We start from the raw sequence: 288358 nt of genomic DNA, 5'->3' as shown, positions 1-288358 counted from the left end.
TAGCTCCTGACAAAATAGGACAGGGAAACCCTACCCCAACATAGGGGTGTTTTGGCTTTCATTTGCTTGCTACGTGCCTTTAGAGTGTGCCTCTACGGGAATGCACGTATCAGTTTGCAAGTCTGGGCATCATGCCTGCGGGCATCAGTATCAGTATTTTCAGAATCAGTTATATTCGCGGGTATCAGATTCAATTTTTGAGCAGTAATTTGGGAAACAGTGATCAGTGGTTGAGGACAGTTCTTTCAGCTTGTGTGTGCCGACCGTGTGTTGTCTTTGTTTAAGCTGTTATGCTACCCGTTTTTTTGCTTATTGTTTCCTTATTATGCTTTATTTATCTTTTTGCAAGGTAGTTTAGCACAATTGCATCCGACCAGATAGATATTCTCCAAGCACTCTGGGTTAGAGGTCGTAGACTTAATCGATCCAGGGATCTGATAGACGGACAAGCAGTGTTTCTTTCTTTACCCCGAGTTACCAGGTAGAGGTCAACCAGGCGCAGTGTATCAGTACAGCGGTCGCCAGATCAGTGGTCTACCCCATTAGTGAACAGTTAGACTGAGGTCTCAGTTTCTATTGTAGGGACAGATATACCAGTTATTCAGATAGATCCGTACAATATGGCAAGCTTAGAGGAGATGGCGCGTCACCTCTAAGAAAGCATGAAAACTATGCAGCAGGACGCTGCCCGTCAAGCAGAATCTGCCAAACAACAGGCCGCGATCGTGACCCAATAGGCAAAATTAATCACTAGGCTACAGCTGCAAACTGGAGCATCTGCTTCACACCAAGCTCCTCCCCCACCAAGAGTTCCCATACTCGGGGAGACAACTAACGTCCAGAATGATACGAACATTCCAATCGGGCTGGCTCCACCCCCGGTTTTACCCCAGCTGTCCAAAACACCCACCAACCTGCCAGATTCTCCCTTTGAGTTCGAGACGGACCCCATAACACTGAAAGTAAGCAAGCTTGAAAAGCTGTTCAAGAAGTCTCAAGGGGCTCATTCCATTCCAGATATTGAGGATGAGTACACCGACTCGACCGTGACGCTGCCGGACCTTTTTAAGATGCCACATATTGACCGCTTTGACGGGTCGAGGGACCTTATGGTGCATTTGCGGCTGTTTTCAGACATTCCAAGGCCGATGGGCCTCTCTAGATTACAGAAGCTTTCCTTGTTTGGCCGGACCTTGTCAGGTGTAGTGGCCATTTGGTATGCAAAATTGAAAGATTCCGTCAAGAGGAGTTGGGAGGAGATGGCTGAGGCCTTCATAGCTCAATACTCATACAATACACAGATTGAGATTACGACCTGTGATCTTGAGACAACCAGGCAGGAGTCGAAGGAGAGTTTCTCCAATTTTGTAACCCGGTGGAGGGCCAAGGCCTCGATGATGACCATTAGACCAGTTGACAAAGATCAAATATGAATAGTTGTGCGCAACCTCCAGCCCAAGCTCATGTAGAAGATGATTGTTCTCCCCCTCCCCACCTTTGCAGACCTACACGAGATAGGGGTACTGATCGAGGATGCTATGAAACAGGGTCTGATTGACCATGACCAAGAGCAGCCCAAGAGGGCATTCAACCGTAGTTCAAATACAGGCACTAGCAGTGTTGTAGCTGCCAGATCTTCAGATATGAGTATGGTTACCACCACCCATACCCAAGAACCCTTACAGCTATGCCATTCACCGGTGCATTCGGAAGTAGCTCACAAACAACCAAGTATTCCCCCCGAAGCCAAAGAACCTTCACCCCACTATACATGCCCCTGTCCAAAGCTCTGGGGGTTTTGATTAGGAAAGGGCACTTAAAGCCCCTAGAGCCGCAACCGCTACCAGACAGACTCCTTGCTTCCCATAACCCGGCCAAGTACTGTGCCTATCACCAGCAGCATGGTCATGACACCGACCAGTGCTTTCGATTACGTCATGATATTCAGGATCTCATCGACAACAAGGTGATCATGCCCTCGGAAACACCAAATGTCACAACCAACTTTCTCCCACCACATAACCAAGCTCTACCTCCCAAACGCATCAATTTCATCCAAACTGGGGTTGTGTCATACGACCCGAGCATATATATCACCCCTTCTCACCTACCCAAGCCGGAGGTGTTCATTCCAAACAGCACTGACTTGTGCGTTTTTGACATCTCCCAAACCCAACCAAAAATGGTGGTGGTAACCATCAGAGATGGAACTGGGTCAACTGTGAGAACAGACGAGGATGAGCAGTCAGAACCTGAGGGGTCTGTGAGTTTCAAGTACAACCCGAACGGTTACATTACATCAGTAGGCAAGGCTAGGCCGAATGTGGAATTGCCCATAGGGGCAGAGATTTGTGTAGCACAAGATGATGCACCTGATCAAGGGCTAGATGACCTAGCGGATCTGGAAGAAGACCTTGTAAATCTTCAATTCTATGAAGAGCAGGATTCAGGGGACGTGATAGTTATTTGGTTTGACGGGTCAACAGAAACTACAGGATGGCTTGACGACCAACCAGATGTTGTGGAACAACCTCAGTTAGAGTAGAGTCCGCCAGGAACGAAGACATCAACAATGGCCGAAAGGGCCGGGAATCAGAATACACCGCTGGAGAGCACCGGTGATAATAATTTTGCTCAGGACCAGAGCATTTCGAGTATAGAGGATATTGAACAGCAAGCCGCACTAAAACAGTTCGGGCGAGAAAGGACCAAGGATTCTGAAAGAGTTAGGAAAGCCAAAGCCCCTGAGGGTACAGAACGTGTTGTGAGCACGGGAACAGAAGGTACTGTGAGTACAGGAATAGTTGCAACAGAGCCGGACAGGTGTCTGTCGGTTGCCGATGGCATGTGGTGGGAAGATGACGACCTGCGTCTTGCCCACACAGATGACGACTAGGGACAAAGCCAGCCAGATGATACCTGGTATGTGGGTGAAGTAGACCACATGACTAGGAACGGGCGGTATTTTAAGCCCCTGCACTTAGATCAACCAGAAGCGTTCGGGAAGGACAAGGAGGTGGAGCAACATAAAGAAAAGTTACTCGAAGAAGAGGTTATGCTGAAACAGCTGAAGGAGATACAGGCAGACATCTTTATCTGGGGACTACTTATGGCTTCATGAGTTTATAGACATGTTGTCCTTTCGGCAATGGACAAGGCCAAACTCTTACTAGATACCACACCTGAATAGCTGGTAGGGCTGGCCTTTCCGGGAGGAGCTTCCCCGACGTTGACCTTTTCTGACGAGGAACTGCCGCTTGAGGGCTCGGATTACAACAAACCACTCTACATCTCTGTGGGGTGTAGAGACAAGTGCGTACCAGTAGTTCTTGTCGACACGGGATCCGCCATCAACGTGTGCCCGTTAAGGACAGCATATGCAATCGGGTTGAAGCCCGCAGACTTTGTGCCAACCATCCAGGTGATATGGGCATATGACAATACAAGCAAAGAGGTAAAGGGGACCGGGCAGATTCAGACCCAGGTTGGTCCAGGACAACATGATGTTGACTCTCATGTCTTGGACGTTCCCGCAACCTTCAATCTACTCCTAGGGCTGCCGTGGCTACACCAGGTGAGGGCGGTCTCTTCCACCCTGCATCAGATATTGAAATATCCCCATGGGAAGAGAGTAGCTATTGTTTTTGGGAATTTGTCGATTCATCCACCACCAGACGTATCTACATCGATTTTGGAAATTGAGCATGGCACAGAGGATGTGTTCCTATCAGGATTCACCTTAGCAGAGGCTCCGGTAGTTCAGAACATCAGTGTACCTCATGAACAAACTCCAGCACATCCCCGGGATGAGACTAGGAAGAAGTGGCTGGAAAGGCATTGCAGTATCGGCCGAAGTGTCGCACAACCCGCATACCTTTGGCTTAGTCTATCTGCCTACCAAAGAGGACTGGGTAAGAAAAGGCAAAGAAATGGCTGGAAGGGCTAGAGCCAAGCAGATCGGGAAGCGTTTTGATTTGATGCATCGGCCTATTCAGGGCACCCTAAACGGACGCTTCGTCCCGGAGGGGGAAGACTTTCCATTCTGCGGCTTCCCAGAGCCATGGTTGAATGCAGAAAAGAGGTGCACGCCGGGATTTGAAATCTTCTTTGACTTCCAGTTATCCGAAGATGATGTCGCCAAGGAACAGACAGGTCCATCAGCTGAGGTTGAGCAGTGTAAGGAAGTGGATTCTGAGAACATCGAGATTGAAATGGGGTAGCACTGGCTTGTCTACTTTTAGATCCTCCGATCGTACATGAGTACTTGGGAGATGATCTCTCAGTGTCTATGATCAGGAATGAAACGGTTGTGAGCCCACCTTCAAACATTTTCGATGCATCTGTCGCATCCTTCCTCGTCTGGCAGTACGAGGAGGGATTCTTATCGAGCAGCACCGGTTAGGTAGTAAGCCGGAATCTGATTCCACTGAGTCCGTAGAGTAGGAATCAGGTTCTAGCTCGCCTGAGTCTGAGTCTGGTATTCTTGGGGGTGATAACCCAAATGCCACAGTCCTGTCTACGTCGTCTTTTTCTTTTTCTTTTGAGTCTGTTGTAACAGAAGAATCAGATGGACTGGATGAAGTGATTAATGAGAATAGAATAGCTGTGGCTTCTGAGTACTTTTCTGTGCCATTGATTTATTTTATTAATCAGGACTTTCAAAATTTCGTTGAAAACGACGAGGAAGAAATTCCTCCGGTTTTGAAATATTTGTTTGAACAAGAGCAGGAGAGGTTTGTAAAACCGCTGGTTGATGAAATCATCCAAATTAATGTTGGTACTGAGAAAGACCCGCAGCTGGTCCAGATCGGGTCCACGTTGTCTTCGGAGGAACGCGAGCGCTTAGTCGCTTTATTAAAAGATTTCAAAGATGTTTTTGTGTGGTCCTACGAAGACATGCCTGGAATCGATCTCGAGATTGTACAGCACCGGATCTCTCTTTACCCCGTGGCCCGACTTGTTAAGCAGAAACTCAGAAGGATCCGCCCTGACTGGGCTATCAAGATCAAAGAAGAGGTCACCAAGCAAATTGACGCAGGGTTCCTGCTAGTATCTGAATACCCAACTTGGTTGGCCAACATCGTTCCAGTGCCGAAGAAAGATGGCAGAATTCGGGTATGTGTGGACTTCAGGGATTTAAACAAGGCCAGTCCGAAGGATGACTTTTCCCTCCCGCATATCGACGAATTAGTGGACTTCACTACTGGGCACGCATTGCTTTCGTTCATGGATGGCTTTTCAGGCTACAACCAGATTGTAATGGCACCTGAAGACCAAGAGAAGACTGCCTTTACCACTCCATGGGGGACCTATTCGTATAGGGTAATTCCATTTGGGCTGAAGAATGCTGGAGCTATATATCAACGGGCTGCGACCACCATATTGCATGACATGATCCACAAAGAGGTTGAGGTGTACGTGGACGACATGATTGTCAAGACCAAGGAAAGAGAGGGCCACTACACCACCTTGCAAAAATTCTTCCATAGGATCAGAGAATTTCGGTTGCTACTGAATCCTCAGAAGTGTACGTTTAGTGTTACGGCAGGAAAAATGCTAGGGTTCTTGATCACACAAAGGGGCATCGAAGTAGACCCTTACAAAATCAAGGCCATCTTAGAAATGCTACTACCAAGGACTGAAAAGGAGGTGCAAGGCTTTCTGGGTAAAGTGCAATTCATATGACGGTTTATCTCAAAATTAACCCTGACTTGTGAACCACTCTTTGGTCTCCTGAAGAAAGGAACGAAGCTCCAATGGGACGGCCGATGCCAAGCTACTTTTGAACAAATTAAGCAATACTTACAGAACCTACCTGTGTTGTCACCACCTGAGCCAGGGAAACTGTTGCTTTTGTATCTTTTAGTGACTGAAACTACAATGGGCTGCATGCCTGCACAAGAGTCTGAGCACAAAGTGGAGAGAGCCATCTACTATCTGAGCAAGAAAATGCTGGATTACGAGACCCGCTACACTTCGCTGGGGAAGGCTTGTCTGGCCTTGGTATGGGCTACCAGGAAGCTGCGGCACTACTTGTTAGCTCACTCTGTAATGTTGGTTTCAAGATTAGATCCCATCAAATATCTCTTCGAGAAACCAACACTTACAGGTAGGCTAGCTCGTTGGTTGCTTTTGCTTTCCAAATTTGATCTGAAGTATGTGACGCGCAAGTCAGTAAAGGGGAGAGCGGTAGCGGCGTTCCTTGCCGATCACCTAGTCGAAGGGGATGAAGCAGTTGAGTACCTATTCCCAGATGAGGCCATTTTTCATGTCGAAGATGAAACTTGGATGATGTACTTTGACGGAGCATCAAACCAATATGGGTATAGGATAGGAGTGTTGCTGATAGCGCCTAACAATTCCCGCATCCCTCTGGCATTCAAGCTTTGCTTCAAAGTATCGAACAACGAAGCAGAATATGAGGCATGCATTGCTAGTTTAGAAGCTGCCCTAGAGCTAGGGGCAAAATGGTTGGATGTCATCGGGGACTCGAACCTTGTTGTATCTCAGGCTAAAGGAGATTGGAAAGTCAAAGAAGAAAAGATGAGAATTTACCACCAGACCTTGGACTTGCTGATTCCTCGGTTTGAGAAGCTGAACTTCACTCATCTGTTAAGAGAGAACAACAGGTTCGCAGATTCATTAGCAACTCTATCTTTCATGATAGACTTCCCTTTTGGAGTTCGGATGCGTCCGATCATCATTGACAAGAAATTTGTGCCGGCCTACGAGCTGATTGTTGTCATAGAGGAGGTTCAAGAGGAGAACCCCTGGTATTACGATGTTTGGAACTTCTTGGAGAAAGAAGCGTATCCACTATCCACCAGGGGCAAACGCCAAAGATAAGAGGGTAATACGAAGAATGGCTGCTCAGTTCATCATCTGCGGGGGTAAACTGTACAAGAGAGGTCATCTCGGAATGCATAAATTGTGTGTTGATGCTGAAGAATCGAAGCGCCTGATGGAGGCCATCCATGGAGGAGAGTGCGGAGCGCACACGAACGAGGTGATGCTAGCCCGGAAAATCCTTAGACAAGGTTATTACTGGTCCACTATGGAGGAGGATTGTATTGGCTTTGTTCGGCGATGCCACAAATGCCAGATCCATGCAAACCACATGAACATTCCGCCGTCGAAGCTATACAACATGATTTTGCCATGGCCATTTTCAGTCTCGGGGATTGATGTGATCGGAGCTGTCACTCCGAAAGGGTCCAATGGGCATGAGTTCATTTAGGTAGCGATAGACTATTTTACAAAGTGGGTTGAGGCCCAATCTTATGCAGTATTGAAGGCTTCACATGTCGCAAGGTTCATCAGGAACAACATTATCTGTCGCTACGAGGTCCCGAATGAGATCATTTCAGACAATGGTTCCCACTTCAAGAAGGAAGTGATTGACTTGTTGGACAAGTACAACGTGGCTTTTCACAAGTCATCTACATACCGGCCATAGACCAACGGAGCAGTTAAGGCCGCCAACAAGAACATCAAGCATATTCTGCAGAAGTTGGTGGAAATCTATCGGGACTGGCCAGATAAGCTGCCATTTGCTCTATGGGGCTACCAGACTTCAATTCGTACTTTTACTAGAGCAACTCCGTATTCCTTGGTTTACGGGATGGAGGTTGTTCTGCCTATTGAAGTTGAGGTTCTATCTTTGCGAGTATTGGCTGAGTGTCAGATAGCTGAGGCATATTGGTAGCAGAGTAGGTTCGAAGAACTCATGCTATTTGATGAAAGTAGGCTGAAAACACTGTACCATGTTCAGGGTTATCAACATAGAATTGCCAGGGCTTTCAACAAGAAAGTGAAGTCCAGGGATTTGAAAGAAGGAGATTTGGTGCTCAAAGACAACCGAGCTCCCATCCATGACCCTAGTGGCAAGTTCAAACCTAATTGGACTGGCCCTTACATCATCAAGTCTATTTGGTCAGGCGGAGCTGTCGTTCTGATGGACCTAGATGGCCTAGAGTTCTCCCAACCAATCAACATGGACAAGTTGAAGAAATATTATCCCTGAGTGGCTCGCTAGGCCGAAAACCCAAAAGGGCGACCTAGGCAAAAGTTAGAGCTTGAAAAATTTCAAATTACAAAAACTTAGCTCGCAAGGTTGAAAACCCGCAAAGGGCAGCGTTGGCAAAAGTTAGAACGCAAAAGGAGAGAGTAAATACACGAGTGAACCCAAGCCGAACTACGTAAGGCTTGATTCCCATCTTTGGGATACGTAGGCAACTTCATCCTGAAGTCCAGCCATAAACACTTCCTCGATCAACTTTGTCCATGTGATCATGTTTGGTCATCTTTGTTCAATATTCAAGAGCTCGGTTGTGATCTCCAGTGTAGTGCTATTCAGACTAGGGGCAACTTTCCAGTTGCTAGGATCCGGGGTTGTACATCTCAGTGATAGATCTCGGGCATGTCCAGTTTTAATCCATATCAAAAATGGTTTTGAAAAGTTTTAATAAAAATTGATTTTGTTCAAATTAATCTCTTTACAACTTAGACCATTTTTCGACCAAACGGAAAATTTTCAGTACCCACAACCTTCAATTTCATTGATTTCAATACATAGTTCTCCTATTCTTGAGTACAAATTGAAGTTGCTTTTTTTTATTACATTCAAAAGAAAACTTGAAAGTACTGATAAAGAAAAATAAATCCGGGGCATAGTCAGGTGCTCCCTCCTCTCCTCCCAGAGCTTGTGGAAGCCTCTTACGCCAAAGTGGGCCCTACCTATGCCTCTTCATTGAGCCAATGTAGGCACTCATCAGAAAGGTTGCAGCTGAAAGCGGGACCAGGAGCCAAAAGCTCTCTTGTCCTCCAGGCTGTGGCATACCAAGCTAGCTGCGTGCCTCGGACCGAAAATATAGCAGGGTACTCTATCCCCTCCTTCAGGCAAGTCTGATCATGTCCGAACTGGCATCAGAATCGGAACAGAAAGTAGAACACGCAGTGTGTCAGGCCAACCAATTGGATCCCGAGCAGATGGGTCATACTGTAACTCATTGTCGGTAGATTGAGCCAAGGGCAGCGCCAAGCAATGTCAGTAGCGGATAAACTGCACATGTAGTGGAACCACCATCCCTCATCCGGGGCATCGACTAGACGTCGCCGGAAGAAGTAGCTGCGAGCTGAATATGTGGGGCAGGAGTCCACAATCTTCAATTTGTCCATTAACCATATCTGGGGAGGAATGAAACATGAGAGATTAAAGAATAGAGAGGTGAATGTTGAGAGGAAAGTGAGAAAAAGGGTCTTGAGAGAAAAACCGAACTTGAGGGCCGAGTGATGTGAGAAACATATGTGAGAAAGGATGGGAAACTAACCTGCAACAGTAGTGGACTCCCCGCGAAGCTAGCCGTCTCCCGGCGATAAAAAGCGTCCAAGCCTATCAACATCTCAACAAGCGTCATGGCGGTGTAGCTTTTGCCCTTCCTCAGGCCCTTAGTAACTTCAATCAAATGAGTGCTAAATCCACCGGAGCGTGGCGCAAGTAAGAAATGAGATAACATGCACAAGCAAAGCGCATGTCGCCGATAACCCTGCCAATGATGGTCGCCGCGGTCACCGGCATCAGAAAACCTACAAACCAAGCTCGAAATGTTTAACTCTCTATCATGAATCAATGATTGAGCATCATGCAAAGTGAGCCCACACATCCGCCCCATTGCTTGGACGTGGCCAAAGCGGAATTGTGGCAAGATTTCTTCATCGCCCTCGAATTCCATTAAAGATTGAAAGTCTTCGAAAGTGGGACACATCTCTTGCCCGCCAAAGCTAAAGACGTGTGTCACCGGATTCCAAAACCTTACCACGGCATGTAGAAATGGAAAATGCAGCGGGGTGCGACTCAACGTGAATAGTGCACTTATGCCAAAACCCAGAAATTAAGCTTTTCCGAGCCATCTAAGTTGGCAAATCCAATTTGTAAGGTTTTAAGCAAGGAATGCTTCCATTTGGTGCAAATTTGAGCTGAAATGAAGAGAATCCCGAAGTTGGAACTCATATAGAAGATAAGGCAGTGAGTGGAGGACAGATGTCAACATTTCGGAGAGTCTGCCATTGATGGCTGGCAGTGGCTCATCAGTGGCCGACAGTGGCACACTGATGGCCGGCAAGCCTTCCTACATGGTCGGCAGTCTCTCCCTCATTCTCACTGACCTTCTTGTTGAAAACACAGTTGTTTGCTGCAGAGAAGTCCTATTACCTAGGTGTTTTAAGGTCTTGTTTTGTCCTATTGGACTCTGTCGTGTCTCGTTTAGGACGTATTAGTTTCTTTTTTTGTATCAGGTTGTGATCATCTTCCTTTCATTTATCGAGTTGTGGTAATTTGCTTATCGAGTTATAAACTTGTTAAGACTTTGTTTTGCTTATCAAGTTGTTTTGTTGTTAGTCGGTACACTACCTGATTAGTGCAAATCAAGTGTTTGGTTTTCAAAACAAAAGTTCGAACTCATTTACATTGTTGTGTAAAGTGATGCGATGCGATGCGATACATAGAATGTACAAATGAAACACTTTTTCAGCAAAATGTTGTTTTTATTCCATCATAGATTCTTTTTACAAAAGAGCATAGTTTTATAAAGTAAATGTGCCTGACACAGTACAATGTGCAAAACTACTAGTAAAAAGAAAAATAAAGCAAAAAGAAGAGCAACGTCTGGATCAGCAAAATGTCTGGATCGGCGCCAATCGCCTCAAGACTGAAGGGTCCTCCTCGTCCTCTTCCTCGACTGAGAGGACTTTGGAACATCGCCACCGTCAGCACCTGACTCCGAACTCGAGCCATTCGCAGCTCCATCTCCATCCTGAGATGACTCTGACTGCGGACTCACTGTCTCCTCGCCAAACTCATCATCCTCTGGGGCAGACCCCCATGAACTAGTCCATCGTCCTGCTCCCCCTGCTGCTCGGGGAGGTGCTGAAGGACCCGCCCTTGCTCCTACTGAGGTACCGGATGGGTCTGTCGTCAAGAAAGGAATCTGAAAGAAGGGCAATCTACCAAAATGCATTAGTAATCAAGATGTATTAGATGTAAAGAATAATGTGCTCTGAGTAGTGAATGATTTGCAGTGAATGTGTACCGTGAGCGGTGTATGGGGGCGATGTATCAGATCAACCTAGTGTGCAACTATGCAAATGATGGCATGTCGAGAAAAGACTATGTGGCATGAAGTGTAGTTTGAAAGAACTCACCAGAATACTCTAAATACTGAGCAAGTCCATGCTCGTCTGCATTATCTCCATCACCGAAGCTGTCATCTCCAGAGACTGACGAGTGTTCTAATTGGGAGCCTGCAAAAATGTTGAAGTCGTTAGTATTCTGCGGGATATCCAATGAAATGAAATGACTGTGCAAAATGAAAAGTATAGCACATACCGGGGTCGAGCCGCAAACTTCGACAAGCTCATGACCAGCTGGAGGAGGAGCGAAGGGAATTTGATAAGTTTCTCCAGCTCGCCCTCGGCATGTCATAGTAGCAGGCAGCACGGACCATGCAGTCCCCTGTCTCCCCTCAGGACCTCTCCTCCTACGAGACTTGGTCTCTCCGCCTCTCCCTCTCGTAGCTGGAGCCCTCACTCCCTCTCCTACTCGCATACCGGACAAAGGAGGCATCAGATATGTCTGAATAAAGGTCGCGTAGTCGCCCTCTGCGCGGAAGTACTCCGCCTCCAGTTCCACCATGAACTGAATCACCTGGTCGGCAGACAACCTGTGTGTCTCCCTCATCGATGGTGGAGGTACCATTGGCACAAATGGAGCAGGCGCTCCCAAAGTCTGACGCACGAAGCGCTCACTCAAAAACTAGGCACGACAGATCGGGCCCTCGAACAAAATGTGGTACTGAGACATAGTTCGGGTAGTGTGGTACTGATCTCGGAGTCCTGACGAGATCGCATCCCATGGCTGCCATGTAATCTGAGAAAAGAAAACCGACAAGATGACCAGTCGTCAAATAACTAATCAAGATGCATCAGATTAATTGAAATAATCTTATTGCAGACTTACCTCATGCACTGTGATCGTGTCGAAAAACTGCCGGAAGAACATGAAGCTCTCTCGGGTCCTACGACGGAGCTGGCCGTCGTATACATCAGAAAATGGGATGGTCGCTGGGGTCTCCTTGACAGGCTCTGGAGCAAGTGCCGGGAAGTATACGTACACCCACAGCTATGAGAAAGATGTGATCAGTACAGTGTATGAATAGATTACAGAAAATAAAACGCAGTACAACGAATAAAGGTTGCAGGCCTAGAGCAAATATTTAATTGTGTGTGTGTAGTGTATGGTATGTAGTGTGCAGCATGTATGGTGTACAGAAAATGCAAAGCATAAAGCATACAGTGCAAGAGCAGATATAGACAATACATAAAATACAAGTGTTGAACAAAGTAAAAGTACAAATGCTGAGTAAAGCAATGAAAAGGGAAAACTATGTTGTGTACCTCCCAAGCTTGCCAGTAGCCGCCGATCAACCTCCCACGCATCCAAGAGGTGGAGCTCATGTATCCATAAAGAGTGGTGAGGCCGGCTGCGCCCCAGTCATAGAAACGGACCCACTGGAGTACCACCAGAGCGCCCAACAAGTATAAACCTACGGTATTCCACCTGTTCGAAAACAAGGTGGTACCGAAAAGGAGCAAGAGGAAGCCCCTGGCGTACTGCTCTGCCTCCTCATCAGTATCGGGATCCTCCCCTCTGTAGTGCTCCTCGATCAAGTGTATATAACCATGCCTGCTCGAAGACTAGGTGGACGTGCTCCAAGCAATGTGTCCCATACAGCCACCCACTCTTCCATGTCGGGATCAAGGGGAATTGGATCACCTCTTACGCCCAGGCCGGTGATCATGGCGAAGTCGAAAGGAGTCATAGTCATCTCTCCCACCGTGGTGAAGTGGAAAGAGTTGGTGGTGTCCCACCACCTCTCCACAAGAGCCCTTAGGAGAGGGCGACTCGCTGTAACCCGCGTCAAGCAGCAGCAAAATACACCAAAGCCAATCCCGTCGATGATCCGGCGAACCCTCGCAGGAAGTACATCATACCAATCCCGAGCGGTTGTAGCGCCATAACCCCTGAAGGAGCGGGATCCATCCTGCAACAGTAATGCAGTTCAGATCAGATCAGTGATGTATTGAAAATGAAGTTCAGATCAGATCAGTGATTATCGAAAATGCAGTTCACGTCAGATCGGCGATGTATTTCAAGATCAGATCAGTGATGTATTGAAAATGCAGTTCAAGTCAGATCAGCGATGTATTGAAAATGCAGTTCATGATTAGATCGGTGATGCATTGAAAATGCAGTTCAGATTAGATTAGTGATGTATTGAAAATACAGTTGCATCGAGAGCAGTGATGTGTCAAAGATATAGTTGAATTCAGAATAGTGACGCCTGAGGTGCGCTCGTATACAGTACATATGGGGTATTGATGCGCGAAGTACAGTTCAATGCAAAGCAATAATGTATGAAATACGATCAGGTCAAAGCATGTGATGCAATCAAATCGAAATAGTGCAAGAAATGCCAATAGTTGAAAGTAATACTGCAGAAAAGCAGAGTTCATACCTCTACAACAATGGCCGACAAATGAGATATCGGCTCCCTCAATAAGAGGTCGTCTGGCGTGCCCTCATCAAAATCAGTAAAAGTGTGGATGCCTCCCACCACCGGTATAATGTGAGTCTCCGGGTGATACCTCGCGGGGTCGAAGGGACGAATGCTCAATGGTAAAGGCTGAGGCTCAACCTCTGGCTCAATAGCAAAGTCTGCCGCCAACTCTACTGGAGGGAGAGTGGGGAACCCCTCATCATGTGGGACATCGTCAGCCATCTGAGATAGATGCAAAAATGAGCAAAAATGAGCAAATGATGAATTTTTGAACAAATCAAACCCTAAGAAAGAGAAAATTCAAGAAAAATTGAAAACCCGCGAAGCATGAACTAACCTCGAAAGAAATCCGGGGGAAATGATCCTCGAATGGGGAAATGACGAAAGAGGCCTCAGATGCAATTTCTGATCGATTCAAATCGAAGAAAGCCAAGAGGTTTTAACGATTTAAGATTGTTTAGGGTGTTGGAAAATACATAGAATGCGCGAATCTAGAGAGAAGGCACACCTAGAGGGCAAGGAAAATGATTTCTATGCAAGGGTTTGTGAGGAAATGGGTTAATTTTCGTTCTATTTAAAGACCCATGGCTGAAAAGACCATTTTGCCCGAATCTGCCACCGATGGCCGGCAGGGGCACATCGATGGCCAGCACAACTCTATCGATGGCCAGCAGTGGCCAATAATGGCCGGCAGCAGCCGGCGGCTCTCCCTGATGGCCAACACTCCTCCACCAGATTCCTCTGCCTATTTTGTCTTGGTATGTGTCCCTGGGTTCCAACAATCCCGAGGAATGCTCAAAATTTGATTCCAAACGCCTCCGTGGAAACCTGGGAATCATGTCCTCAATGAACGGTGGTTGTCACCCATCAACGCGCACAAGGTGTATCCTTTTTGACGCATCACAAACCTTCTAGGAAGTAAAACCGGAAGTCCCCTTTTAAGATGTCTTCATTAAGCATGTTTGTTTTTTGTTGTTGTCACCTTGCATTCACTTATTAAATTAAACACCCATTTTTATATTTGCATTGTCTTTCATCTAGTTCATATTTGCATTGTCTTGCATCTAATTCATATTTGCATTATTTTGCATCTAGTTCATATTTGCATTGTCTTGCATCTAGTTCATATTTCCATTGTCTTGCATCTAGTTTATATTTGCATTGTCTTGCATCTAGTCAAATTTGCATTGTTTTGCATCTCATCCAATTTGCATTGTTTTGCATCTCATCAAACCTGCATTATTTTGCCTCTCATTAAACCTGTATTGTTTTGCATCTCATTAAACTTGCATTGTTTTGCATCTCACATTACTCCCTTAACTTGCGCTGTTACGCAGGTTATGTGCGCTGTTACGCACTTCTTTTCTTAACTTACGCTGTTACGCAGGTTATGTGCGCTGTTACGCACTTCTTATTTTAACTTACGTTGTTACGCAGGTTATGTGCGCTGTTACGCACTTGTTTTTTAACTTGCGCTGTTACGCAAGTTCTGTGCGTTGCTACGCACTTATTTATTTTAACTTGTGCTGTTATGTAGGTTATGTGCGCTGTTACGCACTTCTTATTTTAAGTTGCGCTGTTACGCAGGTTATGTGCATTGTTACGCACTTCTTATTTTAACTTGCGCTGTTACGTAGGTTATGTGCGCTGTAACGCACTTATTTTTCTTAATTTGCGCTGCTACGCAGGTTATGTGCGCTGTTACGCACTTGTTTTTTTAACTTGTGCTATTACGCAGGTTATGTGCGCTGTTACGCACTTGTTTTCTTAACTTGCGCTCTTATGCAGGTTATGTGCGCTATTACGCACTTATTATCTTAACTTGCGCTGTTACGCAGGTTATGTGCGCTGCTACGCACTTGTTTTCTTATCTTGCACTGTTACGCATGCTTATTTCTTTAACTTGCGGTGTTACGCATGTTTTATTCCTTAAACTTGCGCTGTTATGAATGTTTATTTCTTTTAACTTGCACTGTTAAACTTGCGCTGTTATGCATGTTTATTTCTTTTAACTTGCGCTGTTACGCATGTTTACTTGTGTTGTTGCGCATGCTCTCCTTATTTTAACTTGCGCTGTTACGCATGTTCACTTCTTTAACTTGCGCTGTTATGCATATTTATCTCTCTATCCTGCGCTGTTACGCATGCATCTCTACTTGCGCTGTTACGTATGTTTACCTCTTAACTTCTGTTGTTACACATGTTTTATTCCCTTTAACTTGGGCTGTTACGCAGGTTACGTGCGTTGTTACGCATGCTTATCTTCTTTACTTGCACTGCCACGCACTTCTTTATATTGCGCTGTCACGCACGCACTTCGTTACTTGCGTTGTTTCGCTTATTTTACTTGCGCTGTTATGCATGTCTTATTTGCCCTGTTATGCACATGTCTTTATCTTGCACTGTTACGCATACTATCTTTAACTTGCGCTGTCACGCATGTTCCACCTGCGTTGTCTCGCACCCTCAGGATTGCATTGTCTTCCACCCTTTCACTTGCGTTGTCACGCACTTCTCACTTGTATTGCTATGCATGTTTCTAACAATATTGTACCTGTTGAGTTTCTTTCTCTTACAGGCACGATATTGTATGTACGATTCATTTGGAGTCGGCACGAGCAGACGAACCGGACAGTATTGTATGCACTCCATAATAGACGTGGTGAGAATTGCATAATTTTCTTACATTATTTCTGTTGAAATATGTAGGACTGTTATTCATTCGCTTAAAATGTTGCATTTATTTTGCATAACTGCTTCATTACAGTTTTCCTTTGCATAATCAAAAGTTATGCTCTTGCATCTTGCATATCATTTGCATTATGCCCCAGCCTACGGGCGCATCTCTGCATGTTTATATTGAATGTCTGCCTGACTCTTCGGCCTTGTTAAAAATGGGTCGTCTCTGGGCTTCGACATTCACTCCCGTCACTTTGTGACTTTCGAGTTCTGTCAAAGAGGGGCAACTGTTGACACCCCATTTTTGACCGTCCTCAAGACTCAGTTGTGCTTGCAGGTACATCCAGCCACAAGTTCGATTGCTCGTCGGGTATTCGACTTTCGCGGCAGAACGTCACAGGTTTGAGCTTTCCAAGCCCTGTATCCTTTCTGCCCCATTCTTGGACCATGACTTGGTCCTTTCAAAATGTGTTTCTTGGTGCACTGCCAGCCACCTTTTGGCCCTGCCGGCCCCCACTTTGTTGCTGCCGGCCATTGATTGAGCCTGCTGGCCATCAATAAGCCACTGCCGGCCATCTCTGATGGCCGGCAACACCCCTGTCTCAGCAGGTTTCACTCCAGATCTTTTGAGCCAACTGGAATCCTTTTATTTGCCCTCCATACACGTGTATGGAGGGATGAAGCTCTTGCCAAGCTTCTTGAAGAAGCTTTGCATTGCTTTTCTTCTATATAAGGAGAGAGCCACTCTCCTTAGCAGAGGTTCAGTATTTTCGAGAAGAAATATCTCTCTCTCTCTCTCTCTCTCTCTCTCTCTCTCTCTCTCTCTTTCTCTCTCTTTCTCTCTCTCTATTGTTGTTGATTTGTGCCTTGAAGTCCATTTTCCTTGCACTTTTACACTACAACACTTAGAGATACAACACCATCTTTGGGTTGAGGTTCTTAGGACGACTTCTTGAGCTCTGAAAGTGAGGTTTTACCCCCTGAAGTTGCTGGTTTCGAAGTTGATCTTCAAGGGTGAGTTTCTTCCCCCTTTTAGCACTTTTTTGTACCTCATTTTGGCTATCCTTGCATTTTGTTTTAGGCCTTGCTTTCAACTGAAAAATGTCTTGTATTTAAGTTCTTTTGAAGTTTGTTTAAGGTCTTTTGGTTGTTGAGGGTTTTCAACCCTCTTGTTAGCGTTGTTTGGCCTTGTTTGGAGCCATGCCTTAAGGCCTCCGAGCTATCCTTGGTTTGGCCTTCTAACTACTGAAATCCAGTGGATTTTCAGTTGTTAGCATGTGGTTTTGAGGCCTCAAATCAAAGGAGATGGCCCCCTTTCTTTTGGTTTTCGTTTGCTTGTATTTTTGGCCTTCCAAAGGAGCATGCCTCTCTGTACTTTTGAGGCTTGGTTCAGGCCCTTTTTTGTGACTTTTAGGACCTGCCTTGGCTCTGCCCATGGCTGGTTTGGTGACCTTTTGCATGCATCTTGTATGTGTAGTGTAATCCCATTTTTAGCTCATGAAAGTAGCATGTTTGCCTAGCTTGTGTTGAGTCCATTTCAGTAGGTTTTTGGTGATTTTTTACCATGCCTTAGATTTGTTTTGTGTTGGTTTTGTCACTCCATTCATGTGCAATACACCTGTAGTGTAAATCTCATAAACTAGCTTTATATGCTTCTTGCTTTAGCATGTCATCCTAGCTTCAGTCCATTTCAACATGTATTTGGTGATGTTTTTTCATGTCATGACTCTGTCCGTAGCTGGTTTGGTCATCCTTTGCAAGCTCCATATACTTGTAGAACAAATCTTGCTTACTCGCTTTATGTGCATAATGTCTTGACTCATCATCCTAGCATATTTTGGCTTTGCTCTAGCATGATTTTGTTCTTATTTTAGGCTATTCTTAGACTATTTTGGGCTGCCATGGCCATATCACTCATGCTTTGTATAGCTATAGTACAAACGCTTAGGCTAGCCTTGGGTTTTGAGGCCCCTACCATGCCATACATATGATGTTTGCATGCTTTGCCATCATTCTAAATGTTATTTCAGTCCATGAAATGTGGCCATACACTTGCATTTGACATGCTTTTAATGCCTTGGAGCCTTGGCTCTTAATGCCTCATAAATGGATCATTGTGCATGCCATTAAGCCTGGGCCTTTGGGTCATCATATCAGTGCATTTTTAGTCTTGTTATACCACGATGTAACTCTGTTTTATGCTGTCCAAGTCATGCCATGTTTGGTTTTAATAGGTGTAGTGCATTGCCTCTTTTGTAGCCTTGCATGCTCCATGTTTTTGGCCTTGTGTTCTAGCTGTGTTGGCTAGCTTCGAGCTTGTTTTTGGTCTTGCTTGGACCTGCCTGGGGACTATTTTAGGTTCCCTTAGCCTTTTGGGGCTTGCCTTGCATGGCCATGGCTTAAGTCCCCTTGCTAGTTCTTTGCTAGTTCTTAGCTTTTGAGCTTCATGCAAGCCATGCTTGTGTTATGTGTGTGATTCGACATCATTCCTAACATGATTTCAGAGCATGTAGTATTGTCATACTTGCATGTTTTTCACTCCTCAAGTGTGCTTAAGAGTTGCATATTTATGCCTTAATTCTTGGGCCCATTGGCATGCATGCTTGTCTAGCATTTTGTACCATCAATTCAACACCATATGGCCACTGATTTGGGCATAGTTGAGGGTTGCCCATCTTGGTTTAAGTCCATCCTTGCATGTTGTTGCATCCTCGTCTTGCATATTATTGTATGTTTTCTCTACCTTTTCATGTTGTCACATGCTAGTTCCATTACATGTTGTTGCATGTTTATTACACTGCATTTTGCATGTTTAAGTCATATTGCATGATTGCATGTTCGAGTTAGCATTGTCTATGCCATTCTTGTTTTGCATTGTTGTTTGGATTAAAGTGTTAATCCGAGCACGAGGAACGAGGGGCGTTTCATATTTCAAGTGATGAGACGTGTCTCAATTCTCGGTCGCCGACGCTCTTGATTATTCATGATAGAGTTTTAGGCTTTATGTGTTTATTTGTGCATTCATTTCATATTGATTTGCACAAGTTGAATCTTTAGGTATCATGCATCGGGATGCGTTATTGATGGTCGTAGATCCAACTATGCGTCTCCCTTGATGTTTTGAGATGATATGGGGTGGCATAGTGCATACATACCCTTGGGAGACCCTTAATTTTCTCTGTTTTGTGCTCTACTGCAACTTGGTGTCCCAGCACATCAGTGGCCGGCATTGCCTTGCAGATGGCCGGCAGTGCCTTGTTGTTGGCTGACACCCCTTCATTTTTGGTCAGCAGTGGCTCCCCATGGCTGGCAGGCCACTGATGCACTCCCTAACATGTTTTCGGTAAGGTTCAGCAGGAATTCCTTGAGCACACCTGCAAACAAAGCCTCTAAAGAGCAACCAGAGAGCGTTTCGAGGCAAGAAACCGAATGCGAACATGCATACTCTTCTGCTTCTGTGAACAGAGCTGGAGCGGCTTTATTTGTTGCTTTTCATTTGTAGTTAGTTAATTTGTTAATTAATTAGTTTGGTAATAATTAGTTGTAGCTAGTTATTCAATTCGGTTATGCAATAATTGATTAGCTTGTTAGTTAGTTAATTAGGCGGCATGTATTATTTGTTCGAACCCTCGGTCGAGAGGGCCAATTTTGTAATAAGTGTGCGTGTGTGCATGTCTTCAAACCCCACGTCTTTCTCCCTTTTACTTGCCTGCTTTTGCTGTTTAGTTTTAGGTCATGTTTCAATTAGCATACTTATGCTTTGCATGTTTGCATCCATTCATTTGTCTAGCATACTTATGCCTGCATGTTTGCATCCATTCGTCTATCTTGCATGCACCGGGCTCGGCGCATCATACAAACCGCATTGTACTTTTAATACATTACTTGAATGCGTGTTCAACAGCATGTTATCAAGTCGTATTTCATATGCCATCTTAGAATAGCCGAGCCTATCTAGTTGCATTTTGCATGTACTGCATTAGCCATCTCAACATGAACTAGGATCATGCATTTATTTCTAACTAGTTCTTTATTTGGCTCGGAGTACACTGTAAATGTTTATGCTTTAGCATACTACATGTGTGTTAATGTTAACATGACAGCATGCTTGCCATGAGGCTAATTGCTTATGTGTTATAACTATCTGAATGCCTGTGGGTGAAGGTTGGATTGCTTGAATTTGAACAATTCATTGAAATCCTCGATTTAGCCTACTTACGAGTAGCAAACTTCATACCATTTTCCAAACAAACGGATATGCGATGCTTTGTTCAAAATTAGGCGATCTAGTCTATACTTGTTTTGCTGTGCGCATCACATAGTAATTCTAGCTAATTAACCGGAATAAGAACACATGTGTTTTCAAAAACCAGATATCATGTTTAGTAGTGGTCGATCTTTGATCGGGCGAGCGCGGGTGCTCATAGATGACCTTCCCCAATCGTACCTATGTTCCCGAGCCGAGGTAAGTTTGGTGATGACGGACACATGGCCTTAGGCACGAGTTAGGGTTTCTTAAATTCTCCCAAAATAAAATATTTAGGTGGCGACTCTGTATCTGGCAAAGCAATCCATGTTTGGTACTTTTTTCTTAAAAATCAGTTTTCCAAAACGATTTGTCGGATTTAGACTCTTTGGTGATTTATAGATCTCACATTGCACATTGTGAGATCAGATTAAGAACCGTGACAATTTGAGTCTGAACTATAGCATGAGGCCCGCGGGGCGCATGTACACAAGGGTTGTGTTTCCAACATGGCAAAGCCCATGACCGGCTAGCCTTCTGGCAAGCTTTTTAGGCAAGCTTCCGGCAACCTGTCTAGGAATAGCAGATGGAAAACTCAGCGACTTAAGGGTATTATGCAAAATGCAATGCAAAGAACATATATATATATATATATAACATCACATCATGAAGTTCAGGTAAAGTTCTCTAATCTCCCCAGCAGAGTCGCCATAAACTGTAGCTTGTTTTTTGTGCTCCACGAAGGGGTTTAGTCTCATCGGATACGATAGCCCTACAGTTCGAACTCCTGTGGTTTTTAATATGGTTTCACAAGTGCAATGTAAAACAGAAAAACACAAATAAGAGTCCAAATCCCAAAAATTTTAGAAAGTCCATTTATCGTCAGAGTTGCCAAAAATGGACTGTATTGCTAGATTTTAGAGTCGCCACTTAAATATTTTTGAAAAATTTAGGAAACCCGTGACTCGTGCCAAAGGCCACTTGTCCGTCATAACCAAAGTGTCTCTACTCAGGAACTAAGGTGTGAGAGGGAAAGGTCATGAATTAAGCACCCCACTCACCCGATCAAAGATCAGCCTCTACTAATCATGATGTGATTTTTATGTACATTATATTCTCTTGTTCTGATTATTAATGCTAACTTATTATGTGAGACACACAAGTATAGACTATTTCACCTTGTGGAGAAGTGGTTTAGATATACTCATTGGATCCGATGGGACGGTCGAGATCCTCAGACAGTTACCTGAAAAGGAATGAACACTCCGGTCGGGGGTGCCAGAATTAGCACTCCGACGGATAAGTCAGTAAATACTCTCTTGGTTTCTTCTATCTTAAGTTAAGCTTATTTGTTCTCACGTACCTCTCTTTGGTTGATGTTCCTCTATTTATATTTTCCTCTGGACCTCAGGGTTGGGCCCACCTTTAGTCCACCGTGCAATTATTTACTCAACTCCTTTTGTTGCTGACCAATCTCCACTCAGCTACTCGCTCAACCGGTTCTATAGCCGATTAGGATACCTCTGAATTTATATAAGACGGGCCCGAATGCAATGTATATGTCTCGATTCTCTAAGAATAATATTCGGCCCTTCACATCCCCTAATACTCGGCTCCCGCAATTGCCCCCCCAAACACTCCACTAGCAACCGTTAGCTGGCGTGTTTGGTTTCGAACTTGAAAAGTCAGAGCCGAAATTTGGCGGTTAACCTCATTCCAATGCGAGTGTCAGAACCCACGCGCTTTTCTGTCATCATTACAACTTCCCGCCCCTTCGTACATTTCTTTCATTTATTGCTATGATTTAAAATTTTGTTGTCTTTTCGAATGCGTGTATATTTTTTGAATACTTGAAGCTCTTGGTCTGCCTTCCGATACACCTCTGCAACCTCTGTCCATTCTTCATTGTCTTCTTCGTCTCTTGTAAGTTCTCTTCCTCTTTATTTCGAATCCCATTTCCTTGTTTGTTTTCAATTTAGCGTATTCCAAAGACTGACAAAAATGGCAAAGCATTTGAAAGACCTCCTTTCGGCAGATCGAGTTTCTAGCTTTTGATGCCATTTTTCCATCCCTGATGACGTCCATCTGTCGCTCTTGAAAGACAGCACCCTTGATATGGAAAGGGATGATCAAAGCACAATCATCTTCCCTCTCTTATCAATTGCTGAGGGCGAAGTCCGTTTCCCCCTTCACCCATTTCTTAGGGCCGTCCTTCGCCATTGAGGTTTAATCCCTTCCTAACCTAATGTAAATTTCTTCCAAATTATAATGAGAATTATAGAGTTAAAGCATCGCCTTAGGATTAATCTTTGCGTACCTGCTATTCGGCATTGTTATGCTTAGCCATGTCTTCTAGCTAACATGGGCGCTATTTCCTCAGGGCCAAGGACACCGACCATCAATTAGTGACTATGCTTGCCAGCTCTTGCTAGTGAATTGATGATGTCGTGGTCGTTGTCTGAGGTAACTGGCAATTCAGCGAAGGCGAAGACCGCCTAGATCCAATTCCTAGATGGAGAGGCGAACCAGGTGGCCATATAGCTCGTTGCGTTTATCTTCCTTATATGTATTCGTCTTTATTTTCATGGTATTATGGTTTTACTTGTACAGGAAACGATTTGAAGAGAGTTTTGGTTTCAACCGACGACTTCATTCTTGCGTAAATCAAAGTCACGCTCCAATACTTCGATCGTTCAAGCCTTCAGCAACAAAGGAGGGTGGCCCACATTCTTCTTCGATACGGGTCGACGTATACGACATTTTCGACGGCGGACAATATTCCAGTTCTGAGGGGTGAAGAGTATCTTACGACCCTTATCTTAACCAACTTCAAAAACTTGAGGCAAGTTTGTTTGGAGGCATCCGATTTGGAGCAGGTGGAAGTAGCCGAAGTGGTTGTTGAGGAGTCGAGCCAGTCTGAAGCCGAGGTAGACGACGCTTTAAAGTTGGCCTTTGAGGAAGCCAGGCTCAATTCATCCAACCCTCTATCCACCTCTGGCTACGGGGACGTCTCCTTCGAAGACATCTTTACAGACTTAGGGGACCTTCCCGGCGCGTACCCTGAGGGTATGGCTGGGTTATCACTCATGTAACTTGCCAAGAAGAAAAACGCCGAATGGATGGCCGCCCGGAAGAGGGCCGAGACCCTATGTAGACACCCCATTTTTGACCGACCTTAAGACTCAGACATCACCAACTGAGCGCTCGGTGATGTTGCATATTGTGCTCGTGCTGAGGTTGCGGAGTCTCGGCTGCGCGCCTTGCCTCCAAACTTCGGGGCTCTTTTGTGCTTTGACTCGGTTTGTGAACCGGGTCCTGTTTTCTCTGTTTTCTCTTCCTGAAGGACGGGAGAGGTCTCACAGACCATCTCTCAGTGGCCATAGGCTACGTTTCGTGGTCGTAGGCCATTTTTCCCGTTTGGAGCCCAGTTTCCCGTTTTCGGAGCCGTCGGCCGTGTGCCTTGGTTCAGGACCGCTTCACTACCTCCGTTTGCTCCAGTTTTTGGCACACACCTTGTTTCCTCCTTTTAGAGGGACACTGTGGGCCGGGAGACCACCTTCGTGGTCATACGCCACTTTCGGTGCGTAACAGCCTGTTTTCGGAGCCCCAGACTGCGCTTTTTGGCCCTCGTACCCTCGTTTTGCATCCGTCTTGGTCCATTTTTGGTAGGGACCCTATTTTCATTGTGAGGGAGTGGTAGTATGGTGGGAGGCCACCTTTTCCCCTTGGAAACAAGTTTCTATTTTTCTCTCTCCTAAAGCCGGTTTTTCTGACAAAAAGCTGATTTTTCTCACTTTTGAGCCACAATTTCTGGCTTTTCATACCACCGTTGTGTTGTACTCATTTGGGAGGCCACCAATATGGATAGGCTGACCAGTAATTCTTCTTGACCCTTTTGAACCTTGCTAAAAAGCTGGTTTTTCTCTCTCCTGAGTCACATTTTTTGGTTTTCCACCATACATATGTGTTGCACTCATCTAGGAGGCTACCTCTCTGGGGTGGCCGGCCAGCATTTCTCCTTGAACCTTTTGACCCCTGGTCGGCCGACCAGGGGGAGTGGCCGGCCGACCACTTGAACTGGTCGGCCTGCTTCTTGCTTTTTGCTCTCTCTGAATGCAATCCAGCTATGCCAACTGGGAGGCATTTGGACCATCCTCCATACACGGGTATGGAGGATATTTGAGGCTTCTTAGAGAAGCTTTGGAGCCTCTCCTCTATAAAGGAGAGGCTTGTCTTCATTTGCAAGGGTTCAACAAGTTTGTTAGAGGCTTATACACTTCTCTCTCCATAGCTTACTATTCCAGGCTCCAAACCCTAATTTTCTTGCACCATTTCCACACCAACCCATGGTACAACACCTCCATCATCCATCCAAGCATCTTGGAGCTGATTTGGAGAGGTTAAGGAGCTCCTATCTTGGTCCAGAAGTTGCTGGAAACCTGCTCTTCAAGGGTAAGTCTCCATTTCCCTTTTTCTTACATTATTTTGCTCCATTGATCAGCCTTATTTGCAAGCATTTTTGGACTTTGTCATAAACTATAAAGTTACTTATTTTGAGCTCCTCTTGAAGTTTGATTCAGAATACTTTTCTGTTTGAGGTCTCCTACATCCTTATATGCTTTATCTCTCTTTTAGGGCTTATTTTGCATGATGTCTTAGCCTTACTTACAAGCATTTTCGAGGCCTTTCAAAGGGGCCTTTCATTGCATGCTTCCTAGACCAATTTCAGGCTCTTTTTGGTGGGTTTTAGGGCTGTAGTAACTCATTTCTAGAGGTGGTTTTTCCCTTTTGTTTGTCTATCATGTATGTGTAGAGTAACCCTCTTATTGGCCTTTCAAAGGAGCCCATCATTTTTGCTTGCATTGACTGAGTTTCAGTGGTTATTTGGTTATATTTTGGCATGAAATACTGTTGTTTTTGAATGGTTGGGTGAGCCCTCATATGCTTCATATAGTTGTAGAACAACTCATGGTTCACTAGCTTTCTTTGCATGCTTTATAGGACATTGTTTCTAGCGTATTTTGGCCATGCCTTAAACTGATAATGTGCTTATTTTGGACTGCCCTAGCTCTGTTTTTGGATCTTATGGTTGAATGATATTAGTTCTGCATGCTTGTAGTTCAAGGTCCATGCTTAGCTTTGAGTTTTTAGATTCATTCCATGCATATACTGAGGTGTGTTCATGTTTTGAGGCTATTATTCATCACATTTCAGAGCTTGTTTGAATTCCATGTTTCCATGTTTTCATCTCTTTAAATGCGTTTGAGAGTCGGGCTTTTATGCCCCATTTACCGACCAGTGAATGAGCTCCATTTCGTTGCATTCTGACTCATCATTTTAGGACAATTTCCCACTGTTTCAGAACAGCCTAGGGTCTGTTTGGGGTTGGTTTTACCTTTGGTGCATTGCTTTAGGTACCTCTAGTGTAACGCACTTCACTAGTTTTGGTACCCGGGCCTCCTAGCCTGCATTGTGTGCCATATTTGCATGTTTTGGGACCATATTTCATGCTGTTTCAGAGCTGTAATTTATGCTATTCCATGTCATGTTTCATCCTTTGCTATGCCTTGTTAGAGTTGCATGACATGCCTTAGGTTCGGTCCTTGGTATTCGTGCATGTGTGCACTCATTTCGGTTGTCTCATTTACATCTAATGGCCACTGATGTGAGTGTGGCTGAGGTCCACTCATGTTGGTGTAAGTCCATCGTGCATTGTGTATGCCATTTCAGTCCATAGCATTGCGTACGTTAGGTTTCATGTTAGAGCATTGTGTATGCCATGTTACATCGAGCATTGTGTATGCCATTTCATAGCATTATGTATGCTAGGATGTATGTTAGTCGCATTGTGTATGCCATCTCATTTGCATTGTGTTTGGGATAGGAGTTAGCCCAAGCACGGAAAACGAGGGACGTTTCGTACTCCGAGTGACGGAACGTGTTTCAATTCCCGGTCGCCGACACTCTGGATTACCCATGATGGAGTTTAGGTCTTGTTGTGTTTTCATGTGCATTCATTTCAAATCGAGTCATGCAATTCGACTTCTAGGCCATCATGCATCGAGATGCGTGATTGGTGGCACGAGGATCGAGGACTACACCTCCTGAAGAGTAGTCATGCATACATATGTAAAAATACTTTGTTGTGCCCCTTTCTTGCTCTCTATTGCAGCAAATCAGAAATCAACAGCCTTCCGGAGCCTGGCACAGCATTCCGAGATTAATTACAAACAGAGGCAAATCGGGGCATCGCAATGGATTTCCGTGCCAGGCAACTCAAGCATGCATCTTTCATCATTCGGAACAGAGCTTAGGTAGTCCATAGGCTTGCATGCTAGTTTATCCCCTTTCCTAGTTAATTTGTTAATTAATTAGGGTTTTGTAATATTTAATTATTTATTCGGACTGTATTATTTATTCAGACCCTCCGAGGGGGGGGCAATGTTGTAATAAGTGTGTGTGAGTGTGATGTATGTCGTCCAACCTCACGTCTTTCTCCCTTTTATTTACCATCTTATGATGGTTAGATTAGGGCATGTTTCAATTAGCATATTTACGCTTGCATGTCTGCCTCATTCATCTGTTTTGCATGCACCGGGCTCGGCGCATCATACTAACTGTATTTGTATCTCAATTCCAAGTTGAATACGTGTTAGCTGTAGCATCTCATATGTCATTCTTAGAATAGCCGAGCCTATTGTAGTTGCATTTTTGCATGTGTTGCATTAGGCATTTCTGTATAGTTAGGATCATGCATGGATTTCTAACATAGCTTTTGTTTTGGCTTGGAGTACTCGGTAAGTTTTACGCTTTAGCATCCTTGCATGTGTGTGAGTGACTGCCATGATAGCATGCCTACCATGAGGCTATGTGCTTATGTGGTATACCTGCCTGAATGCCTGTAGGTGAAGGTTGGGCTATTTCGATTGGAACAACTCATCGACTGCGAGTTTTAAGCCCACTAGATAGTGGCAAAACCATGTTTTCTAAGCCCACCTGAGGGTGGCAAATCCACATTTTAGCCTACTTGCGAGTAGCAAACCATTTTCAAAACAAACATGAGATGTTCCGTTCCAATTCAGGCGATCCAGCCTATACTTGTATGCTGTGCGCATCACATAGAAAATCTAGGCTAATAACATGAATAAGAATGCATAATGTTTTCAAAACTAGATATCATGGTTAGTAGAGGCCGATGTTTGATCGGGCGAGCGGGGTTGCTCACGAAGTGACCTTTCCCAATCGTACCCAAGTTCCCGAGCCGAGGCAACTTTGGTGATGACGGACACGTGGCCTTAGGCAACAAGTCAGGGTTTCCTAAATTTCTCCAAAAATAAAATATTTAGGTGGCGACTCTGTATCTGGCAAAGCAATCCATGTTTGGCACTTCTTTCAAAAAATCTGTTTTCAAAAACGATTTGTCGGATTTAGACTCTTTGATGATTCATCGGTCTTGCATTGTACTCTGCAAGATTAGATACAGGACCGTGACATTTGAGTCCTGAACTGTACTGAGCCTAATGAACAGAACGGGATTCATCCTCCTGGGGCGTTCGAGGATGTCTACAGTTTCTGGTGACTCTGCTGGGGATTTAGAGAACTTGACTCGAACTCATGATATCTGGTCTTGACTACACTTACGTGTTTCTTTGCATTGCATTTGCATTGGTGCGCCTAGGACACCGTGTTTTCCGTATGCTATTCCTAAACGGTTTGCTGGAGGCTCGCTTTGCGAAGCGCGCCATAAGGTTGACCGGTTGCGGGCTCTGCCACGACGGGAACACAAACCCCAATTTTACCGGGGCACCTTTTTGACCATTCAACCTAGTGCATATTCGAAATCCATAGTGACCATTCCAAACTAGGACAGGTTGCTTACCCGTTTATAGGTTGTTTGAAACTGCTGCATGCGTAGTGAAACCTTAGCTCCTGACAAAATAGGACAGGGAAACCCTAACCCAACATAAGGGTGTTTTGGCTCTCACTTGCTTGTTATGTTCTTTTAGACTGCGTCTCTATACAAATGCATGTATCAGTTTACAAGTTTAGGCATCAGGCCTGAGGGCGCCAGTTCAGTATTTTGGGTATCAGGCCTACGGGCACCAGTTCAGTAATTTCGGAACCAGTTATCTGCGGGTATCAGATTCAGCTTCGGGGATAGTGATTTGGGAATAATGATTAGTCTTTGAGAACAGTGTATCAATTGCGTGTTAATTATACCCGATTGTGTGTTGTGTTTATTTACGCTGTTATGATTTCCATTTGTCTGCTCGTTTATTTCCTTATTATTGCTTTATTTATCTTTTTGCTAGGTAGTTTAGCACAATTGCTTCAGACCAAGCAGATATTCCCCAAGCACTCTGGACAAGAGGTCGCCGACTCAATCGATCTGAGGATCTGGTCGGTGGACAACCAGTGTTCCACTCTCTACCCCCAGTTATCAGACGGAGGTTGAGAAGACGCAGTGTATCCGAACAAAGGTTGCCAGAGCAGTGGATTACCCCATCAGTGGACAGTCGGACTGTGATCTCAATTGTTGCTATAGAGATAGACCTGCCAGTAGTTCAGACAAATCAGGGCAGTATGACGAGAATGATAGGAGTTGAGGAAATGATGAGTCAGATGCAGGACACCATGAGAGCCATGGAGCAGGATGCTGTTCGTCGAGATGAATTTGACAAACAACAGGCCGAGATCATTGCCCAGCAGGCAGAGTTAATTACCAGGCTGCAACAACAAATCGAGGCATCTGTTTCACACCCAGCTCCTCCCCTACCAGGAGTTCCAGTATCCGGGGAGGCACCAAATGTCCAGGGAGATACAGACATCCCGACGGGGCCGGCACCACCACCGATTCTACCACAGTTATCCAAGGCATCTACGCCTGTCAATCAACTGGACTCTCATTTTGAGATCGAGGTAGACCATACAACATTGAAATTGAGCAAGCTCGAGAAGTTGTTCAAGAAATCCCAGGGGGTGAAGTCCATCCCAAACATCGAGGATGGATATACCGATGTGGCTGTGACGCTGCCAGATAGGTTCAAGATGCCACAAATTGACTGCTTTGACGGGTCTGGGGATCCCATGGTCCATCTTCGATTGTTCTCAGATATACTGCGACCGATGGGCCTCACCAGACCACAGAAGCTTTCACTATTCGGCCGGACCTTGTCAGGTGTGGCTGCTATCTGGTATGCAAAATTAGAAGATGATGTTAAGCGGAACTGGGACGAGATGGTCGAGGCTTTCATTGCACAATACTCCTATAACACTCAAATCGAGATTACAACCCGTGATCTTGAGACAACAAGGCAGGAGCCTAAGGGGAGCTTTTCGAATTTTGTGGCCCGGTGGAGGGCAAAGGCCTCAATGATGACCCTAAGGCCTACAGATAAAGATCAAATCCGGATGCTTGTGCGCAATCTCCAGCCAAAACTAATGCAGAAAATGATTGTGCTCCCCTTTCCTACCTTTTCAGATTTGCACGAGATGGGGGTACAAATAGAGGATGCTATGAAACAAGGTCTGATTGACCAAGATAGAGAGAAACCCCGAAGAACCTTCAACCGCAACAACAACATAGGCACCAGCAATGCCACAAATGCTAGAGCTTCGAAGTTAAGAATGGTCACCACCATCCCCCCTCCAAGACCCATTGCAGCTACACCTTTCTCCGGCGTGTCCGGAAGCAACACACAAACCACCAAATTCCAACCTCGAGGCCAGAGAGCCTTCACCCCACTGTATATGCCCCTGTCCAAGGCTCTGGGGTATTAATCAGGAAAGGGCACTTAAAACCCCTGGAGCCGACGCCATTACCAAATCCGCTCCCTCCCTCTCATAACCTAGGAAAATACTGCGCATATCGCCAACAACATGATCACGACACTGACCAATGTTTTAGATTGCGTCATGAGATTCAAGATCTCGTTGACAAGCAGGTGATTATGCCTCCAGAAAAACCCAATGTCACAACAAACCCTCTCCCACCCCACAACCAAGCTCCACCTCCCAAAAGAATCAACTTTATCCAGACTGGGGTCGTGTCTTATGATCCCAGCATGTTATTACCCTAACCCACCTACCCAAGCCGGAGGTGCTCCTTCCTGACTGCACTGACTTGTGCATGTTGGACATCTCCAGAGCCTAACCCGAACCATTGGTGGTGACTGTCGAAGACAGAACATGGGAGATTCCAGGGAAGAATGGGATTGTCGAGCCAGGATCTGAGGAATCTGAGAGTTTTGCTGAGGAAGTATACAGTCCGAGCGACTACATTCTATCAGTGGGCCAGGTTGGGCCGAACTTTGAATTACTGGCGGGGGCAGAGCTTTGTATGATACAAGGGGATGAATCTTGTCAGAGGATAGATGACCTGGCAGCTGTGCAAGAGGACTTTGCTAACCTCTAATTTTTCAATGAATAAGAGCCAGAGGGCATGGTAGTCAACTGGTCAGATTTTGAGGAGTCAGCAGAGGTCACCGAGTGGCTTAATGACCTGCCAGACGTTGTCGACGAAGCTCAGTTGGAACGGGGCCCGGTAGGGGCAAGAATATCAATTGTGGCCGGAAGGGCCGGAAATCAGAATGAATCGCCGGAGAGCGCCGGTGCTAAGAATCTCGCTCAAGACTTGGGCATTGTGAATGCGGGAATTCTTGAACAGCTAGCTATACTGACGTAGTTGGAACAAGAAAGGTTTGAGGATTCTGAGAGAATCAGGAAAGCTAAGGGCCCCGAGGGGACTGAAAGTGCTGTGTGCACGAGGATAGAGAATGCTGCGAGCATGTAGACGGAGAGTACTGCGGGTGCAATTGTACCGGAGCCAGACAGGTGTCTGTTGGCTGCCGACGGAATGTGATGGGAGGACGATGATTTATGTCTTGCCCACATGGATGAGGATTGGGGGAGTAATCAGCCAGATGATACCTGGTATATCGGCGAAGTTGATCATATGACCAGGAGTGGGCGGTATTTCAAGCCCCCGCACCTAGACCAGCCAGAGGCATCTGGGAAAGATAAGGAGGCAGAGAAGCAGAAAGAGAAGCAACTCGAAGAAGAGGCTGTACTGAAGCAGTTGAAAAAGATACAGGCAGACATCTCCATCTGGGGACTGCTTATGGCATCGCGAGTGCATCGACAAGCTTTCTTATCGGCCATGGACAAGGCCAAGCTCTCAATAGACACCACGCCCGAGTAGCTGGTGGGCTTAGTTTTTCTGGGAGGGGCTACCCCGATGTTGACTTTCTCCGACAAAGAATTGCCACCTGAGGGTGCGAACCATAACAAGCCACTCTACATTTCTGTGGAGTGCAGAAACAAATGGATACCCGTGGTGCTTGTCGACACAGGGTCCGCCATCAATGTGTGCCCAGGACTGCATATGTAATCGGTTTAAAGACCGCAGATTTTGTGCCGACAGCCTAGGTAATTCGGGCATATGACAACACAAGCAGAGAAGTAATGGGGACAGTGAGAATTCAGACCAAGGTTGGGCCGGGATAGCATGAGGTAGACTTCCACGTCTTAGAACTTCTTGTAACTTTCAATATGCTCTTGGGGCGGCCGTGGCTGCACCAGGTGAAGGCAGTTTCGTCCACCTTGCGCCAGATGGTGAAATACCCCCATGGGAAGGGGGTAGCCATTGTTTTTGGGAATTCATCGATCCATCCACCGCTGGAAGTATCTACGCCAGTTTTAGAAATTGAGCATGGCATGGAGGATGTGTTCTTATCCGGTTTTACCCTAGTTGAGGCCCGCGTCGTGCAGAACATCTTAGCTGTTAATGAGCGAGTGTATGTCAGTGCTCAATCAGTATACCTTATCAACAAGCTTCAACACATCCCCGGGATGGGATGGGGAAAGGGCGGCCGGAAGGGCGTCGCAGCATTGGCCGAGGTGCCACACAACCTACATACCTTTGGCTTGGGTTATCTGCCCACCAAAGAGGATTGGATAAGGAAGGGTAAAGAGATGGCTGGAAGAGCCAGAGCGAAGATGGCGGGGAAGCCTTTTAACTTCATGCACCGGCCCATTTAGGGTACCCTAAACGGGCCCTTCGTCCGGGAGGGGAAGGACTTTCCGTTTTGTGGCTTCCCAGAGCCGTGCCTGAACGCGAAGAGGAAGCGCGTGCTCGGTTTGAAGATTTTCTTTGACCTATAGTTATCTGGGGATGACGTTGTAGAAGAGCAGACAGACCCATTAGCTGAGGTTGAACAGAGCAAGAAAGTGGAGTCTGAGGACGCCGAAAGTGAAATGGGGGTAACGCTGGCGTGTCTACTTTTAGATCCTCCGATCGAACAGAAGTGCTTGGGGGATAATTTCTCGATATGCGTGATCGGGAATGGAACGGCTGCTGGCCTACCAGCAAACATTTTGGAGGCATCTATCGCACCCTCTCTCATTTGGCAGTATGGAGAGGGATTTTTGTCAAACAACACCGGGTCAGGTAGTGAGCCGAAATCTGATTCCACTGAGTTTGTTGAGTCAGAATCAGGTTCCAGCTCGACTAAGTCTGAGTCCGGTATTCTAGGGGATGATAACCCGGATACCACAGTCCTGTCCAGGTCGTCTTTTTCTTTCTCTTTTCAGTCTGTTGTAACTGAAGAATCGGATGATTTGGATGTGCTTAATGAGAATGATGTGGCTGTGGTTTCTGAGTACTTTTCTATGCCCTTGATTTATTGCATTAACTCAGACTTTCAAAATTTTGATGAAAACGATGAGGAAGAAATTTCTCTAGTTTTGCAATGCTTAATTGAACAAGAGCAGGAAAGATTTGTTAAACCCTTAATGGAGGAAATCACTACTGTAAATATTGGTACTGAGGGGGACCCTCGGCTGGTCCAAATCGGGTCCACGTTTCGCGTGGTCCTACGAAGACATGCCTGGAATCGATCCTGAGATCATACAGCACTGGATCCCTCTTGACCTCGAGGCCCGACCCGTTAAACAAAAACTCTGAAGGATTTGCCCGGATTGGGCCCTCAAGATTAAGGAAGAAGTTACCAAGTAAATTGACGCAGGTTTCCTACTAGTATCCGATTACCCGACTTGGTTGGCTAACTTTGTTCCAGTGCCGAAAAAGGATGGCAGGATCCGGGTATGCGTGGATTTTAGGGACTTGAACAGTGACTTCCCCTTGCCGCATATCGATGAGTTAGTAGACTTCACAGCGGGGCATGCTTTGCTTCCGTTCATGGATGGCTTTTCGGGCTACAATCAGATAGTGATGGCACCTGAAGACCGGGAAAAGACTGCATTCACCACCCCGTGGGGGACCTACTGCTACAGAGTGATGCCATTTGGGCTAAAGAATGCTAGAGCTACATATAAACGGGCTGCGACCACAATATTGCACGACATGATCCACAAAGAGGTTGAGGTGTATGTGGACGACATGATTGTCAAGTCCAAAGAAAGAGACGACCACTACACCGCCTTGCAAAAGTTCTTTCAAAGGATTAGAGAATTTTGGTTGCGGCTGAATCCTCAGAAGTGTACGTTCGGTGTTACAGTAGGGAAAATGTTGGGGTTTCTGATTACACAAAGAGGTATCGAAGTCGACCCTTCCAAAATCATGGCCATCTTAGAAATGTCACCACCAAGGACTAAAAGGGAGGTGTGAGGCTTTCTGGGTAAAGTGCAATTCATAAGACGGTTTATCTCAAAATTAACCTTGACTTGTGAACCACTTTTTGGTCTCCTGAAGAAAGGAAAGAAATTCCAGTGAGACGGCCGATGCCAAGCTGCTTTTGAACAGATCAAGGAATATTTACAGAACCCACCCGTGTTGTCACCGCCAGAGCCAGGGAGACCGTTGATATTGTACCTTTCAGTAACTGAGACCACAATGGGCTGCATGCTTGTGCAAGAATCAGAGGACAAAGTGGAGAGGGCCATCTACTATCTGAGCAAGAAGATGCTAGAGTATGAGACTCACTACACACTATTGAAGAAGGCTTGCTTAGCCTTGGTATGGACTACCAGGAAGCTGCGGCACTACCTGTTAGCTCACTCTGTAATGTTGGTTCTGAGATTAGATCCCATCAAATATCTCTTCAAGAAACCGGCACTTACGGGTAGGCTAGCTCGTTGGTTGCTGTTGCTTTTCGAATTTGATCTAAAATATGTGACGCGCAAGTCAGTTAAGGGAAGAACAGTAGTAGAGTTCTTAGCTGATCATCCAGTGGAAGGGGGTGAAGCAGTTGAGTACTTATTCCCAGATGAGGCCATTTTGCTTATCGACGACGAGTTTTGAACGATGTATTTTGACGGAGCGTTCAACCAGTACGAGTATGGGATAGGAGTGTTGCTGATAGCACCCGACAATTCTCGTATCCCTCTAGCCTTCAAACTCTGGTTCAAAGTCTCGAACAACGAAGCAGAATATGAGGCATGCATTGCCGGTCTAGAAGCAGTCCTGGAACTAGGAGCAAAACGGTTGGACGTCATCGGGGACTCGAACCTCGTTGTATCTCAAGCGAAAGGAGATTGGAAATTCAAAGAAGAAAAGATGATTATGTATCACCAGACCTTGGATTTTTTAATTCCTCGGTTCGAGAAGTTAAACTTCGCTCATCTGTTAAGAGAAAACAACAGGTTTGCAGATTCACTAGCAACTCTATCTTCCATGATAGACATCCCGTTTAGAGTCCGGATGCGTCCAGTCATTATCGACCAGAAATTTGTACCAACTTACGAGTCAATTGCTGCTATTGATGAGGTTCAAGATGAGAACCCGGTATTATGATATTTGGAATTTCTTAGAGAAAGAGGTGTATCCACCAGGGGCAAATGCCAAGGATAAAAGGGAAATCAGAAGAATGGTCGTTCAGTTCATCATCTGTGGAGGTAAATTGTATAAGAGAGGTCATCTGGGAATGCATAAGCTTTACGTTGAAACTGAAGAATCAAAACGCCTGATGGAGGCAATCAATGGAGGGGAATGCGGTGCACATATGAACGGGGTAATGCTGGCACGGAAAATCCTCAAACAGGGTTACTACTGGTCCACCATGGAGGAGGATTGTTTCGGCTTTGTTCGGCGATGCCACAAATGTCAGATCCATGCAAACCGCATGAACATCCCGCCGTCGAAGCTGTACAATATGACTTCGCCATGGCCATTTTCAGTTTGGGGAATCGATGTGATCGGGGCTGTTACCCCGAAGGGGTCTAATGGGCATGAGTTCATCCTGGTCGCGATAGATTATTTCACGAAGTGGGTTGAGGCCCAATCCTATGCAGTGTTGAAGGCGTCACATGTTGCAAAATTCATCAGAAACAACATCATCTGTCATTATGGGGTCCCAAACGAGGTCATTTCAGATAATGGTTCCTACTTCAAGAAGGAAGTGATTGACTTGTTGGAGAAATACAATGTGACTTTTCATAAGTCATCCACATACCGGCCGCAAACCAATGGAGCAGTTGAGGCCGCCAACAAGAACATCAAACACATACTACAGAAGATGGTGGAAACCTACCGAGATTGGCTAGACAAGCTGCCGTTTGCTCTGTGGAGGTACCGTACTTCAATTAGAACTTCTACTGGGGTGACTCCGTATTCATTAGTTTATGGGATGGAGGCCGTTCTACCTATTGAAATTGAGGTTCCGTCTTTGCGAGTGCTGGCTGAGTGTCAGATAGCCGAAGCAGATTGGCAGCAGAGCAGATTTGAAGAACTCATGCTTTTTTATAAGCTCAGACTGAAAGCACTGTACCATGTTCAAGGTTATCAGCACAGAATTGCCTGGGCTTTCAACAAGAAAGTTAAGTCCAGGAATCTAAAAGAAGGAGATTTGGTGCTCAAGGACAACCGAGCTCCCATTCATGACCCTAGGGGCAAGTTCAGACCTAATTAGACTGGTCCCTACATCATTAAGTCTATCTGGTCAGGTGGAGCTATGGTTCTAATGGACCCAGATGGCCTAGAGTTCTCACAACCGATCAACATGGACAAGTTGAGGAAATATTACCCCTGAGAGGCTCGCTAGGCCGAAAAGCCGAAAGGGCGACCTAGGCAAAAGCCAGAGCACCAAAAATTTGAAATTATAAAAACTGAGCTTGCAAGGTTGAAAACCCGCAAAAGGCGGCCTTGGCAAAAGTTAGAGCGTAAAAGGAGAGCGAAAATACTCGAGTGAACCCGTGCCTGAACTACGTAAGGCTTGATTCCCATCTTTGGGATACATAGGCAACTTCATCCTGAAGTTCAGCCATAAACTTTTCCCCGATCAACTTTGTCCATTTGATCATCTCAGCCATCTTTGTCTATTCAGCATTCAAGAGTTCGGTTATGATCTCCAGTGCAGTGCTTTCCAGACTAGGGGCAACTTTCCATTGCTGTGCAGTGCCGCGGTACTATTCAGACTAGGGGCAACTTTCCAGTTGCTAGGATCCGAGGTTGTGCATCTCAGTGACAGATTTCAGGCATGTCCAGTTCTGATCCATATTGAAAATGGTTTTGAAAAGTTTTAATAAAAGTTGACTTTGTTCAAAATTTATCTTTTTACAACTTAGACCATTTTTCGACCAAAGCGAAATATTTTCAGTACCCACAATCTTCAATTTCATTGATTTCAATACAGAGTTCTCCTGCTCTTGTATACAAATTGAAGTTGCTTTTTATTACATTCATAAAGAAAACTTGAAAGTACTAATAAAGCAATAAATCCGGGGCATAGATAAGTCAGGTGTTCCTGCGCCCCCTCCCAGAGCTGGTCGAAGCCTCTGATGCCAAAGTGGGCCCTTCCTGTGCCTCTTCATTGAGCCAATCCAAGCACTCATCAGACAAAGTGCAACTGAAAGTGGGAGCGAGGGCCAGGAGTTCTCGCGTCCTCCATGCTATGGCATACCGGGCAAGCTGTGCGCCTTGAACCGGGAATGCAGCAGGATACTCTATCCCCTCTGGTGGGCAAGTCTGATCATGTCCGAATTGGCGCTGGAACCGGAACGAAAAATAGAAGACACAGTGTGTCGTACCAATCAATTGAATCCCAGGTTGACGGGTCATGTTATAACTCATTGCCGGCAGATTGAGCTAAGGGCAGCGCCAAGTGATGCGGTTTGTAGACAAATTGCACATCCAGTTGTACCACCAGCCCTCATCAAGGGCATCGACCAGGCATTGTCGGAAAAAGTAGCCGCGAGCTGAGTATGCGGGGCAAGACTCCACAATCTGTAACTTGTCCATCAACCACACCTGGGGAGGGATTGAAAAATGAGAGAATAAAGAATAGCTCTACGATGAGAGAAAAGGAAGGAAAGGGTTTTGTGAGAAAAACCGAGCCTGAGGGCTGAGTACTGTGAGCAATACATATGTGAGATTGGGTGGGAAACATTACCTGCAATAGTAGTGGGCTCCCCGCAAGCCTAGCCGTCTCCCGGCGATGAAAAACGTCTAAGCCCATCAATGTCTCAGCCAATGTCATAGCAATGCAGCTCTTGCCCTCCTTCAAACCTTGGGTAACCTCGATCAACCGGACACTGGATCCTCCGGAACCCGAGACAAGTAAGAAATGAGATAGCAAGCATAGGCAAAGCGCGTGTTGCTGATAGCCCTGTGAATGATGGTCGCCGTGGTCACCAACATCAGAAAACCGGCAAACCAAGCTTGGGATGTCCAGCTCCCCATCATGAATCAATGATCGAGCATCATGCAAAGTGAGGCCGCACATTTGTCCTAAGGCTTGGACATGGCCAAATCGGAGTTGAGGCAAGATTTCCTCATTGTGCTCGGACACGTTTCCTGCCCGCCAAAGCTAAAGACATGTGTTACCGGATTCCAAAACCTTGCCGCGGCATAGAGGAAAGGAAGATGCAGCGGAGTACGGCCCAGCGTGAATAGTGCGTTCAAACCGAAGCCCCGGAAGTTTAACTTTTCCGAGCCATCTAGAGAAGCAATCCAAGCTATGAGATTTTGGGTGAGGAACGCCTCCATTTTGATGCAAAACTAAGATGAAATGAAAGAGCCACGAGGCTGGAGCTTTTAAAGAGGATAAGGCACTGTTCGGGGGACACGTGTCGAAAATTTGGTGGCTGCCAAGCTAGGTGGTCGGCCGGCCACCTTTCCTGGTAGACCGACCACCCTTCTCCCCTCCAATGCAAAAAGTTGGTCGGCCAGCTCCCTTAGGTGGTCGGCCATAGAGAGAAGGGTGGCTTTGGTCTTGTTCTAGCTTATAGAAGAAATTTCCTAGCATTTCCATGCATTGGGGGTGTTGAAGGTGCGAGTTTTCCTCTGTTTCGGATGCGTTCCATCACCCAGATCGTCCGAAATGCATTTGTTTATCGGGTTGTTGTTAAATCCTGCTTATCGGATTGTTATTTTGCTTATTAAGTTGTTGTTTTGTTTATCGAGTTGTTTAGTTTATCGAGTTATTAAGTTCTGTCGAGTTGACGAGTTGTGTATATCGAGTTGTTACTCTTTGTTTAATCAACATTGCTGTGTCTTGCTTATCGAGTTGTTTGTTTAATCAACATTGTTGTGTTTTGCTTATCAAGTTGTAAACTTGCTAAGGCTCTGTTCTTTCTTAGTAAGTTAAGTTGCTTTGTTTGTTGCGCCGGTTCACTACCTGACTTGGCAATTTTCAAATGCACAATTCCATTCAATCTCATTTTGTGCAAAATGATGTGATGCGATGCATGAACATAAAATGCAACACTTTTTCAAAAAGTTGTTTCATTCCATCATGCTTCCTTTGTTATAACATTTTATAACAAGGGTACAAGTTTTACAGAAAATAAAACTGCCTAGTAATGTACAATGTGCTACAACTACTAGTAAAAAAGACAAATAAAGCAGGAAACAACTGCATCAATGCCAACAAGCATAGGAGTAAGAGGCCCTCTTCGTCCTCTTCTGCGGAACAGCCTCAGCACCATCATCGTCATCTGAGTCAGAGCTGTTATCCTCGGGATCCTCCTCGGCCTCATCCTCGAGATCCTCCTCAGCCTCAGCAGATGTCTCTGACTGGTGATGCGTAGGCTCCTCCTCCTCGCTGGACTCCTCCTCTATGACATGCGCTCTGCGTCCGGCTTGTCTGCTAGACGACTCCCTTCTCCCAGCTCCTCGGGAAGGCCCAGATGGCCCGGCCTGTGGTCCGATATGTAGCGGAGGCATCTGAAAAGAAAGAATGTAATACATCAGCCAAAGTATGTATATCAGATGCAGATGCAAGAAAACTACATGAAGTGGGTGTAGGCAAATACAGTACATGAATGTGGTGTGTGTCAGATGGGCTCTACACATACAATTAATCAATGCAGCAAGATGTTCAAGTTCAACATGTCTTCAGAAGTTTGATAAATGCGAGAAAATTAAAGAGTACCTGGAAACTGAGGATGGACAGCTGCGCCTCTCTCCGCAAGACCATGCCCTCGAGCGAGGCCACTAATCTGAGCATCCCGTACATGTACTCTCTAGGTGGCTACAAATACAAGCTCAGATCATCAGTGACGGAATAAATGCCTAAGTATCTGGGTGATAAATGAAAAGCAGTAGAGCATACCAGCGGTGAGTCAGGGTCACTGACGTATCGGTGGTTAGGCATAGGAGGCTCTATCAGAATCGGGTAGGAAGTCTCGTAACGTCATCCCGTCAACTCAGTCGAGATATCTGGCCATCCAGCGTGATGATAAGTCGGAGGAATCGGGGAGACCAGCCCAGCCCCACTTCTCGACGTACCGGCTCTGCTAGTAGAAGGAGCACCTGCAGCCGGAGCTCGACTCCAAGATGGTATGCCAGCGGACCTCCTCATGGGAGTATGAACACCTGTCAATGGGGGCATCAAGTATGTGTGACGATAGGTCGTGTACATCCCGTCCTCCAAGTGTAGCAATATGCCAGTACCCAGCATGGCACTAGTAACCTCCTGCGGAGTGAGCCTCCCAGTAGTCCGCATATCAACCAGAGGTGCTAAGGGGATATCCTGATGAGGGTAGCCCATCGTCTGGCACATGAAGCGTTTCCCCAGGAACCAGGCCCTACCAACCAGCCCCTCAAATAAGATCCTGTACCGGGAAGCGGCCCACCTCCCAACAAGCTGAAATCGGAGGTCCCCACCCAAAGTCAGCCAGGTCTGCCATGTGATCTCCAGATAATCAATGCATAAGCCGATTAGAAATCGTAGATGTGAAAAATAAATCAAAGATGAAAACATGGAGGACTGAGAGTTCTGAATTATGTCTGTCGGCCGCACTGTGTCGAAAAACTGCCGTAGGTAGGGGAGAGTCTCCCGAGCCCGCGGCCGGTAGTGGCCCTCGAAACGAGCGAGTAGGGGGTCGTGAGTGGCGCCTCCACCTCGAGCTCTGGGGCTAGTGTCGGGAAGTACGCAAAAACCCATAACTATGGAAAACAGGGCAAAAGCCATCAGAATACGGAATGTTGAGTGCAGAATCCGAATACAGAATGCTGAGTTCAGAATGTGAGTACAAAATGTAAAGTGTGCCGTGTGTGCAATGTACAAATAATGAAAAGCAGAAATGTAAATCAAGAGGGAAGAAGGTACCTCCCAGGCTCTCCAGTAGCTGCCAGCTATGTTCCCCCGCCCGTGGGAGGTCGCGCTCATGTAGCAATAGAGGGTAGCCAAGCCGGCGCCACCCCAATCATACTGACTGACCTGCGAGAGGTCTACCAGGGCACTCAGCAGATATAGCCCAATGGTGTTCCCCCTATCGGCGAACAGAGTGGTCCCGAAGAGGAACATCAAAAACCCTCGGGTGTACTGTGCTACCTCCTCAGGAGTCTTGGGCTCCCTCTGTCTGAAATATGAAGAAAACCAAGTGTACCGGATTCGGCCCGAGGATCGGTCGACCGGTGGGCAAGCTCCCAATAGATAAATCCAGGCGGCCTCCCACTCGCCCATGTCCTCATCATAAGGGATCGCCCAGCCTCCCACGTCGAGGCCTGTCAACATAGGAAAGTCGAATGGGGTCATAGTCATGTCCCCAGTGGCCGAAAAATGGAAGGAGTTGGCGGTGTCCCACCATCTCTCTACGAGAGCCCCCATCAATGTCCTACTAGTAGGATAGCGAGATATCCCCGTACAAAAGGGTCCGAACCCTGCCTGGTCAACCTAATCACGAACGGTCTCTGGGAGCTCTGCATACCACTCTCTCGCAGCGATGGAGCCATATCCCCGTGTAACACTGGAGGACACCTGCATTCACAATGAACGCATGTATTCAGTTTCAGAATGAAATGAATAAGCTGCGTGCAAATGAAATGTTTGAGCTGTGTGCAAATCAAATCAAATACAATGCTGTGAACTGCGTGTTCAGTATGAGCTGTGTGTTCAGAATTAATGTGTGTGCTGCGTGTTCACAAACAAATATGGGCTGCGTGTTCAGAAATTCAAAGTTTGGGCAGCGTGTTCAACTCTCAACAAGTGTGTGCTGTGTGTTCCCAATCAAATAAGGGCTGTGTGTTCAGAACAAATGTATGCTGTGTGTTCACAAACAAATTTGGGCTGTGTGTTAAGATTTCAGAAATAGTGTGTGCTGCGTGTTCACCATCAAATATGAGCTGCGTGTTCAGAAATTCAAAGTTTGGGCTGCGTGTTCACAAACAAAGTTTGGGCTGAGTGTTCAACTTTTAACAAATATGGGCTATGCGTTCAGAAATTCAAAGTTTGGGCTGAGTGTTCAACTTTCAACAAATATGGGCTGTATGTTCACAAACAAATATGGGCTGCGTGTTTAGAAATTCAAAGTTTGGGCTGCGTGTTCAACTCTCAACAAGTGTGTACTGCGTGTTCACAATCAAGATATGGGCTGCGTGTTCAGAAATTCAAAGTTTGGGCTGCGTGTTCAACTCTCAGCAAGTGTGTGCTGCATGTTCACAATCAAGATATGGGCTGTGTGTTCAGAAATTCAAAGTTTGGGCTGCGTGTTCAACTTTCGACAAGTGTGTGCTGCGTGTTCACAATCAAATATGGGCTGTGTGTTCAGAATTGAAATGTGTGCTGCGTGTTCACAAATAATATGAGCTGTGTGTTCAGATTTCGGAGATAGTGTGTGCTGTGTGTTCACCATCAAATATGAGCTGCGTGTTCAGAAATTCAAGTGATTGAGCTGTATGTTCAAGATGCAAATAGAGTACTATGTTATAGACTAAGCATTCAGAACAAGCTGTGCGCTAGAATGAGCAGAAGTATGGCATGCGAATGTGTTCAGAGCGAGCAAATAAGCATGCGTAGCATAAAACGCACGGAAAATGCAGAATTAAGGCAGGAAATCTAAAAAAGTGAAGTACATACCTCCCGTGCCTGATAGGAGAGATGGGACTCCAGCTCCCGCAATAGCAAATCCACAGGGGCTCGATCGTCGAAGTCCGTAAAATGATAGAAAACTACCCGTGGGAGGATGTGAGTCGAGGGGTCGTACCTCTCGGGAATAAAGGGGTGAATCCTCGGCGGTAGAGACATGATATCTGGATCGCCTCTGGTACCTGGAGAACCTCCGTCATGGGGAAAATGACGCGTCATCTCAAGAAATCTGCAAAAAGGAGCAAAATGAGCAAAAATTGGAAAAACTCAACAAAAGTCAACTCTCGGGAAATGAAAAAGTCAACAAAAGTCAACTCTCGAGAAAATCTTTCAAATGTTAAGACAAACTTACCTCAAGTGGTGAAAATGAGAAAAGAAGCTCCGAAATCAAAATTTAGTCGGTTCAAAGTGAAGAAAACCGAAAGATTTCGCGAAACAACTTTGCGTGGGGCGTTGGAAAACGCATCTAGAGCACGGATCTGAGGAAGAAAATGGTCTAGGAAGGATGAGAAGGTGATTTCAGATATGAAGTTGTGAGGAATAAATCTTTGGCCGAATGTATTTAAAGAAATGAGGGTGAAAGTACCAAATTGCCCCGGATTTGGGCTAGGTGGTCGGCCGGCCACCTTTTCTGGTAGGCCGACCACCCCCTGCACTCAAACCTGGTCGGTGGCCTCCAGTGAACTCCAAACCTGGTCGGTGGTGTTCCCAAGATGGTCTCCATGGTCTCTGTAAATTTTGGTAGTGATCGGAGTCCCCGGCACCCGAGAAAGTACAAGAAAAGTGCACTTTTCGTCGCGAAATCCCTCTGCGGGAACTTCAACTCCAACTTTCGATGCGCGTTTCATCGTCACTCGTCAAGAGCAAAATGTATCCTTTTTGAGCACGTTGTGACCCTTCCAGCAGGTAAACCGGAGTTCGTGATTGAGTCGCACTCGTCAAAACTTGCATTTCTTTGCTCGTTGTTTCGTGTCAAACATGCATTCGAGTTTGCACTTATCCTGCATTGTTATGCATGTCACTTGCATTCTTATGCATACCACTTGCATTGTTGTGCACGTTTCATGGGTATTGTCATACCCTCACGCTTAGCCTGCGTTGACACGCACGTGTCTCTCGCATTGCGATGCACTTTCCCATCGGCACCCTGTTTGTCTACGTTCGATATAGCGTTGAGCATGTGTTGCTAACTATGTTGTGCTTGTTAAGTTTCCCTCTTTTGCAGGCACGATATTGTATGTATGGCTCATTTGAAGCTGGTCCAACCAGACGAATCGCGCAGGTATTGTATCTTCTCCGTGTGAGACGTGGTGAGAATTGAATAATTCTCCGCATTCTTAAACTGCATGAAATGTAGTTGTTGCTTTGCATTATTGCTTAAAACTGTTGCGTGTGCGCTTCATTACAGCTTGTTGCTTTACATGATCATGAGTTACGTCCGGCTTTGTGCATATCATTTTGCATCTTGCCCCCTGCCTGCGGGCACATCCTTGTTACCTTGCCTGTTTGTCTAAGTCTTCGGCCTTGTCAAAAATGAGTCGTCTCTGGGCTTTGACATTCACTCCCGTCAATTACAACTTTCAAGTTCTGTCAAAGAGGGGCAACTATAGACACCCCATTTTTGAATGACCTTAAAACTCAGACATCACCAACTGAGCGCTCAGTGATGTTGCATATTGTGCTCGTTCTAAGGTTGCGGAGTCTCGGCAGCGAGCCTTGCCTCCGGACTTTCGGGGCTCTTTTGTTCTTTGGCTCGATTTGCGAATCAGGTCCTGTTTTCTCTGTTTTCTCTTCCCGAATGGAGGGAGAGGTCTCGTAGACCATCTCTCAGTGGTCGTAGGCTACGTTTCGTGGTCGTAGGCCATTTTTCCAATTTGGAGCCCAATTTCCGATTTCCGGAGCCGTCAGCCGTGTGCCTTGGTTCGGGACTGCTTAACTACCTCCGTTTGCTCCAGTTTTTGGCACACACCTTGTTTCCTCCCTTTAGAGGGACACTGTGACCCAGGAGACCACCTTCGTGGTCATATGCCACTTTCGGTGCCTAACAGCCTGTTTTCGGAGCCTCGGACTGTGCTTTTTGGCCCCCGAACCCTCTTTTTGCATCCGTCTTGGTCCATTTTTGGTAGGGACTCTATTTTCATTGTTAGGGAGGTGGTAGTATGGTGGGAGGCCACCTTTTCCCCTTGGAAACCATTTTTCTCTTTTTCTCTCTCCTAAAGCCGATTTTTCTGATAGAAAGCTGGTTTTTCTCACTTATGAGCCACAATTTCTGGCTTTTCATACCACCATTGTGTTGCACTCATCTGGGAGGCCACCAATATGGGTAGGTCGACCAGTAATTCTTCTTGACCCTTTTGAACCTCGCTAAAAAGCTGGTTTTTCTCTCTCATGAGTCACATTTTTTGGTTTTCCACTATACAACTGTGTTGCACTCATCTGGGAGGCCACCTTTCTGGGATGGCCGGCCAACATTTCTCCTTGAACCTTTTGACCCCTGGTCGGCCGACCAGGGGGAGTGGCCGGCCGGCCACTTCAACTGGTCGGCCTGCTTCTTGCTTTTTGCTTTCTCTGAATGCAATCCAGCTGTGCCAGCTGGGAGGCATTTGGACGGAGGATGTTTGAGGCTTCTTTGAAAAGCTTTGGAGCCTCTCCTCTATAAAGGAGAGGCTTGTCTTCATTTGCAAGGGTTCAACAAGTTTGTTAGAGGCTTATACACTTCTCTCTCCACAGCTCACTATTCCAAGATCTAAACCCTAATTTTCATGCACCATTTGCACACCAACCCTTGGTACAACACCTTCATCATCCATCCAAGCATCTTGGACCTGATTTGTAGAGGTTAAGGAGCACCCATCTTGGTCCAGAAGTTGCTGGAAACCTACTCTTCAAGGGTAAGTCTCCATTTTCCTTTTTCTTACATTATTTTGCTCCATTGATCAGCCTTATTTGCAAGCATTTTTGGACTTTGTCATAAACTGTAAAGTGTCTTATTTTGAGCTCCTCTTGAAGTTTGATAAAGGATACTTTTCTATTTGAGGTCTCCTACATCCTTATATGCTTTATCTCTCTTTTAGGGCTTATTTTGCACGGTGTCTTAGCCTTACTTACAAGCATTTTCGAGATTTTCCATGAACTAAAAAAGTCTTCTTTTGATCTTTTAAACATGTTTGTTTGAGGACTCTTTTCTGTTTGGGGTGATCTTCTCCCTTCCATGCTTAATTTCCTCATGTTTTGAGCCTTGCACGTGAGCATTTGCATTGGCCTTGGTTTGGCCTTCTAGCCACTAAAATCCAGTGAATTTTTAGTGGCTTAGATGTGTTTTTGAGCTTCAAAATCAGAGAGGGGTGACCCTCTCACCCCTTGTTCTCTTTACTAGCATTTGGCGTTCCAAAGGGGCTCCATCTTGCATGTTGTGAAGTCACATTTCAGGCCCTATTTTGTGAGTTTCAGGGTCTTCCTTAGCTCTTTCTGGAGCCTCTTTGACCATATTTTATGTCTATGATGCATGTGTAGAACAATCCCATTCAAGGCCTTTCAAAGGGGCCTTTCATTGCATGCATCCTAGACCAATTTCAGCCTCTTTTTGGCGGGTTTTAGGGCTGTCATAACTCATTTCCAGAGGTGATTTTGCCCTTTTGTTTGTCTATCATGTATGTGTAGAGTAACCCTCTTATTGGCCTTTCAAAGGAGCCCATCATTTTTGCATTCATTGACTGAGTTTTAGTGGTTATTTGGGCATATTTTGGCATGACATACTTCTGTTTTTGGCTGCTTGGGTGAGCCCTCATATGCTTCATATAGCTGTAGAACAACTCATGGTTCACTAGCTTTCTTTGCATGCTTTATAGGCCATTGAATCTAGCGTATTTTGGCCATACCTTAAACTGATAATATGCTTATTTTGGACTGCCCTAGCTCTATTTTTGGATCTTGTGGTTGAATGATGTTAGTTCTGCATGCTTGTAGTTCAAGGTCCATGCTTAGCTTTGAGTTTTGAGATCCATTCATGCATATACTGAGGTGTGTTCATGTTTTGAGGCTATTATTCATCACATTTCAGAGCTTATTTGAATGCCATGTTGCCATGTTTTCATCTCTTTAAATGCGTTTGAGAGTCGGACTTGTATGCCCCATTTACGACCATTGAATGAGCTCCATTTCATTGCATTCCGAGTCATCATTTTAGGCCAATTTCCCACTATTTCAAACCTACCGAGGGTCTATTTGGGGTTGGTTTCGCCTTTGGTGCATTGCTTTGGATACCTCTAGTGTAACGCCCTTCACTAGTTTCGGTACCCGAGCCCCCTAGCTTGCATTGTGTGCCATATTTGCATGTTTCGGGACCATATTTCATGCTGTTTTAGAGCTATAATTTATGCTATTCCATGTCATGTTTCATCCTTTGCTATGCCTTGTTAGAGTTGCATGACATGCCTTAGGTTCAGTCCTCAGTATTCGTGCATGTGTGCACGCATTTTGGTTGTCTCATTTTCATCTAATGGCCACTGGTGTGAGCGTGGCTGAGGTCCACTCATGTTGGTGTAAGTCCATCGTGCATTGTGTATGCCATTTCAGTCCATAGCATTGCGTACGTTAGGTTGCATGTTAGAGCATTGTGTATGTCATGTTACATCGAGCATTGTGTATGCCATTTCATAGCATTGCGTATGCTAGGTTGTATATTAGTCGCATTGTGTATGCCATCTCATTTGCATTGTGTTTGGGATAGGAGTTAGCCCAAGTGAGGGAAACGAGGGACGTTTCGTACTCCGAGTGATAGAACGTGTTTCAATTCCCGGTCGCCGACACTCCGGATTACCCATGATGGAGTTTAGGTCTTGTTGTGTTTTCATGTGCATTTATTTCACATCGAGTCGTGCAATTCGACTCCTTGGCCATCATGCATCGAGATGCGTGATTGGTGGCACGATGATCGAGGACTACACTCCCCGAAGAGTAGTCATGCATACATATGTGAAAATACTTTGTTGTGCCCCTTTCTTGCTCTCTGTTGCAGCAAATCAGAAATCAACAGCCCTCCGGAGCCTTGCACAACATTCCGAGATTAATTGCAAACAGAGGCGAATCGGGGTATCGCAATGGATTTCCGCGCCAGGCAACTCAAGCATGCATCTTTCATCATTCGGAACAGAGCTCAGGCAGTCCATAGGCTTGCATGCTAGTTTATCCGCTTTCCTAGTTAATTTGTTAATTAATTAGGGTTTTGTAATATTTAATGGTTTATTCGGACTGTATTATTTATTCGGACCCTCCGAGGGGGGGGGCAATGTTGTAATAAGTGTGTGTGCGTGTGATGTATGTCGTCCAACCTCACGTCTTTCTCCCTTTTATTTACCAGCTTATGATGGTTAGATTAGGGCATGTTTCAATTAGCATACTTATGTTTGCATGTTTGCATCATTCATCTGTTTTGGATGTACCGGGCTCGGCGCATCATACTAACTGCATTTGTATCTCAATTCCAAGTTGAATACGTGTTAGCTGTAGCATCTCATATGTCATTCTTAGAATAGCCAAGCCTATTGTAGTTGTATTTTTGCATGTGTTGCATTAGGCATTTCTGTATAGTTAGGATCATGCATGGATTTCTAACATAGCTTTTGTTTTGGCTTGGAGTACTCAGTAAGTTTTATGCTTTAGCATCCTTGCATGTGTGTGAGTGACTGCCATGATAGCATGCTTACCATGAGGCTATGTGCTTATGTGGTTTACCTACCTGAATGCCTGTGGGCGAAGGTTGGGCTATTTGGATTGGAACAACTCATCGACTGCGAGTTTTAAGCCCACTAGATAGTGGCAAAACCATGTTTATACTTGTATGTTGTGCGCATCACATAGTAAATCTAGGCTAATAACCGGAATAAGAATGCATAATGTTTTCAAAACTAGATATCATGGTTAGTAGAGGCCGATCTTTGATCGGGCGAGCGGGGGTGCTCACGAAGTGACCTTCTCCAATCGTACCCAAGTTCCCGAGCCGAGGCAACTTTGGTGATGACAGACACGTGGCCTTAGGCAACGAGTTAGGGTTTCCTAAATTTCCCCAAAAATAAAATATTTATGTGGCGACTCTGTATCTGGTAAAGCAGTCCATGTTTGGCACTTCTTTCAAAAAATCTATTTTCAAAAACTATTTGCCGGATTTGGAATCATTGATTATTCATCGGTCTTGCATTGTACTCTGCAAGATTAGATACAGGATCGTGACATTTGAGTCCTGAACTGTAGTGAGCCCAATGAACAGAACGGGATTCATCCTCCCGGGGCGTTCGGGGACGTCTACACCCTCCGATCTGAACCTGCTGCCACGATTGAGTCTTCTCCACTACTTGTTGTGGAAGAAATGACTCAAATTGAGAATGTCGAGACGGAGAGGCCAGTCGAATAGTTGACTCAAGGTAGTGATCAGAGAGGGGAGAAACGTCCTGCCGAGAGCGAAGTCGGCTACGAGGGATTCCAAATCGACAAGCGGCTGCGCATAGAAGAGTCGGACTCTGTTGTGGTTGAACGACCGCGCATAGAGGAATCGAACTCGGTTGTGCCGTTCGTGGTTCAACCAAGCATAAGAAACGTGCCGATTTCCTCTGATGCATCAGCTCTTAAAGATTCGGCAGTGGCCTTGAGTATGGCCTCCTCAATTTCATTACTGGCTGACAGGGCGGCTTTTTGGACGAAACTTGACTTGATAATGATAGCATTAGCTGCTCAGTTATATGACTTGATCTTTGTCTGCCTCCTTCTGTCTATATTATTATTACTATTATGTTTTTATTGTAATTCCCTGTTTTGCAGGCGGCGAAAAGGATAGTTGAGATAGGCCGCCATTAACACGATGCTATTGAGCAGATTGACTTTCTAAAGACGGAGATTGAAAACGAGAAGGGCAAGGTTGCGAAGGCCGCTCAAAGGGCCAAGAACGAGGCGGCGAGAGCGGCAGAGGAAAGTTTGAGGGCTGAAGCCGAGGCCAAAAAGGCCCGGGGTTCTGACCAGCTCAGATTGGCTGCTGAGGAAAAGGAAAATGCGAGTGAGGACGCGCTCAAGTTAGACAAAGAGGTGATTGCCAAGCAGGAAGCCGACTTGGTAGAATCGAAGAGGGCGAAGGAGGAAGCCGACTTCGAGTTTTGCCAAGGCATTCCAGGCTAGAAAGGGCGCCATGTTGGAAAACTATGTGGAGGAAGTCCCTAAGTTTGAGAATCGAGGCTTCAAACACGGCTGGCTCAAAGCCCTTGCTACTGTGATCGTGACATTGGCATAGTCAATTCTGTTCAAGCAGGTGGACGTTGAGCCGCTAGCATCTGACCCTAAAGACTGGCTTGGGTGACATTCTGATTTTTGTTAGGCATCTTTCATGAAGAATTGTAATATTTGTTTAGCAGATTTCTATTAGTTCAAGGTAATTTTCATGTGTAAATTAGCTACTACCTATGCTCAATTTATTAATGAAAATTTCCTTTTCATTTCACTATTAATTGTATGCAATTTTTGATATTAATGAAGAGTTTTGCTTTTAGCTACTTTAGATAAAATGATTACTCTGTTGTGCATGCTAACTATCAATCCGACAAGACGTAGGATCATGAGATGAGTAAATTAAATATCCCACTGCATAGCTGCCGATTAGATAACAGTGTAACTTGGCAATTAAGTAATTTAACCTTAATTTAGCCGAACAAGAAAATCGGCTCAAGGCCCCATCGTTTGGCCGGTTAGATTAATGAATCTGCCCTTGCCCCAACCAATGCATGAACTGGAACACCGAATGCTATTAGTTCATGGAATGGCTTGTGGCACATGAGTAGATCGGCGCCAGGCTTAGTTATTTGGCCGATTAGATTGATTAATCTGCCATTGCCCCAGCCAATGCATGAACTGGAACGCCGAATGCTATTAGTTCATGGGGTGGTTGTGGCACATGAGTAAATCGGCGCTAGGCTTAGTTATTTGGTCGATTAGATTGATTAATCTGCCCTTGCCCCAGCTGATGCATGAACTGGAATGCCGAATGCTATTAGTTCATGGAGTGGATATAGCAAATGAGTAAATCAGTGCCAAGCTTAGTTATTTGGCCGATTAGATTGATTAATCTGCCCTTGCCCCAGCCAATGCATGAACTGGAATGCCGAATGCTACTAGTTCATGGAGTGGCTTGTGGCACATGAGTAGATCGGCGCTAGGCTTTTAAAGTTAGCATTAATGAGATCGCCTCGGGGGTGCTGCACCCGTAAGGAATAAATAGGGTGCGTCTCGTGCACGTAGGTCCTATAAGTGTGCTCAGACTACTGAAACTAGTTTATTGCGGAAGGTTAGACAAGTACGAATGTGAAATAGACTCTTCTTCAACAGCAGAGGAGAAGGGAGGACATTGGCTGAGCTGGATACAGAGATGAATCGAAATGGCGAGCCCATGCGCACGGGAAGCAGGACGTCGAGGGAGCGGGAAAGACGCCAGTCCGCACGTCGTCGAAGTAGGTCTCCTAGAAGGGAAAAACAGCAACGAAGAAACTCCCCTTGACCGCGATCGAGAGGTGAATCCAGAGTGACGCCAAGCCTGTTGAGTTTTGCAGTTTTTATGGGGAATAAACCGATGATGGAAGCGGATTCAATTGTTCACGACCCAAATATGGCAGTTGAGTTCGCTCAACAGATTTTTCCTCCAGAAGTCTAGCAGTTGATGATCGGTCGACAGGATTTTGAAGTGTTTCGGGAGAGTATCCATGGAGCAGTGAAAGGGCTATATACCGCCTATGAAGTCGGCGTGTGTCTTCATGCCGCACGATAGGATATGGAGCAGAAGAATGAGCGCATTCAAAACTTGGAAGCTCGCGTGGAGAAGGCAGAGCGGGAACTGGAAAAGGCCAAAATTGTCGAGACACATTCAGTCGGCCAGTCTAACCCGATCATGGAGGAGAGGGTGACCCAATGGCTCATAAGTCACGCAATTACCGATTAAGATATGGCTAGCATGTTTGCAATTGAGGCTGCCAAAGCCAGGGCTTATAAAAAAGGCTTCCACGATGGTCGAAAGGTCGGGATAGACAAGACCAAGGAAAAACTCGCCGAGGAGGTCTGCCGATGTGAGAATCGTGGATTCAAACACGGGTGGACCAAGGCACTTCAGGCCTCGGATGCTCTCCGGGCAGCAGGCGTTGATTCGGCATCGCCGCTATATCAGGGTAATCATTTTCCCTTTGCGGCCTTCGAAGTCAAGAAGAGTGATGAGGAGGGAGATGCCAATTAAATTAGATATTGTAAATGCTCCAACACAGATTGGGAACAAATTATGTATTTATTGGTTAATTTAATAAAACACCTTATTTTAAACGTTTGCATGTTACAATTTATGTTTTTAGATTATGAGCCAGTCGGTTAATGTAATGAAACATTTCATTTTAAATGCTTGTATGTTTCAAATTTCGCCAACTACGCGTGATTTTTAATTGTAATATTCACGAGAAGCGCGCCGAATCCATGGCTTTTATCTGGGCCAGCCGTGAGACCAACGAAGAGCGCTCCGAAGCCAGAGACTCATTCGACTCAAAAGTTGCAATATTGGGACTCCGAATTCGGAGGCTTATTCGGCCTAAACCCGACCTACACAGATGGGGCTCTGAATTCAGAGGCTTTCTATCTTGGCCAATCGTGATATCCACGAGGGCCGCTCCGAATTCGGAGTCTTATTCGGCCAAATTGCGACCTACACAGATAGGGCTCCGAATTTAGAGGCTTTTTTATCTTGGCCAATCGTGATAACCACGAAGGGCGCTCCGAATCCAGAGTCTTATTCGTCCCAAACGCGACCTGCACAGATGGGGCTCCGAATTCTGTTGCTTTTTTTTATCTTGGCCAATCGTGATATACACGAAGGGCGCTCCAAATCGGGAGGGTTATTTGGTTCAAAAGCAACCTGCATGGATAGGGCTCCGAATTTGGAGGCTTTTTTTATCTTAGCCAATCATGAGATCTACGTAGGGCGCTCGAATCCGGAGGCTTATCTGGAAGACTTTTGAACTGAATTTCACAATAAGAAAATAGGAGACTTTGCATTGCAAAAGTGAATCTGTACATGATGAATCATTCAAAACAAGTATCATGGCCCACAAGCCGGGTTTAATGATAGAATTTATGCAAATGTGTGAAATTCCAAGGGCGTTGGAGACTCCTCCCAGTCATGTCTTTGAGCCAATATGACCCTATTCCCGCAATTCAGTCGATCTGATAGGGGCCATCCCAGTTATGACCCAATTTCCCATCAGCCGGATTCCTGGCAGCTGGAGGCACTTTCTTCAGGACCAATTCGCCTGGTACATAGCGGCGTAGCTGAATACGTTGATTATATGACTTAGCAAGCTGCTGCTAGCACCGTGCCGTAGATGCAAGGGCACGGTCTCTTTGTTCTTCAATCAGAGTGAAATCCAAAGCCAACATCATGTTGTTTCGGCCCATATCAAAAACTTTTGATTTCAAGGTTGGGAGGCCGAACTCCAAGGGGATGATTGCCTGTGTTTCGAAGCACAAAGCGAACGGTGTTTCCCCAGTGGACCACCTCAGAGTAGTACGATGAGCCCACAACACACTCGGCAATTCTTCGACCCATCTGCCTTTAGCTTTCTCCAGCCTCTTCTTGATGCCGTCCAAAATGGCTTTGTTGGAGGCTTCAGCACTGCCATTACTTTGCGGATAAGCCGGGGTGGAGAAGTAGGGCCGAATACCATACTTGCTACACAGTTCTCGGTAGACACCGCCATCAAACTGGGTGCCGTTGTCTGAAATAAGTCATCTTGAAATGCCGAATCGCGTTATGATATTTCTCCATATAAAACGCTTCACATCAGTGTCTCGAATGTGCATTAGTGCCTCCGCTTCTACCCATTTTGTGAAATAATCTATCGTGACAATCAAAAATCACTTGTTGCCCGGGGTGCGAGGCAATGGTCTGACGATGTCAAGTCCCCATTGGGCGAACGCCCAAGGACTGGTTATAGAGCTTAACTCTTCGGCAGGCAGATGGGTTAAAGGAAAAAACTTCCAGCACTGTCCACATTTCTTCACGTAACACTTGGCGTCAGCTCTCATTGTCGGCCTATAATACCCCTGTGTCACAGCTCGATGAGCTAAAGAGCGCCCATCAGAATGGGCACCACAGCTACCTTCATGTATTTCAGTCAGGAGTTCCTCGACTTTATCCGGATGAACGCATTCTCGGTATGGAGCAGAAAGGGATTTTTTGTAAAGCTTTCCTAGTGAATCCAAGTAGTATCGTAGGGCTTTGCTTTGTAGCTTGTGCGCTTCTTTCTTATCCGACGGGAGCTATTCGGAAGATAGGAATGCAACAATGGAGTCTATCTAACTCAGACCTGACTCTATGACATTGATCTGGACTTCCTCTGAAAGGCCAATGCTCGGCTTAGGGATGAAACCCACTTCAATTTTCTATTTAATCTCTGAGTTAATGGCAGAGGCTAGGCAAGCCAGGGTGTCTGTATGTGTTTTCTGATCACGGGTTATTTGGTTCAATTCATGATGGTCAAATTTTGCCAACAAGGAATTTGTCGTTTTCATGTAAGCTGTCATACGGTCGTTTTTGGCCGTGTACTCCCCTTTTAGCTGATTGATCACCAGTTTTTCATCGCAAAATACAAGCAAACGCTGAACACCAAGGATATGTGCATTCCGTAAGCCGGTTAGCAGGGCTTCGTATTCAGCCTCATTGTTCGATGCTTCGAAGCCGAGCTTGATAGCCTGCTCGATTATTACCCTGTCGGGAGCCATGATCACTACGCCTGCCCCACTGCCGCGTTGATTGGATGATTCATCATACTACAATTTCCAAATGTCCCCAACATAAATTCTCCAGTTCGGTGTCGGTTGAGTTTGATCAGACTTGAAGCCGGCAAGACCCCCAGCGAATTCGGCCACAAAGTCAGCAAGCACTTGTCCCTCGATTGAGGTTCTAGGCAGAAACTGAATATCGTACTGGCCGAGTTCAAGAGCCCACTTTGAAATGTGCCCTGATGCTTCTGCACTATGGAGTACTGACCGATGGGGGTAGTCCCTTAGTACCCCGATGGTATGCCCCTGAAAGTAATGCATCAGTGTTCTTGCTGCCATGACGAGGGATAGGGTGAGTTTTTCCAACGGAATGTAACGTGTTTTGGTGTCAACCGTTGCCTTGCTCACATAATACACTGGCTGTTGCTACCCAAGCTCTTCCTTTAACAGTACGGCGTTGACGGCCCGGTCAGAAACTGCAAGATATAAAATGAGCGGCTCATCTGCCGAAGGTGTTGTTAAGAGTGGAACTAATCGGAGGTAAGTCTTCAGACCATCGAAAGTAGCTTCGCACTCAGAGGTCCATTCAAAAGCTTTACCATGCCGTAGGGTATGAAAGAATTGTCGACAACGATCTGTGGAACGACTGATGAACCTGTTGAGTGCGACGGCCATCCCCATCAACTTTTGAACCTCCTTCACCGATCGAGGGGAGCCAAGTTCTAGGAATGCTGTGATTTTCCTCGGGTTGGCTTCGATTCCTCGGTGGTTGACATTGTAGCCAAAGAATTTGCTAGATCCGATCCCAAATGCACATTTGGAAGCATTCAGCTTCATTTTGTACTTGCATAAAATGCCGAATGTCTCTTCCAGATCGGCTAGATGAGTTTGCTCTTCTTTGGATTTGACCACCATATCGTCAATGTACACTTCTATAGTACGGCCGAGTTGCTCCTTGAAGATGGCAGTGACCAGTCTTTGGTAAGTTGCCCCTGCATTCTTTAGTCCAAAAGGCATAACCTTATAGCAATAGGATCCTCTTGGGGTGAGGAATGCAGTTTTGGCTTGGTCATCCGGATGCATGGAAATTTGATGGTAACCTCTGTAGGCATCGAGGAAGCTCATACGTTAATGACAAGCCGTGGCGTCTACGAGTTGGTCAATTCTGGAGAGAGGAAAACAATCCCTGGGGCAAGCTTTATTTAAGTCCGTGAAGTCCACACAAACACGCCAAGTCCCATTTTTCTTCTTTACAACCACAGTATTCGACAGGCATGTAGGATAGGTCACTTCCCGAATTGCCCCAGCATCAAGCAACCGGTCAACTTCCTCAACAACGGCAGCAGTGTGTTCTGCGGCTGACCGTCGGCTTTTCCGAATAATCGACTTACATTTGGGGTCGACATTTAAACGGTGTTGAGAGACAGATGGATCTACCCTCGGCATCTCGTACGGTGACCATGCAAATACATCAAGGTTGCCGAGTAAGAAGGTAATTAGCAGCGGCCTATCAATTTTATTCAAGGATGCGCCTACCATGAAGAACCTGTTAGGATTCCTGTCAATTTCAACTCGATCCAGGGCTTCCATGGCCTTTTCACTTGGTAGCCGTCCAACATCGTCGAGGCTTTTTTGATCTGACACCTCAATAGAATTTACTTCCAGCTCTGTTGGTGTCTTTGCGGCAAGAAGATAACATGCTTGTGCCGATTTCTAGGAACCACGGATTTGTTCAATGCCACGTTCAGTCGGGAAGCAGAGCAGTTGATGATAGGTGCTTGGTACGACGTGCATGGTGTGTAGCGAAGTTCATCCCATGATGAGATTATACGGCCAAGACGGCTTGACAACCAAGAATTCCATATCTGCTGTTCAGAAGCCTGCTCGAACTGGTAGTGTGATTTTGCCCAACAGGTATTCTGGATTACTGTTAAAGCCGAATAATGGGCAATGAGCTGGAGACAGGTCCGACTCGGTGAACCCAAGTTTGATAAAGGTCTTTTATTACATTACTTCTGAAGTACTCCCTTGGTCAATAAGAACGAGTTCGATGATGAATCGGCTAATGCGTAGTTCGATGACCAATGGATCGATATGGCGGAGCGTTACGTCGACCAAATCAAAATTGTCGAAGGTAATACTCGGAGCTTCATGGGGCCGTTTGGCTGGTGTGATTTGCTTTTGTGGGTCCGGATTCAACTGAATTGTATGAATTGCAGATGTTGTTGGTAGGCTGTATATCATATGGATTACGCCGAGTGGAGGTGAATCCTGCCTTAAAGCTATTGTTTTGGTTGCGTTGCGTTTTCGGACGTAGTACTTGAGCCAACTGTCTTGTACCAATTCCTCAAGGTGCTCCTTCAGCGCATAACAACTCTCGGTATCATGGACGTGGTCCTTGTGATATTCGCACTGCCTATCCCATCTCCTCGTGTCGGGAGGTCCCACCATTTTTTATGGCCATTTGAAGAATGGAAGGTATTGAACTTTAGACATAACCATGCCAATTGGCTCGGACAACTCCGTATATTTCTTGCACGCGTGCCTTGTGTGCCTGCTATCCACTTGAAGTTGTTCACTAGCTCGGTGGGAACATTGGTCATTTGGTCGGTGCGAATCCCGTCTTCTATCCCGTTTAGCCTGATTCTGTGGTTCAGGGCTCCGCGATGGTATAGAATTTATCGGTTGAACGATCTTAGAAGCCGCTGTTTTGTTGGCCTTGTGCCTGGCTTTAACCCGTAGGGCGTCATCTTCAACTTTGTAGTATTCCTCGACTTTCTTCATCAACGACTAGGCTGTTTTGGGGGGCCTTCTGGTCAAGGAACTACGGAGGGCACTATCAGGATGCAACCCCATTTTAAAGGTGGTGATGTCCATGGAGTCGTTGCAGGCGTCATCCACAAGATTAAAGCATTCCCAATAGCGCCGAATAAACTCGTAAGGTTTCCCCTGGTTGGATTTGTATTGCCCAGAGAGAGTCGACTTTGCTTCGGCTGGACCTCATTGGTGATGAATCTTACCCGGAAGGATTTCTGTAATTGATGGAAGCTCTTAATCGATGCCGGTTCCAACTTGTAATACCATCTGACAGCCAATGGTCCCAAACTGCTCAGAAATATCCAACACATGAGAGCCTCGACGTCTGCATGTAGCGTCATGGCTTGCTTATAATGACGGACACGGTCAATGGGATCTGATTTTCCATCGTATAGGGTGAACGATGGGGCCTTGAACTTTTTGGGTAGTACTGCCCTTGCGATCCATTGCACAAAGGGGTCATATTGGTCCTCTTCGTCTGAATCATTTCTTCTTCTCTTATTCTGTGCACGCGGACTTCCTTCAGAAGAACTAGAGACTTCAACTTGCCCCTTCTTTTTGGATTCTGGGTATGAGGAGTTAGAATCGCTGCCACTATCTTGTCTCCAAACTCGAGGTCGTCGACCATCCTTTCTTAGAGGTTGTGGCTGATCTTGGCGCACGGCCTATTGGGATTTTACCACCTCTACAGCCAAATCCTATTGAAGGTTCTCGTTCTCAGCCATCATGTTCTCTAATCTCTGTTCGTTTTGTTTCGATTGATCCATAATCGATTTCATTGTTCTATCAGCTGAATCGAAGTTCAAGGCTCTTCGTGCAGTAATGTTTTTTGGTCCTAGCATAGTGCTTGGAGTGGTATCGACTTGTGGCGTAAGGTTGTCAGCGACTGCCAGAGGATCTTCCGCCATGCCCGCCATGGATGTGCTAGAGTATTCCCACAGACAACGTCAATTATGGAGAAGTGGTTTGGAAATACTCTTTAGATCTAATGGGACGCTCGAGATCCTCAACCAGCTACCAGAAAAGGAATGAACACTCTGGTCGGGGGTGCTGGAATTAGCACTCCGACAGATAAGTCAGTATATACTCTCTTGGTTTCTTCTATCTTAAGTTAAGCTTACTTGTTCTCACGTACCTCTCTTTGGTTGATGTTCCTCTATTTATATTTTCCTCTGGGCCTCAAGGTTGGGCCCATCTTTAGTCCATCGTGCAATTATTTACTCGGCTCCTTCTATTGCTGACCAATCTCCACTCGGCTCCTCACTCAATTGGTTCTATGGCCGATTAGCATACCTTTGAATTTATATAAGATGGGGACGAATGCAATGTATATGTCTCGATTCTCTAAGAATAATATTCGGCCTCTTTACATCCCCTAATACTCGGCTCCCACACACCCACTTTGAAATGCTTTGATTTCATGTTTCTTTGAAAAGAGTTTTGAACATGTGCTCCTTGAAAAAGTGAGCTCATATGTACATTTATCAAAGACATCCCAACTTATGCGAATTAGCCTTCATCCACAGGCATTCAAAGAAATATCTCAAATAAGCACGTAGCCTCATGTAGACACCCCATTTTTGACCGTCCTCAAGATTTGGACGTCACCGTTTGAACACCCGGTGATCATCCATGTTTGTGTTTCGTTTGGAGTTCCCGGAGGCCTCGGCTACGCGCCTTGCCTCAGGATCTCCGAATTTGACTGTTAAGTGTCTGGTTTGGCACCAAACACTTGCATCTTGCCTTGGAGGGGCAGGGAATGCCTTGTGAGGCATCCCTACACACCACCGGCAGTGGCTAAAGGTCACCGGTTGGTTTTTGATGCCATCGGCACTTTTTATTGCCGGTCGGCACTGTTTGTTGCCGGTCAGCACTATTTGTTGCCAGTCGGCACTAAATTTTGTCAAATGACATTTTTGGGCAGCCGACCACTGTTCATCTACTTTATGGAGATATTTTGTGCCAGCTGTGATAGCTGGCACCAACTCTGCTTCCCTCCATACACGTGTATGGAGGGATCTCCCTCTAAGCAAGCTTGTTGTATAAGCTTTGCAAGAGGGACTTCTATAAGAGGAAGGCTCTCCTCTTTGTTCTAGGTTAGAGACATTGAAGGCAAAAACCAGAGCTTACACATATAGATACATCCTCTCTCTATATTTCCCTCTCTCTCCTCCCTTGTGTGTGCATTTTGGCCTAAAAGTGTGATTTTACCTTACTTTTGCACCAATACACACACTATTACACCTTGCTCCGAGATTGAGGACTTTGAGGGTTGATTCTTTAGTTTTTGGACTGTTTTTGATCAAAAGAAGGGGGCTGCCTTGGCTGTTCTTGAAGTGTGCTTCAAGGGTGAGCATTTTACTTTAGTTTCCCCAAACTTACACTAGTCTTTTACCTATCTTACTTGCTGATTTAGTTTTTGTGCATAACATAAAAAAGGCTTGTATTTTCATGCTTAAGAACTTTCATTAAGGGTCCTTGGTGGTTTGAGTTTAAAGTCACCCTCTTAGACCTTATTTGGTCTTTTTGTTGCCTCTTTGGTAAGGCTTTGTTTGCTTTAGTGTTTTGATCTTCTTACCACTGAAAACCAGTGGATTTTCAGTGGTGAAGAAGGTGGTTTGAAGTCTTGCATAGGGGAGGGACACCCCTCTCCCTTCATTGTCTTGTTTCCTTGCATTTTGGCCTAAAAGGGTAACATGCATGCTTGATCATTTTTGGCCTCATTTCAGAAGTTTTTTGGAGGTTTTGGGTCATATATGATCTCTGTTTTTGGCCGGATTTGTACTCATTTGCATGCTTAATATACTTGCTTTACACTCCTCCATTTGGCCTAGAATTGTATCTTGTGTTTAGGCCTTAATTCTTGCATGTGTTGGCTTGGTTCCATGAAGATGTTGGCATTATTTTACCATGTTTAAAGTCTGTTGGCCCTTCATTTCAGTCATGCTTGCATGGTTTGATGTCATCCCTTTGTGTTTTGGCTTGTAAGCTTTGAGCATATTGACCCCCAACATGCATAGTTTAGGCCCTCCTCATGATTTACCATCATTTAGGGTCGAATTTCAACCTATAAATCATGCTTGTATGCTTGCATTTGTGACCTCTTCCATGCTCTTAGGATGTACCCTTTTATGCCTAGAAATGAGTCTTGGTGGAAGCATTTCATGGGAGCCACCTAAGCTGTCATATTAGGAGGTTTTGGAGTCCCTTTTTGCATGATAAAATTCTGTTTTGGCTTGTTCAAATCATGCCATGAGTGGTCATGTTGGTGCGAGTGAAGTACCTCTCTTTTGTGCCTTAACCTTAGGACCATTAGTTTGCTTGTTAGCATGAGTATTGGTCCACCTTTTTGACACTTTTTGGCTACTGTTTTGGGGTGGATCAAGGTCTGCCCCTTTATGGTTCAAGGCCCCATTGCATGCTTGTTTCATGTCTGTTGCATGGTTGCTTCATTAAGCCTTGTAATATGTTAATCCCATTGCTAAAATGGTCCATGTTTGCATTACATTTACATCTTGGATGCCTAGCATTGCATACTTGCCATATTAGTTGCATAACATTTGGCATGCCTTGCATTTCCATCTCATTGTGGCATTTCGAGCCGTGTTTGCATCACATGCATTGCATTACTTGGTTTGGGGTGTCAAACCAAGTGTGAGGATCAGGGAACATTCATACTACGAGTGATGTAATGTCCCTTGATTCTCGGTCACCGGGGCCCTTGACTTCGGCATGATAGGGTCTTGGTCCTTATTTGTATGGTCGCATGCATCTTTACATCAAGTGGCAAACTTGATCCCTTGGGCTATCATGCACAATTGATGGCTCGGGGATCGAGGGCCATGCTTCCCTGAGTTCAAAGCATGATGGGAAGCATGACCATGCTCACATGTGCCTGAAAATCCCATACCGTATACTGTCTGTTCTCTGTTGCTATCAAAACTGTCTTCTGCAGGAAGCTTCTGCCAACCGGCAGAATTCATTGCCGACCGGTAATCTTTTAGTAGCCGGTGAATCCAAAAACAGCCGATGGAAATTCTGCACTGCCGGTGGGAATTTCCCCCAGCCGATGGTACTCTGCAGCATGCAAGGAACCTGTTCCAGGGCTTTGGCAATTTTCAGAGAGACAAGGCAGTATAAACAGAGGCGGCAGTGGTATGGTGCGGGTTTTCCAGGCGGGTCGGGTTTCGAACACGCATCATTCGCGCATCCCGAGGCAGAGGCTGCGGCCATCCTCTTCTTTCTTTTGCATTCTTTCTTTTAATTAATTAAAAATTCTGTAATAATTTATTTGCTTATTATTCGGACTGTAATATTTATTCGGTCCCTCCGAGCGAGGGCAATTATGTAATAAGTGTACGTGAGTGTGTGTATGTCTTCCAATCTCACATCTTTCATCCCTTTTGTTTACCTGCTTATGATGGTAGACTAGGGCATTTTTTAAGATTAGCATACCTTATGCTATGCATGCGGGCATTCATGCATTTGTATTGCATGCATTAGGCTCGGTACATCACGCTAACTGCATTTGTACTTCAATTCAAAAATTGAATATGTGATATTTGATCGCATTTCACATGCTAAGTTTAGGTTAGCCGAGCCTGTCCAGATTGCATTTTTGCATGCGATGCATTAGTCATTCTTAACATGAACTAGGACATGCATGTTTGCTAACTAGTTTATTGTTTTGGCACGGAGTACAATGTAAGTATTTATGCTTTAGCATCCCGCATGCGTGTGAGTGTTACCATGACAGTATGCTTGCCATGCGGCTAAATGCTTATATGATAAATTGTTTAAATGCCTGTGGGTGAAGGTTGGATTGTTTGAGTTGGAAAAACTCGTTGAAATCCGTGTTTTAGCCTGCTTGCGAGTAGCAAATTCCAAAGCGCTTTTCAAAACAAACAGATATACAATGTTTATTTCCAAATTAGGCAATCTAGTCTATACTTGTTTGCTGCGCGCCTAACAAAGTAATCCTAGACTAACAATTGGTTTAAGAACACATAAAGTTTTGAAAATCAGATATCACGGTTAGTAGAGGCCGGTCTTCAGACCGGGCGAAAGGGGGTGCTCATAGCTGACCTTCCCCGATCGTACCCAAGCTCCCGAGCCGAGACAACTCCGGTGATGACGGACATGTGGCCTTTGGTACCGAGTCAGGGTTTCCTAACTTTCCCCATAAAAAATATTTAGGTGGCGACTCTGTATCTGGCAAAGCAGTCCATGTTTGGCACTTTTTTCAAAAAAATCTATTTTTCAAAACGATTTGCCAAATTTCGACTCTTTGGTTCAAGATTAAGAACTGTGACACGAATCGAGTCCGAACTGTAGTAGCGAGGGCCCCTCGCGGGCGCGTGCTACACCTTATGGCAGTATTCTACTAAGCATAGCAATGCAAACATTCATGTAATATGCTAAAGAAAAAATTACTCACCTAGTACTCAACTAAGGCAGGCCAAAGGAAAGGAAATAATTAGAAAAATGGATGTTCGTAATATGCAAAATGACTAATGCAATACATCCAAAATGCAACTATCAGATTTGGATTCTTAACATGACATATGAACCAATTCAAGGCATATGGTAGTCCATGTATTCTGGCAAGAAATAATTGATGTTATCAAGCATGATGAGCCAAATACTAATGTATGCAAAAATGGGTACAAGTCATGGTAATGATATGAAAAGAAAATATGACACTTCAAGCAACAATAGTAAGAAAGTAAATAAAAAAGAGAAAAAATGAGAGTTAGAAGACATACAAATATTACAAGTTTCCCTCGCGCAAGAGGGTCCGAATGAATGTCCTAATTAAACTACTTATTACAACACAATTGAATGAATTAATTAACTAATTATTACAAGTCCGAATGAATGTAAAGCAACTAATTAATTACAACATACTAATCTAAAGAATACAAGCTAATGGATTTGAATGAGAGGCAAAGAGCCGCATGCGCACAATCGAGAACATCCTCCGAAAGCCTCTTTGTTTGTTGCCAGGATCTGCTCTGTTTGCAGTCAGAATATTATTCTGTTTTGGACTCAGATTTTGCTTTGTTCTGCTATAAAAATGGCAATGCCTATACAAAATAGGTAGCTGGTCGGCCTTGAGAAGTGGTCGGCCATATAGAATGATGGCCGGCCGGCCACTATTTCTGGGGAATACCCTGCTACAACAGGGCTAAAATAGTGCAAAAACATATTATTTCCAAGAGATGTTTATCCTTTATGCACTTCTCTATCATGAAGATGATCAAGGAAGGAGTAGATTTGGTCCTCAAATCATCAATTATCACAAATTTGTTGCGTGATGATCTTAGAAATGATAGGATAAGATCTCAATAGAATGAAACAAAAGACAAACAACACCTCCTCCCTATCATGGAGTTACCTCAAGGGAAGGGGTAGACTTACCTCATGAATTACCAAACATCACGACAATAGTAAAATGGTTCTGAATCTAATCTCACAAGTGCAATGTGAAATTGATAAACACTAAAGAGTCCAAATCTAGCAAATCTTTTGGAAAATTGATTTTGAATAAAAAATGCCAAAATTAGACTGCTTTGCCAGATATAGAGTCACCACCTAAATATTTTATTTTGGGGAAATTTAGGAAACCCATGACTCGTGTTAAAGGCCACGTGCCCATCATCACCAAAGTTTCCTCGGCTCGGGAACTTAGGTACGAGAGGAGAAGGTCATGAATTGACAACTTCTGCTCACTTGATCAAAGTTCGGCCTCTACTAATCATGATATGATATTTTTATGTACATTATGTGCTATTCTGCGGTTATTAGGCTAGCTTTACTATGTGATGCACGCCAATAAGTATAGACTAGTTTGCTCAAGTTGGAACAATTCAATTTCATGTTTGTTTTGTGAAAAAGGGTTTGAATTTGCCACCTCAAGTGGGCTTAAAGTTGTGAATTTTCCACTCAACCTAGTGGGCTTAAAACTGTGAATTTGCCACTAGACATAGTGGGCTTAAAATGTACATTCGTTGAATTGTTCCAATTCAAACAACAAGCTTTCATCCACAGGCATTCAAGTAGTTTATCAAGTAAGCATTTAACCTCATGGCAAGCATGCTAGTCATGGCAATCACTCACACTCATGCAAGTATGCTAAAGCACTAAAAACTCACCTAGTACTCCAAACTAAGATAAAACAAAAGAGTTAGAAAAATATGCATAATTCCTAACTATATAAGATGTCTAATGCAACACAAGCAATAATGCAATTAATAGGCTCGGCTACTAATATGGCATATGAATTAATTCAAGACACGCAGTCTAAACATGTATTCAATGAAGTAATTAAAAGGACAATGCAGTTTGAATGATGCGCCGAGCCTTGGTGCATGCAAGATAAGATGAATAGATGCAAACATAAGGTACGCTAATTGAAATATGTCCCTAATCTAACCATCAAAAGCGATTAAATAAAAGGGAGAAAGACGTGGCGTTGGAAGACATACACATTATTACATTTTGCTCTCACGAAGGAGAGTCCGAATGAATAAAGCAAAACTAAATAACAACTAGTTAGAGCTAAGCTAATAAACTAAGATAATGATTAGAAATCAAATGAATAACTAGCTAAACTAATTAACTAATTATTACAACACATTTAATTTAACTAACTAGTAAGCTAATTAAATTATAACATAAATGCAAATAAGCTAAGTAATTAACGTATTTAACTACTCTGCCACTACTCTGCCTTGGGAAATGAAAGATGCACATGCTCAGATATGACCCGAAAAGATCTCCGTTTCGCTCCCGAAAGCCTCTATTTGTAGAGTTGAACACTTCCAGAACCATTTTGCTCTACCTTACCAACATTCTGCAGAGGTTTGCATCCGTGGCCAGCTGACCACTAGTAAAGACTGCCGGCCACTCGCCGACCATGGATAGTGGCCTGCCGGCCACTAATGCACTGGTTTAACTTGCTGCAACAGAGAACAAACAGAGCAAAAAGAAGATATTCCCACAGATTGTTTGCACAACTCACCCCTCATTTTCATGAACAAATCCAAGGAGTTGTGAATTTAAGCCACAAACTACCAACTCAAGCAATTTCATTGCATTATGGCTTGTAACTCAAGATGTGCAAGCTCAATAAATGTAAAATGAGACACACAAGAACCATCACCCTATCATACATGATCAAGGGCAATGGGGACCTAGGAAACTTGACACATTTCATCACTTCGAGTATGAAATGTCCCAATTTTCCTTGTGTTCAATTACCGTCCGATTGAACACACAACACACAAGTTATTATCTTGCTCACCTTTAATCCCAAGTTTTAATTACTCATTTTAGATTACCAACCATCCGTTAATCCAATTAAGTTCGAAGGTGAATTAAAGTCCTCTAATGGAAAGAGAGCTCAAAACACAAGTTGCTTTAGGTATGAAAGAAGTATCATACCATTGGTAATGAACCTCGTCAGGGATTAAACAATTAAGTATGAAACCTCAATTTCACACTTAGGCAAACAAGTGACTTGAAACCACTTTCCAAGAAAAATTAAAAGCCAAGAAAGGAGGGAGGTTGTAGAGATGATTAGTACTGAAATTAAGTGTGAAAAGCACAGAAAACATGCAATCAACTCAAACAAGTGGTGTCTAAAGGCCAAAAACACCAAGCTTGTAATGACTATTACACTATAACTATGCAATACAAGACTCAAATGCAACAGCCAACCCAAAACAGAGTTAAAACAGCCTAAATCAGAGGCTAAAACATGCTGGAATTATGCTATAACAAGCTAGCAAATTAAGCTAAAGCATGACACCAACTAGGCTAGCAAACAAGAGACAAGGAGAGAAGGCTAACCCCTCCAACTTTGGACATCAAAACTTGATTTTCATCACTGAAAAAGCTTTGAAATTCAGTGCTTAAAAGCTCAAAAAAAGGTAGTTCAAAAAATGGGAAACAAAGGTACAAAGGCTTTTTAAACAAGGAATAAAGATGGATAAACCACCCCCTAACCTTAAATGGCCAAAAACACCAATTTCAGCCCATAAAATAGGTTTTTTTACAGCTCAAAAATAGCCCAAAACAATGAAAAAAAAGATAGGAATAGAGGCATGTAAGGGAAGCCTACAAAGCTAGTATTATATCCTTTGAAGAGAAGAGTGATTTCAAGCAACAGTTCCAAGCAACTACCACCTTCTAGAGCTCAAACCAAGCCCAAGAACACCTTAGCTCAGAGATGAGAGGATTTGGTTAAGGGTGTATAGGCAAGAGTGTAGGAATTGTAGGCAAAAGTATAGAAAATTTGTATAGATAGAGGGAGAGAGAGAATTGTAGAGAGGGGAAAATTTTGAGTATAAAATTTTTTAACCCCAAAACATGAGAGAGGGGGTCCCTATATATAGAAAACATTAAATCTATACAAGGAGATCCAGCCCTCCACATGTGGACAGATGCAAGCATCTGTGCAAACAGTTGGCACAGCTGGCATAAAGTATCTGTAGAAAACATTGGTGGCTGACCAACCATCATGATGGCCGACAAGGCACATCAATGGCCGGTAGATAAGAAATGATGGCCGATAGCCTCCAGGGATGGCCGATAGGCCACCAGGGATTGCAGGATGGAAAGACCAAGGCATGGTCCAAAAATGAGACAAAAAGGACGCAGGGTTTGAAAAGCTCAAATTTGTGGCATTTGCTGTGGACTACAAGCGCTTGGCAAACAAACAGACTCATTATCGGATGTACCTGCAAGAACATCCAAGTCTTGAAAGGTCGAAAAAAATGGGTTGTCTACAATAGCGTCCGATCGAGCCTAACCAAATTTTATTATCTTTTTTACCTCTTTTACTCTAATTTTATTGGCCCTTTTTACTTTACCTTTCCATTTTCGTATCTTTTCTTATCTTTTCTTCCTTTTTGTCAAAAAGTGATGATTACGTCCACTAAATCAAAAGGCAATGAAGAGTAGCAAGCATGACTTGACCCGAGAAATTAGCTTTTCAAACCCTTTTCTACGGGTGAAACTACAAAGGAAGAATCAAACCCATTTACAAGTGATAATGAATTCAAAGTCAATCCCAAAATGAGCGATAATGACTAGTCAAACCCCAAAAAGGTGATAATGACTAGACAAACCCCAAAAAGGGCAATAATGACTCCAAATCCAAACTCAATAATGGACTATATTGACTCTTTCTTTTATGATTTCCAAGGGTCTAGCTAGAAAGTTAGTCCCTTAGAAGTAAATGCACCGACGATAAAGGGAGGTATCAAACAAGGGACTTTGTTTAGCATAAGAGAGATGTAATCCCTAGTAATGAACCTCTCAGGAGATTAGACCGTTTATCAAGATAGGTCTCTTTCTTATGCCTTGAGCAACAATCTTTTATTTGATATGACTCTTAATCAAAGAAACAAAGAAATGAGGTAGATTGCAAAGTGCTAACGAAAATAGGGGTGATTATAATGGTGTGAATATATATGGAAGCTACAAAAAAAAAAAAAAAAAAAAAAGGAAAAAAGAAAAAGAAAATACTGTCAACTCAAATGGAATGGAAGCTATAGCCTATACCAATCCATGAGGACTTACAACAAAAGTATAATATTCAAAGCATAAGCTAAATAAACAAATTAAACAGCCCCAAAATAGCAGAAAACTGTGTCAATTTGAAAAGATAGAAAATATGAACAAAAATGGAAGAGAACAAACCTAGTGAGCAAGCCCAAGGAAGGGTGGCTAAACCCCTCCACTTTTTGTAACTTTGAATCACATATTTATCCTTAAAATAGCTCTAAAATCAGTATGAAAAGCTAAGGAAGAGAGAGAGAGAGAGAGAGAGAGAGAGAGAGAGAGAGAATAGTAAAAGAGCTCAAATTATAACTCTTGAAAGATAATGAAAGCTCCTTAGTTAACAAACCACAAGCTAAGCACTCTCAAGAGGTTGAAATTAGATTCAAGAACCTCAGCAAAAGCTTCAAGTTTAAACTTAGAATGTGTATGCATAGTGTATGTATATTTCAATAGAATAGGGAAGTGTGTTGGACAAGTTATAGCTTTGGCCAAAATTTTCTAACCCTAAACCATGAATGAAGGGCTTGTATTTATAGAAAAACATGTTCTAACGTTGGAAATATCAATATAGAGATAGTTGGTGCAAGGCATGCACATGGAGACAGTTGGCTGTCTCAAAATATATGTTGTCACTGAACATGGCCGGTCAGCCATGAAGGGGGATGACCAGCCAATCAAAAATGGCCTGCTAGTCACTTGTTGGCCAGCTCTTCTCTTGGTGGTTAGGCTAGAAAAAATAAGGTTCTTGTTCAAAGGGGGTGCAAGGTTTAGGTTTTAAAGCTTAAAACCAAAGCCTTTTTGCTGAAGAAATTGAACGATTGTACAACGTAACATTTCATCATCGAGTGTTCTGAGTGAGGCACCCAAGTATTAAGGGCGGTCAAATTGGGGTGCCTATAGGTGGCGACTCTGAAATCTGATAATGCAGTCCATTTTTGGCATCTCTTATGATTAATGGATTTTTTTAGATTTGTCGTAGCTAGACTCTCATTCATTTTTTTTTTCATTTCACACTGTACTTGTGAAACTAAATTTAGAACCACGGGAGTTCAAACTGTAGGGAATCACATTCGTGGAAACTAAACCCCTCTAAGGAGCGCGAAACGCTAGCTACACCCTTATCTGATGCAACTATGGCCTCCCCAATAGTAAGTTAAACATTGCTGGGACATCTATGATGTGGAATTCAACTTCATGTTTAGATGGGCCTACCATGATCTGTACTTTAATGGTCCCTATGGCTTCCTTACTAGTATTGTCGTAATCTCTGATCAGCCAACCAGTGCCTATAAAATTTGCTATTTTTAGCCCTATCGCGTTAGTAGTGTGCGATGGGCATATATTATTAGTCGAACCGATGTCAATGAAAACAATCGAAACCTACTTTTTTCTACACTCGATTGATAGATAGAATGGCTTATTGTGCTCTGATCTTTTTGGTGGTAACTCTTTGTTTAAAAATGTTATTATTGGGACTACATCCCAGGTGAGATCAGCGACACAAGTTGGTTGGGCATATTGTCAATTGATAGGTTTGATTTGCTTAGAGCTGTGAGCATTGCCTGGTGATGTTCTTATGAAGCTATGAGTAACCCCCAAATTGAGATATTGGCCTGGATTGTCTTCAACTATTTTAGGGCCAGGTCTTTTTCTTCTTTTTTCTCATTCTCTTTTCCTTTCTCTGTGTCTTTGTCTTTGTTCAAAGGCTTTCCCTAGTCTAGGTGTAAGGGCTTAAAATAACGCCCGTTCCTAGTTAAATGGTCTATTTCCTTCGAGTACCATGTATTATTTGGGGCATTGTTCCCCTACCCTTTGTCAATATGAGAAAGATGGAGATCATTATCATCCCACAACTTACCTTCATTAATAGATAAACAGTGATATGATTCAACATGGATCATTCCAATGCTTTGATTATCACCCTATGGCTGATAAGGTGACATCGACTAGATTTCAGAAGAGATTGATTCCCTTTTGATTTGTTCTCATACTTGATTTGCTCTTTGTAGTTCCTTCTCTCTTTCCTGTTGGTACTGTTCTATCACCTTGTCCCTTTTGGTCCTTTCATCCTCAAATTTCTCCTTCTTGTTACTCTCTTTTGTTTTACTATCCTTGCCCATTTTTATCTTTCCCTTGGCTTTTCCAAGCCTTTTCCTTTATTTATTCTTCCTGACTTTCTGTTTTGGATTCTCCTTCACTACTTGTCCACCTATGGCCAATCTCAAAATTGTTTGGATTTGACCATCCAATCTGTACGTTCCCTAGATCATGTTCTTTGAAGAAATGAAGATTATTCAAGTCCTCTTCTAGGTCTGCAAAATCGTCTAAGCCCTGTTCAGGTTTGTCTTCCCTGATGACAATGATACTGAAAGAGTCAGGCAACAGCACCTTTAGCTTTAGCTAACCGACAGGCACAGTGTATTTACTTGGATCGTACTCCCTTCGCTAGTAATCTTTCTTTCTCTATTATAGCATGACAGACTTCTTTTCTTCCTCTATGACCTCTTCTTCGCCTTTCTCCACCACTATCTCTCATTTCTCAGATGGTAACACCAGTGCCACCACAAGACTCCTGGGTTGTAGCTGGGGTTCAGGTGTATCCATCATGCACAAATTAGTGCTTTCTGGAATAATAACCTCGGCTTTCGGTAGATGGGATAGTGTGATGTATTTACTAGGGCTAAAGGTAGGTTGTAGTGTATGGATGAAGTTGAAGTGGGGAGGTGGTTGTACTCGGTCATGGGATGGCAGAGACTTGGTGGTAACATTGGGCCTTTGTAGTGGAGCTGTGATTTTGTGGTTAATTACATCCTAGATCTCGTGATGAAGGTGGATACAACGATTTGTTTCATGATCATGTTGTTGATGGAATGCACAAGAGTTGAAGGAGTCATGTCTGGCTGGAAAAGGATCAGAAACGGGTCAGGGGTTAAGGAGCCTATGATGTCCTTTCTAAAGTAGAATGTTCATGGCTCAGGATAGGGCTATGTAGAGAGGGTGGAAACTTCGATTTTGAGGCCGGGTTGAATTGGCTGCTTGTTGAACAGTGTTAGCAAATGGGTCGGTAGTTTTTGTGGTGGTGGTAATAGCGTTGACTTTTGGGACCTTTACAGTTGTGCTACCACTGGTGTTAGCATTGGAACTGCAAACAAAGGTCTTTCTTCTAAGCTCCTTCTCATTGACTATGATTTCTTGCTTAATTGCATCCTCAATCTGAACTCTCATTTTGTGCAATTCCTTGAAGATGAAGAGTGGAAGGACTAATATTTTGTGCATTATCTTTCTATGCAGGGTCCTCACTACTTTGTGGATCTGGTCCTTCTTAGAAGGCCTATTTGTTATCATAGCTGCCTTGGATCTCCATCTGGTTATGAACTCCATAAAACTCTTCTTGGGCTCCTAAGGGGTAGTCTCTAGCTCCCAGGTGGTTACCTCTATTAATGTGTTGTAGGAGTACTAAATGATAAATGCCTAGGCTAACTTCTTCTAACTTTGCTTTACTGAATCCTTTAACATAGCATACCAAGCAGCAACTATAGCCCGATAGATTTCTCCTAAACAGTGAACTTCTAGGTTTGAGTTAGGCCCATAGGTTTCAAAACATCCAAGAAGAGACGAATATGGACCATAGGGTCATGAAATCCATCAAAATTGTTTACATGTGGCAGCTTAAATCTCTCTGGCAATCTCATAGTAGCTTCTGTATATCCATTTACTCAATGTCCGAAATAAAATTAATACCCTGTGGCTTCTTGAACAGCCTCCAACTTGGCTGTCTTTAGTATAGCCAGGTCAAACTCAATAAGATCAAGGAGAAAATGCCCCTAAATGGGTTATGTTGGAGCTCCAACAATATGAGTGTGGCTTTGTCGTTCTTGTAAAGTGAGGCCTTGGAAGTGTTCCATCTATGGAGGCAGATCTGGAGTTAGATGATTGGTCAGAGGTAGATGAGAAGTTGATGCCCCAAAGGCTTGCTATAACCCCTGCAATGGTATCGACTTGGGTGGCAACTATGTGGTTGAGAGCATCTGCAGTTCATTGAAGATTGGTGAGCATATCCACTAAGTTTGTTAGGCTCTGTGCCATCACGAAAGTTAGTGAGTTGGCAATTGGGGGACTAAAAATGGGTAATCTGAGAGGTGACTGATGAGAATCTCGAACCGGTTGTGCTTGCCTGACTCTTCTTTTCCTAACCACTGATGAGAGAGACACAAATACTGGCTAACCTTGAACTAGATTTGAAGGCTTGTAGACTCTACCAGAGTGAGTCCATAGAATTTGAGGGATGTCATAACTTTCTAAAGCTATGATGAAATAACTACCAAACAAAAGAAAGGCAAACAAAGAAAATCAACACAATTTGACACAGAAATCGGTAGCATTTCAGCTCAACACAACAACTATACAACTAACTACTACAAAAGTCACTATATGCCACACTGAAAAACTGAATTCTGCCCAAAAACTAACATGCCTGAACCATTAATTTGAATTTGAGAACCTATGTACGGATTCAACACATAGCACTGTGATAACCACATCTTGTATATCATTTGCATTCATTTAATTGTACAATTTTTTTTTATCCTAATTCATTTTAGTGTACGCGAATTATTTGTTAAGAGATTGTGATTTGAATCAGCTTAATGTGTAAAGCCTAATAGGAATCTAAGTAAAAAAAATTAAAAAGAGATTAGAATTAATTAAGATTGATTCAATTAAGATTAGATTAAGATTAATTAGATTAATTAAAATTAAGTGCTAATCATAATTAAGTAGGATTGAGTTATTAATTAAGCCAAAGCAAAATTCAGCCTTAACTTAATTTTAATTCAATTCTATTATATATATATGTTATGTTGGGAGAGTTGGGCTCATTTCTTTACACTTGTGCTGGAGAAAAACACTAGAGTTAGAGAGGTAGAGCTCAAAGAAATAAAAGATTAAGAGAGAATTGAAGAAGAGTTGTAGAAGAGGAGGTATATAAGATTAATTTCATCAAGTATCTCAAGAATTCGAGTTTTGAGATAGGAAATTGAACTCAAAACGTGTAGTTAATACTTCATATATAAAGAATTAAGTAGCAATTGGAGTTTATTGCTCATATTTTGCATGAATATAAGATGGAGATGAAGAATTTAAGCTAGGATCATGAACTATAGAATCAATTTAGAAATTTGTTCATTTTAGGGTTTGAGTTCTTGATATCTTACATGAAATTGAGTTCATATTTGCATGCATGGGAGTTTATAACTTGTAAATTTTAAGAAATTCAAGAGATTATGCTTTTAGTTTCATGTTTTGAACATCAAAGGAAGAAGAGTTTGAAAACATAGCATTGCATGAAGTTTTGGTTCATATTTTAGCAAATTCAGAGTGTTTTGAGAGATTGATTCGAAATTTAAGATGTAAATATGTTTCTAAAGTGTTTTTATGATTTTGGGTAAGCCATGCATGGGTTTTAGTTTTGAACTTTCGTTTTGGAAACTTTTGAAACAGAAATGCAAACCCAGATTTTTCGCAGACCGCTCATGCGATCTTGTTACTGCTCTAGCAAACTTTCGTACCAACCAGAAATTATTTTTGCATACAAAAGTGCTAAGAGCTTGCATTCACTGCTTAAGCGGTGAAGAGACCACTTGAGTGAACTACCTTGCTTTGAAATTATTTGATATGTATTGTTTTATTCATATTTCCTTTCTTATCCATTTTTGAGCATCTTTAGGCATAAATTAAGCCTCATTAAGGATTAATTAAGTTTGGAATCAACATAAGTTGATTTGTGAAGAAATTAAAGTAAGAGTTTGATTGAGCAAAGTGTATTACCATTGTTTCTATATGTGTTATGTAGGTTGGACCGTTGAGGAGCAACTTTTGACCCAAGTCTCTATGAGTAATGTTTTGTAAAGATATTTTTGTATTATGATTTTTTAAATGCTCTAATTAAATTTGATTTTGCACTTATACTTTGAAATAAATGAATGAGGTTTCCTTTATGAATCTATTGTGGCATCCTTAGCGAGTCCTAGCCATTGGGGGATGTTTTTATGCCTTGGCCATGGGAGGTCTCTGCTCTGTTATTGATCTATTGTGATCATTCTACTATCGACCCAAGTGGTTGTTTTGGACCTATAAGGTCATTCTATATATTCTGGACCTATATGGTTGTTCTGTTTAGTGCTAATGGATGTACCATACATTCTGTTTTAGTTATGAAAGTTTGATGAAAGTTCTGTACACGCTTATATACATATATTTGAAAAGATTGTGAACCATATTAATAACATTTTGATGGTCTAGAACTCATTCACGTACCTCTTTATACTAATGTTACTCACTGGGATTTAGCTCATCCCCTTCCCCTATATGTATATAGGTTAGCATTAGGATGATCAATCATAGAGTTGTTTCAGAATCCACCATTTTCTGAAGTTGTTTAGGTGGATGATCACATTATTGCTTTGACAAAAGAATTCAAGAAAATGAAACCAACACAATTTTGGGGTGGAGTAGAGACACTAAAAGTTGAGGCATGGGTACTTGGAATCGAAGAGCTATTTGAAGTCTTTTCGTACACCAATACTCAAAAAGGTGATACTAGCTACCTTTACTCTAGAAGATGAAGCTTGTAGATGGTGGATGTTCTGGACAAATGAGAACAGAGGAATTAATTCAGCTTAATTTCTGGAAATTTTTTATGAGAAGTAGTACCCACAATGTATCGAAGATAGAAAGTTTCAGAATTCAAAAGACTGAAGCAGGGCAATAGAAAAATGGCAAAATACGAAACACAATTTACCGAATTAACAAGGTTTGCACCACACATGGTTAATACAAACTACAAAAAAAATGGAAAATTTGAAGGTGGACTCTAGGATTCCATTGAAGAGAGGATCGATGTATTAAAGTTACCAAAGTATGACGATGTTCTAGATAGAGCTTTGATGTCCAAATCAAATATAGCCACACAAAATCGATCTTCAGAATGGAGGGGAAAGAGACAAAGCTTTAATGCGAATAAAGGATCAGCTCCTATAACAAACAAAAAGCCAAACTTAGGAACGTCTAGTAATTCCACTCAAGGTAATTCTACTCAAAGAAGTACTTCAATACCAACTTGTCCCAATTGTAGAAATAAGCATTGAGGATTGTGCTACCAAACTTCTGGAGCTTGCTTTAGATGTGGAAAAATGGATCATATGGTAAGGGAATGCCCTCTACTTGAACAAAGTATGAGTAGACTGCCACTAGTTCAGCTGGTTTAGCACCAACGTTAAAGCCTATAGCAAAGCCTACTGTTACAACAGATAATCTCAGGAAGGGAGATTGTTTGCACTCATAGTAGGAGGTCCCCAAGACATAGAAGCCATTGTCTCAGGTACCCTTTCTATTTGTGGTCAAGACGCTTATGTGTTTATCAATTTGGTTTCCACTCATTCTTTTTTCTTGAAATAATTTGCTTATAAATTGAATAGATCTTTGGAATCTTTGAATTATGTGTTATGTGTATCTTCACTATCTGGGGGATCAATGTTGTATGCACCCATATATTTTGCATGTGACATTCTAGTTGGGGATGCTACATTATGTATTGATTTGATGCCTCTAGATATGAATCACTTTGATGTAATTTTAGGAATGGACTGGCTCTCTAAATATTGTGCAACTATAGATTGTGTATCTAAACGGGTTATCTTCCGACCTCTAGGGCAAGGTGAATTTTTCTTTTGAAGGTCATAGGGTAGTTCCTCCACTCTATTTGATATCATCTCTAAAAACTTATAAGTTACTTAAAAAGCGATGTCAAGGTAATTTGTGTAGCATTGCAAATATATAGACAACATTCCAATAGTCAGAGAATTTCCAGATGTCTTTCTAGAAGATTTTCCAGGAGATTTAATAGATCGAGAAATTGAGTTTGTCATTGATGTAGTACTGGGCACTCAACCAATTCCAAAGGCTCCGCATAGAATGTCAACAACAGAAATGAAAGAATTAAAGGTTCAATTGCAAGAATTACTTGACAAAAGGTTCATCCAACCTAGGACATCACACATAGTACACACTGGTTCGTTTTGTGAAAAACAAAGATGGGACGCTCCCGTTATGTATATATTATTAGGACCTGAACAAGAAAACTGTAAAGAATAAGTATCATTTACCTTGAATTAATGACTTGGTTGGTCAGTTACAGGGAGCGCAAGTGCTCTCCAAAATTGATTTGAGATCTGGATACCATCAAGTGAAAGTTAAAGCTGAAGATGTAAAGAAAATTGCCTTCCAAACCAGGTATGAATGTTACGAGATTTTGGTTATGTCGTTCAGGGTCACAAATGCCTCTGTAACTTTTATAGATTTAATGACTCGAATTTTCAAGTTGTATTTGGAAGAGTTTGTAGTTGTGTTTATTGATGATATTTTGATTTATTCGAAAAGAAAGGAAGATCATGAACAACACTTGAGAAAAATTCTTCAGACACTTACAGATAAGAAGTTATATGCTAAATTTAAAAAAATGTGAATTTTGGTTGGATAATGTGGTATTCTTGGGTCATGTGATTGACAAAGATGGAATTTTAGTGGATTCACAAAAGTTTGAAGCAATTGTGAATTGGCCTACACTGACTAATGTTACAAAGGTGTGAAGTTTCATGTGTTTAGCAGGGTATTATTGAAGATTGGTGAAAGGCTTTTCAAAGATTGCAGTATCGCTTACCTAACTAATGCAAAAGGGAGTGCGATTTGAATGGAAGGATCAAACAGAATCCACCTTTCAAGAATTGAAGACAAGGCTTACTACATCACTGGTTCTTACTTTATGATCAGGTACAAAAGGGTTTATTATTTTTAGTGATGCCTCATACAAAGGTTTGGGTCGTGTCCTTATGTTGAATGGGAAAGTAGTGGCGTATGAATCATGTCAATTAAAGCCACATGAAAATAACTATCGAACTCATGACTTGGAGTTGGCCGACGTTGTCTTTACATTGAAAATTTGGGGCTATTAGCTTTATGGAGCAATATGTGAAGTCTACACTAACCACAAGAGTTTAAAATACTTCTTTACTCAAAAGGAGTTAAATATATGACAGAGAATATGGTTGGAGTTGATTAAAGACTATGATTTGTAAATTCTGTATCATCCGAGCAAAGCCAACACTGTAGCCAATATAGTTAGCAGGAAATCAAGGGGAAATCAAGAGGAAATTAAGAATGTTTGCTTTCAGGACAAAAAAGAGTTGTGAAGGATTTGGAAAGAATGGAGAAGAAGTTGTTCTTTATGAATAAGACGAAGTGTTAGTCGTAATTTTAACATAACCACTAATAATTGAAGAAATCAAGCAAAAACAAACAGAAGACGAGTCCTTCAAGAAAGTATGTGATGAAATGGAGTCAAAGCCAAAACTAGGATTTACTTTAGAAGATTAAGTATAGAAATTTCAAGGCAGGTCGTGTGTTCTGAATATTCCTTAAATCAAGTGAAGAGTCATGGAAGAAGCTCATAAGTCGAAGTTTGCTATGCATCTAGGAAATACTAAAATGTATCAAGATCTCAAGCTTACCTTTTGTTGGCTTAATATGAAGAAGGAAATTATTGAATTCATTTCTAAGTATCTTCCATGCCAACAAGTCAAAGAAGAACATCAAAGACCAACAAGACTGCTTCAACCTCTCCCCATTCCGGAATAGAAATGGGAGCACATAACCATGGATTTCATTGTTGGATTACTTCAGACACCTAGACATATAAATTCTATTTGGTTCATTATGGATAGGTTAACTAAGTCTACTTATCATCTGCCTCTAAGATTGTTCTACAATGCGGATAGACTTTCTATTATTTATATAAATGAGATTGTCCGATTGCATGGTGTGCCCATTTTTATTGTTTCAGATAGGGATTGTAAATTTGTGTCTAGATTTTGGCAAAGTCGATAGAAAGCAATGGGAACAGAGTTGAGATTCAGTATTGCGTTTCATTCGCAAACAGATGGTCAATCAGAAAGAATGATATAGACTTTGGAGGATATGTTTTGTATGTGTGCTTTGGATTTTCAAGGGAGTTGGGAAACCTACTTACCATTGGTAAAATTGCTTATGACAACAATTTTCAGGCTAGCATTAGTATGGTACCATATGAGGCTTTGTATGGAAGGAAATGTAGGTCTTCGGTTTGTTGGACAGAAGTTGCTCAGACTAGAAATTGTCTAAACGACTACTGAAAAGATCAAGATCATTTAAAAAATGACTCAAGACTCCTCAAAGCCATCAAAAGAGCTATATTGATCAAAGAAGAAGGGATTTAAAGTTTGAAGTTAGTGATCACGTGTTTGTGAAAGTAACTTCGATGAAAGGGCAATCAAAATTTGGAAAGAAGGGCAAATTGTCACCATGTTATATTGGGCCATTTCATATTTTAGAAAGACTTGGTCCAGTGGCTTATCAGTTAGCTTTACCGCCGGGAATGGAACAAATGTATAATGTCTTTCACATTTCAATATTACAAGGCTATCTTCGGGATCCTGTTCATGTTATTGACTACCACCGGATTACACTTGATAATGATATGGAATATAAAGAAAAACCAATTCAGATTATCAATTGGCTAGTCAAGCAATTGAGAAATATATAGATTCCTATTGTAAAAGTATAGTGGAAGGAATTATGGCGAAGAAGCCACAAGGGAAAGAGAAGATGAGATGAGACGAAGATACCCGGATCTGTTTCCGATACGAGTAACACAAGTTTGGAGGACCAAACTTTCTAAGGAGAAGAGCCTATGATAACCACATCTTGCCTATCATTTGCATTCATTTAATCGTAGGATTTTTATGCTAATTGCATTTTAAGTGTATGTGATTGTATGCGAACAATTTGTTAAGAGATTGTGATTTGAATCAACTTAATGTGTAAAACCTAATAGGAATCTAATTAAAAAAATAAATTAAAAAGATATTAGAATTAATTAAGATTGATTCAATTTAGATTAATTAGATTAATTAAAATTAATTGCTAATCATAATTAAGTAGGATTAGGAAGTGATTAATCAAGCCAAAGCAAGATTCAGCCTTAAGTTAATTTAATTCAATTATAGTAAATATCTATGTTATGTTGGGAGAGTTGGGCTTATTATATACATTTGCGCTAGAGAAAAACAATAGGGTTAGCGAGGGAGAGCTCAACGAATTAGGAGATTAAGAGAGAATTGAGGAGGAGCTGGGAAAGATGAGGTATATAAGCTTAATTTCTTCAAGTAGCTCAAGAATTCAAGGTTTTAGGTAATAAATTGAACTCAAAACTTGTAGTTAATATATAAAGAATTAAGTAGCAATTGGAGTTGATTGCTCATATTTTGCATGAATAAAAGATGGAGATGAAGAATTTAAGCTAGGATTATGAACTATAGAAACAATTTAGAAATTTGTTCATTTTGGGGTTTGAGTTCTTGACATCTTACATGAATTGAGTTCATATTTGCATTCATGGAAGTTTATAGCTTGTAAATTTTCAAAATATCAAGAGATTATGCTATTCGTTTCACATTTTGAACATCAAATGAAGAAGAGTTTCAAAACATAGCTTTGCATGAAGTTTTGGTTCTTATTTTAGCAAATTGATAGTGTTTTGAGCAATTGATTTGAAATTGAAGATGTATATATGTTTTTTTAGTGTTTTAGTTTTGAACTTTCATTTTGGAAACTTTTGAAATAGAATTGCAAACCCAATTTTTTGTAGACCGCTCAAGCGAACTTGTTAGCGCTCAAGCAAACTTTTGTGCTAACCAAAAATTATTTTCTCAAACAAAAATGTTGAGAGCTTGCATTCATCACTTGAGTGGACTGTCCTATTTTGAAATTTTTTGAAATGCATTGTTTTACTCATATTTCCTTTCTTATCCATTTATGAGCATCTTTAGGCATAAATTAAGCCTCATTAAGAATTAATTAAGTTAGGAATCAACATAAATTGATTGGTTAGGAAATTAAAGTAAGAAGTCGATTGAACAAAGTGTATTGTCGATATTTATATGTGTGTTATGTTGGTCAGACTGTCAAGAAGTAATTTTTGACTCAAGTCTCTGTGAGTAATATTTTTGTAAAGATGTTTTTGTTTTATGATTTCTAAATGCTTTAATTAAATATGATTTTGAACTTATATTTTGAAATGAATGAATGAGGTTTCATTTTTGAATTTGTTGTGGCATCCTTAAAAAGTCCTAGCCATTGGGTTACAAAATTTTCGAAGGCCAAGAGACTTATTTTTGAGAGCTCATCACCCCACCTCTTCTCCAATCTCCATTTCTTACACGCCAACTTCTCAAACTCCGTTAAAACTTAACTCCAAGTTTCTTGTTGATGATTCTTAGAACTCTAAGCCAAATCTAAATGACCTTGAGGGTGCCAAGAAGGAGTCTGACAACCAAAAACTCTCTATCTTTTAAGAGGTATCCATTGAGTTGATTGTTTCTTTCCTTTTCCACATTCTTGTACTCTTTTCTTTCTTTTTAGAGATATAATTGATTGTTGTTATACATAGATATGTAAAATGGAACCTTAAGGATGTGTTTGGGAGTTAGAAAGTAGCCACCCATTCGTAAGTTTGATTATGCAGTGTAATTTCTTTCTTTGCATTCACTTTCTCACCATCTTTCTAATCATCCAAGCATGTTGGTTCATATGCTTCAATCCATACACAATTCCAATGAGTAGTTGTGGTTGCGGCATGGAGTTAGTTGGATGAGTCTTAGGATTTGGTGTTGGGAGAGTTTTTGGCTTTCATTTTGTTATTGTTCTTTTGGAAGTAAAGTAAGAGATTTTTGGTCAATGATGTGAAGAACTCTCTCCTCAATCTATGTTGAATATGGAAAGGGATGGAGACACCTTTTTCCATGGATAGAAAAGTAGTTTTGATATTCTTTGATGAAACTCTTACTTTCAAAGCAAAGCTTCCACCAAGAAATAGTGGGCATTAATCTACTCTTTCAAATTAATAGCATGAATATGGGTATTAATTTTCCCTTATTCACAAAGAAATGATTGTATGTTCTCATTAATTTCTGGTGCTTGAATTTCTTCCAATCTCAATCTCTATTTCATGTTGCAAATTGTTGTAAATATCTATTGCATATAGTCTTTTGTGTAGTTAAATAAGGGTTGAGGTCTATCTACCTCATCCTTGAATGTTTTTTGCAAGAGGAAGAGGTAGAAAGGATGAGCACCTCTTAGAAGATGAGCTTTAGTTCTGCTTTGGTGTTATTGCACAAAACAGAGTTTTCTCTCGGATGTTATACACGGCCGGATCTCTTTCCATTCAGCCGGATGATTTCGCATATGGCCTGATGAACTTTGTCCCTAGACAGAGCAGAGCAGAACGTGGCAATTTATGGGAAGTGCTCTCCTAGGCATATTTGGCTATTGTTTATAGTTTACTTTTCATTTTATTACGATTTGTTAGATTCAGCTTTATTTTGGCTGAATCAATTCATTGTTGTAATAATTCCAAACCCCGTGTCTTTTATTTGGTCATTGTTGTAATAACTTCCAACCCCACGTCTTCTATTCATTCATTGTTGCAAATAATTCCCAACCCTACATCTTTCTATCCTTTTTTTATCTCTACACTTTCCATGTATTTTGTAAAACATCATATTTTATTTATCATATCCGTGTTGTGTGCCATTTTTCATGCTTACGGATTCAGTTCATATACATTTGTGGAATTCGTCAATTTTAAAGGGTGATTTTGTGTGCTATCTCATGCCTTGAAATGATATGCATGTCACGTGTTAGTAGTTGGGCCCCTAGGTGCATTTGATGTATGTATTGCATTAGCTATTTGTATATAGGATCATGTATATACTTTTGATGCAATCTTTTAGCTTACCACATAGAAGTACAAGGTGAGCATTTTTTAGTTTTAGCATCCTACATGTACATGTTATTTACTATATCCCTCATTACACCATGTGGCTATATGTTAAGTGGAATATCTGTATGAATGCCAGCGGATGGAGGTTGTGTTGCTTGTGTTGGAATGTTATTGATTCTTACAGTTCTAAACTTCTTGTTATTTTTTGAGTTGCGCAAAAAGGTTTTCCAAAATGCATGAAATCAAAGCATGACCAAGACAAGTGGCGCAATATATACTTATTTGCCTCAGATAATAATCTTAGGATTATTAAAACCTGAGCATGAACATGTGGAGACTATAAAACTCATATCGTGAATTAGTAGAAGCCGATTTTTTGATCAGGTGAGCGATAGTGCTCAATTAATGACCTTCTCCCTTTATACCTAAGTTCTTGAGTAGAGACACTTTGGTTATGACAGATAGTGGCCTTTGGCATGAGTCATGGTTTTCTAGTTCCCCTAAAAGATTAGGTGGCGACTCTAAAATCTAGTGATATAGTCCATTTCTAGCAAAGATTTTGCAACACAATGAATTTTTTGTACAAATTGCAGGATCTGGATTCTCATTTATGTTTCACATTGCACTTGTGAGACTAGATTAGGAGATTGCGAGTCTAAACTGCTGGGCACACTTGGTAACCCTAAAAAAGCATCTCACAGTTTATGGCGACTCTGTTGGGGAGATTAAGAGAGCTTGACCTAAATTTCATGATGTGTATAGCGTTTCTGGCTTAGACCCGACCTATTGTACGTTTTGAATCCAGGTTTCATTTTCTTTTATAGTTATTCATGTCTTGTTTTCCCTTATACCTCTTTGAGTTTGGCTATTGGGTTGTGTAGATTATGTTTGGAACAGGTTGATAGCTTGTTTTTCAAACTTTTGTTGTCTAGATTTTTGTCCCTTTGCTCGAGTGGTCTTTTTGAGCATCCAACACTTTTACAGATATGCAAAAAAATACTAGGAGTTTGTATTCTTCGCACAAGCGAAGCTTCTTGCACTCTCCGTTTGTAAAACTACTGGGAGTTTGTATTCTGCACTCGAGCAACACTTCTTGCGCTCGAGCGGAACAACTTATTGTGTCTAGTCGCTAGGGCGACACATCTTGCGCTCAAGCAAACTGTGCGTATATCAGTTCGTAAACAGGCCATTTTACATCACTTTTTCATCTCTCTCTCTCTCTCTAAAACATTTCAAAACCCTAAATTGAGACCCTCTCTCTCTGAAACTCACATTCTCTCTATAAATACACCTAGAACTAGTGATTTCTTCACCTTACTCTCTTTGTTAAAAAAGTAAAGCCCACCTAGAACTCTCTTTTGATCCAAACAAAGTTGGGTTTCGGTGCGATTGTAGTGTCTTCCCCCTTTTTCTCATCTTCTAAGCTTAAGGTAGGGATTCTCTATACTCTTTTATGATTTTTAACTTAGCTATTTTTCTTCATAAAATAATCTCGTGATTTTGTGAGATTTTGGACAAACCTAGGATTTTGGTATAAAATAAAAAGAGGGGTTTTAAATGGTTGTATTGGAAATGGGTGTGGGAGTGGAGATGAGGTTGAGTTGTGATGATATTATTGGTTTAGGTAAACTGAATATGTTTTGGAAGAAGAAGGGGTTGTGCCCTAAATGTCTCAAATATTTATTTTGTATAAATAAATGAAATTAATGTTAAAACTATAAAATTGGATTGGTATTGACGAGGATGATAGAATGGGATATGTATTATCACTCACCTCTTGAGATTTGGAAAGTGTATCTTTATGAAATATAAATTAGCTATTTAGAAATATCTTTTTTGGCCTATCGATGGAGGATAACTATGATTGTTGTAGAAATTGCATGTGAATTAGAAGTATTGAAACTATTTTCTCACTCATTTGCATTGAGCATTATTTCACACTTATGCATTTAACATGTTAATCGTTTTGAGGAAAATGGTAAATCTGGGAAACATAAATTGCAATGTTGAACTAAGTTGGCCTGAGTATCCAGGGTAAAAGTCCCGAAAACTGTGTGTATACTTGGGTGTCGATCCCGTGGATGAAACTTCCATGAAATAGCAATAATAGTGCTTGTATAGCCTACGTTTACATGGGTCCTGGTTTACAGTTTCTTCTAGACAAAATTTTTGGGAAAGGTTGTATTGTTTTGAAATTCCCAGAGTGTGATTCACTGCCCTATTCTCTATTGTAATGGAAATGAATTATGAATCAAGATGTTAACTTGGCATTGCATAGCTTTGAAAAGAGATATAAATATGTTTTGGCAAGAATATGGCATATACATTCACCTCATAGCTTTGTTAAGATTCATATATTGTGTTGGATTATTTCTACTGGGCTTTGGCTCACCTTATGTAGGAAAAATATTTCAGGTACTGACGATATGCCTTCGCTAAGGCAGTAGCTTAGGAGGATTTGAAGCAAGAGCTTCTTTTTGCTGTATTCATTTTTGTATAGCCAAGGGCTTTAAATGTATTGGACCTAAAGTCCACTTTTGTTGTAACCAAGAACTATCTTGGAAAGTTGTAAGCCTTTAGGGCATCTATTTATCTGTTTCACTTTCTTGCCTTATCTCTTGTTGTACATATGCTCTAGATTTAGGGTTAGATTTATGAATTTATACCTGCATATGTTGCCACTTGTACAAATAATTAGGATATATGAAAGATAAGTATTTCATCACTTGCTATTATATAATTAATGTCATAGATGGTTTTTAGCAATTATTTAGGGGCATTACAATGTGAGTTTTATTTCCATTTATATGCTCATTGCATTTACATGCACGGTGTGCTTAAAGTCACTGTATTTTATATTTGATATCTGGACAAATTAGCGAACAAGGGGTCTTTCATAATAGGAATACAAGTCTCAGATTTGGATCACCGACGTACCGCTTGATCCTTCCTTCATTCATAGGTGTTAGGAAGGATAGGTATTTAGGTGTCATGTTGATGTACCTATTTTGACCAGACTGCCCCAGTGCATATATTGAATTGTAGCAATTTTCCAACTAGGACATGATAATACCACTTGTTTGAAGAGTGAAGGTCTACATCATTCCAACTTTAGGACAAGGGACTTGAAGCAGAAGCAAACAAATGGTAATAAATCCGTTGAGCAGTGTATAAATGACATATAATTTAAAACCCACACAAAGTTTCGTAACACCACTTAATTTATTTTTACATTGAGTATGACATTAATACATAGCGACATCCACAAGTTCATAGATATGACTTGACAAAACTTAACAAAGAAAAAACAATAGACATGAGCCTCGACACGAAGGCATTTCTTCGATGATTTAACAAAAAGGTTGGATTGTGAAGCAATTCTATGGGTGATCATCATAATGCTCACCCACGTACATATAGGGGAAAAGGGGTGAACTAAAGCCCAATGAGTAACATTAGTGTAAAGAGGTTAATGAATGGGTTCCAAACCATCAAAATATTCATAATAAGATTCACAAACTTTTCATAGATATATATATATATACAAGTGTGTACAAAACGTTCATCAAACTTTCATAACTAAAATAGATTATGTGGTACATCCATTAGCACTAAACAAAATTACCATAGGTCTAGAATATACATAATGACCTTATAGGTCCAGAACAACCACTTGGGTTGATAACAAAACGATCACATTAGATCGATAATAGAACGTAGATCTCTTATGGTCAAGGCATAAAGGACTTAAGAGGTCAAAATATGTAAGATATTTGTGGAAAATTCATAGAAAAATCCAAAATTCCCGAAAGTACTATGTACCTGGACATTTCAGCCGGTTATACCATTATTCATCTTGTTGAGTACATTTTTCATCTGGCCATGATTCGTGGTATGGCTAGATGAAAAATACACCAATAGATCAATAGGGTAAAGCTAGCATGATTTGAAAGGAGAAGCAAGTATTTTAGAGGATTTCACACTTTCCATTCATTCCCACTATATCATTCGCTCGATCCACTGAAAAAGACAACGTTTCGAGTTTGAAAAACCAAGCCTCGGGACATTATAGAAATTTTTTAAGTGCATCCAAACGCATTTTGAAAAAAGGGTTTTAATTTGATCTAAAATGTTTTTGCCTAAACGAGCATAAAGTTAGAATTAAAGCTTGATTCAGACTTCTTGCTGAAGAACTCGTAAGATTATCACATCTTGATTTTCATCATCTGGTATTCAGAAAAGAGCATCCAAGTCTTAAGGTTGGTCAAAATATGATTTATACACATATTAGCTATATTTCTTAAAATTTCCAAGAATTACAGTGGGAATTAAAGTTTTAAAGTTAGTTGTGAAAACATGGAATCATTGGGTGAGAAAGAAAAAAATATCCTTCATTTCTTTTGTTTTTCCTATTCCCCTTTGGTGGCCACCATCACTAGTCATTTTTGTCCTCCTCCATTACCACCCCAATCCTTTCCACTGCAATTCCTCTCCCACCCTTACCAACCCATTTCTCTCTCTTTACTTCCTCTTTTTGGTTTTCCTTCTTCTTCTTCTTCTTCTTGTTCTTTTTTTTTTCTTTTCTTTTCTTGTTGTTGTTGTTGTTGTTGTCTATAACTACCCACCACTGTGATGCAACCACTACTGTATTTAACATCCACAACCACCATTACTTTTATTCTCATGACCATTAAATACCCACCATTGCCATATCGGCCTCCACAACAACCACCAATTATGCCCACTACTACCATCTCCACCCTAAAATAAAATCCTAACCTAAAACCCTAAAACAAATTGCCATCATCGCCCATCACCAACTCTTAGAACTGCTACCATCATTCAAAAAACACCTAGAACCATCCATGGGTCATCATAATCGATATATCCCACCACTACTATCCGTACCCCAACTCAAACCAAAACCTAAACCCTAAAACAAATTTCGAACAGATTTGTCATCTAAGGGTGCTTCGATCAACTATTGTTTTTTGCGTAGCAACAATGGAACTTTCATGAGGGTTAGGGGTGCATTAATGGTGGCAGTGGTGGCTTTGGTTGATGGCAACGATTGGTGTTTCAATTGCAGTAAACTTATTTTGATAGATTATGGGATGCGTCGATGGTAGTAGAGATGGAGATGGATATCGATAATAGTGATGGAGGTGGTGGCTAGTGGTGTTGTAGAGAGAGATAAGAGAGAGAAGGGGACGAGGAGAGAAGGAGAGAAAGAAAAGACTGGTTATATGGAAAGAATATTTTTGTCCAGAAAAAGAGCTCTATCTCTTTGATATATTTTTCTTCCTTAATTTCAATTTTATAATTTTTTTTTCCACTAAAACAGTATTATTTGTTGATTCCTTATTTTTATGATATTTTCCCATATCCCTAAAATTCTATAAATTCCTCATAAACTTCAATAGTTAAAATGACATAGTTTTATATAATACAAAATTTTGTAGTTTCACTTAAACGTTTGGTTAATTAACTCATCTTCATAAGGAAATCAAGGATAACCTAGTTGGTAAGTGTTGGGGTTTCTTAATAGTTTAGAATACCATGTTAGGACTAATAGTCCATTTGGACATGGTATCCCTGTAGACACCCCATTTTTGACCGACCTTAAGACTCAGACGTCATCGTTTGTGCATGTGATGATCGCACATATTTGTGCTCGTTTCGAGTTTCCGGGGCTTTCGATTGAGCGCCTTGTCTCTGGACCTCTTAACTCTCTTCTTCTTGGTTTGTTTTTGGACCATGCCTTGGTGCCTTTTCCTGGAGGGAGAGAGAGGCCTGTAGGCCACTTTTTGTAGCTGTAGGCTACTTTTTCATCTTGTAGGCCACTTGTAGTGGCTCGTAGACTAGTTTTCGGGGCTTCTGGCTGAGTGCCTTGTCTTGTGGCCTCTTAGCTCTCTTCTTTTTGTTTTTTTTTGGACCATACCTTGTTACCCCTTGCTGTAGACGCGCTCGCGTGAGGCCTTCGTGCTACAGTTCGGACTCAATTTGTATCACGGTTCTTGATCTGAACCAAAGAGTCCAAATCCGGCAAATCGTTTTGAGAAAATAGATTTTTAGAAAAGAAGTGCCAAACATGAACTGCTTTGCCAGATACAGAGTCGCCACCTAAATATTTTTTTTAAGGGGGAATTTAGGAAACCCTGACTCGGTGCCAAAGGCCACATGCCCGTCATCACCAAAGTTGCCTCGGCTCGGGAGCTAGGGTACGATTGGGGAAGGTCAGCTATGAGCACCCCATCTCGCCTGATCCGAAGATCGGCCTCTTTTGAAAACGTTATGTGTTCTTATTCCATTTATTAGCCTAGAATTACTATGTTATGCACACAGCAAACAAGTATAGACCAAATCGCCTGAATTGGAACAAAGCATTGCATATCCGTTTGTTTAAAAAACAGTTTGAAATTTGCTACTCGCAAGTAGGCTAAAGCACGGATTTTAACTAGTTGTTCCAACTCAAACAATCTAACCTTCACCCACAGGCATTCAAGCAGTTTATATCACATAAGCATCTAGCCTCATGGTAATCATGCTATTATGGCAACACTCACACGCATGCGGTATGCTAAAGCATAAATGCTTACCGAGTACTCTGAGCCAAAACAAAAACTAGTTAGCAATCATATGCATGATCCTAGTTCATGTTAAAATGGCTAATGCAACGCATACAGAATGTCACTAGAGTAGGCTCGGCTAGTCTATGAATGACATGTGAAAAGGCATAAATAGCATGTATTCAAGTCAGATTTGAAATACGATGCAGTTAGCATGATGCGCCGAGCCCGGTGCATGCAATACTAATGAATGATGCATGCATGCATAGCATAAGGTATGCTAAAGTAAACATAGCCTAATACTAGCCATCAAAGCGGGTAAGTAAAAGGGAGAAGGAAGTGGGGGTTGGAAGACATGCACACACGCACCCACACTTATTACATAATTGCCCTCGCTCGGAGGGTCCGAAAGAATAATACAGTCCGAATAACAAACCAACTATCCTAGCTAATTAATTATTACAGACCAACTACATTTGTTAAGCAAATCAACTAATCTAAGAAAGCGATTAACGGCCTCGGGAAAAGAGCCCAATGTAATGCATGCTCGGTCTTGCCCGGAAGTCCACTGCCATGAACAAGCTGCCTCTGTTTTCCCTGCTCTGCTCCTTTAAAGACTGCCAAAGTCTCAGGATGTGCTCATTGGATGTTGGGGAATGCCACCGGCTGGAGGGAATCATCATCGGCTGTGATTTTGTGTCGATCGGCCAAAAATGAATCCATCGGCCACCGATGGATTGCCGGTCGGCACTTTGTGCAGTCGATCGGCAAAAAGTTCCTGCAGAATCTGTTTGACAGCAGTAGAGGACAGAGCTTTGCGTGGCAATGCAATTCAAGCAATGTATGCACCAACCATATCCCTTATCATGTTTATGACTCAAAGGGACATGGTCCTTGGTTCTCGGACCATCAATCGCGCATTTCAATGCGTGATGGCCCAAGAGACCAAGTTATGCATGTTGATTTCAAATGCGATGCAAACCAACAAATAAAGGCCCAACTCCCATCACTAAATCAAGGAACAAGGCATGCATGGTAGATGGAGTGCAACCTAGGCATGTGAACTAGCATGCAACATGGGCATACAATGCATTTATGCAAGTATGCAAGCAAACATGCAAGGTAAGCATGCATACAAGCAAAGGATGGACTTAAGCTCGTTTGGGCAGCCCTTAAGGAAGCCCAAAATAGTGGCCATCAACCAAGGAAATGAGGCCAAATGCACATGCAAGCATACATGACAACATGGACCAACATTTAAGCACATAAAGGCAACTTTTAAGCGCACTTTAAAAGAGGCATAGAATGGACAATTAACATGCAAATGAAGCTTTGAAAATCATGCTATAGGAGGTGCCAAACCAACTAAACAAAGCAAGCATATCATGCAACCAAGCCCAACGCCTAGGGCTCACCAAAGGGGCATTGGACTACACTTATCAAGACCAAACATGGCATGATTTAAGCAACTAAAATCAGGGTTTTAGCATGTCAAAATGAACCCCAAAAACCACTTAGATGACATCTAAATGGCTTACACATGGAAGCATGCACAAATGCACTTTCAAGGAGCATGAAACACAAACTCTTGAAACATCAAAGAGCCATGAAATGCAAGTATACAAGCATGCTAAGTGGACTGAAATGACATGGAAAATAATCCCAACTCACTAAATCAAAGCAAGTAATGCATGCTATACACTCACATACTTGAAGCCTACAAGCTAAAATGCAAAAGGGCTATGCAATGCATGCTAAAGTTGACCCAAACAACTAAGGATAGACCTTAAACATGGCAAAATAAACATGAAAGCTTCACAAAGCCAAGCCTAAAGCATGCTAGAACAATGGTTTACAACCTAAGGCATGTTAAGGCAACAAAATGGCATTACAAGGCATGTATGCTAAGCAAGCATGGTGTACCAAAACCAACATACAACAATGCTATATTATGACATAATGAGCTTGAAAATCAGTCAAGGCATGGTCAATACATACTCAAACTATATGCTCCCTCAGGAGGCTAAAAATGGCCCTTTTCAAGGACAACAAGGAGAGGGGGTGGCCCTCTCCTTCTTGGGACCTCAAGGCACCATTCTCACCTCTGAAATCCCTCAAGATTTCAGTGGTGAGGAGGCCCAAACACAATGATCCCAGAGCTCAACCAAAATGGCACAAAATGGAGCTTTTCAAGGCTTAAGAGGGGTCAAACAACCCCAAAGCTTGAAACACCCTTAAGAAACTACTTAGAGCAAGTAAAAAAAACAACTTTTATATGTTATACACTAAGCTCAAATACAGATTCAAGATAGGCTAAAAAGCTTTGCAAAAATGGGGTAAAAAGGGACAAAAGTCTTACCCTTGTAGACCCTCTTCACAAATGGTGGACCAGCAGTCTCCTTAGGTCCAAACCAGCTTGAAAACTTCAAAAACAACCCTCTAGAACCTCAGTTCCAAGAGAAAGGTGTAGTAGTAGGTGTTTGTGTGCAATACTAAGGCCTAAAACACACACAAATACACGAAGAAAGAGAGATATAGAGATAGGATATACACAAACCCTAACCCTAGAACTCAAAGCTCTGAAAAATAATGCCTAACTTGTCTAATTTGTCTAACCTTTCAACAAGAGAGAAGACCCTCTCTTTTGTAGACCAAATGGTCTTGTAAAGCTTCCAAAGGAAGCTAACAAGAGGGCAATCCCTCCATACACGTGTATGGAGTGGGTGAAAGTGTATGCCAGCTGCAAAAATATCTGCAAAAGTAGATTCACAGTTATCGGCCGGCCAAAAATAAAATTGACCAAAAAAAGATAGCCGGCCGGTCATCTATAGTGCCGGCCGGCCAAACATTTGGCCGGTGGAAGCAAAACATAGCCGGTGGCCTCAAGCCCTGGCAGGTGATGTGTGGGGATGGCCCACAGGCCATTCCCTGCCCCTCCAAGTCAAAGCACAAGTGTTTGCTGCAAAACCAGACACAAAACAGTCGAGTCGAGAGGTCCTGAGGCAAGGCGCGTAGCCGAGGCCTCCGAGAACTCAAGACGAACAAAAACATGGATGATCACCGAGTGTTCAAGCGGTGACGTCCAAGTCTTGAGGACGGTAAAAAACGGGGTGTCTACAGTTGCCCCTCTTTGACATAACTCGAAAGTCACAACAATGACGGGAGTGAATGTCAAAGCCTAGAGACGACCCATTTTTGACAAGGTCGAAGACTTAGACAAACATGCAAGACAGACAAGATATGCGCTCGAAGGCAGGCGCAAAATGCAAGACAATGCACAAAGCCGAACATAACTTATGATCATGCAAAGAAGGTTGTAATGAAGCATAATAATGCAACAGTTTTAAGCTAGCATACACCAAACTACACTACTATGCAAAAAGGATGTAAGAGAATTATGTAATTCTCGATACGTCTCACTCGGAGAATACAATACCTGCGCGGTTCGTCTGGTTGCACCAACCTCAAATGAACCGTACATACAATATCATGCCTGAAAGAAAGCAAACTTAACAGGTACAGATATCGTTAGCGACATGCAAAATGAATGCAAAATGATATGTGATATACAAAACTATGTATAGTAATGTAAATGAAAATGCAATGCAATTGAATCATAATCAAATCATGAGCGGTTCAAAACCATACAAATGTCAAATAGATTGATGGAAGTAATAAGTCCGTCTACCATAGGAAAGGTGCCGCAACCCTCAAACCAACATACCAACGTGGAATAGGCGCGTACACATGCAGAACTATGAGTGATGTAGACGGACACAAGAACAAGTAATTGGGTGGAATGACATAAGTGGGGAAATGACCCGCTGAAGAAAGACTAATGATCCTAATGCTGGATGCAAAAATTACACTACAATGTAATATATATATAATGGATATGGCAAGAAGCCAAACCAAATCTTGCCGAGGAAAGGTATGGACACACACAAACCACGTCTAACATAGAACGGTCATACAAAACTATGAGTGTGTAGACGTAAAAGGTATGGGCACATACCAGACCAAGCTTAACATGGAAAGGCGCAAGCCCTAGATGGAAGTGATGCGGTGAATGCATGCAAACTACAATGCAATATATAAGTATGCAATGGAATGGATATAGTGGATTAAGGCCTACGGCCAAGCCGTATCTTGCCTAGGAAAGGCATGGACACGAACAAGTCATGTTTAACATAGAACGGTAATACAGAACTATGAGTGTATAAACGTGAAAAGTATGAGCACATACCAGACCAAACTCAACAAGGAAAAGCGCAAACCCTAGATGGAGGTGATGCAATGAATGCATGCAAGCTACAATGCACTACTTACAAATATGCAATGAAATGGATATTTACAGTGGAAATGCATGACATATGCACTATTTACAATGAAATGCATGACATATGTATTATTTATAATGTAATGCAAATGATGTATGTTGCTTTTTTGAAATGCGCGACAGCGCGCGGCGTAGGACGCATGATAATACATGAATTTTAAATGCACAACAACGCGCGGTTATTGAGATACATAACGATGTAAATGGACTGTGCACATCAATGCACTAAAGGTCTTGCACCTTCCGAGGATTTAAGGTCTCCTAGACCGTTGTATGTACAGGACGGTGTGATGCGCAAAATAGCACGATGGAATGCATGCAAAATGCAATGAGATGCGCAAAAGCGCGATTGAATGCATGCAAAATGCAATAAGATGCGCAAAATAGCGCGATGCGTTAGACAACGCGAGTGCACAAGACAGTGCGATACGCAAGATAGAGCGATGGAATGCATGCAAAATGCAATAAGATGCGCAAAATAGTGCGATGCGTTGGACAACGCGAGTGCACGAGACAGTGCGATGCGCGAGATAGCGCGATGGAATGCATGCAAAATGCAATAAGATGTGCAAAATAGCGCGATGCGTTAGACAACGCGAGTGCACAAGACAGTGCGATGCGCAAGATAGCGCAATGGAATGCATGCAAAATGCAATGAGATGCACAAAATAGCGCGATTGAATGCATGCAAAATGCAATAAGATGCGCAAAATAGCGCGATGCATTGGACAACGCGAGTGCACAGAACAATGCAATTGATTTGAAATGCACAAGACAGTGCGATTGACATGTGTATGATACTTACAAGATATGTGCGCAACAATGCGAACTAGATAACGCATAACCAGCGCGCGTTCACGACAAAGCGTCGTAATGCAATGCAAGTAAGGCAACTTTCACATCTTGTAAGGGATGAAAGGATACAAAAAGGATACTCCTCGCACATATTCGAGTGCCACACACAGAAGACACGGTCCGAGGCCAAAACGGAGGCCGATTGAGCTTTGGAAATGCCTTTTCATGTACTAACTTGAGCAATGAAGGCCCCAAACTACATATCTGACCCAAACAAGGTTGTAGGAGGCTCACCGGCCCGAAGGGGGAGTCACCAGCTGTTCATCGGCCATCAAAATACATCACCGGCCAAATATTTGGCCGGCCGGCCAAAAATGTAGCCGACCGGCCAAAAATGCCTGAATCGGGGCAGTTTTGACTTTTCACCTCGGGTCTTTTAAAATAGGGTTTCAAACCCTATTTTTCTTATTTCTCTCTAGCCGAAAATGCTTCCTCCCTCTCTCTAGGACATTTTTCTTCCTTCGTTCCTCGTTTTTCTCGTGTTTTTGCGCCCGTTTCGTCGTTGGATTCGCGAAGTTCTTCGCGTTTCGAACATTCTGAACCGAACATTTCTTTGTTTCGGCGCTTCCTTTGCCATTTCCACTTTTTGGGGTTTGTTCCCCTTGTTTTCCTCTCGATTCCTATACCCTTTTCACTTCCCGACTTTTTCGGCCATTTTCCACCCTCTCGGGGGTTGACTTTTCATTGACCTTTCACATTCCAGCTTGATTTTCACTTTTCCGGCCATTTTCTCACGACCATTGACATGGCGGATGATATCCCACAGGGTGGGACTCCGCCGGATCACGAGATGGACCCCGGGGCCGAGCTTCTCCCCTTGAACGTCCGCCCGTTCGACCCGACGACCTACCGGCCGACGATTCACGTGCTTCCTCCTGACGGACTTCGTCAGTTCTGGAGTTTCGAGAGGGGCATGCCTCCAGAGCTCCTTTTGCACGAGCCTACATCTCATTTGTCCTTCGACGCTTCCGAGGTAACATTCTTCCCTCTGCTTTACTTTCCGCAATGTAGAACACCTAGTTGCCATAACTGATTATGCTCTTTGGCCCAAATGCATTGAGGCACCGTACGCTGTAATCGACCGTGAACACACTTGCAACTGTTATCTGTTCGAATCTGAACGCGCGCGCACACATTGCACTTGCCCTGAACCACTCAAACAAACTGACACACCAGTCACTGTAGTTCACTACGAGCACACCGGCAATGAAAACATGTACGCATGCTATACTTGCACTGAACCATTCAAACACGCCGACACATCACACGTTGCATTTCACTGTAAGCACACCGGCACCCGGTATCTGTTTGAATCTGAAAGACTTGCACACATGCTGTATTTGCCTGAGTTCTGAATGCCTTTCAAAACTGGTATATTTATCATTGCTTCGCAATTGTCTGTTAGAAAACAGGGAGATTCCCATACCGTCCGGGGGTATGGGAACATCGCCGCTCGTGATTGGTACGCAGAGCTACCTGATGCGGTCCGCACATTGTGGACCAGGCCGGTTTTGGTGCATTCTGCAGAGGGCTGTCCAGACTTACTACGAGTAGGCCTCTCCTTGCTGCTCTAGCGGAGAGGTGGTGGGACACCACCGACTCGTTTCATCTTTCTGTGACGGGAGACATGACGATGACTCCCTATGATTTCTCGATGCTCACAGGCATCGGGGTAGGGGGTGATCCGATCCCCTTTGATACTGATATGGACGAGTGGACGGCTGCTCAGATCCATCTGCTTGGCGAGGGGCCACCTCTTGCGCGTCCCAGCTTCGTCCGATATTCGTGGTTCGAGGTCCAGTTCAGGGTCCAGCCGGCTTTGACCGAGGAGGCTCCGATGACCCAGGAGGCAGTGGAGCAGTACGCCCGCGGCTTTCTGATGTTTCTGCTGGGGACTACCATTTTCGTTCACCGGGCGAACACCGTGCCCCTTTGTCTACTCAGTGCACTGGTGGATGTCAGGCAGATTTTGCATTATGACTGGGGTGGTGCCGCTCTGGCCACCCTCTACGGGTACATGAGCTCAGCTTCCTGCGGTAGTGGACAGTTGCTCGGGGGCTATTGGTGCGCTTGGGATGTACATTTCCTTTTTCTTCTTCACATTTCATTTTTGCTTTCTATTGTCTATACTCTGTACACTACACACACTGTGGCCTGCTTTATACTGACTGTATACTGTACACACAGCACACACATACTCTGCTTTACACCGACTGTACACTGCTCACACTGTACACTCTGCTCAACACATTGCACACGGCTCTGCTATTTCTATTTTATTCTGCGTCCTGCTTTATCTGATGATCATATTGGTATTTGGTTTGCAGTTGTGGGTCTACGCTTACTTTCCTAGGTTAGCCCCAGTACCCGACGCGGAGACCCCTCTCGTCATCCCGTTCTCACGCCGCTTTGACGGGAGGCGCGTGCGGAGGCCCCGGGAGACATTCACCTTTTTCCGTCGCTATTTTGACACCATCACCCCCGCGGAGGTATGTTCGACTTTAGGGTTTATTTGAGCTTTGCTTTTCACTGTATGTTTTCAATAATAGTAGATAACAAACTGCATTTCATTTTCAGATCACCTGGCAGCCTTGGGCTCCGTTGCCGGCCGTGACCCGAGATCGGTTTGCCGAGGCAGAGAAGACTGCACGCTTCCGGATCTTGCTGGAGGGCCCGGTCTGTCGGGCTTGGTACCTGGGCGAGCGTTTCCTACGCCAAACCTTGGGGTTACCAGAGCAGATAGTCCCGGGTCCACCTGCTGCCCACATGAGAGATACTGACAGGTTCCCTGCCCAGGAGATGGCCGATTACATGATCAGCTGGGACGCGAAGGACTTCAGGGGCGAGGGCGACTTCAGAGAGTACGTACAGACCTACATTATGCGGCCTCTGAGCAGTGGCCGTCGAGCTGAGAGAGCGAGACCGGTGGTGCCGGCAGCTGGAGCTAGAGCTGGGGCAGGGACGTCGAGGACGGCTCGTGTCCGTGGTAGGAGCGGAGCTCGAAGGGGTCGGGGGGTTAGCTGGCCAGCGCTACCCACGATGATGACATGCCGAGGGCAGGTTGGGGCGACTTACCAGATTCCCTTTGCTCCTCCTCCTACTGACCAGGAGTTGGTCGGGTTCTATGACTTACCTCCGGTATGTACTACTTCATCTTGTATCTTGCATTGTCATTTTATTTCAATTTATTTTGATATTCCGCAGAATACTGATGCATTTGATACTTTTGCAGGCTTCTTCCGAGTATACCCAACAGTCCTTGGAGCTGAATGCCTCCATGATGGGGATGTTGCAGTGGACTTTCGACCTCCTGGCCCTCTACAGCATTCCGGTATGTTCTTCTGATCACGGCCTCAAACCATACTCATAAGCTGCTTCACATAATCTGGTGTACAACACAACACTTGATAAGCTACACACGTCATTCATACACTGTACTCATACACTGCATTCTGCACTGATAAACTGCTCACGGCATTTGCACACTGTACTCATACATTGCATTCTGCGCTGATAAACTGCTCACGGCATTTGCACACCGTACTCATACACTACATTCTGTACTGATAAACTGCTCACGGCATACTGATGCGTTTGCCTCTTATACTACTTTTCAGCCTCCTTTCCAGATTCCCATTGTGGGAGGTGTTCCAGCTGGACCTTCTATTCCTACCGGAGGAGATGGCAGAGCATACCCCCGCACCAAGGTGGGGCGCCCTCACATTGGGAGTAGCTCACGGGCACCCGTCCCTGATGATGATGATGAGGAGTCGGAGTCGGAGTCGGAGGCGGAGGCGGAGGCGGAGGCAGAGGTAGAGTCGTCGGAGGAGGAGACCGGAGACGGCTCGGACTCGGACTCAGATGACAGTGCTGATGATGTTCCTGGACCTTCATCTAGGAAGAGGACGAGGACGGACCCCTAGACCCACGGCCTTTTGTCATTGATCCAGACTTTTGCTATTTTTTTTTCTTTTGTACCTTTTGCTGGTAACTAGAGTACCTTGTACTGCCGCAGACAGATTTTTATTTCCAAAACTATGTACTTGAAAAAGATGATGAAATGAAATAAACTTTTTGTCTGAAAAAGTGTTGCATTTGTACATTCTATATATTGCATCACATTGCATCATGTTGCACCTCAATGTAAATGAAATTAATCTGTTGTCTGAAAATTGAACACTTGCATTGTAATAATCAGATAACGAACCAGTCAACAGCAAAACAACCCATACCAACCACTGCACATTCTGAACATTCGGCTCATACTCTACTGGGGATTAATCTGCATACAACCCATAACACAGCGCTTGGCTCATTTTGCACACAGCGGATCCTGAACAAACAGCCCAAATCTGACAAGACGGACCATGAAGGTTGAATCCATTGAAGTTGAAGCACACTCAGATGCGATCTGAAACCCAGAAGCTTCAAGGAGGCCCAGGTTTTCCTGTTCAAACTTATCGAGGGTGGACCTTGCAGTTTGTATGAAAGAACCAAATCATGTTTTTGCACAAATGTGGAGAATGACACAGCATTCTGAGCACAAAATGATTAATTTTTTAAATTGAAGAAGGTTTTTTCAAACCGGGGTATTAAGCCTACAACTGAACTCAGCATACTATGACTCAACAAAAGGTACACGACCTAAACACATCGAGTAACACTTGAAAAAGACTCAAAACAAGAGTTGAGGTAAACAAAACAAAAGACACGACATATAGACGCGTTAACGGAGACGGGGACCTCAGATCACGAGGAGCCAGTTTCTCTGGGTATTGTTTCCCACCCTTTTCTCATTTGTGATTCTCACATCACTCTGGCACTCAAGCTCGGTTTTTCTCTCAAAACCCTTTGGCTCGCTTTTTCTCTCGACTTACACCTCTCTATTCTTTATTCCCTCATTTTTATCCCTCCCTGGGGTGTTTAATGGATGAATAGGAAGTTGTGGGCTCACGCCTGACATGGTTAGCTCACGGCTGTTTCTTTTGGTGGCGTTTGGTCGATGCCCCAGGTAAGGGAACGGAGTACCTTGATACCTTCGGATTCGTGCTTCACACTTGGTTCGATACCTCATTGCTCGGAGGTTGAGAGAGCTTTCAGCCCTTTAATGACAGCTTGAGTTGTGCCCTTCTTGGCAAGTATGCTGGCGATGGGGGAAAGACAGGAAGCCTGACTCAACCATGCCCATAGTTCATCATTTTGACCATTTTCTGTTTTGGTTTCTATGAAAACAATTTTGACCAATATGAGAGTTAGATTAATATGCTTGTGTGATTTTTGGTTTGAAAATCATGCAAGTCAGGCTATGAGCACTGAAAATTTTCCTTTTTGGCTCCAAGAAAATGGTCCAGTTTTGGAAAATGAAATAATTTTCGAGAAAATGGTCAACCTCAGTAAAAATTCCCAAAAACTATTTTTTTTGGCAAACGGCCGCCGCCCAACGAGCACGGAACTCATTCTCGAGATGCACAACCTTGGATCAGAGGCAATGGAAAATTGCCCCTTGTTTGAAGGACGCTGCACGGCAACGGAAAGTTGCCCCTGGTTTGAACGGCGACTCATGGCAACGGAAAGTTGCCCCTTGTCTAGATGATGCCGCAGCATATTGTAAACAGTCCTTACCAGTGATGATCACGACCGAACTTTCTCGGATATGGAGAAGACGAAGATGGTCAAAACCAATATATGGACACAGTCACTTTCAAGGTGTTAAGGGTTGGACTTTGGGATGAAGTTGCCTACGTATCCGGTTGTCACAACCGAACTATCGGATTCGGGAAGGGCTAGAATAGTCAAAACCAATACATGGACTGAGGCGCTATGAAAGCGTTGAGGTGTGAACTTCAGGATGAAGTTGCCTACGTATCCCAAACATGGGAATCAAGCCTTACGTAGTTCCGGTTAAGGTACACTCGGGTATTTTAACCTTCACTTTTTAGGCTCTAACTTTTGCCAAGGCACCCGCTGCGGGTTTTCGACCTTGTGAGCTTTTTTTTTCTTATATATATATTTTTTATTTTTTTGTATTTTTCTTGTATATATATTTTTTTCTTCTTTTTTTTTGTATTTTTCTTTTTCTTTTTTTTTGTATTTTTCTTTTGCTCTAACTTTTGCCTGGGTCGCCCTTCCGGGTTTTCGATCCAGCGAGCCTCTCAGAGGGTAAAAGTGTAACAAGTCCATGCCAAATGGTTTTGAGATCTCGAAATCATCTGAATCCAGGAGAATGGCTGTTGCGTTGATTTGCAGAAGGGTCCATCACGGTTGCTTCACACGCTTCTTCCGGTGAGATCTGATCTTCTTGATCTGATTTTGGCGCCTCTTGTTCGAGGGCTGCTTCTAATCTGGCCACACAGACCTTACATGGCGGTTGACCGTTGAACGTTCTGAACGGGTTCAAGGTTCGAAAACGAACGGGTTGAATCTGGAGGCTGAGAGCGATCCTAGGCTGCACAATCTCAAGAGCGATTCCACACAGGTCTTCACAGGGCCGCGCAAAACATTTGTTTTTGAAAGTTTTTAAGAAAGCGACAAATCGCTCACGCCGAAGATAGTGTGGAACCAATTTGAATCAAGCCAGGGTCTTTCTCAGTACTCACGCTAACAAGCATGGTTTCATTCATTAAAGGCTTAGCATGCCTCTCCTTTTCTCAAATTGATCAAAGTTTTGCAAAACTCGAGGAATTCCTTCCCCTTTGTTTTCACCGCAGTGTTAAAGAGGTTTTGAAAAACATAGGTCAATGCAATGATTTTCAGGGCACAAGAGAACAGGTGGAATGCACGGCCGTCCGATTCAAATCCTTTGACACAACTAGCTCAAAATTAGCAATAAGCATGGAAACATGATAGCCGCAGCTGCTCCATTCAAATTCTCTGATTGTAACTGGCTCCACAACAGAGACAGACTCAAAACAAAAGGGTATTTACAAAACCAAAACGGTGTTCAAGGCAACAACCCTAGAATCACCTGACATCCTATACAATGGGACCGACTCGGTACCACAAGACAGACCCAAAAACAAAAAGACTGACTCAAAGCAAAGAGGCAGACTCAAAAACAAAACAGAGAACTGACTCAAAACCCAAGCCAGAAGCTACAAAACTGCATTTACAAATGCTCAAAAAGTGCGTGCCAGACGCCACATCTGAAATACACCGAGCGCCGCCCGCAGGTGGTCTAACCCCTGATCACATACTCGCAGTATCCTCAAAGTCCAACAGCTTGGTGGTAACAGACTTCACTGAGGCAGGTGGAAGAATGACCTCATTATCGATCAGATCCTGCACTTCATGTCGTAGGCAGAAACAGTTGTCGGTGGCGTGACCGGTCTGTTGGTGGTACGCGTAGTACAAAGCAGCATCATGTGTGAGAGGAAGATTCTTCGGGAGAGGCCGAGGTTCAAGGGGTTTGAGGTGCTCCCTTTCGGCAAGAATCTGAAGTGCCTTAGACAGAGGCATGTAGAGAGCATGAAAGATCCTGCCCCCTTGGGGTAGGTACTTTGATGTCTGAGTATTCTTACTAGACACACTAGCAAATGGGTCGGCGGGCACTGCCTTGGTTTTCTGATCTTTCCCAGGTGCAGGGTCGGGAATAGGAGGAACTGCTCTGGCATGACGGGGCCTATCCCGATTTTCTGACTGACTTGAACTACCCTCAGGTGGAGTGGGGAAAGCATCCTCCACAGTTTTTGCCCCAACTGCGGATATCTGTTGCTTGTTTATCCCCCCGGCTTTCAAAGCCTCGACTGCCCACAGCAGTTGTTCGATGGGATCGGCATCTGCCTTCATTTTGTTCTTGCCTCTGGCCTCAGCCTGATCGGGGGTTTGGGTTACTACATCAGAGCGAAGCCCGGTTGTTGCTGACACGTCGTTGCTGTAGCTGGAGGCAACCTCTGGTTGGCTGAGCTCTATCACATTCCGCCCCAGTAGCGGGGGCTCCTGTGGTATGAAATTCCCGGCATACGGTGCTGCTGGCGGCGAAGCCGACATTCCATAGGCCAGATCGGCCACTGATCTCTGGAGGTCACCTATCATTCCCATCAACTCAAATGTGGTGGGTTCACGAGCCTGATACAACTGGGGGGTCCAGACTGGGTGCGCGACAGGCGACCTGGGTGGATGCGGTACACCGACATTGGTCTCGCTTTGCAGAGTGATTCCTTGATCTGATGCGGCCGTCATAACCACAATTTCCTCTGAATTCTGCATCATGATAAGTTCGCTGTACTGAACGGTGACTGAGGAATCAGATATCTGTCTTGTCTCAGCAAGGAGGAACACTAGCTATTCTGTATCAACTCTTTGAACTGAAAGAGAAAACATGCACCATTTCGGACCAATCAGAACAGACGCTAGTATAGCTGAATAACTGTACTCTACTACTGATCACTTTTGCCCGAAATCACTGCCCCCAAAATACTGAATCGAATACCCACAGATATAACTGATTCTCATAAACTGACACTGATGCCCTCAGGTCTGATACTCAAACTTGCGAACTGATATGTGTGTTCCCCTACATAGATACACTCTAAAACACATAGCAAGTAAAAAGAGCCAAAACACCCGTATAGAGGGGTAGGGTTTCCCTGTCCTATTTTGTCAGGAGCTAGGGTTTCACTATGCACGCAGTAGTTTTCAAACAACCTAACATCGGGTAAGCAACCTGTCCTAATTTGGAATGGTCACTATGGATTTCGATATGCACTAGGTCGAATGGTCGAAAAGGGTGCCCCGGTAAAACCAGGGTTTGTGTTCCCATACTGTCAGAGCCCACAACCGGTCAGCCTTATGGCATGCTTTGACAAAGTCAAGCCTCCGGCAAACCGTTCAGGAATGGCAAATGACAAACACGGTGTCTTAGGCGCACCAATGCACATGCATTGCAAAGAGACACAAAAATGAAATCAAAACAGGATATCACGAGTTCGAGTCAAGCTCTCTAAATCCCCAGTAGAGTCACCAGAAACTGTAGACACGCCCGCGTGAGGACTTCGTGTTACAGTTCGGACTCAATTTGTGTCACGGTTTTTAATCTGAACCAAATAGTCCAAATCCGGCAAATCTTTTTGAGAAAACAGGTTTTTAGAAAAGAAGTGCCAAACATGGACTGTTTTGCCAGATACAGAGTCGCCACCTAAATATTTATTTTAAGGGGAAATTTAGGAAACCCTGACTTGGTGCCAAAGGCCACATGTCCGTCATCACCAAAGTTGCCTCGGCTCAGGAGCTAGGGTACGATTGGGGAAGGTCAACTATGAGCACCCCTTCTCGCCAGATCCGAAGATCGGCCTCTACTAACCGTGATATCCGTTTTTGAAAACGTTATGTGTTCTTATTCCATTTATTAGCCTAGAATTACTATGTTATGCGCACAACAAACAAGTATAGACCAAATCGCCTGAATTGGAACGAAGCATTGCATATCCGTTTTTTTAAAAAACAATTTCAAATTTGCTACTCGCAAGTAGGCTAAAGCACGGATTTTAACGAGTTATTCCAACTCAAACAATCTAACCTTCACCCACAGGCATTCAAGCAGTTTATATCACATAAGCATCTAGCCTCATGGTAATCATGCTATTATGGAAACACTCACACGCATGCGGTATGCTAAAGCATAAATGCTTACCGAGTACTCCGAGCCAAAACAAAAACTAGTTAGTAATCATATGCATGATCCTAGTTCATGTTAAAATGGCTAATGCAACGCATACAGAATGTCACTAGAGTAGGCTCGGCTAGTCTATGAATGACATGTGAAAATGCACAAATAGCATGTATTCAAGTCAGATTTGAAATACGATGCAGTTAGCATGATGTGCCGAGCCCGGTGCATGCAATACTGATGAATGATGCACGCATGCATAGCATAAGGTATGCTAAAGTAAACATGGCCTAATACTAGCCATCAAAGCTGGTAAGTAAAAGGGAGAAGGAAGTGGGGGTTGGAAGACATGCACGCATGCACCCACACTTATTACATAATTGCCCTCGCTCGGAGGGTCCGAAAGAATAATACAGTCCGAATAACAAACCAACTATCCTAGCTAATTAATTATTACAGACCAACTAAATTTGTTAAGCAAATCAACTAATCTAAGAAAGCGATTAACGGCCTCGGGAAAAGGGCCCAATGTAATGCATGCTCGGTCTTGCCCGGAAGTCCACTACCATGCACAAGCTGCCTCTGTTTTCCCTGCTCTGCCCCTCTGAAGACTGCCAAAGTCTCAGGATGTGCTCACTGGATGTTGGGGAATGCCACCGGCTGGAGGGAATCATCATCAACTGTGATTCGGTGTCGATCGGCCAAAAATGAATCCATCGGCCACCGATGGATTGCCGGTCGGCACTCTGTGCAGTCGATCGGCAAAAAGTTCCTGCAGAATCTGCTTGACAGTAGTAGAGGACAGAGCTTTGCATGGCAATGCAATTCAAGCAATGTATGCACAAACCATATCCCTTATCATGTTTATGACTCAAAGGGACATGGTCCTTGGTTCTCGGACCATCAATCGCGCATTTCAATGCGTGATGGCCCAAGAGACCAAGTTATGCATGTTGATTTCAAATGCGATGCAAACTAACAAACAAAGGCCCAACTCCCATCACTAAATCAAGGAACAACGCATGCATGCTAGATGGTGTGCAACCTAGGCATGTGAACTAGCATGCAACATGGGCATACAATGCATTTATGCAAGTATGCAAGCAAACATGCAAGGTAAGCATGCAAACAAGCAAAGGATGGACTTAAGCTCGTTTGGGTAGCCCTTAAGGAAGCCCAAAACAGTGGCCATCAACCAAGGAAATGAGGCCAAATGCACATGCAAGCATACATGACAACATGGACCAACATTTAAGCACATAAAGGCAACTTTTAAGCGCACTTTAAAAAAGGCATAGAATGGACAATTAACATGCAAATGAAGTTTTGAAAATCATGCTATAGGAGGTGCCAAACCAACTAAACAAAGCAAGCATATCATGCAACCAAGCCCAACGCCTAAGGCTCACAAAAGACGCATTGGGCTACACTTATCCAGACCAAACATGGCATGATTTAAGCAACTAAAATCAGGGTTTTAGCATGTCAAAATGAACCCAAAAACCACTTAGATGACATCTAAATGGCTTACACATGGAAGCATGCACAAATACACTTTCAAGGAGCATGAAACACAAACTCTTGAAACATCAAAGAGCCATGAAATGCAAGTATACAAGCATGCTAAGTTGACTGAAATGACATGGAAAATAGTCCCAACTCACTAAATCAAAGCAAGTAATGCATGCTATACACTCACATACTTGAAGCCTACAAGCTAAAATGCAAAAGGACTATGCAATGCATGCTAAAGTTGACCCAAACAACTAAGGATAGACTTTAAACATGGAAAAATAAACATGAAAGCTTCACAAAGCCAAGCCTAAAGCATGCTAGAACAATGGTTTACAACCTAAGGCATGTTAAGGCAACAAAATGGCATTACAAGGCATGTATGCTAAGCAAGGATGGTATACCAAAACCAACATACAACAATGCTATATTATGACATAATGAGCATGAAAATCAGTCAAGGCATGGTCAATACATACTCAAACTATATGCTCCCTCAAGAGGCTAAAAATGGCCCTTTTCAAGGACAACAAGGAGATGGGGTGGCCCTCTCCTTCTTGGGACCTCAAGGCACCATCATCACCTCTGAAATCTCTCAAGATTTCATTGGTGAGGAGGCCCAAACACAATGATCCTGGAGCTCAACCAAAATGGCACAAAATGGAGCCTTTCAAGGCTTAAGAGGGGTCAAACAACCCCAAAGCTTGAAACACCCTTAAGAAACTACTTAGAGCAAGTAAAAACACAACTTTTATATGTTGTACACTAAGCTCAAATACAGATTCAAGATAGGCTAAAAAGCTTTGCAAAAATGGGGTAAAAAGGGACAAAAGTCTTACCCTTGTAGACCATCTTCACAAATGGTGGACCAGCAGTCTCCTTAGGTCCAAACCAACTTCAAAACTTCAAAAACAACCCTCTAGAACCTCAGTTCCAAGAGAAACGTGTAGTAGTAGGTGTTTGTGTGCAATACTAAGGCCTAAAACACACACAAATACACCAAGAAAGAGAGATATAGAGATAGGATATATATAAACCCTAACCCTAGAACTCAAAGCTCTGAAAAATAATGCCTAACTTGTCTAATTTGTCTAACCTTTCAACAAGAGAGAAGACCCTCTCTTTTGTAGACCAAATGGTCTTGTAAAGCTTCCAAAGGAAGCTAACAACAGGGCAATCCCTCCATAGTGTATGGAGGGGGTGAAAGTGTATGCCAGCTACACAAAAATATCTGCAAAAGCAGATACACAGTAATCGGCCAGCCAAAAATACAATTGACCAAAAAAAGATAGCCGGCCGGCCATCTATAGTGCCGGCCGGCCAAACATTTGGCCGGTGGAAGCAAAACAGAGCCGATGGCCTCAAGCCCTAGCCGGTGATGTATGGGGATGGCTCACAAGCCATTCCCTGCCCCTCCAAGTCAAAGCACAAGTGTTTGGTGCAAAACCAGACACAAAACAGTCGAGTCGAGAGGTCCTGAGGCAAGGCGCGTAGCCGAGACCTCCGGGAACTCAAGACGAACACAAACATGGATGATCACCGAGTGTTCAAGTGGTGACGTCCAAGTCGTGAGAATGGTCAAAAACGGGGTGTCTACACTTGCCTAGAGGGAGGGGAGGGCCGGTCGGCCACTTTTGGTAGCTGTAGGCCACTTTTTCCTCCTGTATGTTTTTCCAGATATTTTTGGTGCCAGCTTTCCCAGCTGTTGGGCACAGAAGACATCCTCCATACACGTGTATGGAGGGATTGTAACAAGCTTCTAGTTTGTCAAACAAGGTTGAGGCTTGTAATTCTATATAACCGGAGCTTCCTCCCCCTTGAGAAGGGTTCATAATTTTTGAAGAGCTAAAACTATCCCTCTCTCACTAGAATTCTCCTTCTCTCTCTAAACTTTTGCTTAGAAGTGTTATTTCTTCATACTTTTGCACACAAACACCTAGTCAAACACCTTCACCTTGTTGCTGAGGTACTTGAGAGCCTTATTTGAGTTCTAAAAGCTAGTTTTTGCTCAAAAGTGGTGCTGTTGTTGCTATGCTTCAAGGGTGAGTCTCATAGCCTCTTTAAAGCTTTATTTTCATTGCTTATTTGGCCCTCTTTGCATGCTATTTTAGGCCTAACTTGCAACCACAAAAACCTTTGTTTTAAAGTGTTAAAAATGGTTGTTGGAGGCCTTGTTTGAGTTGGGGGTGGTCTACCCCCCCTCTTGTGGCTTATTTTGCTTTTCTTTGAGCTATCCTTTAAGGCCTTTGAGATCACCTTTTCTTGGCCTTTTCACCATTGAATTCCAGAGGAATTTCAGTGGTGGAATGTGGGTTTTGAGACCCAAAATGGATGGGGGTGGCCCCCCCTTTTGTGCTTTGTTTGCATGTGTTGATGGCCTCACTCTTTGGCATGTTTTTCTACGTTATTGGGGCCCTATCTTACCATGTTTTAGGCCTTATTTTAATATGATATAGCTCTATTTTGGGTTGGTTTGGCCTTTTGTTGTTTGTCTTTTGCACTTGTAGTGTAAACTTGTTCACTAGCCTAACATGCTTCACGAGTTAGCTTGTTATTCTAGCATGTATTGGCTTCACTCCAGCATGTTTTTGGTGTTATTTTGACATGCTTTTACTCTGATTTTAGTTGGTGGGGTCACCTCTTGCTTGGTTTTTGTACTTGTAGTGCAATCCTCCTTGTAGGCTTAACATGCATCATGCTTTATGCCTCTAATTCTAGCTTGTTTTAGCTCTGTTTCAGCATGATTTTGGCCTTGATTTAGCATGCTTAAACTCTGTTCCAAGCGGTCTTGGTCATGTATGGCTTGCATTGTAGGGCTATAGTGTAATTGGCTTTGCCAGTCTTGTGTTTTGAGACCCCTAACATGCCTTATTTGTGACATTTGTATGATATAGCATCATTTGGCATGTAAATTCAGAGCATAAACATCTGTTATACTCTCATGTTTATCACTCTTTCATTGTGTTTAAGAGTTGTGCCTTTATGCCTTGTTTGTGAGCTAATACATGAGCATATCTTTCTTGCCATCTATGTTGCGAGTCTAGCATGTTTTTGGTATTGTTTTGACTTGCCTTAGGTCTGTTTAGGGCTCGTTTAGTCCATTGAGCACTGTATTGCATAGTCCTAGTGTTCTGTACCTCACTAGCTTTAATGCTTGAGTCTTCTAGCATGCTATACTTGTGTTGTTTGCATGATATGTCATCATTTGGCATATGATTTCAGTGCTTGCACCTCTGTCATGCTCTCATATATGTCCTTCTTTCAATGTGTTTGAAAGTTAAGCTTTATGCCTTGCTTGCGAGCAAATGAATGAGCATGCATTTCTTCCCTTTTCGTGCCTAAGTTTTAGTGAGTTTTGGCCATTGTTTTGGAGTATCTTAGGTCTGTCCATATGTGGTTTGACCATTTAAGATTGATAGTGCATGCCTCATGTGTAATGTTCTTCACCTGATTTAGTGCTCTTGGTCCCTTAACATTGTCCTACATGCATTGCTTACATGATAGAGCCTTGTGCATACTTGTCTAGCATTGATAGGTAACCATGTTGTTTGCAATTGTGTTGTATTGCATGTGTTTGGATCGGACGTTAATCTAAACACGAGGAACGAGGGACGTTTCATACTTGAAGTGATAAAACGTGCCTCATTTCTTAGTCGTCGTCCCCCTTGATTGTGCATGATAGGGTGGAGGCCTCTTGAGTCCTGTGTGTTATTTGTGCATTCATTAACGTGTACAAACTTGGCTTCTCGACCATCGTGCATTGCGATGCTCAGTTGGTGGCCCGAGGGTCTAGTACCGTACTCCTTTGAGCTTGAGAAATGATAAGGAGGGTGGTTGTACACACATACCCTGCAAATGCCTTGCCCTGTCCCTTTCGTACTCTGTTTGCAGCAAAATTGGAGTGTGCAGAAGCAAGTGGCCTGCAGCCTCTTTAAGTGGCCGACAGCTTCCTCAGGTGGCCGACAATCCTCAGGTTCAGAGGTGGTCCAATGTTGTTCTGGTTATGGAGTAGAAGCAGCCTGGAAATTGGTTCAGTGTTCGAAAATCAAGGTGAATGCAAACAGAGGCAAGCGGTGGCAAAGCGACAGATTTTTTGGAGGAAGCCAATCGAGCATGCATGCATCCTTCGCCCTCGATGCCTTTTAACTGTTTTTCTTAGATGGTTAATTCATTGGTTCTATACTTAATTAGTTAACATCGATTTGTGTTGTAATAATAATTAGTTAACTATAATAGTTAATTAGTTTTGTTTTGTAATAAGTAGCTTAGCTTAGCATAGCTTAGCCTATTTATTCGGAGCCTCCGTCGAGAGGGCAAATGTTGTAATAAGTGTGCGCGTGTGTGTGAATGTCTTCCAACCCCATGTCTTTCTCCTTTTTATTTACCAGCTTTTGATGGTTTGTTTTAGTGCATGTTTCAATTAGCATACTTATGCTTTGCGTGCGTGCATCATTCATTCGCATTGCATGCACCAGGCTCGGCGCATCATTCAAACCGCATTGAATTTCAATACTTACTTGAATACGTGTTTTAAAGCATGTTATCGAGTGTTGCATTCATATGTCATCTTAGATAGCCGAGCCTATTTAGTTGCATTTTTGCATGTGTTGCATTAGGCATCTTAACATAGCTAGGATCATGCATGATTTCTAACTAGTTTTCTGTTTTGGCTCGGAGTACACCGTAAGTGTTTATGTTTAGCATCCTCGGATGTGTGTAAGCGACTGCCATGATAACATGCTTGCCATGAGGCTATTTGCTTAAATGCTAAACTGCATGAATGCCTGTGGATGAAGGCTTTGTTACTTGAATTGGAACAATTCATCAAAATGTAAGTTTTAAGCCCACTTGAAGTGGTAAATCATCATGTTTTAAGCCCACCTTGTTTGGTGGCAAATCCGCATTTCTAAGCCCACTTGAGGGTGGCAAATTCAAACCATTTTCGAAAAACAAACATGAGATGTTTTATTCCAAATCGAGTGATTTAGTCTATACTTGTATGTTGTGCGCATCACATAGTAAGGTTAGCTAATAAATCGGAATAAGAACCCATGTGTTTTGAAAAACAACATATCATGTTAGTAGAGGCCAATCCTTTGATCAGGCGAGCGGGGGTGCTCATTTCAGGACCTTCCCCTCTCATACCCAAGTTCCCGAGCCGAGGCAACTTTGGTGATGACGGACACATGGCCTTTGGCACGAGTCAGGGTTTCCTAAATTTCCCAAAACAAAATATTTAGGTGGCAATTCTGAAATCTGGCAAAGCAGTCCATGTTTGGTGCTATTTAATTAAAATCGATTTTCCAAAACGATTTGTCGAATTTAGACTCATTGGTGATTTTTCAGTCTTACATTGCACTTTGTCAGATTAGATTCAGAACGGTTATAGGAGTCTGAACTATACTCGCTATAACCCAATTCGCGCCCTCTCCGAAAATGGGGGTGCGTGGAGAGAGTTCGGGGCGGTCTACAGTTCCTGGCGACTCTGCTAGGGATTTAGAGAACTTGACTCGAACTCATGATATGTTGTTGTGTCTACACTTATGTGATTCTTTGCAATGGTGCGCCTAGGACACCGTGTTTGCCATCTAGTATTCCTGAATGGTTTGCCAAAGGCTTGCTTGGAAATGCGTGTCATAAGGCTAACCGGTTACGGGCTCTGCCACGATGGGAACACAAACCTCAGTTTTCAACGTGGCACCCTTTTTGACCATTCAACCTAGTTGCATATCGAAAGCCATAGAGACCATTCCAAATTAGGACAGGTTTCTTACCCGAATGTAGGTTATTTGAAACCATTTGCTTACGTAGCGAACCCCTAGTTTCTGAAAAAATTAGGACAGGGAAACCCTACCCCACCATAGCGGTGTTTTGGCTCTCACTTGCTTGCTATGTGCTATTAGGGATGTGTCTCTGCAAGAGGCATGTATCAGTTTGCAAGTCTGGGTATCGGCCTGAGGGCATCAGTATTTGGAGGTATCAGATTTGAGGCAGTGATTTGGGGGTAGTGATCAGTGTTGAGAACAGTGTGTTTAGCTTACAATGCCAACTGTGTGTTGTCTTTATTTAAGCCGAAATGCCATTCGTTTTTCTGCTTGTTGTTTCCTTATATTGCTTTATTTATCTTTTTGCAAGGTAGTATTGCATCATTGCTTCCGATGAGGCAGATACCCCCTGAGCAGTGTTTGTTTCGTTGCCACCGGTTACTAGACGGAGGTCATCTAGGCATAGGTCATTAGTACAGAGGCCACCAAATCAGCGGTCATTATCAACTCCACCTGTGCACAGTTGGGCTGAGATTTCCGTTTCTGCCTCAGAGGGAGATACACGTATTTAGTCAGTTCAGTGGATTTCAGTTAATATGAAGGACATAATGCGTCAACTCCAAGAGACCATGCAGGCCATGCAGCGGGATGCTGCCCGCCAGGCAGAGATTGCCACCCGTTAGGCAGAAGTTGTGGCTCAACAAGTAGAACTAATTGCCATACTTCAGCAGTAGCAACAACCCCAACAAGCCAGAGCGTCTACTTCGCATCCACCCCCACCCCCACCCCTACCTATGGTCCCAACACCCAGGGAGGCGGCTCACGTCCAGGAAAATACGGACGTCCCAACGGGGCCAGTTTCACCCCCAATCCTACCCCAGTTGTCCAAAGCACTGGCTAATCTAGTGGACACACCGTTTGAATTTGAGGTGGATCCAACAGTGCTGAAAGTGAGAAAGCTAGAAAAGCTGTTCAAAGGAGCTCAAGGTGTTAACTTCATTCCGGACATAGAGGATGGATTGTAGACACCCCATTTTTGACCGTCCTCAAGACTTGGACGTCACCGCTCGAACACTCGGTGATCATCCATGTCCGTGTTTGTCTTGAGTTCCCAGAGGTCTTGGCTACGCGCCTTGCCTCAGGACCTCTCGACTCGACTGTTTTGTGTCTAGTTTTGCACCGAACACTTGTGTTTTGCCTTGAAGGGGCAGGGAATGCCTTGTGAGGCATCCCCACACATCACCGGCCATGGCTCGAGGCCACCGGCCAGTGATTTTATGCTATCGGCAATATATATTGCCGGTTGGCATTATTTGTTGCCGATCGGCCATTTATTTTGTCAAAATGGCAATTTTGGGTGGCCGATCACTGTTCATCTACTTTTAGTAGATATTTTATGCCAGCTGTGATAGCTGGCACCTACTCTGTTCCCCTCCATACACGTGTATGGAGGGATTTCCCTTTTGGATGGCTTGTTTTGAAAGCCTTACAAGAGGGAGTTGCCTATAAGAAGAGGTCTCCTCTCTTGGCATTAGGGTTAGAAAAAATTGTTAGAGGAGCTCTGGTTCTAGGTTTAGGGTTTTATATCTATCCTATATCTATATCTCTCATTCTCTTGTATTGTGTTTGTTTAATCCTTAGTTTTGTACACAAGCACACACTACCACACCTTTCTTTGGAGTTGAGGCCCTTGAGGGTTGTTTTTAGAGTTTTGAAGTTGATTTCAACCTCAAGAAGCTGCTGGAGCTCCATTGTTGAAGAAGGTTTACAAGGGTAATCACTTTTCGCTTTTATCCCCCATTTTTGCACACTACTTTTACCTATCTTGCAACTGTTTTTTGGCTTTGCATATAATACCTAAAATTTCTATTTTTAAGGCCTCTAAATAGTTTGTTAAGGTTGCTTCAAGCTTTGGGTTTGTTTGACCCCTCTTAAGCCTTGTAAGGCTCCATTTTGTGCCATTTTGTGTGAGCTCCGGGACCATAGTGTTTGGGCCTCCTCACCACTGAAATCTTGAGGGATTTCAGAGGTGAGGATGGTGCCTTAAGGTCCTAAGAAGGAGAGGGCCACCCCCTCTCCTTGTTGTCCTTGAAAAGGGCACTTTTTGCCTCTTGAGGGAGCACCTAGCTTAGGCTCATGTTGACCATTCCTTGGCTATTTTTTTATGCTTATTATGCCATGATATAGCATTGTTTTAATTTGTTTTTGGTACACCATGCTTGCTTAGCATACATGCCTTGCAATGCCATTTTGTTGCCTTAACATGCCTTAGGTTGTAAACCATTGTTCTAGCATGCTTTAGGCTTAGCTTTGTGAAGCTTTCATGTTTATTTTGCCATGTTTAAGGTCTGTCCTTAGTTGTTTGGGCCGACTTTAGCATGCATTGCATAGCCTCTTTGCATTTTAGCTTGTAGGCTTCAAGTATGTGAGTGTATAGCATGCATTACTTGCTTTGATTTAGTGAGTTGGGACTATTTTCCATGTCATTTCAGTCCACTTAGCATGCTTGTATACTTGCATTTCATGGCTCTTTGATGTTTCAAGAGTTTGTGTTTCATGCTCCTTGAAAGTGCATTTGTGCATGCTTTCATGTGTAAGTCATTTAGATGTCATCTAAGTGGTTTTTGGGGTTCATTTTGACATGCTAAAACCCTGATTTTAGTTGCTTAAATCATGCCATGTTTGGTCTTGATAAGTGTATGGTCTTGATAAGTGTAGTCCAATGCCTCTTTGGTGAGCCTTAGGCGTTGGGCTTGGTTGCATGCCTTGGCTTGTCATGTTTAATTGATTTGGTATCATATTTAGCATGATTTTAAAGCTTCCAATGCATACCATATGTCCGTGATTATTCCCCTTGAAGTGTGCTTAAAGGATATCCTTCGATGCTTAAGTGTTTAGGTCTTAACATGTGCATGCGTGTATGTGTGTTGGCCCTCATGTTTGAGCACTTTGGCCGCTGATTTAGGCTTGTTTGAGAGTGGCCTAATTTAGTTTAGGTCTGTCTCCTTGCTTGTTTGCATCCTCCTCTTGTATGTTTGCTTGCATACTTGCATGTACACATTGCATTGTCTATGTTGCATGCTAGCTCACATGTTTAGGATTGCATTGCATTAACATGCATACTATACCTCTTGAGTTGAATATGATAGAGGTTGAGCCCCTTTGCTTGTTTATTTGCATTGCATTACATTTGAAATTGAAGTTGCACACTCGATTCTTTGGGCCATCACGCATTGGAATGCGCGATTGATGGTCCGAGAACCAAGGACCATGTCCCTTTGAGTCATAAACATGATATGGTTGGTGCATACATTGCTTGAATTGCATTGCCATGCAAAGCTCTGTCCTCTGCTGCTGTCAAACAGATTCTGCAGGAACATTTTGCCGATCGACTGCACAGAGTGCCGACCGACAATCCATCTGTGGCCGATGGATTCATTTTTGGCCGATCGACACCAAATTACAGCCGATGATGATTCCCTCCAGCCGGTGGCATTCCCCAACATCCAGTGAGCACATCTTGAGACTTTGGCAGTCTTTAGAGAAGCAGAGCAGCGAAAACAGAGGCGGCTTGTGCATGGCACTAGACTTCCGAGCAAGACCCGAGCATGCGTGCATTGGACCCTCTTCCCGAGGCCCCTTTTTATTGCTTTTCTTAGCTTAGTTAATTTGTTAATTAATTAGGTGATTTGTAATAATTAAATAGCTTACGAGTTAGTTAATTTGTATTATTATTTCGGTCCCTCCGAGCGAGGGCGAATTTGTAATAAGTGTGGGTGTGTGTGTGCATGTTTTCCAACCCCCGCTTCTTTCTCCCTTTTACTTACCTGCATTGATGGTTAGTAATAGGTCATGTTTAATTTAGCATACCTTATGCTATGCATGCGTGCATCATTCATCAGTATTGCATGCACCGGGCTCGGCGGATCATGCTAACAGCATTAGTATTTCAAATCTAACTTGAATACATGCTACCTGTGCATTTTTCACATGTCATTCATAGACCAGCCGAGCCTGCTCTAGTGACATTCCGTATGTGTTGCATTAGGCATTTAAACATGGACTTGGATCATGCATTGATTGCTAACGAGTTCTTTGTTTTGGCACGGAGTACGATGTAAGTATTTATGCTTTAGCATCTCGCATGAGTGTGAATGTTGCCATGATAGCATGATTACCATGAGGCTAGCTGCTTATGTGATATAACTGCTTGAATGCCTGTGGGTGAAGGTTGGATTGTCTGAGTTGGAATAGCTCATTGAAATCCGTGTTTCAGCCTACTTGCGAGTAGCAAATTCCAAAACATTTTTCAAAACAAACGGATATGCAATGCTTATTTCCAAATTAGGCGATCTAGTCTATACTTTTGTGCTGTACGCATAACATAGTAATTCTAGGCTAATAATCGGGATAAGAACACATAACGTTTTCAAACACGGATATCACGGTTAGTAGAGGCCGATCTTTGGATCGGGCGAGAGGGGGTGCTCATAGCTGACCTTCCCCAATCGTACCCAAGCTCCCGAGCCGAGGCAACTTTGGTGATGACGGACACGTGGCCTTTGGCACCGAGTCAGGGTTTCCTAAATTCCCCCATACAAAATATTTAGGTGGCGACTCTGTATCTGGCATAACAGTCCATGTTTGGCACTTCTTTTTAAAAATCTGTTTTCTCAAAACGATTTGCCAGATTTGGACTCTTTGGTTCAGATTAAGAACCGTGACACAAATCGAGTCAGAACTGTAGCGGGGTCCCTCGCGGACGTGCTACATGGATACACTGACTCAACGGTGACATTACCGGACCGGTTCAAAATGCTGCATATAGACCGTTTTGACGATTCTGGAGATCTTATGGTACATCTGCGGTCGTTCTCAAATATCTTACGGCCAACAGGCCTCTCCAGATTGCAAAAGCTTTCACTCTTCGGTCGGACCCTGTCGGGTATCGTGGCCATCTGGTACGCCAAACTGGAGGACTCAATGAAAAGAAGTTGGGAGGAGATGGCCGAGGCTTTCATCGCCCAGTATTCTTATAACGCTCAGATCGAGGTCACGACCCGTGATCTCGAGGCAACTAGGCAAGAGCCGAAGGAGGGCTTCTCTGACTTCGTAACCCGTTGGAGAGCCAAGGCTTCTATGATGACCACCAGGCCGCTTGAGAAAGATCAGATAAGGATGGTTGTGCGCAACCTTCAACCTAAGCTCATGCAAAAAATGATCGTCTTACCCCTTCCCACCTTTGCTGACTTACACGAGATTGGGGTACAGATTGAGGATGCCATAAAGCAAGGTCTGATTGATCACAAGAGAGAGCAGCCCAAGAGGGCGTTTACCCACGGTTCAAATGCAAGTACGAGTAATGCTGCAGCCGCAAGGACTTCTGACGTGGCATGGTCACCACCATCACACCAAAAACAGCCACTCCGTTCACCGGCGCATCCGGAACCAGCTCACAACCGGCCAGATATCCACCCCGAGGCCAGAGGACCTTTACTCCATTGTACATGCCTCTTTCCAAAGCCTTGGGGGTTCTCATTAGAAAAGGGCATTTGAAGCCCCTAGAGCCGCGACCATTACCAGACAAACTTCCTGCTTCCCATAACCCGACTAAATATTGTGCCTTTCACCAACAGCATGGTCACGACACCGACCAGTGCTACAGACTGCGTCATGAGATCCAGGATGTTATTGACGACAAGGTGATTATGCCTCCAGAGAAGCCGAATGTCACCACCAACCCACTCCCACCACATAACCAAGCTTTACCACCCAAAAACATCAACCTAATCCAAACCGCAGCCATTCCATATGACCCAAGCATATACATCACACCCTCCCACCTACCCAAGCCTGAGGTGTTCATTCCCGAAAGCACAGATCTGTGCATGGTGGGCATCTCCCAAACCCAACTCGAGCCGGTGGTGGTGATTGTCGAGGACAGAACTGGCCTAACTTTGGAGGAAAATGGGAATGTTGATTCAAAGCCTGAGGAATCTGGGAGCCTTATCGAGGGAGCATATAACCCGTGTGATTATATTACATCAACAAATCAGGCTAAGCTGAGGGTAGAGTTGCCAACCGGGGCGGAGATCAGTGTGGTCTGGGAGGATGGATCGAGTCAGGGGCAAGATGACCTAGCGGAGTTGGAGTAGGATATTGCCAATCTGCAGTTCTTTAACGAGCAGGATCCGGGGGATGTGAGTGTCAATTGGTTTGGCTTGAATTGATCAGCAGATACCACCAGGTGGCTCAGTGATTAGCCAGATGTTGTTGAAGAACCTCAGCCAGAATAGAGACCGTCAGAAACGGGAACATCTACAGTGGCCGGAATGGCCGACAATCAGGGAGAATCGCGGGAGAGCACCGGTGCAAAGAATTTTGCTCAGGATTCGGGCAGTCTGTGTACAGCCGATATGGAGCAAGAGGCTGCATTAAAGAGGTTTGAGCAAGAGAAGGTTGATAATGACAACAGGGCTAGAAAAGCCAAGGCACCTGAAGGTGTGGAATGTATTGTGAGCACAGAGGTAGCTACAGCAGAACCGGACAGCTATCTGTCGGTTGCCGATGGCATGTGGTGGGAAAACAACGACTTACTGTAGACACCCCATTTTTGACCGTCCTTAAGACTTGGGCGCTACTGATGGTTTATTTGGTGGTGAAAGATATGCAAAGAAAAAGTTTGATTTCTTCAGCAAGAGGAGAGTCAAATCACAACCTCACACCCCATTTTGGACCAAAGCTATTTTGAATGATTCTTAGAACTTAAAACCCTCCCTTTCAAAATATTTTTGAAATAAAGTTTCTACGATGCTCTGAGGCTCGCATTTTGTTAAATGATGCACTTTTCGCTAAACCGAGCAAGGACAAAGTAGAAATGAATGAAAGAGAGTTGAAATCTTTGAAAAATCTTTCAAAACACCTTTTTTAGGGGTTTGAAGTTGAAGAAAAGAGGAGAAGAGGGAAGAAACCAAGTTGGAGAAGAAGATGGGCATGAATCGCTGAGAGAGAGTCAAACAGCCCTCGCTAAATCATCTCTATCCTTTTGAATACTTGGATTTCAGCTATGAGGCCACCATCATTGGAAAGCTCACTTTTGGGGTTTCATTTTTCACTTAAGAATCTCCTAAATCCGAGTCCGGATGGGGGAGATATGATTGGTTGAATTTGGGCATCATTCCAGTTGGACCGAAACTGAGCAGCCTTCACTAAAAGAGGGATATCTCTTAGCACACTTATAATTTTGAGGTGACGCTTCCAAATTTGGAAAGAAGACTTCCTGGGCTACAGTTTAGCCTTAAGAATGGCTTGAAAAGGAGTCGAGATGAAGGAATTAGGTGTGCTTCAAGTCAGGGACCATGACTGATTTTTTCCGTCGGCCTCTATGGAAGTGCATCGGCCACAATTGGACCTCATCGGTCATAGGTCGGCCAAAAGTGAACCTTATCGGCCACAAATGTTGGCTGAACTGCCAAAAATGTCCAGAAAGCCCAGAATTGGCAGATATTTCTCCTCCAGCTGTTTCCAGCTTGTGCCACCTGTCCTAGCTCAAATATTTTCGACCAAGCTTGATATTTTGGTATATAATGAAGCCTTATATCTCATATTCAAGGGGTTAGAAGATGAGAGGATTGGTTAGAACATTTTGGCAAGTTTGAGAGCTTCTCACACTAAAATCTCTCTCTCTCTCTCTACAATTTTCAGAGCTAAATCTCTGCCTCTCTCTTTAGTTTGCTCTCTCTCTCTCTTGCCATCTTGTGCATAGAAGTAGAGAAACATGCCTAGTTTGGCTATGCATCCTTGATCAAAGTTGCCTGTCTTCGGGAGGAGGTTGCTTGAAGCGTACTTGGGACTTTGTTTGAGCTCCAAAAAGTGTTTTGGCTCATATTTTGGGCTGGTTTTGCAGTTGTGCATCAAGGGTAAGATCTCTCTCCCTTTAAGCTTGTTTTACACACTTGCTTGGCCATCTTTTCACACTACTTTGGGGCTGTTTTTGGGGTGTTGTTGAACTACAAAAACCTCTATTTTTCCTCTATTTTTCAGTCATAAAAGTATTGATTTGAGCCTTATTTGGCTAGGGGGTGTTTCCTCCCTTTTGCTCCTTGGCTCGTAAGGCCTTTTGAGCTATCTTTCAAGCTTTTCAAACAACTTCTTTTTGGCCTTAAAACCACTGAATTCTAGAGGAATTTTAGTGGTAGAAAACTTTTTTTGAGGCTCCAAATAGAAGAGGGTGGACCCCTCTCCTCTTGTCTTGTTAGCATGTGTTGATGGCCAACCAAATGAGCATGTGTTTGTCCTTCTTTGTGGCTTTGTTTAGGCTCGTTTTTGTGACTTTTCAGACCTTCCATAACTCTATTTTTTGCTGTCTTGGTCACCTCTCGCATGCTTCATGCACTTGTAGTGTAAATCCTCTTTGCTAGCCTTGCTAGCCTTACAGCGTAGCATGCTCTTGTGGTTTGAATTAGCTTACTTCAAGCATGTTTTTGGTATTATTTGGGCATGTTATAACTCTGATTTTGATTGGTGGATTCACCTCTTGCATGCTCTATACACTTGTAGTGTAATCCTTGCTAGCTAGCCTTGCATGCTTGTCTTCTTTAGCCTATTATTCTAGCTCATTTTGGCTATACTCCATACATGTTTTAGCATTATTTTGACATGCTTTAGGACTGTTTTGGGTGTTCTTGTCCTTTTGGGGTTTGCTTTGCATAGCTATAATGGAAGTACCTTTGCTAGCCTTAAGCTTTGAGCCTACTAGCATGCCCTGCTTGTCATATGTGCATGGCTTGGCATTATTTGGAATGTAATTTCAGAGCTTATTTCATTGTCATACTCTCACATTTTCCACTCCATCAATGTGTTTGAGAGTTGAGCTTTGTGCCTTCCTTGTGAGCCATCATTTGAGCATGCTTTTTCTTGCTTATCATTGTAGACGTGCCCCGAGGACTCCCGATATCTGCGCTGTGAGGGCGCGAAATTCGTTTTGTTCTCTAGCTACTACAAGTTCGGACTCATGTCACGGTTCTGAATCTAATCTCACAATGTGCAATGTAAGATTGATAAATCACCAAAGAGTCCAAATCCGACAAATCATTTTGAAAAATTGATTTTTAATAAAGAAGTGCCAAACATGGACTGCTTTGCCAGATACAGAGTCGCCACCTAAATGTTTTTGTTTTGGGAAATTTAGGAAACCTTGACTCATGCCTAAGGCCACGTGTCTGTCATCACCAAAGTTGCCTCGGCTCGGGAACTTGGGTATGAGAGGGGAAGGTCATGCAAGGAGCACCCCCGCTCACCTGATCAAAGGATCGGCCTTTACTAACATGATATATTGTTTTTGAAAACACATGCGTTCTTATTTTGGTTCATTAGTTAGCTTACTACGTGATGCGCACAGCATACAAGCATAGACTAGATCGCCTAAGTTGGAACAAAACATCTCATGTTTGTTTGAAAATGGTTTGAAGGTGCTACTCGCAAGTAGGCTAAGACGTGGATTTGCCACCCTCGAATGGGCTTAGAAAACATGATTTTGCCACTCTCAAGTTGGCTTAAAACACACATTTCAATGAATTGTTCCAATTCAAATAATCTAACTGTCACCCACAGGCTCAGGCAGTTATATCAGTTAAGCAAATAGCCTTATGGCAAGCATGCTATCATGACAACACTCACACTCATGCAAGGATGCTAAAGCGTAAAAGCTTACCTAGTACTTCGAGACAAAACAATAGCTAGTTACTAATCAATGCATGATCCTAGCTATGTCAACAATGCCTAATCCAACACATGCAAAATGCAACTAAGATAGGCTCGGCTATTCTAAGATGGCCTATGAAATGCAACTTGATAACATGCAGTTGAACTCGTATTCAAGTAAATGTATTGAAATACAATGCAGTTAGTATAACAATGCAAGTGAAACGTGTACAACAATGTAGGTGGAACGATGCATAACAATGCAAGTAAACGTGCGTGACAACGCAACTAAAGAGTGTGCAAAACAATGCAAGTAACGTCGGTGATAGCGCAAGATAGATATGCAAAACAGTGCAAGTAACGTGCCTGACAGCGCAAGATAGGTATGCAAAATAGTGCAAGTAACGTGCGTGACAGTGCAAGTTAGATATGCAAAATAATGCAAGTAACGTGCGTGACAGCGCATGATAGATATGCAAAATAATGCAAGCAACGTGCGTGATAGCGCAAGATAGATGTGAAAAAAAGTGCAAGTAACGTGCGTGACAGCGCAAGTTAAAGAGGTGCATGAAAATGCAAGTAATGTGCGTGACAGCGCAAGATAGATATGCAACATAATGCAAGTAATGTCCGTGACAGCGCAAGATAGATATGCAAAATAATGCAAGTAACGTGCGTGACAGCACAAGTTAGATATGCAAAATAATGCAAGTAACATGCGTGACCGCGCAAGATAGATGTGCAAAACAATGCAAGTAACGTGCGTGACAGCGCAAGTTAAAGAGGTACATGATAATGCAAGTAACGTGCGTGACAGCGCAAGATAGATATGCAAAATAATGCAAGTAACGTGCATGACAGCGCAAGTTAGATATGCAAAATAATGCAAGTAACATGCGTGACAGCGCAAGAGAGATATGCAAAATAATGCAAGTAACGTGCGTGACAGTGCAAAATAGATGTGCAAAACAATGCACGATAGATATGCAAAACAATGCAAGTAACATGCGTGACAGTGCAAAATAGATGTGCAAAACAATGCAAGTAACGTGCGTGACAGCGTAAGATAAAAGAGGTGCATGAAAATGCAAGTAACGTGTGTGACAGCGCAAGATAGAAGAGGTACATAACAATGCAAGGAACGTGCTTGACAGCGCAAGATAGATATGCAAAACAATGCAAGTAACATGCGTGACCGCGCAAGTGAAAGAGGTGCATAATAATGCAAGTAACGGGCGTGACAGCGCAAGATAGAAGAGGTGCATAACAATGCAAGTAACGTGCATGACAGCGCAAGATAGATATGCAAAACAATGCAAGTAACGTGCGTGACAGTGCAAGTTAAAGAGGTGAAAAACAATGCAACCGAAGTGTACGTGACAACGCGAGCGAAATGTGCATGGCAACGCAAGTGAAGAGTGCATGACAATGCAGGTGGAGTGTGCATAATCAATGCAACTGAAAGGGTGCATAACAATGCAAGTGGAGTGTGCATACATATTTATGCACAATAATCAATACATATTCGATGCAATATGCTCAATGAAGAATTGCGTGTCTTGGCAAGACTGATTTAGTTGTGACCTCCGATTTACCTCTCAAAGGGGTTACAATATTTTTCAAAAGGATACACCTCGTGCATGCCAACTAACGATGGGCTACGCATCGAAGACATGAATTGAAACTTTCGCAAAACATTTTGAGCTGAAAAGTGGGTTCTTCTTGCACTTTCTTGATTATACTTACAAACCGCAGTTACTACCTTTCCTTCCTGGCCATGTTCACAACTTTTCCTATTCTCCGGGGTGACAGACTAGGTTGGTTTAGTATTCAGAATTGAGGCGCATACCCGCGACCTCAACCTATGGGGCTTCCATACAGATTTCAAGCTGGTGATACACCCCTGGGTATTTAAACCAGACTTTAGTCTCGAAAATCCCGAACCTTTGTGTTCTAGGCAACAACCATTCGAACTCTAGTTTCCACCGTCGCAGTTGGTCTCCTAAGAACTCATTGCAAAACACGGCCAAGATGCCCCTGGCAGGGAATGATACACAAGGAGAGCACTTTTGATCGCCATTCTGGCTTTGAAGCAGGCTTGAACTTGGGCTTGAGGTAGAGGCATACTCATACTTCAGAGCATTGACAAGACCTGAGGAGGTACATCCAGAATGCAATGACAGAACTTACTGAAGTTGAAACAAACTCAGATGCCCGACATTTTCCCTCTTTTCTTTTGCTTTGCTGTCTGGAACCTATATAGCTTCAGATAGGTCCTAGTTTTACTGTTCTCATATGACTTGGGTTGAACCCTGCAGTTTTATGAAAGAAAGAAATCCTGTTTTGCACAAATGTAGAGAAAGGCACAACAGTCCGAGCACAAAATGATTTTATTTTTGAATTTGAAATTGAGAAATAGGTTCTTAACCGGGTATTGGGCCTACGATTGACCACAGCAAACATGACTCAACAACGGAAAATAAAGGTAAAACAACCTGAACACATCTATTGACACTCGAAACGACTCAAAATAAGAATCGAGATAAACAAAATAACAAAACACAAGACTCAAATGTGCACAGGGAGCCTGTTTCTCTGGGTATTGTTTCCCACCCTTTGTCATTTGTGATTCTCACATCACTCTGGCACTCAATCTCTATTTTTCTGAAAAATCCCTTTTCTCACTTTTTCTCTCAGTGCACATCTCTCTATTCTTCAATCTCTCTTCTTTTTATCCCTCCCCTGGATGGTTGATGGATAAACTGGAAGTTGTGGGCTCGTGTCCCTAGTATTCTACTAGATTCTTATTCTTCTACGCACAACAGTGAACTTTCCCACAGAGGGGTTGCGCTACAACTGGGTGTGTAGCAAATCTGCAGCTGACATCGATTGATGACGCCTTTGGCAAGTTTGGATGTGACCAGACCTTTTCGGATAAGGGAGTGGAATATCCTGCTCCCTTTCCCGTTCATGCTTCACACTTGACTTGATACCTCGCTGCTCGGAGGATGAGAGAGCTTTCGGCCCTTTGCTGTTAGCTTCAGTTGTGCCCTTTTCTGGCAGGTAGAGTGCCTTTTCTGGCAAGTATGTTGACAATGGGGAAAAGACAGAACACCTGACTCAACTGTGCCCCTAGTTCATTATTTTGACCATTTTTTGTTTTGCCTTTCTACTAAAACAATTTTGACCAATATGAGAGTTAGATTAACATACTTGTTCAACTTTTTGATTTAAAATCATGCAAGTCGGCTATGAGCACTGAAATTTTTTCTTTTTCGGGTCCAAGAAGTGGTCCAATTTTGGAAAAATGGAATAATTTTCGACAGAAAATCAGTCAATCTTAGTAAAAATTCTCAAAAACTGCTTTTGCAAATGGCCATTGCTCCACCAACGTAGAATCTACTCTTGAGATGCACAACCTCAGATCCAAAAGAAAGGAAAATTGCCCCTTGTCTAAATGGCACTGCATGGCAACGGAAAGTTGCCCCTTGTCTGAATGGCACCACAGCGCACTATAATCAGTCCTCAAAGTGACGATCACAACCGAACTCTCGGATACAGAGAAGACAAAGATGACCCGTTCAATCTCATGGACAGGACAGTTGAATTTGAAGTATTTTACTGCTGGACTTCAGAATGAAGTTGCCTACGTATCCCAAAGATGAGAATCAAGCCTGACGTAGTTCCGGGTTAAGGTACACTCGGGTATTTAATCTCTCCTTTTGCGCTCTAACTTTTGCCAAGGTTGCCCTTTCGGGTTTTCAAGCTTGCAAGCTATGTTCTTCTTTTCTTTTCATTTCTTTTCTTCTTTTTTTTTCTTTTCATTTTTTCATTTTCTTCATTTTCCAATCTTTTCTTTTTCTTGCTCTAACTTTTGCCTGGGTCGCCCTTCTGGGTTTTCGACCCAGCGAGCCTCTCAAGGGTAAAAGTTGTAACATGTCCATATTGAATGGTTTTGAGATCTTGAAGCCATCTGAATCTAGGAGAATGGCTACTATTCACTGATGATGTAAAAGTCCATCCAATAGGGGCTGAATTGCCCCTAGTGTTGTGGATGGGAACTCAATTGTCCTTCAGCAATACTTTCTTCTTTCCTCCCTTCTGGGATTTGGCATTCTTGCCAGTCTTCATTGGTTTGCAAAATGTCCCAATTTTTTACTCTTCGAGTATGTCTGACATTTTTTCTCTGCCCCTAGTTCAAGGGCTGCTTCTCATCTAGCTTTGCAAGCTTTCTGTTGATCATATCTGACCTTCTTGCCCCTAGTCCAAGGGCTGCTTCGAATCTGGCCTAGCGAGCCTCCGTTGACGTCAAACAACCTTATTGCCCTTAGTTCATGGGCTGCTTCAAATCTAGCCATACAAGCCTTACTTTGTGGTTGACCGTTGAACATTTTGAATCCAAGTTGAAGGTTTGAAATCAAAAGGGGTTGAGTCTCGAGGCTGAGAGCGATCCGAGGCTGCACAATCTTAAGAGCGAATCCACACAGGTTTTCGCAAGACCACGCAAAATATTTTTTGAAATCTTTTAAGAAAGTGACAAATCGGTCGCACTGAAGATAGTGTAGAACCAATCTAGATCAAGCCAGGATCCTTCTCAGTACTCACATTAACAAACATGATCTCATTCATTAAGGGCTTAGCATGCCTCTCTTTCTCTCAGTTGATCAAATTTTACAAATCCCGAGGAATTCCTTCCTCTTTGTTTTCAACACATTGTTCAAAAAGTTTTGAAGAACTTAGGTGAATGCAATGATTTCGAGGCATAGGAAGGTAAGTGAAAAGCATTGCCGTTTCATTCAAATTTGCTGGCATAACTGGCTCAAGGCAGAAGCAAACACAAAAGTGTGAAAATCACTGCTGTTCCATTCAGATCTTCTAGCGTAACTGGCTCCATGGCAGAAACAGACTCAAACCAAAGGGTGTATAAGACAAACACAAAATGAGATAGTGATGTCCGAGGTAACACCACTGAAATCACCTGACTCTAACATAACATGACAGACTCGATATAACAAGATAGATGCAACTGACTCGGTACAAAAAGACTGATTATATACAAACCAACAAGACTGACCCAAATATCCAAGTCAGAAAGTACAAAACTAGCATTCGCAAATGCTCGAAACAATGTGTGCTATATGCCACATTTGCAGTAAATTGAGCGCCGCCCATAGGTTGTTCATCCCCCGATCACATCACATTATCCCCCAAGTTCACTGACCCAGTGATGATAGACTTTGCTGAGCTTGGTGGGATGATGACCCCGTTGTCAAATAAATCCTGTACTTCGTGGCGAAGACGAAAGCAATTGTCGGTGCTATGACCGGTCTGCTGATGGTACGCACAGTACTGGGCAGCATCATGCTTAGCTGGAAGAGGATTCGGGAGAGGCCGAGGCTCAAGGGGTTTGAGATGCCCTTGTCCAACAAGGATTTGAAGAGCCTTGGAGAAAGGCATGTAGAGAGCATGAAAGACCCTGCGACCTCGGGGTTGATACTTCGAGGTTTGTGGATTTTTGCTGGATGCACTAGCAAAGAGGTCGGCAGGTGCTGACTTGGTTTGCTGATCTCTTCCGAGTGCAGGGTTACAGCTGGAAGGATCATTTCTGGTACGACGACCCTTCTCTCAGTTTCCTCATTAATTCGAACTGCTCTCATTTTGAGTGGCGAAAGTGTCATCCATAGTTTTTGCAACAACTGCGAGCACTTGTTGTTTGTTCAGTCCGTCGGCTTTCAAAGCCTCAATAGTCCACAGAAGGTGTTCATAGGGATCAATGTCTGCCGCCACCTTGTTCTTTCCACATGCCTCAGCTTGGTCAAAGGTTTGGGCCGCTGCATCAGAACGGAGCCCTGTTGTTGTTGATATGTCATTGCCCAAACTTGGGGTGGCTTCAGGTTAGCTGAGTTCAATTACAATTCGCCCCAAGAGTGGGGGGTATTCTGGCGTAAAATTTTCGACACATGATGTCGTTGATGGCGGAGCTGATAGTCTAAAGGCTAGATCAGCCACAGTTCTTTGAAGATCACCGATCATTCCCATCAACTCAAAAGTAGTGGGCTCACTGGTTTGAAACGATTGGGGTTCCAAGATTGGATGTGTGGTAGGTGCCCCAGATGGGAGTTGCATTTCAGCATCGGTCTCACCCTGCATGGCGATTCCCTGGTTTAATGCTCCTGCCATGACCATAATTTGTTTTGAACTCTGCGTCATCATGAGTCTGTTGAATTGAGTAGAGGTGATGTGACTGGTGACTAACCGATCAAATGAACCAGTGAGCCTCGACTGGCCTTTCTCTACCTTGCCTCAATGGAGGAACACTGGTTGCCCTGAACTAAATCTCTAACCTAACAAAGTCTATCAGCATAAGGCCAGTGTACTCGGGGGATATTGGAGCCTTCTGAAGCTAGGGTTCCAAGACTATCTAGCAAAAGAGAAAACAGGTAGCATCTCAGCCCAATTTCGCTGGAACAGATACGAGCAAAGCTAAATGACTGTGCTCTCTACTAAATTCTGCCTCAAAAATCTGCCATAAATCTAATACCCTCAGGTAAACTGATTTCCCAAAATACTAATGCCCTCAGGCCTGATACCCAGACTTGCAAACTGATACATGCATTCCTGTAAAGACACACCCTAACAGCACGTATCAAGCAAGTAAGAGCCAAAACACCCCTATGGTGGGGTAGGCTTTCACTGTCCTATCTTGTCAGGAGCTAGGGTTTCACTATGCACGCAACGGTTTCAAACAACCTACAATCGGGTAAGCAACCTGTCCTAGCTTGGAATGGTCACTATGGATTCAGAATATGCACTAGGTCAAATGGTCAAAAAGGGTGCCTCGACAAAAATTGAGGTTTGTGTTCCCGTCATGGCAGAGCCCGTAACCAATCAGCCTTATGGCAAGCTTCTCAAAGCAAGCCTCCGGTAAACCATTCGAGAATAACATACGGCAAACACAGTGTCCTAGGCGCACCAATGTAAATGCAATACAAAGAGACACATGAGTGTAAACAAAACAAGATATCACGAGTTCGAGTCAAGTTCTCTAATTCCCCAGCAAAGTCACCAGAAACTGTAGACAAGCCCTAAGGACTCCCGATATCCACTCTGTGAGGGCCCGAAATTCGTTTTGTTCTCTAGCTACTACAAGTTTGGACTCATGTCACGGTTCTGAATCTAATCCTACAATGTACGATGTAAGATCGATAAATCACCAAAGAGTCCAAATTTGGCAAATAATTTTGGAAAACTGATTTTTAATAAAGAGGTGCCAAACTTGGACTGCTTTGTCAGATATAGAGTCGTCACCTAAATGTTTTTGTTTTGCGAAATTTAGGAAACCCTGACTTGTGCCTAAGGCCACGTGTCCGTCATCACCAAAGTTGCCTCGACTCGGGAACTTGTGTACGAGAGGGGAAGGTCATGCAATGAGCACCCCCGCTCGCCCGATCAAAGGATTGACCTTTACTAACATGATATATTGTTTTTTAAAACACATGCATTCTTATTTTGGTTCATTAGTTAGCTTACTACATGATGTGCACAGCATACAAGTATAGACTAGATCGCCTAAGTTGGAACAAAACATCTCACGTTTGTTTGAAAATGGTTTGAAGGTGCTACTCGTAAGTAGGCTAAGACGTGGATTTGCCACCCTCGAGTGGGCTTAGAAAACATGATTTTGCCACTCTCAAGTGGGCTTAAAACACACATTTCAATGAATTGTTCCAATTCAAGTAATCTAACCTTCACCCACAGGCATTCAGGCAGTTATATTAGTTAAGTAAATAGCCTCATGGCAAGCATGCTATCATGACAACACTCACACTCATACAAGGATGCTAAAGCGTAAAAGCTTACCTAGTACTCTGAGCCAAAACAATAACTAGTTAGTAATCAATGCATGATCCTAGCTATGTCAACAATGCCTAATGCAACACATGCAAAATGCAACTAAGATAGGCTCGGCTATTCTAAGATGGCATATGAAATGTAACTTGATAACATGCTGTTGAACACATATTCACGTAAATGTATTGAAATACAATGCAGTTAGTATGATGCATCGAGCCCGGTGCATGCAATACGAATGAATGGATGCAAACATGCCCTAAAACTAACCATCAAAAGCGGGTAAGTAAAAGGGAGAAAGACGTGGGGTTGGAAGACATGCATCACACACACGCACATTTATTAATAAATTCGCCCTCTCGACGGAGGGTCCGAATGAATATGCTAAGCTATTCTAACTAATCTAATGATCTAATTAGACTAATTATTACACAACCAAATTGAATAACTAGCTATAACTATTTAGTACAAAAACCTTAAGTAATCAAACGAATTAATTAAATTACAACAGCGAATGCTAATTAAGGATTAAAGCACTAAATAAGGCTGCCTCAGTTCGGCCTTGAACAAGGAAGGATGCATGCTCTCGATTTTCGTCTCGAAAAGCTCTCCAAATGCTCTTTTAGAGGCTCTGTTTGCAGGGTGTCCTTAAGAACTTGCTGCTGAAATTTACCAAATCAAGGCTGGGGAATGCACCAGTGGCCTGTCGGCTATGAGGAGATGCTGTCGACCCCCTGCCGACCAAGAGTGCACACTATCGACCAAGGATGAAGGGCTGCCTGCCAGAAATAAGAGGGTGCCGGCCATTGATATGCTGGGGCACCAAGTTACAGCAGAGCACTTAACTAATCATTACAAAACTTTAACTAATCAAACGAATTAATTAAGTTAGAAAACCGAATGCTAATTAACAAATAAAGTAGTAAATCAGGTTGTCTCAACTCTGCCTTGAACAAAGGAGGATGCATGCTATGGATTCCCATCCCGAAAAGCTCTCCAAATGCTCTTTAGAGGCTCTGTCTGCAGGGTGTCCTTGAGAACTAGCTGTTGGATCTTACCAAAACTGTGCTGGGGAGTGCACTAGTGCCCTGCCGGCCATGAGAAGCTGCTGCCGACCCCCCTGCCAACCAAGATTGCACACTGCCGACCAAGGATGAAGGGCTACTGGCCAGAAATAAGAGGGTGCCAGCCACTGATGTGCTGGGACACCAAGCCACAGCAGAGCACAAAATAGAGAAAATGGAGGGTCTCCCAAGGGTATGTACTTACTATGCCACTCCATATCACTTCAAAACATCAATGGAATGGGCATCATTGGATCCAAGACCATCAATCGTGCATCTCGATGCATGATGGCCAAAGATCCAACATGTGCAAATTCAATAAATGCATGACAAATAAGACACCAAGACCATCTCCTTATCATGAGGAATCAAAGGGAATGGAGACTAAGGGAGATTGGCTCATTTCATCAATTCAAGTATGAAATGAGCCAATCTTCCTCGTGTTCAATACGACAACTGATTGAACACAATGCAAAACATGCAAACAACAGGACATGCAAACAACATGCTAATCTTGGCATGAAATGCACTATTCTAACACGCAAGCAATCATGCACAACATATTAAGGGGCCAAGAATACCAATGCTAGTGAAGAGGATAACACTATAAGCATGCATCACAATGCTCAAACATCCAAACTAGCTTAAAATAGAGTTACACCATGCCGAAAACAGTGAAAAAACATGCTAAGATAGAAGCTCAAAGGACTATACAAACATGCATGCATGTTAGGCCATAAACAAGGCACAATGCTCAACTCTCAAAGCCATTGAAAGAGTGAAGTATATGAGAGTATGACTACACTATATGCACTGAAATTACATGCTAAATGGTGCCATACCATTCAAACATCACATCTATAACATGTTAAAGGCCTCAAAACCCAAAGCTAGGCAAGGCCCTTTACACTACAACCATACTAAGCAATGCTCAAATGACCCTAACCATTCAAAACCCATCTAAGGCATGTCAAAATAGTGGCAAAAACATGCTAGACTCACAACATAGATGGAAAGAAAGATATGCTCATGTATTAGCTCATAAACAAGGCATAATGGCACAACTCTTAAACACAATTAAAGAGTGATAAACATGAGAGTATGGAAATGATGTAAGCTCTGAAATACCATGAAAATGATGCCAAGGCATGCAAACAACACAAGTATAGCATGGTAGTGGCCACAAACCTCAAGACTAGTGAAGCCATTTACACTATAGCCCTACAAGGCAAGCCATACATGAACAAGACCATTTCAAACTGACCTCAAGCATGTTAAAAGATTGTTAAAAAAGTGCTGGAATGGAGCCAATACATGCTAAAATAATAGGCTACAACATCAAGCATGTAAGGCTACCAAAGAGGATTTACACTACAAGTGCAATAAGCATGCAAGAGGTGACCAAGACAGCCAAAAACAGAGTTATGGCAGGTCTGAAAAGTCAAAAAAATGAGCCTAAACAAAGCCACAAAGAAGTAAAAACACATGCTTATTTGGTTGGCCATCAACGCAAGTAAATAAGAGAAGAGGAGGGGGGGACCACCCCCTCCTATTTGGGACCTCAAAATAGGGTTTTTACCACTGAAAATCCTCTGGATTTCAGTGGTTAAAAGGCCATGAAAAGTTGCTTTGAAAGGCCTAGGAAGATGGCTCAAAAGCTATACAAGCTAAGGAACAAAGGGGAGAGATAACCCCCTAGCCAAACAAGGCTTAAACCATCATTTTTAGGACTGAAAAATAGAGTTTTATTTAATTCAAAACGAAGCCAAAAACATTTTGCAAAGGTGGTAAAGCAAGAATGCAAAACAAAGCTTTAGAGGGACAAGTGCTTACCCTTGAAGCCAAACAGCAAAACAACAAGATTTCTAAGTTAACACCAAGCTTTAATAGCCCAAAACAGGTTCCAAAGGACCTCGGCCCAATGGTGATCAAGTCTTCTTAAGGGTTGATAGGTTGAAGATGGTTGTATGCAAGTCTTCTAGCACAAAAGGGCAAGAGAGAGTGAACTCTAGAGAGAGAAGCAGAGATTAAGCTCTGAAAATTGTAGAGAGAGAGGGAGTTCAGTGAGAGAAGCTCTCAAACTTGCTCAAGAAGTTCTAACTCTCGAAAATGAGATATAAGGCCTCATTATATAACAAAAATGGAGGTTTGGATCGAAAATATCTCAAGAGAGACAGTTGTGCCAGCTGGAGATAAAATATATGTCCAAAACTGATCTTTTCATCACTCACCAGCACCTTTAACATTGTTGGCCGGCAACACACTATTGTTGGCCGAAAAGGGTCACTTTTGGATGGCATTGGCCATTCATGGCGGGCACACACCCATAGAGGCCGGCAGTAAAAATCAGTCCTAGTTCCCGACTTAAAGTAAGCCTAACTCCTTCATCTGGATGTCTTTTCAGATCTTTATTGGGTGAAAATTGAAGGCCCGGAAGTAATCTTTCCAATGGTGGTAGCCTTGCATCAAAATTCCAACTGTGCTAAGAGATATCCCTCTTTTAGTGAAGACTGTTCAATTTCGGTCCAACCGGATTGATGCCCTACTTCAACCAGACATATCTCCCTCATCTGGCTTCGGCATGAGGAGATTCTTGTGTGAAAAATGAAGCCCCAGAAGTCTTCTTTCCACTGGTGGTGGCCTCATAGCTCAAATCAAAGTGTGCAAATGAATAGCCCTGAGTCAACGAGTGCTGCTCGACTCTCTTAATGGTTCATGCCCATTTTCTCCCCCCACTTGGTTTCTTCCCTCTCCTCCTCTTTTCTTCAACTCCAAACCCCTAAACAAGGTGTTTTGAAAGATTTTGCAAAAGAGTTCATCTCTCCTTCATTCATTTCCACTTTGTCCTTGCTCGGTTTACCAAAAAGCGTGACATTTAACATAATGTGAGCGTCGGAACATCGTAAGAACCTATTTTCAAAAAAATTTTGAAAGAGAGGATTTTAAAGTCTAAAAACCATTCAAAATAGTTTTGGTCCAAAAAGGGGTGTGAAGTTGGAATTTGACGCTCTCCTTGCCAAAGAAACCGAACCATTACACTGCACACCTTTCTTTACCAAGCAAACAATCATTAGCGCCCAAGTCTTAAGGTCGGTCAAAAATGGGGTGTCTACAATCATGCTATCATTTCAATCCATTTTAGCCACTGTTTTGGCATGCATGACTGTTTTGGGCTGGTTTAATCATTTGAGCATTGTATGGCATACTTCTAGTGTAATGCACTTCACTAGCTTTGGCGTTCTTAGCTCTAAACATGCCTTGCATGCATCATTTTTGTGTTTTGATGTCATTTAGCATACTATTTTAGGGCTGGAATATATGTCATTGCATCCCATTCTTCATTTGTTATATCACTTTGAAAGAGGTTTTATGCCCTTTGTTGGTTTGAGCACGAAATCGAGGCATTCATGCCTAATGGTTTTAGCCTTCTCTTGAGGGTACCTACTAACCAATGGCATGATGCTTCTTTTATGCTCAAGATGCTTATGGCTTTGTCCATCTTTCCATTTAGAGGACTTCTCACTTTTGGACTTAACCGGTTAAAGGATTAATTGGTAATCTAAAATGAGTAAACAAATTGAATTGACGTAAGACATGCCAAGATAACATGTTTGTGTTGCATTGCATGTGTTTGGATCGGACATTAATCCAAACACGAGAAACAAGGGGCGTTTCATACTTGAAGTGATGAAATGCGCTTTATTTCTTTGTCACCGACCCTCTTGATCAAAGCATGATAGAGGTATAGGCTCATCGAGTCCTATGTGTTACTTGTGCATTCATTGATTTGTGTAACTCAGCCTCTTTGGCCATCATGCATTGAGATGCGTGATTGATGGTTCGAGAGTCGAGCACTACACTTCTTTGGGCTTTAAACATGATAAGGACTGTGGTTGCACACGCATTTTCTTGCAAATACACTGCCATGCCTTTGTTAGTGCTCTGTTGCAACAAAAGGAGAAGTTTGTAGGAAGAAGTGGCCGATCAGCTATCTAGTGTGCCGATCGGCTATCAAAGTTGGCCGATAGCCTTGAAATTTGGCCGATAGCCATAAACTCTAGCCGATGGCCATCCCTCTTGGCCGACTACCCCTCAGCATGGTCCTAAGGTGGATTAGAAGCATCTTGGAAGTTGGCACAATTTTCAGAAGTCTAGAAGAGTGCAAACATAGGAAACATGAGGCACGGTAGTGGATTTTCGAGCGAAGCCGACCGAGCATGCATCACTTCCTTGCCCGCGAGGCAATTTCATTGCTTATGATTAGTTCATGTAAATTAGTCATTTGACTCGTTTTGTAATATTCTAATTAGCTTAGTTGAGCTAGTTTCAATTTGGTTTGTAATTAAGTAGCTTAGCTTAGCCTATTTATTCCGACCCTCCGTCGAGAGAGCACAACTGTTGTAATAAGTGTGCGTGTGTGTGATGCATGTCTTCCAACCCCCATTTCTTCCTCCCTTTTACTTAACCGCTTTCGATGGTTAGTTTAGGGCATGTTTCAATTAGCATACTTATGCTTGCATGTTTGCATTCATTCATTTGTCTTGCATGCACCGGGCTCGGCGCATCATTCAGACTGCATTATATTTCAATTCCTATTTGCATACATGTTATCAAGTTGCATTCACATGACATCTTAGAATAGCCGAGCCTATCTTAGTTGCATTTTTGCATGTGTTGCATTAGCCATCTTAACATGAACTAGGATCATGCGTGATTTCTAACTAGTTCTCAGTTTTGGCTCGGAGTACACTGTGAGTGTTTATGCTTTAGCATCTTGCATGTATGTAAGTGTTAACATGATAGCATGCTTGCCATGAGGCTAACTACTTAATTGATTAACTGCATGAATGCCTGTGAATGAAGGTTCGATTGCTTGAATTGGAACAATTCATCGAAATGCGAGTTTTAAGCCTACTTTGCGAAGTGGCAAAATCTTGTTTTCTAAGGCCACTTGAGGGTGGCAAACCCATGTCTTAGCCTACTTGCGAGTAGCACCTTCAAATCATTTTCAAACAAACAAACATGAGATGTTTTGTTCCAATTTAGGCGATCTAGTCTATACTTGTATGTTGTGCGCAACACGTAGTAAGGTTAACTAATAAACCGGAATAAGAACACATGTGTTTTCAAAAATAAAATACCATGTTAGTAAAGGCCGATCTTTAGATCGGGCGAGTGGGGGTGCTTATTGCATGACCTTCCCCTCTTGTACCCAAGTTCCCGAGCCGAGGCAATTTTGGTGATGACGGACACGTGGCCTTAGGCATGAGTCAGGGTTTCTTAAATTTTCCAAAATAAAATATTTAGGAGGTGACTCTGTATCTGGAAAAGCAGTCCATGTTTGGCACTTCTTTCTTAAAATCAGTTTTCCAAAATGATTTACCGGATTTGGACACTTTGGTGATTTATCAATCTTGCATTGCACTTTGTGAGATTAGATTCAGAACCGTGACTTTGAGTCCAAACTGTAGTAGCTAATGAAGAACAATGATTTCGCGCCTTCGCGCGCAGAGCCATGGCGTTCAGGCACGTCTACACTTATGTCCTGCCCACACTAATGACAATTGGGGACAGAACTAACCAGATGACACCTGGTAGATTGAGAAGGTTGACCATATGACCAGGAGTTGGAGGTACTTCAAGCCCCCACATTTGGACCAGCGAGAGACATCCGGGAAGGACAAAGAAGCAGAGAGGCAGAAACAAAAGCTGTTGGAGGAGGAAGCTGTACTGAAACAGCTAAAGAAAGTTCAAGCAGACATCTCTATCTGGGGACTGCTTATGGCCTCAAGAGTTCACAAACAAACCATCCTTTCTGCTATGGATAAGGCCAAGATTTCAATTGATACAACTCCTAAGTAGTTGGTGGGATTAGTGTTTCCAGGCAGAGCTTCACCGAGCTTGACCTTCACCGACAAAGAATTACCGCCTGAGGGCTCTTATCATAACAAGCTGCTCTACATCTTTATGGAGTGTATGGAAAAGTGGATACCGATGGTCCTGGTCGACACGAGATCTGCAATCAGCGTGTGTCCATCAAGAACGGCGTATGCTATCGTGTTGAAACTAGCGGATTTTGCGCCTACAGCCCAGGTAATATGGGCTTATGATAATACCAGCAGGGAGGTGATGGGGACCGTACAAATCAAGACTAAGATTGGCCTGGGGAAGCATGACATTGAATTCCATGTCTTGGATGTTCCAGCCACCTTCAATCTGCTCCTTGGGTGGCCATGGCTACACCAAGTGAAAGCTGTCTCTTCCACCTTACACCAGATGTTAAAATACCCCCAGGGAAAAGGATTGCAATTGTTTTTGGGAATTCTTCAATACATCCGCTGCCAGAGGTTTCTACACCAGTTCTGGAGATTAAGCACGGTACAAAGGATGTTTTTCTATCAGGATTCACCCTAGCTGAGGCCTGGGTCGTACAGGATATGCTAGCTGTTGATGAGAGACTGTACGTCAGGGCACAATCTGTCTACCTTATGAACAAGCTTCAACACATGCCCGGGATGGGATTGGGACAAAGTGGTTGGAAAGGCATCGCTATATTGGTCGAAGTGCCACACAACCCATATACCTTTGATTTAGGTTATGTGCCTACCAAAGAGGAATGGGCAAGGAAATGAAGGGAATTGGCCAGAAGAGAGAAGGCAAAGCAAGCCAAGAAGCACTATGAGTTGGTAGACAGACTTATCCATTGCCATGCCTTGCAGGGAAGGGAATTGGCCAGAAGAGAGAAGGCAAGGCAGTATGCGTACATGCCTTGCCTAGGCAAGATTTGGTTTGGCCCTCGTGCCATATCCATTGCCATCTTCCCAGCATTTTCATCATATATTACATTGTAGTGTAATTGTTGCATCCGGCATTAGGATCGTAGTCCTTTCCCTAGCGGGTCGTTTCCCCACTTATGTCATCCCCCCCCCCAATACTTGTTCTTGTGTCCGTCTACATTACTCATAGTTCAGTGGACCGTTCTATGGTAGACGGACTTGTTACCTCCATCAATCTATTCGACATAGGTGTGGTTTCAAACTGCCCACGATTGGATCATGATTCAATTGTTTTGCATATAGTTTGCATTGTTTCAATTACATTGCATCTTCATTTGCATTGTTTATACATTGTTTTGTATATATTGCGTATCGTTTTGCATCCATTATTGCATTGTCATGCATGTTGCTAATAACATCGTACCTGTTGAGTTGTTTTCTTTGCAGGCACGATATTGTATGTACGGTTCATTTGAGGCTGGTACAACCAGGCGAACCGCACAGGTATTGTATCCTCCGAGTGAGATGTATTGAGAATTGCATAATTCTCTTACATCTTTTCTGCATTGTAGTGTAGTTTGGTGTATGCTAGCTTAAAATTGTCGCATCTTTGCTTCATTACAGCTTTCTTTGCATGATCATAAGTTATGTCCGGCTCTGTGCATTGTCTTGCATTTTGCCCCCGCCTTCGGGCGCATATCTTGATTGTCTTGCATGTTTGTCTGAGTCTTCGGCCTTGTCAAAAATGGGTCGTCTCTGGGCTTTGACATTCACTCCCGTCATTGTTATGACTTTCGAGTTCTGTCAAAGAGGGGCAACTGTAGACACCCCATTTTTGACCGTCCTCAAGACTTGGACGTCACCGTTTGAACGCCCGGTGATCATCCATGTTTGTGTTCGTCTTGAGTTCCCGGAGGTGTCGGCTTGCGCGCCTTGCCTCTGGATCTCTCGACTCGACTGTTTAGTGTCTGGTTTTGCACCAAACACTTGTGTTTTGCCTTGGAGGGGCAAGGAATGCCTTGTGAGGCATCCCCTCACACCACCGGCCATGGCCAGAGGCCACCGGCTGGGGTTTTGTTGCCATCGGCAATGTATATTGCCGGTCGGCATTCTTTGTTGCCGGTCGGCAGTCAATTTTGTCAAAATGGCATTTTTGAGCAGCCGGCTACTGTTCATCTACTTTTTGTAGATATTTTGTGCCAGCTGTGATAGCTGGCACCCACTCTGCTTCCCTCCATACACGTGTATGGAGGGATTTCCCTCTAAGAAGCTTGTTTGGAAAGCTTTGCAAAGGAGGACTTCTATAAGAGGAGAGCTCTTCTCCTTATTTTAGGGTTAGACATTTTAGAGAGAAAAGTTGTGTGAGAGCTCTGGTTTTAGGTCTAGGGTTCCATACACATTCTATCTCTATACCTCTCTCTCATTTGGCCTTTGTGTGTGTATAAGTGTGTTTGTGTCTTACTATTGCACACAAACACATAGTGTTACACCTTCCCTTGGCTACTGAGGTTCTAAGAGGTTGTTCTTGAAGTTCTTGGGTGGTTTTGAGCTTGAAGAACCATCTGGTCCACCATTTTTGAAGAAAGTCTTCAAGGGTAAGAAACTAGTCCTTTTATTCCGCATTTTTGCATTATATTTTTGCCTATCTTAGAACTGTTTTTGTGCTTAGTGTATAACATAAAAAAGTTCTTCTTTTAGGGCCTCTAAATAGTTTGTTTAGAGTGTTTTGTGGTTTGGAGGTGTTTGACCCCTCTTAGGCCTTGAGAGGCCCCATTTTGTGCTATTTTGAGTGAGCTCTGGGACTTTGGTGTTTGGGCCTCCTCACCACTGAAATCTTGACAGATTTCAGTGGTAAGGATGGTGCCTTGAAGTCCCAAGAAGGAGAGGGCCACCCCCTCTCCTTGTTGTCCTTGAAAAGGACTATTTTTGGCCCTTTGAGGGAGCACCTAGCTAAGCTTCTTGTTGACCATGCCTTAGTTGTTGCTTGTGCTTATTATGTCATAATATGCCTCTTTTTTTTTTTCGTTTTGGTACACCATGCATGCTTAGCATGCCTACCTTGTAATGCCATGTTTAGGCCTTAATATGCCTTAGGTTGTAAACCATTGTTCAAGCATGTTTTAGGTCTAGCTTTGTGAAGCTTCTGTGCTTATTTTGCCATGCTAGAGGTCTGTCCATAGTTGTTTGGGTCGGCCATGGCATGCATTGTATAGCCCCTTTGCATTTTCAGCTTGTTGGCCTTAAGTGTGTGAATGTGTAGCATCCATCCTTGCCATAATTTGGTGATTTGGGACCATTTGTCATGTTATTTCAGTCCCTTTAACATGCTTGTATGCTTGCCTTGGATGCCTTTTTGAAGCTTTGGAAGCTTGTATAGCATGCTCCATGTTTTGGCATTTGTGCATGCCTTTGAATTTAGGACATTTGGATGCCATCTAAGTGATCTTTAGGCCTTGTCTTAATATGCTAAAATTCTGTTTTTAGTCATTTAATTCATGCCATGTGTGGTTGCACTAAGTGTAGTTCAATACTCCATTAGTTTGCTTTGAATGCTTGGGCCATTTGTTGGATGTTTAGCCTATCTTGCTTGCTTGGTTTGGCACCATGTTCTCGCATGATTTTCAGAGCTTAATGCATGTCATTTGTCCATGTTTGCACCCTCTTGAGTGTGCTTGAGAATTGCTCTTTAATGCTTAAGTGTTGGTCCTTGTGTGCATGCATGTTTGCATGTCATTTAGCCCTCATTTCATAGCACTTTGGCCACTGTTTTGGGCCTAGCATAGGGCTGTCCAAATTAGTGTAAGACCATCCTCTTATGTTATTGCATGCATGCCTTGCATATCATCACATATTCGCTCCATTTCACCATGTGTTGCATGCCTGAAATCACTTGCATTTGGCATGCATTCCCTTGGTCAAATTACTAGCATATGGCATGATTAGATTACATCTTGCATGCTCTAAGTAGTTCGCATAGTTGTGACATGCTTGTATGCTTGTTTGCTTGGTTTGTGTACCTAGTGTGCATCACTCGCTCGTATGCTCATGCTTGCATGCTAGTTCGCATGATTAGAGTTGCATTACATTGGCACGTATGCTCTACCTCTTGACCAAGTCATGATAGAGGTAGAAGCCTCTTGATTTGATTGTGTGCATTGCATGTCATTTGACATCAAAGTGTGCACGCTCGGTCTCTTGGGCCATCACGCAGTGAAATGCGCAATTGGTGGTCCGAGAACCAAGAAGCATGTCCCTTTGCTCACTCACATGGTAAGGAACATGTTTGGTGCATATATGGCTTGAATTGCATTGCCATGCAAAGTCCTATCCTCTGCTGCTGTCAAACAGGTTCTGCAGGCATTCTCTGCCGATCGACTTCATGGAGTGCCGACCGGCAATCAATCGGCAGCCGATGGATTCATTATGTGCCGAGGGACACAAAACCACTGCCGGTGACCATTCTACTCAGCCGGTGGTGTCTCCCAATGTCCAGAGAAGCAATTCTGAGATTTTGGCAGTCTTCAGAGGAGTAGAGCAGGGAAAATAGAGGCAGCTTGCGCATGGCAGTGTACTTCCGAGCAGGGCCGAGCATGCATTGCATCGAGCTCTCTTTCCGAGGCAGTTTACCGTTTTTCCTAGCTTAGTTAGTTTGTTAACTAATTAGGTAATTTGTAATAATTAATTAGATAGGATAGTTAATTCATTATTCAATTTGTATTATTCTTTTGGTCCCTCTGAGCGAGGGCGAATTTGTAATAAGTGTGGGTGCGTGTATGCATGTCTTCCAACCCCACGTCTTTCTTCCCTTTTACTTACCTGCTTTGATGGTTAGTAATAGGTCATGTTTAAATTAGCATACCTTATGCTATGCATGGGCGCATCCATACATTTGTCTTGCATGTACCGGGCTCGGTACATCATGCTAACCGCATTCGTACTTCAATTCCAAATTGGATACGTGCATCAATTGACTGCATTTCACATGCCATGCTTAGGATAACCGAGCCTACTCTAATTGCATCCTGTATGTGTTGCATTAGTCAATTTGACATGAACTAGGACCATGCATGTTGGCTAACTAGTTTATTGTTTTGGCACGGAGTACGATGTAAGTATTTTGATGCTTTAGCATACCGTATGCATGTGAGTGTGGTCATGACAGTATGCTTGCCTTGCGGCTAAATGCTTACGTCATATTACTGATTGATTGCCTGTGGGTGAAGGTTGGATTGTCTGAGTTGGAAAAACTCGTTGAAATCCGTATTTTAGCCTACTTGCGAGTAGCAAATTCCAAAGTGTTTTTCAAGACAAACGGATATGCAATGCTTATTTCGAAATTAGGCAATCTAGTCTATACTTGTGTGTTGTGCGCATAACATAGTAATTCTAGGCTAATAAATGGAATAAGAACACATAACGTTTTCAAAACTGGATATCACGGTTAGTAGAGGCCGGTCTTCAGACCGGGCGAGAGAGGGTGCTCATAGCTGACCTTCCCCGATCGTACCCAAGCTCCTGAGCGAAGGCAACTTTGGTGATGACGGACACGTGGCATTCGGCACCGAGTCAGGGTTTCCTAAATTCCCCCATTTTAAAATATTTAGGTGGCGACTCTGTATCTGGCAAAGAAGTCCATGTTTGGCACTTCTTTTCAAAAAATCTGTTTCTCAAAACGATTTGCCGGATTTGGACTCTTTGGTTCAGATTAAGAACCGTGACACAAATCGAGTCCGAACTGTAGCATAAGGCCCACGGGCGCGTCTACAGAACCATGTGTACCTGACTGTACCGGATCGGAAGATGTTTGGGTGTGCTCCCAACAGGTAGATCTAGGCTGCCTCCCACTCCCCCATGTCTGAGACATATGGAATCAGCTGACCTCCCACATCGAGGCCTGTCAGCATAGAGAAATCATATGGGGTCATCGTCATGTCCCCAGTGGCAGAAAAGTGGAAAGAGTTGGTGGTGTCCCACTACCTCTCTACTAATGCACCTAAAGCGGTCCTGCTCGCCGTTAGATGCGAGAGCCTTGTGCGGAATAGGCCGAACCCTGCCTCATCAACAATGTGCCGTACGCCGTTTGAGAGGTCTGAGTACCACTCTTTCGCAGAGGTCATCCATACCCTTGAGTGAAGCGAGACACCACCTGTGTATAGAATGAACAGAATACTATGTATAAGCCGTGTGCAGAATGAATAGAATGCTATGTATGTGCTATGTGCAGAATGAGCTGAATGTTGTGTATGAGCTGTGTACAGAATGAGCAGAATGCTGTGTGTAAGCTGTGTGCAGAATGAGCAGAATGCTGTGTGTAAGCTGTGTTCAAAATAAACAAAATGCTGTGTGTGAACGATGTTTAGAATGAGCAAAGCCCTGTGTGTGAGCTGTGTTCAGTATAAGCAGACTACAGTGTGAAGTGTGTTCGGTATTAGCAAATGAGATGCAATGTAAAAGTACAAATTATGTGAGAAATGTAAAGTACATTGCAGAAAATGCAAAAGTGCAGTGCATACCCCGGGTGCGTCTTGGGACAGGTGGGACTCTGGCTCCCGTAGTAGCAAGTCCGCAGGTGCACGTCGGCCAAAGTTTGTAAACTGACGAACAGTGCTCGGTGGGCGGTACCTTTCCGGGTCGAAAGGCCGAATCCTCGGCGGCAATAGTATGATGTCAGGCTCATCCTCTACCCTCGGGGAACCCCAATCGTATGGGATATGGTCCATCATCTGAAAAGAAGTTGAAAAGTAGGCAAAGATGAGCAGAAATTGCCATAAGTCAACAAAAGTCAACTCTCGAGAAGAGAGAAAGTCAAAGAAAGTCAAAACTCGGGAAAGTGTGCCAAACTCAAGACAAGTTCAAGAGAAACATACCTCAAATGGTGACAATGGAGAAAGAAGCTTCGAAAACAAATTATGTTCGGTTCAAAGTGAAGGAAATCGGAAGATTTTAGCGTATCAACTTCGCGTGGGGCATTGAAAAATGCGTGCAAAGCCCGAATCTAAGAGGAATAAGGGTCTAAGGAGGGTGAGCAAGAGTTTTTGGCCTTGAGGGTGTGATGAAATGAAGCTTGAAGTTGTTTATTTAAAGAACCGAGCATGAAAAGATCAAACTGTCCTGAAATTTTGTAAACTGGCCAACCGGCTAGTTTTTGTGGCCGACGGGCCACTTAAGTGGCCTACAACCTACAAAAGTGGACAATAGGTCCCTGGGGTGGCCTACATGTGTTCATGGTTCTCCCTGTGTGTTTTTATGTTGTTTGGAGTCCTTAGCTTTTGAGAAAGTGCAAGAAAAGTTCACTTTCCGGCTCAAAATGTCCCCGCGGGAGCTTCGATTCATGTCTCTGATGCACGACACATCATCAATCGTCAGGAGCGAGGTGTATCCTTTTTAAGTACATTGTGACCCCTCCGAGAGGTAAATCGCAGGTTCTGTTTGAATTGGTCTCGTTAAGGCATCTATTTCCTTATTCGACATTTTACTTCAAACATGCTATTGATGTTGCATTGGAAGTGCATTGTTGTTGTGCACGGAATATGTACGCACTTTTCACTTCCATTGTTATGCACGATCCAGTTGCATTGTTATGCACCGTTCCACTCATATTGTTATGCACTTTTCACTTGCATTGCTATGCACCGTTTCACTGGCATTGTTATGCACACTTTCCACTTGCATTGTTATGCACGTTCCACGTTCCAGTTCCAGTTGCATGTTCTAGTTTCATTGTTATGCACCGTTCCACTAGCATTGCTATGCACTTTTCACTTGCATTGCTATGCACCGTTTCACTTGCATTGTTATGTACACTTTTTACTTGCATTGTTATGCTCCATTCCACTTGCATTGTTACGCACCTTTTCACTTGCATTGTTATGCATGCTTTACTTACATTGTTATGAACTTTTTCACTTGCATTGTTATGCATCTTTTCTTTTGCATTGTATTTGCACGTGTTTATCTTGTATTGAGATTGTATCTTAATGTGACGTGAAACATGTGTTTTTACTATATTGTACCTGTCGAAGTTTCTCTTTTGTGCAGGCACGATATTGTATGTACGGTTCATTCAGAGAAGTTCCGGTTCAGTTTGACTGCGTACCTTTCTCCTCTCACATTTGACATGTGTTTGGACGTACCTTTCTCCTCTTGCGTTTGTCATGCGTTTGGACGTACCTTTCTCCTCTCGCGTTTGACATGAGTTTGGACGTACCCTTCTCCTCTCGCATTTGACAAGCGTTTGGACGTACCCTTCTCCTCTCGCGTTTGACATGTGTTTGGACGTACCCTTCTCCTCTCCCGTTTGACATGCATTTGGACGTACCTTTCTCCTCTCACGTTTGACATGCATTTGGGCGTACCCTTTTCCTCTCGCGTTTGTCATGCGTTTGGACGTACCTTTCTCCTCTCGCTTTTGACACGCATTTGGATACCTTTCCCCTCTTGCGTTTGACACGCGTTTGGTTGTCTTTCTCCTCTCGTGTTTGATACGTTAAGAGGTGTTTCGTTTGAGACTTTGGGTGTTCCCAATAGTCACTTTTAGTCTTTCCTGTGTGAGCCATAGTTAAGATTGTATAATTTTCTTACATCCTTTCTGCATGAGATGTAGTTTGGTTCGTGTTTACTTTCTTACGTACAAGTTTGCTGTGGCATTTCATTGCATAACATTTGCATCTAGGGGTTTCTTTACAGCCCTCTTTGCATAATCATAAGTTATGTTTTGCATTGTGTATGTTATTTGCATTTTGCCCCTGCCTGCGGGCGCACCCTCTTTGTTATGTTGTCTGTTTGTCTAAATCTTCGACCTTGTCAAAAATGGGTCGTCTCTGGGCTTTGACATTCACTCCAGTCATTTCATGACTTCTGAGTTCTGTCAAAGAGGGGCAACTGTGGACACCCCATTTTTGACCGACCTTAGGACTCAGACGTTATCGTTTGTGCATGCAGTGATCGCACATGTTTGTGCTCGTTTTGAGTTTCCGGGGCTTTCGGTTGAGTGCCTGGTCTCGGGACCTCTTAACTCTCTTCTTCTTGGTTTGTTTTTGGACCATGCCTTGGTGCCTTTGCCTGGAGGAAGAGAGAGGCATGTAGGCCACTTTTGTAGCTGGAGGCTACTTTTTCCTCTTGTAGGCCACTTGTAGTGGCTCGTAGGCTAGTTTTCGGGGCTTCCAGCTGAGTGCCTTGTCTTGTGGCCTCTTAGCTCTCTTCTTTTTGGTTTGTTTTTGGACCATACCTTGTTACCCCTTACCTAGAGGGAGGGGAGGGCCTGTTGGCCACTTTTGGTGGATGTAGGCTACTTTTTCCTCCTGTAGGCCACTTTAAGTGGCCGGTAGGCCAATGGAAGTAGCCAGTCGGCCACTTGAAGTGGCTAACGGCCATTTTTCTGTTTTTCCAGATATTTTTGGTGCCAGGTGTGCCAGTTGTTGGGCATAGAAGGCATCCTCCATACACGTGTATAGAGGGATTGTAACAAGCTTCTAGCTTGTCAAACAGGGTTGAGGCTTGTAATTCTATATAAGGGGAGCTTCCTCTCCCTTAAGAAGGGTTCAGAATTTTTAAAGAGCTAAAAATGTCCCTCTTTCACTAGAATTCTCCCTCTCTCTCTCTCTCTCTATAAACTTTTGCTTAGAAGTGTTATTTCTTCATACTTTTTCACACAAACACCTAGTCAAACACCTTCACCTTGTTGCTGAGGTACTTGGAAGCCTTATTTGAGTTCTAAAAGCTAGTTTTGGCTCAAAAGTGGTGCTGTTGTTGCTGTGCTTCAAGGGTGATTCTCATAGCCTCTTTAAAGCTTTATTTTCATTGCTTATATGGCCCTCTTTGCATGCTATTTTAGGCTTAACTTGCAACTTCAAAAACCTTTGTTTTAATGTGTTAAAAATGGTTGTTTGAGGCCATGTTTGAGTTGGGGGTGGTCTACCCCCCTTTTGTGCTTTGTTTGCATGTGTTGATGGCCTCACTCTTTGGCATGTTTTTCTACCTTCTTGGGGCCGTATCTTACCATGTTTTAGGCCTTATTTTGACACGATATAGCTCTGTTTTAGGTTAATTTGGCCTCTTGTTGTTTGTTTTTTGCACTTCTAGTATAAACTTGTTCACTAGCCCAACATGCTTCATGAGATAGCTTGTTATTCTAGCATGTATTGGCTTCACTCCAGCATGTTTTTGGTGTGATTTTGACATGCTTTAACTCTGATTTTAGTTGGTGGGGTCGCCTCTTGCTTGGTTTTTGTACTTGTAGTGCAATCCTCCTTGTAGGCTTAACATGCATCATGCTTTATGCCTCCAATTCTAGCTTGTTTTAGCTCTGTTTCAGCATGGTTTTGGCCTTGATTTAGCATGCTTAAACTCTATTCCAAGCGGTCTTGGTCATGTATGGCTTGCATTGTAGGGCTATAGTGTAATTGGCTTTGCTAGTCTTGTGTTTTGAGACCCCTAGCATGCCTTATTTTTGACATTTGTGTGATATAGCATCATTTGGCATGTAAATTCAAAGCATAAACTTCTGTCATACTGTCATGTTTATCACTCTTTCATTGTGTTTAAGAGTTGTGCCTTTATGCCGTGTTTGTGGGCTAATACATGAGCAGATCTTTCTTGCTGCGAGTCTAGCATGTTTTTGGTACTATTTTGGTCTGCTTTAGGTCTGTTTAGTTCTGGTTTAGTCCATTGAGCATTGTATTGCATAGTCCTAGTGTTGTGTACCTCACTAGCTTTAATGCTAGAGTCTTCTAGCATGCTATACCTGTGTTGTTTGCTTGATATGTCATCATTTGGCATATGATTTCAGTGCTTGTACCTCTGTCATGCTCTCATATATGTCCCCCCGTCATGCAAATGAATGAGCATACATTTCTTCCCTTTTTGTGCCTAAGTTTTAGTGAGTTTTGGCCACTGTTTTGGAGTATCTTAGGTCAGTTCATATGTGGTTTGACCATTTGAGATTGATAGTGCATGCCTCATGTGTAATGTTTTTCACTTGATTTAGTGCTCTTGGTCCCTTAAAATTGTCTTACATGCATTGCTTACATGATAGAGCCTTGTTCATACCTCTCTAGCATTGATACATAAGAATGTTGTTTGCATGTGTGTTGCATTGCATGTGTTTGGATCGGACGTTAATCCAAACACGAGGAACGGGGGACGTTTCATACTTGAAGTGATGAAACGTGCCTCATTTCTTAGTCGTTGTCCCCTTGATTGTGCATGATAGGGTGGAGGCCTGTTGAATCTTGTGTGTTATTTGTCCATTCATTAATGTGTACAAACTTGACTTCTCAACCATCGTGTATTGTGATGCTCGGTTGGTGGCCCGAGGGTCGAGTACCGCACTCCTTTGAGCTTGAGAAATGATAAGGAGGGTGGTTGTACACACATACCCTGCAAATGCCTTACCTTGCCCCTTTTGTACTCTGTTTGCAGCAAAATTGGAGTGTGCAGAAGCAAGTGGCCGGCCGGCCACTTTAAGTAGCCTACAGCCTCTTTAAGTGGCCGACAGCTTCCTCAGGTGGCCGACAATCCTTAGGTTCAGAGGTGGTCAAAAGTTGTTCTGGTTCTGGAGTAGAAGCAGCCTGGAAATTGGTTCAGTGTTCAGAAATCAAGGTGAATGCAAACAGAGACAACCGGTGGCAAAGCGACGGATTTTCGGGAAGAAGCCGATTGAGCATGCGTGCATCCTTTGCCCTTGAGGTCTTTTAACTGTTTTGCTCAGATGTTTAATTCGTTGGTTCTGTACGTAATTAGTTAACATTGATTTGTGTTGTAATAATTAATTAGTTAACTAGAATAGTTAATTAGTTTTGTTTTGTAATAAGTAGCTTAGCTTAGCTTAGCGTAGCTTAGCCTATTTATTCAGACCCTTTGTCAAGAGGGAAAATGTTGTCATAAGTGTGCGTGTGTGTATGAATGTCTTCCAATCCCACATCTTTCTCTCTTTTATTTACCAGCTTTTGATGGTGAGTTTTAAGGCATGTTTGAATTAGCATACTTATGCTTTGCATGCGTGTATCATTCATTCGTATTGCATGCACCAAGCTCGGCGCATCATTCTAACCACATTGAATTTCAATACCTACTTGAATACGTGTTTTAAAGCATGTTATCGAGTGTTGCATTCATATGCCGTCTTAGATAGCCGAGCCTTTTTAGTTTCATTTTTGCATATGTTGCATTAGGCATCTTAACATAGCTAGAATCATGCATGATTTCTAACTAATTTTCTATTTTGGCACGGAGTACACTATAAGTGTTTATGCTTTAGCATCCTTGCATGTATGTATGTGACTACCATGATAGCATGCTTGCCATGAGGCTATTTTCTTAAATGCTAAACTGCATTAATGCTTGTGGATGAAGGCTTTGTTACTTGAATTGGAATAATTCCTCAAAATGTGAGTTTTAAGCCCACTTGAAGTGGCAAATCAACATGTTTTAAACCCACCTCGTTTGATGGAAAATCCGCATTTTGTAAGCCCACTTGAGGGTGGCAAATGCAAACCATTTTCGAAAAACAAACATAAGATGTTTTGTTCCAAATTGAGTGATTTAGTCTATACTTGTATGATGTGCGCATCACATAGTAAGGTTAGCTAATAAACCGGAATAAGAACACATGTGTTTTCAATAACAACATATCATGTTAGTAGAGGCCGATCCTTTGATCAGGCGAGTGGGGGTGCTCATATCAAGACCTTCCCCTCTCGTACCCAAGTTCTCAAGCCGAGGCAACTTTGGTGATGACGGACACGTGGCCTTTGGCACGAGTCAGGGTTTCCTAAACTTCGCAAAACAAAATATTTAGGTGGAGACTCTGAAATTTCGCAAAGCAGTCCATGGTTGGCAGTTTTTGATTAAAATCGATTTTTCAAAACGATTTGCCAAATTTAAACTCTTTGGTGATGCATCAGTCTTACATTGCACTTTGTAAGATTAGATTCAGAACCATGACAGGAGTCCGAACTGTAGTAGCTAGAACCCAATTCCCGCCCTCTTCAAAAAGGGAGGCGCGCAGAGAGAGTTCGGGGCGGTCTACAATCCCCTATATAGGGGACTATTAAATCCCAAGAGGGCGTTCGGATTCTCTAGGGTGAATTTGTCTGAGGTTCCCATGGAGTACACAAACGATATCATTTTGTGTATTAAAGGCCAAAAGAAAAAAGGAAAAAAAGAAAGAAAACAAAGGAGAAATGAAAAAGAGCCAAAACGTTAACGTTAAAATTAACGGTAACAAGAGAGAGAGAGAAAAAGAAAGAGAGAGAGAGAGAGAGAGAGTTCGAAGAGGAGAGCGAATGAGTGAAGATGGAGGAGATAGAGGAAGGACATGTTGGCGGTGGCCACCACGACCACTATTGCCAATGAGCAAAAAATAGCGACCTTGCACATTCCCCCAAGAAGCAACGTCCTTCCACGTTCCCGCAAGAAGCAGCAATGAAAACTAGTGAACAAAGATCAAACAAAGTTGTCACACCTTTCCGTTTGGTCGGAGCTCTCACATCTCTCTTTCCTACCACCCAACTTTAGGTACATGTTCAGATATTATGGTTTTAAGTTTTGATTTAGGGCTTTTCAAATTCAAAAGCATTTCAATTAAGACCTAACTTAGGGCTTTTCAATTTTTTAGTTTGTTTCTTTGTATTGTATAGCTACATATTATAACGTGAAAATTGTTGAATCAAAATAAGCTAAGTTGATATATATTTTATTTTTTTCAATTGAGATGAGAGAATTTTTTTATTAACTTTTTTGTTTGTTCAGTCATGTGGTTGTATGTAGTGGGGAATTTTGTTGAATCAAGTACATGTTCAGATATTTGTTACTTTTAGCTATGGAAAATTTATTTTGAATCACTATGGGAATTTTTTTTTAATTTTAATTTTTTTTATTTTGGATGAGCAATGCCTTTGAGTTAAGATTTTAGTGGGGAATTTCTTACCATTAGCTATGGAAAATTTAGTTCAAAGCAGTGTGGCTTACATTCTTGAGGCCATAATTTTATACATGGCATAAAGGATATATTTTTTCAATTGTAAAAATACTAGAAATTATTGTAAGAATTGTGATTTGTCGTTTGAATTTCATCTTGCACCGAATGGCTCAAATTTTGGCTTGCCAATTGACTGGCCAGTCATCTGGAGAAATGGCTGACAATTGCGGTTAACAAAGTGGCATCCACGGTAGAAAAGTATTTCACCGGTCGTCCGGGTGGTCGTTCGAGCAATTGACCGTTAAGCATAAATTTGGGTCATTCGGGCAAATAATTCTAGCCACCAATCCTTATTGTTATTGTGAAGGGTATATTTTCCGTAATGTCTCGAAAATATAAACAACAGATATGTGGAAGCTAAATTGCAACAATCTATTAATTTCCATAAAATATTAAAAAAGAGGTTACATGCATTAATATATTCACCAATCCTAGGATCTGAATCTATAGCATGTGATCTACATATTAAAACAAAGATAAATAAATACATTTTATACCTTAAAGGCTACAAGTTTCCAAGACAATACTTGGTTACAACAAAAGTGGATCAAAACCCATTGTAAGAAAAAGCCCTAGGCTTGTGCAAAAGATAATTACAGAACAAAAAGAAGATGAGCCTTCAGCTCCACAATCCTCCTGAGCTAAATTGGTGAAGGCATATCATTAGTAGTTGAAAGTTGGTTTGTACATAGGGTGAGCTAAAGCTCAGTAGAGATTCATCACGGTATTCACCTCTTTTTCTCAAAAAGATACATTTCAATATAAAAATTATCACAATCAACATTCCAATGGAAATGCATGAGTGAATGGTTTTAGTTAATCTAGTTCTCATGCAATTTCTATAACAATTAAAATTATTCTCCACCGATAGCCCAAAACAAATATTGCTATTCAAAACATAAATTTCAAGCAACATATATAAATTCATAATTTCGAATTTCGAGTGACAATACATGTTCAACTCCACCATTCAACTTAGCAAGTGTCCAAACATTGCCCCATCATTCTCCTTATTCAAAAACAATCAGTGTGTTTGGTTTGAGTTTTCTGGATTAAGTTTTTTGAAAACTCAGTTTTTTGGTTTTCGTGTTTTTTTTTTTTGTTTTTAGTGAATATTTTTAAAATTTTAAACATTTTTTTTACTTTTTTAGATGCACATTACTTAGATGTATCTAAAAAGTAAAAAAATTGTGAAAAAATATTTTAAAAAATTAATAAATACATAAAAATACAAAAAAAATGTATTGAATTCTTGTATTTTTTTGTATTTTTAGTATTTAGTGAATTTTTAAAAGGCTTTTTTCACAATTTTTTTTTTTACTTTTTAGGTATATTTATTTAGGTATTTCTAAATAGTAAAAAAAATGCTTAAAATATTAAAAAAATTCAGAAAAAAAAAAAAAAAAAAAAAAAAAAAAAAAAAACGCATAAAACGAGTAAGTAGAATTTTCTGAAAAGTGTTTTTTGAAAAACCTAATCAAGCATAGTGAATAATTTCCAAAGATTTCCAAGGTTTCCCAAAACAATACATGTTTCTTTCAAAAAGTTTCATTTAAGAGAAATTCCATAAATTCCCACATCACAAGGCCAGAAAATAATCTCAACAACCTTTCAAAACAACTGATCCCAAAATCCTCTCTTTTATAACTCATTTCAATCCTAAATCAAATCCCAAATATCCTATATTATTACACTATTAAAAAGGTGCATAGCAAAGCTAAAAATCATGCAGAAATGTTAAAGGACTCCCTACCTTAAAGCAGAAGAGAAGAGAAAAGGCAGGCCTCAAAATCGACACAGGTGAAACTTGAACTTTCTAGAGTAAAACAATCCCCTCGACGAGTTCTACCATTTTGCCCACAGTATGAAGGTGGTGAGATTAACGAATCTAGGTAGATCGGAGGTTTAAGATATAAAATTTAGAGAGAGAAAGAAAGAAAAATGGCTTAGATAGCTTTTTGAGAAAGATAGAGGAAAGTAAAAAAGTGAAATAAAGATATTCACCGTAGCTTTATACAAATAGACTGCTCAAGTGACAAAAACACCACTCGAGTGTCTGGTAGAGAACATCGCTCGAGCGAGCAAACCTAGCCTCGAGCGAAGATACCAAAATTCTAGAAGACAAACCCTGCAGAACAAACCATGTAGCGATCCCGGTTTTGACCCGTCTCTTTCTGGTGTTTTGGGCTTGGGTTGGTATGGTTTTTAACAGTGTTACGTATCTTAGTTCCCTTTATTCCCCTTATTTTGGTTATCAAGTTATGGCGGTATGTTTGGGACAAGTAATGTCTCATGTTTGTACCGGAAGTTAATTCTTTCATGTTTTCCCATTTTGCTGAGTATGTCGGGGGTCGAGTTACCCGGTCAGCTTACAGGGGTCGAGCTGCCCGGTCAGCTCATCGAAGCAAAAATTCAAAATGCATTTGAAGTTGCTTGTCCGCTCGAGCGGAGAATGTTTGGTTTTAGAAGTTTGACCTGTCTACAAAAGTATTGGGAAGGTGTATTCGACACTCGAGCTAGGCTTTCCACCCTCAAGCGGACCATATTATATCAGTTCGTGAATCTGATATTTCAGATCACTTTTATATATCTCTCTCTCTCTAAAAAAAACATTGCCTCTCCCTTCTTTCGACATTTCTCTACACAAACTAGATCAAAACCTTGATTTCTCAAGATCCATTTGAGTTTTGCAATTGCTTCTTCATCAAAGTGGGTTATCATCTCGAGGACTTCGTTGTGTGTGGTGAAAATCGAGTTTAAGCATCGTTGATTTTGGGGTTTCATCTCTATTCTTCTTCAAACTTGAGGTAAGGATTTTCTTTGAGTCATATATATGCATATATATATTTTTGCAAGATCTAGATGATTTTCAAAATCATCCTTTGATAGCTTTTAAAAATTGATTGTTGATTCAAGAGGTTGAGCAATTTTGAAAGTGGGTTTGCCTTTTGTTCTTTTAAAATCATCTTATGGGTCTTGATCTTCGTTGATTGAAGAAAATATGATTTTGGAAAATTTTCCTTCAAAAGATTTGGGTTGTATAGTTTTGGTGAGAAAACCTAAAAATTGAGGATTTTTAAAAGAGATTAAAAATCCATGAATGATATTGTAATATTTATTTTGTGTGTCAAAATAAATAGATGTTTGGAAATTTTCTTATTTATATTTAAATAAATGATAAATTTCATAGAATATGGGAATTGTTGTTCATTTTGGAAATTATTGTTCAAAACGTTGAAAAAATAATTAATTGTTGAGGATACTTGACAAGAGGAATTGTGTTATTCCTTAGATGATGAATTGGAATAAAAATATTTATATTCATCTTGTGAAATTGGCATATCAATTCATTTGATTACATTAAACTTTGAAAGTTGATTTGAAAACTTGCATTCAGAAAAGAATGTTGTGAAACAAGTTTTCACAGAATGGTTTTGGGGTAAATACGTTGGTAAGTCTTGATAGGTGGTGTAGATGATATTGAATAAGTTGTTCTGAAAGTCCGGGGTGAAAGACCGAAAACGAGCGTGGATAGGGGTCGAGCCTTCCCGTTAAGACTGATAAAAATGACAATTTGGTAGTACTTGTATAGTCTACTTGCAGACACCGACCTAGGAATTACCAGAGTCGTATTTACTATCCTTGAAATAAATTGTTAAGTTTTGAACAATTGAAATTGCATGACATCATTGAGCATGATGGTTTTCAAAAGATGAAAATGTGATTTATCTTGAAAAAGGGCATATCATGACATGTGCATTTCATCTCTTGAGACTTGTGTAAAATGTATATACTTTGTTAAGAATTTCCTACTGGGCTTTATGCTCACCCTATGGGATTTTTGTGTAAGAAAAGATATCGTGATCCCATCCAACTAGGGGTGTGGAAGTATGTGTGTTGAGAGTACAATGCTCTCATTTTGCGTGACTCTGTTTTGTAAGCCAAGGGCTGTATTTATATGGGTTTGAATAACCGTTTTGTGTAAGCGGGCCTAACCCTTGGAAACTTGTAAACCCTTGGGGGTATCTATTTGTTTATTTATTTGGTTTTGGATTAAACATATAATCGCATTGAGGAATTAATTGTATCATGTAATGCAAGTGTGGAGAATTATTTTTGTTTTCCTTTAAGGAGCCATGATGGTTGTGTTATCATTTGGGTATGAAAATTGGGGCACTATAACTTTATATCAGAGCTACGGGTTTGAATACTTGGAGCTCGTGGGAAATGGTTGTTTAACCACAATGGGTTCATTTAGCATGCTTAGGAGGTGTTATGCATTTTGTGACTATGTGATAACATGCTTATGTGACTAAATGGGTATGGGATTGGACTTTTGGGATGTTGTCTGTGCCTGTTAAATTCCTTGAGGTCTTATTAGAAGGGTACTTGATTAATACTCATTCTACTAAGAATTCTTGGTTTTTCGTGGGACGAATCTCATCATAAGAGTATAATCCGTATGTGATTACATGACTAAGTGCTTATGTGGAGTGAAATTTAATTGTTATACAGTAGAGGAATATATAGAATTATTGTGATCAAACATGTAAGGAAAGTTGCGGGCACGTGTGGGTTAGTGTGCTAAATTAATTCTATTGTCATTTATAGGATGTTAGGAAGAGGTCAAACCCGTGGTAGTAGAGGTGGGAGGCAAGGTAGAGCTCGTCGAGGTGTGCATGAGGTACCGGTCCATGAGGTTCCGGTGCAAGAGGAAGAGTCCGGCCAAGCTAATGTGGCCAAACAAGTGTGGCAGGCGAAAATCCCGGGACAAGTGGGTCAAACCGCAATGGGGTCCCTAGCTCGAGAAATAGCAGGGGCTTTAAGAGAGTCTATGAACTTGTTGAGGGTGGAGAATCAAGCCCGAGAGAACACCGCGGAGTGAAGGGCGAGTTTCCTTACTAGAGAGTTCTAACGGGCCAAACCGGATGAGTTCCATCGTGGCCCCGAGCCAGGAAAGCAGATGAGTCACTTGAACAACTGTAAAGACATTTGAGATTCTTCACATCGAAGGTAGTGAACTAGAAGTCACTCTAGCGAGTTACTACCTTAAGGGAGACGCAGGTCAATGGTGGAAATATGCCAAGGGTAGAGTCGAGCCGGCATGGGAAGCCTTTATGGTTACTTTCCAAGATAAGTACATACCTCCGACTGCAAGGGAGAGATTGAGGCAAGAGTTTAAAACCTCAAACAACTCGACATGCCCATGGCCGAGTTTGAGGCGGTCTTCTCTAGTTTGTCCAAATTTGCACTAGAGTTGGTGGCAACGGAAGAGCGCTGTTGCATTGAATTTGAAAAGAAATTGAAAACAAAAATTATGTTCAAGCTTGTCAGAAATATGATTCGAGAATATGGTCGTCTTGTGGAGACGGCGATACACGTAGAAATTTCCATAAAAGCCAAGGAGGAGAGGCTTTGGAGTTCGAGGTCTAGGGGTCAAGAGTCTCAAGGAGACTATAGGCAGAACAAGAAGAGCAGGAATGCCTATCTATCCCAGCAACAACCACGGCAGTCTAGATCCACTTTTCCTTTGCCTAGTGCGGGTCCGGGAAAAAGTTCATCACGTAGCTTCTTGTGTTTCAAGTGTGGCCAACTGGGTCACAAAGCCTCCTCGTGCCCACCGAAGGGAGGAGGGCAGTTAATGTTACCACCACCTAACCGATCTCAAAGTTAGTCTTAGTCTCAAAATAAAGGTCAAGGGTTTAATTGTTATCAGTGTGGTCAGCCCGGGCATATGAAGACAACTTGTCCACAGTTGGGAGGCGCATCTAGAGCATCAAGGTCGAGGCAGACTCAGAGCCACCAGCAGGCTCAATCAGTCCAAGCTTCACGAGTTAATTAGGGAGCCGCTTCAGCTCAGTTAGTACAACAGGCCTATGCTCCGAGAGGAGAGCAAGTTAATCAGGGGCCACATGGGCACGTATATGTTGTTACTGTGCCAAAGCAGTTGCCATAATCCTCAGTTGTGAGAGGTATTTTTGTTGTGTGTAATTCTTTGGCTAATGTATTGATAGACACGAGTGCGTCTCATTCATTTATATCTACTGCATTTGCTTCCGCATTGGGGTTAGAGGTAGCACGGTTAGTACCTCCACTCAAAGTAGAGTCACCTGTTGGGGGTACAGTTGATTTAGACCGGGGTTGTCATGATTGTGAAATAGAAGTTGCTGAGCGTCGATTTCTGTTTGCTTTTGTGTTGCTATATATGTCGAGTTTTGATGTCATTTTCGGCACGGACTGGTTATGTTCGTATCTAGCTGTGATTGATTGTTACCGTCAGAGAGTTATGGTGTGCACTTCGGGTGGTGATCGTTTCTATTTTCTGAGGAACCGAGTTAATAGAGCCTTGTCGCCAGTTGTTGACCCTCGTAGTAGGAGCAAGCTTAGTGACCTTCTTGCAACTCTTTTGGATAGTAAGAGTGACGAGGCTTGTGTTGAGTTACCAAGGGTAGTTTGTGAATACTCGGATGTCTTTCTAGAAGATCTTACAAGTTTACCACCTCACCGGGAGATCGAGCTCTCCATTGAATTAGTGCCTGGCACGACACTGATTTCCATGTCACCGTATAGATTTGGATTCGCCGAACTGCATGAGTTGAAGATTTAACTCCAAGAACTTTTAGACAAGGGCTTCATTCGCCCTAGTACATCGCCTTGGGGAGCGCCAGCCCTCTTTGCGAAGAAGAAGAATGGGTCATTGCAGTTGTGTATTGATTACTACAAGTTGAATAGAGTTATAGTTAAGAACAAGTATCATCTACCCAGAATAGATGATTTGTTTGACCAACTTAGAGGGTCTCGTTGTTTCTCAAAAATAGATTTGAGGCTGGGGTACCATCAGTTGAGAGTCCGGGAGGAGGACATTTAGAAGATGACCTTTCGTACTCGTTATAGCCACTATGAATTCCTTGTAATGCCTTTTGGGTTGACCAATGCATCGGCTTCCTTCATGGATTTGATGAACAGAATTTTTCGAGAATACTTGGACCGTTTTGTGGTTGTTTTTGTGGATGACATCTTGATTTACTCAATCTTTGAAGAGAAACACGAGACTCACTTTCGGGTAGTGCTGGGTTTACTTAGTGAGCACCACTTGTATGCCAAATTTGAAAAATGTGAGTATTGGTTAACAGAGGTGAAGTTTTCAGGGCATGTAGTGTCTAGAGAGGGAGTGACTTTGGACTCCAAGATAGATGTCATACAGGATTGAGAACGACCCAAGAATGTTTTTGAATCCGAAGTTTCTTGGGATTAGTAGGATATTATCGACGTTTTGTAAGGGACTTCTCAAGACTAGTTGCACCTTTGACTAGGTTGACTAGAAAGGGTATCAAATTTGTGTGGAGTGAGGCTTCTGAAATGTCATTCCAAGAGCTTAAGGCTAGGTTGACTACCGCACTAGTTTTGATAATTCTGGAAAGGGGTTTGAATTATACTGTCTATTGCGTTGCGTCCAAGGATGGACTTGGTTGTGTCTTCATGCAAGAGGGAAAAGTTGTGGCCTACAGTTCATAACAATTGAAAACTCATGAGAAAAGTTACCCCACCCATGATCAAGAATTAGCAGTGGTGATTTTTACTTTGAAAATTTGGAGGCATTACTTGTACGGTGAGAAGTTTGAAGTCTTCTCTGATCATACGAGTCTAAAGTATTTGCTTTCTCAAAAAGACTTGAATTTACGACAACGGAGATGGATGGAATTTATAGAGGATTATACTTTGAGTTACACTATCATCCAGGGAAGGCCAATGTGGTGGCCGATGCTTTGAGTCGAAAATCTGTGAGTAGTTTGGTAAGTGTGGCCATTAGGGAATGGGATATGCCAGATGTTATTGGCTAGTTTGATTTGCACATGGGTGAGTCCAGAGAGAATGCTACCTTGTTTACTTTGAATGCTCAACCTACCTTGGTTATTAAGGTAATAGAGACACAATGAGGAGACCGTGATGTGGAATCAATCTGTGTTATGATTTCCAATGGGAAGGAAGAGAAATGTTTGAACGTTCACTCGGATCTGAGTGTACGTTACCTAGACCGTTTGTTTGTACCAGAATCTTGTAGAGAGGAAATACTTCGGGAGTTTTATCAGTCACGCCTTGCGGTACACCCGGTAGGCACTAAAATGTATCATGATCTTAGTCGTCAGTTTTGGTGGAGGGGTATGAAGCGAGATGTCGCTTTATTTGTATCAAAGTGCCTTACTTGTCAACAAGTGAAGGCCGAACACTAAAGGCCAGCGGGTTTGTTAGAACCCTTACTGATGGTCGAGTGGAAATGGGAGCGTGTTACCATGGATTTTGTAGTTGGGCTTCCTAGAACACAGGGAGGCAATGATGCCGTTTGGGTGATTGTTGATAGGTTGATTAAGTCTAACCATTGTATTCCGATGTGCACCAGCGACTCAATTAAACACTTGGCAGAGTTGTAAATTAGGGAGATAGTTCGACTTCATAGAGTCCCTGTGACTATTGTGTCGTATAGGGATCCTCGTTTTACAGCCCGGTTGTGGCAAATCCTTCAAGAGGCGTTGGGAACTAAGTTCACTCTTAGCACCGCTTATCATCTTCAAACCGATGGACAGTCGGAACATACCATTCAGATTTTGGAGGACATGCTTAGAGCTTGTGTCCTTGATTTTAAGGGGCCTTGGGAAAGGCACTTACCATTGATTGAGTTTGCTTACAACAATAGTTACCAAGCTAGTATTGGGATGGACCATTTGAGGCCTTGTATGGCTAACCTTGTAGATCACCTATTTGTTGGGCCAAAGTGGGTGATGCACCATTACTGGGACCGAAAATTGTTAGATAGACAACTGAGAAAGTTGTTCACATTCGGAAGAGGTTAGCTACGGCCCAAAGCCAACAAAAGAGTTATGCCGATAAGAGGAGACAACCTTTATCTTTTGAAGTTAGTGACCATGTGTAGACACCCCATTTTTGACCGTCCTCAAGACTTGGACGTCACCATTTGAACACTCGGTGATCATCCTTGTTTGTGTTCGTCTTGAGTTCCCGGAGGTCTCGGCTACACGCCTTGCCTCAGGATCTCTCAACTCGACTGCTTTGTGTTTGGTTTCGCACCAAACACTTGTGTTTTTGCTTTGGAGGGCAGGGAATGGCTTGTTGGCCATCCCCACACTCCACCAGCCATGGCTTGAGGCCACCGGTTGTGTTTTGTTGCTATCGGCCAAGTATTTCCCGACCGGCACTATAGATGGTCGACCGACCATGTATTTTGGTTAAATTACATTTTTGGCTGGCCGACCACTGTTCATCTGCTTTTGAAGATATTTTTATGCCAGCTGTGCCAGCTGGCATACACTTTGCTCCCCTCCATACACGTGTATGGAAGGATCTCCCTCTTGACTAGATTACTTGAGAAGCTTTGCAAGAGTGAGCTCTATAAGAGGGATCCTCTTCTCCCTCCATTAGGGTTAGACAAAAAATCCCAGGGGAGCTCTGGTTCTAGGGTTAGCATAGTGCATCTATTCTATCTCTATTTCTCTCTCTCTCTTTTGCTTTGTGTGTGTGTTTAGTCTTACTATTGCACAAAAACACCTAGTCCTACACCTTCTCTTGGTTGCTGAGGGACCAGAAGGCTGTTCTTGGGGTTTTTGGGTGGTTTTGAGCTTGAAGAAGCTGCTGGAGCATCATTTTTGAAGAGGGTCAACAAGGGTAAGATTCTTGCCCTTTTTACCCCATATTTGCATAGTCTTTTTGCCTATCTTGCAACTGTTTTTAGACTCTGTGTATTGCACATAAATGTCTTGTTTTTGCCTGCTCTAAATAGTTGTTTTAGAGTGTTTTGTTGTTTGAGGTCGTTTAACCCCTCTTAGGGCTTGTTTGGCCCCATTTTGTGCTTTTTGGGGTGAGCTCCGGGACCACCTTGTTTGGGCCTCCTCACCACTGAAATCTTGAGGGATTTCAGTGGTGAGGATGGTGTCTTGAGGTCCTAAGAAGGAGAGGGCCACCCCCTCCCCTTATTGTCCTTGAAAAGGGTCATTTTTGCCTCATGTGTGAGCATCCTTTTTAAGTTCATGTTGGCCATGTCTTAAGTGTTATTTGTGCTTATTTTTCCATGATATAGCACTGTTTTTACTTGGTTTAGACACACCATGCTTGCTTTGCATACTTGTCTTGCAATGCCATGAAATTGCCTTAACATGTATCTAGCATTTAGACCACTATGCTTACTTGTTTTGGCTTAGCTTTGTGAAGCTTTTATGCATGTTTTAGTGTGCTTGAGGACTGTTCTTGGTTGTTTGGGTCATCCATGATTTGCTTTCTATAGCAACCATGTAATCCCTCTTGTAGGCCTTAAGTATCGGACCCTCTAGCATCCTATCCTTGCATCATTTCAGTGGCTTAGAGCCACTTATAGCATCATTTCAGTCCTCATGGCATGCTTGTATGCTTGCATTTGATGTCCCTTTAATGCTTTATAAGGTTGTCATCTTATGCTCCATGGTTGGCGTCTTTTGTATGCTTGCATGTTTAGACCATTTAGATGCCATCTAGATGTGTTTTTGGCTTTGTTTTAACATGCTAAGACGCTGATTTTGGTTGTTCAAATCATGTCATGTTTGATTTTGCTAAGTGTAGTTCAATACATCTTTGGCTTGCCTTGAGTTTTGACTTTGCTTGCATGCTTTGCTTGCTTTAATTAGTTGGTTTGGCACCTCTATTTCATGCAATTTCAGAGCCTAGCATGCTTGCTATACGCCCATGTTTATCTCCTTTTAAGTGTGCTTAAAAGTTGCCTCTTTGTGCTTAAGTGTCGAACCATGTTTGCAAGCATGATTGTATGTTTAGATACTTGGTTCATAACATGTTGTTGCATGCTTGAATAGTGTTGCGTTTGGCATGCATTTCTTGCTAAGTTGTCTAACATGTTATATGCCTTGCATGTGTGCATGTTGACATTACACTTTGCATGCTTTTTAGTTGCATCCTTACTTGTTTGCTCATGTTTCATGTTTAGAGTGCATGCTTAGGTTGTATTTGACATGCATGCCTTGCCTCTTGAATTGAGTATGATAGAAGTTAGGCCTCATTTGTTTGTTTGGTTTGCATTACATTTGAAATCAAAATGCACAACTTGGTTCCTTGGGCCATCATGCATTGAAATCCGCGATTAATGGTCCGAGAATCGAGTACCATGCTCCTTTGAGTCATGAATATGATAAGGAGTGTGGTTAGTGGAAACATTGCTTGAAATGCATTGCCATGCCATGTTTTGCCCTCTGCTGCTGTCAAAACAGGTTTCTGCAGACAAAGATGGAGAGTGCCGATTGACCAAAAGTTTGTGGCCGAGAGCTCAATCAATGGTCAATGACCATCCTGCTATGGTCGGTGACCATTTGTCTTAGCCGGTGGTGTTCCACAGTGTCCATAGAGTGCTCCCTGGGACTTTTGTAATTTTCAGAGGAGCAGAGCAGGGAAAACAGAGGCAACTTGTGCATGGCAACGGGTTTCCGAGCAAATCCGAGCACGCATGCATTGGACCCTCTTCCTGAGGCATTTTATCACTTTCTTTACTTAATTGGTTTGTTAATTAATTGGGTGGTTTGTAATATTTAATTAGCTTGTGGGGTAGTTAAATCTATATTATTCTTTCGGTCTCTCCGTGCAAAGGCTAATTTGTAATAAGTGTGGGTGCGTGTGTGCATGTCTTCCAACCCCCACTTCTTTCTCCCTTTTACTTACCTGCTTTTGATGGTTAGTATTAGGGCACGTTTAATTTAGCATACCTTATGCTATGCATGCGTGCATCATTCATCAGCCTTGCATGCACCGGGCTCGGAGCATCATGCTAACCACATAATATTTCAATTCCAAACTTGAATACATGCATCGATTTCTCGTATTTCACATGTCATCCTTAGATTAGCTGAGCCCATTCTAATGACATTTTTGTATGTGATGCATTAGCCACTTTAACATGAACTTGGATCATGCATGATTACTAACTAGTTCATTGTTTTGGCACGGAGTACGATGTAAGTATTTATGCTTTAGCATCTCGCATGAGTGTGAATGTTAACATGACAGCATGATTACCATATGGCTATGTGCGCATCACATAGTAATTCTAGGTTAATAACCGGAATAGGAACACATAATGCTTTCAAAACAAGATATCACGGTTAGTAGAGGCCGATCTTTGATCGGGCGAGAGTGGGTGCTCATAGCTGACCTTCCCAATCGTACCCAAGTTCCCGAGCCGAGGCAAGTTTTGTGATGACGGACACGTGGACTTAGGCAAACGAGTCAAGGTTTCCTAAATTCCGCCATTAAAAAATATTTAGGTGGCGACTCTGTATCTGGCAAAGCAGTCCATGTTTGGCACTTCTTTTCTAAAAATTTGTTTTCCAGAACGATTTGCCAGATTTGGACTCTTTGGTTCAGATTAAGAACCGTGACAATTTGAGAGTCCTGAACTGTAGTAAACCCAATATGAACAGAATGGGGCCCATCCTCCCGGGGCGTTCGGGGACGTCTACAGTTTCTGGCGACTCTGCTGGGGAGATTAGAGAACTTGACTCGAATTCATAATATCTTGTTTTGATTACACTTATGTGTTTCTTTGCATTGCTTGTGCAGTGGTGCGCCTAGGACACCGTGTTTGCCATCTGCTATTCCTGAGCGGTTTGCCAGAGGCTTGCCTTGTCAAGGCATGACCATAAGGCTGACCGATTGAGCGTTCTGCCAGTATGGGAACACAAACCCCGGTTTTTATCGGGGCACCCTTTTTGACCATTCGACCTAGTGCATATCGAAATCCGTAGTGACCATTCCAAATTAGGATAGGTTGCTTACCCGATATTAGGTTGTTTGAAACCGCTGCATGCGTAGTAAAATTCTAGCTCCTGACAAAATAGGACGAGGAAACCCTACCCCAACATAGGGGTGTTTTGGTTCTCATTTACTTGCTATGTGCTTTTAGAGTGTATCTCTACAGGGGAATGAGCGAATCATTTTGCAAGTTTGAGTACCAGACCTGAGGGCATCAGTATCAGTGTTTTGGGGAATCAGTTATATCTGCGGGTATCAGACTCAGTTTTGGGACAGCAATTTTGGGGAACAGCGATCGGTAATAGAGTACAGTTATTCAGTCATGTCTGTTCCGTCTGGGCTGAACTACTATTTGTTTTCCTTTTCAGTTCAGAGATTTGGGTTTAGAAACTTGGTGTTCTCCTTTGCTGAGGCAAGACAGATATCTGATCCGTCGGTCACCGTTCAGTTCAGCGGACTCATGATGACCCAAAGTTCAGAGGAAATTGTGGTTATGGCAGCCGCGTTAGACCAAGGGATCATCTCGCAAGATGAGACCAATGTTAATGTACCGCATCCGCCCAGGTCGCCTGATGCACACCCGATCTGGACCCCCCAGTTGTATCAGGCTCATGAGCCCACCACATTTGAGTTAATGGAAATGATCGGCGACCTCCAGAGATCCGTGGCCGATCTGGTCTATGGAATGTCGGCTTCGCCACCAGCCACATCATATACCGGGAATTTTGTACCACAAGAGCCCCCGCTACTGGGGCGGATTGTGATCGAGCTCAACCAACCAGAGGTTGCCTCCAGCTACAGCAATGACGTGTCAACAACAACTGGGTTTCGCTCTAATGTAGTAACCTAAACCCTTGATCAGGTTGAGGCTAGAGGTAAGAATAAAGTGAGAACAGATGCAGATCCTGTTGAGCAACTACTGTGGGCAGTCGAGGCTTTGAAAGCTGGGGGGATGAATAAGCAGCAAGTATTCGTAGTTGTGGCTAAAGCTGTGGATGATACTTTCCCCACTCCAACCGAAAACAGTTCAAGCCAGACGAAAAATCAGGATAGGCCCCGTCATGCCAAGACAGTTTCTCCTAATCCCAACTCTGCACCGGGAAAAGATCAGAAAGTCAGGGCAGTGCCTGCCGACCCTTTCGCTAGTGCGTCTAGCAAGAACCCTCAGACTTCGAAGTACCTGCCTCGAGGGCGCAGAGTCTTTCACGCCCTCTACATGCCTTTGCCTAGGGCATTTCAAATCTTGGCTAAAAAGGGACATCTTAAACCCCTCGAGCCTCGGCCTCTCCTGAAGAATCTTCCTCTTACACATGATGCTGCCTTATACTACGCATACCACTAGCAAACCGGTCACAGCACCGACGGTTGTTTCCGCCTTCGCCATGAAGTGCAAGATTTGATCGACAATGAGGTCATCCTCCCACCTATCTCAACAAAGTCTGTTACCACTAAGCTACTGGACTTCGAGGATACTGCGAGTATGTGATCAAGGGTTGGACCACCTACGGGCGACACTCGGTGTATTTCAGATGTGGCGTTTGGCACGCACTATCGAGAGCATTTGCGAATGCAGTTTTGTAATTTCTGGCTTGGGTGTCGAGTCAGTTCTTGGTTTTCATTTTGGGTCTGTCTCATTGTCTTGAGTCAGTCTTCTTGCTTAAAGGGTCTATCTTGTTGTGTCGAGTCAGTCCCATTGTATAAAATGTCAGGTGATTCCGGGGTTGTTGCCTCGAACACCGTTTTGTTTTGTAATTATCCTTTTGTTTTCTTTTGAGTCTGTCTCTGTTGTGGAGCCAGTTGCAACCAGGGAATCTGAATGAAACAGCTGTGGCTATCATGTTTCCATGCTTACTGCTATTTTGAGCTAGTTGTGCCAGAGGATTTGAATGGAATAACAGTACATTCCACCTTCTCTCTTGTGCCCTGAAAATCATTGCATTGACCTAAGTTTTTCAAAACCTTTTTGAACACTACGGTGAAAACAAAGGGGAAGGAATTCCCCGGGATTGGCAAAACTTTGATCAAATTAAGAGAAAGAGAGGCATGCTAAGCCCTTAATGATTGAAATCATGCTTGTCAGCATGGGTACTGAGAAGGACCCTGGCTTGTTCCAGACTGGTTCCACACTATTTTCAGCGCGAGTGATTTGTCGCTTCTTTAAAAACTTTCAAAAACAAAATGTTTTGCGCGGTCCTGTGAAGACCTGTGTGGAATCGCTCTTGAGATTGTGCGGCCTAGGATCACTCTCAGCCTCAAGACTTGAGCCCTCGCTTTAAAACCTTGAACCACAATTCGGAGTGTTCAACGATCGACCATCAAGAGAGGCCTGCATGGCCAGATTGGATGCAGCCCTCGAACAAGAGGCCCCAAAGTCAGATCAAGAAGATCAAATCTCGCCGGAAGAAGCTTGTGAAGCAAGAACAGAAGCACCCCCCTAACTAGGGGCAAAAACGTCCGATGTGATCGAAAAGCCGAAGATGGGTCCTTCAGCAAATCAATACAAAAGTCATTTTTCTGGATACAGATGACTTCAGGATCTCAAAACCATTTTGCATGCACTTGTTACACTTTTACCCTTTAAGAGGCTCGCTGGGCCGAAAACCTAGAAGGGCGACCCAGGCAAAAGTTATACCAAGTGAAAATACAAAAAAAAAAAAGAAAAAAAAATACAAAAAAAAAATGAAAAGAGAAAAATGAAAAAAAAAAGAGAGAAAAAAGAAAAGAAAAGAATTGACAAAGGAAAAAAGAACAAAGCTCGCAAGGTCGAAAACCCGCAACGGGTGCCTTGGCAAAAGTTAGAGCCTAAAAAGTGAAGGTTAATACCTGAGTGTACCTTAACCGGAACTACGTAAGGCTTGATTCCCATGTTTTGTGATACGTAGGCAACTTCATCCTGAAGTCCAGCCCCCAATGCTTTCATAGTAATTGAGCCCATATAATGGTTTTAATCATCCTTGATTTCCATGTTTGGGATACATAGGCAGCTTCATCCTGAAGTCTAGCACCACGTACTTTCAAAGTGACTGTGTCCATATATTGGTTTTGACCATCTTCGTCTTCTCCGTGTCCGAGAGTTCGGTCGTGATCATCACTAATAAGGACTGACTACAGTATGCTGCGGCATTATCCAGACAAGGGGCAACTTTCCGTTGCCATGAGTCGCCATCCAAACCAGGGGCAACTTTCCGTTGCTGTGCTGTGCCCTTTAGAACAAGGGGCGATTTTCCATTGCCTCTGATCCGAGGTTGTACATCTCGAGAGTAAGTTTCGTGCTCGTTGAGCAGTGATCGTTTGCAAAAATAGTTTTTGAGAACTTTTTTTTATTGAGGTTGACTATTTTCTTGAAAATTATTCCATCTTTTCCAAAACTGGACCATTTTCTCGGACCCAAAAAAGGAAAATTTCCAGTGCTCATAGCCTGACTTGCATGATTTTCAAATCAAAAATCGCACAAGTATGTTAATCTAACTCTCATACTGGTCAAAATTGTTTTCGTAGAAACCAAAACAAAAAAATGGTCAAAATGATGAACTATGGGCACGGTTGAGTCAGGCTTCCTGTCTTTCCCCCATCCCCAGCATACTTGCCAAGAAGGGCACAACTGAAGCTGTCATTAAAGGGCTGAAAGCTCTCTCAACCTCCGAGCAACGAGGTATCGAACCAAGTGCAAAGCACGAATCAGAACGGATCAAGATACTTCATTCCCTTGTCTGGGGCATCGACCAAACGCCACCAGAAGAAATAGTCGCGAGCTAACCGTGTCGGGTGTGAACCCACAACTTCCTATTCATCCATCAAACACCCCGGAAGGGATAAAAAATGAGAGAATAAAGAATAGAGAGGTGTAAGTTGAGAGAAAAAGCGAGCCAAAGGGTTTTGAGAGAAAAACAGAGCCTGAGAGCCGAGTGATGTGAGAATCACACAAATGAGAAAGGATGGGAAACAATACCCAGATCAACTGGCTCCTCGTGATCTGAGGTCCCCCGTCTTCGTTAACACGTCTGTATGTCGCGTCTTTTGTTTTGTTTGCCTTAACTCTTGCTTTGAGTCGGTTCCAATCGTGTCTCGTTGTGTTTAGGTTGTTTACCTTTTGTTTTTCATCATTAAGTCTTTTTCACTGTGTTAAGTCATAGGCTCAATACCCGGTTGAAAACCCTTTTTCTCAAATCATTTTGTGCTCAGAGTGCTGTGCCATTCTCCACATTTCTGTAAACACAGGTTTGGTTCTTTTGTAAAACCGCAGGGGTTCAACCAGGGTCACTTAGAAACAGTGAACATGTCGGTTCCGGATTGCATCTGAGTGTGTTTCAGCTTCTGCCGATTCTACCTTTGTATTCTGTCTTTTCAGATTTCGACTATTTTCGCCACATGCGGAATGAACTAAGAACACTGTGTTATGGGCTATGAAGTTCAGAATGAGCAGAGTTCAGAATGAGCAGTGTTCAGAATCAGTTGTGAGCTGTGTGGGCTGTATGCAGATTAAACCAAGCACTGTGTTACGAGCCAAGTGTTCAAAATGATCAGTGGTTTCTTTGAGTTGTTTTGCTGTTGGCCGGTCGGCCAAATATTTGGCCGATTAAACCTTTTTTGTGGCCAGTGGGCAGCCGGTGACCTCCTCTGATGGCCGGTGAGCCTCCTACAACCTTGTTTGGGTCAGATATGTGGTTTGGGGCCTTCATTGCTCAAGACAGTGCAAGACAGTGCATTTTCGAAGCTTAACTGACCCCCGTTTTGACCTCAGATTGTGTCTTCTGCGCGCAGCACTTGAATATGTGCAGGGTGTATCCTCTTTGTATCCTTTTGTCCCTTTCAAGACTTGAAAAGTTGCCCCACACGCGTTGCTTTACAACGCTTTGGTGTGAACGCACACTGGGTCATGCGTCATTATGCTTGCATCGTCATACAACACGCACGAGACCTTAAATACGCTCGGTCTAGGAGACCTTAAATCGTTTGAAGGTGCGAAACCTTTGGCGTCTGCATTGTCATGCATGATCCTCGTCACGCGTTGCTATACGCACCTTACATGCGTTGTTATGTATCTTCCTCATATGCATTTCAATGCATTTCAAGCAACTTGCGTTGTCACGCATTCCAGACAACATGCATCATTTGCATTTCAAAAAACAAAAACAAAAACAAACAACAAAAAAAAAATATATGCATATGTCATGCACTGTAAATAGCATGCATTATCATGCATTTTCATGCATTTCATCATAAATATTGCATATGTCATGCATTTTATTGTATATATTGCACATGTCATGCATCATTGTATATATTGCATGTGTCATGCATTCCATTGTAAATAGTGCATACGTCATGCATCATTGTATATAATGCATATTTCATGCATTACACTGTATAAACTGCATATGTCATGCATCCACTGTATATATTCCATTCCATTTCATATTTGCATATATTGCATTGTAGTTTGCAAGCGTTCATTGCATCACACCCGCCTACGGCTCGCGCCTTTCCAGGTTGAGCTTGGTCTGGTATGTGCCCGTACTTTTCGCGTTGGAACACAGATCTGAGACTTTTGTTTGCGCACCTATTCCACGCTGGTATGTTGGTTTGAGGGTTGCGGCACCATTTCTGTGTTAAACGTTGGTTTGTATGTGTGCATGCCTTTCCTAGGCAAAACAAAGTTTGGTCGCGTGCCTTATCCGCTGTGAATACTATATTTCCATCCATTGCATTCTTCCTGGCAGATCGCATTGTACATAGCATTCATTGTATATAACGCATTGTACATCCATTCTATCTATCGCATATTGTATATATTATATCGTAGCTTGCGTGCATCCGCTGTATCACCCCCATCTATGGCTTGCGCCTTTCCATGTTGAGCTTGGTCCGGTATGTGCCCATATCTTTCACGTCAAAGCACAGTTATGATATTATGTGTACGCACCTATTCCACGCTGGTATGTTGGTTTGAGGGTGACGGCACCGTATCTGTGTTAGACGCGGCTTGTATGTGTCCATGCCTTTCGTAGGCAAGATTTGGTTTGGCCGCATGCCATATCCATTGTATATATTACATTGTAGTGTAATTTTTGCGTCCAGCATTAAGGTCATGATCTTTCCTCAGCGGGACATTTCCCCACTTATGTCATTCCACCCAATTACTTGTTCTTGTATCCGTCTACATCACTCATAGTTTCGCATGTGTACGCACCTATTCCACGCTGGTATGTTGGTTTGAGGGTTGCGGCACCTTTTCTATGGTAGACGGACTTTGCATCTCCATCATCCTTTTGACATTTGTGTGATTTTGAACCGCTCATGATTTGATCATGATTCAATTGCATTGCATTTTCATTTGCATTATTATACATAGTTTTGTATATATCGCATATCATTTTGCATTCATTTTGCATGTTATGCATGTTGCTAACAATATTGTACTTGTTGAGTTTTCTTTCTCTTTCAGGCACGATATTGTATGTACGGTTCATTTGAAGCTGGTGCGACCAGACGAACCACACAGGTATTGTATTCTCCAAGTGAGACGTATCGAGAATTGCATAATTCTCTTACATCCTTTCTGCATTGTAGTGTAGTTGGATTTGTGTTTGCTAGCTTAAAATTGTCGCATGTTATGCTTCGTTACAGCTTTCTTTGCATGATCATAAGTTATGTTCGGCTTCTTGCATTATCGGTTGCATTTTGCCCCTGCCTTCGGGCTCATATCTTATCTGTAGCTTGTATGTTTGTCTAAGTCTGCGGCCTTGTCAAAAATGGGTCGTCTCTGGGCTTTGACACTCACTCCCGTCATTGTTATGACTTTCGAGTTCTGTCAAAGAGGGGTAACTGTAGACACCCTATTTTTTACCGTCCTCAAGACTTGGACGTCACCGTTTGAACACTCGGTGATCATCCTTGTTTGTGTTTGTCTTGAGTTCCCGGAGGTTCGGCTACGCACCTTGTCTCAGGATCTCTCGACTCGACTATTTTGTGTTTGGTCTCACACAAAACACTTGTGTTTTTGCTTTGGAGGGCAGGGAATGGCTTGTTCGCCATCACCACACTCCACCGGCCATGGCTTCAGGCCACCGACTGTGTTTCGTTGCTATCGGCCAAGTATTTGGCCGACCGGCACTATAGATGGTCAACCGACCATGTATTTTGGTCAAATTGTATTTTTGGCTGGCCGACCACTGTTCATCTGCTATTGCAGATATTTTTATGCCAGCTGTGCTAGCTGGCATATACTTTGCTCCCCTCCATATGGAGGGATCTCCCTCTTGACTAGCTTACTTGAGAAGTTTTGCAAGAGTGAGCTCTATAAGAGGGAGCCGCTTCTCCCTCCATTAGGGTTAGACAAAAAATCACAGGGGAGCTCTGGTTCTAGGGTTAGTATAGTGTATCTATTCTATCTCTATTTCTCCCTCTCTTTTTCCTTATGTGTGTGTTTAGTCTTACTATTGCACACAAACACCTAGTCCTACACCTTCTCTTGGTTGCTGAGGGACCAGAAGGTTGTTCTTGGTGTTTTTAATTCTTGAAGAGGGTCGACAAGGGTAAGATTCTTGCCTTTTTTACCCCATATTTGCATAGTCTTTTTGCCTATCTTGCAACTATTTTTAGACTCTGTGTATAACACATAAATGTCTTTTTTTTGCCTGCCCTAAATAGTTGTTTTAGAGTGTTTTGTTGTTTGAGGTCGTTTAACCCCTCTTAGGGCTTGTTTGGCCCCATTTTGTGCTATTTTGGGAGAGCTCCGGGACCACCTTGTTTGGGCCTCCTCACCACTGAAATCTTGAGAAATTTTAGTGGTGAGGATGGTGCCTTGAGGTCCTAAGAGGGAGAGGGCCACCCCCTCTCCTTGTTGTCCTCGAAAAGGGCCATTTTTGCCTCATGTGTGAGCATCCTTTTTAAGTTCATGCTGGCCATGTCTTAAGTGTGATTTGTGCTTATTTTGCCATGATATAGCACTATTTTTACTTGGTTTAGACACACTATGCTTGCTTTGCATACTTGTCTTGCAATGCCATGAAATTGCCTTAACATGTATCTAGCATTTAGACCACTATGCTTACTTGTTTTGGCTTAGCTTTGTGAAGCTTTTATGCATGTTTTAGTGTGCTTGAGGACTGTTCTTGGTTGTTTGGGTCATCCATGATTTGCTTTCTATAGCAACCATGTAATCCCTCTTGTAGGCCTTAAGTATCGGACACTTTAGCATCCTATCCTTGCATCATTTCAGTGGCTTAGAACCACTTATAGCATCATTTCAGTCCTCGTGGCATACTTGTATGCTTGCATTTGATGTCCCTTTAATGCTTTATAAGGTTGTCATCTTATGCTCCATGTTTGGCCTCTTTTGTATGCTTGCATGTTTGGACCATTTAGATGCCATCTAGATGTGTTTTTGGCTTTGTTTTAACATGCTAAGACTCTGATTTTGGTTGTTCAAATCATGTCATGTTTGATTTTGCTAAGTGTAGTTCAATACATCTTTGGCTTGCCTTGAGTTTTGACTTTGCTTGCATGCTTTGCTTGCTTTAATTAATTGGTTTGGCACCTCTATTTCATGCAATTTCAGAGCCTAGCATGCTTTCTATATGCCCATGTTTATCTCCTTTTAAGTGTGCTTAAAAGTTGCTTCTTTGTGCTTAAGTATCGAACCATGTTTGCAAGCATGATTGTATGTTTAGATACTTGGTTCATGACACGTTGTTGCATGCCTGAATAGTGTTGCGTTTGGCATGCATTTCTTGCTAAGTTGTCTAACATGTTATATGCCTTGCATGTGTGCATGTTGACATTACACTTTGCATGCTTGTTAGTTGCATCCTTGCTTGTTTGCTCATGTTGCATGTTTAGAGTTCATTCTTAGGTTGTATTTGACATGCATGCCTTGCCTCTTGAATTGAGTATGATAGAAGTTAGGCCTCATTTGTTTGCTTGGTTTGCATTACATTTGAAATCAAAATGCACAACTTGGTTCCTTGGGCCATCACGCATTGAAATGCGCGATTGGTGGTCCGAGAATCGAGTACCATGCTCCTTTGATTCATGAATATGATAAGGGGTGGGGTTAGTGCAAACATTGCTTGAAATGCATTGCCATGCCATATTTTGCCCTCTGCTGCTGTCAAAACAGGTTTCTGCAGACAAAGATGGCCGGTCGACTACATAGAGTGCCGATAGACCAAAAGTTTGTGGCTGAGAGCTCAATCAATGGTCGATGACCATTTGTCTTAACCAGTGGTGTTCCACAGTGTCCATAGAGTGCTCCCTGGGACTTTTGTAATTTTCAGAGGAGCAGAGCAGGGAAAACAGAGGCAACTTGTCCATGGCAACGGGTTTCCAAGCAAATCCGAGCACGCATGCATTGGACCCTCTTCCCAAGGCATTTTATCACTTTCTTTACTTAATTGATTTGTTAATTAATTGGGTGGTCTGTAATATTTAATTAGCTTGTAGGGTAGTTAAATCTATATTATTCTTTTGGTCCCTCTAAGCGAGGGCTAATTTGTAATAAGCGTGGGTGCGTGTGTGCATGTCTTCCAACCCCCACTTCTTTCTCCTTTTTACTTACCTGCTTTTGATGGTTAGTATTAGGGCACATTTAATTTAGCATACCTTATGCTATGTATGCGTGCATCATTCATCAACCTTGCATGCACCAGGCTCGGCATATCATGGTAACCGCATAATATTTCAATTCCAAACTTGAATACGTGCATCGATTTCTCGTATTTCACATGTCATCCTTAGATTAGCTGAGCCCATTCTAATGAAATTTTTGTATGTGATGCATTAGCCACTTTAACATGAACTAGGATCATGCATGATTACTAACTAGTTCATTGTTTTGGCACGGAGTACGATGTAAGTATTTATGCTTTAGCATCTCACATGAGTGTGAATGTTAACATGACAGCATGCTTACCATGTGGCTATGTGCTTATGTGATATTACTGAATGAGTGCCTGTGGGTGAAGGTTGGATTGTTTGAATTGGGATAATTCTTCGAAATCCGTATTTTAGCCTACTCGCGAGTAGCAAAATTCAAACCATTTTCCAAACAAACGGAAATGCGATGCTTTGTTCCGACTTAGGCAATTTAGTCTATCCTTGTTTTGCTGTGCGCATCACATAGTAATTCTAGGTTAATAACCGGAATAGGAACAGATAATGCTTTCAAAACAAGATATCATGGTTAGTAGAGGCCGATCTTTGATCGGGCAAGAGGGGGTGCTCATAGCTGACCTTCCCCAATCATACCCAAGTTCCCAAGCCGAGGCAACTTTGGTGATGACGGATACGTGGCCTTAGGCAAACGAGTCAGGGTTTCCTAAATTCCCCCATTAAAAAATATTTAGGTGGCGACTCTGTATCTGGCAAAGCAGTCCATGTTTGGCACTTCTTTTCTAAAAATCTGTTTTCCAAAACAATTTTCCAGATTTGGACTCTTTGGTTCAGATTAAGAACCGTGACAATTTGAGAGTCCTGAACTGTAGTAAACCAATATGAACAGAACGGGGCCCATCCTCCAGGGGCGTTCGGGGACGTTTACACCATGTGTTTCTAAAAATCTCACCAAGGCGGGGTTTGAGGAGATTTGGTAAGAGTGGTTAATTATCTCCAAGGTTCATTGGGCCTTTTGAGATCTTAGAGCAAATTGGGGAAGTGGCATACCGGTTAGCTTTACCGCCGCAACTTTCGGGAGTTCACAATGTATTTCATGTATCTATGCTTGGGAAGTATGAACCCGACCCTTCTCATGCACTTGATTGGGTTGACTTGGAGGTAGATAAAGATGCCTCTTATGAAGAAGGACCAGTTCAAATATTAGATACTCAGGAGCAAGTGCTATGGGGAAAAACTATACCGTTGGTAAAGGTGTTGTGGAGACACCATGGGATTGAAGAAGCGATGTGGGAACGGGAGGCGGAAGTCCGCTCTAAGTATCTGGATTTGTTTGAAAATGCTTAAGTTGCTTTTCTTTGCAATATTCTCTAGTGTTGAGGGAAACATATTTAAAGTTGTTAACCACATGTTGATATGTGCGTTGTTGTTTTAAGCATAACGTTGTTGAGAGTTGCCACTACTTTTTGGGAAATTTCATGTTTATGTGTATTTGGGAGGTTGTTGTTAATGAGATAATCATGGTGGAAATGGTGGAATTTGGTTGAGAGTTAGTATTGTGATTTGAAAATGAAATAGCGTGGTTTTGATCGCTAGAAACCCCTTTCTTTAGGTAGTTTGATTTGAAATTTCGGGGATGAAATTCTTTAAGGGGGGAAGGTTGTAGCGATCCCGGTTTTGACCCGTCTCTTTGTGGTGTTCCGGGCTCGGGTTGGTATGGTTTTGAACGGTGTTACGTATCTTAGTTCCATGTATTCTCCTTATTTTGGTCGTCGGGTTGTAGCGGTGTGTTTGGAATAGTTAATGTCTCATGTTTGTATCGGAAGTTAATTCTTTCATGTTTTGCCACTTCGCTAAGTATGTCGGTGGTCGAGCTGCCCAGTCAGCTTACAGGGATCAAGCTGCTCGATCAGCTCTCCGAAGCAAAAATGCAAAATGCATTCGAAGTTGCTTGTCCGCTCGAGGGGCCGTTTATGTGCTCGAGCGGAGAATGTTTGGTCCCAGAAGTTTGACCTTTCTACAAAAGTACAGGGAAGGTGTATTCGACGCTCGAGCGGGGCTTTCCACGCTCGAGCGGACCATGTTAGATCAGTTCGTGAATCTAATATTTCAGATCACTTTTCTATATCTCTCTAAAAAAAATATTTCCTCTCCCTTCTCTCTACATTTGTCTACACAAACTAGATCAAAAACCTTGATTTCTTAAGATCCATTTGAATTTTGCCATTACTTCTTCATCAAAGTGGGTCATCATCTCGAGAGTTTCGTTGTGTGCGGTGACGATCGAGTTTAGGCATCACTGATTTTTGGGGTTTCATCTTTACTCTTCTTCAAATTTGAGGTAGGGATTTTGTTTGAGTTATATATATATTTTTGCAAGATCTACATGATTTTCAAAATCATCCTTTGATAGCTTTTGAAAATTGATTGTTGATTCAAGAGGTTGAGCGATTTTGAAAGTGTGTTTGTCTCTTGTTCTTTTAAAATCATCTTATGGGTCTTGATCTTCGTTGATTGAAGAAAAGATGATTTTGGAAAGTTTTCCTTCAAAAGATTTGGGTTGTATAGTTTTGGTGAGAAAACATAGAAATTGGGGATTTTTAAAAGACATTGAAAATCCATGAATGATATTGTTATGTTTATTTTGTGTGTCAAAATAAATGGATGTTTGGAAAATTTCTTATTTATATTTATGTAAATGATGAATTTCATGGAATATGAAAATTGTTGTTCATTTTGGAAGTTATTGCTCAAAACGTTGAAATAGTCTTGAAATGACTAATTATTGAGGATACTTGACAAGAGGGAATTGTGTTATTCCTTGGACGATAAATTGGAATAAAAGTATTTATATTCATCTTGTGAAATTAGCATATCAATTCATTTGATTACATTAAACTTTGAAAGTTGATTTGAAAACTTGCATTGAGAAAAGAATGTTGAAAAACAAGTTTTCATGGAATGGTTTTGGGGTAAACACGTTGGTAAGTTTTGATAGGTGGTGTAGGTGATATTGAATAAGTTGGCCTGAGAGTCCGGGGTAAAAGATCGAAAACCCACACGGATAGGTGTTAAGCCTTCCGGTTAATACTGATAAAAATAACAATTTGGTAGTACTTTTATAGTCTACTGACAGACATCGACCTAGGGATTAATAGAGTTGTATTTACTGCCCTTGAAATAAATTGTTAAGTTTTGAACAATTGAAATTGCATGACATCATTGAGCATAATGGTTTTCAAAAGCTGAAAATGTGATTTATCTTGAAAAAGGGCATATCATGGCATGTGCATTTCATCTCTTGAGACTTGTATAAAATATATATACTTTGATAGGAATTTCCTACTGGGCTTTATGCTCACTCTACGAGATTTTTGTGCAGGAAAAGATGTGGTGATCCCAACCAACCACGAGCGTGGAAGTATGTGTGTTGAGAGTATAATGCTCTCATTTTGCGTTACTCTGTTTTCTGAGCCAAAGGTTGTATTTGTGTGGGTTCGAATAATCGTTTCATGTAACCAGGCGTAAGCCTTGGAAACTTGTAAACCCTTACGGGTATCTATTTATTTATTTATTTGGTTTTGGATTAAACGTATAATCGCATTGAGGAATTAATTGTATCATGTAATGCAAGTGTGGAGAATTATTTATGTTTTCCTTTAAGGAGCCATGATGGTTGTGTCATCATTTGGGTATGAAAATTGGGGCGTTATAGACCACCACTCGTGCAACCAAAACAGTGCACAAGCGAAGAGAGACCTACTCCCAAAAGTTCAGCTTGCAAAAATAGGTTCTGAGGGAAACGAAAGATCACTCAAGTGACCAACTCACCTCTCAACCAAACCTAATAACAAAGAAACAGAGCTTCGCCAGAACTATAAACTCTCAACTTGTTCAAACAACCTCAAAAACCAAATTCTCAACTCCAAAGGAACAATATAAGGCTAGAATAGATATAAACAACAACAAAATATACCAGACTTGAAACAAAAAAGTATAAAAGGGTCGAGTCTTAACCTAGGCTTCTAGAACCTCTTCCCCCCTTAGAAAATTTTGCCCCGAAATTGAATTATGTCGATAACAATCACAATATAGCTCCAACAACAACAAGAACATAGGTTCAACAATATAGAAAATCACTACCCCCCAATTCAACACACATTAGTGTCAAATCTCCAAAACATTTATAATGTTCGTATATTCCAACAAGACACGAAATAAGTACCAAAGACCCAAATATCAACAAACAAGTTGCGATACTTCTCATAGACCTTGACCTTATGCTCCCAAGTTGCCTCCTTGACCCTGTGGTGTCACCATAACACCCTAACCAATGGAATAGTCTTGCCTCACAAGACTTGCTCTTGAGTATCTATGACTTGAATCGGTCTCTCCTCATGCAAGGCATCCTCGTCTACCTCTAAATCAGTTTAATGCAGTACATACAAAGGATCAAATTCATACTTTCGGAGCATACATATATGAAACATGTGATGAACCCCGAAAAACTAGGATGGCAACACCAAATGGTACACTAGCTCCCCAATTCACTTTAGAATCTTGAAAGGCCCAGTAAACCTCAAAACTAACTTTTGACTCTTCCAAACCTCATCAAACCCCATCTTAACAAAATCTTACGAAACACATGATCCCCTACCTCAAAAGATAAGTGTCTCCTCATTTGGTCGACATAGCTCTTCTGACGACTCTGAACCGAAACCAACCTCCTACGGATAAATGCTACTTGCTCTGTCATTTCATGGACTAACTCTGGACACAATATAGGTGCATCACCCACCTTGGCCCAACATATCGACGACCTATAAGGTCAACCATACAAGGCCTGAAAAGGAGTCATCTTGATACTCGCTTGAAAGCTATTATTACAAGTAAAATCTATCAAAGGTAAATGCCTCTTCCATGATCCCTTAAAGTCAAGAATGCAAGCCTAAAGAATGTCCTCTAAAATTCGAATAGTGTGCTCAGACTGCTCATCGGTCTGAGGATGATATGCAGTGCTAAAAGTTAACTTAGTGCCCAAACACACTCTATAGGCCAACTCAGCCATGAAATATGAATCCCTATCTGAGATGATAGTCACTAGAACCATGTGAAGTTGCATTATGTCTTTAACATACAACTCGGCCAAATAATCTACCGAGTCACTTGTGCGCATAGGTATGAAATATGCAGACTTGGTTAACAAGTCAACAACTACCCACATAACATCATTAGCCCGCTCGGTCCTCAGGGAGACTCACAACAAAATCCATTGTGAAATGCCCTTACTTCCACCCGCCTATAGGCAAGGGTTGTAACAAACCCACTGGACGTTGGTGCTCAGCCTTTACTTGTTGACAAGTAAGGCACCTTAAAACAAATAGAGCCACATCTCTCTTGATCCCCCTCCACCAAAATTGGGGGCAAAGATCGTGGTACATTTTCATGCCTTCCGGATGTACCGTATAGCGTGAATGGTGGAACGTTCAGAGTACCTTTTCTCTGTAAGACTTTGGCACAAACAGGTAGTCTAGGTATCTCATACTCCAATTAGAATGAAGATTTAGGCCCTTCTCTACTTTCCCACTGGAGATCTTTCCGGATAGTCTTTACCGTATAGTTATGTCATTTTGCTTTAATAACCAACTAAGTAAGCCAGGCTATGCAACAGCAGTAAACAAGGTAACCAACTCAACGGACTTGCCAAGTTGCAAGTCAAACTTGCCGATAACACCTAGCATCTCCTATTCTTGAATGGTGATACTTGCTATAGTACTCATGAACTTCCTACTGAAAGCATCAGATACTATATTAGCCATCCCCAGATGATAATGAAACTTGAAGTCACTATCCTCAATCAACTCCATCCAGCTCCTATGCCTCGTTTCCAAGTCTTTATACGAGTTTCAGACTCTTGTGATCAAAAAACACTTCAAATCTCTCCTTGTATAAATAGTGCCTTTAGATTTTTAAGGCATAAATCACCACTGCTAGCTTTAAGTCATGCGTAGGATAGTTTTTCTCATGGGTTTTCAATTGTCGTGAGCTATAGGCCATAACTTTCTTTTCCTGCATCAACACACAACCCAACCCTCTCGAAAACGCATCACAATACAGTAAATAGCCCAAACTCCTTTATGAAATAATCAAAACTAGAGTAGTGGTAAATCTTGTTTTAAGCTCTCAAAACAACTTTTTAAAAGTCTCACTTTACACAAACTTAACTCCTTTCCTCATTAATCTAGTCAACGGCGAAGCCAGCGTAAAGAAATATTTGACAAAACATCAGTATCTCAAAGGCATTCTTAGGTTGCTCCAAGTCCTGCACTACGTCTATCTTAGATGAATCTACAGTCAACCCTTCGCTAGACACAACATGGCCAAGACATTTAACTTCCTTGTGCCAAAGCTCACACTTCTTAAATTTGGCATAAAGTCAGTCTGACCTAAGTAATTGAACCACAACTCGCAAGTGCTCCTCATGTTCCGTCTCAATGGGTGAGTAAACTAAGATGTTGTCAACAAAGACAACCACAAACAGGTCTAAGAACTGACGAAAGATGCAATTCATCAAGTCTACAAACAAAGCTTATGCATTGGTTAGCCTGAAACACATCCCTAAGAACTCGTAATAGCCATACCGCATACAAAATACAATTTTCTAAATGTCCTCCTCCTTCACACTTAATTAGTGATACCCCGATTTCAAATTGATCTTCGAAAAACAAAGAGATCCCTTCAACTGATCAAACAAGTCATCTATTCCTGGCAATGGGCATTTGTTCTTGATAGTTACAATTCAACTTCTGGTAGTCAATGCATAACTGCAAAATTCCATTTTTCTTCTTTGTAATAAGAGTTGATACTCCCCTAAGGTGAGTAGTGGGGGGAATGAAGCCCTTATCTAATAAACTATGGAGTTGCACCTTCAACTCACGTAACTCAATTCGCATAAATCTATATGGTGCTATGGAAATCGAAGACGTGCCTGGCACCAAGTCGATAGAGAACTCAATCTCTCTATGTGGTGGTAAGCCAGTAAGATCCTCTAGAAAAAACATCCAGATACTCTCAAACCACCCTCGATAAGTCATCTCGGACAACACTATTTTCATCAGCTTTTGCGATGGCAATGAGAAAACTCAACTCTTCTTAATCCTTAAGGGGGTGTTTGTTTGGACAGACTGGATGAGGAGGGTTTGTAATGCAACAGACTGATAGTCTTGGGATATATAATCCCTGGACTGTTTGGCTGGGTATGATGTGTATACCATGTCTGTTTTCTCATGGGCTTAAATGTCTAGAAATTACTATTTTAGTGATTCTCATGTTTGATTTGAAAATTATGAAGTATATTACTTAAATTATTTACAATGGCAATACTAAATTTCAAGTTTATTTATTTTATTTTATTTAAATTATGTTTTATTTTATTTTTATTTGAAATATATTTTATTTATTTTATAAAGACCACTTTTAATTTTATTTAACTATGAAATTAGAAGTATGTTTTCATTTATTATTTTGCTTATTCCAAAAAGGGGGGGGGGGAAGTAAGAGAAGCCTATTATATATCGTGATATTAATTTACACATGTTTAAAAAAAATTGAACATGTTTAAATAAAAGATTATAAAAATAAAAGAAATAAATTTTATATATACTTTAGGGTTAGTTTTGTTATTTAACTACCTAATCTGGAGGTTGGCTTAGTCTGTCAATTTCTATCCCACACGCCCCGTGGGATTGACTTATCTCACGTAGGGGGGATTATTAGTCCGTCCTTTACTTTTCCAACCAAACATTGAATTATCTACTTTATTGGACATGAAATCCAATCCCATGCTCTAATCCCACCAAACAAACACCCCCTTCGGTTATAAAACGAAGGAATGAAACTGTCACCCCGGGCACACAAGAAGTAAAAACTATTTCCGGATGGTGTACACACTGACACCCTCCTACGGTGACAATCTATCGAAGCCCGAAAGTAGGTGAACCAATTCATACCCAAAATCACATCAAATATATGCATATCAAGAATAATAAAATCAAAAGAGAGTCGATGATCTGCAACCTCAATCTCATAAGAGTGGCATACTCGACTCAATGTCACTTTATTCCTAACAGGTGTCTTGACAAATAGAGGAGACTCCAACTGATCAAACCCCAACTTCAAGGTCAATACAAAAGAATATGACATGAAAAAATGAGGCGCACCTATATCTAACAGCACATTGATTAGAGAATTGACTAATACGAAGTTACCCTTCACAAGAGGAGGTATCGGTGATAGATCCGGCATGGTAACATCATATATACACCCAGAGACCTCTGATCAACCTGCCCATCCCTAGAAGCATAAGCATCATAAGCGGATTGAGTCGGAGTGGATCCCTAATTGGCCCTCAAGGCCTGAACTAACTGAGCCGACAGATGACTCTGTGTCTATCTCAAAACAAATACACTAGGTGCCTCCCGACAGAGCACAAAACCTCCTCAAGTGCTTGGTCTTCCCACACTGATAGTAGGTAGGTAGTTGCCCCTTCCTTGGCTCTAACTGTGAGAATGAGCTGAAGATTGTACCGGTTGTTGCCCTTTTCTTTTCTACGGACAAGCTAGAGACATGTGGCTCAACTGAGCACACTTGAAGCACATGAATCCACCCTAATTGCCTCTCCCTAAACCAAAATTGGGCACGAGAAAGGTGGATCTCGACTGTGGAGCCTAGGACTACTGCGGAGTAGAGCCCCTTTACCTTTTGTCGTTCCTCACATCCTCTAGAGATTTCGGCCCTCTCTACCAAGAACCTCTTATCCGCTTCTCTGTTTGAATCACTAACTCCAAATGGGCAGCTAATTTAACAAGATGCCCATAATCTCGAATCATAGACATGACAACCATGAAAAGGAGTCCAGTCCTCAATCTCTTTTTGAACTCGATGCAATGACGTTCCTCCATCGCCACGAGCTTAGGTGCGAACCTCAAGAAGCTGGTAAAGGCCGCCTCAAACACAGCCACTAGTGTGTTCAATTGTTTGAGCTTCAGGAATTGCTCTCTTAATTTCTCCAACATCGTGGATGGGAAGAAATTATCCTGAAATGTGGTAACAAATGCATCCCAAGTCACTTTTATACGACCCTTAACAAACTTCCACCATTGATACACTTCGCCTTTGAGTTAAAAGGCCACCAAGGTCACCCCTCAAACCATTACTGTTGATGCCAAGCATCTCAAATGTCTTTACTATCTATTTGAGCCACTTATCGGCCTTTAGTGGCTCTTTCAAATTGCCCACAAACTTGTTCGGACTCGACCAAAAGAACTCCCTCTTCAAAAAAGATGGCCCTATCTCTGCAACATAGACCTGGACTTGATTCTCAGCTCTGAAAGTGTTCATGGATTCCAACAATGCTCCTACCATTTGTCAAGCTAGAGCACCCATGGCTTGTTATCCCACTGGCGCGACCATATTTTCATCGCCGATGCTCTCTTCTTGTACTGAAATTTCATCTTGAATTGACGCTTCTTCACGTACACCTACCTCCACTACCACCACTATGTCCGCATCTTGACATCCTAATAAAGGTAACACAAACAATTTAGCACATTTAAAAATGTGACATAACTAATTCACACACATCCTAATACAGTGGGCAACACGATAATCCACTCCACGTAAGCACCCAATCACGTATTCACAAACGAATTTCCATTTTAGGTAATAACCATTTCGTGACATAGCCAGAGTTCCTATTAGAATTAGCAGTGATCAATGGGACATCTAGAAATTCTTCAATGCAATCAATATCTTAGAAACTAAATCTCATACTCACTTAATCACATAAGCATGTTATCACATAACAAACCAAGTATACGTCTATTACTATCTAGTGAGACAAACCATTGTGGTAAAAACCACGTCCCATTAGCCCAAAGTATTCAAACCTAGTAAGCTCTAATACTAAGTTGTAATGCATCGAAAATATAAACAACAAATATGAGGAAGCTAATTATCAACAATCTATTAATTTTCCTAAACTATTACAATAAGGGTCACATGCATTAATACATTCCCCAATCCTAGGATCTGAATCTATAGCATGTGATCCGTATATTGAAACAACAGTAAATAAATATTTTTTATGCCTTAAGGGATATAAGTTTTCAAGATGATACTGGGTTACAACAAAAATTGGTCAAAGCCTAATATAAGGAAAAGCCCTAGGCTTAGACAAAAGATAATGGGTAAATTACACTTTGCACCCCTACACTTTACATCAAGTCCCACTTTGGCCCCTATATATCAAATGGTGACACTTAATCCCCTGCACTTTGGTCAAGTGCCACTTTGGCCCTTTTGTTAGCCTCATTGTTAACAAAGGTTAGTCACATGAAAAACATTTGAGGATAATTTACACTTTGCACCCCTACACTTTACACAAAATCCCACTTTAGTCCCTACACATCAAAATTGTGACACTAAGCTCCCTAAAGGATAACTTCTGTTAGCCTCACTATTAACAGAAGGGCCAATGTGACACTTAACCAAAAGTGCAGGGGGTTAAGTGTCACAATTTGATGTGTAGGGACTAAAGTGAAATTTTGTGTAAAGTGCAAGGGTGCAAAGTGTAATTTACATAAAGATAATTACAAAATAAAAAGAAGATGAGCCTTTAGCTCCACAATCCTCGAAAGCTAACTCCTTGGCGGAGGCATATCATCAGTACCTGAAAGCTAGTTTCCACATATGGTGAGCTAAAGCTTAGTAGATATCAATTTAATGTTTTGTATGATGCTTCACCAAGCCATATGGTGAATGCACATAAATGCCACATACCAAAACAATATGTTTTCCCTTTGCAAACAGTGCAATTCAATTTTTAGTACATAAACTTCTACTTCAGTATAGAAAATAGGGCAATGGATATACACAGTAGGAATCTGTAGGTACTTGTCTGCTAGTAGGCTATATAAGCACTGTTAAAGCCATTTTACCGGTACTAACAGGAAGGTTCGGTACTTAACCGCGTGAGTTTCTAGACTTTTACCAATGACACATAGGCCAACATAGATAATAACCACAACCACACACCCTAACCAGATTAACCATGGTATTTATCTCTTTTTCTTAAAATGATACATTTCAATATATAAATGATTGCAATCAATGTTCAAATGGAAATACATGAGTGAATGGTTTTCGTTAACCTAGTTCCCATGCAATTTGTATAACAATCAAAACTATCATCCACCGAAAGCCAAAAAATAGACATCTCTATTCAAAAGATAAATTTCAAGCAACAGATATAAATTCATAATTCAAATTTGGAGTAATAATACATGTTCAACTCCACCATCCAACTCAACTAGGGTCAAAACATTGCCTCATCATTCTCCTCCTTATTCAACAATAACAATTTCCAAAGATTTTCAAGGTTTTTCCAACTTCTTTGAAAACGCTTCATTTAAGAAAAATTCCACGATTTTCCACATTACAAAGTGACAAAATCGTCTCAGCAACCTTTTAGAATAACCCACCCCCAAATTCTTCTTTTATAACACATTTCAAACCCATATAAAACCCCAAATATCCCAAATTGTTACACTATTAAAGGAGCACATAGATAAGCTAAAATTCATGAAAAAAAAACATTAAATGAATCCCTACCTCAAAGTAGAAGAGAAAAAAAAACACAAGCCCCAAAATCACCGATAACAGAAACCTGAACTCTACAGATTAAAACGATCACCTCAACGAGCTCTGCCATTTTTTTCTAAAGCACCAAGGTGGCAAGATTAACGGATTTAGGTAGATTAGAGGTTTAAGGTATGAAATTCAAAGAGAGAGAAAGAAAAATGGCTCATATAGTTTTTAGAGAGAAAGTGAGAGAGGAAAGCAGAAAAGTGAAATAAACATCTTTTTGCATAGCTTTATACAAACAGACTGCTCGAGCGACTAAAATAACGCTTTTGCGTCAGACACAGAACATCGCTCGAGCAAACAAACCTATACTCAAGCGAAGCTACCAAACTTCCAAAAGACTAATCCTACAGAACATACCATCACTCGAGCGACCAAAACAGTGCTTGAGCGAAGAAAGACCTGCTCTAATAAATTTAGCCTACAAAAACAGGTTGTAGGGGAAATGAAAGACCATTCGAATGACCAACTCAGCACTCGAGCAAACCCAAGAACAAACAAATAGAATTTCCCTAAAAATACAAAGTCCCAATCTTTTCAAACAACCTAAAAAACCAAATTCTTAGCTCCCAAGCAACAATATAAAACTAGAATAGATATAAACAACAACAAAAATATACTAGACTCCAAACCAAAAAGTATAAAAGGGTTGGGTCTTAACTCGGGCCGCTATATTTTCTAGTTTTAAAGGGTATATTTTTTCAATTGTAGAAATTATTTTAGAACAATTTTTCAAAAGTAACTATATTTTCTTACTAACGAAAATTGAAAAACTATTTTTTCTATTAATGAAAATTGTATTGAAAAAATAATTTACTATTTTTTTATTAAAAACAATATATATGGATGTCAATACTTCTATGTTTTGTATTGACCCTGATTTACTTTTATAGTTAATTGCTACATTGGAATGGAGTTTGATGATGTTCAAAATGACTTGGGTGAATGTGGTTGGATGCCTAGAGTTGGCATGCTGTTTGATTTGGAGCAAGGAGCATATGATTTTTACAATGCTTATGGAGGAAGGATGGGATTTAATTGGCAATAAAAGAGGATATAATAACATGAACAAGAATGGCCAAACCCTTTGTTTGTAATAAGAAGGGATTTCGGCTTGTTAACAAGCGAGATGCATTGACTAGAAATCCTAGGCCGGAAGTTAGGACTGGTTGTAGAGTGCAACTTAACATTAAGTGGGATTGATGTATTGATAAGTATATTGTTAGTTATTTTGTTGAACAACAAAACCATCCTCTTGTAGAACCATATGTTGCCATCTCAACGGAAGATATCTACTTTATAGATAGCCAAAGTAGAATGAGCTTAACAATCTAGAATCCATTTTAGTGATGCATTTGAGCTCATGTATGAGGAAGCTGATGGAAGGGAGTCACTTAGGTTCACAAGACTTGATTAAAAAAATTATTTTAGAACCAAAAGGAAAAATAATTTAACATATGGAAAGGAAGTTAGTGTGTTGCAATTCTTCCACAAAATAACATTAAAGAATCCTCTTTTTTTTTTTTAAATGCAGTCCAATTAGATAATGTGGAGCAATTACCAATATATTTTGGGTTGATGCTCAAATGATCGTGGATTATGGACAATTTGGTAATGTAGTTACCTTTGACGCGACCTACAAGCTAAATAGTGAACACATACCATTTGATTATTTCCTCAGATTTAACCATCATCGAGAAACATTTGTATTTTGCACAACCTTAATGTATGATGAGACCACAGATTCTTTTATATGTTTTTTTAGAGCATACTTGGAGGCAATGCCATGTAAGGCTCCGAAAACAATTTTTACAGATCAAGATGCTGTAATGGCTAAGGTATACCTATTATGATCCCCGACACAAGCCACCACCTTTCCAAGTGGCATTTGATGCAAAATGCATTAAGGCATGCAAATTGCACCTTCAATGATAAGGGTGTCAAGTGTGTTTTTCTTCTTCTTTTTTTCCCCCTAAATTTATGTATGACATTGACGATAGAGAGAAATTTATGCTAGCATCGAAGGAAATGCTTGAAAAGTACAATGTGCATGACAATCACTTGTTGAAGTTGACATTTAGCGTAAAAGAAAAATGGGGTTAACCATATGTTAGGTCATCATGGGATGTGGGAATGAGTAGTACTCAAATTAGTGAATCTTTTAATTTAATTTTTTTTGAAGGTTTACATTCGGTTTGGCCATAATATAACGCAATTTTTTATGCATTTTTGATTAGGTTCTTTCTTGAAAGCAATACAAGGAGTTAGGAGCAGAATATGCTCTATGCCAAAAATTGCCAAGGGTAATAATGTGTGTAAATATGTCGAAGCAAGTAGGGGATGTTTATACCAAAATAATTTTTGAAAAATTTCAGAAGGAGTATATTAACTCCATTTAAGCAAGCATAGAAGACACTACTTTGTTTGGTGAGTCTACCATCTACACCATTATTGATAATAATGATACAAAGGCAAGAAATTTGAGGATAGTGAATAATGATTCATTGACTTGTAGTTATAGGAAGTTTGAAATGAAGAGTATTATATGTAGTCATTGTTTGAAGGTTCTTAGAGAAATTCTAAGGATAATCGAGCTTCCTTCACAATATATGCTTAAGAGGTGAACTAGAAAAGCAAGAGCTAGAAATGTGAAGGATAGGTGTGGGTATGATATTGTGGTTGATATTAGATTGCATCAAACCTCTTGTTATAAATCATTGATGGCTTTGTTCAGAGTAGTAGCATGTAGAGTAGCATGTAGAGCTTCCAAAAGTGAAGAAACATATAACTGGTCAATAGCGAAAGTGAAGGAATTAAGTGCAAGCATTGAAAGTGTGTTAAGCCTAAAAGTTGAAGGCACTAACGAAGAAGAAAGCCCTTTCGACATATGCCCTGAAAGTTTTGGAGGTAATATTGGAAAAGAATGCCCTTCAAATGTGGTTTAACCAAAAGGACTAAAGAAAGTGCATGCACTACTAAAAGGAAGATGGCGGATAAAAGATGCGTTGGAGGTTGTGTTGGCCAAAAAGAAAAGGATAAGTAGACATGTTACCATGGGTGTGCCTTAATCTTCGCATTCATTTGTCACGACTATTCCCCAACCAAATGCTTCTTTTGCCAGGGAACCTTTCTCTGAATTTATATATCCCACATATAATGTGGGCATAGTTAATTTTTTTACTTTATGTCATTTCGTATCTCACCATTATTTCTCGTGATTGATATAATTTCTTATTTTTCTAGCCAAACAGTATGATTTTTTCAATGCCATTGATGTATTTCGCATATACAGACTATCAAGCATTACTTAACAATACAAGTGGCTATGGAGTCGGGTTAGTAGACTCACAAGCATCAAACAAACCTACATGTAGTCGAGTATATGGTATATAGTAGTCTTTTATTTATTTATTCTTTTGACGTAAAACTATTCTCTTTAAGGTTAACTTCCATTTTATATTTCTTTAGGTGCCACGGCAACATGGGCCTGAGCATGATCATATGGATGACACTTCAAAAGTAATTCATCAAGATGAATTTCGATAGATTTTTCTCTTTGGCTAGAAGTGTCAAAGTTGAGATGTTGTATCTTATTTTGAGCCACTCTGAAGTGTGTTGGTTGTTGGTTTAGCTACCTATTTTTACTTGTTTTGAACTACTACAATTATGGAATTGAGAACCTTGAGGAACTTAAGTTGTTTTAAGTCTATAACATTTCTCTTTATGATTGGTTACTTGATCTTCTATATTTTTAATGTGTTACGAATCTTGAGGAACTAAGCAGATAATGTTGTTTGCCAAAAGAATTGTATATGGTTATTCTTAGTTTTTATTTTTATTTTAAATTTCAATGGTAGCTTTATTTTTGATTTCATTGGTAGTTAAAATATAGCTAGATTGATGCGTAACTTTGTTGTTTGAAGAACCTGGATTGATGGGTTGTTTGCACTTCATTTTTGCATTAGATGATAATAGTTGGGTGAGCTTTACCAATATCGATTTGTAAGCGACCACTGTTACATACGTATTATTTAATTTTCAGCAGAAGTAACTTTTCGATAATATAAGTTTCATTTCTCAAAATGTGTTTCATAAAGACCCAATTTTGAACATTAGAAAGAAGGATTCTAATCAGCCTTCACTATTGGAAGGTGACCAAGACAATGACAACATGAAAAATAGTAAAACAAGGGGTACGGATTGCGTACCGCTATGACAACAACTGTAACATTTCATTTTTTGTTTAAAAAAAAAAAAATTGAAACAAAACAAAAGTTCCTGCAATTATGCTCTATGGGGGCGTGTCCCAAGCATACTTCAATGATTTGAATTGTTCATATTTTAAGGTTCATCAAGGTCACACCTCGATATTTGTAACCTATTTCATAATTACCAAACCATGATTATTATCCAATTTCATAACAAATACATATCTTTCTCACAAGTCTTCATAGGATTACATACATTGGATTGCAATACGTGTCAAACAAATAGTAGAGAAATACATCAAAAGTGCCCTAAGGGCTTACATCTTTGAAGGCTATGGCCTTGATTACAAGAAAGGCACCTATCCTGGACACGTAATTTCAGAAACTATCAGCATGTAATCATCAAAGGGAGTTCATGTGTCCCAACAAAATCTCCACAACCCTTCAGAGGAAAGAAAGCATGTCATCATCACTTGGAAGCTTGGATATCCAACCCATTAAAAGGGAGTGAGCTTACACCCAGTAGGAATAATCTTAACAATATATATATATATATATTCTTATGATTATGGTCATGCGATGTGATTCCATTCCATGCACAAAATCGCTACTTATTTTGTAACCAAATGCATGATTCATGATTTCAAAACCTAATCATTAACTTAAACACTCGAACAATTACACTTAGAAATTCTTTGTACGATAAGAGCCAATCCACAATGTATGTCTCAAAATTTCCTCCACATTTACTGGCCCTCGAGCATGGAAGGGCAATTGGTTACCTATCATATTTTTTAAAACATCATTTTCACATTTATCGGTATCAAGCATGGAGGGGCAATTGGACACCCATCACTTTTCAAAAAAATTTCCACATTTACTAGCCACCAAGTACGGAGGGGCAATTGGATACCCAATGTGGGGAAGTATTTTGTGACAACACCACGTGGTTAAGTTGACACCGAAGTGTCAGCCGAGGTGCCACGTGGCCTGGTCGCGCTATCGAGATGATCTTGGCTAGGTCGAGGTTATATGCGGAGATGTCAGAATCTAAGATAACCAGATAAGGGACAAGAGTCCTAGAATAGGGGAGGATCTCAGTCTGGATAAAGATAAGGCTCAAGGAAAGTTTATCTTTATCTAGCTGAGGGTCCAGGATGAGCATTGAGCCTGAGTCCACTGAAGTGAGGCTTCTAAAGGGATCAGGTCACTACTGGTTATAAAAGCAAGGCACCCTCGTAGGTCTGAGGTATGTTCTTCTTGTGAGTTTAAGCACTATTTGCTATCTATGAGAGATATTGTTTATTGAGTTGATCATCGGAGTGCCCCTAGGTGGACGGACCACCGTGGAATTCTTTTCTTCTTATAATAAGTAGTTGGGCTTAATCTATTCTGTCGATGCTCTCCAGCCGAGTTCCCCTTTCGGTTGTGTGGATAAAAATCAACACCCACAATTTTGCTCCATCTGTGAGAACTTAAGGAGAATAGATGACCAACAACGAGCAGGAAGAATAGATTGGGGATGACATCCATAGTGAAAGTGGGAAGCATGAGGATCCTAATGTCAGGGAAGAAAACTGCAATGAAGGAGCACAAGATCCAAATCCTGGGGAGAAGGACGTTGACAAGGAGGGTAACGCCCCAAAGAAAGGTGGCCAAGATGAGTTTTACAACGAAAGTTACCTCCAGTTATAAAAGGATAGATGCCTGAAGAGGGACGACGAGTTAAAAAGAATTACAAATAAGTTGGCAGGCCTATAATCGGTAGTCAACTTTATGATGCAAAACAACGTGATACAACCACCATTCCCGTTGCAGGATACGTCGGCCACAGCGGCCAAAACTGATGCCCAGAAAGGAGGACAAAAAATAGTCCCAGTAGTCCTGTACGATGGTAAGGGATAGGAGCACCCACATCGGCTGTCATGGGGTGTCGGGCGGATAGAATCTGTACGTGGTGAGTCGTAGAAAACACCGCGAACCAAGGGAAACTATGCCAAAGAATCTTGGCATATCCAAGGGAAGGGCCTCTGTTTTGATACGGAGGACGAAGGGAAGTCTAAACGGACACATAATTACACCGGGAGCAGTGCGCCAAAAAGGCTGAAATCTATTGATAGCTAAGCTCCTGGTCGAACGAATGAGGATTTGAGAGACTACCTCGAGAGGAAGTGGCTCAACATCGAGATCACATCCCCCATCAAGCCAACGGCACCGTTCTCGGCGGAGTTGGATACTTTTGAGGTCCCAAAGAGATTCCACATGCCGAGCTTCCAGATTTATGATGGTAAGTCTAATCTAAACTTTCATATCGGCTCGTACTTAAATTCAATGGTTTTGTAGAGCGGGAATGAGCAGTTATTGTGCAAGGTATTCCCCTTATCCTTTAGGGAGATAGCATCTGATTAGTTCCATAAGTTGCTGAAAGGAACTGTGAAGAGTTGGAAAGGCCTGGCCGAGATATTTGTGGCCAAGTTTGTTATGAACAAGCTGTAGCCACTAAGGGTAGACTCCCTGCTAGCTTTGAACATTAGCGATGGTGAAAGCTTCAGGGCTTATGCTAAGAGATATTATGAGGTATTCAACTGAATTTCGGCTTGTAACCAGGAGCTAGTAATCGTATCTTTTAAGAACGGCCTGGATGATGAATGACCGCTTCGGAAATCCCTTGCAAAAACCTTATCGAAGAGTATGGAGGAGCTCATGGAACGGATTGAGAAGTATGCCAAAGCAGAGGAAGACACATAAGCAATGAAGACACTAAAGTAGGAAAAGAGAAATGGCTTGTCGAAGCGAGGTCGAGGCAACGCCAGTGTTAACAGGGAGCAAACAGGGTTGAGGGCTGCACAGGCAATCATCACCGTGTTTAGAATCCCGATCTACAAAGTTCTGGAAAGGATAAGGAACCAACTATATTACAGAGCGCCAGAGAAGATCCTTGGCGAGTTTATGAGAAGGAGCATTAGGAAGCATTGTGCTTACCATAATGAGGATGGGCACTTGACGCAATGATGTAGGGCTCTGAAATCACACTTGGAGGATCTAGTCAAACAGGGTCACTTGAGAGACCTAGTAGATAAGGCCAAGGCAAGGGAAGAGCATGCAAGGCTTCCCCAAGCACCAGCAGCACCACCTCCACTACTGCCACCACAACAAGCAGATGGACCTCAGATGAACAATGTGATTCACTCGAAGGTCAATGAGAATGATGTATGTTGGGAGACCTAGAAAGTAAGGCACCTGCAACATGTATATCAGGTGCAGCCAAAAAAGCCCAAGACAAGTGAATACCAGGGACCAATGGTATCTTTTATGAAGACAGACCTGGATATGGTTCAGCATCCACACAACGATGCCCTGGTGATAACTCTGAAGATTAGAGAATGCCAAGTGAGGCGCATACTGGTTGATCAAGGTAGTTCTTGTGACATCATGTATGTTAGATGTTAGAAGGAGCTTGGCCTTCACCCAAATGATCTAGAACAATCCGACAGCCCGATGGTTGGATTCAACGGGACACTGATATGGCCTATAGGAGCCACAAATTTGGAGGTATAGGCAGGCACCAAGAAGTTAAGCACGGAGTTTACAGTAACTAACACCTCATCCCCTTACAATATTATTTTGGGAAGACCGTGGTTGCACGTAATAAGGGTTATTCCCTCAACACTACACCAACTATTACGATTCCCAACCAAACAGGGGATTGAGGAGGTCAGAGGAGACCAAGTGCTGACGAAAAATTGCTCCATGGCAGTAATGAAGTCCAACTGCAACAGACGAGAAGCAGAGATAGTGAAAATTGAGGACAGGGACAGGGAGGTTCTAGATGATGTCAACAAAGAACCAGCCGATAAGAGTGAGAAAGCCTTGAAGAAGATTCTGGTCCAAGACGGTGATGAAGATCGCTTCTTCCTTCTTGGCTCAGGCTTAGCCGAGGAGGAGAAAAGGGAGTTGGAGACTTTCTTGCGAGCAAACATAGAAGTGTTTGCCTAGATGCTCTATGAGATGCTTGGCATTGACCTCGAGGTCACTTGTCATAGGCTCAATGTGGACAGGTCGGCCAAACCTGTCATCTAGCGAGCAAGAAGGCCAGTATTGATACATGTGGAGGCAGTTAAGGAGGAAGTTAACAAGCTGTTAGAGCCCCAGGCCATCCGGGAGGTGAACTACCCTACCTTACTATCCAACACAATGGAAGTGAAAAAGAAGAACAACAAGTGGAGGGTTTATGTGGACGTCATCAGCCTGAATAAGGCTTGCCCCACGGACAACTTCCCTTTGCCTAAGATTGATCAGTTGTTGGATGCCACATCAGGGCATCAGGGCATGGGAGGATAAGCTTCCTGGATGCCTACATGGGATACCACCAGATAGCGATGTATCCCCCGAATGAAGAGAAGACGACGTTCATCACCCCAAAAAGGTAGTATTGCTACCGGGTAATGCCTTTTGGGTTGAAGAATGCAGTGGCAAGCTACCAGAGATTGGTAACCAAGATGTTCAATCATCTGATTGGAAGGACAGTAAAGGTCTACATCGATGACATGGTTATGAAAACCAAGGAACCAAAGAATCATCTGGCGGACTTGCAAGAGGTCTTTGATATATTGAAGACTTACCGGCTTTGACTCAATGCATTGATATGTGCATTTGGAGTTGGATCGAGCAAGTTCCTAGGATACTTGGTCATAACAAGGGGCATTGAAGCAAGGCCAGATTAGATCAAGGCCATCCTTGACTTGAAGAGCCCAACGACAACAAAGTAGGTCCAGATCCTGACCGGCAAGGCAGCTGCCTTGAACAGGTTCATAAGCCAGAGTTCAGATAAGTGCAAACCCTACTTCTAGCTGCAAAAAAAGGCCACAGACTTCATGTGGACGGAAGAATGAGAAGTCCTTGGCCGAGTTGAAGAGGTATTTAACAATCCCGCCGGTGTTGTCAAATCCAATACCTGGAGAAGAACTTTTCTTGTCCTTGGTGGTATCAGGCCACGCTATTAGCGCGGTGGTAATCCAAGAAGAAGTTGAATCACTACTTCCAAGCCCACAAGATTGTGGTGTTGACTGAGCATTCTCTAAAATCCCTGCTACGGCATGGGGACTTAACAAGCAACATAGCCAGATGGGCAGTGGTGTTGGGCCTGTATGACTTGGAATTCAAGCCTAGAATAGCAATCAAAGGCCAAGCTCTGGTCAACATTGTGGCCGAGTTCACTCCTGGTATGATCCTAAGGCAGGCTCCGGTGAGCCACGACTTAAGATGTCCAGAAGAATGAGAAGAAACCCAACTGGGATTAAAGAACCCCACACTAGCAGTGTAGAAGGAGGAAGGAACGCTAAAACCTTGCGATATCTACATCGGAGACTCCTTCTAGCTTTTGGTCGACGACAACTCTAACCGGCAAGGAGCAGGGGCAGGAGAAGTGTTGGTATTGCCAGATAGGCGAATGATAGAACAGTCTATTCGTTTGGTGTTCAAGGCCTCAAACAACGAAACAAAATATAAGGCACTGATTGTAAAGCTGAAACTAGCAGCAACCAATGGAAAGTAGGTGGAAAGAATTGCCTAATGTGTTGTGGGCAAATCGGACTATGCCGAGAAGATCAACTAGAGAGCTTCCTTTTGCCATGGCATATGGCACTGAAGCAGCCATCCCACTGGAGATTGGCATCCCTCGAATCAGAACCTAGGGAGTGGAGAATGGGACCAACAAGGCATTCCTTGCCCGAGATCTGGATCTGGTAGAAGAGAGAAGGGAAAATGCAGCAATTTGGCTGGGGGCATATCAGTAGCAGCTTGTTAGGGCTTACAATAAGAAGGTTATTCCTAGGGGATTTCAAGTCAGGGACCTGGTCCTTCAAAAAGTTGTCATCCATAAGAAGGATCCTAGGAAGGGCAAGCATGGCCCAAACTAGAAAGGACCATATCAGATCATCTTGATTGTCGATAATGAGGCATATCAGCTTGAAGACACTGAGGGCAAATAGTTGCCAAGACCCTGGAACACTTGCAATTTGAAGTTTTTCTACCATTATTATTTATTTTATTTATTTTTATTTTATTTTTAGTTCTTGTTTTGTAATAGTCTATTAGCTGAGATTTTAATAAAATGCTAGCTTGATTTTGTTTTTATGAATTATTGTTGAAACTTGTGCAATAGGACTACACAGTCTTATGACGATGTTCCCATGGTGAACATGACGAATAACTTAGTTGAACTCAACTCAACCAATGGCAGAGTTGAACTAAGTTGTCAATGTTCCAGTATGAAACATGACGAGTAACTTAAACTTGCCATTATGGTAGAGTTGTACTAAGTTGGCCATGTTCACACGGTAAACATGATGGCAGAGTTGAACTAAGTTTGATCTGGTCAGACTGACAACAACATTGAGGTAGAAAAGATCGGTTAGGAATTGTCTGAATTAGACTTTCGCCTCTACTAATCAGACTTCGGTTAGGAACTTGGGTACGAGAGGGGAAGGTCATGAATTAAGCACCCCCGCTCGCCTAATCAAAGATCGGCCTCTACTAATCACGATATGATATTTTATAAACATCATGTGCTCTTATTCCGGTTATTAAACTAGCTTTATTATGTAATGCACACAAGCAAGTATAGACTAGTTTGCAAGACTTGGAACAATTCAACTCATGTTTGTTTGCGAAAATGGTTTGAATTTACCACCTAAAGTTTGCAGATTTGGCACTAAATATAGTGGGCTTAAAACATGATTTGCCACTCAACAAAGTGGGCTTAAAATGCACATTCGTTGGATTGTTCCAATTCAAACAACAAGCCTTCATCTACAGGCATTCAAGCAGTTTAGCATATAAGCACATAGCCTCATGGCAACATTCATACTTATGCAAGTATGCTAAAGCATAAAAACTCACATAGTACTCCAAGCTAAGAAGATATGCGTTAGAAAATAATGCATGATTCCTAACTATACAAGATGTGTAATGTAACACGTGCAATATGCAATTAATAGGCTTTGCTACTAATATGACATATGGATCGATTTGAACAACATGCGATCAAACACGTATTCGAATAATTATTGAAATGACAATGCAGTTTGAATGATGCGCCAAGCCTCGATGCGTTCAAGACAAGATGAATGGATGCAAGCATGCGATATGCTAATTAAAACATGTCCCTAATCTAACCATCAAAAGCGATTAAATAAAAGGGAGAAAGGCGTAGGGTTAGAAGATATACACGCACGCACACACACTTATTACAACATTACGCCCTCGCGAAGGAGGGTCCAAATGAATAAAAGCTAACTAGCTAGCTAAACTAAGCTAATTAAGCTAATTATTACAAAACTCGAATTAATTAACTATTCTAGTTAACTAATTACAAAACGAAATCGAATAACTAGTCAACTAACTAATTTAGTTACAATACCTATCAAAATTAATTAGCTACAACTAATTAACTAAGCAAATTAACTAAAAGGCCTTGGGAAACGAGGAATGCATGCATGCTTGGTTTTTCTCCCAAAAGGCCACTGTTTTGTTGCTGCAAGGCTCTATTGCACAGAAGCACTTACACTTTCTCCTTCTCCTTCTCCAGATCAACTCTACTTTGTTGAATTTTCATTGCTGGCCGATAGTGGGGCCGATCGGCCACTGCTGATGATTAGTCGGCCAACAATAATAGTCGGTCGGCTACAGATGGTGGCCGGTCGACTACTAGCGGTGGCCATCGGCGACCACTGATTTGGACTTCCTTGCTACAACAGAGAGCAAATAGAGCATATACAGGGCATTTTCAAGGCTTTGTTTACACAATTCACCCCCTTTTTCATGGACAAACCAAAGGGAGACAAACTTTAGTTGACAAACCATCAACTCAAGCAATTTCATTGCATGATGGCTCACAAACCAAAGTGTGCAATTTCATTAAATGCAACAAAATGAGACTCTAACCCCCTCCGTTTCATGAGAGATCAAGGGAAGTGGTTGACCTTGGAACTTGGCACAGTTCATCACTACTGAGTATGAAATGGCCCAAGTTTCCATGTGTTCAATTAACATCCGATTGAACACAACAAAATTATTATCTTGCTCACTTTTAATTCCAAGTTTTAATTACTCATTCTACTTACCAACCATTCTTTAATCCAATTAAGTCCATTGGGTGAATTAAAGTCCTCTAATGGAAAGATGGCTCAAAACACAAGTTGCTTTGGGTATGAAAGAAGCATCATACCGTCGGTAATGAACCCCATAAGGGATTAAACCATTAAGTATGACACCTCAATTTCATATTTGGGCAAGCAAGTGACTTGAAACCACTTTCAAAGCAAAATAAAAGCCAAGAAAGGAGGAGGTTCCAGAGATGATTAAGCACTGAAAATGAGTGGTAAAAGCATAAATAAATTCTATCTACTCAAACAAGAAGGTGTCTAAGGCCTAGAACACCAAACTTGTAAAGACTATTACACTAGAAGCATGCTTAACAAAGCTCAAATGTAACCAACACTTAAAAATTGTCTTAAAACAGGGCTAAAACAGCCCTAAAACATGCTGAAGATGAGCTAACAAAAGCTATAAAATTAAGCTAACACATAGAGTATGCTAGGCTAGTAAGCAAGACACAAGGAGTGAAGGCTAACCCCTCCATATTTGGACTTCAAAACATGATTTTCACCACTGAAAAAAACTCTAAAAAATAGTGTTTAAAAGCTCTGAAAAAGATGATGCAAGAGTGGGAAACACAGGGGCAAAGGTCTCCGAAACAAGGTACAAAGAAGGGCTATCAACCCCTCTACCTTTAATGGCCTTAGAACCCAAGCTTCAACCAAAAAACACCGAGTTTTTAAAGCCCAAAATCAGTTGGAAAACAAGCTAGAATGAAGACAAAAGTAGTTAAAACAACAAGCTAAAACATGGAGCTTTTGAGCTAGTAAACAAGCATAAAGAGGGGTGGCTAACCCTTTTATTTTTCGGACCTCAAAACAACATTTTTAGCCTCTAAAAACCTCTAAAAATCAGTGACAAAAAGTTGAAAAAAAATTGATGAAAAGATGGGAACCACAAGTGGAAAGGCTTAGAGAACAAGGTTCGAAGAAGGGTGATTAACCCCTCTACCTTTGATAGCCTTAAACCACAAGCTTCAGCCCATAAAAACAATTGAAAACACTTCTAAATAAGTAAGAAAAAATAGAGAAGAAGTAGTGCAAAGATGCTCAAAAGTTTACCTCTTGAAGAGAAATAACACTTTTGTTCACAAACCACAAGTCCTTTACTCTCAAAGGCAGAAATTTGGACTCAAGAATCTCAACAAGGAGAGCTCCAATATTGGTTTAAGAAGTGTAGAGAGAGGGTGTGTAGGTTACAACATAGAGATAGAGAGAGAATTCCAAGTTTTGGACCTTCTGAAATTTTTTTGTAACCTTAAATCAAGAGGTTTGGCCAAGTATATATAGAAAAATAGCCTAACATGTTGAAAATATCAAGCCTTGAACAACTGGAGCTTGTGGGGGATAGCTGGCCAAAAATATCTAGGTTTTTCACCAGTGGCCAACCGGCCAGAAGTGTGGATTGTCGGCCATCAATGGCAGCCGGTTGGCCATCAAAAATCTACTTCTAGGCCCAACTTCAAATTGGCATATCTTCTTCATCCAGACTCCTTTGCAGGTCATTCTTGAGTTTAAATTAAAGCCTCGTAAGTGTACTTTCCAATGGAAGTGGCCTCACATCAAAATTATAAGTGTGAAAATAGATATGCCTATTTTAGTGAAGGTCGCTAAGTTTGTCTTAATCGGATTGATGCCTAACTTCAACCAGCCATATCTCCCTCATCCTGACTCGGCTTTAGGAGATTTTTAAGTGTAAAATGAAGCCCCAGAAGTCCACTTTCCAATGGTGGTGGTCTCACAACTTAAGTCCAAGTGCAAAAAGAGATAGGCCTGATTTAGCGAAGGTTGCTCAATTTTGTCTTAACGGTTTCAAGCTCAACCATTTCCCCAACTCGTCTTCTTCTCTCCCCTCTTATTTTCTTCAACTCCAAACCTATAAATAAAAGGTTTAAAAAGATTTCGTAAAGAGTGTACCTCTCTTCCATTTATTTCCACTTCTTCCTTACTCGATTTACCGAAATGTGTAATTTTTAACGAAATGCGAGTCTCGAAACATCGTAGAAAAATTTTCAAAAATATTTTGAAAGAGAGGGTTTCAATGTCTAAAATTGTTTTGGTCCAAAATGGGGTGTAAGGTTAGGATTTAGAGCTCTTCTTGCTGAAGAAATTGAGCATTTGCACAACATAAGTTTCATCATCTAGTGATCAACCTGTAGCGCCCAAGTCTGAAGGACGGTAAAAAATGAGGTGTCTACAGTTGCCCCTCTTTGACAGAGCTTAAAGTCATGAAATGACATGAGTGAATGTCAAAGTTTGAAGATGACTCATTTTGACATGGCCGTAAGACTTGGGCAAACAAACAAAATACAAATGCAGTTGGTTGAACCCGAGGGTTGCCTACATATCCCATTGCAAGGAATCAAACCAGCGTAGTTCAGGGGCAGGATGCAAAAGATACACAATTGTAAAGAAACGATGCAATAATATACAATGTAACAAAATAATCAAACCACAAGCAGTGCATAACACACACAAATACCACAAAGGGATAGAGATGCAAATCAAACTACGTTGACCACAGAAAAGAAGTGGGCACAGCCAAACGACGCCTAACACAGTCTAAGTGCCTACATCCTCATTACTGGCCTCAGCACAGCATGGATGCTTGCACATAACAGAACCGTGTTTCAATGTGAAAGGATGCGAGCACGTGCACAACTATGTGTTTCGTATAAAGAGAAAGAGTACAAATAATTAGGTGGGATGAAAGTGAAGAGTGATCTGTTCGGGAAAGATGATGATCCTAAATGTTGAATGCAACAAAACAAAGTACAATGCAATAGATGTAATGGATGCAGTGAATAAGGCATAAGTCGAACCACATTTTACCTAGAAAAAGGTATGGACACAAAACAAACCATGTCTAACACAGAAAAGGGCTGAAACCCTCAGACCACAATTCTTGCAGAATAGGCGTATACACTTGTCGAGCTATATTTTAAAGTGAAAAGGTTTGGGCACATGCCAAACCAAGCTTAACATGGAAAAGATGTAGACAATAAAATGGTATGATGCAATAGATGTATGCAATAGAAGTGATATACGTGATGCAATAGATAATAAATGCTATGTAGCAGCTAGGAAGTGAAAGAACCTTATAGAGGCAATTGGTGATGACTCACCTTATGCTGTTGGAGATCTCCCGCTTTCTTTTTTGGTTGAACCACAGGTACTACTTTTCCCTCTGCTATGTTCGTAACTTTCCATATTCTCCAATAGGGTGACAGACTAGGTTGGGTTAGCATCTAGAATTGAGGCGCATACAAGCTACCTCAACGTATGGGGCTGCCATACAGATTTCAAGCTGAGGATACACCCCTGGGTATTTAAACCAGACTTTAGTCTTAGAAATTCCAAACCTTTGCATTCTAGGCATCGGCCATTTGAGCTCTAGTTTCCACCGTCTCAGTTGATCTCGTAGGAACTTACTATGAACACAGGCTGGTGGCTATACTAGACCACCGGAAGTCGTTTGGGCATGAAAAACACCAAAGGATTTGCACCTTTAGAGGATTTAAGGTCTCCTAGACCAGGGAGTGTATAAGACAATGCGATGTGGATGCACAAGATAGTGCGAAGGTGAAATGCACAGGATAGTGCAAGCGATACAAAGTGAAATGCACAAGATAGTGCGAGCGATACGAAGTAAAATGCACAAGATAGTGCGATGTAATGAAATGCACAAGATAGTGTGATGTGCAAGAAAGCGCGAGTGAATTGCAATGCACAAGACAATGCGAGTGATACAAAAAAACAATGTGCATAGACAGTGTCAGAAAGGGTGAATGAATGCACAAAATAGTGCTATACAAAATACAATGCACAAAATAGTGCGATGCAAGATGAATCTGTAAAATGAAATGCACAAGATAGTGCGATGTTTGAAATATAAGATGAATGCACGAAACAGTGCTATATGAGTCCACAAAATAATGCGATGAAATGCACAAAACAGTGCAAGTAAAATGCACAAAATAGTGCGATGAAATGCACAAAATAGTGCAAGTATGATGCACAAAATAGTGCGTGTCAAATGCACAAAATAGTGCAAGTAAGTGTGCAAAATAGTGCCAGTGAGATGCACAAAATAGTGCGAGTGAAAATGCATGCGATGTAAGTGCACAAAATAATGTGATTTCAAGGTGCATAAAACATTGCTATATAAGGTGCACAAAACAGTGCGAACTTAAGGTGCACAAAACAGTGTGATGCAAGGTGAATACACAAAATAGTGTGATGCACAAGATAGTGTGATGTAAGATGAAATTCACAAGATAATGCGATGAAATGTGAAATGCAAAAAACAGGGCTATGCATTGCACAAGATAGTGCGATGAAAGTTTGAAATATAAGATGAATGCACAAAACAGTGCTATTTGGGTGCACAAAACAGTGCAATGAAGGTTGAAATGCACAAGATAATGCAAGTGATTTGAAATGCACAAAATAGTGCGAGTGATACAAAGTGAAATGCACAAGATAATGCCAGTGAGTTGAAATGCACAATATAGTGCGAGTGATTTGAAATGCACAAAATAGTGCTATATAAGTTGAAATGGTGCGATATGCACGCAATGATTTGTGTGATGATGCACTGAATGATTGATTGTGTGATAGAGCATGAAGTGAGATAGATGAATAGAAGGATCAAATGAACAAGATTTACAAATCAATACATTGACAACGCATGTTCCATGCAAGACAGACAACTGATGCATGATGTTAATTGAAAGCATGTTCTATGTAAGAGACAAGAGCATATTATATGCAACATTGAAAGCATGTTCTATGCATGAGACAAGAGCATATTCTATGCAACATTGAAAGCATGTTCTATGCATGAAACAAGAGCATATTCTATGCAACATTGAAAGCATATTATATGCAAAGTTGAAAGCATATTCTATGCAAAATTGAAAGCAATGCAAGGCACGCGTGCAACATAAGTATATGTAAAAATGCACATTCCATGCAACAAAAGAGAACAAATATGTAATTTGACAGTACGACAGATCGAAAAGGTGTTGTTTGGAGACAACCTCTAATTTACCTCTCGGAGACTTTGCAACATGCTTAAAAAAGGATACATCCTATTTATATTGGCAAGGGATAACATCTGCATGCCGCTTTGATCGCCATTCTGCCTTAAAATAGGCTTGAACTCAGGGCCGAAGGACACTCATACTCCAGAAAAATGGCAAGGCCTGAGAAAGTGCACCTGGAATGCAGTCTCGGAATTTGCTGAAGTTGAAACAAACTCAGATGCTCCGATTTTCCCTCTTTTCTTTTGCTTTGTAGTTCGGAACCTATATAGCTGCAGATAGGTTCTGGTTAGATTGCTCCCTCTTGATCGAGGTTGAATCCTGCAGTTTATGAAAGAAAGAATCACGTTTTCTACACCATGTTGGGAATGACACATCACTCTAAGCACAAAACAATTTTTTTTTTTTTTTTGAAATTGAGATTGAGAATGAGTTTTTGATCGGGTATTAAGCCTACGACTGACCACAGTCAAAACGACTCAACAAAGGGAAAGACAAGGTAAAAACAACACAATTGTTGACACTGAAATCAAAATGACTCAAAACAAGAATCGAGACAAACAAAAACAACAAACACAACACTCGGATATGTTCCAATGGCGAGAGACCTCTCAGTTCATGGGGAGCCTGTTTCTCCAAGTATTGTTTCCTACCCTTTCTCATCTGTGATTCTCATATCACTCTGGCACTCAATCTCTTTTTCTCTGAAAATTCATTTCCTCACTTTTTCTCTCAGCACATATCTCTCTATTCTTTACTCTCTCTTATTTTTTATCCCTTCCCTGGGTGGTTGATGGATAAGCAAGAAGTTGTGGGCTCTTGGCCCTAGAATTCTACTAGATTCTCCTTCTTTTGCTCACAACTAGTGAGCTTTCTCACAGAGGGGTTGTGATGCGACTGGATGTGCAGCAGATCTGCAATAGACATCACTTGGCAACGCCCTTAGTCACATTATCCCCCAAGTTCATCATTCTAGTACCGATAGACTTTGTAGGACCTGGTGCGACGATGACCTCGTTGTCAATCAGATCTTGAACTTCACGGCGAAGATGATAACAACCGTCAGTGTCATGACCGATTTGTTAATGGAAGGCACAGTACTTGGCAGCATTATCCCTGGTTAGAACGGGATCCGGGAGAGGCCAAGGCTCAAGGTGTTTGAGATGGCCTTGTCCTATAAGGATTTGGAGAGCTTTGGACATGGTCATGTAAAGGGGATTGAAGGTGCAGTTACCAGTTCTGACAGGCTTGACAGAGGGCTTGGCAGGTGTTGGCTGTGTTTGATGATCTCTTATGGGTGTAGGATTGAAGCTGAAAGGGGCATTTCTAGTACGACATCCCTTTTCCTGGCTTGTCCCTTGATTCAGAATGCTCTCATCCTAAATGGCAAAAGTGTCATCCATAATCTTTGCAACAACTGCGAGCACTTGTTGTTTATTCAACCCTTCGGCTATAAAAGCCTCAACAGCCCATTGAAGATGTTCATAGGGACCAATACTTGCCCCAACCTTTTTCTTACCACTTGCCTCCATTTTGCCAAGGGATTGAGCAGCTATATCGGAGCGGAGCCCTGTTATTGTCGACATGTCATTGCCCAAACATGAGATAGCTTTAGGTTGGCCATTTTCAATTGTAGCTCGCCCTAAGATCGGGGAGTCTTTTGGCGTGAAATTTTTGGCATGTGATATGGTCGATGATGGAGCCAAAACCCTAAAGGCTAAATCTGCCACTGTTCTCTGAGGATCTTTAATCATGCTCATCAGCTCAGAAGTAGTGGGTTCATGGGTTTGAGATGATTGGGGTTCGAGTGCATCCATCATGCACAAGTTCGTGCTTTCTGGAACGAACACCTCAGGCTTAGGTAAATGGGCTGGGGTGATGTATATGCTGGGATTGTAGGTGGATGGTTGTGTATGGATTAGGTTTAGGTATGGAGGAGATACTTGGTCATGGATGGAAAGTGGGTTGGTGGTAACACTAGGGTCTTGAGGTAGAGCTATCATCTAATTTTCAATGAGGTTCTGAACCTCATGACGAAGGCGGTAGCAATGATCGGTGCCATGACCGCGCTGCTAATGATACGTGCAGTATTTGGTGGGGTTATATCTGGCAGGGAGTGGGTCAGGAAAAGGTTGGGGATCAAGGGCTTCGAGATACCCCTTTTCCATTAGGATTTTTAGTGCATTGGTTAGGCTCATATAGAGGGGGGTGAAAGTTTTGCCTTGAGCTCGGGTTGGGCTGGCTATTTGTGGGTTGGTATTGGCAAAAGGGTTGGCAATTTTGGGATTGGTGGTGACAGTATTGACTTCTGAGCATTTTGCAGTTGTGCTACCATTGGAACTGCGAACAACATTCCTCCTCGTAGGTTCATTACCTTCCACAATGGTTCCTTGCCTGGTGGCATCCTCAATTTGAACCCCAATTTCAAGGAGGTCCTTAAAGTTGAACAATGGGAGGACTATCATTTTCTATAATAGACTTTCATGCAGATTTCTAACAATGATATGGACTTGCTGTTTCTCTGAAGGCCTGCTTGCCATCATAGCTGCCTTTGCCCTCCATCGAATAAAAAAGTCTGAAAAGCCCTCCTTCAGTTCCTGACGTGTTGCTTCAAGATCACGATTTGTGACCTCAATCTGCGTGTTGTAGGAATATTGGGCAACGAAGGATTTGGCTAACTCCTGCCAGCTCTGTTTCACCGAGTCCTCCAATATAGCAAACCAGATGGTAGCTATTCCAAATATGGTTCGGCTGAATAGTGACAACTTTTGTACTCGGGTCAAACGCATCAGTCGTAGGATATCAGAAAACAGATGCAAATGCACCATTGGATCTCCAAAGCCATTGAAGCGGTCAATATGCGGCATCTTGAACCACTCCGGTAAGATAACCGCCAATTTAGTGTGCCCATCCTCTATGTATGGAATAGAGTTGACCCCTTGTGCCTGTTTGAATAGCTTTTCTAGCTTGTTGACTTTCAAGCGCAATTGGATCAACCTCAAATTCGAACGGTGCCTCGTTTTGATACACCAGGGCTCTAGATGTTTGTACTGGGATGGGTTCTGCTTGAACTGGGAGAACCAGAACACCCTTGGTTTGTGAATCTTGAGTAATGGTAGCATTAGTTATGGTACCAGGCACAGGAATAGCCGCGGTGGGTACATGTGATGTAGAGACCGTTACTGGTTGTGGTTGTTGTTACTGTAGGCTAGTTATAACCTCGACCTGACGGGTCGCATCATGTTGGAGGGAGTCAACTGTTTGTTGCAGATGGAGTAATAATTCCTCGGAATTTGTCAGAGGCTGAGCCATGATAGGGGTAGATGCTCAGGATGAGCTGAACGAAGGTAATATAACTGGTGAATATTGGACCAATGGAACTGGTGAACCCTATCTGGCCCTCCTTTGTCTCACCACCAGCGAAAGTAAGGCAAACACTTGTTACCTCTGAACTAGGTCCCCGACCTTACAAAGTCTATCGACACGAGTCCAGAGTACTCGGGGGATATCGGAGCCTTCTGAAGTTGTGGTTCCAGAACTACCTTGCAAAAGAAAAAAGAGACAGCACCACAGCCTAATTTCACTAGAATGGATATGATCACAGCTGGATGACTATACTCCCTATACTAAATTCTGCCCCACAAACTGATACCAACCTTACAACCGATATGCACATTCCTGTACAGTTTCACTATAAAGCACATACCAGTTAAAGAGAGCCAAAACACCCTTATGAGGGGGTAGGGTTACCCTGTCCTAGTTTCGTCAGCAGCTAGGGTTCACTATTCAAAACAAGCAGTTTCATACAATTCCTGCATTCGGGTAAGCATCATGTCCTAGTTTGGAACAGTCCCTATGGCTTTACTATATGTAGCTAGGCCGATTGGTCAAAAGGGGTACCTCGGCAAGACTACCTAATATACCTCTCATACCTAACACCGAGAAGTGAAAGAAGGATCAAATGGTATAGCAGTAGTCCAGATCCAAGGGTTATGTTCCCATCGTGAAAGAAACCCGCAACCAGTCAGCCTTTTGACAAGCTTTTCTAAGCGAGCCTCCGGCAAACCGTTCAGGAATAGCAGAAGGAAAACACTGTAACTTAGGCACACCAATGCAAATGCAAAGAAACACATAAGTGTGGACAAAATTTCATATTATGAGTTCGAGTCAAGTTCTCTAAATCCCCAGGAGAGTCACCAGAAACTGTAGGTCACCTTTTTTGTGCCCCATTTCGAAAGGTTTGAAAGAAAGCCTTACAGTTCAGACTCCCGTGGTTCTGAATCTAATCTCACAAGTGCAATGTGCAACTGATAATCACCAAAGAGTCCAAATCTGGCAAATCGTTTTGGAAAATTGATTTTAGAATAAACAATGCCAAAATTGGACTGCTTTTCCAGATACAAAGTCGCCACCTAAATATTTTTTTTGAAGGGGAAATTTAGGAAACCCATGACTCGTGCCAAAGGCCACGTGTCCGTCATCGGCAAAGTTGCCTCGACTCAGGAACTTGGGTACGAGAGGGAAAGGTCATGAATTGAGCACCCCCGCTCGCCTAATCAAAGATCGGCCTCTACTAATCACGATATAATATTTTATAAACATTATGTGCTCTTATTCCGGTTATTAAACTAGATTTACTATGCAATGCACACAAGCAAGTATAGACTAGTTTGCAAGACTTGGAACAATTCAACTCATGTTTGTTTGCGAAAATTGTTTGAATTTGCCACCTCAAGTGGGCTTAAAGTTTGTAGATTTGCCCCTAACACATAGTGGGCTTAAAATATGATTTGCCACTCAACAAAGTGGGCTTAAAATGCACATTCGTTGAATTGTCCCAATTCAAACAACAAGCCTTCATCCACAGGCATTCAAGCAGTTTAGCATTTAAGGACATAGCATCATGGCAAGCATGCTAATCATGGAAACATTCACACTTATGCAAGTATGCTAAAGCATAAAAACTCACGTAGTACTCCAAGCTAAAAAGATATGAGTTAGAAAATAATGCATGATTCCTAATTATACAAGATGTCTAACGCAACACATGCAATATGCAATTAATAAGCTCGGCTACTAATATGGCATATGGATCGATTTGAACATACGATTAAACACATATTCAAATAATTATTGAAATGACAATGCAGTTTGAATGATGCGCCAAGCCTCGGTGCATGCAAGACAAGATAAATGGATGCAAGCATGTGATATGTTAATTAAAACATGTCCCTAATCTAACCATCAAAAGCAATTAAATAAAAGGGAGAAAGGCGTGGGGTTAGAAGACATACACGTACGCACGCACACTTATTACAACATTACACCCTCGCGAATGAGGGTCTGAATGAATAAAAGCTAACTAGCTAGCTAAACTAAACTAATTAAGCTAATTATTACAAAACTCAAATTAATTAACTATTCTAGTTAACTAATTACAAAACGAAATCGAACAACTAGTCAACTAACTAATTTAGTTACAATACATATCAAAATTAATTAGCTACAACTAATTAACTAAGCAAATTAACTAAAAGGCCTCAGGAAATGAGGGGTGCATGGATGCTCGGTTTTTCACCTGAACAGCCACTGTTTTGCTGCTGCAAGCCTCTGTTGCATAAAAGCACTTAAACTTTCTCCTTCTCCAAATCAACTTTGTTTGGCTTTAGAAACACTCTGCTGAATTTTCATTGGTGGTCGACAGTGGGGACGGTTGGCCACTACTGATGGTCGGTCGATCGGCCAACAATGACAGCCGGTCGGCTTCTGATGGTGGCCGGTCGGCTACTATTGATGGCCATCGGCAACCACTGATTTGGACTTCCTTGCTACAACAGAGAGCAAACAAAGCATATACAGGGCATTTTCAAGGCTTTGTTTACACAATTCACCCCCTTTTTCATGGACAAACCAAAGGGAGACAAACTTTAGTTCACAAACCATCAACTCAAGCAATTTCATTGCATGATGGCTCACAAACCAAAGTGTGCAATTTCATTAAATGCAACAAAATGAGACTCTAACCCCCTCCCTTTCAAGAGAGATCAAGAGAAGTGATTGACCTTGGAAACTTGGCACATTTCATCACTAACGAGTATGAAATGGCCCAAGTTTCCATGTGTTCAATTAACGTCCAATTGAACACAACAAAATTATTATCTTGCTCACTTTTAATTCCAAGTTTTAATTACTTCCTTTACTTACCAACCATTCTTTAATGCAATCAAGTCCGTTGGGTGAATTAAAGTCCTCTAATGGAAAGAAGGCTCAAAACACAAGTTGCTTTGGGTATGAAAGATGCATCATACCGTTGGTTATGAACCCCCTAAGGGATTAAACCATTAAGTATAACACCTCAATTTCATATTTGGGCAAGCAAGTGACTTGAAACCATATTCAAAGAAAAATAAAAGCCAAGAATGGAGGGAGGTTCCAGAGATGATTAAGTGCTAAAAATGAGTGGTAAAAGCATAAATAAATGCTATCTACTCAAACAAGAAGGTGTCTAAGGTCTAGAACAACAAACTTGTGAGGACTATTACACTAGAAACATGCTAAACAAAGCTCAAATGTGATCAACACTTAAAAACAGTCGTAAACCAGGCCTGAAACAGCCCTAAAACATTCTGAAATTGTGCTAACAAAAGCTAGAAAATTAAGCTAACACGTAGAGTATGCTGGGCTAGTAAGCAAAACACAAGGAGGGGAGGCTAACCCCTCCAAATTTGGACTTCAAAACTTGATTTTCACCACTGAAAAATAGTGTTTAAAAGCTTTGAAAAAGATGATGCAAGGGTGGGAAACACAGGGGCAACGGCCTCCAAAACAAGGTACAAAGAAGGGCTATCAACCCCTCAGCCTTTAATGGCCTTAGGACCCAAGCTTCAACCCAAAAACATAGAGTTTTTATAGCCCAAAATAAGTTGGAAAACATGCTGGAATGAAGAAAAAAGTAGTTAAAACAATAAGCTAAAACATGGAGCTTTTGAGCTAGTAAACAAGCATAAAGAGGGGTGGCAAACCCCTCTATTTTTGGGATCTCAAAACAACATTTTTAGCCTCTGAAAATGTCTGAAAATCAGTGGTAAAAAGTTGGTTAAAAGTTGATGAAGAGATGGGAAACACAAATGGAAAGGCTTAAAGAACAAGGTTCAAAGAAGGGTGATTAACCCCTTTACCTTTAATAGCCTTAAGCCACAAGCTTTAGCCCATAAAAACAATTGAAAAGCACTTTTAAATAACTAAGAAAAGATAGAGAAGAAGTAGTGCAAAGATGCTCAAAATTTTACCTCTTGAAGAGAAATAACACTTTTGTTCACAAACCACAAGTCCTTCACTCTCAAAGGCTGAAATTTGGACTCAAGAATCTCAACAAGGAGAGCTCTAATATTGGTTTAGGAAGTGAAGAGAGAGGGTGTATAGGTTACAAGATAGAGATAGAGAGAGAATTCCAAGTTTTGGACCTTTTGGGAATTTTTTGTAACCTTAAATCAAGATGTTTGGCCAAGTATATATAGAAAAACAGCCTAATAGGTCAAAAATATGAAGCCTCGAATAGCTGGAGCCTGTGGGGGACAGCTGGGCAAAAATACCTAGGTTTTTCACCAGTGGCCGACCGGCCAGAAGTGTGGATTGTCGGCCATCGAAAATCTACTTCTAGGCCTAACTTCAAATTGGCATATCTTTTTTATCCGGACTCCTTTGTAGGTCATTCTTGTGTCTGAATTGAAGCCCTAGAACTATACTTTCTAGTGGAAGTAGCCTCGCATCAAAATTCTAATTGTGCAAAGAGATATGCCTATTTTAGTGAAGGTCACTTAGTTTTGTCTTAATCAGATTGATGCCTAACTTCAACCAACCATATCTCCCTCATCTGGATTCGGCTTTAGGAGATTAGTGACTGTAAAATGAAGCCCTAGAAGTCCACTTACAACTTGAGTCCAAGTGTACAAAGAGATAGGCCTGATTTAGCGAAGGTTGCTCAATTCTCTCTTAACAGTTTCAAGCTTAACCATTTCCCCAACTCGTCTTCTTCCCTCCCCTCTTATTTGCTTCAACTCCAAACCTATAAATAAGAGGCTTAAAAATATTTTGTAAAGAGTTCACCTCTCTTCCATTTATTTCCATTTTGTCCTTGGTCGGTTTACCGAAAAGTGCAATTTTTAGCGAAATGCGAGCCTTGAAACATTATAGATGAATTTTCAAAAAAAAGATTGAAAGAGAGGGTTTCAAGGTCTAAAATTGTTTTGGTCAAAAAATGTTTTGGTCCAAAATGGGGTGTAAGGTTGGGATTTAGAGCTCTTCTTGCTGAAGAAATCGAACGTTTGGACAAGATAACTTTCATCATTAACTGATCAACATGTGGTACCCAAGTCTTAGGGGCAATTAAAAATGGGTTGTCTACAATAAGCTTTCTCACCAGCGGCCTTTATCTCGGCCTTCTTAGTTTCAAGGGCTTCGGCAAGCTTGGCTTCAGCATCGGCAACCCAAGCATCAACAATCTAAGCACTGGCCTTGGCGGCTTTGGCAGCGGCCTCGACAGTTTCAAGTTTAACCTCGGCCCTGCTTAGAGCAGCCTTAGCCTTATCCGTTAGACTCTGGTTGCTAGCTTCAGCCTTGTTGAGTGAAGAAAGGAGATTTACAGCCTCTTGGGTTTTCTTCACTAACTTCTTCTTCATCAACTCGGCCTTGACCACATGAGAGTGTACATGTTGGATGGCATGTAATAAAAGAAATCAAGTTAGCACAATTTTGCTAAGTGTAAAGGCTAGAATTGAAAAATGAATGAAAAGAGCTAAGAAACTTTACCAAGACTGAGTGTTGTATCATCAGACCAAAGTTCTCATATTCATTGAGCTCGGCCATTTGGTTCATGTCGGCTGGGAGAAAGACAGTAGTAAAATGGGCAGTGTTGACCTCGACGCTTTCAATGGCATTGTCACCGGCTTTCAAAGGTTGATCCCCAACCATGACCTCCGTGGCCAAGGTTGTTCGCGTGGGAAGCTGCTCCCACTTTCATGATGCTCGAACCTTTGCTCCTTGGAAAAAGGAACCTTTGACGATACAGCCTCGGCCGGCCTCTTCTTGGCTTTAGCTAATTTAGATATTGGAACTGAATTTTCTGAATCATTCTCAGAATTAGAAGGGATCACAGTGACAGTGGCCTTGGTCTTTGTTTTCTTTACCCGTTTTGGCTTAGGTTAGGAAGTCTACGTGGACTGCAAAGACATAATGTCGGGAAAACCAGCCAATAGATCCTCTGCGATAGCAGGTTTTTGACTCATCTCATCAGCGGTTGTAGCAACGGTAACTCTACGGCCAAAGTGAATTACAAGTAAAACAATTGGTGGATTTTCCAGATCATAAGCCGACGAGTCAGAACCTCAGACTTTTCGGTTTCTCGTCCGAAATGGGTTTGAAATGCAACGTCAACTTCGGCGTCGGCGTTAAGTTGGTGCAATTAGTTAGGCAGCTGTAGAAGTCGAAAGCTGCTCAATGGGATCAGAGCTCGAGGCCTGATTTGGCCTTGAGGAAGAAGTAGCTAGAGGAATTGATACAGATAGAAAAGTCCTGCTTCGTTTAGGGACATCTGGCAGGGAAGACTTGTATGTAGAGATATAATTTAGAAGGATGGGGGCCTTGCGTTTTTCAATGGGAAGACCTACAAGCCGAATAAAATATTGGCTTGGGATATACTCCTGGAAAAAGTTCTTGGTTGGTTGGGAAATAACTACAAAAATAGCGAGAACACGTTGGTACATTTAATTGAAATAAATTGCTAAGTGTTGAAAAAAATAGGACTTTGGGATGACTGAGTTCTTACCCTCGTCTTCCCTAAAAACTCCTCACCGCAGAGGATATAGATGAAGATCGTCATCTGGAGCGAATTCCCAATTTCTCGAGATAATCAAACAATCATCTCCAGCACCCTTGTTGGAGTCAGAGAGGTCTGCTATTGGTTTGTACTTGGCGAATCTTGGCTTGAGGTAATAGGTGTAGTCGCTCTTGGATTTCAGGCTACACGTGGTGTATCAATACGGAAGGTCGGATAGGGTTATTTTGGCGTTTTATTAACACGCCAGCTCGGCCACAACATTGATGACCCTAAAGGTGTTAACAACAAGTTGCATAGGGTTGAGTTTGTAGTAGTGAAGGACTTCCCTAAAGAAGATGTCAAGGGGGAATCTAAGCCCACCTTCGATAATGGATACAACAGGAAAAGGGTAAAAGGTCTCCCCAAGCATCATGGAGTCATCATTCCCAGCCAACCTAAGTTAAACGTCGACTGGGATGGAGAACTCTTGTCTAAAGTACTCTAACTTAGCAGGGGTGTCTACCCTCCACGTAAACATACCCATAATGTTGGCTTGAGGTAATCGGTACTAGATTTTAGAAAAAAAGTGGTTGATATAGGTATGAAGACCTTGGCTAAACCCTAGCGAGCACTAGGGTGAGGATTTTGAATATCTAAGGGGAAATTTGTTTCAGTTTTCCTAAGTGTATGGCTTCTAAGCAAATCCCAAACCTAATTCTATGGAATAGCAAGAATCAAAGGTAAAAATCTGAAGGAAAAAAAAACACAGGAGAAAACAAGAGATTCAGAATCAAACCCAAGCAAAATGAGAATACAAAAGGCAGTGTTCAAGAACAAGTATGGGTATAGATTACAGATACAAAGCGTGAGGCAAATTCACAAGCAAGATATGTTCAAGAGCAAGAATTGATTCATAAATGCTTAGAGCATGAAAGTAGCAAGCAAATCAGGGAAATGAATAAGGAATTTGATACAAGAGACAGTAGGAGTCTGCAAATAGTTCACAACAATGACATATTCGAAGAACAATAAAGAATTGAAGATAGGAAGAAGAAATTAGAAAACTGGGTAAGGCTGAGGAAACGACGCCGGAACAATGCTCGCTAGAGTCAGATGATGCCTTTAGTCGGAACGGAACAATTGAAAGGCTCACCAGAGATGGAGAAGGGAGCAGTTGCAGAGCTTCAAGAGGATGAAAATAGTAGAGCAAGGAAAAAACACTAAGAGAGAAGGTCAGAGAATAGAGAGAGAATGCAATTGTGAAAGTGAAAAGACGAAGAGAGAGAATGGGAATTTTATCAAATATATGAAAAGGCGGCAAAACATAATGAGATGCCTTGGACGACGTGTCTATCAGGCGACGTAGGTAGAATCGACGTGACTTAATAGCGCGTGTCAGGTACGAGCCAGTGGGGAAGTGACACGTGGACAAAACAGTTAAAACAATTGTATATGACAGCTCATACTCAATGAGAACTCTTGAAATTCTTGATATAATAAGGCAATAACCTCGGCTAAATGAGCGATCTCAGTTGAGATGCTCAAAGAACTTGATTCTTGGTTCTTGATCTGTGATAAAGTGGCCAGTTGAGTCCTCGTCACTTGAAGCCGACAAGTCAGGATTTCGGTCGGAGAGAATAATGAATTTTTTGCCGACAAGCAATATGGACAAACGATGTAGGTCACATTACCTTAGGTTGCCAAGGTAATAGAACCTAGGGGACAGTTATGGGGAAGTATTTTGTGAATAATAACAAATGGCTAAGGTGACACCGAAGTATCAGCCGAAGTGCCACGTGGCCTAGTCACGCTGCCAAGATGATCTCAGCTAGGCCAAGGTTATCTGTGGAGATGTCGAAATCCAAGATAAGCAAATAAAGGACAAGAGTCCTAGAACAGGGGGGGATCTCAGTCTAGATAAGGATAAGGTTCAATGAGAGTTTATCCCTATCTAACTGAGGGTCCATGATAAACATTGAGCCTAGTCCACTAAAGTGAGGCTTCTAAAGGGATCAGGTCACTGTTGGTTATAAAAGTAAGGCACCCTCGTGGGTTTGAGGTAAGTTCTTTCTTGTGAGTTTAAGCACTATTTGCTATCTGTGAGAGATATTGTTTATTGACTTGATCGTCGGAGTGGCCCCAAGTGGACGACCCACCGCGGAATTCTCATCTTCTTGTTACAGGTTCTTGGGCTTAATCTATTATGCCAGTGCTCTCCAGCTGAGTTCCCCTTTTTGTTGTGTGGTCGGAGATCAACGCCCACACCCAACAACATTTTCAAAACCTCCCCCACATTTAACGGCATCAAGCATAAAAGGGCACTTGGGCACCTCGATAATATTATGATAACATCCCCGCACAGAAGGGCAATTGGGCACCTCGAAACATATCTAACGATGTCCCTCACATTTACCATATTGAGTGCAGAAAGTTATTTGGGCACCTCAACACACACAACACATTTCAGCATAACACAATTTTAATTAACTCTACACCTGATCCAAAACCATGATGATGCAGTGCAATGCAATGCAATGGGTATGCAAATGTTATAATTTGCCTAAAGTTCAAATCATTACTACAAGAATAATTAACATAAAACATAATCAAAGAAATCTCAACGATTTCCATAATCATTCAACATAGCAACATCAATCCCAAACCCTTCATTGCTCCAACATCATGGTAAATACCAACTCAAAAAAAAAATAAATAAATAAAAATAAAAATTCTCCAATTTCACTTTAAAACATTATTTAGGTAAGTAATCTCGTTTCCATTAAACTCACAAGCTAAAGTTCCAAAAGGACATAATCCACGACTTCCATCATCAACACTAGTTTCATCAAAATATTAGGATTTACCCATCTTCTTAATCTCCATGTATTCCAATACCATATTAATGTCAATTTTAACACAAAACTATCAATTAGTTTCAAGACCCTTTTTTACAGAACATTCCAAACCTAAGGTTTTAAAGAAAATTGGGAATTTCCCTCATTTCCTGATCAAATCTGTAAATCAATTAATATTATTTATCAATATATCAAAATATTCAAAAAATTTCAAAAACTTAAGTGGAAACCCCATCTTTCTACATTAATACTTTTTTAATCAAAACTTTTATGGCTCCATTTAGTGTAACTGTTAAAATAAATTATAGATTATAACTTAGCAGATTAATAGATTATGACTTTAATCAGAAACTGTTAATCTATTTGGTGCAGTTGTTGGATTATATATTTAAGTTGCTGAGTAGTGCTTGTTAAATAAGTTGTGAATTAGCTTTTTCAATTAACTTTTATTTTTTTATTATTCACTACTTGTCTACAATTCTCATGTAATAATAATAATAATAATAATAATAATAATAATAATAATAATAATAATAATAATAATAATAATAATAATAATAATAATAATAAGCTATAGGTCATTTGAGTCTTTTTCTATTTTTAAAAAAATAAAAAAAAAAATCTAAGAGTATAACCATAAATTAACATGTCCACAGCAGAAATTGATAATCAGAAGCAAGGGGTGAGCAACTTCTCATAATTAGCTTTTTTTTAAATTAAAATAAATTTTTAGAATTAGAAACTGTTTGAAATAAGTTTAACCAAAAGTCAAAAATAACTTTTCCAAAGCTAAAAGTTATAAGTTGGCTCAAAAAACCCAAACAAACACCCCCTTATATCATACATAAGTATAATTTCAAAAATATCACATAATCATACCAATTCATATATATATGGAGTTAGGAGAATCCCCATCTCAAAGATATGAACTAACAAAGAAAACCAAAGCAAGAACTTTAACAAAATCGTAATCCAATTCGTCAAGTTATTGATCTTCACTTCTCCTTCATTTTTCTTGGAAGATCTACGGTGGATCTTTAGTAAAATGGGGTGAAATCTAAAGTTTGAGGGCTAGGGTTTTCAGACATCAAGGTGTGAGAGAGTGAAAAGAGAGAAAAGTGAGAGACAATGAGCAAAAAAATAGGTTTTATACTGCCTGAACTCAAACAGACCACTCAAGTAGTCAACCCACTGCTCTAGCAGAAAGTCCCCTTTCCCAAGATTTCAGACCTGCAGAGAGAGATACTAGCATCCTCCATTCACTGCTCGAGCGGTTCCTCTTTTCTTCTAGATATTACAATCGGGTAGATAATTAATGAAAAAAAAGGTAAATTAAACAAATAGTCCCTATGTAGACACCCCATTTTTGACCGACCTTAAGACTCAGACTTCATCGATTGAGTGCTCGGTGATTGTGCATGTTGTGCTCGTTCTGAGGTTATGGAGTGTCGGCTGAGAGCCTTGCCTCTGGACTTCGGGACTCTTTTTGTGCTTTGCCTCGATTTGTGAACCAAGTCTTGTTTTCTCTTCCAGAAGGGAGGGAGAGGTCTCATAGACCATCTCTCAGTGGCGTAGGCTACTTTCCAGGGTCGAAAGCCACTTTTCCCGTTTGGAGACCAGTTTCTGATTTTCAGAGCCGTCGGCCGTGCGCCTCGGTTCGGGACCGCTTAACTTTCTCCGTTTGCTCCGATTTTTGGCACACACCTTGTTTCCTCTCTTTAGAGGGACACTGTGGCCCGGGAGACCACTTTTGTGGTTGCACGCCACTTTCGATGCCTAACGGCCTGTTTTCGGGGCACCCAGCTACGCGTTGTGGCCTCTCGAACCGTCGTTTTGCATTCGTCTTGGTTCATTTTTGCCATGGACCTTGTTTTCATTGTTTGGAAGGTGGTACAAGGGTGGGAGACCACCTTTTCTCCTTGGAGACCACTTTTCCCCCGCCGGCCGATTTTCTTGTCAGGTAACTAGTCTCCCTCATTTTTGGGCCACAATTACTGGTCTCCCACCACACCACTAGCTTGCATTTAGTTGGGAGAGCACCAAATGGGCTGGCTGACCAACTGAACCTTTTGAACTGGTCGGCCGACCAGGGAAAGTGGTCGGTCGACCACCTGAACTGGTCGGCCTACCTCCCTTAGTCTTGTCTCTGTAAGTTGTTTCCAGCTGTGCCAGCTGGAAGGCACAGAATGGATCCTCCATACGCGTGTATGAAGGATCTTCAAGCTTGATTTTTAGCTTCTTTGAGAAGCGTTGGACCCTCTTGGCTATAAAGAAGGGCCTTCCCCTCCTTTGTGAAGGTTCAGATTTTGGTGAAGGCATATACATCTATCTCCCTCTATATCTCTCCCCTTAGGCTTAGAAAGTGCTTGGTTCTTGCATCTTTGCACACCACCTCCTAGCCTAACACCTCCACCATTGCTTTGAGGTCCTTGGAGGTCATTTTCAGAGGTTGAAGGTCTAGATTTTTGGTCTCAAAGCTGCTGTCTTGCTGAGCTACAAGGGTAATACACTTATTCCCTCTTTTGACCTTTATTTTGATCCACTTCTTAGCCTTATTTGCATACATATTTGAGCTTCGGTGTAAAATGAAAAAGTCTTATTTCACTACAAGAAATTGCACTTTTGGCAACTACTTTTGGCGACGACGTCAATTTTTCATAGCCAAAAGTATATTTTTGGCGACACAGTGATGAATTTCGTTGGTAAAAGTAGACCTTTACCGACGCAATTTACTATCGTCGCTAAAAAAGCATAACATTCTTTAAGCACCAAAATTATTTGTTGGCGCCAAAATTTCAAAATTTTTAGCTACGAAGCTTATTTTTTAGCAACACAATGAGCGTTGCTATTAGTGTGCTTACTTTTGGCGACGACAAGTTGGCGTGGGCAAAGAGTTAAACATTTAGCGATGACAACAGTATTCGTCGGTAAAAGTTTTGCTAGTGAAACGAGGTGATTTAGTAATTTGTGTTTTTTTTATAACTTTTGAAAGAGTTTTAAATATCCTAATTATTGAATTGTAAAATTAAAGTGATCATTGAATTAGATCACAAAATGAACCCATCAAGCCTAAATATACTCTTAAGTTGAGATGGCTAATTTGAGATAATTAAAACTTTTCCAAAGAATGTGGTTAGATTATCATTTTGTAGAGGGCATTTTATGTATAATCATATTAAATTTCATAGTAAATTTCTTTTTGTAATGTTTATCTTTAAAAAATTAATGGTCTATCTTAAATAACTTATTCGTCGTTCATTTTTTTTCAAAGATAAGTATGACAAAAAAACATGTTACAATTATCAAATTATTTTTTTTTTCCTATAAATGATATACATAGAGAGATTTACAAAATAAAAATTTAAATTATCAAAACGAGACTAATAATGACATCTTTAAATGAGAAGTTATTAGTTAGTTTAGTGGCAGCGCCACAAGGAGGTCTACATATATTGTAATTGGTAAAAGGGATGAAGTCTATCATTTTATATTGAGTGATTGAAAAATATAAAGAGATGTAGAAATTTATGATTAGCCTAGGACATAATCACGTCATGCCCTAGAATCAACAAATAATTTTTCCCTTTAAATAAATTATCTCAAGTTTAAGTTTGAAATTAAAAGAAACCTAACCAATTGCTACTAGAGATGGCAGTGGGGATCCTACCCTATGGATATCTATGGAGATCCTATCCACATATATGGATTTTTTTCATTTTTTTTACCCATCGAATTAATTAAGTGGGGTTTTTTAAATACCCATAGGATATGGGTTGGGAATGGGTACCCGCCCATTTCCCATTTCCCATTTCCCCACCCATATGTTGTGTTTAGGGTTCTCAATCTCATGGTCTTCTCAATCTCATTCTCACTCACATAGCAGCGAAGGCAACGATCTGCATCGGATTTGCGAAGGCAAAGATCTCCATTGGATTTGCGAAGGCAACGATCTAGTGGTGGCGATCTCCATCGGCGTTACCACGGTGGTTCTCCGGCGTGGTGAGTTTCTCTATCTCGTTCTCTTGTTCTATTTGTGTTAACAAATTCATCTATTCGATCCTCTTCCTTCTCTTCCACCCTTGTTCTGTGTATTTTCCCGTCGTAATTTGCATTTTTTTTTTTCTTTTCCTTTTCCTTTTCCTTTTCTGTCACTTTCTCAACTTCCAAACAGCCCTGTTTAGGTTTCCCCCCTTTCTCAGGGAGGTTGGTTAAAAGAGCATATGATGCATTGTTGTTGGACGCTGGTGGCACTCTTTTGCAATTGGTGAAACCTGTTGAAGAGACTTACGCATCAATCGGCAGAAAATACGGTTAGCTTCATAGAGTTGTTGCTTTGATTCATGGAAATTTTAACTCAATGTTATTTAAAGCTATGGATTTAAATCAGTTGTGAATTATGATGCATTTGGAAATTATTAGCTTTGATTTCTCATGTGGAAGATGAAATTTATTTACTATCTATCTATTTTCTTATATTTTTCATTTTTTAATCTAAGCTGTCTAGATATATATTTTTTTCATTTCTCTATTTTTCAGCAAGAATGGGTATTTTTTCCGGATCTGTTCATCGAGTCCTGTTCAGAGCAATTTTCTGGGTTTTCTACTACTAGGAATGCTGACTAGGATCATGGATGTATTACCCTAGATCCCTGAGTCCTGGTTTATGGTTTTGATGCTCTAGGTGTTTTGGTTGATAGAGAACAGTGTTTGAGCAGCCTACTTTTCTTCCTTGTGTGCCTTGTTAAGGATTGGGTGGGGTCTGGCAGATATTTTTTTTGAGAGCAGTAGTGCTTCTGATAAGGAAAATCCAAAAATTAGAATGCATAGTAGGTTCTAACGAAAAAATTGCCAAAAACTCAAATTTCATGATTTTAAAATTCATTAGTTCCACACTAGTGAATTGAAATTTTATAAGTTTAGTACTACTCTTTTCAACTACTTCCCACATGACTTTTAATCCACCGTCTGCTTCAATCTGAAGAAACTGATAAAGAAAGAGTTAGAACAATATGTATTGGGCATATTGGTGCAATTTCAATCTAATTAGTCATTGATCAACCAAACAGAGTAATTGGTTTTCAAGTCATCCCCCAATTTACTATACGTTTCCAAAATAATATTTAAAGAACACACCTTAAAACACTAGATCAATTTATATACATACAAAAACATGAATCAAGTGCTAGACCCAAACCATAAAATAAAGTAATCGAATTGACACAAAAAGTTAGCACTAAGATAACTTCTATAGACTTATGGACACTTGCAAATTTTTTTAACACTTGCAAATTTGTTTATACTTTCTTAATTAATCACTACATCATCATAGAATCAATGCACCAAATGATTGACAAATATCACATGTGAAAATTAACTCATTTCACATAACAACAAATCATGGTTATATTTTCCGTCACATCAATATATAGAAAATACAAATGACTATGAAATCCACAAGTTAAAAAAGCCTTACACTTCACAAAAAGTTCCATGAAACAAATTCAACCAATCTGCCAGAACAAAAACCCTGGCTGACAGTTGGAAACAAGAAAAACAAAAACAAAGTTTAAAAACTCCTTCAAACAAAAGGAGGCCTACAAAACCCGTAGAACCAAGAAATCAGACACAAAAAAATACCCAGAAAAACAGTGTGGTCCAGATTCATTCTAAATATTGAATCCACCCATTTACTCCTTTTGGCAACTTTGTAACAGATTGCTTCCACCATTATAGAAAAAGATAGCACAAACATTGCTACAGCTGTTGGCTTTTGTATCTGATTCACCTCATGACGTTTTATAAGGGAACTATGTAATTACTTAGTAGCAACAAATATAACATATTAAAATCTTTTCAAGCAAAACAGAACAAGAGTGGTTTCATACAGAAACAGCTATGATGAGTGTGTGTTCCTCTCCTTACCCAAATTTCTATCTCAAAATCTCCAAAGGCAAATCATGATATAACTAGGAAAAGATTAACAATAAAAACAAGTTTAACCAACTGACCCAAATGGACTAGAAAACCAGACCCTTTCTTACAGAACCATTAGTATAGAAATCATTTCAGATTAAGCAAGAGCTATATTGAAAGGATTAAAAAATGCACCATCGCTCACCAATAAATTGAGGGTGTTGATACAACACAAAAGAATCATTGTTAACCAACATAACACAGGCAAGGAAAGAGAGAAAGAGATTGATACAAAACTGGTAATATATTCATAGTTGGCAACATAAATTCTTCTGAATGGATGGATATGCAAGGGAATCTATATACCTGAATTTGACTTCTATTCCCAGCAGTGATATTTGAAATTGTCCAGCAAGCTTCTTTCTTGATGCTTTTTTTGTGATTTTGTGATTTTGTGTGAGAAGTTGGTAGAGACAAGGGAGGACATGGTTCTCAATCACAAACTTAAACAAATAAAGCAAGTTATTTCTCACTGTGCGATGAAAAGTATATCAAGTTTGTTGATGTGTGTGTGTGTGTGTGTGTGTGTGTGAGAGAGAGAGAGAGAGAGAGAGAGAGAGAGAGAGAGAGAAAGAGAGTTTCAATTTCCTCAGCACTACCATTCCACTAAAATGCAGTTTTACTTGCTAAATACATACACAAATTTCATAACAGCATTCAGCATTTCAAAAATTCAGTTTCCTAATTAATTCTTGTTAGAATAGGTATTCCATAAAGCTTTGTGATGACATCTTTTCAGTTACATCTATATATGTATATAAACACATAGCTAATGTACCTTATCATTCAAGACTAAAGAGTCAGAGACTTATAGGATACTCTTAAAAGAATAATTAAACATAACTTCTTCCCACGTACAGTATAATGTATGCAAGGGCTACTGCCCCACAAGAATTAAAAACTTGTCCATCGTCCTCTACATTCATCATCATTTCTGAAAGACTGTATAACTGCACCATACGAAATTCCTATTTGACCAGTGCCTAACCTCCATGAGTATAGACTCAAGGCAGTAATTAACGCCTTAGCACTCACCGTGTGCGGAATGTGCAGAAAGAATTGAGCTTGTGACCTTAGCAGAAGAAAAAATAATCTCATCATTTAGTTGCTGCTTACACCTTAGCATATATAGTACTTTTTTATTTACTCTTAACAATCTCTTATACAGATTGTATTTCAATATTGATTATTAGTTAATTTCACAATTACAATGGATACTGTCGATGATGCCAACCGTTGCATCAAACATCTGATGCTACTGGTGGCTGATGGTTGTTGTTTGCTGGTTTGCTGCAGCTGCTGGTTTGCTGCTGGCCTGGTGGCTGCTACTACTGCTGCTGCATGTTGCTGTGAGGCAGCTGCTACTAGATGTTGGTCTGCTGCAAATTTCTAATAGAGGTCTTTATGTAGAGTCTTATAAATGGTTATTGCCTCTCCAGATGCGTGCCTCATGGGAGAGGGATTCTTGTTTTCCTAGATGGCCCACCATAAGGTATGATTTATTGTTTATTTTTTAGTTCCCACCGTAAATAATTTTCAAATATATATATTGTTAGCACATAAACATATAATGTTATTTTTTTTAGGAATCAAACATTTTTTTTTTGGTAATTGATTTATTTGGTAACAGCACTACTAGTGATGTTGACACTAGAGACTTGGATGGTGTTTGAGATTGATTTTTTAAGTAATTTTTTGATTTGGTGTGCCTTGCATATTTCCACAATATGAATTTACATTGTATTCATTTTATTATTGGATTCCAAGTTGTTTCAACTTTTTTAAAGTGTCCATGCTTCTTAGCTGGTTCTTTCTTTGGCCTATTTGCCAAATGAATTTGATTCCTAGTGCCTGTTGATGTTGGAATTCATTAGTTGGTCTAAACCAATTTTTGAATTTTGTATGCCAAGGGTGATGCTCAATCCTTGCATGTGTGTGTTTAATTATTATCTTCTAAGAGACTGTTTTGGTGAATAGGTGATTGTTAGCTTGTGATATCTTCAATTTTGGGAAGTTGTTGCAATTTCTTGACATCGCTCTACATATGTAATGACAACAAACCTTTTTTTTTTTTTTGATATATCAAATGTAGGTTTTTGTTTATAGACTATACCTAGTCTTAATTATTGTGATTGTGATGAAACAGCTTTCATATTGCTACACACGGTGCCTGTACTGTATGAGAAGTACGAGGACCAGGTTGATTCATTTTCAGAGAAAGCAATGATTGAGATCAAGAAACCGTATGCAGTGTTTGATGCCAAGGTTCTTAGTAAAATTCCAAGAGGACCACTGAGAGACAAGAAAAGAGCTTAGGGAAGCTGAGGTAGTCAATGTGCAATAGATATTTGGGTTGTTGTAAGTTTGTGGGTGATTGTCATGCCTTTTTGCCTGTCGTTGTTAGTTTTATGTTTTCATTTTGTTATCTACTGTTTCTACTGTAGGTTCACAATTTGGATGTATTTGGGTATTTTAGTGAGTTTAACCTTTTAGGTTTTATACACTGCTTCTAAAAGCAGTATCAGCAGTGTTTTTTTGCCTGTACATCAACTTTAGGTGATTTCATATCAATGTTATTAGTTTGTAATAGTGGTGCCTGAGGAATGCCTCTTGTAAATTTGTAAATATTATGAAAAAAAATATAAATGATTTTCAATTATTTTTGCCGCTGCAAATTTGTCGTTTCCAAAGAGTAAAGTTTTCTCGACAAACAACTTGTTGGTAAATGTGTTGCTCAAAGTGTATTTTTTGCCAATGTCAATTTGTCATTGCTAAAAGTAAAACTTTATCAACAAACAAATCGTCGGCAAAATGTGTCACGAAAAGTTTACTTTTGCCGACGCATATTTTGTTGCTAAAAGTATATTTTTTGCCCACGCAAATTTGTGTCGCGAAAAGTGCCACACAATCATCATATTTGAATGACTTTTACCGACGCAAGGTAAATTGCCGACGATGGATGAAGGTTTTTATCGACGATTATGTTTGTCACTAAAGGCATTACTTTTACCAACGCAATGATAATTTCGTCGGCAAAAACTTTTGCCGACTCACTTTTGCCTACGGGTTGCCAACGTAGCTTTCTGTGTCGACAAAACTCTTTGCCAACGAATTTTCCCTTTTAGCAACATATTTTGTTGCATTGCGAAAAATGCAATTTCTTGTAGTGTTTTGAGGCCCTTAACATGTTTGTTTAAGATCATTTTTCTGTTGGGAGTCATCTACCCGCTTGCATGCTTCATTTTGACTTGTTTTGAGCCATGCCCTAAGGCTTTTGTATTGAGCTTTGCTTGGCCCTTTAGCCACTAAAATCCAGCAGACTTTTAATGGTGGGGATGTAGTTTTGAGAGACAAAATCAAAGAGGGGTGACCCCCTCTCTCTTCTTGTTTTGTTTTCTAGCATATTTGGCCTAACAAAGGAGCCCTTATTTGCACACCTCCAAGCCTTGTTTCAGGTCTTTTTTTGTGAGTTTTAGGACCTGCCTAGGCTCTATCCAGAGCTGGTTTTGTCACCTTGGGTGTGTCCCTTGCATGTGTAGAATAACCCCTCTTATAGCTTATCAAAGGAGCATGTCATTCTTGCATGCATTGACCACGTTTCAATGAGTTTTGGGGCTTCATTTGGCATGTCATACCTCTGAATTTTTTTGGTTTAGTGACCTCTTGAATGCTTCATATACTTGTAGTGTAAACCCTCTTCACTAGCTTGTATTGCATGCTATTTTGGTCTTTGATTCTAGCACTTTTTTGGCCATGCCTTAAACTGATTTTGTGCATGTTTTGGACTGCCTTAGCTCTATTTTTATGCCTCATTGTCGAATGGTGCATACTATGCATGGTTGTAGGGTAATACCCTTGCCTAGCCTTGAGTTTTGAAGCCTATTGCATGCTTATACTGAGGTATTTTCATGTTTTGAGGTCATTGAGAATGTCATTTTAGAGCCTATACTTGTTCCATATTCCCTTGCTTTCCACTCTTTAAATATGTTTGAGGGACGTGCTTAAATACCTCATTTATGGGCCATTGCATGAGCTTCATTTCTATGCATTTCGAGCCATCATTTTAGACCATTTTTCCACTGTCTTGGACCTGCATAGGGACTGTTTGGGGCTGGTTGGGTCACTTGAGCATTGCTTTGTGTACCTCTAGTGTAATGCACTTCACTAGTTTCGGTATCTGGGCCATCTAGCATGCATTGTGTGAGGTGTTTACATGATTCGGGACCATCTTGCTTGTCATTTCAGAGCTAGGAAATGTGTGATTGTATGTCATATTTCATCCCTTGCCATGCTTTGGTAGAGTTGCATTTGGTGCCTTAGGTTTGGTCCCTTGCATTCGTGCATATTTGCATGTGTTTTCATTGCCCAATTTCATCATGTTTGGCCACTGATTTGAGTGTGGCTAAGGCTCACCTATCTTGGTTTAAGTCCATCTTGCATTGTATATGCCATTTAGTCCATGTTGTTGCATGATTGACCATTGCATTGTGTATGCCTTGATTATTTCATTATTAGTTTCCATGTGTGCATTGCGTATGCCAAATAGTTTTCATGTGCATTGAGTATGCCATTGATTATTTCATAGCATTGTGTATGCTAGTAGCATGTTTGCATATCATCATTTGCATGTTTGCATCATTTAGTGGCATTATGTTTAGGTTCCATGCCAGTTGTTGCAATGTGTTTGCATGCCATGCCATTCTAGTTGTTGCATAGTGTTTGGAGTAGGGTTTAGTCCAAACACGGGAAACGAGGGACGTTTCGTACTCAAAGTGACGAAATGTGCTTCGATTCCCGGTCGCCGACACTCTTGATTACCCATGATGGAGTTTAGGCCTTATCGTGTTCATTTGTGCATCCATTTCACATTGAGTCATGCAATTCGACTCCTCGGCCATCATGCATCGAGATGCGTGATTGGTGGCACGAGGATCGAGGACTACACTCCCTAGAGCTTATGCAATGACGGGGAGAGTGGTCGTGCACACGTATGTTGAAAATACTTTGCCATGCCCCTTTCTTGCTCTCTGTTGCAGAAAACTGGAATTCAGCATGATGGAGTTTCAGCCTTCTGGAGTTTTGTACAGTGTTCTGGGACCAGTTGCAAACAGAGGCAAATCGGGGCATCGCGATGGATTTTCCGACTAGGCGACTCGAGCATGCATGCGTTCCTCATCATTCAAGACTGAGCTGAGGTAGTCCATTTCATATGTTCTGCATGCTAGCTTATTTATTTTAGTTAATTTGTTAATTAATTAGGGTTGTGTAATAATTAGCTATAATTCGTTATTCATTTGGTTGTGTATTATTTATTCGGACCCTCCGAGGAGGGCAATGTTGTAATAAGCGTGCGTGTGTGTGATGTATGTCTTTCAACCCCACGTCTTTCTCCTTTTTATTTACCAGCTTATGATGGTTAGTTTTAGGACACGTTTAAATTAGCATCCTTATGCTCATATGTTTGCATCCATTCATCTATTTTTCATGCACCGGGCTCGGCGCAGCATACTAACTGCATTGTATTTCAATTTCAAGTTGAACACATGTATCGATTGTTGCATCTCATATGCCATCTTAGAGTAGCCGAGCCAATTATAGTTGCATTTTTGCATGTGTTGCATTAGGCATTCTTAGCATAGTTAAGATTCATGCATGATTTCTAATTAGCTTCTTTCTTTGGCTCGGAGTACTCGGTAAGTGTTTATGCTTTACCATCCTTGCATGTGTGTGAGTGACTGCCATGATAGCATGATTACCATGAGGCTATGTGCTTATGTGATATAACTGTCTGAGTGCCTGTGGGTGGAGGTTGGGTTGCTTGAGTTGGAATAATTTGCCGAAACCCATGTTTTAGCCTACTTGCGAGTAGCAAACTTCAATCTCTTTTTAAAATAAACGAATATGCGATGCTTTGTTCCAACTTAGGCAATCCAGTCTATACTTGTATGCTGTGTGTATCACATAGTAATTCTAAGCTAATTAATCGGAATAAGAGCACATAATATTTTCAAAACTCGATATCATCGTTAGTAGAGGCCTATCTTTGATCGGGCGAGCAGGGGTGCTCACGAAGTGACCTTCCCCAATCGTACCCAAGTTCCAGAGCCGAGGTAACTTTGGTGATGACGGACACGTGACCTTAGGCACAAGTCAGGGTTTCCTAAATTCCCCAAAATAAAATATTTAGGCGGCGACTCTATATTTGGCAAAGCAGCCCATGTTTGGCACTTCTTTCTAAAAATCTATTTTTCAAAACGATTTGCCAGATTTGGACTCTTTAGTGATTTATTGTCTCGCATTGCACTTTGCGAGATTAGATTTAGAACCGTGACATTTGAGCCGAATTGTAGTGAGCCCAATGAACAAAACGGGATTTCCTCCCGGGACGTTCGGGGACGTCTACAGTTTCTGGCAACTCTGCTGGGGATTTAGAGAACTTGACTCTAACTCGTGATATCTTGTTCGGATTACACTTATGTGTTTCTTTGCATTGCATTTGCATTGGTGCGCCGAGGACACCATGTTTGCCATCTACTATTCCTGAACGGTTTGTCAGAGGCTCGCTTTGAGAAGCGTGCCATAAGGCTGACCGATTACGGGCTCTGCCACAATGGGAACACAAACCCCGATTTTTACCGGAGCACCCTTTTTGACCATTCAACCTAGTGCATAATCAGAATCCGTAGTGACCAGTCCAAACTAGGACAAGTTGCTCACCCGATTATAGGTTATTTGAAACCGCTGTGTGCGTAGTGAAACCCTAGCTCCTGATAAAATAGGGCAGGGAAACCCTACCCCAACATAGGGGTGTTTTGGCTCTCATTGGCTTGCTATGTGCTTTTAGAGTGCGCCTCTACAGGAATGCATGTATCAGTTTGCAAGTTTGGGCATCAGGCCTATGGGCATCAGTATCAGTATTTTGAAAATCAGTTATATTCACGGGTATCAGATTCAGTTTTGGAGCAGTAATTTGGGGAATAGTGATCAGTGGTCGAAAACAGTTCTTCAGCTATGTCCATATCTATATTGATTGGGCTGAGATGCTGCCTGTTTTCTCTTTCAGTTCAGAGACTCAGTTCAGAGCAACCAGTGTTCTCCTCTGCTGAGGCAAAGCAGGAAAAGGCTCACCGATTCATCAGATCCGTCAATCACCGGTTACACCACCTCTATCCAGTTCAGTGGACTTATGACGATCCAGAATTCGGAGGAAATTATGGTTATGGCAGCCACATTAAATCAAGGAATCATCTTGCAGGATGAGACCGATGTTGAGGTACCACACCCGCCCAGGTCGCCAGCCGTACATCCGATCTGGGAACCCCAGTTATTTCAAACCCGTGAGCCCACCACCTTGGAGCTGATGGGAATGATTGGCGACCTTCAAAGATCTGTGGCTGATCTAGCCTATGGAATGTCAGCCCCGCCATCAACTGCATCGTATGCCGGGAATTTCATGCTGCAGGAGCCCCCGCTACTGGGGCGAATTGTAATTGAGCTTAGCCAACCTGAAATTGTCTCAAGCTCTGGCAATGACATGTCGACGACAACGAGGCTTCGCACTAAAGTAGCAACCCAAACCGTTCCCCAAGCTGAGGCTAGTGGAAAGAACAAGGTGAAGGTGGACACCGATCCCTATGAACAACTCCAGCAGGCTGTTGAGGCTCTGAAAACCAGAGGGTTGAATAAGCAGCAAGTACTCGCAGTTGTGGCTAAGACTGTGGATGATACTTTCCCCACTCAGACCGAGGGCAGTTCAAGCCAAGGGGAAAATCGAGAGAAGGGTCATCATACCAAAACCGTTCCCTCCAACCCTAATTCCGCACCCAGGAAAAATCAGCAAGCCAAGTCTATACCTGCCAATCCCTTTGCTAGTGTGCCCAGCAAAAATCCACAAACCTCGAAGTATCAACCCTGAGGTCGCAGAGTCTTCCATGCCCTCTATATGTCTTTATCCAAGGCTTTTCAAATCGTTACTGAAAAAGGGCATCTTAAACCCCTCGATCCTCAGCCTCTCCCTGCCCATTTTCCACCCGGCCATGATACTACCCAGTATTATGCATACCATCAACAAACCGGCCATAGCACCGCTTCCGCCTTCGCCATAAAGTACAGGATTTGTTTGACAACGGGGTCGTCCTCCCACCAAGCTCAGCAAAGTCTATCATTACTGGATCAATGAACTTAGAGGATAGTATGAGTATGTGATCAGCGATGAACCATCTGCGGGCGACGCTCAGTTTACTCCAGATGTGGCGTATGGCATGCACTGTTTTGAGCATTTGCGAATGCTAGTTTTGTACTTTTTGACTCGGGTATTAGGGACAGTCTTGTTGTGTTATCTGTAGTTAGTCTTTTTGTACTAAGTCCGTTGGGTCTGTCTTGTTATATTGAGTCAGTCTTGTTGTATAGGAGTTGAGTGAGTCCGGGGGTGTTACCTCAGATATCATTGTTTTGTTTTGTGTTTGTCTTTTCACTTTCTTTTGAGTTTGTTTCTGCCGTGGAGCCAGTTACGCCAGAAGATCTGAATGAAACAACAATGATTTTCACACTCTTATGTTTGCTTCTGGGTTGTGCTAGTTGTGCCAGGATTTTTGAATCAGATGGTAGTATTTGACTAAAAAACCGTGTCTTTTTTGTGCTTTGAAATCATTACATTGACCTGCGTTTTTCAAAACTTTTTGAACATTGTGATGAAAACAAAGAGGAAGGAATTCCTCGGGATTTGAAAAAAATTTTGATCAATTGAGAGAAAGAGAGGCATGCTAGGCCCTTAATGAATGAGATCATGTTTGTTAACGTGAGTACTAAGAAGGATCCTAGCTTGATCCAGATTGGTTCTATATTGTCTTCAGCGTGAGCGATTAGTCGCTTTCTTAAAAGATTTCAAAAAAAATTTATTTTGCGCCGTCCTGCGAAGACCTGTGTGGAATCGCTCTTGAGATTGCGCAGTCTAGGATCGCTCTCAGCCTCGAGACTCACCCCCTTTGCTTTCAAACCTTGAATTTAAATTCAGAGTGTTCAATGGTCAACCATCGAAGGAGGCCTATGTAGCCAGATTTGAAGCAACCCATGAATTAGCAGCAAGAAAGTCAGATTGAGTAAATCAGATGTCATCAAAAGAAGCTTGCAAAGCTAGATCAGAAGTAACCCTGGAACTAGGGGCAAAAAATGTCTGTTGTGCTTGAAGAGCCGAAGATGGATCATTCCGTAAATCAATGAAGATCGGCAAGAACACCAAATCCCAGAAGGGAGGAAAGAATAAAGTATTGCTGAAGGATGACCGAGTTCCTATCCACAACACTAGGGGCAAATTCAGCCCCCCATTGGACGGACTCCTGCATCATCAACGAACAACAGCCATTCTCTTGGATTCAGATGGCTCCGAGATCCCAAACCATTCAACATGGACAAAGCTAAACTTTTACCCTTGAGAGGTTCGCTGGGCCAAAAACCTGGAATGGCGACCCAAGCAAAAGTTAGAGCAAGAAAAAACAAGAAAAAGAACAAAAAAAATAAAAATGCAAAGAATAAAAAAAAATGAAGAAAATGAAAAGAATTGAAAAGAAAAGAAGAACATAGCTCGCAAGGTTGAAAACCCGGAATGGCAGCCTTGGCAAAAGTTAGAGCGCAAAAGGAGAGGTTAATACCCGAGTGTACCTTAACCCCGAACTACGTAAGGCTTGATTCCCATGTTTGGGATACGTAGGCAACTTCATTTTGAAGTCCAGCCACAAACACTTCCAAATCGACTGTGTCCATGTAATGGTTCTGATCATCGTTGTCTTCTCTGTATCCGAGAGCTCGGTTGTGATCGTCACCTTGAAAACTGGTTACAGTGTGCTACGGTGCTATTCAAACAAGGGGCGGCTTTCCGTTGCTATACAGCGCGCTGCGGTGCTATTCAAACAAGGAACAACTTTTCGTTGCCATACAGCGCGTTGCGGTGCCATTCAAACAAGGGGCAACTTTCTGTTGCCATGCAGTGTCGTTCAAACAAGGGGCAATTCTCCTTCGGATCTGAGGTTGTGCATCTCAAGAGTAGGTTCCGTGCTCGTTGAGCAGTGGCCGTTTGCAAAAATAGTTTTGAGAATTTTTACTGAGATTGACTAATTCTCCCCAAAACTGGACCATTTCTTAGACCCAAAAGCAAAATTTTCAGTGCTCATAACCTAACTTGCATGGTTTCAAATCAGAAAATCGAACTAGCATGTTAATCTAACTCTCATGTCGGTCAAAATTGTTTTAGTAGAAAATCAAAACAAAAAATGCTCAAAATAATGAACTAGGGGCACGGTTGAGTCAGGTGTTCTGTCTTTTCCCCGTTGTCAACATACTTGCCAGAAAAGGGCATAACTGAAGCTAACAACGAAGGGCTGAAAGCTCTCAACATCCTCCAAGCAACAGGGTATCAAGCCAAGTGCGAAGCATGAACTGGAATGGATCAAGATATTCCACTCCCTCGCCTGGACACGTTTGATCATGTCCAAACTCCCCAGTAGAGCATCGTCAACCAATGTCAATTGCAGATCGACTGCACATCCAGCCGCATCACAACCCCTCTGTAGGGGAAGTTCACTATTGTGAGCTGAAGAAAGAAAATCTAGCAGAGTGCTAGGGGGCAAGAGCCCAAAACTTCCGGCTAATCCATCAATGACCCTAGGAAGGGATGAAAAATGAGAGATTAAAGAATAGAGAGATGTGCACTGAAAGGAAAAACGAGAAAAGGGTTTTGAAAGAAAAACCGTGCTTGAGGGCCGAGTGATGTGAGAATCACAAATAAGAAAGGGTGGGGAACAATATCCAGAGGAACTGGCTCCTCGTGCACTGAGAGGTCTCTTGCCATTGGAACACGTCTGTGTGTTGTGTTAGTCATTTTGTTTGTCTTGATTCTTGTTTTGAGTCATTTTGGGTGTCTATAGATGTGTTTAGGTTGTCCTACCCTGCCTTTCTCTTTGTTGTTGAGTCGTGGTGTGTTGTGTTCAGTGGTAGGCTCAATACCCCGTTTAGAACTTATTCTCACTCTCAATTTCAAAAAAATCGTTTTGTGCTCAAAGTGCCGTGTCGTCCTCCACATTTGTGCAAAACAAGATTTTGTTCTTTCAAAAAATGCAGGGTTCAACCCGAGTCATGTGGAAATAGTAAAACCAGGACCTATCTGAAACTATATAGGTTCCAAACTTCGAAGCAAAAGAAAAAAGGGAAAATGTTGGGCATCTAAGTTTGTTACAACTTCTGCAAGTTCCGTCATCGCATCCTGTATGTTCAGAATGAGCTGTGTTCAAAATTAAAAGAATACTGTGTTATAAGCCGTGAGTTCAGATCAAGCAGTGTTGTGTTATGAGCTGCGTGTTCAAAAATGAAATGAATGAACTGTGTGTTCAGAAATGAAAATTTATGAGTTGCGTGTTCAGAATTTAGAATGAGCTGCGTGCAAATGAAAATGTATGAGCTGCATGTTCAGAATTGAAGTGTGTGAGCTGCGTGTTCAAAAATGAAAGGAATCAGTTGTGTGTTCAGAAATGAAAATTTATGAGCTGCGTGTTCAGAATTTAGAATGAGCTGAGTGCAAATGAAAATGTATGAGCTGCGTGTTCAGAATTGAAGTGTGTGAGCTGCATGTTCAAAAATGAAATGAATGAGTTGTGTGTTCAGAAATGAAAATTTATGAGCTGAGTGTTCAGAATTTAGAATGAGCTGCGTGCAAATGAAAATGTATAAGCTGCGTGTTCAGAATTGAAGTGTGTGAGCTGTGTGTTCAGAAATAAAAATTTTTGAGCTGCGTGTTCAGAATTTAGAATGAGCTGCGTGCAAATGAAAATGTATGAGTTGCGTTTTCAGAATTGAAATGTGTGAGCTGCGTGTTCAAAATGAAATGAATAAGCTGTGCGCCCGAAATGAGCCGTGTGCCCGAAAAATGAGTTGTATGCCCTGAAATGAGCTGTGTGCCCGAAATGAGTCGTGTGCCCAAAATGAGCCGTGTGCCCGAAAAATGAGTTGTGTGCCCCCAAGACGAGCTGTGTGCCCGAAATGAGCCGTGTGCCTGAAAAATGAGCTGTGTGCCCAAAATGAGCCGTGTGCTCGAAAAATGTGTTGTGTGCCCTGAAATGAGCTGTGTGCCCCTAAGATGAGCTGTGTGCCTGAAATGAGCCGTGTGCCCGAAAAATGAGTTGTGTGCCCTGAAATGAGCTGTGTGCCCGAAATGAGCTGTGTGCTCGAAAAATGAGCCATGTGCCCGAAATGTGCTGTGCGCCTGAAATGAACTGTGTGTTCAGAATAAGTCGTGTGCCCCAAACAAGTTGTGTGCCCCAAACGAGCCGTGTGCCCGAAATGAGCTCTGTGCTCGAGAAATGAGTCGTGTGCTCGAAAAATGTGTTGTGTGCCCGAAATGAGCCGTGTGCTCAAAAAATGTGCTCTGTGCCCTGAAATGAGTTGTGTGCTCGAAAAATGAGCCGTGTGCTCGAAAAATGTGCTGTGTGCCCTGAAATGAGTTGTGTGCTCGAAAAATGAGCCATGTACCCGAAAAATGAGATGTGTGCCCATAAGATGAGATGGGTGCCCGAAATGAGCCGTGTGCCCAAAAAATGAGCTGTGTGCCCCCAAGACGAGCTGTGTGCCCGAAATGAGCCTTGTGCTCGAAAAATGTGTTGTGTGCCCTGAAATGAGCTGTGTGCCCGTAATGAGCCGTGTGCCCAAAAAATGAGCTGTGTGCCCGAAATGAGCCGTGTGCCCGAAAAATGAGCTGTGTGCCCCCAAGTGAGTTGTGTGCCCAAAAGAGCTGTGTGCCCAGATAAACAGAGTGTTGTATTTCGAGCTGCATGCCGAATGAACATAATATTGTCTTGTGAGCCGCCTGCCAAATAAACAAAGTGTTGTGTTGTGAGCTGTGTGCTGAATAAACCGAATACTGTGTTATAAGCTGCATGTTCAGAATGAGCAGTGAGCTGATCCGAGCTGTGAGTTCAAAGTGAATAGAATACTGTGTTGACTGTTTCACTGTTTCAGGCCAGAATGGCGATCAGAAGTGCTCTCCCAGAGGACCATTCCCCATCAAAGTTATCTTGGCTATGTTTGCAATGAGGGAAAGTTATGAATATGATCAGGACGGAAAATGGCATTTGTGGTTTCTACATGCAGATGTTGCTCCTTGTCAGCATTTCAGGACCTTTGTACTGCGAGTTGAAGGTAAGTGTTCGAAGAACACAATGGAGGGCAGATCCCCGTCAGAGTAAAGCGGTTTGCCGCCACTCACTCCATGAGGTGCTTTCTAAAGTTCCGCTTTGTTTGTTTATTGCATTCCCTAAACATCATGCTCTACATTGCTTGTAACATGTACTGTATCATCGCACTTATTGCGTTTATTTGCATCTTGTGTTATCTTGTATCATTTATCCTTTTACGTCGAGGTGCGTTTAAGATCGTTGTCCTCCGGGACTTTCTCAGGTTGCGCCGAGCACGCACCTGATAGTTTGTTTCGGACCTCTTCTCACGATTTCAGCGTGGTTAGAGTGTTCCTTTCCTTACATGATTTCAGCGTGTTTGGAATTTATCTCAGGACACGTGATGCGCGGGTTTTATCTCAGGTTGCGTTGTAGACGCGCTGGGCGGGTTCTTGGACCTCCTCTCACGATTTCAGCGTGGTTGGAATTTATCTCAGGACGCCTGATGTGCGGGCCTGGGCGGGTTTTATCTCAGGTTGCATTGTAGACGCGCTGGGCGGTTTGTTTTGGACCTCCTCTCACGATTTCAGTGTGGTTTGAGTGTCCCTTTCCTTACGCGATTTCAGCGTGTTTGAAATTTGACTTAGGTTGCGTCGTATGCACACCTGGTTGTTTGTTTTTCCTCCTCCCATGATTCCAGCATGGTTGGAGTATTTTCCTCTTTGCATTCACCATTACATTTTGCATGCATTGCATCGTGCTATCTTGCGCACCTTACCTGCACTCATTAGTGCATTGTTCGCGCTTTCTCGCGCACCTCACCTGCACTTGTTAGTGCATTGCATTGTTCGCGCTTCCGTGCGCATCTTACCTGCACTTGTTGGTGCATTGCTCGCGCTTTCTTACGCACCTCACTTGCACTTGTTAGTGCATAGCATCACACTGTCTTGTGCACTCTCTGGTCTGGGAAACCGTAAATCCTCTATCTTCATTTGCACTGTCTTGTGCATTCGCTGGTCTAGGAGACCTCAAATCCTCTAAAGGTGCAATTCCTTTGGCGTTTGTCGTGCCCAAAAGACTTCCAGTGGTCTGGTTTAGCCACCTACCTGTGTTTGCGGTGAGTTCCTAGGAGACCAATTGAGACGGTAGAAACTAGAGTTCGAATGGCTCATGCCTAGAATGCTAGGGTTTGGGATTTCTGAGACTAAAGTTTGGTTTAAATAACCAAGGGAATATCCTCGGCTTGAAATCTGTATGGCAGTCCCATAGATTGAGATAGCATATGTATGCGCCTCAATTCTGGATACTGACCCAACCTAGTCTGTCACCCTGTTGGAGAATAGGGAAAGCTACGACCATAGTTAGGGAGAGAAGTAGTACCTGCGGTTCAACCAAGAAGAAGGGGAAGGTCCCCAGCAGCATGCGGTAGGTCGTTGCCAATTGCCCCTTTAAGGTACCTTCACTCCCTAACTACTACATCATCTAGTATGTCCATTGCATTGTACATAGAATATATTGCATGCATTTGCTGCATATCCATTATATCATTTGCGCCTTTCCATGTTAAGCTTAGTCTGGCATGTGCCCATACTTTTCGCGTTAAAGCATGGTTATGTGATTATGTGTACGCGCCTATTCCACTAAGGGAATTGTGGTTTGAGGGTGACGGCACCATTTCTATGTTAGACATAGTTTGTTTGCGTCCATGCCTTTTCTAGGCAAAATGTGGTTTGGCCGCGCGCTTTATTCAATTCATCCATTGCATTCATTTCATCGTGTTTTAGTCTGTTACATTCAGCATTTAGGATCACGATCTTACCTCAACAGATCATTCCTCACTTATATCATGCCACCCAATTACTTGTACTTTGTGGTCTCTCTGCGAAACACATAGTTTTGCATGTGCTCGCACCCCTTTCACATTAAAACATGGTTCTGTTATGTATAAGCATCCATGCTGAGTTGTGGCCAGTACTAGGATGTAGGCACTTAGCTTGTGTTAGGCATCGTTCGGCTCGTGCCCACTGCCTTTTCTATGTTAAAAGTAGTTTGATTTTGCATCTCCATCCCTTTATAATATTTGTGTGGTTTTGTACTGCTTGTGGTTTGATCATCTCACATACATTGCATATTATTTGCATTGTTTCGATACATTGTATATTAATACATTGTTTTCTAATATTGCATATCATTCGTGCTATTTTGCGCATCTCGCTATCTTGCGCATCGCACTATCTTGTGCATTGCATATCATTCGTGCTATTTTGCGCATCGCACTGTTTTGTGCACTGCATCATTCGCGCTATCTTTCGCACCTCATCTGTACTTGTTAGTGCATTGCATTGTTTTGCATCCCTATCGCATTGTTATGCGTCACACTTAGGTTGCATTGTTATGCACCCCTTCTCGCATTGTTATGCGTCACACTTAGGTTGCATTGTCATGCACCCACACTTCACTTGCGTCGTCACGCACTTTTCATTTGCATTGCCATGCATATCTCTAACGAATATTGTACCTGTTGAGTTTCTTTCTTTTACAGGCGCGATATTGTATGTACGGTTCATTTGAAGCTGGTGCGACCAGACGAACCGGACAGTATTGTATTCTCCGTGTGAGACGCAGCGAGAATTGTAATTCTCTTACATCCTTACTGCATGAAATGTAGTTTTGCTTTGCATTCTTGCTTAAAACTATTGCATTTATTGTGAATATCTGCTTCATTACAGTTTTCTTTGCATGATCATAAGTTATGTTCGGCTTCTTGCATTGTCACTTGCATTTTGCCCCTGCCTGAGGGCACATCTCTTTGATTATCTTGTATGTTTGTCTAAGTCTTTAGCCTTGTCAAAAATGGGTCATCTCTGGGCTTTGACATTCACTCCCATCACGTATGACTTTCGAGTTCTATCAAAGAGGGGCAACTGTAGACACCCCATTTTTGACCGACCATAAGACTTAGACGTCATCGATTGAGCGCTCGGTGATTGCGCATGTTATACTCGTTCTAAGGTTACTGAGTCTCAGCTGAGAGCCTTGCCTCCAGACTTCGGGACTCTTTAGTGCTTTGCCTCGATTTGGGAACCAGGTCTTATTTTCTTTTCCCGAAGGGAGGGAGAGGTCTCGTAGACCATCTCTCAGTGGCCGTAGGTTACTTTTTGTGGTCGTAGGGCACTTTTCTCGTTTGGAGACCAGCTTCTAGTTTTCGGAGCCGTCGGCCGTGCGCCTCGGTTCGGGACCGCTTAACTTTCTCTGTTTGCTCCGGTTTTTGGCACACACCTTGTTTCCTCTCTCTAGAGGGACACTGTGGCTCGGGAGACCACTTTCGTGGTCGAACGCCACTTTTGATGCTTAACGGCCTGTTTTCGGGGCACCCGGCTGCGCGTTTCGAGCCCCCGAAACCTCGTTTTGCATCCGTCTTGGTTCATTTTTGGCATGGACCTTGTTTTCATTGTTTGGAAGGTGGTACAAGGGTGGGAGACCACCTTTTCTCCTTCGAGACAACTTTTCCCCCGCCGGCCCATTTTCTTGTCAAGTAACTGGTCTCCCTCATTTTTGGGCCACAATTGCTGGTCTCCCACCACATCACTAGCTTGCATTCAGTTGGGAGACCACCAAATGGGCTGGCCGACCACCTAACCCTTTTGAACTGGCTGGCCGACCACCTAAAGTGGCTGGCCGACCACCTAAACCTTTTGAACTGGTCGGACGACCAGGGAAAGTGGTCGGCCGACCACCTGAACTGGTCGACCTACCTCCCTCAGCCTTGTCTCTGTGAGTTGTTGTCAGTTGTGCCAGCTGGAAGGCACAGAATGGATCCTCCATACACGTGTATGGAGGATCTTCAAGCTTGTTTTTTAGCTTCTTTGAGAAGCTTTGGACCCTCTTGGTTATAAAGGAGGGCCTCCCCTTCCTTTGTGAAGGTTCAGATTTTGGTGAAGGCATATACATTTATCTCCCTCTATATCTCTCCCCTTAGGCTTAGAAAGTGCTTGGTTCTTACATCTTTGGACACCACCTCCTAGCCTAACACCTCCACCATTGCTTTGAGGTCCTTGGAGGTCATTTTCAGAGGTTGAAGGTCTGGATTTTTAGTCTCAAAGTTGCTGTCTTGCTGAGCTAGAAGGGTAACACACTTATTCCCTCTTTTGAGCTTTATTTTGATCCATTTCTTAGCCTTATTTGCATACATATTTGAGCTTCGGTGTAAACTGAAAAAAGTCTTATTTTGAGGCCCTTAACATGTTTGTTTAAGATCATTTTTTTTTGTTGGGGGTCATCTATCCCCTTGCATGCTTCATTTTGCCATGTTTTGAGCCATGCCCTAAGGCTTTTGTATTGAGCTTTGCTTGGCCCTTTAGCCACTAAAATCCACCGGATTTTCAGTGGTTGGGATGTAGTTTTGAGGGCCAAAATCAGAGAGGGGTGACCCTCTCTCTTCTTGTTTTGTTTTCTAGCATATTTGGCCTAACAAAGGAGCCCTTATTTGCACACCTTCCAGCCTTGTTTCAGGCTCTTTTCTGTGAGTTTTAGGGCCTTCCTAGGCTCTGCCCAGAGTTGGTTTTGTCACCTTGGGTGTGTCCCTTGCATGTGTAGAATAACCCCTCTTATAGCTTATCAAAGGAGCATGTCATTCTTGCATGCACTGATCATGTTTCAATGAGTTTTTGGGCTTCGTTTGGCATGTCATACCTCTTAATTTTTCTGGTTTAGTGACCTCTTGAATGCTTCATATACTTGTAGTGTAAACCCTCTTCACTAGCTTGTATTGCATGCTATTTTGGTCTTTGATTCTAGCACTTTTTTAGCCATGCCTTAAACTGATTTTGTGCATGTTTTGGACTGCCTTAGCTCTGTTTTTATGCCTGATTGTCGAATGGTGCTTGCTATGCATGGTTGTAGCGTAATACCCTTGTCTAGCCTTGAGCTTTGAAGCCTATTGCATGCTTATCCAAGAAATTGGGAAAATGGTCTAAAATGATGGCTCAAAATGCATAGAAATGAAGCTCATGCAATGGCCCATAAATGAGGTATTTAAGCACGACCCTCAAACACATTTGAAGCCTATTGCATGCTTATACTGAGGTATTTTCATGTTTTAGGGTCATTGAGAATGTCATTTCAGAGCCTATACTTGTGACATATTCCCATGCTTTCCACTCTTTAAATGTGTTTGAGGGTCGTGCTTAAATACCTCATTTATGGGCCATTGCATGAGCTTCATTTCTATGCATTTTGAGCCATCATTTTAGACCATTTTCCCAATTTCTCATACCTGTATAGGGACTGTTTGGGGCTAGTTAGGTCACTTGAGCATTGCTTTGTGTACCTCTAGTGTAATGCACTTCACTAGTTTCGGTATCTGGGCCATCTAACACGCATTGTGTGAGGTGTTTACATGATTCGGGACCATCTTGCATGTCATTTCAGAGCTGGGAAATGTGTGATTGTATGTCATATTTCATCCCTTGCCATGCTTTGGTAGAGTTGTATTTGGTGCCTTAGGTTTGGTCCCTTGCATTCGTGCATATTTGCATGTGTTTTCGTTGCCCAATTTCATCATGTTTGGCCACTGATTTGGGTGTGGCTAAGGCTCACCTATCTTGGTTTAAGTCCATCTTGCATTGTATATGCCATTTAGTCCATGTTGTTGCATGATTGACCATTGCATTGTGTATGCCTTAATTATTTCATTATTAGTTTCCATGCGTGCATTGCGTATGTCATATAGTTTTCATGTGCATTGAGTATGCCATTGATTATTTCATAACATTGTGTATGCTAGTAGCATGTTTGTATATCATCATTTTCATGTTTGCATCATTTAGTGGCATTATGTTTAGGTTGCATGCTAGTTGTTGCATTGTTTTTGCATGCCATGCCATTCTAGCTGTTGCATAGTATTTGGAGTAGGGTTTAGTCCAAACAGGGGAAACGAGGGACGTTTCGTACTCAAAGTGACGAAACGTGCTTCGATTCCCCGTCGCCGACACTCTTGATTACCCATGATGGAGTTTAGGCCTTATCGTGTTCATTTGTGCATCCATTTCACATTGAGTCATGCAATTCGACTCAATGTGAAACGAGGGACGTTTCGTACTCAAAGTGACGAAACGTGCTTCGATTCCCGGTCGCCGACACTCTTGATTACCCATGATGGAGTTTAGGCCATATCGTGTTCATTTGTGCATCCATTTCACATTGAGTCATGCAATTCGACTCCTCAGCCATCATGCATCGAGATGCGTGATTGGTGGCATGAGGATCGAGGACTACACTCCCTAGAGCTTATGCAATGATGGGGAGAGTGGTCGTGCACACATATGTTGAAAATACTTTGCCATGCCCCTTTCTTGCTCTCTGTTGCAGCAAACCGGAAGCCAACATGGTGGAGTTTCAGCCTTCTGGAGTTTGGTACAGTGTTCTGGGACCAGTTGCAAACAGAGGCAAATCGGGGCATCGCGACGGATTTTCTGGCGAGGCGACTCGAGCATGCATGCATTCCTCATCATTCAAGACTGAGCTGAGGAAGTCCATTTCAGATGTTTTGCATGCTAGCTTATTTATTTTAGTTAATTTGTTAATTAATTAGGGTTGTGTAATAATTAGTTGTAATTCGTTATTCATTTGGTTGTGTATTATTTTTTCGGACCCACCGAGGAGGGCAATGTTGTGATAAGCGTGCGTGTGTGTGATGTATGTCTTCCAACCCCACGTCTTTCTCCTTTTTATTTACCAGCTTATGATGGTTAGTTTTAGGGCACATTTAAATTAGCATCCTTATACCTGTATGTTTGCGTCCATTCATCTATTTTGCATGCACCGGGCTCGGCGCATCATACTAACTGCATTGTATTTCAATTCCAAGTTGAACACATGTATCGATTGTTGCATCTCATATGCCATCTTAGAATAGCCAAGCCTATTATAGTTGCATTTTTGCATGTGTTACATTAGGCATTCTTAGCATAGTTAAGATTCATGCATGATTTCTAATTAGCTTCATTTTTTGGCTCGGAGTACTCGGTAAGTGTTTATGCTTTACCATCCTTGCATGTGTGTGAGTGACTGCCATGATAGCATGCTTACCATGAGGCTATGTGCTTATGTGATATAACTGCCTGAATGCCTGTGGGTGAAGGTTGGGTTGCTTGAGTTGGAATAATTTGTCGAAACTCATGTTTTAGCCTACTTGCGAGTAACAAACTTCAATCCATTTTTAAAATAAACGGACATGCGATGCTTTGTTCCAACTTAGGCAATCCAATCTATACTTGTATGCTGTGTGTATCACATAGTAATTCTAGGCTAATTAATCGGAATAAGAGCACATAATGTTTTCAAAACTCGATATCATGGTTAGTAGAGACCGATCTTTGATCAGGCGAGCAGGGGTGCTCACGATGTGACCTTCCCCAATCGTATCCAAGTTCCCGAGCCGAGACAACTTTGGTGATGACGGACACGTGGCCTTAGGCACGATTCAGGGTTTTCTAAATTCCCCCAAAATAAAATATTTAGATGGCAACTCTGTATCTGGCAAAGCAGTCCATGTTTGACACTTCTTTCTAAAAATCTGTTTTTCAAAACGATTTGCCGGATTTGGACTATTTGGTGATTTATTGGTCTCGCATTGCACTTTGCGGGATTAAATTCAGAACCGTGACATTTGAATCCAAACTGTAGTGAGCCTAATGAACAAAATGGGATTTCCCCCCGGGACGTTCAGGGACGTCTACACCCTATAGTTTACACGATGTGTTAATTTAGTCCATGTTGTTTCAAGTTGCTCGATTTTGCCCCTTAATTTAACGGATTGTGCCAATCCAATAAATAACAGTTGTTAACTTTGGTGGACGGAAAGTCAAACTATGTGTCAGTTTGGTTCCTGTAGTTTACAAAATGTGTCAATTTGGTCCTTGTCAAAATTGAGCAAATTAAAACAACAGGGACGAAATTGACACATTGTGTAAACTACAATGACCAAATTGACAAATTGTGTAGACTTTCTATCTACCAAACTTAACAACCATTATTTATTCGATTAAAATGACACAATCTGTTAAATTAAGGGGTAAAATCGAGCAAATTGAAACAACAATGACCAAATTAACACATTGTGTAAATTACATGGACCATTTGCATAATTTGCCCTGAAAAATCATATTAACTGGATATCTGTAACATGATAACAAGACCACATTTCATTTTTAGAAAAATGAACAGGTCACTGTGATTTTAATAATGTTTTTAAAAAGAAATAGGCCTGATTATAAGGCTACGTACGTTTGATTAATTTGAATTTTATTTTTATTTTTTTATGGATGATATGCTCTACAAACTTTACAATATGAATATTTCAAATCATTCAAATAGGCTCGGGACATAACCCTACGAGTCTCACAACATGGGTGTTTGGCCCAACATCTACTCCAATTTTCATTAATGGGTTTGATTATTTGAATAGGTTTAGTTGGAAAAAAAAAATTGAATAGGTTTGATTGGTTAAATAAAAAGAAATTAAGGCAAAAAATTGTATGAAAGTTGAGTTCTATAATATATATATATATATTTTTTCAAAATCACTTTCTAAAAGAAAATTTTAAAAGGAAACTAATGTAACAACAACAGAAACACGTAGCATTTCAATTATATAACATGTAGCAACCATATAATACAAATAAAAAAAATACAATATGTAACTATCAAATATATCTAAATTAAACTATAGCAAGCAAATTAAACAACAACAACAACAACAACAACAAAAATAAAATAAAATCCAACATCTTTAAATTTCTAAATGTTTTTCATCCATGCATAATAAATAAATAAATATGTTTTTGGTCAATATCTACGTTTTTTGTTTTTTAACAAACAATGAAACAGTTTCGTTGTTGTCACAATGGCATGCTATGACAACCCACACCCCACATCTGTAAAAGGAAAGGAAAAGTATATCCATGAAACTAAATACATAAAAACAAGTTAATATTACAAATAAGAAAGTACAATTCTAAACACAAAAGTTCAACATTTCCATTTGATAGTCATGATGAATGAAACACAACTCTTATTGGTTGGGTTTAGAGAGACAATCCAGAATCCTCATTCTCCACAAATCATTTTTTCCTTCACAAATCACCTTCTTTATATGATTGCTTTTACCATGTTCCATCAGAAAGTGAAACAAGAAATATATATATATATATATAGAGAGAGAGAGAGAGAGAGAGAGAGAGAGTTGTAACATTTTATTGCACAACTTAATTTTCAAATACATGTTCGCATTACATTGCATTACAATGAGTAGTCCATTTCAATTAATACTTTAACAACAGAGAGAAAAGGCCAATTCCAAGTAATATTGTTATCATAATGGAATATTGCAACTTTTTCAGGAAGGTGTTTAATTTTTGCAACCACGTCTTTGAGCTCACCATTGGATACAATTAATTCTTTCAAAAAGTACATGAAGTTATAGTTTTCATGCCTTGCATCCCTTACCATTTTCAACCATCACCCTGTATATTTGGATGCATCCACTACTCAAAGAAGCCACAACCCTAGTTCTCTTTGTTGCTACAAAGAAAACAATTCGTGGATTGTCTTTTGACTTTGAAATTTTGAATGTCGCTCTCACTGATTCCTAAAGGAAATTTCACAACTATCACTCATAGATGCATTTATGTTGACATTATTGAACCTGAAACAACATACAAGTTGTCATAAAATGTGTTAGCATGGAAGGATGGAGTGCATGTTATACAAGTTTTCATATCCAAAAAACTTTAAAAAAATATTTTCCATCGAAACATAGGAAGTGAAATGTAAGGTTCCTTCTTGAATATTACCACCTACTTTATATATACATATATCACAAAATTATTAAGACTCATGTCAAACTCTAAGGTTATCCATTTCCTTGCATTATTAAATGCGGGATACAAAGTGGGGGAATTTGTTGGTCTTATTTGATTTTATTTTTTTTTTTCAACTTCAATTTTTTAGAATTCAAACCCACGAGAATAATCCAAGATGCATATGGAATGGATAGAAAGAAAAAATAAAGAAGAAGAATAGAACACAAACAATTCTTGGGTAGATAATTTATATATGTATATCAAGCAAATTTTGTGTGATAATTCCATGCACCTTGAACTTCTGAGCAACTAATTTTTCCACGACAAGGATAAGGAGATAATATCCAACAGAAAAGCTTCTTAATAAACCAATGTATGTAACTTGTCCCAAGTATATGGGGAAGGACAAACAACTTGAATCTTACCAACAGACTTTGTCAACAGTTTAAAGCGACTTTTTATCTTTTTGTCAACTTGAGCTTATTTTACCAATCTTTATGACAATTGAAGTCCTTTACAGAAACATATTTTATCTAGTAATAAAAAAATAACAATATTCAAAGTTTAATTCTCATTGATCTATGTGAGTTTATATTTATACAAAATTTGTTATAGGAAGATAAGTCAACAAGATACAATAAGATGAGGTCAATTTGATTGGCTGACAATTGGCAATTTCAATGAAATCTTCAGCTTGAACGGATAACAATTGGTGATTAATCTTTATCCTTAATATGGCCCCGCAAGCGAAACGTTCTGAAGAGAAGATTGAGCTTGTCATAGAGAAGCAAAAACTGTTGTTTCGACAACGACCTAGTGAAATTATCAGCAACTTGATCCTTGGTTGATGTGTAACAAACTTTTAACTTTTTCTTTGTAACCTTGTTCCAGACAAAATGAAATGTTATTTCAATGCGCTTTATGCGGTTATGAAAAATGGGATTTGCTATAAGCTAACTGGCGCCAATGTTGTCACACCAAGAACGGGACAAAGTGATTGTGGTTATGGAAAGTGCAATTCATGAAGGAGAGACTTAAGCCAAGTTATTTCAGCGGTGGCATCAACAAGAGCTCTATATTCCGCTTCAGTGCTTAAATAAGCAACAACCCATTGCTTGTGAGAGGACGAGGAGAGAAGGTTAGGGCCAAGGAAAATACCATAACCACCAGTTGATTGGTGATCATCGTGGTAACCTGCCCAATTAGCATCAAAGAAAGCCGTGATGTTAAAATGAGAGTAGCGGTGAATAAGAAAACACACATCAAGACTATCTTTGAGGTAATGTAAAATTTGTTTGATGGTAGCCCAATGAGCAATTGTAGGATTTTCCATGAATTGACAAACTTTATTTACCAAAAAGGAGATATCAGGTCAGGTGATGGTAGCATATTGAAGGGCTCCAACAACACTGTGATATAGACCATGATCTTTAAAAGGATCACCAATGGCTTTGCCTAGCTTGGTATTGGGAACTAGGGAATTAGACAAGGGTTTTGCACTCTCCATGGAACACCGTTTAAGGAAGTCGACAATGTATTAATGTTAAATGAGAAAAAGGCCATGTGAATTGCACTATACCTCAATCCTAAGAAGACAAACTCAAATTGCTCTAGTCTTTGGTAGCAAATTCAAAACTAAGGTTTAAGATTAGAGTAGAGATGTCAGATGAAGAACGCCCAATAATGATAAGATCATCAACATAAACCAAGATATAAGTGACTGAATAGCTACAAGCTTGAATGAATAATGATCCGTCTATTTAGGAAGCTTTGAAACTTTGAGAGAGGAGAAACGAACTAAGTCGAGCAAACCAAGCACGAAGAGCTTGTTTGAGACCATAGACAGACTTCCATAACTGAAAAACATGATGGGGAAAAGATGCATCAATAAACCCAGGTGGCTGATGCATATTGTGGACTCGTCTTTTTCCACGCCCCGCCTTTCGGAAAGGTTTGAAAAGAAGGCCTCACAGTTTGGATTCCTGCAGTTCTGAATCTAGTCTCACAAGTGCAATGTGAAACTGATAAACACTAAAGAGTCTAAACCAGCAAACCTTTTTGGAAAATCGATTTTAAATCAAATAATGCCAAAATTGGACTGCTTTGCCAGATACAGAGTCGCCACCTAAATATTTTTTGTTTTGGAGAAATTTAGGAAACCCTGACTCGTGCCGAAGGCCACGTGTCTGTCATCACCAAAGTTGCCTCGGCTCAAGAACTTATGTATGAGAGGGGAAGGTCATAAATTGAGGACCCCCGCTCGCCTGATCAAAGATTGGCCTCTACTAATCATGATACGAATTTTTATCAACATTATGTGCTCTTGTTCCAGTTATTAAGCTAGCTTTACTATGTGATGTGCACAAGCAAGTATAGACTAGTTTGCAAGACTTGGAACAATTTGATTCATGTTTGTTTACGAAAATGGTTTGAATTTGCCACCTCATGTGGGCTTAAAGTTTGCGTATTTGCCACCAAACATAGTGGGCTTAAAACATGGTTTGCCCACTTTGCGGATTTGCCATCAAACATAGTGGGTTTAAAACATGATTTGCCACTCAACAAAGTGGGCTTAAAACGCGCATTCATTGAATTGTTCTAATTTAAACGGCAAGCCTTCATCCACAGGCACTGAAACAGTTTAGCATTTAAGCACATAGCCTCATGGCAAGCATGCTAATTATGGCAATATTCACACTTATGCAAGTATGCTAAAGTATAAAAACTCACCTAGTACTCCAAGCCAAAACAGAAACTAGTTAGAAAAATACATGATCCTAACTATGCAAAGTGTCTAACGCAACATAGGCAATATGTAATTAATAGGCTCGGCTACTAATATGGCATATGAAGTGACTGATTTGATAACATGCTACTAAACACGTATTCAAGTAAGTTATTGAAATGACAATGCAGTTAGAATGATGCGCCGAGCCTCGGTGCATGCAATACAAATGAATAGATGCAAGCATGTGATATGCTAATTAAAATATGATCCCTAATCTAACCATCGAAAGCGATTAAATAAAAGGGAGAAAGATGTGGGGTTGAAAGACATATACACACGCACGCACACTTATTACAACATTACGCCCTCGCGAATGAGGGTCCGAATGAATAAGCAAACCAACTAGCTAAGCTAATTAAGCTAACTCATTATTACAAACCAAAACTAATAAACTATTCTAGCTAATTAATTAAATGATTACATCACATCTAATTAACTATTTAGCTAATTAATGGATTAACTAAGTAATCAACTACTTAGCCTCGGGAAATGATTGATATGCATGCGCATGCTCGATTCTATACCCAAAAAGCCACTGCCTTGCTGCTGCAAGCCTTTGTTTGCACATATGAACACCAACAAAGCTGTCCACTTCCAAAACACCTCTACTCCACCTTACCAATACACTGTGCAAATTTCATAGATGGCCGACAGGGGGCCGGTCGGCTACCATTGGTGGCCGGTCGCCCACTGCTAGTTTGAACTTCCTTGCTGCAACAGAGAGCAAAACAGAGAAAAACAATGTATTTCTCAAGGGTTGTTTGCCCACTTTGCCTCTCCTTTTCATGGGAAAATCAAAAAAGGGACAAGCTTTGGTTCACAAACCATCAATCAAGCAATTTCATTGCATGATGGCTTGTGAAACCAATTGTGCAAGTTCAATAAATGCAAGAACAAGACTTAAAAAGGCCATCTCCCTATCATGCATGATCAAGGCAAATGGAGACCAAGGAAAATGGCACATTTCATCACTTTTGAGTATGAAATGTCCCATTTGCCTTGTGTTCAAATTAACGTCCGATTTGAACGCATGCAATGCAACACAAAGAGATGCTTATCTTGCCTCTTTTACTTGCCGATTTTGTGTACTCATTTTAATTACCAAATCAATCTTTTAATCCATTTGTCCATTGGTGAGTGTCTTCTAATGGAAAAAGGGCTCAAACCCCATCGTGCTTTGGGCATGAAAGAGGCATTACACTGTTGGTAATGAACCCCCTAAGGGATTAAACCATCAGGTGTAGCACCTCTATTTCATACTTAGGCAAACAAGTGGTTTGAAACCGCTTTCAAAGCAAATCAAAAGTGAAGAAATGAGAGAGATTGCAGAGATTTTAAGTGCCAAAATGAAGTGAGAAAAAGCATTAAAACATGCAATCAACTCACACCAATGATGATTAAAGCCTTCAAACCCTAAGCTAGTGAAGGGACTTACACTACAACTATGCAAAACAAGACTCAAAAGGTACCAAACCGCCAAAACAGTGGAAAAATAGGTCAAAACAAAACATAAAACATGCTGGCCTTGAACTGAGTTAAGTTAGAAAAACATGCTAAGATATAAAGCTAACTAAGCATGCAAACAAAACACAAGTAGGGGATGCTAACCCCTCCAAATTTGGACTTCAAAATAAGTTTTTTTCCACTAAAATACTCTAAAATTTAGTATTTAAAAGCTCAAAAATAGATAGTGTAATGGTGGGAAACACAAGGGCAAATGCCTCCAAAACAAGATACAAAGAAGGGCTATCAACCCCTCAACCTTTAATGGCCTTAGGACCCAAGCTTCAGCCCAAAAACACAGAGTTTTTATAGCCCAAAATCAGTTGGAAAACATGCTGAAATGAAGACAAGAGTAGCTAAAACAATAAGTTGAAACACAGAGCTTTAAGCTAGTAAACAAGCCAAAGGAGGAGTGGCTGACCCCTCCATCGTTGGGACTTCAAAACCACTTTTTTAGCCTTCGAAAACCTCTGAAAATCAGTGGTAAAAAGCTCGAAGAAATATGATGAATGAATGGGAAACACAAGCGGAAAGGCTTAGAGAACAAGGTTCAAAGAAATGTGATTAGCCCCTCTACCTTTAAGAGCCTTAAACCACAAGTTTTAGCCCATAAAAACAGGTTTTAAAGAGCTTAAAAATAGTAAGAAAAGATTAAAAACAAATGGTGTAAAGATGGTACAAAGGCAAGAGAAAGTATACCTCTTGGAGAGGAGTGAAGCTTAAGCCATAAACCATCAATTTTCACACTCTCAAGTGCTTTAAGAGCTCAAATCCAAGCTCAAATCACATTAGAAAGAAACTCTCTAGGTTTGGTTTGGTGTGTTTGGGCATAGGCTATGCAAGTTGCAAAAGAGAGAGAAAGAGAATTGTAGAGAGAGATGATATTTTTCAAAATATTTCTTCACTCCTAATGTTTCTAACCTTTAAAGCAAGAAGAGAGGCCTTCTATATATAGAAAAATAGCCCCTTAGGTCGCAAATATCAAGCCCTGGACAGCTAGAGTTGTTGGGGACAGCTGGCGCAAAATATCTTGGTTTTTCACCAATGACCGACCGGCTAGAAGTGTGCATTGTTGGCCATCAAAAATCTGCTTCTAGGTCCAACTTCAAATGGGCATATCTCCTTCATCCGGACTCCTTTGCAGGTCATTCTTGAGTCTAAATTGAAGTCCCGGAAGTCTACTTTCCAATGGAAGTGACCTCAAATCAAAATTATAAGTGTGCTAAGAGATATGCATATTTTACTGAAGGTTTCTTAGTTTTGGCTTAAACAGATTGATGCCTAACTTCAACCAGCCATATCTCCCTCATCCGGAGTCGGCTTTAGGAGATTCTTGGGTGCAAAATACAGCCTCGAAAGTGCACTTTCCAATGGTGTGGCCTCACCTAAGTCCAAGTATACAAAAGGATAGACCTGATTTAGTGAAGGCTGCCCGGTTCTCTCTTAACGGTTTATGCCCAACTTCTTCCTCAACTAGGTTTCTTCTCTCTCTTCTAATTTTATTTAACTCCAAACCTCTAAATAAGATGATATAAATATTTTTTTTCAAAGAGTTCACCTCTCTTTCATTTATTTCCACTTCGTCCTTACTCGATTTACGAAAAAGTGCAGTTTTTAACGAAATGCGAGCCTCGGAACATGATAGAAACATTTTGAAAATATTTTGAAAGAGAGGGTTTTAAGGTCTAAAAAGGTTTTGGTCAAAATATTTTTGGTCCAAAATAAGGTGTAAGGTTGGGATTTAAAGCTCTTCTTGCTGAAGAAATCGAATGTTTGCACAACACAACTTTCATCATCAAGTGATGAATCTGTGGTGCCCAAGTCTTAAGGACGGTCAACATAGGATGTCTACATAGATAAACTTATTCCTTAAGAAAGAAATGCATTTTTTATATCTAGTTCACGGATTGGCCAAACAAAACCAGTAGTGAGACACAATGTGCTACAGACACTACAAGAAAAAACACTTTTGGTGACCACCTATTTTTTTTTGGTCGCAAATAGTCCACTTTCTGCGACTAAAATCTAACTTTTGGCGACCACAATTTTTTGGTCACGAAAAATCACCTTTTGGCGACCAAAAAAAAAGTTACTCGCGGAAAGTATACCTATTGGCGACCAAAGGCTTTTTTGGTCGCGGAAGATCACCTTTTGGCGACCAAAAAAATGTTGGTCGCGGAAAGTATACCTTTTGGTGACCAAAAAAATGTTGGTCGCGGAAAGTATACCCTTTGGCGACCAAAAAAAAAGTTGGTCGCGGAAAGTATACCTATTGGCGACCAAGGACTTTTTTGGTTGCGGAAGATTACCCTTTGGCGACCAAAGAAAAAGTTGGTCGCGGAAAGTATATTATTGGCGACGAAAGGCTTTTTTGGTCGCGGAAGATTACCCTTTGGCGACCAAAAAAAAAAGTTGGTTGCAGAAAGTTATGGCCGGATAATTTTTTTTTAAAATGGATACTACTGTAATTACATGCTATTTTTCTGTTTAGGCAGTAAAAGTTTTATAAAATAATATATAACCCAATTTTTATGGGTTATATATTTTCTCTACCAAATATGAACAAGAAGCATGTTATTGGCAGAGTGGATTGGGTGCATGGTGACTCCTTGGTCAGGAGTTCAAGTCTTAGGCAGCGCAAAAGAATTAATTTTTTTGGGTCAAGGCGCTGCCTTTTGGCGACCAACTTATCTTTGGTCGCTAAAAGTTCCCTATTGGCTAATATGAATTGGACTTTTCGCGGCCAAAAAAGTTGGTCGCCAATGGTCACTTTTTTTGGTCGCTAAAAGTTCCCTTTTGGCTAATATGAATTGGACTTTCCGCGACCAAAAAAGTTGGTCGCGAATGGTCACTTTTAACGACCAAAGGCTTTTTTGGTTGCAGAAAACTATCTGTCACGAGGCTTTAGCGACCAACTCGCGACCAATGTATTTTGATCGCGAAAAGGTTTTAGCGACCAAATATAGTACTTTTCGCGACCAAACATGTTCGTCACGGAAAGTATTTTTTCTAGTAGTGAGATGATGACAGACTTCACAACTGGGCTGAAAGTTTCTTTGTAGTCTATGCCCTCTCGTTAATTGAATCCCATAGCAATAAGGTAGGCTTTGTACTGCTCAATAAACCCATCAGCATGACATTTAAATCGAAAAATCCACCTACATATGACAACGTTAGAGGAAGGCAGAAGTGTGCTTGAAGAGTTCAAGTGCCATTTTGCATAATAGCATGGAATTCTTCGACCATGGTTCCTGCCAATATGGATATTTTGAGGCTGAAGTAAAGGAGGTAGGAACTTGATCGAGTAAATTGACAGTAGAGAAACAATGGGGTAAATGATACTTGGTAGAGAGATTGACAACTTTGGCTTTGTGAGTGCCATTTTGGGTATGGGTGACCACTGGATGGGGTACAAGTTGATAAGGCTAGTGGGGGAAACTCATTATGATCACAAGGTAAGGCTAAAGGACAAATAGGGGAAGAAAGCAGAGCCACTCTCTCTAGAATCTAGAGAGAGAAAGCTCCCCCCAGGGTAACCATTGGTTCTCCTCTGGGTTCTCTCTATTTTCTTAGAGAATCCATTACTCCTCCACCGTACTTCATTGATCATCTGTTGGGAGGTATTGATTTTGTGTTTAGCCATATTAATTTAGATATATCTTTTAGGGTTTTGTTTTCTTGTGATCCCCTCTCTTGGATCTTCATGGTTGATTAAGAGTGTAGAGTTCCTAGAGATTTGTTTGCTGGGGAGAGTCAGTAATCCCACCTCTACCTTCATAATTTTTCCTGAACTATGATGTTGAGACTATGTAAAGTAGTGTGTCATGCGTGACACCACCATAGTTTAGTGTGGTGCTTGGATGAGATGGAAAGTGGATGGTTATTTTGATTCCCACCTCTCCGATCAAATTTCCGATATTCCTAGTGCTCTGTTTTATGGCTTTTTGTGTAAGGATAGGAATCTTTTTGGTTTTGTGTTGTCGGAGTTGTGCCGGAGAAGAAGACAACGATGCATTTTGCCGGAGCTCCGAAAGGTGTGTGTTGAGCTGCTGCTGAGCTGCTGCGCCGGAGTTTGGCCGCCAATCTGTATCTTCGCCGGTCCGGCATGAGGTGAGGATGAAGCTTGTGCCGTGTCTTCTGGTGCTAGTATGGCTTTTGCTCTTTCAGCGCCGTGCGTTGAGGATGATGAAGGTGGGTCGCTCTGGTGTGGTTTTCACGCTCCCTTTGTGTGTAGCGTGCGGTCCAGCTCATGCATGTGTTTCTCAAAGTCCTTGCTGCTGCAGTGCCTTTTGCTGCTTTACGGCCTCTCACGGGAAGATAAATTTGCTGTTGCAAGGGTTTTGATGTATTGGACTGAAATTATTTACTATTAACTTGTCCAATGTGTTATATTGTGGTAGCCTAGCTTCGGACTTTAATTTTGATCTATTGTGTGTAGCAGCTAGGTGTGTTTTCTCTTTTGTAGGGTGTGTTGCCTTTAGGCGTGGTATGAACGCCATTGTAATATTTATTTTTTTTTGGTTATATATGACTTACCTACCCAAAAAAAAAAAAAAAAGGCTAAAGGACAAGATGTAGGAGTTGTCAGATGAGTACACGATAACGTTGTAGAAGGCAGATGTAAAATCGGTGGTGGTGGTAGTGACACAACACTCGAATCCTGATCATAAGTGAGCAAGGAATTGAGTATAAAATCTACAAAGGGAAAGCAACTCTCAACAAAAATAACACTGAGATATAAGGCCACTGGGATTTGGGATCAAAACACCAATACCCATGATGGTTTGGACTGTAGCCAAGAAAAACACATCTTGTGGAACGGAAGTCAAACTGTGTGGGATTGGTATGGACGTAGGCAAGGATAACATGCACAACCAAAGACTTTGAGAAATGCATAATTGGGTTGAGTATTGTATAGCTTTTCCAATGGTGAGAAATTCTGGATCACTGTAGATGGTAACCTATTAATGAGGTAAGTTGTCTTTTCAAAGGCTAAGTCCCAAAGATAAGTAGGTACAGAAGCATGGGCCATGAGAGCAAGGCCAATATAAACTATATGACGATAATTGCCTTCTACAACTCCATTGTTGATGGTTATGAGGACATGAGAGACAATGGCTAATCCCACAAGACATAATATACTAAGCGATATTCACCATCTAAATCACCGTGGAAAGATTTAGGGTGTGTTTGGTTTGTGTTTGTAGAGTAGTTTTTAAGATAAAAAGTACGAAACTTGTTTGATTTGTCCTTTTTCAGAAATAGTTTTGAAAATTTATTTTGGAGAGAGAGTTTAAAAAAAAATTATTGATTTGATGTGTATGAGAGAGAAACTGATTTTGGAAAGTAGGTAACCAAACAAAATTTTGAGACGTTTTTCTAAAAAAATTTGTTTGATTTAATTACTCTTAAAAATTTGTTTGTAGATAATTTTTTTCAAAAATTTTTCTGAAAAACAAACCAAACAAGGCCTTAATTTTCTTGGAGAAAGTATTTTCAACCAGATTTTTTAAACGAATAAAAAAGTAGCCCAACACATCACTTTTCCTTGAAATTGGAAAGATCCAAGTATATTTACTAAATGTATCCAAGAACTGGACATATAATTTATTTCCATTAAACGAAGAAACAAGGGAAACCCATACATTAGAGTAGATTAAATCTAGAGGTACAGTAATCGATGTGGAACAAGAAAGAAAGAGGAGCATGATTCTTTCCCATTTGACAGCCTGCACACACAGACGAAATTCTGTTTGCAGGTGGGCCAAGTGCCTTCATCACATGATAGACCACACGATAGGCAGGATGACCAAGGCGCTCATGCCATTGAACGGAGCATTCGTCGAGAAGGGCAGCATTATTGCCCAACCGAAGATCTTTAATCAAATGAGGTTCAGACAAGCAATTAATGCTCGGGCCTTGAAGATCAACTTCCCCCGTGCGTAGATCCTTAACAAAAAAATAAGATGGGTGAAACTCAAACCGGCAATTTTTATCGATAGCAAATTTTTTACCGAAAGTAAGTTTCATTGCATCAAAGGTGTTTTTTTTTGATAACTGAGTGTCCGGGCCAGCTTTCGCGCACCTCGACTAATCTCAGGGCCCTGAAGTTAACGACCGGGCAAACCTCCAGTGGCCCCAAGGTGTGACTCGAATTGCATCAAAGGTGTTAATGTATTATATTAATGTATCATATTATATTAATGTATCATAATAATGTATATATTATATTAATGTATCTATCTATATTATATATATAACCAAATGTAATGATTTCTTAAAAAATTTCAAATCCTCAATCCTATTACCTTATTAAACTTTTTCCTAGGTGGCATATCTATTCTTCTCTCATTCTATTTTTCTAATTTTTTTCCTCTTTTTTAATATATTTTAGTTCACTTTTTAATTTCTTAGGGTATGGATATATAATATCATATGGATATAATTTTTTCAAAATATTTATAGATAAAAGATGAGTTTGACTCTAATTTAAATTCCTTCATCAAATTTATATCCTACTCAAAGATATTTCAAAAAAAAAAAATTAATTACATGCATGGACTTGACCCAAGATTGGCACCGTGAAGAAAGCACAATTATATGCATGGACTTCACCCAAGATTGGCAAGAAGCCAATCAAGATCAGCCAAAATCCAAAAGAGAACACCAATACAGCAAATCAAAAACAATTGACAGCTTCTAAGCCAATCAACTTTAAAAAAATTTATTTTTTAACTACACAAAATTTAAATTTTAAAAAATGTTTATTTTTTAAAAAATAAAAAATCAACTTCTTTTTTCAAAATTCTAAGCCAATCAACTTCTAAGCACATAAATGTTTATTAAAAAATTATAGATGGCATTTAACTCTTATATAATTTTTAACTTTCTATGGTTCTATTTTTGAGTTCTTTTTTTTTATTATAGGTAGCATTTTACTCTTTTCTAATTTTTAAACTACTATTATCTCCAGTTCTTCTATATTAGATGTTTTTTTATCAAGTTTGTCTTATCTAATTTTTGAATTTTTATAGTTAATCTTCAAATTCAAACTTAATTTATTTTTACTTTTATCATATATTTATAGAATTTCACTCTGACCTTTCTTTTTCGGTTGAGATCAATCAAATCTATTTTATAAGTACCTATGTAAATTAATATTATAGAATTTTATTATTAATTTTTAACATATTTAGTATTGTTTATCACCTTTTGTTATTTACCCGTACTAGTTTATATATTATATTAATGTATCATATATAGCTATAGGTTGACAAAGCATAGGAGCATAGGATTATATTCGGTTGCCTTCGCTTTCGGCTGCTTTCTATTATTATATGTTTTGCTTTCATAATGATGTTGTATAAACACAGCTCCTATATATGGAGTCTCTTCTTACTCTTTCAGATATATTGAATACAAGAGTTTTCTTACTCTCTCAATATCACTCTCTTATTTCTTTTATGGTATCAGAGCACAGGTGTATTACCTAGTCTCTTCTTCTGCTGCATCACATTTTTATTTTGAGCAGATTGTTGCATATCTCGTCCTTATCTAAATTACAGATTAGACCACACCAGAACCTTCGTCTCCTCACGACGAATCCAACGCCACCAGATTCATCCTCATCCGACGTTCCACGCGCTGCCACGCGCCGCCAGAACTTTCATCCACGCGCTTCCTCGTTCTCAGACGCGCTCTACGCGCCTCACACTTATCCCGTGTTATCGTGCGCCGCGGCCTCATCTGCTAACGTGAGCCGCGTGTTTCTGACGTCAGCTGACGTCAGCCCTGTCTGCTTCCGTGTGCCGCTTGCTTCCTCTGCTATCGTACGCCGCGCCTGTCTATGCTAACGTACGACGCGCCTGTGACACAGCAGTGACGTCATCTTTGACCAGAATTGTTGACCAACTTTGACCAGCCAATTTGGTGCCTTCTGGTCATCTTTCTTTTGGTCCGTTCACTCATTTCCCACTGATTTCGACCCTCTGAATTCACTAGTGACCTTGGATTTTTAAGATTCGGCTTCGATAGTACTGCTTTTTTCTCATGGATCGCTTGGACTCCTCTAACCACCCTATTTCCGTTGTTCTTGACGGAACTAACTATGTCTTATGGCCACAAGCTATGTCTGGGTTCCTCAAAGGAAAGAAACTTTGGCGCATCATCACTGGGGATGTGTGCAAACCCCTCCCAGCCACCACAGAATCCGCTGCCACCACGGACTCCGCTGCCAAATATGTTGACCGTCTGGAGGATTGGGATAGCAAAAACTATCAGATCATCACTTGGCTCCGTAATACTTCTATTACTTCTATTAGCCTTCAGTTTGGTCAGTTCCAACTTGACTCTGCTTCCTCCCCAGCCAAAGCCATCTGGGATTTTTTACAAGAACGCTACCAGACTACTGGCCTTGCTCATCAATATTAGCTTCTGAGTTATCTTCACCGTATGCGCCAAGACACAACTCAAACCATTAATGATTTCCTCTCACAAATGTATTATGTTTGGGATCAGCTCGCTCTCTCTGAACCTCCATGGGATTGTACTAAGGATGCTGCCTTGTTTACTACTTACCGTGACCAACAACGCTTGGTTCAGTTTCTCATGGCTCTCACTCCCCGTTTTGAGCCAGTCCGCGCATCTCTCCTTCATCGCACTCCTTTACCCACTCTTGAGCAAGCAATTTCTGAACTACTGTCAAAGGAAACCAGGTTTGGTACTCTCCATCCACACCCTGTGGACTCTGTTCTTGCTACTTCCCAGATTCGAAGTTCTCCTTCACCATCTTCCCCACAGAAGACACCTATCTGCAACTACTGTCAAAACCGCAATCTTCCGTCGACTCATCTTCTGGTTAATTGTCCAGTTCGTCTTTGTCGGTTTTGCAACAAGACTGGTCCTGGTCATCTCCAGCACGATTGCTTCCGCAACCCTGCCCGTGCCTCTCGCAATGGTCCCTCCTCCGGGCATTTTTCCCGCAACAACTCTCACCATTCTGGGACTCCGTCTAAACCAATGCCTTCTCAACGCACTGCTGCTGCTGCCTCAGAGGATTTGCCTACCTCTGTCCCTATAGATCCTTCCACTCCAGTCTTCTCTCACACAGATGTCAACGCCATGCTTCACCATTTTTGGCAGAATTCCGGTACTCCTCCATCTACTGCTTTGTCTGTCACCGCAGGTAACACTTCCTGGTACTTTGACTCCGCTTGTTGTAATCACATGACCTTTGACCCTACTATTTTTACTCCTCTCTCTTCTACTTCTCATGTTCCTTCTATCCATACTGCTGATGGGTCTCTTCTATCTGTAAGTCATGTTGGTTCTGTTTCCACATCTTACTTATCTTTATCTCATGTCTATCTTATGCCTGCTCTCACTTTAAATCTTATATCCATTAGTCAATTATGTGAGCATGGTCTAACTGTTACCTTTTCCCATACTGGTTGTTTGGTGCAGGACCCTCGGACGGGGCAAACTCTTGGGACCGGCCATAAGCATGGACGTCTCTACGAACTTATCCATCTTCATGTTCCGGATTCCTCTCAGATCACAGCTCCTACCACTGCTACCACTGCTCCTCCTTTATCTCCTTTTCAGCTTTGGCACTGTCGTTTAGGCCATCTTTCTGTTAGTCGTTTAAAATCTTTAATTTCTTGTGGTCATTTAGGTCCTGTAAGTTCTGATGCTTTAGATTATGTGTCCTGTCAACTTGCCAAACAACCTGCTTTGTCGTTTAATAAAAGTGACTCTGTTTCTCTTGCACCATTTGATCTCATCCATTTTGATATTTGGGGACCCTCTCCTACTCCCACTATAGGCGGCGCCCGCTATTTTGTTGTTTTTATAGATGATTTTTCTCGTTTTACATGGTTGTTTCTTATGAAAAATCGATCTGAGCTCAAACAACTTTATTACAATTTTGCTGCAATGGTTAAAACACAATTTTCTAAAACTATTAAGCGTTTTCGTTCCGACAATGCCATGGAATATAAAGATTTTGACTTTCTTTCCTTCCTTCAGAGTCATGGTACTCAACCTCATCAATCCTGTCCCGGCACGTCTCAACAAAATAGACGTGCTGAACGGAAACATCGGCATATTCTCGACACTACTCGCGCTCTTCTTTTGTCTTCCTCTTGTCCGGAACATTTTTGGGGAGAGGCAGCTCTCACTGCTGCTTACACTATCAATTGTATCCCTACACCTGTCATTCATAATCACACTCCTTATGAGCGTCTGCATGGCACCCGTCCCCCCTACACCAACCTTAGAGTCTTTGGCTCTGCCTGTTTTGTTCTTCTCCAACCTCATGAACGTACCAAACTTGAACCTCGTTCCCGCCTTTGTTGCTTCTTGGGGTATGGTATTGAACATAAGGGGTATCGTTGTTGGGATCCTCTCTCCCAACGACTTCGTATCTCTCATCATGTGGTCTTTTGGGAACACAAAATGTTTTCCTCTCTCTCTCCCTTCCGTTTGTCAGTTCCCTCACCTTCTCTTTTTTTTACTGACCCTTCCACAGATCTATTTTCTGATGACCTTACTCCACCACCCTTGCCAGCCTCTCTCGAGTTTTCTGATACATTTACTCCACCGCCCCTGCCAACCTCTCTCGAGATCGCCGTGCCTACCGGTTTGTCCCATGCACCTGCTCCCTCTGAGGGTCCTACTCTTGCTCCATCGGGATCCTCCCCTCCTGCTGAGTCTCTTCCTCTGGCTCCTCCTCCCTCTGCTCGACCACATCGGGTAACCCAACCTTCTACTCATCTTCGTGACTTTATTGTTGGTTCTACTGCTTTTTCTACTTATGAACCGACCTCCTATCGTGAGGCTCGCTCTAATCCTCTTTGGCAGCAAGCTATGACTGATGAATTGCAGGCTTTAGACAAAACTCATACTTGGGACATTGTTGATCTTCCTCCTGGCAAGACTGCCATTGGCTGCAAATGGGTATACAAAATCAAGACTTGTTCTAATGGATCTATTGAGCGCTACAAAGCCCGCCTTGTTGCAAAAGGCTTCAATCAAGAATATGGTATTGATTATGAAAAGACCTTTGCTCCTGTTGCTCGTCTCACCTCTGTTCCCAGCTTGATTGCTGTTGCTACCACTCGACAATGGGATCTTTATCAACTGGACGTGAAAAATGCTTTTCTTAATGGTGTTCTTCTCGAGGAGGTCTACATGCAACCTCCCCCTGGGTCTACTTATCTCCCGCATCAAGTCTACAAACTTCGGCGTGCTTTATATGGTCTCAAACAAGCTCCACGTGCTTGGTTTGCCAAGTTCAGCTCCACTATTCAGAAATGTGGTTTCACCTCCAGCTCTTATGATACTGCTCTTTTTATCCGAAAAACAGCTCAAGGGACCACCTTGCTTTTACTTTATGTGGATGACATGATTATCACCGGTGATGATATCAATGGTATTCTTCGCCTTAAACAGTTTCTTAGCCATCATTTCGAGATGAAAGACCTTGGTCCTCTCAGCTATTTCTTGGGTCTTGAAATCTTCCATGATTCTACGGGTTCTTTTCTCTCTCAGGCTAAGTATACCTCTGATCTTCTCAAACGTGCTGGTCTTACGGATTGCAAGACTGCCTCTACTCCCCTGGAACCTCAGAGTCGTCTTACACCTCTTGATGGCACTCTTCTCTCTGATGCTACACTATATCGTCAACTGGTTGGCAGTCTTGTCTATCTCACAGTTACTCGTCCTGATATTGCCTATGCCGTTCATATTGTTAGCCAGTTTATGTCGGCTCCTCGTACCCCTCATTATGCTGCCTTGGTTCGTATCCTTCGGTATCTCAAAGGCACCCTGTTTCATGGTCTTCATTATTCCGCCAGCTCATCTCTCCAGCTTCGTGCTTTCTCCGATGCTGATTGGGCTGGCGATCCTACTGACCGGCGCTCTACTACTGGGTTCTGCTTTTTTCTGGGTGATTCTCTTATTTCTTGGCGCAGCAAGAAACAATCTCTTACTGCTCGTTCCAGTACCGAGGCCGAATACCGTGCTCTTGCTGATACTACTCAAGAACTTTTCTGGCTTCGTTGGCTCTTTGCTGACATGGGTGTTACCCCCTCTGGTGCTACTGACCTCTTTTGTGACAATCACAGTGCTCTTCAAATTGCTCACAGTGATGTTTTTCATGATCGCACCAAGCACATTGAGATTGACTGCCATTTTATTCGTCAACACGTCACTCGTGGTACTGTCCATCTCCATCCAATCTCTTCTGTTGATCAACCTGCTGATATCTTCACCAAAGCTCATTCTCCTGGCCGCTTCGTTGAACTTGTCTCCAAACTCCAGTTGGTTGATGTTTGTCCTCCTTGAGTTTGAGGGGGGCTGTTAATGTATTATATTAATGTATCATAATAATGTATATATTATATTAATGTATGTATATATTATATTAATGTATCATATATAGCTATAGGATGACAGAGCATAGGATTATATTCGGTTGCCTTCGCTTTCGGCTGCTTTCGGCTGCTTTCTATTATTATATGTTTTGCTTTCATAATGATGTTGTATAAACGCAGCTCCTATATATGGAGTCTCTTCTTACTCTTTCAGATATATTGAATACAAGAGTTTTCTTACTCTCTCAATATCACTCTCTTATTTCTTTCAAAAGGAACATGTACAATGTCTTTGAAAGTGAAATTGGAGAAAGAAGTTTGAATATGGATGATAGGAAAAGCTGAACCATTGGCAAGCTTCACCATATCAGAAGATAAATTGAGGTTGGCGAGATCTGAGGTAATATGATTAGTTGCACCGAAGTCTGGATGGTAGTGTTGTAGGAATGTATAGGAGGTTCTGTTTCCATTTGATATGATTCGTTGAAACAATTTCGACATTGAAGAGCAACATGACAGGAGCTGCTGTAGATTTGACACATTGAACAAAAGCCACATAAACGATCAGCAGAGAATAAAGAAGGATGTACTCCACGAGCACGGCCACGACCAGGTGAACCGCAGGTACCACAATAGTTACATCCACCAGAGGATGGTGATGAATGAGAAACATTGTTGTGAGAAATGTTGGTTGCTAGAGTAATTAGATCAGGAACTGATTCTTAAAGCAATATGAACTCCTCAGTGAGAAGATAACCAAGAAGATCAAAAAGGGATAATGATTCGGATCTGGTAGAGATAAAGGTTTGGAATGGACTAAATTCTACTGGAAGGACAGCGAGATTGTAAAGAATAAGATTATCATCTGAGATGGTTCGGGCTGCCACTGCAAGCTGATAAGAGAGCGTCTTTGCAAGGTGAAACTATTGTTGAGCAGATTCAATGCTCGTGTCTTTGAGAGCTTGAAGTTCCATGTGACGTTGGTGAATGCACGCACGAGAATGGACAAAAAATTATGCTTCAAGAGCTTTCCAAACTTCATGAGAGGTGTGAAGTCCAATGATTTGGGCATGGAAATCCTTCATGAGGGAAGCAATCAATTATTCAAGGAGTTGATCTTGGCGGTGCCAAGTAACATACTCTGAGTTCAAGGTGGGAGTTGAATTTGTTGATGAGGTAAGAAATTTGGACGGACATGAATTTGTTCCATCAACATAACCAAGAAGATCATGGCCTCGAAGTTGAGGAATAATCTGTGAATACCATAGATGATAATTATTAGTGGAAAGTTTGGTTGCTAGAGTTCGAGCATTGGAGGATGAAAGTGGAAAAGATGTTTTGGATGAAACTGAAGATGTACTCATTGTTGATGCTTTAAGTGTTTGCTTTGATACCATAATAGAATAGAGAATAATATTCAAAGTTTAATTTTCATTGATCTATGTAAGTTTACATTTATACAAAATTTGTTATAGGAAGATAAGTGAACAAGATACAATAAGATGAGGTCAATTTGAATTGGATAACTATAGGTGATTTTAATCTTGGTTTGCTAGAGCTTCCATATCCAGACAAATTTCTACTAGCACAAATGAGGTCAATTTGAATTGGATAACAATAGGTGATTTTAATCTTGGTTTGCTAGAGCTTCCATATCCAGACAAATTTCTACTAGCACAGAAAATTTATATATTATGTTTCAAACTAATTTTTTTTACAGCTAAAGGTAACGAATTCTCCATTAAAATCTTAACTCACAGGCATTTCTCATCCACAATAAATAAATAAATAAATAAAACAAAAAAACAACAAACAACAAACAAAAAAAATATGATGGCATGGTTGAACAACAAACAACAAACATCACCATTTCCTGCTGTATAAGCTTTGGAAGTCTGTAGCACCACTTAAGATCAAAGCCTTCGGATGGATGGCATGGTAGAACAGGATAGCAACATCTGATATGTTATTCAATTGACACATTCTTTCGGTTTCCAATGCATTTGCTTTCTGCGGGAATGAGATTGAAACCACCAATCACTTGTTGCTGCTCTGCTGCTGCTCATGGAAAGTTGGACTGGTTGTATCAATTGGTGGGGGCTGAGCTGGGTTCTAGCAAGATCCATTCCAGAGCTTTTATCATGGTGGTATGGACATAACTTCCAGCATTTAGCAAAAATCATATGGGAAGTGATTCCATTAACGATCTTATAGACCCTTTGGCTTGCAAGGAATGAGAAGGTATTCTCTCAAAAAGAACCCAACTGGGCGGATCGGACGGAGCTGGTGAAAGAAAGAACAGCAATATGGGTAAAGTATTTGGTTAATCTTACTGAATACTCAGATAATGATTTCATCTTTTCTTCGGAAGGAATTAAACCCAAGCGAATCAATGCTGGTCACTGACTTTGGCCTACTTTGTTGTCTTCGTTGGGTCCTCGCCAACCCAGTTTTTACAGTCTTTGGACTTGTCGGTAGGTGTCAATATAGTTTAAATGTACCGTTGAAATTATGATACAATCGTCGGCGGACTTTTTTTTTTTTTTTTTTTTTTTTTTTTGTAATAAAGTTGTTTTTTTTGTCTTTTTATGAAAAGATGTGCAAAAAAATAGAGAAGTGATGTGATGGAAAAAAATAAAAAGATGAATTATTTTGATCTTTCCAAACTTAGGGGTTGTTTGGGGTGTCTTAAATAAGTATACTTTTTGTCTCTTTGAACTAAAAAATTGAGAGAAAAAATATAGATGTTTGGGTTAATTTTTTGACTTTTTAAGAAAAAATTGTGTAATAAAAAATTGTAAAAATTAATTTGTAGAAGAAAATTAGAATTGGGAGTTGTGCAGCCGTAATTGTTGACTTTTGATAAATAGTGTTAACTTTTTGAGTAACTTTTTGATTTTTTGACTTTTTTTTAGTATCCTAAACTTGGCCTTAGCCTAAGTTATTGAGCTATTAATAAAATTTTCTCTATACTGAAAAAAAAAAAAAAAATCCGTCAACTAAACATGACTCTTAAGAGTATTAAAGCCTAGTTTGGCATAACCTATATAATTCATCTTTTTATCTTTTTTCGATCACATCATCTCTGTACTTTTTTGCACACCTTTTCGTAAAAAGACAAAAAATACACTTTTTTAGGACACCCCAAACCAATCCTAATATTTAGGAGTTGTCTGGGATGACCTACATAAGTGTACTATTTATCTTTTTACGAAAAGATGTGCATAAAAATAAAGAGGTGATGTGATAAAAAAAAATAAAATAATGAATTATTTTATGTATGCCAAACTTGACCTAAATAATTTTTTCTTGACCAGCATACCGAATTCCAAGCTCATCTGGCAAATTACTTCTTACCCCTGTCTCTTGTTTGGCAAATTTAACTCTAAATATTGTGTATCTCTGATGTGATTATTTGTCAATGAAGTTCTTTTATTAAGCTAGGAAAAAAAAGGGTGGCAAATTTAACTCTAAAAGATTGTCTATCTCAGGAAAAAGGAGGGAAGGAGGGGGGGGGGGGGGGGGGGGGGGGGGGCGGTGGTGGAGGAATATTGGTCTTTAGTAAAAATACAGTAAGTCCCATAAATATGTTATAATTATATTGAGTCCTTTTAAAGTTTTAAATCATATAAATTATATCATTTTGTTTTTTTCATCAAAAATTCATTAGTCGTGTGAATGAAAAATAGAATTTTCTGAAATTCGTTAGTCATGTGATTGAAAAATAGAATTTTCTGAAATGTGTTTTCTGAAATACATATTTTGCTTTGTATATTTGTATGTGTTCATATCATTTGTATTAATTTTGGTTTGTTTGACTTTACTAAAAAAGTAGTTAATGTAATTATATTAAAATTGTGAAGATTGTTGTATTTTTAAGGATAAATTACAAATATACCTTCTGAGTTTTACTTAAAATACAAATTATCTCTTATAATTTGAAAAATTACAAATACTTTCTTGTCAGAAGTTTTTATTTAACAGAATTAATTAAAAACATGAAATTCATAATTGCTCACCTATACAATAACAAAATTACATAAATTATTAATTGAAACATATTTCTAACATTATCAAAAACTGCTAATAGGCTTCATGATTTATTAATAAAAATAGACAATTTGTTATAAAATTCGAAACTTCATGAGGTAGAATGTAATTTCTAAAACTATAAAAAATAATTCGTATTTTAATCAAATATCATGAGGTGTATTTATAATTTAACATTTTTTAAACTTCAAAGGAGATTATTGTAATACATCTCAAAAAATAAATAAATAAATAAATAAATTATATGTCATAGAATCAAAATTCACTTTGTTATTGACAGAGTGATATAAGTAGGGTCAGCAGCTAAGCCTGGATATAGATTTTGACAAATCTGACTTCTCTTTAACTGTTCGATTATCAAGCATCATGTAGAAAAATGTGCCAGAAATATATCAACAAATACAAAGGTTTATATGGATTAACTTTTTTATATCTACTTTTTTACTTACAAACTCTAATCATGAAAGCTTCTTTCTGGGTACAATAAGATACCCATTTGCTATCAAGAAAAGAAATAACATATAAAATGTGAAACGTGGTGAAGATCAAAGGTAGTTGTTGCATTATTAAGTGATTGACACCTCACTTCCACTTACTCCACTTGCATGTTTCTCCGCCTATCCTTATCTTCTCAAGACTTGGGCGTTCCTGTTCTTTTTAACCCCATAAAGTTTTTTTTTTTTTTGGGGGGTAAGTAACCCCATAAAGTTACAAATAAGGATAAATTACAAATACACTTTCAAATTTTTTTAACACATGAAGTTACTAATAAGATTGAAAAAAAAAAAAAAATTAAAACAAAATCAAAAAACAAGTTGACATACACTACAAAAAAATAAGATTTTAAGGACCAAAATTTAGGGATAAAATAATTTACGGCCTAAATATTTTTATTGCAAAAAATTTCGTTATTATATTTTTAGCAATGAAAATTAGACATTATAGTTGAATTATTATCTTTTTGGGACCAAATTTTTTGTCTAAAAAAATAAATCTTTTTGAGATCAAATTATTTTGTCCCAAAAGTATATTTATTAGTAATATTTTCAAAATTTTGTCACTAAATGTCTTATTTTTTACTTTTTAGTACGGTCTTTTAGCGACTATCCTCATGATAGTAGAAATTGGTCCCTAAATGTCTTTTGCAACAAAATTTTTAATTTTAGAGATCAAAATAGTTGATATCTAAAACTCTTATACGTTGTAGTGGTACTATATATAATGATTCATTATTGGCTTGTTTCAGATTTTTCCTACTTCCCATTATTTAATTGTTAAAAAAGTTATTAAATTTTTTTTTTCAACCAAATTATTCTTTATCAAAAAAAAAAATTACTTAGCTTTAAAAATTCGTAATTTTTTTTATATTTTTATTTTTGCTCTCATCTCTCAGTCCATCTCTGACATGTACACTGAAGGTCTCACTGCTTTCATAATCCAAATTCTCATCTTCAGCATGAAGATTTTTGTTCTCTCTTTTTGTCTCTCTATATATGTCCACATTTACGGATGGATCTTTTTACAAGCATACATCATGGTTGATGTGTAATGATATATAATTATAATTTGTATACAACAATTTTATACAAAATGATTTGTCACATTTGTATTCACTTGTTGAAATTTGAAATATCCATTACGATTGTTTATAATTTTAAGCTATAAAGCGCAGACATCTTTTCGGAGGCAGCGTATGGATATCCGTCATGTGTCGGACACGGACACGCGCCAAACATGCGATCACTACAAGAAATTTCACTTTTGACGACTAAATTTTTAGTCGCCAAAAGTATAATTTTAGTCTTCAAAACTTTTGCTCGATTAAATATTTTAGTCGCCGGATTAGTCGCAAGAAGGTTCTCAGGGAAAGTATTGGTGACTAAAAAATATTTGGCCGCCAAAAGTCCTATGAATGTCACCAAATATAATATTTTAGTCGCCAAAAATCTTATTTTCCACTACTAATTTGGTGCCCACAACGTGAAGTATCTACGGCAACCAAAGTTTTAGTCGCCAAAAATCTTATTTCCGCTACTAAAACTTTGGTCGCCACAACTTGAAGTATCTACCGTGACCAAAGTTTTAGTCGCCAAAGGGTTTTTGTTTTTCATCTTATTTTTTTATTTTATTTTTTTTAGCTACTAAATTCTCAGTCGCCTAAAGTCTTTTTTTATTTTAGCTACTAAATATTTAGTAGCCAAAAGTTTTTCTCCGTTTTATTTTTATTTTTAGCTACAAAATATTTAGTAGCCAAAATTTTATTCCATTTTATTTTTATTTTTAGCTACTAACTATTCAGTCGCTAAAAATATTTACTTCATTTTTTATTACTAATTGTTTAGTTGCCAAAAACATGATTTTATTTTATTTTATTTTTTGATTAATATGTCTACAACATGTATATATTTCATGCAACCTATATCATATATATAAATAAAACAATATATATATTATCAATCATTCTGCAATTTGCATCTATTTCACTTTCAACCATCCAAAAATGAATAAGTTTTAATGTCAAATTTCATACAAATTAAGTATATTCTAACCTAAAATAATAATATTATTCCATACAAAATAGAGAATCATACCAAAACATGCCCTCCATACACAAATATATTCACTATCATGCCAAATATATTCCCTAAAGAAGATATCTTTATTGCTGTAAAGTGGAGTTGATAATGATGTCCATAAGTCGAGACACCTCAGCCTGAAATTCAAACTTATTTGCATTACTGTGGGGTGATCCCTTCGACAAGTTTCCCTAAATCACATAATTACAAAACATGTTAAAAAAAATAAAAATAATTAATAAAGAGAGAGAGAGAGAAGAAAAATGAAGAGGTGGAGACAGAGAGAGGGAAAGATAAAGAATTAGAAAACTCCACTTCTCAAAGGAAAAATGTCCATACCTTCCAACATGAGATTTGGCATTTGAAATATAAGCAAGGGTCACTTTCAATGATCAAAAACACTAAGAAATAAAGGTAATTGACATACCGTACCAAAATACACAAAAGGGAAATACCAAAAACCTCTTAAATTATGTCATATCATCAATTAATACACTAGTTAGTACACTAATTGGTATATATAACATTATTTCAGGGAGAAAATAGGAGAAGAACATATGCCTACAATGTATTAGCGACCATCATGTTACCGTCGCAAATGTTTTTTAAAAAAAGGCCTAAAATGTTTTAGCAACATATATTCTCATATATATATATATATATATATATATATATTCAAATATCATATACAATAAATGTAACGTGATATTTGAAAATTTTCTAATACTCACGTAGTATTTTCCATCACTTCCCTCAACAAAATTACCTTTCTTCAAAAAAAAAAATGTAAAGTGATGTTTCATTTCGTTTATTTTTCACAATTTTGTTCTGGATTTTGTACTACTATTTTTCATAACTATTTCACTGAGCAAAATGGCAATACACTACTCAACATGGTGGAAAATTGACTTTTAAAGCAATAGACACACCGAAAATTCCATGGTACATGCTGACACTAGTGACTATGAATATCATCAACCATAGAAACAGGACCCCAAAATGTTTTAAAAAAAATAAAAATAAAAAAATCCCAAATTTAATTTTCGGTAAGATATACAAATCGGATTTACTAGGCTTCGTAAAAAGGCACTAGCAACTATAAGTTTGGAGCTCTGATGATATTGACAGTAAAGCGTTCCTAGCACCAGCATCAACGAGCTATACCCCATTCAACACTCTACTAATGTGCCCCTCTCCTCCTTTTTTTTTTTTTTTTTTTGAATTTTTGTAGCCAAACACGCTCGGGACACTCTTGGACATGTTATGGACACGTTAGATAGAGAAAGAAACCCTAACCCATTGAAGGCAGAGAGAGAGAGAGAGAGAGAGAGAGAGAGAGAGAAACAAAGGAAGTGAAAGTGTGAAGAACCTGTCAAAACCCTAGATTTGGTATGTTCGTCTCTTTATTCATCTTCTTCAAATTTTTTAGTCTCTCTGTTCGTCTTCTTCGAATTTGTCCATCTTTCACTCTCTCTCTCTCTCTCTCTCTCTCTCTCTCTCTCTCTCTCTTTCTCTCTCTCTCTCTATGTGTGTGTGTGTGTGTGTTCGACTCTCTTTCTCTCTTGCTTTCTCTGTGTGTTCGATTGTCACTGTCTCTCATTCGAGTTCGACTCTCTTTCTCTCTCATTCTCTACGTATTTAACTTTGTCTCTCTGTTTTATTTGTTTTTCTTTTCTTCTCTGTCTCTTTCTCCTCTCTCTTTCTCTCTCAATGAACCTATCTTCTTCTTCTTTCTTTTTTTTTTTTAACAAAAACCTATTTTTCCCCTCTTCTCTTATTTTTTTTTTTTTTTTTTTTGAGTATTCTTGTATACTAACCATTAACATACATAGAATAAATTATTGTTCTTTGTAGAAAAAAAAAATTAATTTATTAATGATATTTGATATTAAAGTAAATAAATAAATAATATCAATAAATAAAAATAACATTTTTTAAAAATTTTACATATAATAAATAAAAAATTACATATATTGTGCATGTTTCCAGCATGTCGTATCTCTCATTTTTCGAAAATTTGCATGTTTGCATGTCTGTGTCATGTCTATGTTGTGTCCCATATCTGTATCCATCTTAAGAGTATAATTATCAGATCATTCTTGTGTTAAATATTGGATGAAAATTAATTATAAACATAATTTTTCTTTACTCTTTTCTTTATAAAACTTTGGTTTTTGCGAAAAAAAATTGTTCTTAAAAAGTATTTTTAAGTGTTAACCAAACACTGGAAAATCAAAATAAAAATATGTTTTTTGGCAAAATCATTTTACATAAAAAATTACTTTTACGATATAAAATATTTTACATCAAAACAAATGCAGCCTTAATTTCCAACGGATTTTGGAAGATTCGAGCTCATTTGTGAACAAGTTAAAAAAACCAAAAGCTAGCTTTTAATTAATTTTGGGTCACATCACCTCTAAAAGCAAAACCAAAAAACTAACTTTTAACCAACTTTCCAAATCACTCCATTGTGTGGCATACCAACTACAAATCTTTATCTTCTTCTAGAAGCATAGCATCATAGTGCTAAATCGCGATATCGAGTAACGCAACGGTATCGATCACAGAGTATCGATATCGGTAATATCAACTGGTACGTATCGAGAATCGGGTGTCGAGGCCGTGAAATTTTAAAAATCATTAGCAATCCCTCTAAAACTCAATTTTATGCATTTGTTTTTTTACTCTTTTAGACTTTATTTATCACGTTTTTATCAAAATTTTGATATGTAGGAACACTTTTAGCCTTGATTTTGATTTCAATATTTATTTTTCTTATTTTTTTTCCCTCGCTCAACTGAGAAAAATATATATATATTAATATAAACAGATAGGTGTATAAACAAATAAATAAAAAAAAATACCTAAACAATGGCTTAAAAAGGTACAGAACAGTGGCTTAAAAAAAACCTAAACAGTGGCTTAAAAAAAACCTCTCTCTCCCTCTCTCTCTCTCTCTCTCTCTCTCTCTCTATCTCTCTCTGAAAAATGCAGAATGGTGGCTTGAAAAGGCAATTACGAAATAGGAAAAAAAAATTGAAATGCGAAATATAAACAGAGCATAGAAAGAAGCTTGCAAGTTGCATAGGTTCTGTGGTTGCCCACTTTTGTTAAAGCTCCACCCGAGAATAGAGTGGTTGGTTACTAGTAAATAGTCCAGTAGAAGAAAAGAAACTAGCATACAAAGAATCCAACAGAATTGAAGAAATATTGATGTGTGTTGACAAGAGAGGTTGGTCTGGTTTTGGACTTCGAATAGGAGCCAACAACTCAAGGAGAACAACAGAACAACAACAACAAACAGAAACAGAAACAGCAAAACAAAAACAGAGCATAAAACAAAGCACAATTTCTTTCGTACGGACAATGGCAAATCTATATTGGAACTGTATCGCTTTCAGACCGATACGTATCGGGCATCGGACAATACGGTTGTGAATTTTATTCTCACCGATATACCAATCCATATCTGAATCGGTAGTCCAATTTTCTAGTACGAATCTTTAGAACTATGCTTAGCATGTTGTCAATCCTATATTGTTTCTAGTGATTGACATTTTCTTAAATTTGCTATCATGTATGGTTAAATGATGAGCACCATATAATTCATCTGCATAAATTCACAGCAACTTTAATATTATTTGCGTGAGTGAGTGAGTGTTGTTTGCCAGTTATCCATAAGAGCAGACTCTATATGACATTTCGGTACGAAAATGCTTCGATTTTCCACAGGAGACTATTGGCAACAAATATAAGAAGTGCATATGTGAATGCATTGTCCTTTTTATTTGAAAGTATTTTAACTTAGAATTTTGGACACCAAATGCAGGAGCTACATGTATGAGAAAGTGCTTCCACAAACACTTACAAACTTTCTGAGCAAAAATTAGTTAGACACAGTTTCCATGAAGAAGAAGAAAACCATGGAAAAATGAGGTATACAGTCTTTTAGTTCCCTAGCTAATTACTAATCACTACTTTGCTCTGCTATAATGGTTATAACTATGAATGTTTTACTATTTATTTCAATGCCATATATGTTACTGAGCTCCTCTCTTAATAATACTATAGAATTTTCAAAACACTGCTATGAATTATATTCTTAAGCAAAAATGAAATTTTATTTTTTTTTATTTTTATTTTTGGCTCAATAAAATCATGGTTTCCAAGCTAGATGACAATGACATACTTCTTTCATTAAACAAAACTCAAATAGTTACTTTAGGCTCTTCGTTCTCTCTAGAATCAATTTCAAATTTTCTCATTAATAGTAGTTGCAGTGTTATTGGAAATAAACTTGAAAAGATGAACTAGTTAAGTTATACAAAGTTAAGTTTATCCCTTACAAGAAAGAATCAAAAAATTTTCTTATCATATTAATACCAGATAACATTCGATTTTATGTGAAATCAAACTGTAAAGGGTCAAAAGTTAAGGTCAAAATTAAGTATGGACCTAAGTGCGAAGGTCGCCCCTGTTAGGCGACCAAGAATGTTTAAAGAAGCATGGGCTAAAGCCCAAAAGAAGTGGGACAACAGTGGCTAGAACAAGTCCAACCTGCTGAGGGTTCGAACAAGCTCCATGAAGAAAAATGTCTAAGTTAAGTTGCAGAGGCAACACTTACAGCAGTCAAGTCACTGAGACACTTTGTTTTAACGCCTCCATTCGTAGTATTGTCGGCGCTGCCATTTGAAGTTGCTGAAAAAAAGAGAAAACTGAAGCAACTAAGCTGTACAGGCAACACTTGCATTGGCCAAGTTCCGGAGGTACTTTGTCAACATCACCATCTCTAGTATTGTCGGCCCTGCCATTTGAACTAGCCACGAGAAACGACCGCAACAGCAACTATAACCGCTATAATTAACTTGCGAAGGAAAGACACCACCAAGGTCATAGCAGCCTTTGCAAGAAGTTTCCTTTCCACTAGTAGAGGCTAATGCTTGGCGCTGATAGTAGGCCCCAGGGCATTTCTAGCCTTGGAATGATAGCAGGCCCCCCAAAGTCATCATTAGCTCGGTGCTGATAGCATCCCCCGAAGCTCACTAGTTTGGCGCTAATAGCAGGCCCCGAAGCTCACTAGCTTAGCACCTATAGTTGGCCCCAAAGCTTACTATTGGAGCCAATACCTAGCCTAGAGACACCAGTATACCACGGAGACCCCGCAAAGATGGGAGTAGGGCAACCCGAGTGCAAGGGACTCATTTTCTATTATCCAGGTGATGGACCTGCCTTGGTTGCACATGTAGGACCAAAGAAGCCCCCTTGGGCTTGGTACTATGGCACAGCATGGATGATAGAAGGCTTAGCTATGGCCTTCGCCCTGGGAAGCTAGGGAGTTCATAGTTAGGTGCCTAATGGTGGAGGTGTCGCTAAGGTGAACATGAATACAGCTGATAGCAGTCTATGAAATCCTAAGAATGCATGTCCTAGCTAAACTGAACTGAGAAGGAAAGTGCAGTGGCAAACATTGCCGCCGCAAGTGCACTTGCTGAGGTTCAAGCGAAGAAGGCAAGTTGCAGCGGCAAACACTCACGCCGCAAGGGCACTTGCTAAGGCATCCATGCCAAATAGATAGTTTATAGTACAAGTAGAGGGACACGTGGTGCCATCAGCCTGATAGTCCAAGGTAGAATATTCCATATGATTCTTAGAGACACATGTCCTCACTTTATTTGGCCACTTAGTATCCTTTGGTGCCAAGGAAAAGCCTATAAATAGAACCCATTTCCCAAGGTCCAAGAAGCGAATTTTTGGAGACCTGGGAAGATGCTGCCTATTCATGTATTGTAATTCTTTTCTCCTTGACCCACTTACTCTATCCTTACCGAGCTACTTATTCTCCATCTTTTCCGGATTTTGTTGACTTATATCTCCAGCAATTCTGACTTTGTCGGACCATTAACACAGTTTTGCCTCTCTAATTACTCTTAATCACTATTTACCTCAAACCCCCTTATATTTCTAATGACTCCACTAGGGAGCTTGATTTGTTGATAGTTCATACTTGCAATGGCTTTCACACTTCACCTAAAAAAGAGCAGAAGATGAAGCTTAACAGCAGCCACAGCCACATGGTTTTTCTAATGGTAAAGCAGCACATGTTGAGGAACATAACTACAGTGTTGTAGTCGAAGTAGTACAGTCCCTTCAGGATACATAGAGGGACATTTTGATGACATTGTGAACTCTCACCGATGCTATTATGGCCATGGCGTCTAGGCCAGCACTAGCACAGGCGCCTCCGACTATTGCAATTCCAAACCCAGCGCCTAACCTGCACCTTGAGAATTAGGCTCTAATCCAAGTGCCTCCGATAGTACTTCAGGCGAATGATACGGCTGCTGGTTCAGCTACCCAAGAGCATGCTAGTCTCTATCAGCCCACTTACTTGGTCACTCTAGCCAACATCTAGGCGATGCTTGAGCAAAAGCGTAGCAAGAAGCAGCTACCATCTCTCCCAGATCTCGATGTTAAGCCCCCATATCCTTAGGAAATACTGGCCATGCCATTTCTAGCTGGGTATACAGTACCCAAGTTTGTGAAGTTTGATGGAAAACAAGTCGATGCTAGAGAACATGTGGTAAGGTTCATTAAAACCCTTGGTATCCATGGTAGTGACCACCCTCTGTGCCTTCGGGAGTTTTCCAAATCACTAATTGGGAGGGCCTACAGCTGGTACGTGAATTTGGCCCCCAACTCGATCAAGAGTTAGGAGAAGATGGTGAACAAGTTTCACACGATGTTCTTCTGAGTCCAAGAAAAAGTCACTACCATCACACTTGGGAGAGATTCTAGAAAGAAGGCGAATAAATACTAGACTATGTCAAACGATTCCAAGACATAGCCATTGACTGTCACGAACTAGTGGATGAAGCCACTCGCATGGAGAGACATCATCCTCTCGAAAAAATGAAGAGTTATGGGGACAGAAACCTCTATCCTTGCAGTCTTGAGAATGTCAAAGCCTTGGTCAAAGAGTGGGTAGTCGATGGTGAACTTACCTTACCACTGGCTGATGTTCCCCCAACCAAGAAGGACAAAGAGTGCCAAATTATTGTAGTTATCACAAAGTCACCGGATACCCTACTAGGAACTATTGGACTTTGAAAAGTATTTTTAAGAAAAAAGTTGTTGAGAACAAGTTGAAGTTCAAAGATACGAGTAACCATGATGTGAGGAAAGACCCCTATCCTAACCATAAGGAGAAAGGAAAGAATGTACATATGATTGGGTATTTTGGGCCTATGCGCGATCAAGTGCACATGGCATTCTACTATGATGAGTTGAAGGAAATTACAGTGCGCCACTTCCTGAAGCAATACTTGTTGAGGGAAAACTTGTAGAGAATACCCATGCCTATGCCTTACGGAACTTTGCCAAGTTTCGTAACTTTTTTGACCTGTTGAGGTTGAGCCAAGCAGCCAGGTTGGAGGCAAAAAAGGCCCTCATCAACATCTCTAAAGTGTATCATGCCAAAGTTACTAAGGCTAAGGAATATGTGCCTCAATGTATCCAGGAAGTGCAGCTGGTTTCTCGTGCTCCTCGGAGGCGTTTAGTCTCCTCGGATACGATAACCCTACAGTTCGGACTCTCATGGTTCTGAATCTAGTTTCACAAGTGCAATGTGAAACGGATAAATACAAAAGAGTTTTGATCTGGCAAAGCTTTGGAAAATCAATTAACAATCAGGAATGCCAAAAATGGACTGCGTTACTAGATTTCAGAGTCGCCACCTAAATATTTTTGAGAAATTTGAAAAACCCGTGACTCGTGCCAAATGCCACTTATCCGTCATCACCAAAGTGTCTCTATTCAAAAATTTAGGTATGAGAGGGGAAGGTCATGAATTGAGCACCCCACTCACCCGATCAAAGATCGGCCTCTACTAATCATGATGTGATTCTTATGTATAATATATTCTCTTGTTCCAATTATTCTGCTATCTTTACTACGTGATTCACACAAGTATAAACTAATTTCACAAAATTTGGAACGCTTTGATTTCATGTTCATTTTGAAAAGCGTCTGAATATGTACCACTTGAAAAAGTGATCTCATATGTACATTAATCAAAAATCATCCAACTTAAGTGAAAAAAGCCATAATCCACAAGCATTCAAAAGATATATCATATAAGCACTTAGCCTCATAGAAAACATGCTTGATATGACAACACTAACATACATGCAATATGCTAAAACAAGAAATGCTCACCTAGTACTCCGAGGTGAGCCAAAGAAGATAAAATAATTAGAAGAAATGCATGTTCCTAAACAATGCAACATGACTAATGCAACACATAGAATATGCAAATAATAGGCTCGGCTACTAGCATGGCATGTGAGTCAATTCCAAGCATGCAAGAAAGCACGTATGCAAGTAAGGAATTTGAAATTGACATTGATTAGTATGATGAGTCGAACCCTTATGCATGTAACACGAATGGATGCAAGTCATGGAAAATGCTAAGTAAAACATTATGCTATTCAACCATAGTAAGCGGATAAATAAAAGGAAGAAAAAAATATGGGTTGAAAGACATACACAATATTACAATTTTGCCTTCATACAAGAGGGTCTAAATAAATGTCCTAATTAAACTAATTATTACAAACACCAAATGAATGAGTAAATGAATAAGCTAACTTAACTACAAATTCAAATAATCTAAGTAATGAATTACAACACACTACTCTTAAAGCACTAATTTAATGGAGCGGGGGATAAGAAGCTGCACACACACAAACAAGAATGTCCCTCCGAAAACTCTCTCTTTACTGCCAGTTTCTGTTCTGTTTCATAGTTAGAAAATTAATATGTTTTTACCCCAGCCTCTGCTTTGTTCTGCCATGAAAATGGCACTGCCTACATAAAATAAAAGTGGCTGGCCGACCATGAAAAGTAGTCGGCCAGATGGTTGGGTGGCCAACCGGCCACTATTTTGACAGAATGGAAACAATGCACAAACAGAGTGTTTTCAGGAGGTGTGTGTCCATTCTGCCTCTCCCTGTCATGAAATTGATCAAGGGAGGAGTAGAATCGGTCCACAAATCATCAATTATTGCAAGGTTATTACATGATGATCCATGAATTGATGGGACAAAGGCTCAATGAATGAAAATAAAAGACCAACAAAACCCCTCCCTATCATGGACTTACCGTTCTAAAGAAGTGGTGGACATTGATTCTTGTCTCATTAACATCACTAAAAGTATGTAATGACTTAAGACTCAATAGGTTCAATTAACGGCCGATTAAACCCAACTTGATTTTATTATCCTGTACCTCTTTTAATTCAATTTATTAGCCTCTTTTTATTACCTTTCCATTCTTTAATTATTTTGTCCGGAAGTGAGAATTATGTCCACTAATGAAGAGAAGTGTCAAACAAGAAGTTGTCTTTGGCGTAAGAGAGATATAATGCATTGGTAATGAACCTCCAAAGAGATTAAAATTAAGCATGGAAGGTCTCTTTCTCATGCTTAAACTATTGTTTGAAATAACTCTTAAACAAAGAAAACCAAGAAATGAGGGAGGTTGTAGAAATTATTTTTACAAGTGTGAGAAAATGTATGAAAACTATGAAATAAAAGCTATCAACTCAAATAAGTTGGTGTCTAAGGCCTAAGCCACCAAACCTATAAGGACTACAACAATGCAAGCCTACTATTCGAAGCATAAATGAAGTAAACACATTAAAATAATCTAAAAAATAGCAAAAATAGTGTTGGAATTAGTATGAAAAAGCTAGAAAAAGATGAGCTTAAATAGGAGAGAATTAAAGCTAGTAAGCAAGCTTAAGGAGGGGTGGCTAACCCCTTCACTTTTTGAACCTCAAAACATGCTAACATATAAAGCTAACATATTTTAGAAGCTAAAACATGCTGGACTTGAGCTAAGCTAAGCTAGAAAAACATGCTAACATATAAAGCTAACTAAGCATGCAAACAAGACACAAGGAGGGGAGGCTAACCTCTCCAAATTTGGACTTCAAAATAAGTTTTTAGCCACTAAAAACTTCTTAAATTCAATGGTTAAAAGGCCCAAAAAAGTTGGTTTGAAAGTGGTGAACAAAGGTACAAAAGCTTTACAAACAAAGAAGCAAGAAGGGTGAACCACCCCTTAACGGAAAATGGCCTCAAACCAACACTTTTAGGCCACAAAAACTGAGTTTTTTACAGTTCAAAATTAGTTGGAAAACATGCTGGAATGAAGACAAAAGTAGCTAAAACAATAAGCTAATACATGGAGCAATTTAAGCTAGTAAACAAGCCAAATGAGGGGTGGCTAACCCCTCCACTTTTGGAACTTCAAAACCACTTTTTAGCCTCTGAAAACCTTTGAAAATCAGTGGTAAAAAGATTTTCAAAAGTTGATAAAGAGATGGGAAACACAAGGGTAAAGGCTTAGAGAACAAGGTTCAAAGAAGGGCTATCAACCCTTTAACATTTAATGGCCTTAGGGTCCAAGCTTCAGCCCAAAAACAAATTGAAAAACACTTCTAAATCAGCAAGAAAGGACAGAAAATAAGTAGTGCAACTGTGCTTAAAATTATACCTCTTGAAGAGGAATAACACTTTTGTTCACAAGCCAACCAATTCTCACTCTCAATGGCTAAAATTTGGACTCAACAATCTCAGCAAGGTGAGCCCCAATATTGGTTTAGGAAGTGTTTGGGTAAGGTGTACAGGTTGCAAGATAGAGATAGAGATAGAGAGAGGACTCCAAGAATTGGAGCTTTTGGAATTTTTTTTGAACCTTAAACCAGAAGGGAAGGCCTGGTATATATTGAAAAACAGCCTAACATATCAAAAATATCAAGTCTTGAATAGCTGGAGCTTTTGGGGGATAGCTGGCACAAAATATCTAGCTTTTTCACCAGTGGTCAACCGGCCAGAAGTGTGGTTTGTCGGCCATCAATGGTGGCCGGTTGGCCACCAAAAATCTACTTTTAGGCCCAATTTTAAATGGGCATATCTCCTTCATCCGAACTCCTTCGCAGGTCATTCTTAAGTCTAAAATTAAGCCCCGGAAGTCTAATTTCCAATGGTAGCAGCCTCACATCTAAATTCTAAGTGTGCTAAGAGATATGCCTATTTTAGTGAAGGTTGCTCAATTTTGGCTTAACCGGATTGATGCCTAACTTCAACCAGCTATATCTCCCTTATCTGGACTCGGCTTTAGGAGATTCTTGAGTGTAAAATGAAGCCCCGGAAGTCCAATTTCTAATGGTGGTGGCCTTAAAACTTAAGTCCAAATGTACAAAAGGATAGACCTGATTTAGTGAAGGATGCCCGATTCTCTCTTAACGGTTTATGCCCAACTTCTTCCCCAACTAGGTTTCTTCCCTCTCCTCCAATTTTCTTCAACTCCAAACCTCTAAATAAGATGTTTTAGAAGATTTTTCAAAGAGTTCACCTCTCTTCCATTTATTTCCACTTTGTCCTTTCTTGGTTTACTGAAAAGTGTAACTTTTAACGAAATACAAGCCTCGGAATATCGTAGAAACTTTTTTCAAGAATATTTTGAAAGAGAGGGTTTTGAGATCTAAAATAGTTTTGGTCCAAAAAGGGGTGTAAGGTTGGGATTTAGAGCTCTTCTTGATGAAGAAATCGAACGTTTGCATAGCTCAACTTTCATCATCTAGTGATCAATTAATGGCGCCCATGTCTTAAGGGTGGTAAAAAATGGGGTGTCTACACCTCCGCAAGTTGAAAATCTAGGGCAAATCTAAGCTAGTCGTGAAGCAAACACTTGGCGATTTTTCCTTGAAAGAGCCTTTTTTATCCCCATACCGCACTATAGTTCAGAAGTGGCTTACTCAATTTGATGATGTCCAGATCCAATATACCTCTCAAACACACAACTATTTTTTCGATGCCCTGGCTACACTAGGGACAAAGGTGGATATACTAGATGATAGTATAGCCATTGTTATCGAGAAAATAACAACACCAGCAGTGTTAGCCGATGGACATGCAGAACAAGATGCTAAGGGGTGGAAAGAATACATAATCTAATAGCTAAAAATAGGCCATGGAGTTATTAGACCAACAAAACTTGCATCGTTCGTGCTCCTCAAAGGAGAGTTATACTTTTGTGGCCTCAACAATCTGTTAGCAAGATGCATCGGTACAAGAGGCAACTTACAGACTTAGGCAGATCCATGCTAAGTCATGTGGAGATGGAGATATCAGTCTAAACCAAAGGATATAAAGGAAAGGTTATTACTGGCTAGAGATGGAAAAGGAAAGCACTGAGTTACAGAGGCAATGTGCAAAGTGTCAATCCTATCCTAAAGATGAAGAAGCTCATTTCTTAAGTAGTGAGGAATGGAGATAGCCATACATTGAATTTCTTGAAAATGGCACGCTGCCTGAGAACAGAGCCGATGCAATCAAAATAAAGAGGCTTGCCCTTCGCTTCTTTCTTGACCAAGGAAAGTTATACCACAGAAACTTTGAAGGGGCACCTTTAGCATGTTTGTCCAAAGATAAGGCAAACAAAGTGCTGAAAGAAGCCCACAAAGCAGAGCATCAAGGAGGATAGCGACTGTATGAGCACCTTATTCACCTCAGCTACTACTGGCCGATGATAGAGGAGGACGCTAAGAACTTTGTAAGGAGGTGCCAGTCTTGTCAAAAGTTTGTAAATCTGATACACGTACCGGCAGTTGAGCTATGTCAAGACACCCTACCCATTCCATACTTAGGCGTTTGACCTAATAGGCCCTATAGCACAGTAGTCAAAAGGTTATTGAAAGATAGTTGCTAGGACTGAAGTTAGCACCAAATGAGTAGAGGCCTTACCAATTTGAAAGGCGGATGGCACGGGAGTAGCCAACTTTATCAAAGAAAACATCATTTGTAGGTTTGGCATACCTAAAGTGGTGTTGCTCGACAATGGAACTCCTTTTGTGAACTGCCATGTAGGAAGGCTACTGGATACTTATCAAATCAAGCACCACAAGTCCACTCCATTTTACCCCTAAGGGAATGGACAAGGTGAGGCAACTAACAAGACCTTTATCCGAATATTGAGAAAAATGATTGACGAAGCTAGGGGCATGTGGTATGAACAGCTCCCCATAGCACTTTAGGCAAACAGAACATCAAAGAAGAAGCCGACCTAAGCAACCCCATTTTCCCTAATGTATGGGTCTAAAGCCGTGCTACCAGTTGAGTTGGTGGTACCCTCAGCAAGAATGGCTATGTCAGTACACTTGGTTCCACATACCAGAAGAGATAATATAGAGACAGCCAAAGAAATAAGAGATCGGGCCTCGCAGGTAATGAAAAAATACCATAAGTCCATGGCCCGCGCCTACAATTAATCTGTCGAGAGCAGAGAGTTCAAAGAAAGGGACCTTGTATGGAAAACAGTGGATGTAATCATGCGGGGACAACCAATCCCCAAGTTCTCCTCAAAATTGAAAGGCCTCTATGAAGTTGCTAAGATAACTAACAGTGGGTACTACAAGTTGGTGAGGGTAGATGATGGGTTCGGAACAGGCCTTGTAAATGGCAAGTATATAAAGGAATACTTTTTTTCGTTTTGTTAACAAACTGTTTTAAGTCTTTCACAATATTTCCCAACACTTAGTGTGAAGAAAAAGTTTTTCATACTTAGTGAAATTTTATCCATGTAAAAACTAAGTTATGATGAAGTTTTGTCCATGGCAAGACTTTTGATTATCTTTTCTTTAAAAGCTATGTAAAAGCAATGTAAAGAAAGCAATTGAATGAAGTTCAGAAGTACTACCAAACATTTATCCTGTTTTTTATAAAAGTCACAATGTTTGAAAAAAAAAAAAAAAAAAAAAAAAAAAACTACATCATATTAGACATCAAGGGGTCTATCAATCTAACATCCTAGAGTAGCTACGCAATAAGGGCAGGATCCTTTTCCTTGAACCGAGCCAAGTTCTGGCAATGTTGCTATAGGGCACCCTCGCAATCTCTGATGGTCTCCTCCAAAGAAGCAATCATAGCTATGTTGTTCTCATGCTCAAGGAAACCATCAATCGCGTGAAGCCTTGCCATCATCCAAGCAGCTTTAGGTTGTTTCCCTCAAACCTGCTGAGGTTTGCCTCAGCACCTTTCATAAACTTGCCTAAAGTTGTTAGAACCCTCTTGGTGGTAAGATCGCAAACAAAATCAGCGAAGGACTCCAGCAACCCTGTTTGTACCATTGAGCCTGGAACATTAAAAGCAGTGAAGTTATCAAGATGCAGTGCTTGGGTGCGGACGAGTATGGGGGTAGCCTCAATAGAAACCTAATCGTTCAGGAAAGAGACTCTTGCCAAAGGCCTGGAGACTGTCATATGGCACCACTAGCTTGAGTTGCAGGAGGAAGGCTCATGGAATGACCAAAAGTCTGGGACCAACGCACCTCTCTTGAAGAAGACTGTCTAGCAACATTGTAATGAGTAGACTCCGGAAGATGACCAGGCGAACTAATCTCACGAGATAAGCTAAAGCTACCGTCACCACCTTATCGCTCTTGTGGGAGTCGAATACATGGAAAAATCAGAAGGTGCGTACCATTAGAAGACGGATATTAGTCGGCTGTATCCTACGAGAGTGGGGAGCCGAATATAATATATGTGCCGAATAAATATAAGTCCTTAGGGCCGAATAAAAGAAAGGACAATGATTAAAAAGTAGGTTCTGGCCCCGAGAATCAAAAAGAACAGGTATAAATACAGGAACAATGGTTATAGAAAGGTATGTAAGAATCACTTCACTAAATTTAGTAAACAAGCTATCCTGAGTGTCTGAACTAACTTGTCCGTCGGAGTGCTAATTCCGGCACCCCCGACTGGAGTGTTTGTACCTTTTCAGGTGACTAGCTGAGGATCACTAGCGTCTCCCAAGATTTGAAGAGTATTTCCAAACCACTTCTCCACAATTGGTGCCGTCTATGGGAATACTCAAATACATCCATGCCAAGTGTGACTGAAGATCCTCCGGTAGCCATTGACGAGACCACACAGGGAGATGACCTCACTCCAGCAAATATGCTCGGAAAAGAAACCATCGCTGCAAGATGCACCTTGAACTTTGACACACCAGTGACCTCAGCGCAAGAGACAATGCAGGCGATCATGGAACAAGCAAAGCAAAACGAACAAAGGCTGGAGAACATGATTGCTGAAAATGAACGTCTCCGTCAAGATTTGGCCCTCGAAGTCGCAAAATCGAGAGAAGCCATGCGCCAAGAGACCGAACGACCTCCGAGGGCCGGTGGACAACAACCCCGAGCCCGACCAAAGGATACCGATAGCGACTCCAACTCATTACCCACGGAGCTCAACAAGAAGGGACGATCCGAAACTTCTAGCTCCTCCAAAAAGAGTCTACATACAAGGAACAAGCGCAGGAGGAGCAGTTCAGACGAAGAGGACCAGCACGATCCTTTTGTCCGACGGATTGCAAGGGCGACCCTGCCCAAGAAGTTCAAAGCTCTGTCATTCACTCTTTACGATGGAAAATCAGACCCCACTAATCATATCCGTCACTACAGGCAGGCCATGACATTGCACGCAGACAACGAAGCTCTCATATACCGAATATTCCCCAGCAGCCTGGGGCCATTAGCTATCAGGTAGTATTACAAGCTGGAGCCGGCCTCGATCAAAAGCTTTCATCAATTACAGAAATCCTTCAGGGCCAGGTTCATCACCAACGAGGCACAGCCGAAACAGGCCGACTCTCTGTGGGCTATACAGATTCAGTCAGGAGAAATGCTCAGAGCGTATTCGGCACGCTATTGGGAGTGCTTCATCCTCGTCGACGACGCTTGCAACGACTCCATGGCCATCACCACCTTCAAAATGGGACTACATCCTGACAGTCCTCTTCGTAGTTCCCTGACTAGAAGACCCCCCAAAACAGTCTGGGTGTTGATGAAGAAAGTTGAAGAGTATTACAAAGTGGAAGATGATGCCTTGAGAATAAAAGCGGGCCAAATGTCCAACTGAACGGCCCCCCCTGAAATTGCTCAACCAATAAGTTCCGTGCCACCTCTTAGCCCAGAGCCTCGGCAATGCGCTAAACGAGACAAAAGGCGGGGTACTCGCCGATCAAGCGATCAATGCTCCCACCAGACGAATGAACAACTGCAAGTCGACAGCAGGCGTTCGAGGCGTGCCGACAAGAAGTACACAGAGTTGTCAGAACCAATCGCTGTAATAATGACCAAACTCCAACACCTTTCATTCTTCAAATGGCCATAAAAAATGGTGGGGCCGCCCGACATGCGAAGAAGGGATAGGCGATGCAAATATCACAAAGATCATGGCCACGAAACGGAGAGCTGTTGCACATTGAAAGATCACCTGGAAGAACTGGTGCAAGACGGCCGACTGCAACAGTATGTGAGAAAGGGAAAGCCAATCAAGGCACTAGCCTTGAGGCAAGACTCACCTCCACTTGGCGTGATCCATATGATCTACAGCCCGCCTGTACCCCCAACCGTGCACACAATTCAATTGCATCCAATCCCCCAAAAACGATGTATTCCGACTGAATGGCCCAAAGAAGCTCTGACAATTACTTTCAATGACTCCGATCTTAGCGGCACAACAGCTTCCCACATCGATCCGTTGGTCATTAAATTACACATAAATCGGTTCACCATTGAACGCATTCTCATAGACCCGGGGAGTACTTCAGAGGTTATGTATTACCAAACTTTCATCAAACTCGGCCTCAGCGAGCCAGATTTGTCTCCGGCGACTCACCCATTGTTCGGCTTTAATATGAATCCTGAATACCCGTTAGGGAAGATCATACTACCTGTTCGAGCGGGCTCCAGAACGGTCGAAGTAGAATTCCTGGTCGTAAAGCTCCCTTCGCCGTATAATGTCATCATGGGGCGAACCTGGATACATATTATGAAGGCCGTTCCAAGCACTTATCATCAGCTTGTGTGCTACCCAACAGCCCATGGCATTGAAGAGATCCGTGGCTCCCCCCAATCGGCACAAGCAGAGATTTTATGAAAACCTTATCACTGACCCGACCTGTGGGCTTTGATACTTGTATATATATCATTTCTGTAATGCAAACCATTTTTCTTCGTAGCACAATTCATTTCACAAACCCCATTGTAACGCTCGTCATGATGAAGATTCGGAGCCCCCTTTGGTGCACGTCACCTTAGGGCCGATTAAGCCTCCGGATTTGGAGCGCCCTTCGTGGATATCACGATTGGCCACACTAAGTCTCCAGATTCGGAGCCCCTTTTGGTGCACGTCACCTTAGGGCCGATTAAGTCTCCGGATTCGGAGCCCCCTTTGGTGCATGTCACCTTAGGGCCGATTATGCCTCCGGATTCGGAGTGCCCTTCATGGATATCACGATTGGCCACATTAAGTCTCCGGATTCGGAGCCCCCCTTTGGTGCATAACACCTTAGTGCTGATTTAGCCTCCGGATACGGAGTACCCTTTGGCACGAACAAAACAAAACTTGCTAACATCAGAAATAAGTTGCTTAACTGAGCGTATAAAAAATTCAAAATAAGACGCAAATGTTTGAAATAAAGCTTTTTATTCGATCAAACAGTTGTTACATAAACGCAACCCACATTTGAGCATTACAATTTTTATTTAATCAGATAGTTGTTACATAAACGCAACTTACGTTTGAGCATTACAATACCCATTTCCAAACTCAAAAGCTAAAAAGGAGAGAAGATGCATTGGTAAAGCGGCAGTGCCGAATCAACTCTCGTCACCTGGAAGTCCTCCACGGTTTGCAATGCCTTGAGCCAATTGTGCCCAGGTCCTCCCCTGATGCCATTGACAATGTCAAGGCAAAGATCCAGGACAAAGAAGGATAAACCCAACAGTTGTTGCCTTTTCTTTCGGGGTGATCTGCTTCGACGACTTGAAGATTCTTGCCAACTTTTGGACGTCCTACTTCTCATACGGATGGGTCCTCTACCGCGCTCCATGGCAACATCAAGTTCGGCTGAACTCCACTCTTTTTATTTTCAATACTGGCAATGATCTCGAGGCCCCAATCCCAAGGCAATTTCACTAACACTAAACTCCATGAGAAAAACGTCGGTTGACATTCGCCACGGCGTAGTCATCCCAAACGACTTTTTGAAGCACATACATTGGCCAAAAATCTAGGTCCCGAGCCGAGTTGAATTTGCCGCAGCCACTCTACCCACTGGCTTTCGGCTCCTCAAGTTACAATAGCCTCATTCAGGAATAAACGGCTATCACATATGGGCCGACCCTTCCGATCAACGTCTATACATTCATTCAAACATATACAGTAAAACGAAACGCATACATACTAAATACGAACTGCAACAAAATATTTATCACAGAACGCTTTTTATTCAATAAAACAAGCACTATATTACATAGTTTTGAACGCAATCTGCGTTTTAACCTTACAATAAGTATACTTATACGGCATCACCCTCATTCTCACTCTTCTCGACTTCAAAAGCAGAAAACGGAAAATGTTTACTGTGGTAGAGTGGCGATGCCGAATCAATGCCCGACGCTCTAAGAGCAACTGCGGCTTGAGATGCCTTGATCCAACCGTGCCTAAATCCACGATTTTCACATCGACAAACTTCTTCGGCAAGTTTTTCCTTGGTCTTTTCGATTCCAACTTTTCGGCCTTCAGGGAAACCTTTCTCATATGCCCTCCCCTTCGCGTTCTCCATTGCAAACATACTCGCCGTCTCACGATCGGCAAGCATGGAACTGATGAGCTGACTGGTAACCCTTTCTTCCACGATTGGGTTTCCGTGCCCGGTGGGTTGTGCCTGGGCCGCCTTGGTCTTCCTTAACTCGCGCTCAGCCGCCTCCGCACGAGCCTCCAAACTTCGAATACGTTCCTCTTTCTTCTCCATTTCTCGACGGGCAGCGCGCAACCGCATGCCAATTTCATAGGCAGTGTAAAGCCCCTTCACCGTCCCGTGAATGCCTTCGCGAAATACTTCGTAGTCCTGACGACCTACCATCGATTGCTGAACCTCAAGAGGAAAAATTTGTCGAGCAAACTCGACCGCTACATTTGGGTCCTGAACGATCGAGTCCGCCTCTGTCATGGGTCTATTCCCCACAAATACCGCAAAGCTTAATGGGCACAGATTCGAGTCAGATCCCCTCTCGACTCGAGGTTGAGAAGATCTGCCCTGCGACTGCTTGTCCCACCTGGTCGACCTGCTTCGACGTCGAGGAGACTGACGCCTCTCTCGATCCTTGGAACTCCTACCCCCTGTGCGCGAAGGGTCACCACCTCGATGCATGTCTCTGCCCAGCTCAGCTAGCGTCCTCTCTTCCCCTCTGCTGTTAAAGAAAAGTCTGTTCGACATTCACGCGATACCTTCAAAAGCTGTAGTCAGTTGTTTACTGTATTCATAAAAATTGTACCCTTAATCATTTATCCTTTATAGAGGCAGCACCCTCGAGGCAATTTCATTAATTGTGAAAACCTCAATCGCCCGGCGCCGACTAGATCGGCGCCCAAATGATCATGCACCGCCTGGGGCAAGGGCAGATTAACCAATCTATTCGGCTTAAGTGCCCTAACCGGCTCATGAATCGACAAAACTCCTAAGTTCGTCTTTTTCGGCGCCCGAATGATCATGCACCACCTGGGGCAAGGGCAGATTAACCAATCTATTCGGCTTAAGTGCCCCAGTCGGCTCATGAATCGACTTCAGAATGATCCTGCACCGCCTGGGGCAAGGGCGTCATAGATTTATCAATATATTCGGCTTAAGTGCCCCAGTCGGCCCATGAATCGTCGACAAAACTCCTAAGTTCATCTTTTCCGGTGCTCGAATGATCATGCACTGCCTGGGGCAAGGGCATATTAACCAATCTATTCGGCTTAAGTGCCTCAGCCGGCTCATGAATCGACTTCAGAATGATCATGCACCGCATGGGGCAAGGGCGTCATAGATTAATCAATCTATTCAGCTTAAGTGCCCCAGCCGGCTCATGAATCGACTTCAGAATGATCATGCAGCGCCTGGGGCAAGGGTGTGATAGATTTATCAATATACTCGGCTTAAGTGCCCCAGCCGGCCCATGAATCGTTTCAGCATAATACCAACGAACTATTCGTCATACGAATGATAAGTTTTCCATGATATTCAATCATAGAAAGAACAACAGAGTAATCATTCTACCTAAAGTAGTGAAAGGCAAACATTCTATGCCAACATAACATCACAAACTACGCATTAGTAGTGAAACAAGAAGATAATTTTCATTAATAAATTGAGCGCAGACAGTAGCCAATTTATACATGAAAACTACTCGGAACCAACAAAAGTCCTAAAAACAAAAACATACATTAAAAGGGAAAGCATTTCATAAAATTCGAACGACTCCCAGATCAATCCTCGGGGTCAGACTCAAGTGACTCAACGTCCACCTGCTCATAAGGAATTGGCAAGGCCAATGTAACCCCAACGGCATCAAGGGCCTTGAGCTACCCGTGTTTGAACCCCCGATTCTCAAACTTCGGGACTTCATCTACGTATTCTTTGAAGGCAATGCCTTTTTCCTGCTTTGAATGCGGCAGAAGCCTCAGATTCTGCCTTTTCCTTGGCCGCCTTCAACTCTGCTAACTCAATCTCCATCTTGTTAAGCGCCTCCTCGGCTAGCCCAAGCAATTCTTTGCTCGCGTTTGCCCTATCTTTGGCATCATAACGGAGCTGATCGGCAGCCCGAGCCCTTTCCACTTCGGCTTTGGCTCGCGCAGTCTCCATAGCGGCCCTCGTCATCTCAAACTCGGCCCTGCTCTTTTGATCGACCACTTCTGACTGCAAACGGTCAATCCTCTCAAGGGCATCGTGTAAGTGGCGGCCCAAGTCGGCGATCCTGCCGACCGTCTGCAAAACGAGTTGGGATTGTTAGATGCCATAGGCAACCAAAATCAAAACAAGTCAAAGTTCACATACCAAAAGGGTCGACGGCGCAGATAGGGCTATGGCCACCAAATCCAGCACGACATGAAAGGATGCCTTATCAGCTGGTAGGGAGACTGACGCCGCCAGGCTCAAGGCTACCGCCGGGTTGGTAATAATGGATGCGTCAGAGGGAATCGGCGTGTCACTGATCTTTGGCTGAACAATAAAAGGAACAACCACGTCTGATTTTTCTAAGCGAGGCCTTTTGTCGGCAAGACTATCTTCTAAACCGGCCTCTCCCTCGGCGCTACGCTTCTTTGCCCCGCTCTTCCGGAATCAACCGTTCAATGACCGGTTGTTCAACCTCTTTCACTGTTTCGGCCGCATCAATCTTAGCCGGCTCTTGAATAATGGGTTCAAAAGACTCAACCAAGGCAAGTCCAGAACGGGTGGCCTCGGCCTTTTTCTCGGCTACCATACGCTCGGTATTTTTCTTTCGAGCCATCTGCGTAAGGCTTTCCCTAGCCATACCTTCAAAAAAATCGCCGGTTAGATCTCCCAAACCTCCAAAAATATCTCCAGAAGAAAACTCCGCCCGACCCAAAGTGGACGGCGAGGTAGGGTGACTACGTCTGGCTGCCTCAAACGCCGAGTTTAGGGCCTCGTCAACCTCTTCGGCCTCCTCAGCGAACTCTCTGTCTGGTTCGGCTACTATGGCTACCACCGGCTCGACGTCTTACCCCGAGTCAGAAGCTTCGAGACCAACTTGACTGAGACTCTTGAAGCTAGGGAAGATAAGAGCCGCAAGCTGTCGATCGCCAGATGGAATTGGAATATTGTCAGCGGCCGAAAAAGTAGTGTAAGTAGGCTCGTATCAAAGAAGTATGTGGGCCACTCTCTCTGGCTTCTGTAAGTTTGGACGGCCGAAGTATCCGAGTGCAATCGCAACCTGCGCAAGGACCGCGTCGTCGGTAGAAACCAGAATCTTCTTCAAATTACTGCCAGCAAAGACAAAGGGTTAGACACAGAGGGAAGGCCGAGTAAAGGAAAAGTTCAGTAAACACAAGGAGACACACGGCAACCTGGTTCACCCTTCCGTCTGGGAATAGGGTCTAAGCAACCCTCGCCTTCACCAAATTCCCAATTCCCTCAGATATTGACCATTACGTCATCCACACGCTTGCCAGAACTGGCGAGCATGGTTACCAAATGATGGTCAGTATCCTTGGCCCTAAGAAAGTACTGCCCAAGCCGACCGGAAGATTTGGCTAAAGCATAGCAGTGCCAAATGGCCGGAATCCCAAGATCGATCCTGAGGCGCCAGTTCAACTCTACGATCCCCATTACGATTCGAAAAAAGTTCACGTTGGGCTGAGAAGGAATCAGACCCAAATAGCAGAGGACGGCCCTAAGGAATGGATGTAGGGAAAAACGGATTCCACCCTCTGCAATGGATAGGAGAGGAAAGACGATTGAATTTTGATCCTCTCTCTCCATATCCAGAGTGTTTTCCATCACTAGATATAGATGAACATCGGCGGGGATGGAAAAGTGTCGCCGGAATCCGGAGACACGACCCTCAGAAAGGAGATCTTTCAAGTGTTTGGCCATTTTCACGGGGAATAAAGGGTTCACCAAAATGAAAATAATAAACAGAAAGTAGGATTGCAAAGAAAAGAGTAGAAGACTTACAAGGAGCAAAGGAGACGAGGGTAGACGGAGAAGAGTTGCAGAAAATGCGAGTCAGAGAAAGAATATCCGCTGGCGGTCCAAGAGTCTCGAATACTCGACGAACTGTGCATTCGAAAGGACTGAAATTTCAAATCACAATAAATGTGAGACGCATGATTGAGGCAAGAAAGTGTAATGATGAACGAAAAGGTGTGCGAATCCTAACATCTATATTGGGGTACGCGAGGCCGCCTAACCTATTTTCAATTTTTCCAATTCAAGACCAAACACGCCGATTAACTTCCGTCAATGGGGAATTCAGGGGGCAATTGTGGGAGCCGAATACATGGAAAAATCAGAAGGTTCGTACCATTGGAAGACGGATATTAGTCGGTTGTATCCTACGAGAGTGGGGAGCCGAATATAATATATGTGCCGAATAAAGGT

At 41.6% G+C, this 288358-nt stretch overlaps 1 long non-coding RNA gene across 1 annotated transcript; it reads right to left on the bottom strand.

Annotated features, from left to right (window-relative positions):
- Positions 1-251913: 251913 nt before the first annotated feature.
- Positions 251914-261063, bottom strand: LOC145802047 (uncharacterized). The gene is made up of 2 exons (XR_014344268.1): positions 260582-261063; positions 251914-252289 (listed from the first exon to the last, which is right to left on the bottom strand). It is a non-coding gene; the product is annotated as an uncharacterized LOC145802047 (long non-coding RNA).
- Between the last annotated feature and the right edge of the window lie 27295 nt (positions 261064-288358).

Source organism: Camellia sinensis, chromosome 11, assembly GCF_055761805.1.
Source record: "Camellia sinensis isolate YWXY chromosome 11, ASM5576180v1, whole genome shotgun sequence".
In the NCBI taxonomy this organism is placed as follows: domain Eukaryota; kingdom Viridiplantae; phylum Streptophyta; class Magnoliopsida; order Ericales; family Theaceae; genus Camellia; species Camellia sinensis.
The sequence above is the reverse complement of the archived record's forward strand: the minus strand, read 5'-3'. Positions and strand labels throughout refer to the sequence as shown.